At 41.4% G+C, this 236,319-nt stretch overlaps 2 protein-coding genes and 1 long non-coding RNA gene across 4 annotated transcripts; 2 read left to right on the top strand and 1 right to left on the bottom strand.

Moving 5' to 3' along the window:
* The first annotated feature begins 1,195 nt into the window (after positions 1-1,195).
* HACD2 (3-hydroxyacyl-CoA dehydratase 2) lies at positions 1,196-22,288 on the top strand. Of its 2 annotated transcripts, XM_048309409.1 has the most exons (7): positions 1,196-1,326; positions 7,240-7,357; positions 7,656-7,674; positions 10,395-10,483; positions 16,492-16,613; positions 17,277-17,455; positions 18,142-22,288. In XM_048309409.1, exons 1-7 carry the CDS (start codon positions 1,196-1,198, stop codon positions 18,222-18,224), a joined length of 741 nt encoding a protein of 246 aa, XP_048165366.1. In that variant the 3' UTR covers positions 18,225-22,288. The 2 variants fall into 2 exon arrangements, with proteins under 2 accessions (XP_048165366.1, XP_048165367.1); XM_048309410.1 differs by lacking the exons at positions 1,196-1,326; positions 7,656-7,674 and having other exon boundaries at positions 7,284-7,357.
* Positions 22,168-29,218, bottom strand: LOC125328539. Its single transcript, XR_007204756.1, has 3 exons — positions 28,984-29,218; positions 28,748-28,806; positions 22,168-22,438 (listed from the first exon to the last, which is right to left on the bottom strand). It is a non-coding gene; the product is annotated as an uncharacterized LOC125328539 (long non-coding RNA).
* Positions 29,219-30,014: 796 nt separating this feature from the next.
* Positions 30,015-235,297, top strand: ADCY5 (adenylate cyclase 5). The gene is made up of 21 exons (XM_048308669.1): positions 30,015-31,348; positions 150,551-150,700; positions 155,742-155,863; positions 177,822-177,933; positions 178,111-178,238; positions 181,888-182,046; positions 182,247-182,388; positions 191,376-191,516; positions 204,563-204,585; positions 209,126-209,270; positions 210,880-210,977; positions 213,683-213,770; positions 220,060-220,176; positions 220,911-221,075; positions 223,362-223,537; positions 227,794-227,820; positions 228,645-228,777; positions 229,903-230,166; positions 230,505-230,709; positions 231,399-231,523; positions 232,734-235,297. The coding sequence occupies exons 1-21, from the start codon at positions 30,347-30,349 to the stop codon at positions 232,860-232,862; spliced, it is 3,651 nt and encodes a 1,216-aa protein (XP_048164626.1). The 5' UTR covers positions 30,015-30,346; the 3' UTR covers positions 232,863-235,297.
* Positions 235,298-236,319: the final 1,022 nt, after the last annotated feature.

Below are 236,319 nucleotides of genomic sequence, written 5' to 3'. Positions count from 1 at the left end.
GCATACATGAATAATGAATGATTTGTTCCTCTAAAATGTCTTGGTATATTTATTGAAACATTGCTCTAAAGCATAGCTGTTTGAAAATGGAATCCTCATAAATCATCTTTGCATTTTGAGCCCGATTGTCTGGAAGAAATGTGCACATGAATTTAATAGGCCACAGAAATGCTCATGCGGAAGCAGAACTTTCTGAGATGCGGGGTGAGGCTTATGCGGTTATTCTGCACTGCTCATAAAGGGACTGCACCATGACCTGCATGGGAAATAAACCGAGAGACGTTTATGGGAGCGGAGAAGTAACTCCACAACATGTTTACAATTTCTGTACAGGAGAAAAAATAAAAATTCTTCCATCGTGGCTGTTAAGAAAGGCAGTTCTGACTGCCCTGATGAGGATGCTTCTTTGCTGGGAAAGTAATGCTTTCCAGGCAGGCTTTTGCTCTTGTAGAGAGCTTCAGCAGGAACTGAGTTATAACTCCTTATTCACACAGGATCACAGAATTGTTAGGGTGGGAAGGGACCTCTGGAGCATCCCGTCCAACCCCCTGTCAAGGCAGGGTCACCGGAGCAGGTGACACAGCAACGCGTCCAGATGGATTTGGGATGTATCCAGAGAAGGAAACTCCACGACCCCTCTGGGCAGCCTGTCCCAATGTTCTGCCACCCTCAATGTAAAGAAGTTCGTCCTCATGTTGAGGTGAAACTTCTTTTGTTTATGGCCATTGCTTCCTCATGTTGAGGTGAAACTTCTTGTGTTTATGGCCATTGCTCCTCACCCTGTCGCTGAGCCCCACCGAAAAGTCTGGCACCATCCTCTTGACACCCGCCTTTGAGATATTTATGTGCATTAATGGAGATCGCCTCTTAGTCTTCTCTCCTCTGAACTATATTATAAAAGTAATGAAAACCTATGAGATATTCCAAAAATAACCTTACCAACTAACGCTATTAATGTCTCTAAGGACAAGGCAGACCTATTTCTCCCTATAGAGGGGCGTTCTGAACCAGCCCTAAAAGGCGAGCTAACAGATCCCCGGGCGGGAACCGCCCCCTGACTCCGGCTCGGCCGTGCCCGGTGCGAGGGGCGCGGGCGGTCCCCGCGGCTGCGCGGAGCTGTCCCCGCCCGGCCCGGGGGAAGTCCCGCCCCGCGCCCGCCGAGCGCCGGCAGCGGGCGGGGCGCGGGAGCCGCGAGATGGCGGCGGCCGGGAGCGGCGGGAGCCGGGCGGACAACGGCTACGGCGGGCAGCAGGCGCGGCGCAGGAAGGGCCCGGGCGCGCTGGCCACGGGCTACCTTGTTATCTACAACGTGGTGATGACGGCGGGGTAAGGACCGGGCGGGGCCGCTCGCGGGGCTCTCCGGCCGGGACCGCCGCCGGGGCGCGGGGCTGCCCTCGGCCGAGCTGCGGCCGCGGGTGGGTCCGGCGGGGCGGGGCAGGGCGGCTGAGGGTCCGGGCGGCTGAGGGTCCGGGCGGAGAGCAGCGGCCTCTCCAGCCGCCGTGCCCGCGCTCCCGTCCGCCCCGAGCCCATGCGGCTGCACCGCCCGGCTGCCGGGTCCGGGCGCTTGGCTGTGCCCCGTGCCCCCGTGCTGTCGGGGGCCCTGCCTTGCGCTTTGGATAACGCTAAATCGCACAGCCGGCCCCTCGCTCGCCGCTCCTCGCGCTGCAGGGGGCTCCTGCACGTACGGGCACAGCTGGCTCCCGCTGTCCCCGCTCTCCACCGTGCACTGTGACCATAAACCAGGCTGGGTCCCCCGGAGCCGGTCCCTGTGCGGCTCCTGCCCAGCCTGTGCCAGGCCTCAGCAGCTCCTGGCCCGGTGTGACCCCTCAGCACTGCCCGGCCCCCTCCGCGGCTTGGCCTCTTTCACGTGCCCCTTCCAGAAGGAGTTCTGCACAGCAGCACAAGTGCGTGTTCCCTGGGAACTGCCGTGTTTTATAACTGATACCTTAATTTGCTCTGCAGCAATTGTCACATCCAGGTGGCTGTAGATTCCTTGCATCACCATGTCTATGGTGTAGGTTCCAGCAGTTTTCAGTAGAGAGGTGACCCTAAATACAGGGAATTTATCCACAGCAATAGTTAAAGGCAAAGGTCTTGAGCCCTGCAAGATTTCTCTATAAATCCTTCAGCTGCTCTGTAATTCGAGCTTGAAGGCTGCTGTTGGGACATGTGAGCTCCTGGACCAGCTTGGTGCTCTGCCCTTGCCCTGCAGAGTGCAGACTGGGGCCATTTGGGGCTGCTCAGGTATGTTCTTGGGCATAAAAATTAAAATAGTGACAACTGGGAACTCTCAAGAGAAAGTAGACTTTTTAATTTTTTTTTTTTTAATGTGGCTGTGGTGTCTCATTGGAATCCAGATAAAAATAACACCATCTTTTGAAAGATTGAGGATATCTGGGTGGGAGGAGAAAAGAGCCTTTAAAATGGATCCCAATGGGCATGTTTTCTGCTAGATAAACCCTGGCGGGTGAGGAGTTGAGCAAAGAGAATAGTGTCATGTTTGAGGAGAAGGTTAGTGTAGAATTAATAGAGATACTATTTACTTCAATAAGGCAGGTGGACATGAAGATTCTTGTCTTTCCTGGTGACGATGCTATTTCAGCTTACAAGATATTTACACTGGTGTGGAACAAAGGTAGGGGAGCAGGGAGAGCTCAGTTCTTGTGAGGTGCTTGGTACACCTGTTACCCAACAGTTGAGTTACTGTGAAATGTTACTAAGCAGGCTTATGGCTCCATAGGATATTTGCAGGGTATTTCACTCAGAGGGCAATGATAATTACTCACCAGTTTGATTTAAGTAATCTGTTGTTTCAGAAATAATTACATGAGTAATACAGCACATTGCAGACAGTCAGGAGGGCTTTTCAGTTTTGTTGTGGTGTCCCTGCACTGTGGTAATAAGTTCACCTCTCTGAGCTCTTCAAAGTAGTAAAAGTATTTCCCTGCTTATTTTGCTGCTCATATGCAATTCACTTGTGTTCATAAAAGATCTAAAAAACCTGAGAGGGAACCTGTGGTATAAATGGAAAGTTTTCTTCATGGTCATGAACTTTTTGTCATGGCAGGCAAGCTCCTGAGCGTGGGAAATTTCTTTTTTTTCAAAAGAACAAGCTAAAAAAATTCAAGTGCTAGAAGCTCAGAAATAAATAACATAAACCTCTATTTGGCTTTCTGTTGTCATGTAAATCTTGATCATGATGTTACCCATTTTCTTGATTTACACCAAGCCTCCTAGAAAATTCCGCTCTTGGGTGGGATGTGATTTATGGTGCTCTAATATGAGCTGCTTTTTTCTGGATGTGTTTGTGAATAGATGATTTTTGCAGTTTGGGGAGTTGCCATAGGAGTTCTGTGATCATGATGATATCTCTGTGTTGTCTCTCACTTTTCTTTTGGGGTAGGTCACCGAGGGCTCTGACTGATAATTTGTCTTCAAATGAATGAGGAGTTTCGCTTCCCCTGGACACTGCTGAAATTCCATAATATACAAGGTCCAGCTTAGGAAAAAAGCTCAATTTGTTTCTTATTATGAAACCTTTTAAAAAGGTAGTTTTTCTGGAGCTGGTTGATGGAAGCTCAGTTGTTCAGATGAAAAGATCAAAAGATTGATACACAGCTGGTGGCAGTGATTATTTACTGACCCCATGTCAGTCAGAGTGCTCAGACTTAGTTTCTCAGACTGCACTGCCTTGGAAAGAGAATTGTGGAAAGAAAAAAACAAAAAAATTCAAGGTGCCCAGATGATGAAGTGATGCTGTAAAAGCACGGGGGATTTTTTTGAAGTGGTCTGTTTGGTTTGCAAAAGGCTTATAAACAGAAGCACACAGCAATATTGTTGTTCAATAAATAGGTACTAAAGTAAATGTTTTAAAACCATAGTTGCCTTAACTATTAACTTTATTTAAAATGGATCAAGTAACAGTTGAAAAATCTCAGCATAGCTACTGTATCTACTTTGCATTTATCTTGACTTAGCTAAAGAAAAGACAACTGATTCCAAAAATAATAGATCTTACTTCTAGTTCTATGCTGCAGTGCATGTAGTGTGTGGATTCCTAGTAATGCAGTGGTTTTTACAAGAGCACAACAGTAGAAAAAGCTTGTGCACCTGTGGATCCCTGACTGGAGCTGCATGCACTTACCATTTGGCTCATGTCTGGGTGATTTCTTTCAGAAATGGGATCAACATGGCACAACGGGGAATAACCAGTGCTGCAGCTGGTTCTCAGCTGTACTTGCTCAGGTTTTATTGCCCACGGTTCAAAGCATTAAGCTGCAGAGAGCCCTGCATCTTGCTTCTCTTTTGTTCGGCCAGACTTTTCCCATCACAGTGTGAAGCTGTATAGTCATGCCTGACCTGGCATGGGAAGCTCATTCTGGAGGCATAGATGCAGCATAGAAATTATTTTTCCTAAAAACTGTGTTTGACCAAAATCACTAAATAGGGCTGGGTGGGGAGAGAGGGCATGTTGTTAGAGCTGAGTGTAAATGTTAGATAAGCTGCTTTAAAAGGTGATTATGTTTCTTATTTTTAGTCAAGTGCTGTAACTGACTAGTACTTCTGGGTATAAGTAGCTGCTGGTGGTATAAACAATGCATTTAAAAAGGATTTCACTCGAGATCAATGGTAATGTAATAGCTCTTGAATTTGCAAGGATTTATGTTAATCAATGTCAGCAAAGAGTGTTCTGGGTTATGAGTTTCATTGTCCATGTCTTCAGTGAGTGGTTGTTGAGAGTCAAAGTACACTTCTTCCTTGCAGATGCACTCACTGCATAGCTCTGCTGTATTCTCTTGCATAAATGTTGCAGAACCTCGGTAAACTTTGCATAAGAAAATGCCTTTTTGTGACCTGTGAGAGAGTCAAGGGAGTTAACCTAAGGACCCGAGCACGAAGCTTCTCTATCAAGTCTGACCAACTGAAAGTAAAAAAACTCAGTGTGTGCAGTATTCATTTTTCTTATTCTGGATTAATCAAGGAATGTAATAGTCCAGTTTGGAGTTTACCGACAGCACAGCAGTAATTTAATGAAATGTAACTCCAGCTGGGCTATCAGGTAGAGTTCAGTGCGTAGGTCAGAGAAAGCTTAGCTTTCATGAGACAGTGGTGCCTTTTGCTGCCCTTTTAACCTTCTTGCCAAGTTCCATTTTCAGCTGATACTCCTTGGTTTCACCTTCTCCTGTTCCACTTTCTCTAGTCTTAGAGGATGAAGAACTGTTTAAGAAATCACAGAAGCAGGACAGAGGTACTAAAAGCTTCAGCACTAGCTAGGCTCAGCTTTTCATTTTGTGTGGATTAATGCTCTGATCTGTATCAAATGCTTTTTGAAGGATAGTAAATGGAATGGAAAGTACAGTCTTGCTGGAGTCAGTGATCTGGCACGAGGGTGGAGGTGAGCAAAAGGCTGGAGTTCCTCTGGAAGCCATGGGATTTACCAGTCTCAGTTCAGGTGAGAACAGTTGGCAGGCTTAACCAAGAACTGGCATCTTGTGCAACTGGAGAAGTTGCTCAATTCAGCAGAGTTTCTCAACAGACATGGAAGATCAGGAAAAACAGAGAAACTCAACAGATAAGAACAAGACAGTGTCAACCTGCTCTGATTTCCTGTTCCAAAGAAGAAGCAGTAGGTGTTGCAGGGGAGAATCACTAATGCTGTAGTGCTTACTGGTTTATTCTACACTGAAGTCCAAATACCAAAGGAATCTGATTAATTCTTTGTAAACAGCAATTACTTGGCAAATGTTTGTCCTTCGGTTTCACAAGACAGCTTTAACTGAAATAACTTGTCACTCTGAAAAAAAGGGAGGGCTTGTTTCTCTCCTGTTTATCTTCCCTACTCCCCCTGCTTTTCTTTGGTTCTTGTCTTTGAGAAGTTGATGCAGAAATTAATTAGCTTTCCTTCAGTTCTGTTAATAGATTTTGCTGCAAACACAAACTTGGATGCCAGAATTACTTATTGTTGAAAAATCTGAACTTCACTGTATTTCAAACAATTACTACATTTGAGATAATATGTGCACATACTTTGCAATACCCAAGCTAATGTGGTACTTCTAAGACTCTAATATGCTGTAAATGAAGGGAATTTCTTCATCATCCCTGTTACAAAACCACAGCTACACACATTTTTCCAAAGGGTAAAAACTATTGCATAGTTAGTGGGCTTGCTACATGACTACACACTGAGGTGAATTGTTAGCAGGGACACGGTGATTTACACGAGGGGTTTGGAGGGAGATGGAGGTAAAGTAGGATGGCATTAAGAGTAGCTGAGAGTGAGACAGCCAGGATGAGCCTGTCAGTGAAAAGTTTGGGAGCCCTCGTTAAGGATTCTTCTTGACCAACCAACCCACCCCTTCTCCCCATGTTTGCCAAAAGCAATTTGAAACTAAAGGTAACTAAAGGTGCTACTTTCAAATGAAAGACTGTTTGACCAGGGTTGATAACTCACCTTGGGTTTGTGGCTTGTCGTAGACTTGACTGAAGAATTTCTGATGTTGTGGGCAAGCACCAGCTCTGGACAGCTGTGGTAGTGAAAGTTTCATCAGCGAGGAACAAAAATATTTAGGTTTGTATAATTTACCTGAGGGGAAAATCAGCAGGGCTAACAGGTCACATTGTTCGCGTACAGTTGCAGTTATATGGGCACTACTTACACAGGCTTAGACTGATTTGTTGGTTAAAAAGGAAAACTGGGATGGGAATGGCCATGCTGCCTTCAAGGCTTTAGCAGGCTCAGTTTCCTTGCAGTTATTTATCTGTAACTATTTCTCATGTGATGTATGCTACCAACTAAGCTGGATGACTTCTCATGAAGTCTAGGGGTTTACTTTGAACTGAAATGTTAAAATCAATGCCTTCTGAATCTTATGTCACACTGCTGTAAGTTGGTAAGAGATCTCTGACTAGCTGTCCAGGGTTTTCTGCTTAAAGTAAACAAAATGTGATGCCAATCTGCCATGAAAACATTCCATAACTAAATTAAATAGGGCACACTGAAAAATAAACTGAGACATTAGAGATACTGGTACCACACTGGTGCTGAAAAATGCTTAAAAATGCATCATCTTTCATTTGGATAAATTAGTAGAAGGTGCAAGTATTTAACATTTCCAGTGTTGTAGAGTTAGTGTATTTCAGGACAGTTCTGCCTGTCGCTTTCTCAGATATCGAAAGAGGGATTAAAGATTTCTTTGTATTTATGCTTTGCTTGATGTCTCCTTTTTTCTCTTTCAGGTGGCTTGTTATTGCAGTTGGTCTAGTTCGGGCATATCTGGCTAAAGGCAGCTACCACAGCCTTTACTATTCAATAGAAAAGCCCCTGAAATTCTTCCAGACTGGAGCTTTGCTTGAGGTGGGTGTAGTCCTATTCCCTGGCATTATGAATATTTGCATGAATATCTTGTATTCATGTATTGTTGTATTTCTTACATTTACTTTAATTCTACTGAACATCTCGCACAAAAGCTGAATTTTCCTTTTAGTAAGTGGTGAGGGAGTTTTACTGTCTGCTGTTTAGCTTGGGCAGCAGAGCTAAATATTAATCATTGAAATGCAAATACTGAATCTTAAGCTCTTGTAACAGAACTAAATGTGTGTCTGAATTGCTTAATTTGAAATGTTAGTGATTTGAATTTTTCTTTTTGTTCTAGATTCTGCACTGTGCACTTGGTAAGCTTGCAAATTTTCAGTTTATTATTTTTATAGAAGACTGCACTTTTAGCAATATATTAGCAAGAAAAATGTTACATTCTGTGAATTGCCAAATTTAATTCTTGCATAACTTACTAATTTTTGTTTGAAATACATTCCAGTTTTCTACTCCCTAATTTGTGAAGTCACAAAACAGTAAAACTGTGCTTCAGCTCCTATCTGAATGTTCACTAGCCACTATTTAAAGAGTAAGAAGGCATTGAGGTTCCTAAAGCTGCAACTCCAAACTTTCTGTTTTTCATCATCATCCAGACAGTCCCCGTACCAGAGGGGGCATTAGATTGTAGGTTCGTAGTGAATTCCTGTGGGGTGTTTTAATAACCAAGTGAGGCAGTGGGGAGAGCTCAAACTCGTGCACAGGAATGTGTCAGCAGAGGGCAGTCTGGTTCTGTCGTTGATGAAGTAGTTCTGACCCTCCTGAATCATCCAGTTACTCTGAACACACCTTAAAAAGGCAGTTTGTAAACTGTGCACAGATCATCCCAAGAAATGAATGATCATATACACCTCAAATTAATGTAAAGGCTTGTGTGTATCATCTATTTACCTGTGTTGCCAAGGCAGTCCTTCCAATGCTGTTTTATTTTACTAAATCTCAATTACAGGTTTTTTCCAGAATAAACCATACTTCTAAAAAAAATTTGTCAAAAATTAATATTAAAACGTGCCAACTTTAAGGTCTTATTTAACAAGTGGCAAGAAGGGAAAGTTAAATCTTGGAACACTGGACAGAAAACCTTGCAGATAAAATGCTATTTTTACCATCCTAAATTCATAATGCTTTGCTATTTTCTTGACCTAAACTGGTATGCAGACACCAGTGTTTACTAGTACTAAATCTAAGTATGTAAAAAGTGTAATTGGATTATCATTTCTTCACATTTGGGTGTCTATGCCCATACAGATCAGTGAGTAGCAAGAGGAAGTCCTGTGTTTCACCTTCCAGGCTGATGCAGAACAGCAAGTAAGATGATTATACAGCCTGCCTGTGTGCAAAACTAATAATTCTGGCTCAGCTGATTTGCTGTGTGGATCCATTTAGCCCATGTTATCCTTTAGAGCACAATTTAATATTAGTGAAAAGAGCCCATTAGGGGAATGTGGCAACATTTTATACCATTATTATTCTATCATTGCTTTCCCTAACAAAGCTCTTTTGCAAAGGAGTTATTTTCTCATAACTGGCCATGGATTATATTTTTTTCCTGTTAATGGAAGTGTTTGTCAGCTAAATAAAATGAGGGGGTTTTGCACAGCTGGATGCACTGCTGCTGTCTGCTGTAGTCCTACTGACTCTAGCGAAAGTTTCTATGCAAGGAGAAACAGGAAACTTGCAGATTCCTTTGCCCCTGCTGAACTAATTGCTCTAACTAGAACTGTAATTCTCTGTCAATAGAAGAGCTTATCTGTGACAGATGGCTGTGTGTATCAGCATAACTTTTCTTTCCACATCTTTTCAGTAGAATCTGAAATGTTAGCATCTGTGAGGCAAGTCCTTCAAAATATGAAGGTTGGTAGGGAAGTGTCTCTATGAAGCATGGTTGAGAACAGGACTTTGACATGTGGCAAAGGTTTAAAAAATGCAGAGCTCTACCTGGAAAGGAGGTAATATGTAGCCCAGAGACCAAGACAACATGGTAAAACTGAAGAGAGCTATGTCTGTAGGATTTTTCTTTTTACTCTCAAAGAAGCCAAACATATGAATGAAAATAATTCAAATGAAACTTGCTTTTGACTTTTCTTATTCTTCCTTCCTGTTTCATTTTCCTCATTGGTTCTCTACATCTTTCTGAGGCTGTTGTGTTGCTTGTGATTTGCATTAGATTTAGAAAAACTTTTTACTGTATTTTAGGAGCTAGACCTGCTCTGGCATTTGTCTTTATCATTTAGCTGTTGGAGGAAAATAAAACTTTATGATGCAAAGTTTAGAAATTTTGTGTAATCTTGCAGTCTAAAGCTATTCCTGCTCTGTCAGACCTGGGTGTGTAGGGTCCTTTTACTGGCAGTTTAATTGGCACCTCAGAACTTGCTGGGAGAACCAGTGATATCTGCTTCCTTGAGAGGATCTTCAGGTTGTTTCTGTACCTACCACTGCATCAGCTGTTGCTTGGGGTTTGTTTGTTGTGGGGTTGGTTTTTTTGTTGGTTGGTTTGGTGTTTTATGAGTTGTATTTCCAGGAAGGAATTATAAATTTTGCATCTATCAAAATATGGGCTAGATTAGTGTTTCTGAAAAATAATTTTTGCTGGCTGTTTTTTTGGGATATACAGTGCAAAACATATTTATTGTTTTTGCTTTTTAAATCACAATAATGAAGAGTAACTTGGATATTTTAATCAAACAGGGTTTATTTGAAAGCTTGTATCCCAAAAGCTGTTTGATTGAAATCATCCTATTGAGCTGTTCCATGTATTGAAGAATGTGCTGTTATTACACCAAGACCAATTACTTTTGTTTACATTTTGATGCAGAAAGTCTTGTCAGGGGATTGCACTGCATTAGGCTGTATAAACACACCAAAAAACTAACTCCATATTTTCAAATTAAAAAAAAAATTAAATGCTTTCCTTCCAGAAATGTCAAATACCTGGACTTCGGTGTAGCTGTGTTTTATTTCCCCATCCCTACCTCCCACCCTGGTAGTCAGGAATATTTACTAATTGCAAAATATCTTCCAGGCATTGTTCCCTCTTCTGTTGTTCTGACTGCTTTCCAAGTGATGTCAAGGGTTTTCCTGACATGGGCAGTAACACATAGTGTAAAAGAGGTAAGTCAAGCTACAAATTGATAGAAAAACTATTGATCCATGGTGAAAAGCAAGTGTTGATTGCTGTCTTATTGTCCTTAAAATGTCTTCTGTCTGTATCCCAACATGGGAAATTGTTCGTTTGAATTTCTGTGGATCAAAAGAAATAAAAATAGATTTGATGTCATCTTTTGTTGATGGTCAAACAGAGCGAGGTCTAATTCTCTCACTGTGAGACATCTAGCTCCTGGATAGATTCTGCAGTCCTTACTGACAGGTAAAGAGGTTCCAGTGTGTAACACAGAACACTGAATTTGGTACAGCCTTCTAGTGTTCATCTCATTAGTGCCATAATTAAAAGGGAAATCTCGCTGCCCTCCTGCATACACAATTCACTTTTTGTGGCATCTGAAACTCCCCCTCAATTGTTTGTGCACAACAGTGCCTCCATGCTCTCCATTGTCACTCTCCAGGATAATCTCTCCTCTGTCCTTCATTCAACTTCCTTATGTCCAAACTTGGGTGGTCTTTGGGGGCTGTGTGTTTTTTCTCACTGCTCACCACACCAAAGAGTGCTGTACTCTATGCAGATCTCTTTAGAATCCTTTGGAAGCCATGTTTTTTGAAAATTATTCCTGACAGCTGTTTTAAAATCTAGACATGCTTTAATTGGTAGAGGTTATGCTGACTGACTCATGTCATCTGAATCCTTCTAGTAGCCCAAATATGCTGCATCTCTGCTGTTACTTTAGCCAACTAATCTTACTGGTTTTCTTCTCATTAAAGGAAGAAATTAGTCTCGGTACCAGTGTCAGCATGGGTGCCTGAAATAAGTGACAGTCATTTTATGCATAAGATTATTTGTGACTTGTGACTTGCCATGGAGAATGTCTTAAGGAACTTGTCTTACTACAAAGTCTTGAGGGAAGCTGCTTTCTCTTCCTTCCTCCAAAGCTGTTACCAGAGCAGCCAGGCACATGTAGAGTAACATAAGTCACTGTAGTTCCTAGTAATTAACAGCCCTTTCTGGTATTGTGGTGCTTGTTCACATGAAGCTTTAGTTTCATGCTACTTAAAGTGGAGGAATGTTATTTTTCTCAATAAACATAAAATCTTGGAAATAATTCTTTTCTAATGGATTTCCCTTTTGGTGCAAATTAATGTACTCTGGTCTCTGTTAATTCACTGGGAATCAGTACTAGATTTTGAACAAAAAAAAAAAAAGCCATAATCTCAACACATTGGATTTTATATATATGTATAAAATACTTTAAAATAAATATTCTTGGAGTTTTGCTTGTTATATATATGATGTTGGGATACCTGGTGCTTCATAAAGAATGGTGATAATCTGTTTTTATGAATTGTCTCCTGGTTTTGATGTAACCCAAATATTAAAGGCTAGATTGAATGGATTAGAATTATTCCATGTGCTGTCTGTTAGACATCAAAGAAAAACCTGTAGTATGATTGTGGGTTAGGTTTTTTTGAAGCTTATGCCCACATTCTCACCAGAGAAAGCCAACAAAATGGGAGAAAATGGGAGCAATGAATTTAGCCAAACATTTGACTTTTAACAAGGATTCTTTCAACAATACTCCATGCAGATTTTTTTCCCCACACTTGTGTGGTCTTCTGGCTAAAGTCTTTCGAGAGGCTGTATTATGTGTTGCTTTTTTAATGTCTTAGAAAGTGGGTATAAGAATGGCAAGGATGAGGAATCCTGTGATGAGTTTCTGTAAGTCTGTGACTTAGAGCAAATAAATCAAATAAGAGGCTGTATTCCGCCCCCTCCCCTTCCCCCAACCAGGGAGCCTGCAGGCTCACCTGGGGAGACGTATTGCAAGTGTCACAAGTGTTCTACTTTCTCTAAAGGGCTGTCTGCACAAGTGAGCTCCATGGTGAAGGCCAGGATTAAATTGTCACACAGCTTTATGGAACTTGTAAGCGATGCAGTTGCATGATGAGGTTCTTGTAAAATAAAACTCAGTTTTCCTCTTTAACTTTTTGAGTGAGGCTTGTTCAGTATCTTGCTTTCCAGACTGTTTTCATATATAATACAGCTGAAAGAAGAAATGTGTATTGCATCCCTCCTGTCAGGATACACTTCTGCAAATGTGATGTGATTTGAAGCATGCTTCTCGCCACTAACACGTTTGTGCTTTTTGTTGACTTCAGTGCTGATGTGTTGTTAAACTCAATATGAAGCTATTCACAACAAATGTTAAAGCATGGCAAATGTTAAAGCACTGCACACTTCTCCTTGCCTGCACTGTAGGAGCAGTTGTTGGTATTGTGGAAGAGGGCCTGGCATGTAATCACTGCTGGCCATTACATCAGAAAGGAATCAGTTCAGTGAATTTTACTGTTTCCCCTGCAAAGGAAGGAGGAGAATAAGCAGCCTGGCATGAAGGGCTGGGAGGATGTAGGCATAGGAGAACAGAAAGTGTCCTTCAGTTCAAAAGGTGTCTTTTTGAATTTGTGTAAGCACTGAGAGCATCTGGTGACATCATGGCAGGCCTTTGTGGAATTCCATTCTGGTAAATAATTCTGCACCCAGTTCTGATGGGTGGTTAAAAAATGGTGTCAGCAGGCATTTGCTGCTTATCCCATTGGGTTCAATTACAGATGAGTTGCAAATAAGCGTAATACAGTTTTAGAGGAACCTTTGTAGAACACACAGTCAAGAGATGCTGTGAAAGCAACATATACAGCATGTGGAGCTGGTATTGGGACTCCAGTATCTGCAGTTGTGAATTGATATCTTCACTCAGTGGTAAAGCATACTTACCTACAAGAAGGAAGAACATCTTAATTTATTATATTTAAGACTAAGTTGTAGTAGAAAGTCCATGCTGGAAGGGTCAGAACTCTGAATAATGAGTACTGTTGAAAAGGCTGACTCATCACTGCTTTACATCTAGGTAAAATTCGAGCAATGCCATACAACACAATAGTCAGGCACTTTGTGCCTACTGTGAAGCTTCCTTTCTTTCCCCTTAATTTTATGTTTTATTTTTCAATTACTGTACCAGAGAACCAGCTCTTGGGAGAGAGACGTGCTGTTCCAACATTTTCCATCATTATACTTGCATAGTGCTGCTGGTTTTGCTCTTCTGCATTGGATTGCTTAATTATGTGTTTAGCTGAAATTTTCTGCAAATTTGTCAAACTGTTACTCTTAACGTAGAGAAATTTCCCTTTCCATTCTTAAGGAGAACATTAAAAACCTCTCAGGCTTTATTTTGTCAACTCCCAGTTCTCATCTTGCATCTTAAAAAGACAGTGGTTTCTTTGATATTTTAACAAACATTGTCTGCTATTCACAGTACTGAAAAAAAGCTAAGATATATTCAGGGCCCTCCTTGATATGTTGGCTTAAAACATATGCCAAAAACTGATGCCTATTGTATGTTTGACTCCTATTAAGAGAGCTGGACAAATAAGATGTAAATAAAGTGTAAAGTTTGTCCTTCCTTGAAAGACTGGCATGAAAAAAAGTAGTGGAAGAAGAATTGAATTCTCAGAGCAGCACTGACTGACCTTAGTGGTTTATTAAAGGTCTGTGTATTTGCCTTATCTTCAACCTGGAGGAGGAATGATGCAAATGCAGTATTAGCAGGGGCTAAAAGATTAAGACTCTTGAGAAATTGTTTTGTAAATCAGTTCTCAGGGGATTTATAATATACATTTCAGTCATCTTTATCTGAAGTACTGAAAAATTGTCAGTGCTCAGAGAGAAGTTCTGACAGTGACAGACTGGTGGACAGCTATGTGAGTGTGCAAGAAACTTTATAATGATAACCACCAGTTTCCAGTCTTCTTTCTTCCTTAAATAGGGACACAAGCTATGAAGGCACAATCAATGATTCTTTAGGTGACCTAACAGGGTTGTGTGTTTCATAATAGTGTGAACTATTATTTTAATACTGTTTTAATAACTTATAATACAAAGGAAATGGGGGGAGATTAGACCTCAAAGGCAGTGTTACAGATGTCATATGATAGAGTTGGACTCTAACTGCTGTAATTTTCTACTTTCATGCGTATGATTCACTGTCAGCATCCCAGTTTCTTGTCCTTGCTCATATCCTTGGATGCTACTTCAAGCTACAGACTTTTGGGTTTTGACTTTACTGATTTCCAGAACTAGGGAAAGAAGGGGGATTTAAAGTGCAGGTTGAAGCCTGTGACTCACAGGTTTAGGGGGAAGCTCATCACTAAGCTGCTACTCCTGATTTGACCAGAAGATGCAGCTCTGGAGTGCTTGTCAAGCACATTCCTCTTTTGTAACAGCAGCATCTGGGAAGTGCTGTTAACTTTTCCATGTTGAGAGCTAAGTCTTGCTTATCAAGCAGACCTCAAACAGGATCCAGATCCTGCAGCAATGTGTAAAAATAGATTTGCTCTTTTATGATGATGTAAGGGAGATTAATATATAAACAAATTATCAGAATGTGGAAAAAGAATAAGGTGCTTCTGCTGCAAAATGCAGTGAAAGTGACCTGAAATGTTGCATGCAGCAGAACATAGATTTACAGCACAATACAGATTACCAGCAGCTCTACATTCCAGGATAGCTCAAGATTTCTGAAAAAATTTTTCTGGGTTTTCCAGTCTGTAATAAAGCTTTTTCTGGGTAATTCCCATGAGTGTTTTTACCCAAAAGTATATGATCAGTTGATCAGTTCCCTCCTATTAAAAAGTTTCTGATTGTCCATATATATATATATGTATGTATGTATGTATGTTCTTGTTCCTTGTTTTTTCTCTTGGTTTGTACTTTGTCCAAGATGAACAGAGTGCACCACCCACATCTCCTGACTTCCTTTTCTCTTTCTTCAAGAGAGGAAAAGAGAAAATGTGGGCCCCTGTAGCTGAGCTCTTTTCATTCCCACGGTCCAGTGAATATGGGCTCAAGGTGCTTATACAGCTGGGAATTATGTTGAAGAGGGGAGGGAAGGAGGGAGAAGGCTGTATAAAAATCATGTCTGCTCTTTCAAGAGTTTGTACTGTGGGTATGTGACCCCACATACACTTGATCCATCTGGAACTTGAGCATCATAATGATCCTCCATAATCTGATATAACTCTTCATTTTAAAATACATTCTTTTGGTGATTAACCTTCTAAATATCACAGATAAAGGCAATTTATCACAGAATATTTTGAGCTGGAAGGGACCCACAAGGATCATTGAGTCCAGCTCCTAAATGAATGGCCCATACAGGGATCAAACCCACAATCTTGGCATTTTTAGCATCATGCTCAGACCAGCTGAGCTGATCTCAGGGTTAAAATATGGAGGGAGTTACAGCTAGTTCAGTGATGTGTGACTGACATAAAAGCTCCAAGAGGTGTAAAGCAGTGAAACATGATATTCCTTGGGTGTAACATTAGAGGAACAAATGTTATGATAAGCAGAAAGTGGAGCAAGGAACAGTGAATCAGGTACCTGTCAAGCTTACCTGAGGTGAGACACTCTGAGTATCGTTCTTCTCTCCTCCCAGCCTGACATCTGGTGTTAGCTGTTTTGCTGCTGCTCAAAAGTAGGACCCAGTTGCTCACCAGAGAAAGGAAAACTGTGCTTCTACTCAGAAGTACCATGAAGTAGTATCAGAATATTAAGTGTAAACCAGGTATCGAGTGTAGACCATTCTTTCTGCACTAAGAGTCAATCGTAGGACTGAAATAGAAGCTGGTACTCTATAGGAATGGGAAGCGTTAAGAATTATACTCAGCATTTCAGGAATTTATTGTACCAATTTACCTTGCACAGAGTATGAGAGCTTAAGTTACCTGATCATGAAGCAGAGCTATTCTGAAGCAACTAGAAAAATTCAGAGCATGATAAGAAGGGTTTTTTACTGTTGTTACTAATATTGCTTTTAAGCTCATTCTTGGAGTCTGATCTCTAAAATGATGCAGTAAAGCAACCCACAGGAATTGATTTCTGTGAGGTTTTCTTGGGTCTGGTGGGTAACTGGTAATGCTCGAGTTCATACTAAGGCTTTTTTCCTTTCTCACAGGTACAAACTGAAGACAGTGTCCTCTTGTTTGTAGTAGCTTGGACAATCACCGAGATAATCCGTTACTCTTTTTACACGTTTAGCTTGTTAAACCATCTCCCTTATCTCATCAAATGGGCCAGGTCGGTAGCATAATAAAAATCACAGCTTTAAAGCGCTGATCTGACAGGGATATTTATCTTGTAAAGTAGTTGCAGTGCAAAAAATTAGATTCTGCCTCCAGGTAATTGCCCTGTTTGTGAATGTGACTGCCTAGCTTCTTTCCAGCAGATTTCTGGGTTACAAAAATCTATTGCATTGCAAGCTGAAAGAGTAGTTTGTCTGAACTCAGTTCCATTTACAAAATGATTGTTTGTCAGAAACTGATCTTTAACAGTAAGGGATGACAGTAAGTAAACTGACATTTAGCAGTAATTCTTGAATCCAGTTGTTGCACTTGATATATTCTTTAAGCTCATTGATTAACATCAAGTATATTTGACCCCATTTTAAGTAGTAAAATGACCTCTACCAAAGACTTCAGAAATCAAAATAATAAAGTCTGTGTGTGTAGAATAGTTTTAAAGATAATTTTTAGATTCTCAGATAAAATCTTAAGTATTTCCAAATGATTCCTGATTTGAATACTTACCTTGTAATAAAGTTAATACCTTGCCAAATAAGAGCTAAGAAAAATAAATACTGAGTGGAGAATTCAAAATTTGAATAGTCATAATATCATTTAACAAATATTTTGTCAGAGTTTGCCATAACTTTTTATTTTTTCTGTGTATGTTTCATTCTAGGTACACTTTGTTTATAGTATTGTATCCAATGGGAGTGTCAGGCGAATTACTCACAATATATGCTGCATTACCCTTCGTCAGGCAGTCTGGCTTGTATTCCATTAGTTTACCTAACAAGTACAATTTTTCATTTGACTACTATACATTCCTGATCCTGGTCATGATCTCTTACATTCCAAGTAAGTATGAGTTTGTTAGGTTTTTTAGTATTAACAGCTGTACCGGGAAAAACAAACAATTGTGGGAGTAACATACATAGAAGTAACTAATGTAGCCAGCTGATGACCTTGTTTAATTTTTGCATGGTTCACAAAGGTTTAGTATCTCATGGAAATTTCAGCTTTTGCTGTTCGTGTGTATATTTTCCATCCCCTACTTTGTTGTTCTGCAAACATGCTGTGTAACATAGTCTTAGAAATAAGAGGAGAAAAAGCTCTGGATAGAGAGAGGTGAAGGAGGCACCAGTGTGTATAAAGTGCCTTAGAGTCTGAAGAAGTGACACTAGAATTACAAAAAATCAAACAAATCTGTACATTTCTCCTGGAAGGACTTTTTCCTCCTTGCAGTCTGTTCTCTTTGTATTGTGTGCATGCAGTTAAGGCAACTTTTGTGATCTGCTTCTACATGCAGAGTAAATAAGGCATTTTGCATTTAAAAATGTGATTGCTCTAGCAAAAAAATAAATAGTACCTGAAGCCTAAGGACAACATCAGTTCATCTCTAGAGTGTAAAAGGCAATAGATAACTTAAGCAAAAAGTGGATAAGCACATCCTCTAATGGAGAATTGGTGGCCTTGACCATGTGACTGTGCATCTTGCCGGCCTCGCTTCACACTTTATTGACTTGAGTCTGTTTTCTCCTCAGTCTTCCCTCAGCTGTATTTCCATATGCTACATCAGAGGCGAAAGGTACTCTCCCACACTGAAGAACATAAGAAGTCGGAGTAATTCCAACTCTTTTTCAGAACTTTTCAAACATCAAAATGCTGCAGTTTTTCAATACCCAGCACATTTGTAAAGAATATACCAAGATAAGTCAGAGGTAAAAGACCAATAATTTAGCAAGAATAACCAATAAATCTGATTTCACTGAAATTCCAGGATGTCAAACATTAAAATAATTTTCAGCTTGCAGTGCTTCAGAAAAAAACTTTATATGGCTTGGCAGTTAACCTTTTCCTTAAATGATGTGCTAAATGGTTTTCATTTATTACTAAATGCCTGAAGGTTGCAGTATGAGTGATGAAGTTGCAGCCACTAAATGCCTGAATTGGGATTATATTACTGATACCTCTTTTTTTTAAGTGCTTGACTGCATGCCAGAAACTGTATGTATTGCTGTGAAAGCAAACAATATGCTCTGGAATATTTCAGGATAATGTCAGAGACTTCAGTGGAGAATGTAATCTGGGCAAAGTGCTTGAACTTGGAAAGGTAGGTTGTGTATTTAAAAGGTGATGGGAACAAGAACAAGAAGCCAGTTACAGAAAATGAGGGGAATGTGGTTGTTTAGGAATTTAAACAGCACAGTGTCTGACCAGGGTGTGTTCTCTGAAGATCTTGTTTAAGCTGATTACCCAAATGCTAATGTTAATTCCGAGGCTGTACTTCTTATCTGAAACATTAAAACACCCCCAAGTACTGCATCCCTGAATACTTTTTTTTATGTATTGGAAAAAAAAAATTAATAACTGTAACACTGCTAGTGGTATCAGCCAGAAACAGGTGCAGTTCTCCCTTTTTTACTTTATCATCTCTAATCACTGTCTGTGATACTCATCTTTCAGTGCTGAGGACTACTTGGTCTACTATGATCTACTGTGTTTGAGGGCCTTGTTCCTCAGCCTAACTTTTCTCAAGTGACTGAGGTCATCACAGGCACATCCAAGCAGGCAGTGCCAGGGACTCAACTTCTGAAGTGTTGCAAAGTCGTAAGATGCTCCTTGCAAAGCAGATTATCTCACGTGTTACATGCTGCTTTTTCAGACTGGGCAAGCCACCCTCATCTGTTCTTTGGAAAGAGTGGAAGACCACAAAAAGTTATATTCTCCTAGGTGCTTTCTCTGGGTTCTCAGCTTTCCTTTTACCTTGGGAAGGTAAAAGGAAAATGAAAGAGCTGAGAAAGCCTTGTGGTGAGGCAGAAAGCACTAATGCTGTGTGAGCTGTGCCCCAAGTCTAGAAGAAACTTCATTGGGACTAAAAAGGTGGGGAATGGAAGGAACAAAGGGAGAAGGGAAATGAACAGAAATCCAAGCAGAGACAAAAGGAAATGTAGGTTATGGCTTTGTTCTGTTAGGAATTGATGGCCAAATAGTCTTGTCTGCACCCAGTCAGAGACACTAGACAAGACTGCATGGGCTTCTCTGGCTTCCCTCTTGTTACATGATTTAGTGCGTGCTACTTACAGTGCTGCCTCGTGCTGTGCCTGCCAGCACCTCCCCTGGACATGGCCCAGTTGTGTTTGACACATCCCAGCTCTCCCTAAACACAGCCAGGAAGTACTGAGGACACAGGCTCTCTGTTATAGCACTTGGGAAGAGATGGATTTACAATTATTTAGGTTGATGCTTGTCAGAGCTGTATTTAAAAAAAAAAAACCTTGGCATTTTTCAGTAATTTTCTTTGGCTTCATCAAAAGGACTGAATTTTCCTAACTCTCACTGTATAGAGCCTTTTGTGTTCAACACAAATACGACTATTACAAGCAGAGAGAGGCTAAGAGACAATAATAATCTTTGCTTCTATTGTCAACATTTTGGAGCCAATTATTGACTGGATTAAAAAATACAGGAGGTTGTAGCAAGTTGGGTGTTGGTCTTTTCTCCCAAGTTACAAGCAATAGGACTAGAGAATACTGCCTCATGTTGTGCCAAGGAAGGACTAAATTGGATATTAAGAAAAATTTCTTCATGGAAAGGCTTGTCAAGCATTGGAACAAGCTGCCCAGGGAAGTGGTAGAGTCACCATCCCTGAAGGTATTTAAAAGAGCTGTAGAGGTAGTGCTTAGGGGACATGGTTTAGTGGGATTTTGCAGTGTTAGGATAATGGTTGGACTCAATCTTAGAGGTCTTTTCCAACCCAAACAATTCTGTGATTCTATTACTGTGGCCATATACAACCTCAAAATGTTTTGGATTCAAAGATGCAACAATTCAATTCATTTCTGTATTAGCTTATGTGCTTTGTTGTAGTGATCTGAGAAATGTTATATTATTCTGAACTCAGTGTTTGAAAGTGTAAACTTCAGCCTCTGGACAAAACATCTCCTTTTGCTTATACTTGCTATTAAAGAAGTTAATGTCAATATTTCTGAAGGATGTCATCTGAAAGATCTGATTTCCTGATGTACTTAGGTTGCTGGATATTGTCAATGCTCAGCTCCTGAACTTTTTTTAATTTGATTTCTGTGCCCAAATAAAAGATTTGGTTTCAAATTTGTTGGTCCAATTTGGAGGAAAAAAATGGCTGTGTAATACTCCTACATGAAACAAACTCCTGGCTCTGTTGATGAGAAAGGTACAGTACAATCTACAGTGGATAGCACTGGCACCATGGAAAAGCAGAGCAAGCTGCCAGCAGGGAGAAAGCTTGTACAACCAATGCCTTTACTGAATAGGCTTTATTGTGGAATATTTAATTGAAAATACTGATTTATCACACAAATGCAAATAAACTACAGTCTTTTAAAAGAAAGTGGAGTTACTTTTCCTTTCAAAAGGAAAAGAAATTGCTTTCACAGTAAGAATTCATACCAGTAAAGCTGATTTATAAATTATAGTCTGAAATATGAACTTGCAGTTACTGTGTACAAAAATTCAGTGCTTCATCTTGCAGTGCTTTTTCAAGTTTACCTTCTGTGGAAGTCACTGGAAGGTGATCTTGAGAGAGAACTGTGCGATGCCTTAATACTGTTCAGGTTGTTCCCTAATACTGACTTTGCTGACACGTGGGTTTCTCCTCCTCATAAAAGAAGTAGTTTCTCCTCATCTGTCACTGAAATTGTGAAGTGGTTTCTGTGAACTCTGTAACAGAAGCTTTGACTGGTACTGTGTCACAAATGCAGAGGGTTTTATTTTCCCCACAGACTGTTTACTTGGCTTGCATGTTCTCTATCAGCATATCCAAACCAGCAGGCCTTCCCTGCTTCAGTACTCTCTGTTGTGTGCACTGGTTCAGTTGACAACACTTTATGTTCTACCATGCCAGCTCTGAGTTAGTCACTACCCTCCAAAAGACCAAGGTTTTCACCAGTGTGTAGTTTACAACTGGAATTGTAGAAATGTTCATATTGTAAATTACAGTAAGATGCAGGTCACGGTGCAAGTAAATTGTAATTTTTCACAATGTGATGTTTTTAATCAGAGGGTTTTTTCTTAACATTCTGAAGGTTGGCATTTGTGTGGACCAATCTGCAGTGTCATTTTAAAACCTATCTTTCAGCTTAAAATTTTCATGAGTATACATCAAATCATGTATTTTGATGTATATGTCAGTGAAACTTGGGTGAAAACTATATACAGTCATTTTTGTATTTTTTTCTATGTTGTGAAGAATAAAATTGTAATTTTATAAGTCTGATTCACTAAGATTATTCTAAGTTAAATGTATTTTTTGTATATTTAGGAATCTGGTATTACCTGGAGCTCTGAAAGACTAAGCGTAGATTTTTTTATGCATGGTTGAAAGATATTTCAACTTGATAATGCAGTGAAATGGTTTGTATGCTAAAATACTAGTCCATGTTTTTGCCTTGTGAAATTGATTCTGTGCTCTCTGCCTGGATTTGGCCTACTGATCAGTGATACTAATTGCTATAATCCAAATAAAATAATTCTGAACAAAATATGTTGTATTGTTACTGTTTAAGGAACAAAAGCAGATACTTTACAAATGTAAGTTAGGGCTGTATTTTTATTAATTTGTATACAATGTGTACCTTTTAATTTACAAGTTCTTTTAGCATATGTAACTCTGGAGCTCAGACAAAAGAATAAAGAAACTTCATACTGTTACTAATGCTCTGCTTTCCACGTTTAAAAGAAGTGCTCATAACAACACCTTAACTGACTATGTCAACACTCACAACTTCCTGAAGGATCCTCAATTGAATGTGAGCTCTTTGTTCTCCTGCTGTTGTCTGCACTCTGGATGCTGATGGTTTCCTTCAAAAACAAAACTGAGTATTATATATTTAGTGGAACGCTTAACTAATGCAACAGAATACTTCAGAGTTCATTTACTAAATATAATATGTCTGCTACCACGGCAACGTTTTTAGCATTTTTAACACTTCCTGAGAGATTTTAAAAACTGTATCTAGATGGTATGAATGCTCATAAATAACAAGTTAGAATCCTCTAATAGGAACTGAGTGGTAGCTGCAGAGGGAATGCTATTATTCTCAGCATATGCTTGTCATAAGATTGCACAACTACAGGGATTTTTTTGTTGGCTGAAGACAGGATGAAATGGTGTTGTCATGCCCAGCATCAGCACATGCCCTACTCATGATGGCTGTGACTTAGCACTTGCTGTGTAATTAAAATCTTGGAAATGCTGTGCTGTGGAGAGGTGCTGAGCTCTCTTTGTGCCTTACAGTAACTATCACTGGCTATTTGTTTCCTCTCTGCATTTTGAAAACAGTATGTGTGGAAACAATTTTAGTTCTCTAGGGTAACATTAAAAAGTTGGAAAAGCTGAGGATTCTGTGGTTGTCAGCAAGTTAATGTTATGAAAGTGTGTAAGGCTCATCTTAAAGCATTGGCAGTTCTTGACATAAGACTAGAGGAGGGATCTGTGCTGGGGTGCTGAATATAAAATAAAAAGGTGTGAATATCTGTGTGATTCAGTTTCATGTGATGAGAACTGAGCGTTTCTACAGTTGGGAGTGATTGATTCAAGCCACCCAACTGCCTGGAACTTCCATTCAATACCAAGTAGCTTTAAAATTCTGCTTCCTGTCTCTTAAATTTGTACTCTTCCACAGTTGTTGGAAGACTTACAGTAGTAAGGTAATTAATAAAGCTTCTTTGGTGTTTTCTGAAGGCTGCCTTTGAAGTAGTTGCAATTTCAAATGTGGATGAAAAATTTGTAACTCCTTCAATACTGTTGATCACTAATTTCCAGAATAACATTTTCCTTTACAGATGTGAAAGACCCTAAAGCCCTTTTTATGGCCTCACAAGTTGGCTTGGGCGTTAGTGTTGTCAGAGGTTTGTTTTTCTCTTTGATGTGCTGACATGGATAATGTGGTAATATTAAGAGATGTTAGTGTCAGTATTATATCTTAATTTTCTGAATGGTTTAAGTAGATGCATATTATTTCGATCTTCCACTATGAAATCATAATTCACAATATTTAGAAACGTTTCCATGTCTAGTTATACTTGTACAAACTGTGTCACAGCTGCCTCTCTCTAGGTTTGATTTATTCTGTGCAGTTTGTACATAGAAATTTCACTTTATCTTGTACTATATGAGGATGTTATTATTGGGAAGTCCTTTGGTGGAAGTTTTTGCAGAGGCTCATTCACCTGAATTGTGAACACTGAATTTCCTTTTGTCCAGTGTTTTTGACTCCTGCTACAGACGGTCTCCACAGTCTTCTGTAAACTGTTACCACTTGCAACAAACAAGTGTACATTACAAACTTCAGTACTGACATTTTCTAGTTTGAACACCTGAACTTGCAGGATCATAGCTGCTGTGTAATTACATTCAGCCTCTTGGGCAAGACAGTGGATGAGTCTCACTCTACAGAGATAATCTGAAGAATACATATAAAGGGATACAGGCACTTCAGGTATCTTCTTTAAAATTAAAGTTGATAGCAATGTAAAAATCAGCCCCTTGGAGTTTTTTCTGCATGTAGCATGCCCATACAAAAAAACATCAGTTGTGGAGAATATATAGGAAGTGGAGGACCTTCCAATTAGCCTGACACTAGATTTTCTATGAAATCAGTTTGCCTTTTAAAGGTTTCTTTGGGTAAAATACATCCTCTTCACTAACTGGATAAGAAAAGATAAGGAGTGCTGGTCTTGTCTGCTTAATGACCATCAATAAGAAGATGAGATGGAAGAGGAGAGGTACTGGAGGTTACAGAGCTCTACCACTGTGTTTCCCAAAGAATATTTGGGCATTGACAAAACATGGAACTTTCTTCCTGCTCCCTTTGGAATCCAGTAGTAGTTGTTTTTCTTTGGGACAAGGTTGGTGGTGTTTGGTTTTGGGAGGAATTTTCTGTTTGTTTATTAAGGCAGAACAGCAGCACTTAATGGAGATGCTGCAATGTTTAGTCTAGTGTGCTGATGACATGAAGTTTGTTTTATTTTCCTCCAGGTGTTTATTACAAGATCATAAGGAAATGGATGCACTGGCTTAGGTGCTTTGTTTTATTCCTCTGTTCCTGTGTATAAACTACTGCTGGGAAAGTTGCTGGTTTGAGAGTATCAAATGAATTTCCTTACCCAGCTTTTTGGTACAATTTAAATTAAGTAAACAAAGCACTTCATTAGCAAGCTGGAACAGTGGAAAAAGCTTTCTTGCATCAGCAAGAAAATGGATGTGAAATTGAAAGTCAGACATTGCTGGTTAGTTTACTTAGTAAGACTGGATACTGTTACTCAGTAAGTAGTTACTTACTAAGATAGTTGATACTGTTAGAGCCCTTTACCAGAAGCAAACTGTGCAGTCTGAAAATGCTGAATTATTCCTCCAAAAGTATTGTCAAGTCAGACAATGTGTGGAAACCTGCTCTAGGCTTACCGGTGTGTTCAAACAAGGGGCAGATGTAAGCATTCATGGGCTACTGTGCTCCAGGTTCCTGGGGATGCATAGCTGCAGATGAGGCATACCGGGTATTGAAGAAAAAAACCTGCTGACAGAAAGATGTAAAACTCCTACTGTTGTGCTCTGAGCTTCATACAGGCTCCAGGAGTCCACTCAGTACAGATATTTCAGTGCTGTTCATTGCCTTGCTGCTATCTAAAGGTGACCAGGTAAATCTGCTACAGTTGACAAATGAGCTGCTGTGTTCACATTCTGTGTCAAGAACTGGAATTCTTGGCTGCTTTTTTCTTAATGTCAGGATTATGTGAAATCCCTGGAATGACCGCATGAATTATGTGCGTTACGGTGAATTTCATGATGCAATCCTCCTGTATTGCAAACGTGCACATCTGCACCCCAGCTTTGCTTGGACTAAACAGCATAGACATGCAGATACATTTTTTTTCTACATTTGGGGTGAAATGTGGATGCTGCTGTGAAAAAGCTGATAAATGTGATTCAGTAAGCAAATAATCCCAAAATCAAACAACACCACCCTCGCCCCAAAGAACAACAACTACATGCTGGATTCCAAAGGAAAGGAAGAAAGTTTCATGTTTTGTCAATGCCTTGTCTTCCTAGGCTTCTGTGTATCCCTAAAAAACCCCAAAAGTCAGTTATGAGTCAGATTGTTTTGGGTTGGGCTTTTTGTTTGTTTTTTAGGTCACTGTGGTTTTGTGTTTATTTTCTCACTTTTGGTTCTATTCATTTTGAATCATCAGATTATTGGGAGAGGGGTGGTGTGGAGCAAGAGAATTTATAAGAGCAGGTTGTTCAGTTTGAGCATTTCATGGCTCCAAGCTGGACTGTGTGATTATCTCTGGGTTTCAGAGGGTTGCTTTGGATATTTTAAAGTTCTGGATTTGGTGCTTCCATGAATCTTGTAGTGCATGAAGATGATGAAGAGTGAAATGTGACACGGATGTTCTGAGGTCACTATCTAGTTGGTATTCCCCATTTTAAGTAAATAATGGAAAGGAAGAATACTAATGTTTGTCTACTGCACCTGTTGTAATGATAATAAAGTAAAAAATATTTTATACAAATTATGAGACTACACATGAAACCAGAATTTATGTGAACTCTTTGTATGTTGAAGAAGTTTAAATCTGCCTGAGTAGATCTCTCTTGTTTCCCTCATGGCTTCCTCAAGGTTCTTGGGGAGGTAACCTCATTTGAGTGATTTTGTGCAAGCATTCTCTAAATCTTCCATGTGTTTACTTCCATTTAGGTATTATTCTAACCAGATAAATACTTTCTGAAAAAGAGGCATGGTTCAATTTTAATCTAGAATTTTATTAAAAGATGATTGAAGGTACTGAATGGAATTTTGCCCAACTGCCCCACCCACCCACAAAGGAAAAAAAAAAAAAAAAAAAGCTTTTACGATGGGGCAGGTAGAATTTTAGAATTTGTGAAGGCTAGGCTAGACTGGAAGGTGGAACATCAGACCTTCTGGATAATGAATAGTAAGTTTCTCTGTTTTTCTACACAGTACTGTGATATTTGTGTTTGTTGATCTCTTTGAACAAAGCAAGTAAATATTCTCATTTTATGGATTAGAATGCAAAGCACACTTGTATTGATTAAGGTCATAATTTGTACATAGCCATGTTGGTACTGAGATACAGAAACTCCTCACTTTTACATTCATCCTTCAAAAAATGGCTGGGCTAATTTGTGAATGAAAAAGGTAACTCCTATCTATGATAACTCATTAACAAAGAATAATTGCCTGAATGTTCTTGTAATACATGCTAGGCATTTTTAAATGACTTTACAGCCACCCAGGGTATGCAGTGTTTTACTTTTGTGCATAACTTTTTTGGGTGAGACAAACATATTATGTTGCTGCCATTTGTAATCAGGTTCCTGAATTAGAAACAAGAGCCAGGGCTTGAAGAAACTGTGAGTTAGAAGGAAAGCTGTAGGTAAGCTGTACGTATTATGGTCTGTATCCTTAACGTTACAATATCCTGCTCGTTGCCTTCATTCTACTACTGTTGTAAGTGATCCAGTAACATCAACACCTAGAAGTGAGCATTAGTTTTAGGATTGTGTGAAGTACCCATTTAGTTGGTGCTACTCTTAGCTTCTAAGACATTTTTAAACTTCTTAACATCCTTGTTGTTTTCACAAGTTACAGAATTTCTGGAGAATCTCTTCTAAATGCTCCTTTACCTCTCTTTAAACTCAACACCTCATATTTACCTACCTGTTTCTAGAGTTACAAACTTTTGGTTGAAGACTTGTTTTCCCCTGTAGCAAGGACAAATAATTTTTCCCCTCTGGCTAATGAATTTTTTTAAAAAACACCCTAACTTTGGTTAAGCATCAATTCTTATGACATTGCAGGAAAGCAAAACTATTTGTATGTCAAACAAAATGACAGTGAAAAGAAACATGAATGATACTCTAGAACAGAAACTACCATTTTCCTGGTACCTCTATATGTAAACTTTCTGGAGAAGGGGTGGGCTATAGCTTACTGTGCACTGGGGTCCTGCCTAGGATTCAGGCTTCCAGAGGCTATCATTATCCAAAAGCTAAGTAAGACCTTGCTTAGTCCCAGTGGTAAAACATAAAAACCTTAAAATTACTTGGTCTGTTACCTTAGCAATGTTTTATTGATATCCAGAACTGAATGTAGCAAGATGTGGATGTTGAATGTGCTTGGTTCTTATACATGCCTTCATAGTAATTTTCTATGAAGCAGAATTAATTTTAGGGTCACCGAAAATTTTGTGGATCACCTGTCTCCTTTTTCTTGTTTTTAGTGTGAAAAAGTGAGATCTTTTACTTCTGGCTGTGAGAGGAGAGCTCCAAAATGGGACTTTGTGTACAAAACAAAAAGACCTGTCCCAGTTTGCAGCTCACTGAAGAATTGTTTCACTGTCTTTATCCCTTGTGTTCAGGCACTGTGCAGCCAGAATAACCAGCCACACAATTCTTGAGTGTTGTTCTACTCGAGTAGAACAAAAGTAGTGTATGGATAGTGACAGTGTTGTATAATATCACAAGAAATTATAAATTCCGTCTGAAGGGTGGTATTTATGTATAAAATGTGTAAAATGTCTCCTCGTGGAAAGTAAACTGTGAGTCCAATCTTGATCAGCTGCAGTGTGTAGCATCTGTCAGGAGAATGCCATGTAAGTGAGCCCTACTGTAATAGTTGGGTGCGCTTTTTTAGTGAAAGTCTTTAACTGTGAGTTCCTGATAAGTAAAAGATGCTCTGCGGAAGAAGCTGATGAAAAATCAGCATATGGTTTTACAAACCACTGAAATGCACAAAGGCCTAAATTGCTGTAGTTTATAGAGTTACTTGCACGTGTAAAGGACACGTGAAGGGCTTATGTTTGGAAGGTTATCTGGTTTGGGTTTTTTTTTTCCCGACTGTGTCCAGCAATACTACCTCTCTGCAAACGTTGCTTATCTCTGTCCCTTGGTAACCACAGCTTCAGCACTACTACTGCTAAGGACTACTTGTGAGCAGGGATTTTCAGTGTTTGAACAAACATGTAGACAATTACCAGTTTCAGCAGCTTAAGCCAAGCAGTTATCTGATTTGACAGTTTGTTTTTAATAAAACGTGCTGCAGAACATCAAGCAATAATATTATTCTTAGTACATAGGATGCTTACCTTCAAAACACTGTAAATCATTAATTGGCTCACTCGCATCTGCAGAAAGACTGGTTCATCTGAAAGAACATTGTGGAAGAGTCTGGAGTTTGAAACTTGCTGGGAACTGCTGTGGTGTCGTAGCCATGCCCCCCTCCCAGGTTGGGGGATATGCCGTCCGTAAAACGGTGTCACAGCGCTGTCGGGGGAAGGTGAGGGCTGTACCTTAAGTGGCTGAAAAAACAAGGCAAACCTACCTGTGTGTGTATTCTACCCTTAATTTCTGTGCTGAGGCAGGTCCGGTAACAGGTGCTGATGTTCAGAGAGGGTTTCCTGGGGCTTGATTTTCCTCTGCTCACCCGTTCGGCCACCGGTGCTCGATGCTGCCGGCTCTGCCATGCCGAGCAGGAGGCAGCTGGCTCCCACACGGGAGCCCTGAGGCAGCGCACGGACACGGCCCCGCTTGCCCCGTGCCGCGGCACCGACCGGGGGTCCCGGGAGCCGCCGGGGCGGCGCCGAAGGGGTTAAGGGCGCCCCGCCCCGGCCGCGCGCATTGGCGGGGCGGCGGCGGCGGCGGCCAATGGCGGCGCGCGGCGGCGGGGCCGCGCCAATGGGGGCGGGCGGGGGCGGCGCGGCCGGCGCGCGGCTGAATGGGGAGCACAAAGCGGGGCCGGGACGCGCCGCCGCCGTCCCCGGGAGAGCCGCGCGCGGGGCCGCCGCCGCCCGCAGCCCCGCACCGGCACCGCCGCCGCCCCGCTGACAGCGCGAGGGAGGCAGCGCCGCGCCCCCGCCTCTGCTCCTTCTCGGGTTTTTTTGAATTTTTTTCTTTCCCCTTTCCCGTTTTTCGGATTTGCCGGTTTCTTCCCCTCTCCCCCGGTGCCTTTGGAAGAGGCGCTGCGACCGCCCGAAGGCAAGCGCGGCGTAGCGGGAGCGGCGGCTGGGTGCATGAGCGGCGCGGCTGCCGCCGGCCGTGCCTTACCGCCGGGGCTTCGCCGCTGGGAGGCGAGGCGAGCCAGGAGCGCCGCCGCAGCCCGGCCCGCCCCGGGCAGCCCCCCCGCCGCGCCCCTCGGGCAGGGGATGCTCCCGCCGCCGCCGGCTGCCGCATCCCTGCGAGCCTGAGCCTCCGCCAGCTCCCCGCCGACCGGCCCGCGGCGAAGCGCCCGCCCTGCGCCCGGCCCCGAGCGGCGGGGGCCGGGCCGGAGCGGTGCGGGCGCGCTGCGATGCGGCTCCCCGGCGGCGCCCCGAGCCCCTGCGGCCGCCGCGGCGCGGCTGAGGGCGAGCGGCCGTGAGCCGGGGGCGTCCCGGTCCCCGCGGTGCCGAGCGCGCTCGGCGGTGTCGAAGCACCGGGGCCGGCGATGGCACTGCCCTGAGTGTCCCGCCGGGGACACCCCGGCTCTGGGGACGCCCGGCCGCTCCGGAGACTTTGGGTGCATTTGCGGGTTTTGCCTTTTTTCTTTCTTTTTTTTTTTTTTCTTTTTTTTCTTTTTCTTTTTTTTCCCCCTCATTTTTTTCTCCTTCGCCTCTGCCTTTTGGGGTTTTCTCCCGGCGGTTCGTCCCCGCGGTCATCCCCTGTGCCTGCCCGGCGGTCATCCCCTCGCCCGCGGCCCCGTTCCTCAGGGCATGTCCCGGTCCAACAGCGTCAGCCCCCCGGGCTTCGGCGGTCCCGCGCCCTGGGCAGGCACCGAGCAGCACCGCTCGGCCTGGGGCGAGGCGGAGGCCCGGGCCAATGGCTACTCCTACCCGCCGCCTCCCAACAGGTCCTCGGGCAAGAAGGCCTCCCGCATGTCGAGCAGGTGGAGGAGCGAGGAAGACTACGAGCCCCGGAACCGCGGGGAGAGCGGCTGCAGGATGATGAGTTTTAGGTCCAAATCCGCCTGGCAGGAGCACGGTGACGACAGCAGACGTCACCGGTCCCGCCACCCGCCTGGCAGTGATTCCCCCACTGCCCCCAACAATGCCAGCCCCCGGCAGCTGGGGGAGCAGGGGGAGGTACGGCCCCGCTCTGTGGAGTTGGGGCTGGACGAGAAACGCATCAAGGCCAAGATTGAGGAGCTGGAGGAAGAGGACGGGGACGAGGGGGACTCCGAGGCGGCCTTCTCCATGGGCAGTTGTTGCAGTAGCCTGCTGCAAATCTTCAGGTCCAAGAAGTTCCAGTCTGAGAAACTGGAACGTCTCTATCAGCGCTACTTCTTTCGGCTTAACCAGAGCAGCCTCACCATGCTTATGGCCGTGCTGGTGCTGGTCTGTGTGGTCATGCTGATCTTCCATGCCGCACACGGCCGCTATGAGGTATCCTATGTCGTGGTGCTCTCCCTGGCCATCGTGCTAATGGTGGTGCTGTGCATGGTGTGCAACCGCAACAACTTCCACCAGGACCACATGTGGTTGGCATGCTACTCTGTCATCCTGGTGATCCTGGCAGTGCAAGTGGTAGGAGTTCTGCTGGTGTGGCCTAGGAGCGCCTCAGAGGGCATCTGGTGGACCGTCTTCTTTATCTACAGCATCTACACGCTGCTGCCGGTGCGGATGAGAGCCGCGGTCATCAGCGGGGTGGTGCTCTCTGCCATCCACCTGGCTGTCTCCCTCAAGATCAACGCGGAGGATAAGTTCCTCCTGAAGCAGGTAGGCAAGCCCTTAGTGCTTTGGATGTGTGCTCAGCATTGAAGGGCAAGAGAAGTGGGGTAGTCTGACTTCCATATGCCTGCCTGATGCTGGAAGGCTGACAGGACTTCCAGCTGAATCCCTAGTTTACCTACTGCTGGGTGGGAAGGTGTGCAAGGTAGTGGCTAGCCTGTAATCTTGCTTTTTTTCCATGGCTGTGGTGTTCCCTCATTTCTGCTCCAAGTTAAGGCTCTCAGCATACAAGAAATGTGCCTTACTGGGTTCCCGTGACGGCTGCTCCAGGGCTGTCAGCCAGCCGTGCTAGTGCCCTTCAGTTGTATTTAATGTAAACAGCCCTGTGCTCAGCACACCTGTGGAACGGTGTCCAAGCATGCTCCCGTTTTACTGAGAAATGTGTAGAGAGTCTGGCTGTTTTTATCAGGTAGAGTTATCCTTGTGTGTCAGTCTGGGTTCGGTGTTGGTGCAGAGCTTAGGCGTCTTAGGAGAGCATGCTCCACAGGAATGTGGGGTAGGCTTTTGGTTTAGCAGGAAAGTGTTTTGCTCTGAGATGTGCTGGAAATCTCTATGGTGAAAAAGCCCGGAGTTCCTGTACAGCCAGGATAAAAAGTATAAAAGCAGGTTGTTATTTAGCTGTGATATCATGTTTAACTGGAGCAGTTCAGTCCACGGGAACAATAAGACTATTATCGAATGCATTACAGTGCAATTTTTAATTACCATATCTGTATAAACAACAGTAATACAAGGCGCCACTCTTCAAGTGAAGCAAGCAGCCTTGGGACTCATGTGCTTTGAGCTTACCATGCGTGGTGGCAATCAGGAAACCATTGATTTAAAACATTGAAGCTGTGAGGCAGTTGTCATCCTTCTGATGTGCAGAACACTGAGCAAGGATGAGCCTGTCACAGAGTCAGTCCTGATGCTTGTGTGTAACCAGGAATTGTTTATTAAAATCAGGTGTTTGGTGGTTTTACAGCCCTAAGACATAATACAAAATAAAGCCTCACACTCAGTGCCTGCTTTGAGTCTTAGTTCTGGGTTGTTTTGACTTCCGCCTATTGCAGTAGCAAGAAAAGTTGTAAGACTTAAATAAAACCTCTTTAGGATGAGGCTGTCACTGTTCTGCTACACAAAATAGCCCACGAAATTACTCTCTTCTCCCCTCTGCCCAGTTAAACCTACTTGGAGAGTTTCTGGTTTTGTTCTTAGTTTGTTACAGGTATTTTTATAAACTCTACATGACATTTTTCTTATGTTTGATATAGATGGCTTTTTGTGCATTTCCAGCAGAGCATACACTGTGAGTGGGACAGTTGGTGTTTTCCTGCTTGACTTGGAAAAGTTTGCTAATGGCCTCAGCTCTTCCCCACTGGGGCTCTGGTCTTGCAAAGCCTCATGTGTGCTTTTTGCTTTATGAACTGAGACTTGTCCTGTTGAAATCAGTGTGTTTAGAGACTGTATCCTTAGATGTCAAGGCAAATCGCATCATGATTGTGGCTAGAAGATTTAGCAGTCTGTTATAAGCAGAGCTGAGTTTGGAGGATACTAACAAATGAATAAAATATCATTATGTTGGGAAGTGTTGGTAACTGTATTTTAATACGAAGGAGCCTAAATTACAAAGACCAAATGATCGATTCCCTCATTTGAATTTGGAACAATAACAGCTCCTTCCCTTTCCAAATAGCAAGTTATTTGTAAGAGGTTGGGCTTGTGTATAAGTGTGCACTTGTCAAAGGTAGAAGCATGGGCAATAGGTGATGGTACAGTATGCACAAATCTGTGCATTGCACAGTTGCTTTCGTTTTCATAGTAATGCTGGGTTTTTCCTACGGTTTGACAATAAATGTTCAGTTAATGAGCAACGTCCTAGGAGCACTCTTACTTTGTCTTCAAAGGCAGAGCGTCTCTTCACGTTGCCTGTTTATTTTTCCCACTAACACAGTTTCTATCTTGCTGTGGTCTACACTGGCATAGCACGGGCTGAATTCAGTGGGGTTGTACAAGGTCAAGCATCAGATTCCTTACACGTCTGTGTGTGAACACAAGCTGCTATCTCTTGCTGTCTGATAGAAAAATCTGTTCTGCTGAGCACATTGCCTCACAGCTATTAACAGGCCTTCCTCACTGGGGCTGTATCTTGTTGCCGTGGAAATCCGGTGTGTTCAGATCTGCCCCCCTAATGCATGCAAGCCCTATTTTCCTCCTTCAAACTACCAGAGGCAAAAGCAGATGAAGACCAGATAAGTCAAGAAGAGGGAGTTAAGATGTTTTTTGTGACTTCACACTGGCAGTCACATCAGCCTGGGTTTTGTGGAGCAGGAGTGAATGTGAATGCATTCGTGAGTGTGACTGGATGGTACTTTACACCCAGCAGTCACAGAAGAAAGGCTGGTTAGGATATATATCCCCTTTCCTCTCTTTTTCATGGCATTTTAAACAATAACACTTAAGCAAATTTTTCTTTATGGGAGTTTTTTCTTTTAATCCTCTCCGAATTGTTTCCAAGCCAGGAGAAATCGTATACTCTTGTTATGATCCACTAACATTCAAAGCAGGGTGACTCTTGTGTTGACTCCTGAGCACTTTTATAAGGCTCTGGAGCTTGTTAAAAACTTCTCTTTCTCAAGAGAGTGAAATTCTTGGTTGTAGGTCCCTTTTGGGAGAAAGGCAGCTTGTTGGATTCCCTAGCTGAGGATGCGTGAGTTTATTGTCTGAATTATCTTCTCCTATCATTACTGGATTTCTCTGTCCCCAAACTCTCTGATCCAAGTCTATGCTAGTCACACTTCATGGAAGGGTTAAAGCAGTCTGCTGTTTCTGAATCCATAAGGTGACAGGAGTAAAAGTAGTTGTCATTGTTCAATCTTAACTGAGCTGCTTTTTAAAATAATTCTTCTGGGATCACTGGATTTGGAAAGAAGAGTCTGACTTCTCTTTGCTACCTGAAGGAGTCTGTCTTTCAAAAGAGTGCCCTGAGCACCCCTATCAAAAAGATGAGTATAGTTGGTACCTCTGTGAGTCTAATTGGCTAGAGGCAATGATCTTGGCCTCTTGAATTGAGGTTTGATTGGAATAAAAAAAAATGCTAATTATTGCATTATATGAGAAAGTTATCCAATGCTGAGGGAGGGGAGAAAAAAAAAATCCTGTGTCTGAGAATTTACTTGTTTTCAGAGGCAGCAGGCTACTGGAAGCAGAGCACGGTGAATAGATGATGCTACACCACCTACAAATTCTGATTGCTTAAAAGGGGGGTTTTGTATGTTCCTGGGATCAGCTCTAGAGGAACTGCTTTTGGATTTATTGGGGAGAGGACGACTGTATTTGTCTTCAGGTTTATGTCCTTGTGTTATTCTGGGACAGACTACAAGTGTGTTCTGCTGCATGGAAGTGTTGTCTTCTCTTTGTATGTAAGAATATCTCTTTTCAGGCCAGACTCTTCCATGTGTTGATACACTATCCATGGATACACTTTCAGGCTCTGAAAACACTCAACTCTAGGATTCGCCGGAGCATTACACGTGAATGGGGCTTTCTACTACTTAACTGAGAAAGAAGTGTACTATTTATCAGTAATCTGCATTCACAGCAAAGATAACACTGAGATTTAGTCTCTGTTCGATGGGGTGAACTGCCCAGCTGACCCACAGACTTGTACAGGCACATGGGAAGAGGTTCAGCCTGTGGGTTGCAGATGCTTAACTGAAGTCATGTGAGGAGACCAGCTGCCCTCAGTGCAGATAGTCTTGAGTAAGCGCTGGCGTTTTTGTAAGACTATGGGCTAAGGGACAGGGAATTTCATAAGAGAGTTTATTGGGCTCTGAATCAGACTTACAAAGGGATGGGGACTGTGTGTGGGAGTGGGTGGGGGACCAGGAGTAGGGAATAGGAATGCCATATACAAACACCAAACAGGCCCCTGGACTGAGGTTAGATTTACTCCTGTTTTCCCATCCAAACCTGTTTTATTGTAACTTTCTGAGGTTCCTTGTTCAAGGATACAGTTAACTCTGTAGTTTATTAACTCAGTATGAGTGGGTGACTGTTAAGGTACCACGAAAAATAAAATACCTTTTTTTTTGTCTTGTGTCAGTAACCTCGTTGAAAGAGAAACTGAAATGCACTGATCTCTTTTCTACCCAAATACTACTGCAAACCTTCTGCAAAGGATCTCTGACAGAAAGGTTCTGAACTACCTCAGCACATCTTTTGTTTGTCTCTCTGATTCAGGGCTACTTCTTGCTGGACTGTTTTCCATGACTCCATCATAACAGCATTACATTAGTACTCTTCATCCTTTGCTTCTGAGAACTGAGTACATGTTGGCCTTTCTTTCTGTCAACGCCTGTTAATGGCACATGATTGATCCGGACCTCTTGACAGTGTAGCATTCCAGTTCAACCATTTCTTGGGAGATGTTGGTATGAAAACTAGTCTCTCTTTCTCCTTTTGATAAATAAACTCGTTTCAGCAGGGCTAAAAACAATTTCTTACTGTAACAGGGAATCAGCTTGAATCATGTGGATATCTCCTAGCACCTCGTAGAGATGCTTTCTAGATGGCAATTTGAATGGCATTCAACAAGAAGTTAGTCACACAGCAGGAGAAGTAGTACTGTATGTTCCATCTTAGCCTCAGCATGCTTAATATATGTAAGTGATGACTGATTTAGAGGCAGATTCTCAGCAGTGTGTTAATCAAGTCCTTGCATTGTGCTTTCATTGTCTTCAAGCAGCATTGTCTTTATTCATCAAGAAGGAGAGATGAACTACCTGGAACGCAGATGTATCTGTGTGTCAGCTCTCTTATGGTTAGGTGTTGCCTGTTTTACTTCTTTTCACCTGGAAAATATAGTTGAGTAATGTTTGTATAGGATGGGATTTTTAAGGTGCTCAGCCACATGGGGCCGGGTACTGGGTGCCTTAAACAGCACTTAATGCCCTGTTCTGCATAAACATTGATATCAGTGGGCTCTTGTGCAGTGAGAAGAGCTGTAGCACTGCTCACTACTGAAGAATCTGCCTGAGCAGCAATTGCACCAAAGTTAGTGAAAATCGATGTGCGGTTTTCTGTTCAGGGGAGAAAATGGCAACCTGAAATATTCAGTAACTGTTGCATTGATAGTTGCCTCCCTAAGGTAATTGTGTAACAGAAGTAATTAAGAAAATCCCTGAGGTAGTGTGTATCAATTTAGTCCTTTGTAGGAATATTGCCTGTATCTCTTGGGAATGCATGTGTTGTTTGAAGTTTACAAAGGTGTATCTGTTTTTCTTATCTACTAAATTATCCTATGATCCTGCCACCTCCTAATCTACCCCCTTGTTTTATCCTCCCCTCCCCCCCGCCCCCCCCCATGAATTGGTTTAATATTTCACTGTAATGTTCACCAGTATCAAAACCTGTTAGTGTGATGGAGTGCTGAGTGTCTAATTTCTCCATGTCCCTGGATTCTTAATAGGTTTGTTGTCTTGATAAACTGACCTATTTGAGTAATTACTCTCAGCCTTGTGGTAGTAATCGCACTTTTATAGCTGAGTTGAATCTCAGTGAATTGGAGACAAAATGAAATAGGCATGATTGAGGTGTATAGCAAAAAGTCTTGTCCTCTAGGCATTTTTATGACATGCTTGAAAAGGCAGGGTGTGCTATTTCTGTTCATTTCTGGAGAGGTGAAGATACTTCAGAAAAACATCAGGATTCATTAAGGTACATGAGGCAGAAGGATAACTTTCCATGCCCCAAACTTACAAAGCAGCCATTGACTTGTCCTTCAGTGTCCTGGGCACGATGGCTTAGTCTGACACCAGTGTGACCCCTGTTTTCTGTCAGACACCTCTCCAAGGCAGGACATCTTATTTATGTGATCTTTTGTGATTAACCTCATTCAGATGATTTATAAACCTGAACAGCAGTGGATATAAAATGCTGATTATCCTGGTGCTAAAAGCTCACTGGAACTGGTTGTGTCCTCCTGGAGCCTGAATTGGCCCAGTGCTTCCTAAATGCCCTTTTGCTCTGAGTCCACTGTTGTGTGGGCAGCACTGCCAAGGTCTGGGGTGGAAGAGGACTGGGACTCAGCCCAGCTGGAATGTGAACTTTGGGTGTCAGGCTGTTCTCCAAATGCATTCAATTTGTGTCTGATTAGCTAATCTTTCAGTCATGTACCATGGCTCCCTCTCTTTTAAGAAAAGCAGAACAATTGCTAACTTTCTGGCCATCGCAGTCGTTGGAATAGTTACAGTCTTTTGGGAATAGCTGGTTTGGCCATCATATTTTGGTACTACTGGATATTACTCTCATTTTCTAGTCGAACCAAAAGAATTTTCCTTCTGTCCTGGTAGAAGATGCAGTGAAAAAACCCCAGCAACAGCTGAAAAACTGAGAGGTAAAAATCAAAATTATTTCAACAACAGCTTCCATGTGTGTGGTAAAGTGATCCACCCTGTAGCTGGTAGTGGCTTCTGAGAACCTGTGCTTTGAAAACTCCTGTCCTTCTTTTCCTTCTCATCTCTTTTTTTCTTTTTCCTTCTTGTCTCTCTTTACTTATTTTTAATTTTTTTGTTCTTTTGTTCTTTTCCATCTTGTTGGGGTTTTTTTTGTTTGTTTTTGTTTTTTTATTCTTTTTCCCTGTGCAGGTGGGTGTGATTCAGAGAAAATACCCGCTTTTGTTTGAGGAGGTAGAAGACAGGGCTCCAAGTTTTGCCAGCCTTGGGCAAGGTTTGTCCTCCCATCTGCTTTATACATATATGGCTTACATGGCACCTTGCAGGTAATCTGTACCCAGAAGGGGTAGTGTGGAGAGAGCTGGAGTGCACCAGAATCTCCCTGGAGCCTTCCAGCTGCTACATGATTTCATGACGTGCTACAAGTTGGTTTTTTATGGCCCAGAGGGGTAGGACAATGACAAAATTTGTGCAAGGAATGTGAAGATTTACAGCTTCTGGGAAATGGGTGGGGTTCCTGTCTAACTGCTGTGTGACTTTTTTCATCACCTGCAAGTCCTGTGTTTTGATGTGGGATATACTCAGTGTTAGTTCCTTCCCTCCCTCTGAAGTCTAACCTAGCGATCTGAACTTGTGATATCTTTCATCCATGGGATGCTCTTTCTTCTTTTTGTTTTGACATTAGTGATACTTTAAAAAATATTTTTTTTTGTCTTTACCTGAGATGTATCCTGCTGCTGCCAGAAACTTAATTTGATTCATTATTATGGAGTCCTTAGGCTAGGTAAAAACCCAAGGGGAAATCTCATGTGAATGAAAAAACACAACCCCAAAGATATTAAAAAGGATAATCAAGTTATGAGGGGGTGTGGGAAACAGACAAGAATTTTAATATTTTTCTCCTGAACTCCTAAATGTTCTCACCTTATCATAAGAAAGTTTGAAGTTTCTAGCACTTAATAAGGTCACACATAAAATGTGTGTGAGGCCAAGACAAGACTCAAAATGCCTTTTAGCACCTGCAACTAGACCACTCCCAGTGAAAGTTTCCGTGATGCTTTATGATGGTTTTGAGTCTTGCCGGTTTCATCACTGGCAGGTACAGGAATGGCATCATTCAGCAGATCTGCTGAATTCAGTAGAATTTAGCATGAGATGGTTTTGTTCTGACACTCAGAGAAATGGACTGAACACATTTCAAAGCTCTGCCTTCTGCTTCCAGTCTTGCATTTGAACGTTTGGGAACCTCTGTCCATCAGGAGCCAGGTAGGTAGACAAGCCTGTGAACTGCTTCAGCCAGACACAGTTGGTTTTGCACCACAAAGATGATGTGTTTACAAATGGTAGGACCCCCCACAGTTGAAGAATTAATGGGCAGCACTGGCATCACCAACAGTATTGCTTCTAGTGCCAGGCTGGCCTCCCCGATGCCAAGTAGGATTTTTGTTACAGCACTCACTATAGAGTTTCACTGTATTGTCAGCTTTGTTCTGCAAATAAAATATCATTATGTACTTCTTTCTTCATATTTATATGTCACTAATGTAATTGCTATGTATCTTTACTCCCTTCCCCAGACATCAGGAACACAAATCATATTTGTGTATTTAAGATGTTATCGGAACTGTCTGTAGTGTGCATTTTATAGTCATCATTTGTGGCTTCTCCTACTTCATAGCAGCAGAAATAGCAGAAGAGAAGTATATTTCAAAGCATCCTCAATCCTGCCCTGATTTTGTTTATAATTCCTTTACCTAGACTGCTTCTTCTGCAGTTTGAGTGATGAGTTTCCAGATGAAATATTAAACTGCCTTTTCTTTTCATGAAAAGTTTTACACACCCATGTAATACCCATCAAATTTTTTACTGTGAATTGGGTCTTTGTGGCATTGCCGTGCTTGGCTATCATCCTGTCTTTTCCTGGGGAACTTTGCTTTTGGGAGGTTGAGTTTTGGGAATTAAAGCTGCTCTTCAAATTCAATATACACATTCCATTAGTATCAGAGTGCATCTTTGCAGACAGTAAACAAAGGACTGTGCTGATGCAACACAGAGAGAATAGAAATAAAGAAAGGTTTGTGTTTTCTTTCTTTTTCTCCCAGACATTAGAAATTGATCTCTCAAAGAGGCAACTTACGCAAACTGTTTATTCTTCAAAGATGTTTGCAGCTTGTATAAGACATTCTGTCTCACTTCATAGTCAAAAGAAAAGGCTATGACATTGCTTGCAAGAATCTGTCATAAAATGTTGCTGATGCAAACAGTTCTGTGGCTGTATCTTCCCTTCCAGAAAAAGCCTTGCCTCCTTCCCTTAATTCCCTGCTCTAGACTAAATGCTACAAGTACTGAGCCCTGTGTCCCTCTCACTCTGCAAACTGAATTCTTAGAGCCAGCGATGTGGTAAGGGACTACTCAAATCAGTATTTCTAAAAACAGTAGTTTGCTGGTCTGCCCACAGATGACAGAGCTCCTCAGACATGCTTGCTGAGTGATGAACTCTTTCCATTTGTGGGGAGGTACCCAATGGCAGATTTCTGTGTGTTTTCTTGCTTAATGTGTGGGTATTTATACACAGAATTGCACAAATGGGGGGACCAAGGGACATATTATTAATGAAGACATTTCCGCTTAAATGGAATTTCTTTTTTTCAGGCAGGTGGTTAGTAATAATCTCATAGGGGAGAGGGAGAAATGTTCTGCAGTACTAAGGAAAGAGGAGGCTCTACAGTGTGGTGGGACAATGTGTAATCACAATGTCAGTCATGCTAAAAGCTAAATGCAGTCTTTAAGACCGTTGAACATGAAGTAGGTTACTAGTGTGGGAACTGCTGTTGAGTGGTGAAGTCTCTGGATCTTAAGGCCAGGATGGACTGCTGAGTTCATTTAACAGTACCCACTGAAGAATTCTCCTATGCTTTAAGATTTCTTCCACTCAGATGGTATGGAATAAATAAATCAAAAAAAAAGTTCAAATGCTAAATTGCACAGTATTTGTCAGTTGAAAAAGCAATCTGCAGTGACTTCTGAACCGAAGGTGAACTGAACCAATGCTTTTTTTTTTCCTTTCTTCTCTTAGTGAGACAGGATTTTAATACCCTGTGATGGAACATATTGGGGATATTTGCTCAAGTTGGTGGCATCTACTTAAATATAACACAGATGGATGTGTTAGTTGTGAAGGGGTTCTGATATCATGCCCATATTTTGTACTGGGTAATTATGTTCTTGCCTTCTTAATTGATGTTGAATATGGCATTTTTCTTTGCTCCATGTCTATTCTGGACTTTTTAGCAGTACACCACCAACTAGATGCTGTACATATGGGTTTACTATCATAACTGAGAAATTTGCAAGGCTGTTGACAAGCCAGGAAAATGAGAGACTAGATCTCAGGCTTGTGTCTTCTTAATCGTGTCAGTGTGCTAGAACAAGTGTCACCCCTTGGTATGACAGATGTACTGATAACTTTTGAAAGGTACAAAACCAGAAACTATATGGTTGAAAGATACTTCCAGAGGTCAGCTATGCCATCTTGCTGCACCAAGAAAAGACCAAGTCAGCCAAAACCGTTTGTGGCAGGTACTAATCACAGACCTGTCTCAAAAAATCTCTCCTTTGTGTACGTGCTCTCGGGGGTCACAATTTCTAGTGTGTTTGTTTTGTTGGTGGTTTTTTTTTTTTTTTAAGCAAACCAGCAATCACAGCCCTGGGTAGGAGCAGACAGTAAAGAAGGAGCTGTCTGTGACCAGAGCTCTCTGGCTGCTCTCAGCTGAAACTGGTGCTTAGTTTCCTTGTCTCACCTGGTTTTAGTTCCCACCCCACCCAGAGCCTGCCGTTCTCTGTTGTCACAAACAGTGCATTTGAATGACATCTGGCACAGCTGGGTCCCATTCCTGAGTGGGGCCTGAAAGCACTGCAGTACCAGCAGTAAGCTTGAAGGTTACCTGTCCTTTCTCAGGTGGCCTCCTTTTCGGTGCCTGGTCCTTCTCAGCTGTTAGGGTAGCTGTCCTTAGGTAACTCCTTAGAAGTCCAGAGCTGCTTCAGAGACTCTTAAAAGTGTATGCCTTTTGCACTGTGGTTGAAATGACTGTGAACAAATACTTAAGGAAGTATTTCCTGAAAATATTTTCATATCTCAAGAGAGAAAGTTAGGAAACAGCAATTTGATATTTGTTTGTTTGTTTTCCTTCTTCTCTAATTCAGGTCATGGGTATCTGGCTGTCATGACACTGATGGTTTGTCCAGGCAATGATGTCTAGGAAATGTAACACTCTGTGGATTAGTTAAACCACAATATAGAGCCCACTATACAGAAACTATAGCCCACTGCTGAAACCACCTTACTTGTCTATTTTAAATGCAAATGGACCTAGTTAATTTAATTCACTTCCAGAGGGAATGCAAACTAAATCAAGTCATGCTCGTTAAAAGAAGTGTTCTCACAGGTTTAAATAATTTTCTTCAATTTATTTTGATGAACTTTTCTGAACAGACCAATCTTTACCATAATATCTTCAGGCTAAGACTGTAGCTTATGTAAGTGAGCAGTACTTTATATTATTACCTTAGTAATAACTCCATTTTCTGTTAGAACAGAGTGTGTCACCCTCTGTGCTAAGTGCTATCCTCCTTGGCAAGGGTTGGGTCTGGTTGTGATAGGGACAGAGTCAAGGGAGGAGCTTATCTGTCATGTTTAGCCAGCCCTTGGCCCCAGTTCCAAAGCTGCTTTTCAGGAGCCTGGTCATGAGTGTCACCTCTATGGCTGCCTCTGTGCAAGGGGTGCTGTGACTGCTCACGACTCATCCTTCCCAGAGAAATTATCTGCTTTCAGAGCATGACCTCTTGCTTGGGGCTGAGACTAAACCTTTTCATTGCTAATTCCTTAGCAGCTGTGACCAGGACAAAATACTGTATGTCTGAGATCCCAGACATATACCTGGAATGCCACAGAAGTGGCAGGTGATGCTCTTCTGTGTCTTTCCTGGGAGAAGCTCCTTCGGTTTCCAGCAGCTCTCCTTCTGTTTAAGCCATTTGCAATACTCCATACGCTATTGAGCCAGTGCCTTGCTGCAACATGAGCATATCTTCCGCATGTCAAACTTCATGGGGAGATGCTGTGACAGCTCCCTGCCTGCCAAACCTCCTGCTGAAGCTTATTGGAGAAATACTGTGCTCCCTTCAAATAGGTGGCATTGTAACATTGGCTTGCTCATTGAAATGGCATTTGGATCTGGGCAGAGTTAAAATGTTGATTTCCTTTCAGTAGAAGAGAAAAAAACCTGAAGGGTGCCTTCTGCACAAACAGTGGTCTTAGGCAGAGCTGCAGTTTCCAGGACTGAGTCAACTAACTTTTGAATCTTAATGGTCATGATATCTACTTCTCCCTCTGCTGTTGTCTGTCCCAATTAGATCTAAAAGGAGTCTTACCTCTCTTCTAATCGTACCCTAAATTGTTGTTGCCTTGTCTAGTTTTTATTTAGCACAACAAGAAATGAGTTGGAATCTAAATGCCTCCTGCCTGTCACCAAAAATACCTTTTTCCCTCTGGCTGCTTGCAAAATGCCTTTAACTCCCCTCAGGGCTTTTCTGTATGAAGGGACAGCTGGTGTAGAACAATAGTGACTGATTTACACTGATCAATCCTCACATTACTGAGAAGCATCTGTCTTCTACTAGGCGCCCTGCAGTGTATCAGAGAGATGCTGGTGGAAGATGCGTCTGCAGTGTCTTCTGTCTCTCTCCCCAGTCTGACTTCTCTGTAGGTCCTGGGGAAAAAAAAATGGGAAGAAATACTGCAAAAAAAATTTAGTAGTGAGAGGTGCATTTCCTCTTCTTCACTCATGTGGTAATGGATCATTGAGTCTCTGGTTTTCCAGGTTTTTTTAGTTGTATGTGCTTCAGCAGAAATACTGTTACTGCCAAACAGTCAAACTCAGGAAATGAAATGGTTTTTTTCCAGCCCAACTCACCCATAGTGAGTTTAGTCCATATATTTGGACCAAAATAGTCTGGGAGGTGCATATGCACACCTGAGCAAACAGATCAGAGGGGTGGGTATAATCCAGTGAGAAAAGACTGTTAATGAACTAGGAGCAAATGCAGCTGAAGGATGTTAAGGACATGTTAATATTCTGATACAGACATATGCTACTTTCAGACTTTGCTGGAGGGAAGGGCATGAACTCCTTTTTTGTAGAATCATGGAATGGTTGGGTTGGAAGGGACCTTAAAGATCACCCAGTTCTAACACCCCTGCCATGGGCATGGACATCTACTAGACCAGGTTACTCAGAGCCCCATCCATCCTGGCCTCAAACACTTCTAGGGATGGGGCATCCACAGCTTCTCTGGACACTCTGTTCCACTGTCTCACAATTCTGTTTTTCCAGGAAACCCTTAACAAAACAGGAGAGAGGATGGCCAGGCATGATCTGTCCACCTGCTCTAGTCTGCCCTCCCTCTGCTTTTTCCTTGCTTTCACCTCCTCAGTGATGTAAACAGTCCCAGGAGAAGTCTCCAGGCAGTGCAGCTCTGTGTTCCTGCCACCGGTGTTTATTTTTCTGATGCACTTTACCTGTGCAGGTAACTAGGATGAGCCCTGACAGCTGTCAGCTTTTACTGAGAGCAATCAAGTAGTGTTGCTATTACTGACAAAAGACAGTCACAGAAGTTGGCTGCAGGACAGATCTCCATTACCCTGTCCTCCAGAGTGACAGCAGGGAACAGTTTGTTTTAGTGGCTGTTACCTTCTCTTATCTTGGTAAGAAGCACCAAACTTTGTTAATGTTTTGAAGATCTCTGGTGTTCTGGTTAAAGTTTCCTTTTTGGCCTCTAAATAAACTGCAGTGGATAACTTTATGAAAAAACAAGACTGCACTGATTCCTTCCATATTTGTTTGGTACAAGTGGAATGTGTGGTGAGAGCATGATCCAACAAGTGTTACTTTGGAAGACTCACTACTGCCTGGGATTCAAGTAGTGCCCAGTCCCTTGCACTTCATGTGAGGGCAATTAGCACACGTGCATGGCAATTAGTGCTGCAAATGAAGTCCACACGGGTGTATTCTGCCTCTTTAATGGCTTGCTTTTCTCCTCTGCCAAAAGAGCAACCAAGCAGTCTCAAAGGAACCTGCTGCCTTCTGATATTTAATTTGCTTCAGGCTTATGTTGGCATCCTGCCTCTTTCTTCTGCTGCCTTCAGGCCCACCTGCCTGCTCTGCTACCAGTGCTGCAGAGGAAATGATCCCTATTTCTAGCAAATCAGGCCATGACTTGCCCATGTGCTGCAGTTGGGCCTCACAGACACTCAGCACCATCTCTGCCTGACGTGCTTTGTCGCTCCTGGTTTCTGACCTCCTTTCAGCAGAACATTGCGCTGGTTTCTGATGAACTGCCCTGCAAGTGGCAGTGCCTGGCAAAGGAACCTGCTGGTGGGAAACTGCAGAGCAATCCTTCTGTTATCCATCTTATTGAACTAGATATCACAGTGATTGGGGCCTTAAAATATCTGTGATATCCAGTGTGTGTTTGTGACCAGTGATAGCTCTGGAGTGTGTATAAACCCCATATGCATGGAGTTACATGATGTGATTCTTCACCAAAATATTAACTGTTCCACAAGATTTTTTTAAATTAATAGGAAAGGTCTGGTAAAAAAAACTTGCAGTTGAATACTCAGTGATTATAGAAAAAGTAAGAGATTAAAATATTGGAAGAAACCTACAAGTTACTGATAGTAGGAGGAGGGCATGGAAGTGTAGATGGGGCATGTTAAATCAATAATGAAGTTTTGGTGCAGGCCTTCCTCTATGGCTTTCCTCATTGCACCTTGTACCATGGACCACACATCTAGGTCTGTTTTTGAATGCTTGAAAGGTCATATTTTTAGAGTGTCTCTTCATAGGAAGCTTATATTTTTGGGGTGGAATCTGGTTTTTTTTCCCAGAAACTGGACATGATTGCCCTGGATGCTGTAGGCAAGAAAAAGTTCAGCATTAATCCCTGTAAAATTGTCTTAGAGAGCCCACCTACTGGAGATAACACACTGGGTTAATGGTGTTACTTTGGGAGCCTTTCTTATGCACCACTGATTACTGAGACAGTTCAAATGTGGGTCAGTTTCTTTCCTTTTGAGTAGAGTTTGCACAGACTAACATGCAAGCTGTTGCTTTCTAGAAAATGTGGGTCAAGTGCCGTTTTGCTGAGGAAATCAGGAGGTGTTTTACTTAGCTAGCATTAATACTCAAGTGCTTCCTAACTTCCTTGCACTGAGGTCCTACACTTGTGCAGATGAATAACACACTTTCTGGAACAGAAGTGTGCATTGAGCCATGATTTTGTGTCATCAAGAGCACTAGCTCGTGTGATTCACAGAGGTGGATGGAGTTCATGCAGGATGTGTGAGCCCCATCATCCCAGCTGCCTTCAAAGCCCTCCTCAAAATCCATGAAAAGCAGCTGCCCCAGGAACACTTGGTGACTTTTGAGAGGGGCAGGGGCAGACAGACAGAAACTGTGTGGGGAGAGGACTGCATATTCCTCCTTGTGAAATAATGAGCATGTGGAACAGACTGTGGTTGAGGATTTCCTGGGGGGTAGAGTATTAACCATGGTGAAAACAATCCTGGATGAGCACATATATCCATGCTGGCACTTTGCACATGTGTCATGATGGAATTTTCAAAGAAGGCCCTAAACAAAACTGCTTTATGGAAGAACAAAACAGCATTGTCAGCAAAGGCCAAGGAAGCTGTGCCAGCACCTCTTTCCATATCTGTGCTCTGAACTGGTTCTGAGGCTGTTGCATGCAGAGATGTGTGTTAGCATCTGCCTTGAAGGTACAGGACAGGGTGATTGGGCTTTGTTTCCATTTAGCTATGTTTTCTAAGAATTAGTTGTTTGGGTTTTTTTCTGTTTTATTTCCCCCTCAGACCAGAATGACAGTGCATGGTATAGCAAGATTTTTTTTTTTTTTTTTTTTTTTTTTTTTTTTTTTTTTTTACACTGTGTTTGTGAGCATTCTCTTGCTTTGAGTCTGGAAGGCTGCATTGCAGCCCTTTTCATTAATCATGCAACTAATCCAAGCTCTGGGACTGGCTCAGCCCCTTCAGCCAGCAGAACCCCTCTGTGCTGAGGTGTTTGAGGAGTGTGACGAAGACAGTGGTCTGATCCTCCTGGATGAGCATGCACAGAGTGTGTCTGTCTTGATCATGGTGAGGTTGTGGTGCCAGAAGAAAGCGGGTTTTGGTATGTTTGCAGCATCTCATATTTACCACAGTGAACTTATGGGACAGCTGGCTTGACCCATCTACCTTGCAGTACAAAGGGAATGGTTATGGCTTCCTGAGGTCCTTGGCTTTCTAGCCTCAGTTATGAGGGAGCTTAGGAGAGGTCTGAGGAAGGAGTAAAACTTTCTTTCACCCTGCTGGATTGGTTAAAATGTGAAATTAAGTTTCCAAAGCCATTTTTTCCTGTAGTGCCTTGGCTCTCAACATGGGATGCCTCAGGCATCCTAAAGTTCCCAAGTGGGTCTTGTGAATTTAGACATCTTCCTGCAGAGCATTTTTCATTGACTAAACAGTGTGACTGCCTCCTCTTGCCTCTAGCCATTTCTACAGAATAAATAATAAGCTTGTGGTCTTCTGTATTTCCTACTGTTCAGTCCAACTTTTGAATGTAGCTGCACTTGAACAGGCATGAGCTGCCTGACCACTCCTGCATACCACAGCATGCTGATTACTGATGTGATCTGCAGTGGAAATTGGTGTGGCACAGCAGAAAGGGTTCTCACAGCACCTTTGACTAAACTCTGAACAGTGACTTCTGCTAGGAAATAAAGAAAATACAGTAGACTTGGAGGCTTGGTGTCTGTTTGGTTTTGTTATTCGTGGGAAAATGGCTTTAAATTTGAATGTGAGGGAGCAAAAGGGAAGAGGTTACTATTGACAATTCTTTGTGTGTTGGACTGAAGAGGAAGGGGGTCTGTGTTGTGCAGGTAAAGGGCGAGCGCAGAGAGGTGCTAATGGCTTCCCTACATCTTCCGTGCTGAGTTCTGTGCTTGCAGTCCTGCCTGCCTGTTTTCCTCTGTTCTCCCCCACTTCTGCGCCATCCATGGAAAGAGAAGGCAGTGGCAGCTCACTGTTGAGAAGAAGCAAGATATATGGGATGGTGGACTTAGGTCTGTGGGACCCTGGGAAGGGTCAAACTGAAAATGGGATGCAAGGGAGAGTGTGTGTGTGAGGAGACGGTAAACATCTTGCTGAGATGGAGGAGGCTTGTGGGCCTGTATGGAGATGGCAAGGGCGGCAGGCTGAGAGAGAAACAAGGAGGATCAGCAGGATGGTTCATGGAGCTGAGGAGAGGCAGCTGTGAGATGTCATTTGGAGTTGTTATTTTCAGAGTAAACTCGTCTCTGTTCTTTTGAAAGTAAGGATCAGTGTTATAATCTGGACCACATCAACCAATTCTTCAATTTTCTTCTCTCCCTTGAATAAAGGAAAACACTACAAAGAAGTTGCAATTAAAATGAATTGTGAAGTGTGAAGTGTTATCTGTTGCCTGCTGAGCAAAATCTCATGAGCTAGCTGAGCTGGCAGTCTGGTAGTGTGCTGTGTAGGATGCAGGGAAGTGCAGAGTCTTGGCTGTGGCACCAAAATGGGCCAAGTGTGCTCAAGACCTGCTGCTGTCTTGGAAGGGGTCTGTAGGTTTATGGCAGCAGGCTGAGTGGGTAATGATTGCTCAATATTATATGAAAGAGGACTCGAAGAAGAGGGTGAAGGGAGGAGAGGACAAGAGGCTGAATGGAAGAAACAGACACTCCAAAAATGAGACCCACAACATCTTGTCACAGATCTTATATTGGGACTAACACAGAAATTTCCTGGCATGCACGTGCTTGTCCTTTTTTCACGTGTGACTTCTCCATAGCAAACATCTCTCAGCTGGGACTGACAATGGAAAAATTGTAGGAAACTTTCACTAAACAACTTAGTGGTAGGGCTACCTCCTGTTTTGAGCTTTTCTGTTTTAAAGGAACCATCTGCTGTGTAACTGTAAACACAGCAGACTGCTAGCAAGCTTAATCATCCAAGGGTCAGTATCCACCTAACGCACACTGCTGGCAGGCCCTGTGCCCTTTGTGTTGTTGCCACCACCTCTTCTTCCAGGCTCCGAGCCTTGGACAGAGTTAATTTTGCGGATCAAAACTTCCCACAGTGTGGTGATGGTGTCCACTTGCACATGCAGAATTACCAGGAGCAGGCAGACCCAGGAATACGTGAAGCTGGTGTGTCACTGGAGCCGCAGTCACGCTGGATGTTAGTGTGGTTCGGTGAGTGAGTCAGCCAACAAATGAGCAGGTGTATTTCAGTTTCTCTTTGCAGGGTGTTTTACAGTGTCTAATCGTGTCAGAAAACCTTCAGCAGGCAAAGCAGAGCACTCTGCAGAATCCTTTTCCCTCTGCTTGCCTTTGCCCAGCAACATAGATCAGCAGTTATGTGCAGAAGTGTTACTTGGAGGGGATTGGAGATTGTGTTAAAACAAATCCTGACTGTGGGGTCTTGTGACTTTACATAGGGTAGGCTTCACACAGCCTTCTTCCCATGCTTTTACTGAAGTCATGTTTTACCTGTTGAGGCCTCTTCCAGAAGGAACAGGTGGAGGATGCCAGGGCTAGATGGAGGGAAAGTGAGAGCTGCTCAGGAGGAAGGAGAGACAACTTACTTCATTAAGACAGGGAACTCTGAGGGCGTCTGTTGGAGGAAGCGCTGGTCAAAGATGTGCTTGCTAGATGTGATTTCTCCTGAGCAGAAGAGAAATCTGGCCTGGTTTAATGCACGCGATGAACCTGCATAGCCTGGCATGGCCACCAAAAGAAGCATTTGCTGTGGAAGAACAAATATTTTTGTGGCATGTGGAAACCCAAATCTGGGAACTGACTGGCTTTGAAATTACCTGAGGAAGGGGGAGAAGGATAGTTTGAGATGATACAGGGGAAGACAGGACACATAACCTGCTTGTGTGAGTAAAATTTTGTTTGAGTTCAGAGTGAGTGAAACTGGCCAGAACACAGTTCTTGAGGTGGTTATATATGGTTTAATACATCTAACTAATGGTATCTGACCTGGATTGCATCAGTGTAAAAGAAGAGAAAGCCTTTAACTCTTCCTCTGTTAACAGGCAGGCCAGATCATAGGGCTTAAGAGGGCCTAAGTCCTCATGCATGTCTTTAATTTAAGCCCTGGTCTCTAGCAACTCATTTTAATTTATCTATCTCATCTTTTTTAAACTGATGAGGAAATTAACGCATGTTTATAGAGACCATGCCACAAGTGATATGAGGAGTAGCTGGTTAATGTTTAGCAAAGTTCTGCTGAAGATGAGGAGTGGTATACAAGTGCTGTTCTGGCTGTACCATGATTACTCTTGAAAGAAAAGTGCTGCTTTAAAGAATGTTTTTGTCTCCTTTGTCATTGTCCTTACAGTCACCTTAAAATAGCTATACCCATTGCCCAGCTAATACAGAATTACAAAAGCAGAGGCGTGTATCCCTACAACCAAAAGAGATGTATGTCAGGTGAATGAAGCCTGGAGAGAGCCAAGCTAAGAAGCATGCAGAGCAGAGTGACTCCGATGGCAGAATGCCCCAAAGGAAGCTTTCAACAAGGGTGATTCATTAGCAGTCAAAGAGTCCTTTTTCTTTTCCTGCTCTGCTATATTTACATTTTGAAATGTGTGCACATCTCATGGAAATGGCCTTCCTAGCTGAAGTGTTGTTCTAAATGGGAGAAGATTTTGTGCTTTATGTTTGATAGGCTGTGAGGCTTGGAATACAAGCAAAGCTTTCTTTAGGGAGACACTTGCATATAGTCTGTAAGGTGTTTCTAAAATCTTGTGCTGATAGCACTACAGGGGTTTGGGTTGTGATTTCAATCTGCCTTAGGAAGACACCCAGATTCCAGGCCTGGATTAGTCCAAAAGGAAAGACCTTGAATTTGTCAGGTAATCCACACATATTCTGGCTTTTTCAGAGTGTGCTAAATCATCATTATGCCTGTGAGTCCTTTTGCATCAAGAAATCCCACTGAAACCTGAGTAAATGTCTTACCAAGGGGATATGCACAGTTGTGTGAGCCACGTGAACTACTGAGACCCCTTCTCTGGCCTTGCAGAAGACTGTCTGTCCAGTAGCATCCAATGTGAGTGTGATTTCTGTGTGGCACTCCCAGCGGTGTGCTGTGTCATGATTGCAAGGCTCATGCTGTTAATGTGTGAATACGATGAGGTTTCCTGCATCAGTGTTGTGCTGGCAACAGCCGCCAGCTCCTGAATCAGTTAAACCCAGGCACGATGTGGGCAGACTGGTAGCTGTGATTTACAGGGCTCTGTTGGATTAGAAAGCCTGTTGTCTATCAACACATTGTCCAGGCAGCACAATAGGGCAAGGTAAGCACTGGAAAAGCAAGGTCAAAGAGCTGACAATACCATATTGTATTGCGTGACCCTGAGCAAGTGGTTTACATGCCTTGCTTCTGCTATTCTGAGTGAAACCAGAATAGTGCTTGCTTTTAGAAAAAATGCTTTATGGTCTGTGGGTGGAAAGCATTCATCTGAGTGTGAAGTATTTCTGCTGTAGAAGAGATAGTCTCCCTTTCCGTAGTTTCCCCATTCCCAGACCTGGTTTTTGGGGAGATCAGATGCACTGGTTCCTTTTGAAGATGAAAATCTCTTTGTAGGTGTTCTGTATTTCATTCATCACGATCCATCTGGAAATGCATTTTAGAACAATCCATTTTGTTTGTGGCTTTGGCTGGATTTGCATTCTCCAAATAGCAGAGTGTGGTTTGGGCTTAATATGGGATATATGGCCTCTTTGGCTTGGTTTCAGCACAGGTTGGGAAGAACTTGTCTTTAGGTTTGTAAGGCACTAGAAAAACACAAGGTATCTAGAAGCAGATACATGGCTGCTTACTCACAAGCAGCCTGCGTGGTATAATTTGGTGGTCTCAGGCAGCCAAACACAGAAAGGAGAGTGTCTTGTAGAGGATCCCAGCAGACAAAACTGATTTGTAGTGAAGGATCAGTTACTGAGTCAAGTTGCTCCTTGAAGTGCTCTCCTGTTCGGTATTGGTACAGTGGTTTGTCAGCTTTCACAGCAATATTTTCTTGCTCCTGCTAGTTCATAACCTTTCTCCAAATTCATAAGCTGTGGCCCAGTCTGCCAGTCTGTATGGAATCGGCACATGTACCTGCCAGGTGAGCCAGCACCTTGTCTTTCTAGGCAACCTGGTGCCTAGAAGAATTGCAAGAATTTAAGCCTGTTAAGCCACAATCTCACTTAGAAGATTGGGGTTTTTTGCCCTTCAATGAGACAGGACCAGATATTATTATTAACCTCTTCCCCCTACCTCCCAGCTAGCTTTCCACTGAGTGTCTGCATTTTTAGATTCTGTCTGTCTGCGGTCCAGCCCCAAGACAGTTAATTTTAATAAATAAATAATGATAAAAATAGTCTCTGAGGACTTGGCAGGCAGCAGGCCAGGGAATCTGGGCAAGTCGCCAGCAGCTCTTCCACTTGAAATCTAATGTTAACTCAGACTGTGGCGCTCACATCGGTCTGTTCAGATTCTTTGGAAAGTGCCTTTCCCTTCCCCACCTCAGATGGAACACTGTGTCTGCTACCCAGTGGTGTGGGCTCCAGGGCTTTGGTGGGAACACAGGACTCTTGGCCCAGCAGTGTGGGGGAAGACAGCTGGAGGCAAAACGCTGTGGTGTCCGTGCTCCCCTGAACGAAGGTTGGGGCAACAACTTGGGCAAAACTTTTCTAAGTGCCAAAACTGCAGAAAAGCCTCAGCTGGAGCAAATGGGTTGGCCACAAGATGCTAGGAAGGAGGAGGAAACCAGCCTCTGTGAGTTCTGGCACTTGCAGCACCAACTGCTCAGTCTGTTCAGTCTGCTCCGATTTTTCAGCCAACGTTGCGATGGGCTCCATTTTAATCCCCAGGGTGACTTAATCATTGTGTGATGTCCCACACCAATCTACAAGTTATTTCTTAGGATAGGAGCTGTCACACCTCATGCCTTTCTATTCCCATTTCCTATCATGCCATATATTCACAGCATATGGCACCAGGACCTGACAGAAATCCATCTGAATCCTGGGCAGACAGTTACCTCTATCAAGAATGTCTGGGAAAGTATGTATCCAAGAGAGTGCATGCCCTCTGGGCAGGAACAGCCTGCCAGCAGGTGGGAAGGTTTAGAGTAAAAGAGTTTAGTTTTCCCCCTTTAAGGAGAAGTGCAGGGGCTTGGAAGAGCAAAGCTGTTTGGACATACCAGAACACAACAATCCGCACAGTTCTTGCAGCATCATGCCTACAACAGAGAAGTCAAAAGCACAAATACAAACTTGTGCCTTCTCAGCCAACCCTGCCAGAAACACTCCCCAAACCAGCCCTGCTTTGCTCAAGTTGGTTGAGAGCTATTTTAAACCCACCAAAACGTTCAGACTTGCTCCTCTGTAGGCATGTTCCTGAAAGAGTGTTCACAGTAGGAACGGGTGGCAACCAGGTTTAACTCTAGCTCCCACGGGCTTTAAAAATCCTCAGTGTGGGATAATCAAACATCCCCAGATAGGCACACACCTGCTGCGCTGGTATGGGCATGGAAATTCCAGCAAAGGCTGGTTTGGGGCATGGTACGTTTGCTTCACTGACAAGGCTGGGCAAGGTATCTCTTTTTTCTCCCTTAGCTTTATTGTCTATGTTAATAATGTTTGGCCTAGAGAACTGCCAAGGTAGCAAAGATAAATGCACTTTGCAGATTTCCTATCATGCAAGCCAGTCCCTGGGGATGTGTCTGTCAGTGGTCTCACCTGGAGCTGGTAGTGCAAAATATAGCTGTTCACAGTTGGGAGATGGTTGGACAGCAGACTGAAGAAGAAGAGAAGTATCTCAAGTACTTCTACCTCCAACACCAGGGACAGTTTCAGGTAATACGGGATAATGAGGGAGAGGAAATCCCTTTGAATATCTGAGATGTCTGCTCCATTTCAGACCATCTAGGGGTGCACATTGTTTCTGAGGGAGGCAGTGTGGTAAATAGGGAGCTACCATGACACCAACCCACTTGTCCAGGGCTCTGGCTGAAAGAATGCAGGAGGAGGGTTTGCACAGCTATGACGGGTCAATGGACCTGTAGAAGAGGCACTCTGAGAACATCCAAGGAAAACTGTGGTTCAGCACAGACTAGGATTACAGTTCTATTTATTTATAGGTTTATTTTTTTCCCTGACCATGCACTAGGAAACCCATCATGCTCACTTTCATTGGTTTAGCCACTGTTTTTATAAAAGCCTGCCAGTCCATGAGGAGGCTAAAGGGACCTCTGGATGAAACTTTGGGGCTTGATCTTTCTAAGGCAAATGAATCACCCTAAAGCAGCCTTTAAGATTCACCAGTCTAAGTTGTGTGGGGAAAAGCTGTTAAGCAAAAGGCCTCTGGGATGCCTGTACTGCCAGCTACCAGATTCAGGGAGGGAATTTGCTCTGGAAGCACCATTCCTGTGACAAGAAGATGCAGAGAGAAAATCAATGGCCTTAGCTGCATCCCCGAGTCTTTCAGTTCTTGGGAACTCCAGGCCCCTTTGCAGGGTTAATTTTGAGCCCTTTGTAAATGCTGTTCTAGAGGGAGAGTCCTCAGTTTCTATGACAAAGTTGAAGCGACAGGACAGGGCTCTCTCTTTTCCCCTGGCACCAGATGCACATACTACATCAGTGAAAAAGTGAGATGATCTTCAGGATTTCAGCATAGTATTGATGGGATGAGTAAATTGCAAGGAGCAAGCCCAGATAGCTCAGAGCTCTGACTGGGTCTCATCTCAGGGGGTCTTTGACCACAGTAAAAAATTCCTTCTTGTGTAGCATTATTGGACTGATTTGTCATGGAAACACATTAAGTTGAATAACTCTGGTCATGGCCTGTGGCCCTGCTTAACCTGGAAGGTAATGGATTTCCTTTGGTTCATCAGACATCATAGAGGAAATATGTAAATACAAATTCTCAGAAGACTGAAGTACTTTTTGTAACTGTGTGCAGTAGCAGCTCACCTGGTATTAACATGGACATAGGACAGCCCTACATTAAGACAGTTGGTTCATTTCAGTTATTTAATAGTTAAGTACTCAGATCCTGCTGCAGTGACTGCTTAACTTAATAGTTCATTGACTTTGGAGGGTCTGGGATAATGCTGATAATATCTACTTACAGCTTCTATTCCCTGTATAGTTGGAATGAAATGCTTTGTGTAGGTGTGGGAAGAAGGGCTGGGTGGATTTTTATACCCAAAGGTATAAGGTTGCTACAGAAGTGGGAATCTTAGGAATAGTTTTGCTTATTCTGTGAAGTCCATCTTGTCTGTAAGGGCTTTAAATAAACATACCCCTATTCTAGGAAAGGATGGAAAGGAACTCCTGCCAGGTCAGCATGTGGGGTGGTGACTCTGAGATCAGCAGACTGTCAAGCTGAAGACAAAGCAGGCAAAATAATTACATCTTGGCAAAAAAGTGTAATTAGGAAAGAAAGACCATGGCTTAGATTGCTGAGCACCCCTCCCCCTGCCATGAATCCCAGCCCTTTTCGCTGGTGTTCCTTGGAGATCTCCACAGAGCAGCCCTCACTTAAGCTCTCTCTTAACTAGGAGACACTTGCAAGAAGACAAAAAGTGAACAGCTTGTTCTGACTTAAGCTCCCTGTGCTGAGGGAAGCACAGCCTGCAGCTCACGGCTGTGGGGAAGGGCCAGTTTGTCCCTGGGATAATCCATCAAAACCAGTGCCGTGCTCTTGGTCCTTTGCTGTTCCAGAAATGGTGGTGGTTGGCTACTTGAGCTGCTGGGAAACAAACTTCAAAGCCTTTGGCAAAGGCTTTTCAGCTGTGACCAACAGCAAATGTGCATTTCCACTGGCAGATCCTGTGTTACTTTCTTGATGAGGTTATCACCACTTTCTATGCTGATTCATATAACTTTTTGTCTTATTTCTCTACTCTTTTTACCACCCCTCCATCCAAGAGACAGATGTTCTTTCAGCCTCTCTTTGCCAAGTCATTGCTGCATACAGGGAGAAGGGATTGTGTTTGCTGTGTTCCATCAGTATTTTTTGTTGGTTTTGTTTCCAGTAGCTGTGACTGCATTCCTGTAACCAGATCTTTTTGGTTAGTGGTCACCACCTCTGCTTTCATTGTCAATTTTCCCTGGTTCTGTCTTTCCTGTGCCAGTGTGTTGCCCTGATACCTCTAGCCACCAACTTTTTGCATTACTGGATTCACCTCTCTTGACTCTATCTTCTAAATGTCCATAGGAGTAGGGAAGACGCCAGAGATTTCAGACAAATGGTTATGGTTTTCAGACCTAGAAGGAGAGCTGTGTCTCACAGTGGACAGGAATATGGAATAAGACTCTGATTCTTGTGCTCACTGTCACTAAACCTCCGATTTGTGTTGGGTGCATCATTGCTCAGAGATGCCTATCTGTAAAATGAGGAAAATTGTGAAACACTTTTCCTTCTAGTAGTGAGTCCTACAGCATTTGGGAAAAGAGTGTGTTTTATCTCACAGAATGCCGGCAGCAGTGCTAATGGTCCTGTTGAGCTTAGAAAAGCATGGACTTTAAAAAACATAAAATATTGGCATCATGTAAAAGGCAGCTAGATTACTGCAGCAGCTGAGCCTAGATCCTAGCACTAGATTCCTAAATTAATGATATTGTACTAGTGAAATAATCTCAGAGAGTTGCTGAGAATCTCTGAAGATGTGCTTGAATATTGCAATTAGAGCTGTTTACCTTTAATTTACTTGTTTAAGTTGTGTGAAACATGAAAGAGTGTGTCTGGAGAACCATACCTTTAGCTATGGGGTAATGTTTGAATGTTTAAAAATAAAGAAGCTTTTAAAAATCATGTTGAGGTAAACAAAAAAAATGTTCCAGTAATCTGTTGCTGGTTTCTCTGTGTGTCAAGTTTGCTGTTGTTTTAAATTCAGCTTGGCTGCTTTTATTCCCAAATTTTTGCATTGTTGGCTCTCCGTTAAATATTTCCTCCTTCAGTTCATCTTCCCATTGTGAAACAAGTTGGGAAGTCCATGCTCCAAAGGAGTATGCTGCACAATGTTTCCGTCTTGTGCTGGTGCTCTTAATTAAATATTTGAGGTAGTGTTAGCTTTTCCAGAGAAATGAGATTCATCTTGGTAACCTAACCCTTTTTGCATGGGAATTTCCTAAAAAAAATTTTTATAAACATTGTCAGTGTTTGGTGAAGTTTATGTGCCTTCCCTCCAGTCAATTTGCTTTGCAGAAAACAAGGAGGGAAACTGGATGAGGCTCTTCTTTGGCTATAACATTGGCTGAGTACCTTCCCATTTTCCCTTTATTTTCCGTTGTTCCACTTTATTTTACGAATTTATTTTCTGTGTTTGTAATCAAGTAACAGTATTGACTGACTGAGGCACTGTTAATTTAAATTTAAATTACCCTTAAAGGGTAAACTAATTGACTAGTGTTCTTAGATCCTCTGATTAGCAGTGGAGTGGCAGGTTTCTCTAGAATGTCTGAAAGTCTTTTACATTTAATTTATTCACTGTTGGTCACTTACAGCTATTTATCTTTCTGCTGTCAGGTGGTGTGGTTGGTGGTGATACACAAACATTGCATCAAAGGGTCAGGAGGCTACAGGCCTCCAAACCCATAAATGAGAACTAAATTTTAGCTGGCAGCACTTCACCACTGTCAGTGGAAAGATAGGGAAGTACCTACAATTCCTTCTGGTTTGCAGGATGGCTTGTTCATTCTTAGCCTTGTAGGAGAAAGTTAATAATAAACTACTTGATAGAGATTGTAATATTCTGAGTAACTTTTACCTTTCATATCTCCTATCTTGAAAAAAAAGAAATTTTGAATTATATTTATCAACATTGTTGTGTGACCTTTAATATAGTGATAGAAACATACATCAGGAAATAAATAAAGGCTAAGTTTGATCAGCCTAAAATAAATGGATGGGAGTCCCTGGTATCAGTATAATTTCTGCAAATAAAAAGCATCAGACACCCAAAGAAACCTTTCCTATGTGTATAAAATCTGATCTGGATATATTTGTATAGATTATAGGCAGATGTGAGGCTCCAGCTGAAACTAATAAACTTGCAGAAAGCTTTACACAGACAAGGCCTGTGCAGACGCTGTGCAACCTTCTTCACTTTTTTAAGCCAATGCATCTTGCCTGGGCTGAGGAGGTAAACATCCATGGAGCTATTTCAGACTTACACAGATGCATTATGCAAATGCGATCAAGTTCCCTCTTGAAACCATTAGGATTCTTTCCATTGCCTTTGTAGGAAAATGGTCTACCCTGCAGAGCAGAATAGCTTCTGTTGACAGTTCCACCCTTTACTATTTCTAAGGTTCATTAGTTTTCCCAAAGGAGTGGTATGCTTAAATGGAGATGGAAATTTGGAACTCGGCTGAATACCTCAGGTGCCATTTCCCAATTTAGAGCTCCTGGGCTTGGCTCTATCTCTAAATGGTTGCACGTGGATGTAAGTCTACCTTAACTGTCCATTCTATAATAATCTCTGCCAAAGTAGGCTGACCTTTGGGACCTTCACCTAAAACTACCCATTTAACAAGGTTTTTTTTCAGAAGAACAGCATTTATCAGTAGTGAAGAACTGTCTACGGAACTGAATTTACAGGCTTTGGGTAGTGTCTAGAGTGTTTTATTGCTTTTGTGTTATAACTGACAAGTACTGTTGTTGTGGATTGTGCCATTTTAATCACTAAGGTTAGGAATAGGAATATTTTAAACTCAAAGTATGAAAATAAATGAGGAAATTTGGGCTTAACAGAAGTATTCTTTATGGAAACTTCTCAATTATATATCAGAATCTGTCCTACAAGCAAGATATTTTAACACAGTTGCATTCTTTCAGGAAAAAGAGTGATGTAAAGGTGGAAGTTGGTTCTTGCCTCAAGATTAAATTGGATGAAAGTCTTGGGTACTTATGTGGTTACACCCCAGAATAGAATCAGAAGCTCAAGTGTAGGCAACGCGGGCTCCTTCTACAAGGGAAGTTGCAGTACAATGCAAGCAAGCAATGGCATGCTGAGAAAAAGCTTACAGAATTTTCTTGTATTTAAATATGTAATTAAGGGGATGCATTTAGGCCCTTGCCCCAGTATGAATCCCTGTGAAGGGATTCTAAACCTGCTAATAGTGGGCTTGTGTTTCCAAGCTGTCTTTTCTGTAGATTAAGGCAAGGCTGCCAAAGAGCCAAAGCAACATGAGGTTTCTTGGAATACTGAAATCTCCTCTTCAATGACTTTTTGCAAGTTTTTCAGAATAGCTTCTTGTTTGTGTAAACAGTTTTGTACCAGGCACTCTTCCTTAAACTTTGCTTGTTGATTATCTCTAGTTACCAGGGAAACCAGCTAGGCTGCTATCAACCTAGGGTGTTCTAGATGAGCCCATGATAACTCGTGTACAAAACAATATTTTCATCTAATTCTGTCCCCTAGGACAAACTCCCAAATGCATGTACAGAACTTCATGAACTCTTTGAGACAAATATTTTTAAACTTTCTCTGCTGGAGGAGGAGTATTTCCTAAATATTATAGTTGGCAAATTGCTATTCTTCTGACAGCAAGATTAGGTGTGAATTTTCTGCAAGTACCTCATCGCAATCAGTTTGAGAAGTTTTATTATTTTTCTTTTATAGATATGAAATTGGACACAATGTATCTATCCATTTTGAATTGAAGTGTTTAGAAAATTGTGGAAGTCTATGGTCACTCTATTGCTTTCGGCTGTGAGACATGTTAGGGTTGGCTTATACCTGCGATCTCGAGCTGCTGTATTTATTTTGAAGGATGATGATGACTTATATCAACATGACTCTTAGCTTGTATTCAGTTGTGTGACAGCATGCAGCACCATTTACAGAGACCTGTGGTTTTGTACATAAATAAAATGTTTTAAGTGTTCCTATGGTAATGTGGCTTCGCCCATGCTAAAGAAGTTGCACTGTTTTCCACGAGAGTGGTTCAAGCTAGATATACCACATCAGGATGTTAGCAAAGCTTTTGTTTCAGGGTGTTGGATTTTCAGAGTTTTTGTTTCAGAGCAACTATGTGACTCTGTTACATTCAAACCTCTGGTGACCCTCTCATGTGATGAGAGAAGTGATTGATGAAACTGCCAGAAAATTGTCTGTCATGCCCTCGGGCTGACAACCTGTGCTCTGGGCACTGGAGCAGGGGTACTTCTGTCAGTGTAGATAGGAGCCATTTTCTTAAAAGCCCCATTTGCTGTCAGGAGAAGGCCTGCTAGAACACTTAAAGAAGTGACTGAAACCCCTTCTTACTGTGCTAGTTATATTTGAGAGGTCACTGAGGTAACAAAATAATGGAAAGTATCAAACATAATGGCTGCCTCTTAAAAAAGGGGAGAGGGGAGTGGGAAGTATTGGGGAATTGTAGATCCATCAAACTTCAGTTCCTGGCAAAGATCTGAAAGAAATAATAGCACGGCATGCAAGCAGCTGGGTCATAACACAGAGATGAGGAACAGCCAAAGTAGCTTTGCTGAGAGCAAATGGCATCCAAACAGTCATGTTTCCTTTTGCAAATACAGTAAAAGAAATTATAATAATAGTAAAGTTTTGTGTCTTGTAGGTCAGCTTCTGACTCTGTCTCATACAACAATCTTGTAAGTAAATAGTATCTAGAGTATATTTTCCCAGTTGGGGTCAAATAGGAGAGACAAAAATGATCGTCTATCCCAGTGCAGTTGTAAAGGATCTGCTATTGAGGAATGCACTGGGTGAGATACTGTAGGTATGGGGTTTTTTTCCTGCTTCTACTCAGTGCTTAGCAGAAGAGATATAGCCATCAAATGCATAGATGACCAAATCCCTGGAAGAACTGTAAGTCCATCAGTACTGGTGGTGATACAGCAAACCTCTCCTTGAACCTGAGCTATTTCCTCTGGCTTCTGTCTCTAAGGCTAGAAATAAAATCCAAACTGGTTGTAGTCAGTGACGAATATCTGTTGATTTGTCCCAGGAGTGGAGTGGAAATTTGAAGCCGAGGTTAGCCAGACCTGCTTTCTGATAGGGACTAAGGTGACCTGAAGGTTACAGAGCTTTTCAGTCACCCCATGCCTTCCCCATATCACCCCACCAGGCTGTAGTGTCTGGCTGACCCAGCAGACATCCCACCTCATGAGAAAGGGCACATTAAGCAAGCCACCCCAGCAGACACAGAAATACAATTCAGGCACGGATTTGGTCCTTAAATTTTGATTTTTTTTCTTTTTTTAAAGTTCCATGTTGTTTGGTTTTGTTAAACAGGGGGATTTTCTTTTAGTCTGCAGCTGGGCTGGACATCATGCCTTAGTTAAAGTGATATAAGCATCATTGCATGGGCTGTTGGAAGCAATTACCATTTACAGTCAGTGACAGTCACCCCTTCTGACAGTTTGATGCTTAAAGCCATAAATTCAGTAGGCACAGGAGAAACCAGTCAAACGCCATGTATTTCTTCACACCTTGTATGACAGGCTAGAAATAGCTCTTTGACATGCTGACTTTGTATTTGTCAATTTCCTTCAGCATTTGGGGAAAGCTTGGAACAGCAAGTATAGATGGGTAAATTAATTTTGTTCTAATTGCTTCCCCTCTAATTAGCATACTGGAAACAAGATGCTGAAAAAAATGCAAAGCAGCATGGATTTCTATGGCATTCTTAAAGGATACTCTTGGGATTCAGAGGACCAGCTTACAGACCTGGAGGTGGTATAAAGTATAAAATATCAATATGAATAGTTTTGTGATACTTTTGATCTGGCTTCCAAAGAAAATCAGGCTCTTTCCTTTCTCTTCCCTTCTTCTTCACTGTAACTTTCAAAGTGTTAGTAACTTCCATTATTTTGAACCAAATAGGGCCCTGATACAGTAGCAATTTCAAATAAAGTATAATGTATTTAGGTGGAGGACAAGACACCATGCATTAGTGCCCATTCAGACAGATGGTAACACTGAGAGATTGACCTCTGCCATTTTGAATCCTCAAAGAAGAAAAAGATTATAAATATCCCAACTGCCAAACAAAAGTTTCACTCAACAACTTAAGTAAATCTTAGCGAACACAACAGTAAATCTATGGGAAACTAAATTTCCCCTGTTGATGGGGAGATGGTGTGGGCTGAGGCTCTCCTTCCAGTGTTTACAGGGCTGGAATCTGAGAACCAAAACCTGGAACAGCTCTGGGACAACTCTGCAAGCACAACCAAGCTCCTGGCAGGCAGTTTCCTGGCTCCAGAGGATTTTCTGAAAAACAGTGTCTGAAATTTGTTTATGACCTGGCTCTGCTCCTTTCCAGCCATATAGAAGGAAAAATATCAGAAGTGGCAGACTCTCTGCAATGCTGATCTGTGCATTCAATTGTTTTTAGCTGGACTTCCATGTGCTGCCCTCATTGCTGAGTGCTTAACCAGTAGTTGTATTTCTCAATGATTTAAATCATGCTTTGGTTGTTTCTCTTGAATTTAATGGTGAAAATTGAGTACATCAGGAGCAGCTCAGCTCCTGTGTTAAAAATTAAACATAAGCACATACTTCTTGTCTCATATGATGCCCAGTACAGCAGCTCCATAACCTGAGAGTAGGCTCCCAGTCTTGCTGTTAGCAGCGTCCCTAGAGACACTGTGTTAATAATATCTATGTTTTAGTGATAAAGTTACCTTTGAAGAAGCTGTTGCAAAGATATTGGAGGGATTTTTATGTGCATCACTTGTTTTCCCAGTGTTTGTACTGCCTGTTTGAGGTTTTTTTTGGTCAGACTATAAAAATTTGAGGGCAAGCTACTGCAGGTAATTTAAAGGTATTTCCCTGAGCCCTTAAGCTAAAATGTTCTACTGTTGTGTTAAAATTGTTGCCATTTCTTCTTTGTATAAAAGAGGACAGCTTAGTGTGGTTTGGCCTAGGGATGTCCAGCAGTTGCTAACAAAGCTGAAAACTTCAGCTCTACTTTCACTGTGGTCAAACTCTGGCACAGGTCACATCTCAGAGCACACATCTACTAGGTATTCTGTGCTGTTGGTCTCTGTCCCAAAATGCATGAAGCTTTCCTGTTTGAGCTGAAAGATTTGGTTTGCCAGGTTTTACCTCTGGAATAGGCAGTGCTAGATGGGGGCAGGACACAGTCGGTGTGCAATGTCTCTTTTTTTTCCCTGTTGGCCAACCGAAGGAAATTTTACAATTTATTTTGCCTTGTGCACCATAATCAAAAGCTCCCTTCCCTTCTCCCAGAGAAAGGCTGGGGTGATCTATGCAAAGGAGAAAAAGAACGAGCAGTAGAATGCCTTGCTTTTCTTTACTTCATGCAGTTTTAGGTGGTTGAATGTGTTGCTATTACCTAGAAAGAAATAGGCTTTCAACTTTGCCATCTATAGTTGTTCAGACTACATTTGCTGCAGCTGAAAGTTGTTTTTACTCTGATGGCTGCTTGTGGGCTTAGACAACTTTTTAGGAGATAACAATTCACGCTGAAGACCAACGGCAATAAGGAAACTAAATTGCTCATACTAAAGTCCAAAAAGCTGTGGACCATGACTCATGGTGATAGAGGGAGAAAGGATGAACATTGCAAAATTTAAGCTCTGTTTATGAAGTGGGGAAAAACAAATCCCACTTTCTGGGGACAAGCAGAAGATGAGCTAGGAGTGTTTCTATTAATCTACAAAGATCTTTCCTTTGTATTAAAGTGGCAAAAATGAGTAATTCATACTGATGCTGTCTTAATGATGCTGCCTTGGCACTCAGACCATTTCATACTTCCAGTCAGTGGCAGAGCTGGAAATAGTCCAGCATTTCTGGACTCAGTTGCATATTGCTGCTATTAGTGGCTGCTAGCTCCTCTTATTAAGATTTCTAAATGTTGTGTAAGTGGAGACTCAATAAATCATCCTTGAGTTCTGGCCACACCAGTTAAGCTGGAGCTTTTACGTGTTTACTTTAACATGTTTTCCTGAATGTCTCTTTCTTCACCTCATAACATGAAGACTCCCTTTTAAGTTTCAGGAGGATTCACACTACTCAGAGAGTGCAATGTGATTCTGCTAGACAAACAAAAAGTCTTTAATAGAGAATGAATCTCTTTCATACTATTGTCACCATGGCATTCAGATCTTTCACATGTGGACAAAATTTTCATTTCTTAAATGTTTCACTCTGGAAAATAATTTAGTTGGCAAAGGCTGCTTCTTTCAGGATGCTGAATTCCCACTTGCATTTAGGTCTTGTTTTTTTCTGGATAAGGAACCAGGAACTTCTCATAGAGATACCTTAAGCAGCTTCGATAGAAATAAGAATTGCGCCTTCATGCTTGAATGGTAATCATACAGGTTCAGCTCTATATAAAATCCTTCTGAAGCAGAAACTTTGTTCCTTTAGCAGGAGTTGGTTTTCAAGCTGGAATGTAAATCTCACCTGGTAGAAAGGTGTATTTCTGGAGCGGTAACTCATTGCCAACATTGAATTTCTTTGGATGGGGTCAGTGAGACTCCTGTCTTTAAGACACAGATGCACTTTGTGTTTGAGGGCTCAGTTACTGGGAAATTCATTATTTCTCCCTATCTTGCATCCAGAATTAAGTAGTGTGAAGCAGGAAACAAAGTATCTGAAAAAAACACGTTGAGAAGCTGTATTCTCTCACCTACCAAGGCAACAAGAATTGGTAAATAGCACCTTGCTAAATAGTACTGATTCTGACTAAATCTTATCCAAGGCATTTTGATGTGCAAAACAGAAGCAGTTGAAGAATGCACACTAGGCAAACTGGAAAAAAAAGCAACCTTCCCTTTTGAAATAGATCTTACTGTAAGATTAAAGTAGGGCAGGTAATTTCTTTCACTTTCTTAATTTCAGTGTGTTATTGAATTTTAATCTGTCATTTTGTAAGGGTGAGGAATTCAGTAACTGGAACCTCTGAGCTGCCCACGTGGACAGACAGAGGCCCATCTGTGCTGCAGTGAGATAAGTACTCCTGTATGCACAGGTACTTACACTTTCCTTTGAAATCCAGAAGAAGCATCAGCTCTAGTCCTTGATTCAAGGTCAATGAAAGCATGATTAGTGTTGTTATCCTTAAGTGCACCCAGCTTTTCCATTTGTTTTTAGCTTTGATGGTAGCTTCAGCAAAGTCTGCCTTTATAATGACTCTTTTGTTGTATAAGCAAATGAAGGATATTTCTGGCTCTCATGTGGAGAATTAGTGGCAGTCCTTAAGTTATAAAGTGTTCCACTATAATACACTTCTATTGCAGATCAAAATGTCAATTTATTTTGCACTTGCTTTGTTTAAAATTATAGAATTGGATTTGTAATGCAACACTTCAGCTAAAGACCTTTCCTCACCCTTTGTGGGTTATCAGTTATTATGCTTTTTTTTTAGGAATTCCTTCTTGTACTTTCAGAATGTTCTCCTGAACACTTCAAATGAGGACAGAACAATCTCCACCAGTCGGCTAAGCAGCGCTCTTTTTCCAAGGTCCCTTCTAATATCTTCCTGATAACAGCACTTTCTCTGCCTTGGTGAGGAAAAGGTCACAGTGGTGGAAACGGTGTGTGTTTGTTCTCTTGTTCCTAAGCTGTGCTATTCTTTCGTTCTTGTTGTTGCTGCTGACAAGATGGTTGCCAAGCCGCTTTGTCATCACTCCTGCATCTTGACAGAACACAGGAGCTGTCCCAGATAACAGGACAATCCGTCCTTCCAGCAAAACCTGAGTGACTTTATCCAGTCCCGGATTTAAACAGACCTGACATATTCTGTCCCTGTTTACAAACTGGATGCTTCAACAGGACTCTGTCACAGAAATAGCTATGTTTCTTTTGCTAGGGAAAAAAAATGTTTCATTTTGGAAAAAACAGAGCTCAAAGCTGATGGCATAATTGGTAATGAATCTTGGTAATGAGCCCATGCTGTTTATTGCTATCTTAAGCCTCTGATATTGCATTGTGCTGCATGTTGAAAGACAGCAAACTAAACAGAAACTGTCTGCTGGGGCTGGTAGACTGAATTCGGGCAATACAATTTTGCATTGCATTATGTGTATAGTTGCTCTAATTGCAGGAGGAGAAGGAAGAACAATGAGTGAATATAACAAACTACTGGCATCATTATCTTTTGTCTACATCCCTGTGCTACAGCCAATTACATTAATGCAAATGGTAAGAGCCTCCTTTGATGCTCTTATCAGTCTGCCTGCAGTTCCTGTGCCCTGATGACTCCCTGCAGTCCATCGAGAGGCACACTCTGTGTGTAGCTTATCATTCGGGGAAGTCATGATATCCTTCACAGTGTCCTTCCTTCATGCATATACATTAGTAAAGTATATCTATTTTACTTACACATGGATTCTGGGATTTGCTGGTGTGGCGTTTGGTAACTTAACGCTCAGTGAAAAAGGCATTTCATAAACCTCCCTGTGTGTCTCAATCAGGACGACACAACTGAGATGCTGCTTCCGTGCTGAACAGCCATGCAGCATGGTTCTACCAGATGCTCCAGGTGATTTTATGCTTTCTTAGTCTCTCAGAGATGCTGCCTCCTTATGTGTGGTTTCCAATCTCAAAGTTATAAGGTGATTTTAATGACACACTTGATCTTAGAGATTCATTTCACTGGGAGACTATTGCAAGATGTGGTGTGTATCATCAGTCATGAGCCTTACACTTATTTTCTTCTGCTACTACTAACAAGGGAGCAGCTGTCTCTGAGGGAAGACAGACAGGCTAAAAATGTCTGAAGAAAATCTAGGTTGGTTTTTTACAGAGTAAATCTTTTTAAAATTGAAATATTTGAGACTACCTTTTTGGATCACATGTTAAGCATAACTCTTTTTCTCAAAAACTTGTCAAAATTCAACATCCAGTTGAGTCAAGTTTCTAAAATCGGTTCAGAAGATTTTAGAGAGATTATCAGATAAGAAGAATTTCACTGGCAAAATGAAGAGATAAATATAAATTGAAGGAGAGGAGAAAATAGTATTCAGTAATGCTTTTGCAGTGTTTTTTATTTTGCCATCTCTTCAAAGTAATGTGAGGATCCATAGCACTACAGATGAGTGGAGAGAGCTGCCTTTAAAAGATGAAGACTCATCACATACTAATTTATTGCCATCATTCATCAGAATTGCATGCTTCAGTCCGGATTTTTCAACAGCCTATGCTACTGCAATAACCACATCCGTAGGGAGGAGAGCTGGGTGAACCTAGATGCAGTTCCAGGCACTTCAGATGTTTAATGTTTCTTGGAAGGATACCTCGCACTGAGCTCTCCCACATCCATGAAAGTGTTTTAACCATGGGGCTGTGATGTCATGTTTTCCTTCTGCCCCCATGGTGTTTGCTTTCTGACTGCATTTAGGGAGTGCCTTCATCTAGATCAGCCAGATAGTGCAGGAAGGTGGGTACCATGATTTTAAATGTTCTTTAACTGAGTAAGGCATCTTTCATTTTTCCTGGCTGAATAAACTGTTAATTAAAGCTGAGGAGGGACAGCATGACCTCCTTCTTGCTTGACACATATGCCAAAGAAATCTTGAGAGTGAACCTAAAGTTCAGTGCTCAGTCAGGCATCTCTCAGTCAGGGTCTCATGTCCAGCTGCATGAAGATATCCAGTGCTCAGATCTCATTCCAACACCTGTATCCTAGGGAGAAATGGGTATTTAGAGACATTCACATACCAAACTAACAGTGGGATGTAGGTGAATCCCTGTTATGGCATGTGAGTCTGGAGCACCACTTTTCTGAAACATCCAATTCTCCCTAAGTGACAGTGTCAGGAACCCAAACATCTGGTCCTGTACTTTAAGTTGCCTGAGCTGGGGCTAAGGGCTTATTGAATGTGCTGCTCTCCTCTAACATAAGAGAGGACGGATAAAGGAAACCCCTGCTGGCAGTTACTTACTTGATTTCACTACTTTATGATGTCAGAGTCCTGAGGGACTTTAAAACCTTGTGAAATAGCCTAATTCTTAGCAATAGCTGGGGAGGATCAGAAGGGGCAGAGACTGACAAGGCATTTCAGGAAGTTTGGGCTTCCAGGTATGGGTTTGCAGGTAGCTCTGAGCGTTCCACAGCAGACTGGCAGCATGCAGCCTGAATGTCAGTTCTCTCCCTCTGAATGTTTTAGCACCTTGGCTTGTTTGCATCCATGCCTGGGGGAAAACCTGCTCCATCGAAGAGCTGAGTCCTCTCTAGCAGCGGTGTGGGCGGTGCAAGCTAGTGAGTAAGTGACACCACAGAAAGACGACACCTTCCTGTTACATGACATGGAAACTGGCTTCGTATTTCCGAACAGGCAGCAGCAAGGGACCTGTTGTTTGTCTCAAAATCACCTGGGGAAAAGGAAGTTACTTTTCTTATGATTAAGCGTGCTTTAGAATCAGCAATTGACTGTCTTCTACATCCAGATATTTTAAGTGGATTGTCTTACTCCTGTCCTAGACTATCTTTATTCTGAGTTATCAATTCTTGGTGGCTGCAGTAAAGATATTGCCTTTGGCTTACCTCTCTCTGTTACCAGTTGAGTTAGTGGATTGCTCTTAAAAACTGTGGTTTGCTGGGCAAGGAAATGAATTTTGTGCAGATCTTTGTTTTGTCCGATTAAATGAAAATGTACTGACTATAAAAGCTAGATAGTTCCTTTGTAAAACGCTAGAATAAATTAGGACCAGCCAAATGTCTGTGCATTTTGATAATAATTTTGTCTGAAAAAGGCTTGATCTTTAGGGACAGTTGTGTGAATATGTGAATTACTATTTCAACTGGAGAACAAGGCCCTATTTAATTAATTGGCAGTGTTTGTGTGTTAGAATTGTGACCTTTAACTTTCCAAGGGGGATATTAAGACAAGGTCTTGGATAACTATTAATTGTGGGTAGGTAGAACACGTCTTTCTCTTAATTACAGCATAGTGTCTAATGATAAGAAATCTGAAATTTTAAAAAAAGGAACAACAAGTAGCATTTGTTCTGACCAGCAACCAGAAGATGGATTTTTCCCTGTCCATGAAGTCTTTAGTAAAGAGGTATGAGTACTCCTGGAAATGTGACGGCAGACTTGGCTGTAGGAAGGCATCAGTGTTTTGTGGTGGAAAATGTTATGCTTGTAAGTCAGTGGTACTGGGTGAAGCTTGGAAGAAAGAAGTGTGACGTGGCATTGCTCAGTAGCTGGTTGAGTGAAGGTCATGATTTCCCTCCGAGCAGTGCCAAAGAGCAGCCTTTCTTTTCATGTGCTGGGAGCTGTGTGTCGAGGGCCAATACTGCAAGTTCCTCTTTCAGAGGACTTTGCAACCCTGTTAGAGAACTGAAAGGCTGTTGTTCTTGGATAAGATTTCCTTTGTGACAAAGCAATTCCATGCAAGCTGAAGGTTGTTTTATCTGTCTAGTGGCAGATCCCAGAGTCTGCTCTCTGGCGGTGTAAAGAAGCCACTAGCAAAGCTGCCTTGTTGGGCCCCAGGGAAACAAGCAGTGGAGAGTGGTCTCTATCCTCAGCAGATGAGCAGGTGAGTAGTAGATCTGGAACAGGCACTTGCTAAGCCAGTAAGGAATTTGACTAGAATCAGACTGAGAGTCTTTTAAATACTTTGCATCTTCTGCTGTTGATTCATCTAAACAGACTTTTCTTTTAGATCATGTACAAGGTGCTTGAGCCTTTGGTGTTTAGCTTGGTTATCTGCCTGGTGGAGTTACTGTCTTTCTGCATGTGGGTAATTTAGATGGCTCCTTGTGGGTGTTGAAGAACAGAAGTTATTCTGCAAAGCTGCCTCCCTAAGAGTAAGTTATATTTGCTTGATGATTCAGAGCTGTACATGGCACTAAGAGCAAGTGACTTAGAATGGGTTTGGAAAATAATCCCTTTCTGCTGGATTGGGATGTGTCTGGCTAATTTAGAATGTTCATCTTGACATTAAAAGTGGAGTCACTCTACAGAGAAGAGAACGGATGCTTGGAAATGCAAAGGCGTTTTGAGCTTTTTCTGTTCTTTCATAGCTTGGAGATCTGTATAGATAGGCAAATGGCAACATTTGGCAACCTTAAATATGCAGATCGCTGTGTATTTCCTTTTTACCCTCCCTTTATGTGTACTATACATTGTTTATATATGGCAACCACGTCAGTGAAGAGTAAGATCTATGGCTTCCGTGCAGGAGATGCGATAATAAAAAGAGTCCAGCCCATCCAGTTAGACATCATTAATTTGGCTCTTTAGCAGCCTTTCAGTGGTGCAGTATCTCTGCGCTAGCTGTGTGCTCAAAGTCTAGTGATACCTGCTCGCTCTCCTTTCCTCCTTCCTTCCCCATTGCACTGCCATAATGTGATGCACCTTCACCCATCAATGCAATTATTGCCGACATTCTTGCTTGAGACAGTGATAGGCAAATACTTTCTGCTGCTTGAGGTTTCTCTTGTCATCCTATGCTCTGAAACAGAACTGGCACTTAACTCAGTGTTCATTTCATAATTTGTTGGGTTTAGCCTTGTTTCCATAGGAAACGAGCACACAAGATGAAGCTGCTTCTGCATGTATTTTCCTTCCTTCTTCTTTTGCCCTCCCTTTTTTAACCCATTGGCCAATCACAGCTGAATTTTACAGGCTGGTAGAAGTCTCAGGGATAACTGTGTTACTACAGGTGAGCTTCTTCCTATGAACTCTGAAAAATCTGCCCAGGGCAAAGCCCTGCAACACAGTCCCAGCTGCGGCGAGATGTTTGCTGGAAGCTTGTTCTGTGAGATATCACTGAGCTGGAGTTGCAGATTCTCAGGAAACCACCTCCTTGATTCCAGGACTTAAGGAATTACATATTCTGTATCAACTGGCAGCAATACCCATGTTTGTAGCTTGACTTACATTAGGATTGTGTTTATGTGCAGTGCTGTATAGCATGAGGACCTCCTGTTGGAGACTAGACTGGAAGCCACTTAACCCCAAGGCTGGGATCTCAGAAGTATTTCCTGGGTATGTGTGTGCTGTCTGTGTCTCATTCAAACAAACAAATAAATCCTCCTTCAGTTGTTCTTACTGTTTAAAATCTCTAATTTTTGTTATGACATCTTTATTCTTGGCAAAATAGACATACAGCTGAATAGTTTTTCAAAACAGAAGCAATCCTAGTTATGCTCCTGGGCTTTACAGTCTCATCTCCATGATGCATAGCCTCCAAGTGGGTTTTTTTGTCTCATTTCTCCTCTTCCCTTCTCTTGGTATTTTAAATAATCCCTGTGATCTTGAAGTTTTCAGCCAGATATTTTTTCCCTATTTTTCCTTTAGTCTCTCTTTAATTATTTCAAGTATTTTGAGAGCTGTTTTCACTGTAGTCTGCTCCAGGCCTAAAATGCTAAATAATGCTATGTAAAACTAAGATTTTGTGATGAAAAAGCTGGTTGCAGTGGCAGTGTCTGGAGGGATTTCCATTTTAACAGTGTTGATAGTGCACTGGGATGCTAGTGTGAGCAGCTCTGTAAGCCCGTGTTTAGTGTCTACCAAATAGTATAGTTGGGTCTTTAAAGATGCTGTTCCTATTTACTACAACCCAACTTTATTTCTTTAGCCTTCCTTCCTTATGTTTGTTTCACACTCATCACCGTGACACCTGAAAATCATACAGACCTATGCCCATCCTAGTGCATCACAAAGAGCCTGAGTCCTCCCTTCTGGACCGGTAAGGAAAAAGCAGCATCTTCTTTCAGTTCATGAAATCCCAGTTTTTTCTTTGATCTCTGCTTCATCTTGGCTCACAGTCCACATTGATCTAATACATTTTCTTTTTTTTTTTTCCATTCTGACCGCAGTTTCCTTGTGTACTATTCATGAACAGAAATGCCCAGGATGCCCTGGCTGTGATGGAATTAAACAGTCTCTGGAAGAATGAAAGCCTCAATAATAGGAACTTGAATTAAGACAGATGAAATTGGGATGTCAGGATTGTCTTAAACTTGAGTCTTGTTAAAACCTGGCTTGTATTGGGATTACTCAGCAGGGAGATTCTTCACAGCCTGTTGCACTGTTGCTACAAAACATCCTTAATTTTTACCTTCCACATCAATAGAAGGAAGTTGAAGGAAAGCACTCAGAATATCAATGCAAATGGTTAAGTGCTCTGTTTCTGGTGATTTACCTTCCCCCCATACCTGGTTGATAATTGTATTGAAGACAGGCAAAGTTTCTCAGTCTTGCATTAATTTAATTGAGGTGAGAGATCATTCTGCTGCTGGGCTCAAAGTAAATGAAATTCCTTGAACCTCACATTTTTAAAAGTCATCCCCACAGAGCAGTGCATGGGAGACCAGATTCTGAATAACCAAAACAGCTTTTCCTCCTCCTGCTTGGACACCACCAGCCTTGCACAGCCTTACCCACTGCTTCCTGTGTTTTGTAAGGCTGTGCCGATCTCTGCTGATGGAGAATCACAGTGGTTTGGACGAGTCATGTGCTTATGTCCTTCTCTTAGTCATAAGACGAGAACAGATGGGTTTCTTTGTTTGGGCCTCTCTGGCAAGCTCCATAGCAAAACTCAGTCTCACTTTTGCTCTGTCCCCCAGTTATATTCTTGTGTGTGCTTCACTGTAGCTCAGCAGAGATGTCCTGAAATCAGTGACAGAGCTGGTGTTTCTGCCCAGGCACAGGGAACTGTGCTTGCACGTGCTCAACAAGCTGTGGAAGTTGCTCAGCTTTGTATCACTTTACAAACATGAGCCATTTTTGTCCTGGAACAGAAGAAAAAAAAAAATTCTTGAGATGCTTTTTCTCTGTCTTCCATTGGCAAGAAGCTGTGACTTGGGGAGGTTCTGTGATTCCTGTGTTTTTGTGACAGAACAGCAGTAGGAGAAAGAAAGGCTAAATCTTCTGGCTTGACGTTTCTCTCTCTTTGCTTAGTGGTGAGAGCTGCTATATGTTGTCAAATTGCATGTCCACACTTGAAGTTTCATCTTTGTGATGCTTAGAGAAAAGTCTTACATAAGGACTACATGCAATTCAGTCTTTGTCACACCTTGTTGACTGCCTATCCTCTTTTTCGTAACTGCTGTCTGCTCTTAGATCACATGAAGGCATTTATTTCTCTGATTCTGCATCATTCTTCAGCTGTTCTGAGCATACAGCTCAGAACGAGGTGCACAGCCAAGTGTTGTGTAGTGTATTTAAGCATGAGAAATTATCAAATGCAACATTCTTAGTCAGAAAGAGCTGGATGTTTCTTCTCTACGTTTTTTTAATGACTGTGTCTCTTGAAGTTTTAATGGGGAATTCGTTCCATATAACAATTACACTGAAGTTTCAGAGGCATAAGGTCATGGTTTACTTAAAATGCCAACATCTAAAATACACTGACATTCTGCTTTAGGTTTTGATGAGTATCACTCTGTGTTTCAGCTTTCAGGGATCTTTTATTTTCATTTCGGTGTCACTATGGCTGGCTTTCAGCCAGCTTTCACAATTTTGAAGGAATTATTAAAAAGAACATCCTGAAGATAATAGCATTTATGTGATAAATTAATAATGATGTGGTATAAAGATTTTATTGCAGAAAGTTTTAAGAGTAGTGCATTATTTGCAAGCAGCAAAATCACTTCAGTGTAGCATATTCTGAATGACTACTAATAAAAGGAATCTGCAGTCCCCTATGGCATGTTTGGGCTTTAGAGGCTATAAGCTAAAGTCTTCATGTAAAATTGGCATTTTCTACTTCGCATCCTGGTGTAAATTTTAGACATTGTTCTGACCACGGGATGTTGATAGTATAGAGGTTGTAGTCCTCACCTTCAGAAACATGAGAGCTGTCCATTTGACCTTCCACCAGGTACTGTGGGTGTGCTTAGTAAATGACTGTAGAAAACAGGGAAAAAAATGTTTTTTATTCTGTAAAACGGGGATATTCTAGAAACTTCTATGACTTTGTATTGATAAAATCAAATTGAGTGTTTATAGGTACCAGTGCAGGGAAAGAGAACCCTGTGTTGCCTTGGGGATGGCAGTGGAGGAGCCATAAGCACAGCATGTGAGAGGAATTGTGCCTTCAGTTCCACCAGCTCACCTCACCTTACGGTGGTATGGGCAGCTTTCTCTGCATGGGCCAGTATCCAGCCTTGCTCAGGAGCCATCCCTTCCACAGTGAAGGGAATGTGCCTGAGGTTGATAACTGTTTGCATATCTGTACAAAAGAACATGTATTGATTTGCTGCAAACTCCCAGCCAGGAAAGCCCTGCAAAGAGTAATTCATCACTTGTCATGGTTGTGTTCAGACTTACAGTTTTAGCTCCTAAATGACACATGGTGTGAGTCTCAACTAATTTTTGCTTTAAGCTGGGATGTAAGGGACTACCTGTGTGGTAAAAATGTGCCTTTTGTTTCCAGCTTGAATATCTTGTTTCTAAAATTCTGATGATTGGGATGCTTCAAAGGAAAGCATTCTGATCATGTTCTGCCTTTAGCTGCATGAGTCAAAGCTCTGTGGCATCAGTGCTCTTTTTTGCATATGAATAATTGTCTCTCCATCTTGCTTTCATTAAGCTGCGCAAATGAGCTCCTTAGGATCGGTTCTCAAGATCAGATCATTCTACTCATTTTTCCTTGAAACCATTTCAGACTTTGTCTTTTTTTGGTGCAGGCTGGGCTTTAGAGTAGCATGGGGGCTTTTAGTAAAAGGCATGCCAGGACAGTCCCTCTACAGTGCCAAGGTAGCCAGGGGTCACTGGGCCAGATACAGGACCTAGATTCCCCAAAATCGTAGTTTATTGCATTGATGAACCCAGGACTCTTGTCAGGGTTGAGATCCTCAACACAGAGAGGGGAATACTAAATTTCCAGGAAAGTTCGTATGAATTTTTGTGGTGGTTTTTGGTTTTGGGTTGTTTTTGCTTGTTTGTTTTGGTGAGGTATTTTTTTGTTTGTTTGTTTGGGTTTTTTGTTTGATTTGGGTTTAGTTTGGTTTGGTTTTTTGGTGTTTTTCTCTTTTTAAAATAAGTTTCATTGCCTCTTCCACATCCCACTTGTGGAATATGCCTTATCAGTTCAACATACAAATGGGTGTAATGTTGTTGCTTCAGCTGACTGCAGGTTTCCAGACAGTACATGTTTCTCATAATGATAACAAGTTGATTGATTGAACTGTTGCAGCTTGGAGAAGATGCTTGATTTCTAAGCAGCATTATCTCCACACACTTTTCATGCAAGGTTCTTATTCACAGATCAAAACCTTGCTTGGGACAGGTCCTAAAAGGCATGGTACTGATCTTTGTGAATTTGTGGAACAGTTTTATATTAAGTCTGTGTGTAACTGCGTGTCCTATTTGAGAGGCAGAAAAAAAACCTTATAAAAAAATACTTTTCCATAGCTGTCTAGGTTTACTGAGGAATAAAAACCAGTTTAATGTTAGTTTCTAGCATCTTGTCACAAATACACAGCTTGGAAAACCTCGTGTTAGGGTTTGGATTTTTTTCTATTTCTCTCCTCCTCCCTTCCCCTCTCTCTGCTGGCAGGTGGTCATTTGCCCTATGGTCTTTATCTAGTATGGAAATGTGTGGGTGATTTCATTTCCAAATGGATTCAGAAGAGAGCTTCCACCCACTCAGAAATGACAGTCAAATGGTTTTATTAGCCTTCAACTTTCACAAACCTGCAACTCCTAGTGGCTTAGAGAATTGCTCTTTGAAACAAAAAGAAAGGCATCAGGTTGTTTGGCTAACTAAGTGATTCAAGCAATTGATGGTGTTTTTTGCTTCTCCTCCCCCTCTCTGCCCTCTCCCTAAATAAAGGAGCAACTTATTTCACAATTGTATTCTAGGCTTTTAAAAATCTCTGTGGGGTAATAAGAGCCAGTGCTGCCTTTTATGTGTGAAAATAACACAGCAAACAATTGATTCTAAATTAAAGTTTGGAAAAATGAGTCAAATCCCTGTAGAAAAATAATATACGGCTGAAAATGCCTCTTTTGTAACAAGGTAATGTCAGATTTCGGAGTTCTGAGTCAACAAAATTGTCATTGAGTCAACAAAATCTGCCAGACAAATGTGTAGTTTTACTGCTTTTTTGCCCTGATGTGATTTGAGATGCATTCTTAAAATATCACCTTCTTCCTTCTTGCCTTTCATTCCAAGGGATCTGCCAGGCCTGCTAATTGAAATTAGTTTCCTAAAGTGCTAATATAATTTTTAAAGATGGTAATGTTCAGAAAGAGGCAGATTCTTTGGCAACTCTTCCAACTCTGCTTCTTACTTTGACAACTAGGAGAAAGGTGTTTCGTGTCAAGACTAGGTTAGTAGAATGTTGAACAGATGGTAAATGGCAGTTCATTTTCAACAGTTCTGCAAATGAAGATCTAATACTGGCTTTATGGGTGAGGGGAGACAGAGATATGGACAAATTAAGCCCTGCAGCAATTCAAGGTTATGTTTGAGATTCCAGATCTGTCTTGTGCTGGTAGACTGTTTTGCTGACCGTATATTTCAACACTTCTCCCCAAAGAAAATCTTTCTCTGAATAGGGTAATCTTTTTCCTTCTGTCCATAGCAGTTACTGTCTCCAGTTAAAAGAGTTGCTTGGAAATAAATTCATTACAATGGATAGTTTTCTGTGGTGGCAAAATACTGGGGAAAGCTCCTGGGCAGTTACAGAGATAAGTGTACCCCCCAGACCATGGGGAGCCCACAGCTGGGAGAGGCTGAAACTTTTTCAGTCCTATGGAATTTCATAAGATCTCCAGGCCTCTTCTGTTTCACATTTCTGTATTCAGAAACTGCCACAATGAAAAATATGTTCCACAGGGAAGAAGAAAAATTAACTTTCTGGCAGTGAAATAGCATGGCTTTTGCTGCAGAACTTTACTGCTCTGAATTTAGAGATGGAAATAAATGTCTTCATAATTGGCAAATAAAAATCTGAACCCCTTCTTGCAGTGTTTAGATGTAAAAATACTCCTTTTGTGGTCACGCCTGTATTCATCTTCTAACAAAACACGGAAACCTTTCCAGATGTAAACACAGCCCTCTCAGCTTTGATAAGGGTTGGTCAGCTCTCACCATCTGTTGAGTGCCCCACTTGCCACCGTTCTCTTGTAAGGCAGGGAGAGAGAAGACACAGAAATACGTGAGGAGGCCAGACAGCACCCACAGGTCAGCCAGTAGGAATGGAGAATTCAACTAAAATCCTTCCCAGGAGAGAGCTACTGGCTCTCGCTGGCAGATCACTGTACTGTCCCTGGGCTACATTGCATGCCTGCTTACAGCTCTTGGGACTGCCAAAGAGGGAAAGGGGAAGTAGCTACAGTACTGCTGTCATCCACTCCCTCAGATTCTCCTGAAGCCCCAGCATACATAGTCTGCCATTCCCTGCCTTCAGCCGGCACAGTGGGAGGTGCAGATGGGAGAGGTCATGATGGACAGGCTGCTTTCCTACCTGCTGCTGGTCTGTGGGTTCACCTCTTCCAGGGCAGATAGAATCTGGCACTTCTTTGCTCTCTTTTGCACTACTTGGGTCTTCCAGCTGGCGTGAGAAGTCATAGAATCCACATGGTTAAAGATGATGAGGAGTTGTTCCACTTCTTAATGAGTGGAGACAGCCCCATTTGAGTGAAGAACTCTTTCTTGACCAGGGACACCTAGCTAGGCAGAGACTGGATAGTCAAAGGAAACCACCAAGTCAGCCTTCTTGAGGCATTGAATACATGTAATATCTTTCCTTTTGTAAAGCTTTTCTAAAGCACTTTCTTCCAGGCTGGCTGTGTTTGCCTCAGAGCATCACAAAGGATGCACAATGCTGCATCTTGTTTCATACCCCAGTATTTTATGATATTGTACAAATCAATGCCAGTCCTTTCATCCTGACTGCACACAAAATAAAATGAGTCATGGTAGCATAGAGGTAGTTGCTGGTGCATTTCTTTCCCATACATTATGCTGCTTCCTCATAAAAAGAAGTGACAGTGAAAAATGGACCGATTGCTTGAAGTACATACAGCTGTATAGGAGAAAGCAGGTGCAGGACTGGACCTCAGCATGAGGCTTACAGAGGGGTCAAGGACACTACAATGCTCTTGTGCTAATTTATTAAAGTATTTGCTTTTCCAAAGTTCAGGCAGCTGAAATGAGAGCAAATTGTATGAAAAGAGTAGTCCGTGTCCTGATGAAGAATAAAACTTCTCTTTCACCAAAGTTTTCTTTACATGAAGTATATTGTTGCTTGCAGTTGCTAACCAGCAATGTTCCTCCAAATCACAATGGGAAGGGCAGCAATAAGGTTAAAATCATTAGCCATGTTTGTGCAACCTGTCACTGATGCTTTGTGACTATATTTTGTGTGCATTTCTCTCAGGTGATGGTAGGACTTCAGTTATACAAATAACTGATATCCTAAAGCTATAAAACGTGTTGCTGGTAATTCTGCTTATCAGCACAGGACAGTTATGCCTTGATTTATTACTTTAACTCAAGTTGTTTGGCAGCAATGCTGAAAGATACTGTACGCACTTGCCAAGCTCTCCTAAATTATGAGTATGATAAAACAAATCTTTTCAGTTATTGAGAGAAATAATTGGAAAATTAAAAGCTCAAAATAATGGTATGAAAAACCGTGAACAATTTTTTTATCTGTTTCACGTGACAGGTCATCCTGATATTTGCTTGTAAGCCATAAAACAGGACTGATCCTGTTTGGGGAATAACTCACTGTAGTCATTTTGAGAGAAGCTGGTGTATCTCAGGCTATTCATATGTTAGAGCTTTAAAGATATCCAGTGGTGGTTATGGTACTGGGAACATATGCTTCACTGTAATTCTGAATACAGAAAAGGGAGAATGATGGGTAGGAAGAAAAACACACTGTTATCAAAGAATATGGAATTATGTCTGTTTCTATACATGTTGTCATAACATGTACAGATTGGTTAAAATCTTCTCTAAATTTTCTGCAGTATGTCCTTAAAAAGAATAGCTTGTAAAGACTCCTCTAAGGTGCAGTTAGCTCCTATTGTTTCTTTTCAAAAGCTTAGGAATACTGTTCCTGCAAGAATGCCTGGAAGGTACTGCGTTGGTTGTGATCGAAGGCTGTGAAATGGAATTTCTGGGGAACAGTGGAGGAGTTATTTCCACAGAAGAGTGGAGAAGTACTGCAGACTTCCCTGTGATGATCAGCAGCATATTCTGCTGGAAGTTTCACTTCTCAGGAAAGAAGTTTACAAGATCAAACCTGTAACTGCTGTGGCAGACAGGGAGTGTACCTGAGTGTTTCTCTTAAAAATTATGTTGAAATCATGAAGTTGAGTAGATTTGCTAGAAAGTGACTTAAGATTTAGTTACTATCATATAGTCCATCAACAGTGTTAAAATGATAACAGTCCTGGATACTGAAGCAACACTGAGGATAATATATCCATTTTGGGGGTTACTAAACTGTAGTTGTGAACTTTTGGGAGTGTGCATGCATGCAGCTGTACAGTGCTACAGTTAGAATATGTGATGGAGAGAACTGTCAAATACAATCTGCTATGACCTCTCCATGTTTTTTATGTTATTTGTCCCTTGGTTTTCCTGTCTCCATCATGTTTAGCATTGTTGAAGGTTGTTTCTAGAGAGGTAAACCAAAACACGCATTCCTCCTCACTTTTTTTCAATAAATGAACTGTCTTCCATGCAGGGTCAGTCTTAGCTGGTAACTTCTTTTAGGTACCAAATCACCTGGTAGAATGGAAGGGACTGAAGTGATAATAGTAGAAGGGAGTAATTTTTTACTGAAGATGCTCTTTTAGCTGGAGAAGCAGAGAGCTAAATCATTTGACGGTACTTCAGTGAAGCTTGAGGTATTTGGTTTCCTATTAATCTCTACTATGTTTAGCTGAAAGATGCTGATGAATCTGAAAGAACTGAGTAAGTCCTGGTAACTTTCTTGGACCAGTTAGTCACTGTGTGTGTGCACATGCCAGTGTGTAAAGTTGTATTGGGCTATTTTTAACAAAGTGAGTCAGGGAACCTGTTATCAGACAGACGAGTATATTCAATGATTAAGCTTTGGTAAGTGAAAATACAAAGGAATATACTATTCCATGAGATTGTTTGTACTTAATGGGTTTTGTGTTGCTGTGATGGAGATACATGTCTTGCATCTGATTGATACAGATAGAAATACATATATATGTCTTATGGTATTCAAATATAGAAGATTCAGAAGATGGAGAAGTTCAGCTTTCTGCCCCGGTATTTCTTTCGATGTAAAATTCCCATGAAATAGAGGAATCTGAGAGTAAGGTACTGATACAGAGAAAGTTTTATAACGGACTCTTCTGCCTCACTTGGCAATTTAATCAGTGCAGCAAATCTTTTTTAGTCCCTATTTTTTGTTGGCTTTTTGTTTGTTTTTTGGGATTTGTTTTGCCAGTGTTTCACTGAGTCTGTATCTGTCATTTTCTACCTGGGGAAGCTGTCTCAAAAGCTACTTGTGACACCATGTGTAACGAAATCTCCCTTGGAGGCACAAGAATGTTGGCAGCAGGAAAATAAGCCAGAAACACATCTGTTTCTGGAAACACGCTAAACCTGAGAGTCTGCCAGCACACAAGCCCACTGGATTTATTGCTTAAGAAGGGAGAATCTTGAACAGGAACAAGCATCCAAGGAATGGACTGGCACATTGTTGCAAGGGAAGACACAAAGTCTCTTTGGTATAAATTGAGTAGATTTATGTTCTTAACTGCAATACTGGATTTTGTGATTAAACTCTGTCCTCTTTTGCAAAGCTATCCTTTGAATACTTTGGATGGAACAAAACTGTGTCCCTATAAACTTCCTTTCTTGTTGCCACTTCTTTTCATTAGGACCCACTCTTGTTTTTACCATCAAAGGAGTTAAGTGGGTTTTTTTCTTGTTTACTTCCTCATGTATTATCCGTGGCTGAATTTTGGGAGTGAAGCTGAGCTAACTGAGCCTGTGTGAGTGAGATGGAGCATCGAAGGATTTGATACAGAGTGGTCATTCATATAAATCGTCCTGGCTGCCCAAGCTTGAAGGCTTTATAGCTTATGGGGTATGTCTATGTAGAACAGTGTGGGTTCCCCAAGCTTTTATCAGATTGCTTTTCTGCCTTGGTGCCAAAACTCCTTTCTAGAAGGAGCTTTCCTAGTTTTCACCAGGAAAAAGTGAAGTTGTTGTTAATATTTTTATCAATGCAGAGAGCATGATGATGCTGATGGAGGTGGAACACAGCAGGACTGAACATGGCTCTACAGCAATGTAGAAATCTGTAGTGGTAGTTCTGCCACAGACTCCGTCTGCCATTTTGGACAATTTGCATGAAAATCTTTGCCTTTTCTGCTTATTTAGATGGTGAATTCCACAGGCCATGAATATCTCATTGTAATGATATATTAGACAGGAAAAGTTCCTGATGTTGGGTCTATGGAAAAGATTTTCAGAAACACTCATTTTTGACCCCATTCTGCTCCCCCTCTGGAAGTCAATAAGAGCTTTGCCTCTTACCTAAGGAAGAATTAGGCTCAAGGGGAGTGAACTGTAAAATGTCCTTTTGCAAGATAGAAAGAGTCCTGATGGTTCACCTTGTGCCTGCAAGGCAGCTCTGTAGTGATATACTGATGTGCTGGCATCCCTTTTACCCCCCCTTAATTTATCTGTTTCTACCCCACCCATCTAACTAGAACTCAGAGAAATATTCACTAGGTTATGAAAAATGTGGTTTTAAAGAAGTAATGCTGATTACATGGCTCTCCAAATAGTACTTGCATTAGGAATACAGCGTCTATAAAAGCTAACTCTCCTGTCAGTTTTAAATGTTTTTCTACCAGTGGCAAACAACAGACTGCTTAAATTTATTCAGTTAGCTGCAATATCTAGTTATAACCTTTATTGATCTTTCGTGTTGCAAACTTATTATCTTATTTACAGCAGGCGGGAGTACAAGTGCAGTGTGTAGCAGCATGTGCCGCGTGTGTGGTGGGTGTGACACGGGAGCAAACAGAAAATCCTTGGTATTCATGAATGTGTGTTTAAACATGGCAGAGATGCACTGGAAAAAGTGTGTGTTTCTTTGGAGACTGAAATTTCTTCACACCGTTTAAGACAAAAATGAGGTGGAACAGGATAGTTTTTTAGGGTGTGTGTGATAATCTGGTTTCTGATAGAGTTTTGACAGCATTGCACAATTATCAGTTACAGCTATGCAAAGCTTTTTCCAGTTGGCAGCTGTGGTTGTAATTTATAACAATGACAACTTCTTAATGTTTGTGACTTGCATTGGACCAAGCCCTCTGGCAAGTGAAGTTTAACTCTATTTATGCAGCACAGGCAGGAGCAAGGAGGCCCATCTCCAGGTGTCTGCTCCTTGACCTGGAACAACAAGCCCTGCAGCTTCAGTTTCCACACCCATTCAGGTCTTGGCCAGCCATGCTGATAAGAATGCCAGTTATTTTTATGGACAAATTGCCAGGGAGAAATATGTCACCAGGCCGATGTCAGAGATCAGCTGTCTGAGCCGTGCTGCAGCCGTCTGCACACAGGAATTGTACTGGGCAGTTCTGCTGCATGAGGCAGCCCTAAACCACTTGCTGGGATTTCATAGCCTTTTTCCATGTTGTGGGATCATTTTCTTTCAGAGGAAAATGTAGGATAAACACACTTGAAGGAAAGTGCAAGACATTGTTTATTTTAAGTGTGTTGCCAGCAGTAATACAAGCCTATCCATTTCTCTTGACAAAATGCAGTCTCTCATGAGCTTAGTGGGTTTAAAGAACATATTGTGCTACACAAGGTATTAAAGGTTTCCATGGAAATATCAAAATGCAAAATACATTTGCTACTTTTCAAAAAGTTTTGTTGATGACCTTTGCTTATGAAAATTCTAGATTGGAAACATGGGGGGGAAAAAAGTTAAACAGTAGTATTATTGGAGCTTCTGTAGCTCTCTGGGTCGTTAATTTGCAAGGATGTGCTGCAAATAACTGTTTGCTATACTTGACCAGACTCTCATTGAATAGAACTCTGCTCATGCCTGTGGAGTTCAGCCAAACTCCTCCTTTGTATGTTTTTCGTTAATCTGTGCTAAAAGCATCCTTTTCTGTGGATTGCACCGGGGCTGTCAGCCAGTGTCCTGCTGTGCTATTTCATCCACTATTTGAATGAGATCTTGATCCACAGAACAGTGTTTGTTATGTGGTATAAGGGTCCTCATCTCCTTGACTCAGCCACTGGTTACATGAACTGGTCACCCAGAGTTAAGATCACAGAAAGCTTCAGGGTAGACTCAAAAACACTGATTCAAATCTTGCCACGACACAAAAGGTACCCAGCAAGTTAGGTAGGCTTGACTTTGAGTAAAGATTTTAGGCTACCCTGATGAGCAGTGCACTATACAGTGAGGCTGGTCTCTGAAGAATTCATCCCTCACTTCCCCATGTTCCTTTGCCTTTAGTTTCCTGTAGCTGGTAAACAATTCTCTGTAACTTAATTCCTGTGCGGTGTTAGGATGATACGGGATGGTGACTGCAGGTGGGAAACAGAGCCAGCTCCTAGGACCAGCATCCAAGGTGAGTGAGCTGTCTGCCATATGAGTCTTCAAATGATATAGTGATTTGAAATGAAAACAAATTTAGTAAGTTTAAATTTGTGCTAATACTGAAGCATCCTGGCATTGCTTTGATCCCTCTTGCCCACTAACCTGTCTTCTGTTAGTTATGTAGCCATCGATATTAAACTATAACTTACTTCAGTTAGACATGGTTGTTATTTTACAATCCTGGAGTGTACAGTAAGATCCTGACCTGGCTAATGGCTTCTCTGCAAAACACTGATTCACGTTTCACTTGTGGGTGGTATTAAGGATCCTCGAAAATTAGGCTGTATGACATCTGGCTAAATGTACTATTTAGATATGGTCTTGCATATTATAAGACTTGTCTCTTACTCAGTCTATCTTGTGTCATGATGCTTTATCATCTAATTTTTGCAGAAGCATTCCTAATCAAAAGTTTGCATGGGCCGTGTGATGGGCAGATCTCTGCTGACAGCAGGAGGGAGGGCGGGCGAGTGGGTCACGGATTGCGCAGCACCAGCAGACGATAACACACCCGCCGTAAAACTGACCAGCTCTTTGCATCAGCAGTGGCACAACTCCACCTCACGAAGATAGTGTGGGAACAAACAGTCCACTGCCCTGGAAAGTGCTGGAGGGGTGGGGAGTGATTACTGATGGCTTTAATCTGTGGGGCAGTGAAAATGAACGTGGTGACAAAGCAGTTAATTTTGCCTGCGGAGCGACCGAAATAATAAACCCAGCAGGAGCAGCTCGGCCTTGCTGTACAGATGTTTCATATACTGTGTGATAAAGAGGCTGCTGGACTGCTCAAGGCAGGGGTGATACTTTGTTAGAAGAAATGAATACTAGGTCTGCTTCCAACTGATGAGCTATTGGACAGTTCTTTACCACAGACTCCTTTCTGAGACATGTTTAACTTCACAAGACACATCTAGCAGGAAATACATTAAAAGGCAGGAAAAAATGCTCCTCAGGCCAACTCTTTACTATTTTTACCCAGTGATGAGTTCCAGAAAATGCTTAGGAAAAATGAACTTTGTCAAACTTAAGGAGCCCAGAGTAGAGTGGTTTGCCTCAAAGAATGATATGAGCTTAAAACAACACTGTTTGCAGCTGCAGTTAAAGCAATACTCAGTGGTAACTGTGGTGATTGTGATTTTAAAGTATGGAAGTGGAGAGCAAAGGTTAAGGGTGGATTCAAGCTCCATCATTATTATTCCATCCTTTCCAAGGGAAAGATAGTGGATTAGAATCTACTCTCAGAATTTTGCATTACCCACTGTCCAAAACACCATCTGTTAAGAAATGTATTGACATTGTGGTTTTCAGCTTCTGTGAGCTTCTGGGTTTTTAGCAGCTTTTCAGTCAACTGTGCTTGTCATGGAAAGTTCTTATGCACTGGTACTGCTGGTGTAGGGAAGTGAAAAAGTAAGAAGAAAAGGTTATGAAGAAAGGGGAGCCAACTATAAGAGGACGTTTGAAGATGGGATAAGCAGAAACTAAACTTATTGCAGAGAAATGGGGAAACTAGGGAAAAAGATGAGGAGGGGAGGAGTTATCTGAGCACCCAGTATAGAGGAGTATCTTACTACAGGGTATAACTAGCATAAATCTTGTAATGTAATGTTCTGTATTCAAATTCATAAAATGGAGTAATGCCTTTTAAGCTTCTTTTTGTGTTCATTCAAAGAAGTATTTCCTAAATAAATAAAAGTATAATTGACATATCTCCTTTAAAACCTCAAACTAGCAAGCAGGAATTTAACACTGCAGTTCCCATTGTACTGAAAGATACACCCTGCATGAAAATAAACAGAACAGTCGAGATTTCACAGGTCTTCAGAAAGCCTACCGCATATCTCAGCACAGATTAATCTTCATTTTAATCTCTAATATCTTGAAGCAATTTTTTACTTCAGCAGAAACAATACTAGTCCTATTTTGGTGGCCTAAAGAGTTGGCTGGAACTTTTAAATGTTTAAATCCTTTAGAAGAATGAATATATTTTTGGTATATGTTGCTTGCTGTATCAAGTTGCATTATTTATATAGGGAGAACTACTTACAGTGATCTTCTGGGAGTGAATTTCTTAGTCATTAAAACAACCTGGAAGTCACAAATTCTAGAAACTCTGAAGTTTTAAAATATAAATGTTGTTCAGAAAAATTCATTGGTGCCTCACTCCTTTTGCACCTTGGTCATTTTTATATGTCTTAAAGTAGATTGACTTAATGTGTTCAGGTATTAGGAATCTTGTAGCTGCTTGTCACTTTAAATAAGCATAGAAACTCAACCACCTTGGGAAAGACCCACAGCTGAAACTTCTTATGGCTTCTCCCAGGTCTGTGGTTTTAAAAGGATCTTTCAAAATGCTATCATTTTTTGACTGATCCACGCTGCTAAGGTCAGACCTCATCAATCAACTTTTGAACACTTAATAAACTCCTCTATCTCCCTCATAAATGTCAGTTTCTCTCTCTAGTGGTGTTTATGATCTTTGGAGATGAAAGCTGTGGTCTCCATATTGTTTAGAAATTGCTGTCTGATATCTTTGAGAAATCTGTTTGACTTTGATCAAGTTGCTGCTCTAGTGATCTGATTAGCTACATCTATGCCAGAGTGGGCAAAAAACCAGCGATTACATGTTGCATGTGTTTATCCTTTTTACTAGAGAATTGAAATTGTTTGATAGGGAAAATGTGTATTTGAAGTTTTAATAAATTCGTTTGAGTAGGTGACAGCTAAGAAAAAGTTAAGATTAGAAATAATTTATTCTATTTAGAAAAGGTGCCACAGTATTTGAAGTAGACTCTGAGATCCATTTCCAATCCAAATTAAACCCTTAATACCAATCTTGTTAATTTCAAGCCTTTCAGCTGGTCAAGATAGCAAAGATTCATAGACAGTCCACAAATCTAAAATAACTCAGGGATGGTAACAACTTTGGACAGGTAAACTTATTGAGCATATGGCAACCTTGTTAAGGGCTCACTGGGGTAGAAGCTATCACTATTGTGCTTCAAGGATGATTTCTAAACACCATGTTGTTGCCACTTGAGTGCCTCAAGACCCTAACTAAAATCTAGGCTCTGAATCTTCACTGTCAGCAACAAATTAAATTTAAATTTAGAAAGAAGTTGTGTATGTTCTGTCATTTTTACACAGAGAGTATGATCAGCAGAGTGATTTGCCTGGACTTGTAGGCAGAGCTGATATTTGGTAGTACATGCTCAGTGACCAGTCCAGTGCCTTATTTGTAGTGGTCCTCTTTAATCCATTGGTGCTTGTGAGGTCCAGAGCCAGCTCAGTCCTGGTACATCTCTGAAGACCTTTTTCATAGTCTACTCCTCCTTTGCCAGAGCTGCTTCCTGTGGACACAAGAGAAGGTTTTGCTTGTATTTCTCTCCAGAAGGCAGATGGCAACCACTGGTATAACAAAAACCTTGGTGACCATGAAATGCATTCAGATATGCCAGTTCTAGATGCCTGTTTGTCTGATGTATTTAGCCATAACCTTTTTTGGTTTTTTTCTTGTTCTGCTGAAGATGCAGCTTGCAGGTTCTGGTGACAACTAGTTTTGGCTCAGTAGACTTGAAACCTGCTGATTTCAGGCTCTCCAAATTCTGTATTGACTCAGAATGAGAATTGAGCATCTGCCTGCCTCAGGAGACATAAGATTTTCTGGGACTGTTCTTATTTTTAACCACAAAGACAATGAATTTAATTAAGTATCTAGCCCAGAAAGGCTATGGTTGTGCACATGCAGCTTGCATACATGTTGTCAGCTTTGCATAGATAGGGATAGGTATAACTGTATTCCCTAATGCATAGTTATAAGCTTGTAAGTGTAGCTTCTGTTTGTTCTTCAAGTGGCAGACTGAATGAACCTGAGCACTCTGCATGGTGTTTGTAAGTGCCATTTTGCTGGCTCTTTTGGATGAAATCCTCGCCCTTTGACACTGCTCCAATCTCAAACTGCTAGCAGGGACTGTAAATGCTCTAGTTCCATGTGTGGCTGCAGCAGGATCCCTCCAGCATAAAAGCTTCAGAGGGCAGTGACTTTATAGGCAGGGTTGATGTGATTAGACACATCTGCAATCCCTAATGCAGCACAGCCTCTGAGCAGTGCTGTGGCCCATGGGACATCCTCACATGATTACCTTCATTTGGAAAGGCTCAAAGGTCAGAGCAGCCAAAAGAGAATAAGCAGGAGTGCCAACAGGTGACACAAAGTCTCTCTAGCTTCTCCTGTCCTTAGGCTCTGAATTCTGAACTGCTCCTCTTTATGGATGTAGAATGAAATCTTGCCCTTATTTCACTCCCAGAATAATGCATAATGCTGCAAAATTACATCAATTTCTTCTTAAAACTGTTGCAAAAGCCTTATCAGTGATAACAGCTAGAGAGAACGCCATTAAAAAAATCCATCCTGTGCACAGCAAAGCAGGGGTTCATCTTATGTTAGCAGCTTAAAAGTAACTTATATGACTTATTACTATTTAATTAACTTGGTGTTTAAGTGCATGTGAGAAATTAAGATATCTTTTTCTGGTACAGGTGAGGTTTTCCCCCCCCTTTAAGAGCTGGAATATTATTCATGTGATAAGCTGCAACACTTCTATAATGAGAAGGATGAATACAGAACTGTTCATTAGTTTTCTTTAAGAGTACGATCTGTAGATCTATGTTAATTTAGACTGAAACATGAGTTTGAGGTCTGTGCAGAGGAGAATGTAACTGGTTTAGTACCTTTGTGTAGGACATTCCTTTCAAAGGCAACAGGTGCAGGATCCAGCTATTCTGTATCCACAGATGTATTTTTTCCTTCTTCTTAGGTGTTAGTGGCGTCCCCTGGAAAAGCCTCTCTATTCAGTGCACAGGTTGCTTCTTGGAAAGACCATTCCAGTTTTTGATTAAAATGATCTTTTCCTGCACAAACTGTGATCAGATTTGGTATCAGGTACAGGTTCAAAGCCCACATCCTATAAAACTTCAAATCTAAACAACGGGTTGGAATTTTCAGAAGGCTCAGAAGTGTAGCTTTTCCCACGAGAGCCTGTGACTGCCATTAAATAATACAGGATAATGTTAGACACCCACATTTAATCTTGACAAGATGGGGTTTTTTTCTTCATGCTCTGAAAGTAATTTGAAGGCCATTCCTTTCTCCTCTTAAAAACTGTTTTCATTAGCATTTCCAAAATATACATTATAGGAGACTGTAAACATTATGGGATAGCAATCTAGCTGTGATTTGATACAAACTAAAATTACCACTGTCAGCAATAAGCAGAGACACCATAAAAGGGAAACGAAGCAGCGCTGCATATTTGTGCAGGGGCAAGGTCAAACATGAGAGATGTCCCAGCCTCTCTGCTGAGGAGGAAGAGGTGACTGAAAGGGTGAGGGCCTAGGATTTCATCAGGCTCCAGTGAATATTTGGAGGGAAATAAAAAAGGCAAAATACTAGCTCTGTGTAAATAGGAGCATAATGCAGGTGGGATGAGCAGCCAGGGTGTTGTGTCAGAAGAGCTAAATTGTTTGATTTCTGAAGGGGACAGCATGACTTAATGTACAGGGGAAAGGCCTGTGGGAAGCAGAAAAACTTTGCCAGGACTCATCTTTGTTTTTTGCATTCAGTGACTCCCCAGGCAGGCCTTGAGATGCTGCTTTGCAGGGCAGGATGTACAGCGTGCTCCGTGGACAGACAGTACCTTGGGCTAACACCCGATGGCACCACCTGAACCCGCAGTGCTGCAGCACTGACAAGGGCTAGAGTTCATGGACAGCACTGCCCTGTCCATGCAGTTCACCTGCCTTGAGACTGGGGAATGCATCCTCAGGGAAGGCACAGCAGAAACCCCTGCAGCTCTCTAGAGCTCTAAGTTAGGGGCTGGACTGCATGTGCTGCTGGTGGCATCCAAACAGTCTGAAGACAATATGCAGGATTTTCCCACCTGTGTGTTGTGCCACCTTTGCCATGGAGGGTGTGGAAAACATCTATGTGGGCTCCACATCCTATTGTCCAAGGGAAGATGGGGTACCTGCTGCTACTGCTGCCCTACTGCTCCCAGGTTTTTCTCCTGTGATACCTAGAAAAGGCCTGGTGACAAGTAGCTGTGGATGGTGATGCTTCTCATTCTGCAACAAGCAGATTCTAAGAGTTGATATCTCTTCACAGCCAAAGTTTTGTGACACTCGAAATTGAACTAACTTGAACTGTGGTGTAAAGAAATCTGTTCAGGCACAGGGTAGGGATGTTTTCCTTCATCTTGTTCTTTTCTGTAAAACCACAGCAAGTTCTTCTGCAGGAAGCTGACCCAAATAGTTACTGTAAAATAAAGTACTTTGCAAGAGCAATATTTTATTTCATATTCTGCAATGGGTGTTGCACTTTAAAGCTGTGCCTCATTCCAGAATAAAGGCTTTCTGTAGGTAAACCTTCTGAGGGAGAATAACCTTTGAAATACTGAAACTGGAATAACCAAAAAAGACAGAAAAGTCAAGCTGGGAACACAAATGAAACAGACTGGGAGAGTAGGCCCTGGCACTGGAATCCTAGTGCTTGGTGGGACATACTCCAATGTTCCTGTTCATACTGGTTTGCACCAAGAAGTCTCTCAAGTGTTCTGTAACGCAGTGATGAGAGAGAGCCACATCAATAATGCAGTTCTATCTCAGTCTGCGATCGGTAACTCACCTTAAACTGCAATTTCATCTTTGTGTGACAGTGTGCTCACAGATCTTGCTCATTGGAGGCCCTGTGGGCACATTTGTGCCCTCTGGGCACAAAATCACAGCATGGGTAGGGTTGGAAGGGACCACAATGGGTCAAGCAGGGTCATCCCAGAACACATGGCACAGGATCGTGTCCAGACGGTTCTGGAATATCTCCAGTGAGGGAGACTCCACACCCTCTCTGGGCAATCTATTCCAGTAAAGAAGTCCTTATATTCAGGTGGAACTTCCTGTGCAGCAGTTTCTGCCCATTGCCTCCTGTCTTATTGCCACTTCTAGCTCTGAATGTGCACTCACTGTTTATTTGCTCATTGGAAAGCTTGATAATCTTGGGACAGTGGATTTAAGGTCTTCCTTTTCAGAGCAGGAAGTAAGAAAAATATTGAGAGAAGTATAGGTAAAATGGAATGCAAGAGATGTTTCCAGGTCATCTGTTTAGGGCTGATTGATTGTCACTGCTCTTGAGAAATATGGCTACCTGGAGGCCTTTTTTATTTATGGGCGACCTTATCACTGCATAATTTGTGGCTTTATTTTACTGCACCTGTCATCCACTTGCCCACACCTCCTCCCACATGCAATCCCAGATACAAAATGGTTCTGTTACAGAGACCCAGATTGCATGCAAACAAATGGGCTAAAATTACAGTTCAGCGTGGTGCAGATGATTGGTAGCTACAGTCCAGTGGTCTATCATTTCAAGTTACTGAAACATGTGTGTTGCCTGAGAGTATTTTAATCAATGTGCTCTTAGGCACAGTAAAGGCTCTCCCCTTTACTGCCTGTAGGGACTGTGTGCATGCTGACCCAAAGGGAGGATGGTCCTGGGTTCCAGACACCTGATCTGATGGCCTTTTAGCATCATAGGTAGAGTGTGAGAAGAGGGCAGAATGGTACCCAAGCAGCTGTACCTTCATCAGCACAACTTACCTTTCACAGGAAGAACCCCATTGTCAGACTCTGCAAAGATTGTTTCTTATCCCCATGAGAGAGCAAGGGCTGCTAGGAAATAGGCTGGAAAATGCATGGCAGCCAGTCTGGTTTTATGTCTGGCGTGCTCAGATGGTTGTGGGTGGGAGTATCAAACCCAAAGATGCATTACAGAGAGGTTAGAGACTGGGCTTTTCACTCACACAGATGTTCTGTATTCCTTATGGGTTTCCAAGGTCAACAGATTAAGTTAACATATTTTTCAAAGACTAGAAGGAATTACATATTGAAAATATGTTCACTGTCAGTTGCAAGGTCAAGACAGCCTGGGGGAGGCTTTAAAACTGCCCCTGCTTGTCATGACAACACAGGTTTCTTTTGTAGACCTGTCAGTATCTTACATTAATTTGTTCTATCACAAATGACGCCAACAAAAGATAAAAAGTAGAACTTTGAGATTTTTGTTAAATGTGTCGATATTCAGGGGTCTGGAGAAGATGGTTGTTGGTTCAGTTGTTTTCTTTCAATTTTTTCTAGGTTAAACATGATTCTTTTGTGCTATAGTAATAATTTATTAACTATACTGGCAGTGAAGACAGGTGATTGATGCTGCCAGCTTCTGTTGGATGTCTTATAAACATCTGCACAAGATTTGTGTTGTTGATGGCTTCCTAATGGGAATGGCTTTTCTTTAAACACTATAAAACTTTCTAATTAGGTTGTAAATAGACCACTACATTTTGAATAAGGGAAGTGTTAAATAAACCATATTTAAACCAGATTTTATTTCTGGCAATTACTCAGACTCTAAAGTTAAATTTATTTTCATTAAATCACAGTGAAGGCCTATTGTTGCTAGTCTTTGTGTAAATATATACTTACCTGAAGTCAGAGAAAGATAGGCAGGAGAGAACATGAAAAGAGTGAAATGTTGTGTATAAGGAGGCAGGGCTGATAGGGGACCCTTCTGAAAGAGATATTTCACTTCAGCAATAATAATCCTTGATGGTCGTTTGCACTGCTGCTTTGCAATTGACCTCATGTTATCAACTGTCCTTTTGTAGAATTAATTCCCCTTCTTCCCAGATGAAGGTGGCTTTGCAAACAGAATGTCTTAGATAACCCCAGTTCTTCCAGACCAGGTCTGGCAGCCGCAGTGTGTTGGCAACAAGTTTGTATCTGTTTCTGTCTTGGAGGAAGCTGGTGCACCACCAGTCCTTCCAACAGAGATCATAGTACCTCTGCTCCTTACAACTCCTTTGGAACCTGCTCATCCTGGAAATATGGATTGTTAAATATGGGACAGGGTGCAAAATGCACAGGTGGTTCCCTCACGTGCTTGGAATACCTCCATTGTCTCTCTCCTCGTGGTCAGAAATACACGAACTGTGAGAAAGTTGAAGTGCACACTTCAGAGTCAATCTTCATTTCCTCCTCTCTCCTTAGGAAGGGTGAAATGTACGAATTTGTGGGATGTGGACTCTTTTACAGATGTGTCACGTACAAAGTATCAAGTGATGTTAAGAAGGGAAAGCCTTTGTGCAATAGTGTAATTCCCCTTTTGCAGCTCTCCTTGGATTTCTGAGAAGCTGGTATACCTGATGTGCTTCTCCACACTTGTACAGACCCATGGAAGTGCACAAGACTGTAGGTGGAAATGTGGGGAAGAGAACCTGTATCAGATAAACCTGGCAGTTTCCAGGTTTATCTGATACTAAACAGTGCCTTTGGAACACCTGTTGGTTCATCAGTTTTTTTCATCAGAAAAGGTTGTCCTTGAAAATAATTTCCAAACATATTTTTAAGGCATCGTATATCTGGAGGTAGAATTATTATCTGTTTTGTGTAGAGTTAAGTGATGTCAGTTTATTGTACATAAAAGTAATCTAGCCCTCAAATATAAATATGTTCTAAAAAACCAGGATGAAATATTGGAAAAACTGAATAGGGCAGCTTCAACAAAAACATATAGAAAATCCTCCCTTTTCAGAAAATAGTGGTTTAGAATCTGGGTTGCCACAGGAGAAAAAAAAAAACAAACACTTCTGGAGATTTTTTTTGTTTGTTTTGGGGGGTTTTGTTGGCTTGCTTGTTTGTTTGTTATATCACAGAACTTTCACTGAAATCAGTAAAAGTTTGTTTTAAATTTGCCTTGTCAGAAATGCAGACTAGCTATGTCTCTTCATACTCTCCGTAATTTTCTGTTATGTTTGTGGAAGTACCCGCCAACTATTCCACCGCTAGTTTTGCACTTCATTTAAATAAATACATACTTTGCTGTATCCTATGTGGGCTAAGGCAATGCTATTTTAACTGAGCAGTCCCTTTGCAAAATTTTGCACATTCACAACACAGCGCTTCTCTCTCCCGTAGGTAACACTGTCACAGACTTGCATGTCTAAACAGATGCCTGATTTTTCAGTGGAGTAAATACTGACTTAATCTCTGTTTCAGACAGCTCTTGCTTACTCTAATGCAGAATAATTTAGGGTTAATATTGCTTGTTTGATTTGAGAATGAAGCAGTTGTTGAAGTTAGGGTGAATAATTCATTTTTCAGAGTTCTAAAGGGTAGATGTTAATATTGTGAAGCTGCAGCTGATGCTGCTAAAGCCATTCATGTTAAGAGAACAAATTGCCATTTGGCATGCTGAAAAATTAACCCAATTTACAGCATGGGTGAAGATGAACTCTCTCTGGTGAAAGCTATATTTAAACCACCAATGAGATAATTACATCTTGGCCTTCTAACACATCTTATGTAGCACAGATGTGACTGCTTTTTTCTTCATAAGTGAATACATCTAACAACTTCTAAAAAAATGTGCTTGTTTTTCTTGATTTTGTGCATTTTTGCTGGGAAAGTCTGGAATATAAACAATGTAAAACATGCATGCACAATGTGTCAGCTAAGGATTAAGCCACAACATAGACAAAGCCAAGCCAGTGGATGCTGTTTGTACATGACCAAAACTTTGGAAAAATTAGTGCAAGTCCTGTTTCCAAGAAGGATGAATATCTGTTGTGGGTGCAGCATCTTATGAACAGTTAGTGACTGTAGGAATTAATCTAATGGGAAGCCTTGTCTTTTCATGTTTATTATTTTACATGGAAAAGTCAGGTAGTTGTACAAGCAAACCAAGGTCACTTCTCTGTGATGATAAAAATAAGGCCTATGATATTTGAATGTGGGGCTTTTAGCTTTATCTGTTTAAATCATCTGCAGGACCTCGCAGCAATTGCTACTCCTGCAATTGAGCTGAGCTTTCCTGAGCAAACAAATTATCCACCAAAACAATGTCTTTGTGTTTCTAATAGAACTGGAACAAACACATCTCTTTTGTTCCCTTGTTTGTGCATGATCTGTGTAGAAGATGACACTGCAGAGCAGGGAATGGCTTTCATCTGCTAAAATCTCTCCACTCACCAGGCTACAGGAAGATCCTGGAAGCACCTACCACCCTGTACATCCTTTTGCCTCCCTGCTGCCCTGCCTTTCTCTAATTTGGGGTAAATGACAGCCCAGGTTTGATGTCTTGTGTCAGTTGAGAGTAGTGGGAAGGCATTGGAACCTTGTGGCATGGTATCATCAGGATAGGGTGAGCAACCACTGGTGGTCACAGGAGGAAAAAAATGAGAAGGGGTAGGGCAGAGTGGAGCATCCCCAAGGAGACTGGTAGTTGTTTATTTTAATGAGTTTTCGTCTCACCTTTCTTTTCTCGAATCATTGGTCTCACAGCTGTTCTTCCCTGGGTGTTGATAAGCTTGATGGCTTCCAGGAAGTCCTGAGCTTTCTTTTTCACCAAGAGGGGCTGTCACTGTGCCTGTATAAAGGTTTTGTTCAAGCCTTGCCCGTTTCTGAGATTTTCTGTTTTGGGTGAAACTGTCTGGTACTTACACCATAGATTTGTATGTTTGTTGAGGAGAAAATAAGTTATAATTCACAGTCAGTTACAGCATTTAAGCAGGCTAAATAAACAGATCATCTTCCCATGCAAAGAGCAGTCCTGTTGGTTAAGCAACCTGAGATGCAATTGCAAGGAAAAAAAAGGTGCTCTGTTCTTATATAATAGCATCCAGTCCTCCCACCAATCAAAGAGCACTTTCTGCACTCTGCATACCTGCAAATGTGCCCTAGATCCTGTTGTTTAGTCAGTGCTTACAGGCAGTATTTGGGGACAAGGGGTTTGTGGCATGTCATGTGTTCGCAATTACAAAATGTCAACATCTAAGGCTTTCTGAGAGAGCTTGGGGTAGCTGTGATGCATTAAGATACTCTTAATCTCCACATGGTGCAACTACTCAGTAGCTCTTGCATCACATGCACCTAATGAAATACTGATTTGTTTTCTTTGTAAGTGGACAGGTAAAATTAGACAGAAAATATTAGTTAACTTCTTGAGCTCAAAAAGATGGTGAAAATGCTGATTTTGAGATGGAGCTGATGAACTCATTCACAAGTTCATTCAGGTTTGTCTAAGAAGAAAAACAGCATGAGAGGAGATGTACATTGCATTTTCTGTTTTGTTTTGAAGCCCTGCCTACCTTTAAATTGATCTGAATCTTAAAAAGAGGTCTGGATATCTGAAGCTAATAATAAAGCAGTCAGTTTGTGAACTTCAACAAAAAAACCCAACCAACCAACCAACAAACCCCAAAACAAACAAAACATCTTTGGGAATGATTTTTGATTATTTGCTTACAGCTTTTTCAAAAAAAGGAGAAGTCTTTGATTTGTGCAGCTGCATACATGGTGAGTGGCTGAATGTCCAGGGAGCTTATCTCCCAAACTTAAAAGCAGAGGAGGCTGAATTTGGAACAGTAGGTGTTCTCTCAGTTTTTATTAAAGAAGGAAAAAACACAAGGGCAAAGTAACATGTGAAAATTCACACCACAAGTTGGTGACAAAACTGAACATGTTCTACATTTGAGTGCCTCAATCACTGCTCCCTCTCAGCTCTGCAGTAGAGGAAAACACCTGCCTCTGGCTGATAGACTGAGCACAGCTCCCCTCTGTGCCTGTGCCACACTTTAGTAGAAGTGTAGTATTAAGGCTCATTCCTCGTGCTGTGGTGACACCCCTCCTCCTCTCAGCCATGGGTCATTGACAATCATTTATGCAAAACTGAGTTTTGTAGTGGTGTTGACTGGTTATGGTCTCTCAGTTCTTGTCAGTGGTTGCAGGTTAGGGAGGGAATGAATGCACTGTGGTGTCTTTATGGTGTTAGGGGTCTCCATGAAATACTGACTTAATGTATGGGAAAAACAAGACTTCTGAAGCTCCAAATGCTGGTTCTTGGACCTGCCATTCAGTGGGGTGTTGGTGTAGACTTGCACTATGGGGAGTACTTTGCAGTTCCTGGCTGTCTACCTGTAGGAAATATCAGATCCTTGAAACTTCACTCAGTTGGTCCACCCAAGCATGGGAACTGATCTAATAAATTGGGGTTAAATATATTACTAGTGGAGTGAGTTGCTAGATAGATTTGGTGGCTGGATACTGGAACTCTCCTTTGACCTCATGGGTGCCACTTAACTGCTGTGTGCCCAAAAAGTGGACATAATTGCTCTGTGCTCATAAAATGAGTATCAGAGCTATCTCACAAGGCTAATTTATGTTGCTAAAGTGCTCCGAGGCCCAGAGATAAAAGGGGTCATTGTCTATTGGTGCTAAATCCAACATCTATTTGTTGATAAAGTAACTTTCCTCTGTCATTGGATTCCTGCCCTGTTATCTAGGATCAGACTGTTTCTTGCTTAATAATTTGAGCGTTTGTAGGTCTGGAGATAGATAGCTCATCAACTACATATCACTACAATTACTGATAATTCTGTAAGCATGCCCTGAAATTGTTTCTTTTTAAGTTTGAATTGTCCATGCACTTCATTACAATTTGGCATGGAATAGTTTTGAAAAAAGTTTGACTGTGATGAATAACTGGAAGCATAGGATATCTCTTGGGTCTCACCAGTTGACCTAATCAAATGCATGATGTACAGTCATAAATGAACTGGATCCAGTGTGCCATGGATAACCTCTCCTCCCCACTTCCAACAGGCATTTCCAAGCTTCCAGGTAAACCATGCTTGTTACAAATAGGGCTTGATGTGTGTTTAAAGCAGGAGTGGTATGGATTTAAATACTTCACTGTTTCTTCCTGTAATATGTCATGGTCTCAGAGGAAGGTTGCTGCTCCCAAGGTTGCGGCTCCCAAGGTTGCCTAGAGATTAAAAAAAAATTCATATTCTTATGGTGAGGGTCAGCTGAGAAAGTTTCAGACTCCTTTGCAAGAACAAGGTTGGCATGTGTAAGAAAGCCTATCAAGCTGCATTTCCTTAGCTAGCATCCCTTGATTTCCTTTAGAGAAGCTGTCTAAGGGGTAGCCTTAGACTGAAGTCAGATGGTGAAAATATAAAGCATTTTCCTTGAGCTTTTGCCTCACTTTCTGCACAGTTCTGGCTCTGTTGTACTTGTACATCCCAGCAAGTAGCAGCAGGGAGTCAGTCTGTGCCTGTGTGTGCATGCATGCTTCTGTGTGCCTCTGCAAGAGGAGAGGGGGAAGTGTTCAAAGTAGGGGTTGTTTCAGGGTGCTGGATTGCGGTTTTCATGGTAGATGGGAGTTTATGATACTGTGGGAAGATGTGTTCCCATGGTAACTGAAAGCTCTTTTACCCAGAGGTGGAGTGGAAGCTGAAGCTGTGCCTTTCCTATGGCCTCTTACTACAACTTTTTCATCCAACATTAAGGGCTCATTATATTTGAATCATATTGATCTGGATGAGGGATTTTTCAGCACGAGGCAGAACCTGGCTTCTCTTAGCTGTAAAGATGCTGCAGGAAACTCCATGATGCTTGGTGGGCACTGGGGATTTTAGCAATAGAACTGTACTGACAGTGCAGCTGTGGGGCTTCCAGGTCTCCCCTGCATGTAACTCTGGGAAGTCCAGCCTCTGAGGATGAGCTCTACACCATTATCAGAGTGGGTATAGGGCATCTATCTACTATCTATAGAAAATCTACAGTATTGTGTCAGAGTAGCATCTGCCTCTGGAGGTCGGGAGCTGATTGCTCCAGTGCTGCCCTCTGCATCCAAAGTCTGCAGATTGAAACCTGTGTACAACCATCCCTTCACAGACCTTACACAGACCTTATACTACAGGTAGAAAAACCAGAGAAGGTGGAGTCGGGGTTAAGCTGCCCCTTTTATGTCCAATAGCTCATTATTACACTTTATTTTAGGGCCTTGCTTTAGAAGCCAACCATATTAAGTCTTTTGAATGTGAATCTTGAATTTAAGAGCTATCCCTTTAGGGTGATGTAATGCTTTCGTTTGTTTAGCATTTTTCTTTGTTTAACATTTTTCTTTGTATGTATTTTTACTCCACAAATGTTCTGTGGAACGCATGAGAACAGGGCCCTTTCCAGCCTGTATTTGGAGGAGTGTCTAAAAGAGAAGTGGAATGGACACTTTTCAAATACTGGAAACTCTTAAAAAGTTGTAAAAGTTTTAGTGCAAATTGCACTCACTTCAAATCTGTCCACCTACCTGAATCTCATCTTCCCTGTTTTTTGAAAATGCAGAGGAGGAACAAATCTCGCTTTGATAAAATTGCTTCTTTTTGTTCCTTAAGCACCTGAATAACTCAGTATTCTAAAACTATGCTAGAGAAACATTAAAGCAGAAACAGAAGAACTCAAGAAGCTGACAGTGATTTGTGCTGCCTTGTGCATATGCATTTCTGCATAACCCTGAATTATTGATTAGCTGTTATTCCAGTAATTGATTTTTCTGCATATTTGTACTGCCCTTAGAGAAACCTGCAAGAATGCAATTGTTAATTTGTATTGTTGAGACAATATAGCATGTCTTTAATGGCTTTTATGAGGTGATCCTGTCCTATGGCATTGCTGATCTATGGAAATTCATTGCACTGGATTTAGTTTATACTGATATGTATGAGAGAAGATGTGTCCTTTCATTACTTTGATACATTTCTCTTCCTCCAAGCAATAACTGTTGTGCATTAGTAAGATGTTTTTCTGGTGCATTTCAACACGGAAGCATTATTGTAGTGCCATAGAAAGCTTTTGTCATGGACATGAAATTTCATGCAGCAGTAGGTTTAGCTGAAGTGGCTTTTAAGTCATGTAGCAATTCCTAGATAAAAGAAAATCTAAAAGTATGAAGTATAGGTAATTGCACTACTTTAAATAATTGCTCCTTGTAATATTTATGTTAATTTCTGGTAAAGGGAAGGAATTAAATCTGGATATTAATAAGCATCAGATTATCAAAGACAAATTAATCCATTTCAGAAGAGCATTGAAACATCTACACTGGGTCACAGAAAAGACCTTCTGTGACTCAGACCAGAGCTCGGCCCTTCACCTTCTTTTCCCAAAGCATCTGCTGCTGGCCAGTGTAGAGCACCAGCAGCAGCAATATTCTTTCCCAGCTTCTGGCAGCCAGCCATTTGGGTACTGCTTCAGCCAGAGGTTGTATCTGCATCATTGTATTTAATAGCCCATGGTGGACCTTTCTTCCATGAATTTCTCTAATTGCTTTTCTTTTAATCCGTTTATGCTTTTGGCTTTCAAAACATCCTGTGGCAATAAGTTCCACAACTTAATTATGTAGTGTATAATAAAAAAAAATAAAATTGGCCCCTCTTGTTTTAAGCAAACTGTCCAACCATTTCATTTGGTGCCCCCTATTTCTTGCATCATGAGAACAGTTGTTCCTGCTCACTGTCTCTGTGCTATTCCTGATACTAGACCATAATCACATTCTTCTCCACAGTGATCTCTCTTGCAGGCTGCAAAGTCCTCATCTGGGTAATCTCTTCTTGTAAAAATAGCTGGTTTGTACCTCTGCTATTTATGTCTTCCTTTTCTCTGTCTTTTTCTAATTGTCCCAAATCCATTTCCATTGTTGAAGATGTGGGCAAAACTCAGTTTACATGCAGAGAGATGGTGTTCTCTGTTTCTTTTGTAATCATCACTGACACTGTTTTTCCCTTTTACCATCCCCAAGCACTCAATTTGGTGCTTTTCAGAGAATTCCATGTTATGGTTTCAAGATCTGTCTCCTGAGTAACAAAGGGTAACTTAGATCACATAACTGTGTATGCATAATCTCTGTGGGTTTTACCCATGTATAGCCCATTGCATTTACTGACACTGTATTTCCCAGGATCCCAAAGCAGCCTTCTTCCTTCCTGCTGTTTACAGCATTCATCTTTGCCTAATGGATAGAACTGAGCAAATAATGTATGTGAAGATTTTTGCCTCAGTTGTTGCCTGCTTCAATTGAATTGCAATTTCTTCAGGTTTTTCCGCTGCTGTACAAAGCAATGCCAAGTGGTGAGGGGAAAATGAGCCATTTGCTCAAGCAAAGAACCACACTGATCTGTTTGTGCTTTTCCTGGGATCCAAGCTAGCTCTGGAGTTCTAACACAGCCCTGTACTGTGCTAGAATGTCTGTACCCGCACAGAAACTGGTCAGAGAGGAAAGCTGTCTCTCAGTAATGCTTTTCTCTCTGGATGATGAAAATTGCAGTTAACAATGCATTAAAAAAATTAACATTAAAAGTTATGTGGCATATGTAGGGCCAGAGTATGACTGTGTAATTTCATTAATAAAAAGATGAAAAGAGAATGAAGGCTTCTTCGTGCTGTCCCTCACAAAGGCAAGGCAGGAAATGCCACCTGGGGAGGAAAAGAGGGGTGTAAGCAAAGGACAAAGGGTACAGCAAGGGATCCTGCTTTCTTCAATCTCCTTCCTTACTTGCTGTTGCACACACATGACTCAGGTCAAAGTCTGCTTTATTCTTCAAACCCTTTCTCTCTCCTGTTTCTGTATGAGTGCTAAACCAATGCAAAACTAAATGCAAAGGTAAAAATCCATTTTACTGGCATTTGACGCGCTGAAAGGCACAGTATTTCTGGAAACAGAAAACTTGTGGGCTGTGACTGACTGATGGAAAATGTAAAGCTGAATAGCTTGGTAAAAAATCCAAATAATCTATTTTCCCTGAAGCTCTGGCTTTCCAAGTAGCAAAGCAGTAACCAAATTTGGTTCCTCAGAGGCTTGCATGGTCATTAGGTATTTAGTATTGAGTAAATATTAGCTTTAATGGTCTGGTGGATTTGTGGTACTGCATGTGATTACTGTGTTTTATTAAGAGGCATCTTTAAACATCTGTATGATAAATAACTGCAGCATTATGTCAACTTGTATCTGTCATGTGAGTTCAGACACAACCAGAAAGACAGTATTTCTTCTATGTCAAATGCACATTTTTGATGGTTTTTTCTTCCTCAGAGAAACAAGCAGACTTTTGTTCTCTGCAGATCTCTGTTTATTGTCCTTCTGCTGCTTTACAGTAGGGGATGAAAGTGGAGGGAATGTTTTTAAAATTATTGTTGCTGTCTAATAATTTTTTTTTCACCTGCGCCTATTATTATCCAGAAATAGAAGTTATGACTTCTTGGGTATGAGTAGAGGGTACAAGAGAGCCATTAAGTGCTGTTGATATGAGGTAGCAGCAGCTGCAGCTGGCCTTGCTCAGGAACCAAAACTAAAACTGCTGAATGCATAACTAGACCTGAGATAGGTCACAAAGAAAAGCAGGGAAAAAGTCAGTTAACAAATACAGTAGATGCAATGGCAGAGAACCTTCTCTATTAGATACCTCTCCCCCCCAGTCATTCCCAGAGTATCCTCTGAAGATAAATTTAGAATCCCTGAATCTATTTATTGCCTGACTTTTGTGTGTGTAAGTTGATACTGAGGAAAAATGGGAATGCTTCCATTTCCAGGTTTTGGATTGCTGGAGGAGGAAAGGAGGGGCATGGTTAGGAGTAACTGCACATGAGAACCAAAACAGTTTGCTGAACCCAAGAGTCTTTCACAATAGCATATGATCCAACTAATCCTTTGTGGATATAGCTTGTATTGATCTCATTAATGGACCTCTAACAATGAAACTTCCCAGCTGCAGATGGCTTACAGACAAGTGGAGAATACACAAGAGATTTACCTTGTTGACTGGATTCTATTATATTCTAATATATTACTGTATACCAACACAGCTGGATTTTTTTTTTAATCAGGTAACCCTTGAACAGCTAAACTGGACCTGACAAACTGGTAGAGGAAATTATTTGTCTAGGAATGCTCTTGTTGGATTACTTCTGAATCATGAAAATTTTACAATGAAGATGAGAAACTTTTAAAATCTACATTTATGGGGAATGGCACTGTTAACTTTTATTTCAGTCTCATAAATATTCAGCATACAGTTTCAGTAACATAATAATGAGAATGGAAAAGCATATGTTGAGAACAACTACAAGGAAAAAAAAGCAGCATAATTTTGTACTTCAACAAGTCTATATATAGAAAATGAGTCATTGCACCCACCTCTGAAAAGGAATGTGGCCACTTACTAGAAGAATATTGCACCACTGTGTGATAGTTATGGGCAGGTAACAATATAAATGTATCTCAGGCCACAGCTACAATTTGCTGGCAAAGAGGGGTCCTCCTGTCCTGTGCCTGCTCTGATAAGGAAAGTTTGCCCTCTGCCAAAAGAGCATGAGCTGCAAACTTCTGCAGAGGTTTCCTTTCCATTGCCCTGCAAGATCAAAAGCTTCCCAATCTAAAGCTCAAAGTAGATATGCATTTCTTAAAACAAAAAACAGAAGATGAAAGAAATTCTTCAGCTTTTGTTGACTGCTTTGTCTCTGATTGCTAGGCTGAGATTTTATTTTGCATGCTGCACTGACTGCCACATATTTTCTCTGAGTCAAAGTAAATTAGAAAGTAGAGAAAAACATTACTATTACAAACAGGTCAGATTTGCACCCAGTCATGCTTACGGAGCCATTGAGCACGTTTTAATATCTGTGCTTTTCTGGTCTAGGGTAGATTCACAACTCTTAATCATTTTCCTTAGACTAGGAAGAAGATGGACTTACAGCATCAGAGTTAATGAGTGGATATGCTCTCCTGAATTCCATATGGGAGAAGGTTCTTAAGAAAGACTACAGGCCATCCTCCAGCTGCAGAGAAAGCTGTTTTGGACCCAAAGATGATTAGCTGCTGCTCTGGGTCCTCCCACTTTCACATGTTCCTGTGTATATTGTAATTCAACAAACACATAGAAAAGCATCACCAGGGCAGTACTGTGGGACATTGAGGGGAAAGTTAATGGGATGAAATGTGGCTGTGTTATGGTGTGAGAGTGAGTGATGGTCGATTACTTCAATCCCAGACATGGATTTGTAAGGAAGATTTCTGCCCAAGTGAATTATGTGAAATAATTCACAAAGCTGACAGTTATTAGTAGCAGATCTAATTGGAACATCATGGGAGGACTGGAAATTTTTGCAAAAGAGGCTGAGTGGTTTTGTCAGTTGTATGTATGCCAGTAAAATCGCTGACAGCTTAGGGATCCGAGACTGCATATGCTTAAACAGCAAATGAAGCCCTGCTAGCGTGGCTGCATTTCTGTGAACAGTTTGTGAATGCCTGGAGCTTCACCCTGTTTTACTTGTGAGGTTTTTTTCTGGTAAATTTCTGTACTACTAGAAACAAATCAGCATTGTGCTGTGTGTTTAGTCCTGTCTGGAGTACAGGTGCACAATGCCAGTGATGGGGCTCACCTGGGTCCTGGAGATTTTCCTGATACTTTTTAATGCCAAGGGTGGACACATGTGAGGAGGAGGTGACCCTGCGGAGGGGGACTGTGGAGGGCTGGGGAAAGCGAAACTGGAAAGCCCTTCTGTGCCTTCTGGATTGCAGGGTACTGATGGGCTTTGTTCTGAAATTCATTTTTAAAAAGCAAAAGTGTGGTATTTATATTGGGGAAAATACCCAGCCCTGACCGGAGAGAGCACTGGGGGTTTGGGGCATGAATGTGATTTTTGCACCTCAGGGAAGGGCCTGGTTAACTTCCCTCATTTTCTGTCTAAAGTTTGGTCTCCTGTGCGACACAAACCGCTCTGGTTTGGGCCAGGCCAAGGGGGATGCAGTCCCAACAGTGCTGGTGAGGGGGACCGTCAAACCATAGCCCTGCATGTGGGATGTGGGGAGGAAGCAGGCCAGCTCCTGGAGCTCTTCCTCATAACCCACACTCTCATTCCAGCAGATCTTAGAAACAACCTTTGACAGGCTTTTCTGTTTCTATTTGGGATTTTCGGCCTGATTTTCCAAGCAAATAAGGCTGTATGATCACACTGTCTATGAATTCACCTCATTCCCTCACCAGGATAGATTTAAACCAGCTTGCTGGTTTTCTACCATGTTTGACAATGCAGAAGAGGTCTCAAAAGTTACTGAGGCTCACAGAAATTGCATAACATAGCATCTGGGGAGAGGGAGGCAACCCAAATTCATGCCCTGCTGAGGGTAAGGCAGGCAAAACTTGGGACCAGAAGCAGCATTTGGCTGCCCAGTGTGAAGGGGGTGGTGGTCTAGTGGCCACTGCTGGGAACCAGCCCTGGACAGCCCTTCCTTGCCAAGGGGCAGGGAAATGGGGTACCACAGTAAGAGCACAAAACATGTAGGATGTGTAAATCAACCCCTCCTGGTATACTGAACTTTGGCTGTCTCCCTTCCTTCTTCAGCTGACATGCTAAATGTCTGCGCTCACTTGTGCTTTCCTTTTACATAGAGCTTTTAAGGAGGTGAGTTTACTGAAAAATCAAGCTTTGGCACTTAAGTCACATGAGACATGGCCTCATGAGGAAAGGAGATGTTGGACGGTGGGTCACAGTTTAATTTGCATAACCAGAGCCTTTGAGGCAGGAAATGCATTAGAATGGTGGAAAAGGCCACAATCCCAGCCAGCCTGCAACCAGCCTCTGCATTCATGAGATAAAAATCCTACTTGGCACAGTGAGGTCTCTGTGTCACCTCACTACCCTGTTCCCAGCTGGCAGTAGGGTAAGGGCATAGCCATAACCCGGAGACAGAGGCCAACTTCTGCTGAGCACTAGAGGAATATGCCAGTATCCTTGCTCTTAACCTGTTCCCATGACATCCACTAGAAGATAAAGTGGTTTTTCCCAGGGATATGAGACAGTCCTGTAAAAGCCCTGTTCGCAGCACAACTTCCAGTGGAGCCAGACATAAACCTCTCGTGCACATTCCTGGAAAACTGAAAGCAAAGTTGTCAGTTGTTGTGTTGCCTGTGCTTCCTTGGTACTGTGAGAGTTTGTCCCTGTCAGTCTACACACAGATGCATCCTCTGGGGGACCATGGATGCGTCCTGAAAAGGCTGTGGAGACACAGAAGTGGGATACAATTATGGGGTGGGACCCCGGTTTTCTCTGGACTCTGGGCAGCTTGCTCCAAGCACTGCAAAGCTGCTTTGGTGCAGCTCTTCCTGCAGAAGTCACGCTGCCTTGCACTGCGTGAGGGACATGGGACTTCTTGTGTCACTGTGGGGAACAACCCTGACAGCCTGAGAGCGAGTGTCGTGACTTCCAGAAGAGGGGGCAGGAGGGGGAAGCCAAGTTTGTAGGAGATGCTTTCCAACTGCCAGTTTCAGAAACCTTTAGCAGCTGTTTTCCACCAAAATTCTCTACAAATTGCAAAGACATGGCAATTGTTTGAGACCAAAGGAACCTAGGGCCATCCATGAGCAGTGTTGCTAGCAAAACCCACTTTTTCAAAGTTAAGAAAATACTCCACTAATGCATTGCTGTGTACCATGTGAGACAGAGAGTAATGTCTCTTCTTCAGCTTAAGTGTGTTTTTTTGCAAAAATAAGCAATGTCTCATGAGTGAAGTGCATCACTGAAAATATATTCATCTAGATTTTGTTTGTAGCCTCCCTTCTAATATTTTTTCCTGATCTTGAGGAATATACAGAAAGATTTCAGAAACAATAATTTATTTTTGAAACAAAAATAACCATTAAAACAGAATCTTTACAACTAGTGAGCATATGCATCTCCCAGTGGTATGACTTGAAAGTTAAGTTCTGGCACTCAAAGCTGACAGATTTGGGGAAACAATGTTGAATTCTTCACTGGGGTATGCTTTTTTATATGCAGTTGAAAAACAGGATTTATATTGAACTAAACTTTTTAGGACTTCTCTGATATTAGACATGTATAAACAGCTTGGAAGCCATCTGATGACAAAGCATTCATAAAAATTGTGTTATAAATTCAGCTTTTTCAGAGACACTGACTGATAGTGGAGTTAATCTGGCTTTAGGTCTTCTGATGCTCTAGTATCAAAAGCTCCACAGTGATGGTGATGTGCTGCTTATACCATGTGCTGCCTGTTCAAGGAACGGTGACATGGACTAGTTTTACCCTGGCAAACTTTCTAGAGTAACTGCTGAGAGATGGCCTCAGTGGATCCCACAGTGATGTTTGTGGAGTCCAAGCCTAAGGTGTAGAGAAGAATTGTCAGTTTACCATTCTGAGGGATTTTTATTAGCACAGATTTTAGACTGTGGAATGGCCTGAAAGTGTTGATTGTAGGGTGTCATTCCTCACTGAATGGAACTGCATTTCTTTGTTAGGGCTCCTTTCTTTAATGTTAATTTCCCTCCAGGGTATCTGCAGTTGGGTTTTGTCTATTGTGTGGGAATCGTGGAAATTTTCTAGTTCAAGGAACTATAGTGTGAGGGCACTTCTTCAAGATAATATTATACTACAGACAAGTAAAGGTATATGTAGGTAGTAGCCACTGAACTGGGCTTCTTGTTGAGTTTTGTTTCTCTCCTTTGACAGATGTTCTGTTTGCTGGTTGGATAAATTTAATTTTTATTATGCTGTTTTATAAGGTACATGCTTATAATTCCTATTTTTCCTTTTAACCAACCCACAAGCTGAAGAGCTTCCCCAGAAAGCTTTGTTAAGTATTTGTGTTTCAGGAAAACTGTAGGAATATGAAGAGCTGCTGATGGCAATGGAAGTACACTGAGCATCTGTTATATTTGTTATAACTGAAGAATAGTATAGTAAAAATCCAGGGATGTAGCTTAAGTGATCCAAAATAAGAAGCAGATCTCAAGTCAGCCTGTAATTCAGGTTTATTTCAGTGCATTGTGTTTCACAGCAAGGACAGTCAGAAGAAAAGGAACATAAAGCAGGTTTACTCATAGCTTGATGTTCTATCTGCATACAAACTAAACGTGTTAAACTTTGCACACAGTCTGTGTTCACCACGCTGTGCTGTAGCTGTGTGGCTTCGTAGAAGAGTATTTACAATACATGGTTAGTATTAAACTTACCAAAGCCTCACTCATCTGGAATGTGTTCTTTTTTCCACAGAAACAATCCTGAAGTTAAATTTCCCAAAACATTTTTGTTTCTATGCCTTACTAATTTCACAAACAGCAAACTATTGGAGGGCTGCTTTTAATTGCTCACTTAAAAATACCTTTGTATTAGCCTCCCAATCTTGCAGCAGTTCTTACTGAACCAGTTTCACTGTATCATTAGATCATTTTTCTCCAACATTTTAATGTGTATAACTACTATAAATGTTATGGCAGACAACGACTTTCCCCCCGTACCAGAGGTTTTTATAGTTATAATTAGAAACATCTACTAGTCCTGGGCAAAGGAAAGATGATCTCTGACTCCTAAAGGCCATGCAGGCAGGAACTGGTGGTGTAAGCAGCATTGTTCTTTACTCAGGTAGAAGAAGCCTTCCTTGGGGCAGGTAATTTTAGTGTAATAGTACAAGGTATGATGTCTGGCATAGATGCGCCGCCTCCTGTTGTAGGAACCTGCCCATTGAAAAAAACTTGTGATTTTTATTTTAAAAAAAGCAAGAGAAAAATTTGTTTTCACTGGAGTGACATTTTTATCTTGGGAAGGGAAAGAAACGTTCATTTTTGAGTTCATTCACCAAAGAGTTTGTCAGGAAATTTTGTTGTCCAGCAGATAATAACAAGCAGCACATCTCTGTCCAGAGAGCCTTTGTGCTCAGTTGTTCTAAACACCACCCCGATGGCACAGAAACTTCTGGTTGCAATCATTGTACAAATTTTCTTCTTCACACCAGTGATATCACTTCAGCAATGCTCAGGCAAAGGAAATGTTTCCCCAGCTCCAGTAGTTGATTAAATGCAAGGGTCTGTGAGCTGCTGACAGCTTAGAGAAAGGGAACTTTGGTCCACTCCATGCCTAATATGGGTCACATACCTTACCCCTCCTTGCAAGGATTTTGCTTGCTTTTCAAGTCAGCATTCTAAGATGTGTCATTGTTATCAAGAGCAGCAAACAGTATTTGGGAGGGTTGATTTAGCTGTGAAGGCTGTTTTCTCAGCCTAAGGAGCCAAGTAGAAGGCTTTTGTGGGAGCAGTTCGGAGCGCCTACAGCACAGCTTCAGGTTTGAATCACTGTCCAAAAAAGGCATATTCTTCTGAATCCTTTTGCAAAGTCATTTCAGCTTTTCTAAAAGAACCAGAAGTTGTGAGACTAGCAGCAACCTGGAGGTGGGCTTTGCCTTTTGCTGCTTTGTTCTTTTATTTTCCCCCTCCCTCCCAATATCACCTCAGGTTTGTTCCTGAAGCCTTTGGGAATCACTGAAATTTAATCTACCCCTGGAAGGGACTTCAAGAAACTACACAGCTTCATTTTTCATGACTCACTCCCTTTTTCTGTGGCACAGCTGAATATCCCAAGATGTTCATGAGAGCTGGATTTTTTATTCGTAAGCATTTTTAGTGAACACAGTTCAACAAATATTCCTGGGACATATTCCCATCCTTAACTGTCCATACTTAGGAAAAAATTCTCTACAGTCTGACCTTAATAAACCTTCTCTTCTGCAAATAGAGCCAATTATTTGTCTTTCATTCTGTAAATGTGATGAGCAATTAATTGCTGTCTTCCTTAAATATTGCTAAAATATATTGAGTTACTGTACTCCTCTCACATTCCTTCTTCTTAAACTAATCCAGATCTTTCACCCTCTGCTTCTAATTATTCCCCAAAGCCTTCATTTTCTGGAGAAAATTGGAAAATTTCACTTTCCCACTTTGCTGAGTGTTTAATGTTAATGGGAGATTCTTGAAGATGATTGCAATGGTTCACATGTTTGTGTTTTTCTGATTAAATTCAGTATTGGATTTCACCAGAACTGCAGGCCTGACTGCATTTACCCTGTCTTACCTTTTTTATCTGCTTCCTTCCTTAATCTAGTTTGTGGTTTTGACTGATTTTTAGAATAGTGTGAAGTTTCTGGTCATAGGTAAGCTCTTTTTGTAAAGACATGGAACTATGAAAGCATGGATTACTTTAGTCTCTCTCAATCATTGATTCCTTCCTTCTGATATAGAATATTCTCTTTTCATCTTTCATGTCTCTCAGTACTTGTATTTCTCTTGAGATGTAGGTTCTGATTTTGGGGCAAGAGAGGTTTGCTGTTATTTCACAATCATTCTTAGCCACAAGAAGTTGTTTCTGTGTTGGATTTTCAAAACTTGTGAATCTGAGCAGCTAATACCTTCCTGCCTACTCTCCTGCTTCTGTCCTGCTTCTGTCCTTTCCCTCTGGCAGCTTTTCAGTGTTTTCTTTTTGAAGCCAGTTCCCTGAATTTACTGAAGTCTTTTTAAGTCCCATCATCCTCATTCTGTTGCTTCTGTTGTTTGTCCGTGCACAAACAGTTTCAGTCACCTTTCCCTTCTGAAACCTCAGAAGGTTCTTCCCTGTAAACCAGAACTACATCAAAACCACCTCTATTGTAACTTCCTGCAGCTTTGAAAAGAGTTAATCCCACTATAAATGAGTCTCCTTTATTGTCAAGCATTTGGGATTCATATTATTTAAATGTAGATACTGAAAACTGTAAATCCCCAAAACCTTGGTGCAATCTTGGCAGTACTTCTGGGTGATCATCTAGACAATGGTAAGTAACAGGTACCAGTAGGGTAGTTCACCCCATTAGACAAAGAAATTCTGTTGGAGGTGGGAGGGTCCAAGGGCAGGGACAGAAGTGAAAAAAGCAGTTTATGTGTCTCAAAGTCGCTTTTTCTGCTATGTCAGTTCAACAAAACATATTCCCTCAGTTTACAAGCCTTGCTTTATCTTAGAGGATGGACTTACTTCTTCCCACCTCAGCAGAAGCCTGTTGTTTCTGGGTAAGTGGTGAGGAAGGGGAAGGCATGGATGTGCCCACCGATGATGTGGTGTAGCCCTGCCACACCTGAGAAAAAAATTCCTAGTGGCCATCATAGCCTATTCCATTTGTGGAATTGTTTAAAGCAAAATATCTGTTCATATAAACCACGGGAGTCAAAATCCGGACAAAGCAACTTCTGCCACTGTCCAGACTAGGAAAATGGCCAGAGTTTACCAACTGCTTTAGCTAAACTGTTTACCTAAAGTAGGAGCTAAGTGGTGTTTAAAACATTAGCTAACACCTTTCCTGAACATGCCTCATCTGGTTTGTTTAGACAAGGCTGGCCAATATCTCCTTTCATTGGGAACGATTAGTCACAACCCAGAAAAACTGTTTGTCATGGCTTTCTCTTAGGTTTGAGAGTGTGGAGACACAAACCTCAGCCCCAGGAATTGGTGGATGGTGCTTGCAGTTACACTCTTAGTCTTTCCATGTCAGTTGTGTGGGTTTTGCTAAAGTACAAATAGTGGTTTTTCATTGCTGGTTTGCAGCTGGTCTAAAAGGAAAATATGAAAAGAGTGAAGTGCTCACAAGTCTTACTTTAGAAAGGCACCATTAACAAGTGACTTATTTACAGTGATGGTTCTTCCAAGTCAGTGTCAGAAGTTGACTGAAATTTTCTCAAGTCAGAATCTGCATGTAGTGGAGAACTCACCACCTTTTAGTCAACTCATGCGGGACTTTTAGTTGGCAAGAGAAAAATAAATTTCAGTAGGAATGGGGAAAGTGGGAAAGTTGTTTCCCAGGCCTCTACCTTTCCGTTGTACATGGATGTGGGTGTGTTTGTGCATTGCTGATGAGAATGTTGTAATGATTTGCTGAACATCCCAAGTCATGCCAAATCCAAATGCCTCTCCCTAAATATTTCCTGCAGCTGCCTCAGTAGGATTATGCCTCCTTTTCATCCATCTTTCAGTAAGTGTATTGTGCAAGAGCATGTAAATATCTGTACTGAGAGGGCAGCTCAAACTGTGCACATGGTACTACTGTTTAGGCAACTCAGACGGATGGTGTGAGTGTAGTTACAATCAAAACAATTCCTTCAACATGGGTGGGGGAACGCTTCATGGATCTTTGGCTGTGTGGAAGCTCTAGCAGGGTCTGAGCCTGGGTGCAGAGTAATTCCTCAGCTCAGGGCTTTTGCTGGCAGAAAATTGCTTCATGCCATTCCAAGTAGCTTGAGTCCTATAGTAGTTCTCACTTCAGCAAAGGTGCAGCATGAAGGGGTAATTCTGGTTCAGCTGCTTTTCATTCTGGTCCTTCCTATTGTTTGGCTTCCAAGAAGCATTTTTATTTACCCTTCTGCAAAAGAAAACATAAAACAATAGTGGGATTGGTTTTTCAGGGCTTCACATCCTCTGTTAGTCATTTACACTGCTGCAAAACACTTTCCACAGTGCCAGACCCATCTTCTGCATTCTAATTCCCTCATGCACAGGTGAGGTGGTTAGAGAAAACAGAAGAGTAACCAAGAACCCTTTTTGGAAATAAGAAGCAGCAGCGGAATGGGTGTGTTCCATCCATCCATCCATCCATCCCTGCCCGACTAATTTCCTTGCACTGGTTCATTACTCACCATTTGGCTGCATTCCTTTTAAAATGGGGACTTGGCAAGGTGGAAAAAAACTGGGGTGAGAGGAAGCTCGGAGAAGGCGCACTCGGGATGGTAATTGCCGTAAATCTGTGCTCAGCCTTTTACTTGAGAACTGTCCTCGCCATTTGTCTTCCTCTGGCAGGGTGCCTTTGCTGCTGGATGCTGCTCTGCAGATGCTCCTCCCAGACTCCTCCAGCATGCAGAATCCCTCCTCGCATTCCTGTCCTTGGCCATGCAGGAGCACCATTTCCCTGTCCCCCCAGATGCATTTTGCCGGAGCTCCCGGGTGACTCCGATGCAGAAATATGCGTGACAGACAGGACCTTGCTCGGTCGAGCAGCTGTTGCTGGGGACGGATGTGACATTTAGTGCTGGTACAAAGGGTCAATTAGATAAGGGCCCTAAAGATAATTTCTGTAATATGGGGTTGGTGGTTTGGCAGAGGGGAGACAGCAGTAAGAATTACGCAGCTCTTAGTAATCTGGGTTGTTCTGGTTGTTTTTAACAATTTCAAGCAGACAGGTGTTACCACCTTCAGATATTAAAGACATGCTTAATCTCTATGGAGACATTTTCTTCACCTAATGAAATGAGCTGCAGCAATCTATTTTATTCTGCACCTATTGATCATGTCTGTTTTAGAGAGACAAATACAAGACAACCTTAATTAAGAGGATCTTTCTCTTTCTTTAACAGTGCTTTCCAGCAGGAAGCTTCCACATCTCATGTTGTACTTTTTGATAGAAAGTATCTCTTCTATTTGTATCAAGATGAAATGGAAATCAGAAGCTTGCATTTCTATCCCCTGTACTGATTTTAAAGGAACAAAGTAGTTTGTACTTTAAAGTGCCTAATTCAATTTATTTAGATTTATTGTACCACAGGAATTTGAAAATCAATAACTTTAGCTGCCAGGTGTCCTCTTTATTTATATATTTTTTTTAAGATTGTGAATGTGGATGACATCTGTCTTTTCTAAATTGAGCAGCTTCATTGTAAATAAATAAAAAGCATAGGACTATTTTTTCTTTAGCATTTATGTTTGAGGATATTCTCCCTTAGATTCTTTTCTTTTCTTCCTGGCTATATTTCATATACAATACAAGCTGTTTGCAAACTTATAAGTTTGCCTTTAGCACAGTCCTCCAAGAGAGGAGCTCCAGGCAATCTAACGAGAATTGTCAGTGTTGTGGAGGGAAGTTTAACTCAACAGCTGCCCTATATGTTAAATGAGACACTGGTGCCATTGATGTAGAACATGCTCCTTTCGTGTCTGAGGGCTAAATGTCACTTAAAATACTGTGGTGTGGTTTCTGAGAGAGCTGGTTCTGGATGTAGATTCTAGGAAGTGTTTGCAGTCAAATCTGTGAAGTGTTTGTGGCTGGTATCTGGCAGTGTTGTGTGAAGCTGGCTTGTTCAGCCGACACTGTGAGCAGTTTTTTGCAGGAAAGAGGGAAAAGATGGTAGCGTGATGGCTTTGTAGCAGGAACAGTATTCTGCATCATTTCTCTGCCAAAGCAAAGTGCTCCTGAGTGAAGGAATGTTTTCTCTGCTCACAAGACAGCTGTGGAAAATGCACACAGGAATTATATTTAAGAAAATATTTGCTTTTGTGAGGGCAGTAGCATAAAAATAGTTAAGCAGTGACATTAGATAGCGCATGGTAACTAATCACAGTAGTGTGGCTCCACATTGAGTAATGAACATAACAACTCTATCAGCAGGGAGCAATTGTAGCACTCAGTATGTGCTGTATTTCTCACCATCCCAAAGCACGTGCCATCCTCCTCAGGAGTGAGGGCTATTCCAAATTTGGAATATTTGGGCACAGTGAAGTGTCCAATCAACATGTTGTATAGCAAAACTGGGAAGGCTACAAGAGAAACTTTGCCCTTCATCCTCTGAACCTCCAGGTGTAGAACAAGGACTGCTTTGTGGTCTTGTTTGATAGCTCCTGATAGCCTTGTTTCAAACTGGTTTAAACTGGTTGCAGCATAGAAATCTCTGGCACATGGTGCAGAATATCAGTAGGGTTAATTGGTCCTGACTTTGTTAGGGATGCTGAAGCTGTAGCAGTGACTCCGTGCCTTGAAGTCTCTTGGATCCAGTCTCTGTGCGGGTGGTGTTAATCCCAAAATGGTTTTGTAATAGCAGCACTTTCACCCAAGTTCTCTTAGTTGAAAGCTCCTCTTTGTGCCTCAGCCCACCATGTCCCATCGTGCAGAGAACATTTGGTCTCATCGTGAAATTTCTTCTGTTCTTTTAGAGCTTTGCTGCAGGTACTTCTCTGGTCAGGGCCAAAAAGACTTTTTTTACTTCTGAACTCAAGTTAGCCAAAGTAGTTTCCTTTTATGGGAAAGCTATGTATGGCAGCTGGAGGAAAATGGGAGTTTATCAAGTTGCTTTAAACAAATGGAATAATTTGATTCTTCAGTCTTTTAATCCCCACCTTTTGTGAAGCTGATAGCTCTGTTTTTAGAGAATTGTGCTTGAAATAAGTACACGAAAAAGTGTCTACTCAAAGCAGTAATTAAAGTGTTTTTACTGAATTGACACTGAGAACTTCTTTGTGAACAATGATGGACTTACATAAGCTCATCTTTATTTACATGAAGTTCAATAAAATAAGCTATTTCAATCTATGGATATTTTCTTCCTACTCCTCCTTTCTAGGATATAAATTTGATTTCATTTGTCTTTCTTAGACATTTTTTGCCCCTATAAGGAAGTTCAGCATCTCACAGCAGTATGCTTTGCTTTGTTTTACTTCTCTGCTGGGTCTCTGAGTGAAGTTTGGTGTTCTTTAGATGTTGCTCAAGAATTCAACATTCTGTTTTGTTTATTTGTAGGAAAGCAGTTGTTGCTGGACATCTGCTGCTTGTGGTATTTCATGCTAGAGTTAATGCTTTTGCATTGCTCAGCCTGAATTAGTAATAAGTACAGTTTGACTTATATGACTTTGAGAGATGCGACTTTTCCAGGCCCTTACTGAGAGTGGGATGAAACATTATGTGAAGATGGATTTCTAAGTCCTGCGATGATGGATATTGTGCAGCCAGCATGAAACCACTGCACTCCAGAGCTCTAGCTATTCTTATTGTTATTTTTCTACTCAGACACTTGCTTCTCACAAAAAACAAACTTTAATGATTCATTAATTTAATGTTTCTGCCAGCCCCCGTTGGTTCAATTTAGCCTGTGCAGATTAAAGGGTCGTTCTGTTGGTCTTGGACAGACAGACTGCAGAGAAATGAGCTCTCCAGGATGATTAGCTTGAGAGAAGGGGACTCTCCAGGGCTTTTCTAATGAACTGAGAGCTCTTTTAGGGGCCTGCTGGTAAGATAGGAGTGCCTTGTGCTTTTCTGTCTCCTTCCTCTGTCTTCCTGCTCATCATTGCAATACAAATAAACCAAACAAAAAAGCCACGATTCATACACAAAAGCTTTAGAACAACGTATTTTACGGCTGAAGACAGTGTTTTGTGTCCTTTGAGACACTAATGCTTAGACAGTTTTCTGTCTGGCCTTTTTCTGTTTTAAAGCTTGTCAGTTATACTAGTATTTCATGACTTCTCAAAGGCCACTTACCATCTACAGGGCTTTGTGGAGTGTTTCTTTTCTCCCAAGTAGCTTGCTTCCAACCTTGACAGTGGATGGGGTTTCTTTCTCATTGAGATCATTTAAATATGGGACCAATTTATCCAACAGCAGATTGAAAAACGGGAGTTCTGGCACATGTGGAATGTTTATTCTTAAAATTGTATAATTGGAAATGTTAGACCTGTTTAAGTACCAGGTTGCATTCAACCTACCTAAATTCCACTGGAATTTCCCTCAGAGATGGTGCTCTTCAATTCCTCCTCTCTGCTGTCCTGTATGTGGTTGAGTTGCCTCAGCCTTTTCCAACAGGTTCATCCAATGGCACCAAGTTGAGTGTGTGTGACTGCATTTCAGAGAGCCACAATTCCTGCACTGCTATCTCTGTAAAGCCTGTGGGATTAAGGCACTCTGCTGTTGTGAAATGTTTTCTTGGTTTTATTACTGCAGCGATAACATCTCACGTTGCTTTGTCAGTGGCAATATTGCACCCAAGAGGGCAACGGTTCGTGCATTAGGACTACTACAAATTAACACTACTTTTCCCTTTCTCTTTAAAGTAAGGAAGTAGCATCCCTTTTTAATAAACAGATGAATTTGAGGCAGAATTAAAATTCCTTTTGAAAGGCAGTCAGAAAAGCTATTGCAGTGAGGTTTTAAGAGCTCAACCCAGAAGGCAGATTTTCATTGTGCATTCCACAGGATGGAAACTCTCTTTTTAAATTAATGAAGCTAGTTAAAATAATATTCACCCATACACAGCCTTAGGTATCAAGGGCTCGCTGCTAATTCTGGCAAGGTAACATTTGCTTACTACGTGGAGGCTTAGCTTTCAAAGACCCTTTTCATCTCAAGGTGTGGGAATCTGCTGTGTGGTAGAAATGGAGGGGAAAAGGCTTTTTCACCTTACATAGAATCTTTCTGCAGTTTGCTTGCATTGCACAGCACAAGTCAATTGCAAATTCATGGACGAGTGTGTTTTGAATGCAGCTGAGTGTCCCACACTGAAATACGTGGTGAGGATTTAATAATTTTGAGGTTGGTGGCCAAACATGTTATAACATCACTTAGTATGCAGTCACAAAGTAGAATTGACTAAGTCATTTGACATGTGAACTGTGCTTACAATGGAAATGTTATTACAACTTCAGCTTCTTAACTTTCTGTTAAGTGGTTAAATAATATGAGCAACATTTGATTATTGTAAGGTTGCATTGATTTTAACCACAGGTTTACTCAGATGGTAATGATTACATTTTCTTTTTAGGAAACTTAGCGGAAAGTCTTTCTTCTTTGAGGAAAAATACCAGTTAGTGGGCATTTTCAGGGCATCTCCATGGCACTGTTTCTGAAAACAAAGCGTAGGAAGGAGCATATGGTATTACATCTGTGGAGTGTTTGACAGTAACCAGCTGTGGCTGTTTCAGAGGTCAATTTACAGAACTCAGAAGAAAGCAGTTATTCTGTCCAAAGAAGCTGCTCCTCTGAAAGCCAATAGCTTTGAGGTTAACATAAACTCTAAAGTGTTAGACCCGTAACTCCTTCACCACTTGCCATTTCTGAACTTCATTTCTGGACACCTCTGTGAGCAACTGTCCAGAGATGGGTCCAATTTTTCCTTGAACCTTGATCAGACTTTGGCTTCATTAATATTTTTCAAGATTTACTAAGGGCCCGATAAACTTTTGAATAACCCATTGGACTTGTTATGGAAGACAATAAAGGATTCCGATATCCATTCTGCTGGTATTTTGTGACAGCACATATTTCTGTCAGTCACTTCCTTACTTCAGATATGCAGTCACAGTCTCCCATTTCATTTTGTGAGAACACCTTCTCCTCCCATGCCCTTCATCACTGTCATTTCTTTATAAATCCTGAAAAGTTCTTTTTTCTTTTTTTGATGGAGGGGATATTTTGGCACAAAATCTTCTAGATGAGAGTGAACCATTGGTTTATACAAGTCTTCCCTACAACTTTATGGAAAGGGAACACTTACCATTTGGAAGATGGATGGGTTTCCTTTTCCATAGCTCTGTCCTTAAGCCCTGCTGGTATAAAATTCTCATTTTAGATATTCAGTGATTAAGTATGAAGATCTCAGTGAAGCGGAGTCCCATCAGAACCCAAATTGCAATACTGAGATTTTTTTAATCATATAAATGACTTCTGTCCTATAAAGACTTCAGCGTATGAAGAGATTAAATTGTAGCAGTGAGCAAAACTAGTATTAAAAATGATGTGATTAGGAAGATGAGCAAGTTTTTTCATTATAACGTGAAGCTGGCACATGAAAACCAGCCTGAACATTTAAACTAACAGAGTCCTTCTCACTTTGCATGTGTTTTATTGTTTCACATTCACTATGTTTGTGTCATTGACTTTTGTAGTAACTCCATAATACAAGCAAATTGTCACCAATAAAGCAGATGGAATGAAATTCCTTCTATATAATGTAATTAAGAAAATAAGCACATTGTAGGAAGAAGCTAGTACATTGTTCTCTCTCTCATCCAGCAGGAACTCGTCATCCATGCCAACCTCTTTTGGCAAAGCATGAGGGTGCTTTTTCTCTTCTTAAGCAAAAGATTGTTCTGTTCGGTTTTTCTTTTGATTTTGTATTAAAAAGTCTTACATAGATGATGATGCTCATAATTACTGCTATGTCATTGAAATGCGTGAGAGTTTTGGCCTCATTGGGAACACTGCTGAATCCCTTAGTTATACAAGCAAGAGTGTATTTTCCTCTTAATTAGAAAATAAGTGTTTCTAATAAATAAAATAATTTGAGTATTTATTCAGTGTTTCATTCTCCTAGCATAAGCCAACTGAGATGTATAATACTTAGACATGTTAATTGGCACACTGTATTTATTAAGAAACTGTGCCATTTAAAAAGTCATGCTCGTAAGATAATAATTAAAAAAGCAAGATGGAAGGCTTAAGCGTCATTTTTGACCTGTCTAAATTATTATGTAGCATCTCTGGAGTTTGAGACTTCCCAGCTTCCCTAGGCAATCTGTTTCACTGCCTAATTATCTTCACATTTAGAAAGTTGTGTTTGTTCCTTAAAAAAACAGGGAAGAAAGCTAACAATGATAATTTGCTTTTTTGTTTGTTTTTTTTATTTTCTTTTTTGCTATTAAGTTCTTGTCCTGGATAACCGTGAAGAACATGAAGAACAGAACAGATGATTTTCCTTGTTTTTGCAGTAGCCTTTCATATATTATCATGTCAGTCTTGCAACTGCTCCGCTTCTTACTGTATTACTGTAATCATCTTTGTTCTCCTGTTGGAGCAGAATAGCAGCATTGCTGTCTGAGCCATGCAGACCAGGTTCCTTTCTATATACCAGTACCAGAGCTTCTGTTAGTTTTTTCTTTAATATTTGACTCAATTCCTATTACGTGAAGAAATATATGTCAACTGCATCACGTCGTTTTGCTTACAACAAAAGAGGTGAAAAGGTGTTGGATTATGGTATATGAAGGGGGAATGAATATTTTTGTAATTAATTTAAATGCTGTTTTCTAACATTACAGTTTTGCTATAGTTCTTATAGGGAACATTGGCAAACATTCACCTTCTCTGTTTCACAGAATCACAGATTGGGCAAGGTTTGAAGAGACAGCTGGAGGTCATCTAATCCAAACTCCCTGCTCAAGCAGGGTCCTCTGGAGCATGTTACTCTGGATGGTATCCAGACCGCTTTAGAGTCTCTATCTCCAGGGAAGGAGATTCCTAATGCTGGTTGCTTGTGGCCACTGAGATAAATGGAAGAAACTGCTCACATCTTTGCAAACGGTTGATTTATCTTGTTTTCAGGAAAAAATCCTTAAGCTAAATACAAGACTTAACAGGTCTCGTTCAAAGCAAATCAGATGAGGCTGAAATTAGAGTGGGAACAATGGAGCAATAAAGAGCTGGAATAGAAGAAAGCTAGTAGAAATTGCAGCAACTTGTGTTGTTTACCATTTATGCTGTGTTCTATTAGTTTTGAATTGATTCATGTTAATAATTACAAATTACTGCCTCACGGGGTCTTGTAGTATTGTGGTTTTCTTTGTTCTTAAGGAAGTGAAATGATTCTTTCAGCAATGATCTCTGGATTGTTTCCAGCACAAATCTGGATCTTGATTTTGTTGAGCACCAGAACGTTTTTGCAATATCCTTAGTATTATGGCATCTCAGTATTCCTCATATTCTTGAGATGTGTTCAGTTGGAATATAAAAATGCAGAAGGCACCACAGCCTGAGTTGATTGACTTGGAGAGAATGATAGGCAGTTTTACAGTCAATCTCTCTAAGTTTCTATCAGTGTCACTAAAGATGTGAGGAAACATAATTTCCACCTTTCCAACAACTTGCACCTTTGTCTCTGTTGTCCGTGCAGCCTACAGTGCTAAGGAATTCAGTGCAAAGACACCTGAGCTGGCTGGTTGCAGTCAGGTTGAATGTCACTGACTAATGACCTCCCTAAATTAGCATTAGTGCAACCTAATAAACTCACCTTAGAGTCAGTAAGACTTACGTGGCATTGAGCTGACAGATATATTGTCTTAAGCCAGCAATAACTCAATGCACTGTTGCATTGTCATGTAAACTTGTCCACTGCCTCACAGACGTCCTGAAAGAAGAACAGCTTAAGGTTTCTGTGTATGGCCATAAGCTGAACAAAACCCCCACAAATTTTTATTTGATGGCAAATCTAAAGGAGATAAAGGATTGCGTGAAAGCTGTGAAAAAAGCAGCTCTTGGGAGAGTTTGGCAGCGTTGTTGAACTAATGCAATCTTAAATCTGTGGGACACAAGATGTCTTCAGGTAAACCAACATTTCAGACCCATGTGCTAGAACTCCATCTCTTCAAAGGGAATTTGCATGAGTAGCACTCAGTTCTTTCACAGTTAATCATCTTCTTTTGTGACTCCCTAAGCATTTTCATTCTGAAAGGTGTCAAACCTGCAATACTTCAGTTTCAAGTAGAAAAACTGCATAGAAAATTAGATTAGGAACAAAACAGAGAAATAAATGAGAAAATTCAGACTAATAACGTTCTAGCTTATTATCTAATAATATTTGCAAACAGTGCTTCTGTATTAGAGCTCACTAAAAGTTTACCATAATGCAAGTATTCGTCTTAATGCTAAAAAATGCAAGAGAAGGAAAGCATAGATACTTATAATAAATGCATCGTTTTTAAAAATATTGTAGACTTCAAATTTCCCATTAGGGTATTTCTTTACATTTTAATTTATTCCTTCTCCTCTAAGAAATCCCTCAGAATAAAACTACTTTGGCACCTCTAATTTAATATTTGCTTCCTAGTGAAAAGTTCTGCAAATTGATGTTCAGATTGATAAACATGCAGATCTCGTTATCTAAACTGAAAGCAATTGTAAAATGTTTTATCTTCTCTCCTTCAGCGCATTTTGGACCACAGGTGACATGGGGAGGATTGAAATAGGATAAATTATATAGACATTATTGATAAAGTATTAGTTCTATATTACAACCAGAGCTCAAATGGAATTGGGCATGTGTTCAGGCTTCACAGAATTGCTTAGTTTCAGAGTTATGGCCAAATTATGATCTGTAATATGTACTGGTGAATCAGTCAAAGAAAAGGGTGTTCAGATCATCTTTCATCCGAGCCCAAAAGACTTATGAAGATCTGAACTTCTCAAGGAACAGCTGCAGGAATGAAGGCTGTCATGGTCTCTTAGAAGACGTACAGCTCTGGGATGTGTGCAGAACACGCTGTGGTTAGGAACCAGGTTCAGAAGCTGAAGAAATGTATCATACTGTCATTTTGAAAGGGAAAGGCTTTTAGAATCCAGCAATCCAGGGTAATATGAAATGCGTTACCACTTAAGCAGCAAAGAAAAAGCAGAGAGAGGCCCGCTGTCCTTATTGTTGTTCCCAGCTCTGAAATGAAAAGCTTCAGGGTATAACAGAAGATTTATTGGAGGAAAAAAAAAATCTACTAACAAGTGAATTTAAAAGAGATGAGAGGAATAACCAGGCTAAAAACCATGTGCCATCCTCAAAAGGAATAACAGCTGTTGTTTGGATTGCAATGAGAATTTTAAGGAGGTGTTTGCTTTCATCCTTGCTGCTATCTTGTGAAGTGGTGTGAGCCGCTGTGACCAGGAGATGTCGGGGCACAAATAGTGCTGGCCCACCCAAAACCAGCACTTGGGAATAAAAAGGATTAAAGGAGTTTTCTAAGCTTTTGTCACTGTCTTGAAATAGCACGTTGGAAAATGTGGGTTCCCTGGCAGGGGAGAGAAGGGAAGACTGCTCTGTAACTTATCCTAGGTATTTGTTCCCAGGTCAGCCTAATGCCTGAGGTCACTGACTGACAGGATTGTTGTGGGAAGTTCAGCATAATTTATTTTTCAGTGAAGAAACGCTTCTCTGTATTTTAGCTCCTCACCAAATACACATCCATCTTAGCATGCTACTTATCACCAGCTCCACCCACAGGATTCCTTTACCAGGGAATAGAGGAATTCAAAGCCCTGTGCTTCCTTTATGTTTTAGATATGTCCAACTACTGGGAAACTGAGTGAAGTTTTCATCACCCAGTTGGCCCTGATGCCAAAGGGCACAAAGTTTCCTTAAATATTGGATTGCAAACATCATTGTTCTCTATTTTTCTGAAGCCAGTAATTGTATTACATGTGGGGAGTCCCCTAGGTCACAATATGCTGGTAAAATTACGTGCTAACATTGTTATCATCTTTGCTGAGTTGCTGCAGCTTCTAATGGTAGCATTACTTTGACCATCCTGCCAAGAAACAGCGAATAATGGTTCAGGAATACTTCCTTTTGTACAAAGTTCAGTATTTCACATTGTGGTGCATGGACACTATGAATATAATTGTGAAAATATAATGAAGCATAGGTAGTAGTTGAATATGGCTGGGAACTGTCGAGGTTAATGCAGATTAAGGAAGACTGGGGCAAAATGAGATTAATGGACATGATGGTATATGAAATGTGTTTTTGTCACAGAACAAAGAGTAAAAGGATTGATTTGTGGACGCTGGGGAATTTTAAATTAGCAGCCATTGATTGTGGGTGGAAAAATATTTTTAGGAATAAAAATATTTATTTCTGGAGCTTCCACTGTGGGAAGCTGAATGAGCATATCTGCTCATTGTATTGTGGTGATCTAACAGAACATGTGTCAGAAGAGGACGGCAAATAATATTTTCCATTATTAGTTGTAGGCATTTTCTGTCACTAATCCCATTCTAGTACTGGTGCATCCTTGGTAGAAAAGTGATGAGAGCTGAACAAAATTATGCCTACCCAAGATTTGGAACATATCCACCAGTAACTTCCCCCTTTTTTCTTTAGAGAGAAAAACTTCTCTGCCTCAGACCATGAATTATGGTGAATGATGGAGGTTAGGAAGAAGCTTCCTTCTGTGTGCAGTTTATCATCTAATTTTACTCTGAAGAGTTTCCTGTACTTACACTTTATCTGTTACCATGCATGATCAATTACTGGATAATTACCTGGTCCATGATCAAACACTGGTCAGACTCGCATTGATTTTTGTATTGATTATGTATGCTTACATTACAGGTTGTTTTATATCTGATACAACAAAAAATCGAACTGCCTTTATTGGTGATCAGTTCTGTACAGGCTTTAAGTCCCAGCTGGGACAAACCTGAATATTAAGGAGCAAACTAAACAGAGAAAAATTAAAAATGGGTGCTGTTCTGCCATGTATTCTTGAAGCAAGAGGAAAAACCCACAAACTTTGCATTCAATGCTGCAAACTCTTTTGGTAATAAAGGTGTGTGTATGCAATTATAGATATTGAAGATCCTAAGAATTTTAGAGAGAGAGACTTGAAATGAGATCAGAAGTCAATTAAAATAACTTTTAATAGCAGAATTCAATTTAAATAACTTGGTAATGAAAAGACAATGATTTATAGAGGGAGTTTGCAGATAAATTGAAAAGGTAACAGCAGAGAATGGCCATAATAATAATTGATATTGTGAAACAATTTTATCTCCACAAAATGTGGGGGGATTGAGATAACCACCAACTAGTTCCTTACAGACCTTAACTTCTATTGCACTGTAAGTGTGCAGTGGGGGATCAGGACCTTGCTGTAGTGAGCACTGTGCAAACTCCTAAGAAGGGACCCCCATGCAGGCTATTCATTTAAGAGCTGGATTTGATGAACCTTGTGTGCCCCTTCTAACTCAGAATATTCAGTAACTTCTGTCAGAGGTGTTTTCTAGGCCACAGGAATGTAAGGGATGACTAGTAAGTAGTGTTAATACTCTTATTTGTTTTCATTTCCTGAACCACTGAATTCATCTTAGTGTCGTATTTTTCTGATTTAAGGATTTTAGTGTAAACTCATGGAGCTGAGAGTTGTGTGGCAAAACTGAGAGTATGGATTATTTCCATTAAAATCTCTGGAAGTGAGAACTAGTTCATGAGCCCTTCAAGTTCATTTTGTATCACCCTATATTATACAGATTTGAACTTGGGCAAAGCAGAAAGAGCTTTAACTTTTTTATGTGTCAGCCCTTTTGTTTGCGCAGTGTTTAATTCAAGATATGGATTACCTGAAACTCCCCTGGACTGCGGGGTTCCAGCAGGAACGAAACTGCCCCAGATGACTTCACATGGAAAAATAAGATTAGGTACAAATAACATGGAATTCCTTCCTGGCACTTGTATGCAAACTTCACTTGCTAACTCCCACTGAAATCCATCCAAGCTTGCATTGCATAGGACAGAGCAGAATCTCTCAGAAAAAGAACTAAATGAAGTGGAAATCAGCTCTGCTTTTTCCCCAGATGTAATAGGAAAAAAAATGGTTCCTTGAGGAGACATGAAACATGGAGTAGCTTAATGATCTTAGCCTGTTTTTAAAGATTCCTTGCTGCCTTTCAGCATAACATAACCCTTTCCCACATGCATTTTTCCTTGAGGAGTGGCAGTGAAAAAGGCATGTCCAATTTCCGCTTTTATAGAAATATAGTTCATCTTGTCATGGTGCTTGGCCATCTAGTAATATCTTTTCATCCTTTGAAAGCAAGTCACATTACTTGCTTGCTGTTCTTGCTGTTTTTCTGTGTAGGTAGCCTTTTTTCCTCTTCTCACACAAGTTTGCACTGCACTTCTCTCTCCTGACTCTTAAGGGCAGTCTCCCATCCTTTCTCTTTGGTATTGATGACTTCCATAGGTCATGAAAGTTTTAATTTAATGTTCTTTATGCTTGTTGAGAACCTACCCAATTTATTTGGGACAAGTCTCTCTCTTTTTGATACTCAGCTTTCTTTTAAGCTTCATTCATGTATTATTAGTGTTCGATTCAAATATTTGCTTCTACCTTTTTTCCAGCCTGCCTCAGTCCTAATCTTTCATTAAGTTTTTGCTTCATTTTTGGGGGATGGATTTATGTGGAGTAAATATTGTCAATATTTTGACAGGTTGGCATATTACATTTCTTGTGTAAACATGATTATTATAATATGTGGCCTGTTTTGAACCGGTATTTGAAGCTCAAGGATTGTAGATGAAAGTGAGTCATGGTGGTCTATTGCATGTAAACATAATAGAAGTTTGATTGATTTCCAAGATCAGTTAGGATTACTTGATTGGAAAGGGTTGCTATGGGAAAAGGAAGGCGATAACCAAAGTAAGCAGCTCATTTCAGCCCATGATGGCAATCACACATTCCCATCACACGTTCAGTAACTTGTTCAATAGGGTATTTTTAAACCTTACCTTAGTCCTGTAAACATTTGCTGGAGTTCTGCCTCAGTGGAGCAAGAAGCAATATTTGCTGGAAAAAAAGGAGCAAGGGGCAGGGTCAAAGCAGCTATTCCTTGGCACACCACAGCTGAGCTGGCTGTCTGATGTGCCTCCCAGCCTACCAGTCCACTCTTGTTTTTCCTTTCAGATGAATGATCTCCGGGGCAGCCAGGTTTCTGTGATCTCTCAGCAGGGGATGTGTGGCATTGTGTGATGTTTTATGCTTGCTTTGGAAAATGCTGGCTTCACATGCCTTCTGTCTCATTGTGGCCAAGTCCCTAGATTAGAAACATGTCCAGTAAATATTTAGTTCCAGATAATGCTGCCAAAAGATTCCATGCTCTCTGACTGCTTCGAGGTTTGTTAGTGTGAATCAGTTTTTATTATTTCTTAGAGCTGACCTTGCAGAAGCAGAAAAAATGGATCTGAGCAATAATCAAAAACACAAGGTGAACCGCCAGCCAGTGAAGTTGTAACTGCCTAACAATACAAGGATACCACTTGTACCCTGTTATTTCCAAGGAATGAGCCGATGCTTGTGGCAGAGCTGTGAGCAATATCTCACCTGTCCCTGGCTCAGTGTTTCTGTCTCTTGGTTCAGTTCCGTATTGGGTTACAGAGCACGAGGTTCTGAGTTGTTACAAACTGTCTTTCATCACACTGTGTCATTTAACTACCCACCTAATTGCAGCAATCCTGTTCTTATTTTGCCTGCCTGAACATATTTACAAAGATAAAAATAGAGCAAGGGAAGACTAGCAGCTGCCAAGGCTGGGTTTAAGTTAGAGACCACCTAGGAATGGATTAAAGGTGAATAACTGTTTTGCCTCAGGACAAGGCTGCTGAATGGCAGGGGAGAGGGGGAGAAGAGGTGAAAGGAGCATTGTTAAGGAAGAGATATGGAAAAGAGCTGGTGTAATTGACACATTTAAATGCAAGCAAGTTTTAAGCATGCTGAAGTGGAGATAGGGATGAAAATGAGTAAAGAAATCATAACAGGCAAATGGTGGGACACTGAATTACAAGGAGTTTTAAGGAATGCTTTATTTTGGAGAGGATGCCTGAAGGTCTGAAGGATGGCAAATACAGATGGATATCTGAGAAAAAAAAATCATCTGAGTGAACTCTCAGGATGCTCTCCTGGGTGATCTCAGTTGTGATGTCAGTTGACAAAGAGAAACCTTGGCCTTAAACCCTGTTTTACAGACTTGCACTCCTTCTTCTTAGAGGTAGGGTCTTATGAGTTGATAGGCAATAAATCATCACATAGGTTAAATTTCAGCTCTGCACTTAGCCTTCATCAGCTGGAAATGCCAGAAAAGGAGAAAGACCACAGTGCATGAGTCAGTCTGAGCATGACTAAGCTGCTGGAGCAGTGCAGGCGTGAAAGACAAGTACAACCCTGGGATGCATTCAGTGAAGTGCTCCCTATGCAAGGGAGGATTAGTAGTTCTGTTGTACACTGAATGAGACCCTGTGGAGATGGGAATACTGCATACAGGTTTGGTTAGCCAGCCTTGGGAATTAATTTCCTGAAATTAGATGTATGGAAGAAGAAGGGGTTAGTAAAGAAATGACGAGTCTCTCACACAGAGAAATTAAAACGAAGTAGCTTCTCCTTAATTACAAAAACCTAACACTGAATATTTTAAAATATAGTTGTTTACCCTGTTTCATTTATAAATGAGACAACTAAGAGCAGGAGAAGACTGAGTTAAACCGGAGGACAGTGTTCAAACGAAAAATGTGTGGCTGTGAGTTAATTTGAGCTGAAGATTGCCTTCAAACAACATTATTTTAGGACAGCCTATGCTGGCCCTTCCTCAAATATCTGCCCTTTAGCAAAAGTTCTTTGGTCCTTTAGTCACAAACAGAAATTTATACCAAAGTTGTCACAGTTGCACCCGGCTGGCCAGCAGCTAGAATCCGAAGAATATTAGCGGAGATTAGATTTGTATAGAGCACACATTACAGTGCATTTCCAGCTGCTTCTTCCTTGTATGTATTCACCACACAAACAAATTCATCGTCTGTCAGCATCATGACAGCATGCTTGCTTGCACGCATACTCAATGTGTTTGGGACTACTGCAGCTTTGGGGCAATCTCTTCAATTAGTGCATGCAACTACATCCAAATCGAACTGGGAATATTTTAATCTAGAGCCTTTGCTCCTGTTTACCTGCTGATAGAAGCATTGCACCAGATAGAACAGGCACCCAACAGGAGTTCTTTCTTTGCTAGTTGGATGCATAGTATTTATGATCAGTGAGAGATCCGCGTAGTAGAGATGGAAAAAGTTAATTAGATTCAGGAGTCACCTACGTGAATCTGCAGGAGATTGCCTGTGACACCACGGGCCCAGGTTCTAACCATCTATGTTACATTCCCACAGTGCTGGAGTAGCAGGCTGTCACTCTGGCTTATCAGACCACTTTTATGCTCTATGAAAACAGTAGTATTGCCTTGGCTATTGGCAGCAATTCTCTTTCCTCCTACCCCTTTCCTTCAGTTATCTTCATTCTGATTTGTTACATTGATTTTTTTTTTAAAAATAAAAAAAACCAGAAAACTTAGTCCATGCAGGTCTATTAAGTAATGTCAGATCAACAGCTTTTTTTCCCCCCCCAGCTTTGTCTTTTTAGTACTGTTTTAAGTCAAGTTCTGTGATTTTACACCTGTCCAACCTTGTGAAAGGCCTCACTGGGGTTGTACAAGGACAAGCGTGGGTGGAACTCAGTGCTCAAAACCTTATGTGGCTGTTGACAATGTGTGAGAAGGGAAGAGCCCTCTGCTTCCCAGACCCCAAATTAAGCCTGCAGGGCTGACAGCAAAGCAATTTTTGTAATGGTACATAGAGCTAATTTGTTATGAAATCAGAGAAGCAATAAATTTGGAAAAACCCCCATTCCAAGTTTAGAGTAGTCTGGAGAGAAATTACACTGTGAGCTCCACTGTGCTGCTGCTAACTTGCTGTTTTCTAGACTTGGGCAATGACAGAATATGGTAGGTTCATCCCCTCTCATTTTCCCTTTCCTGAGCTGGGGAAATGCACATTTCTCTACTACACCTTAAAACCAAGTGAATTCTTGTGGGGATCTCCCCACCAGGTTCTCAGGTGTGCCATTCATTCACAATCCAGAGCTGCTAGTCAGTGCAAAATTGCTGTGACTTTTGAAGAAAGAAAGACTCAGCTGGTCAGACCCTGACATTTCTTGTCGCTGCTGCTCAGGGTGTCCTGCTCAGGGCCAGCTGTTAACAGTGGAAAGGCCCTCCAGCCTCAACAGAGAGAAATGGGCTACATCTGCAAGGTCTTTGCAGGCAGATGTGAGCCTGGCTGGGCCAGCTAGCATTTGTGTGGCTGCATTACCAGGGCCCTGAGCTGCATTTAGGAGGATTTCTGTCATTAGGACACCCACATGGTTTTCTGTCTGCCTGCATCATCTGTGAACTCACTAGTTCTGCCTGTGAATACACTGTAGGCATACTCAACACACTCAGTACCCTTTGCAGATGAAGGGTAGTGAGGAAAAGTTGGAACTGGTGATAAGGTTGGGTTCAGGGCAATGTAGGTTTTGTGTGTCTTCTGAATAGTAAGTACTTGTGTTTATAAGGCATCTCCCCTGCCCAGCTTTTTCCATAAAGGCACCAGCCAGGAAGCCTTGGTCAAATGCAGGATTTCTGTGCTTTATAATTCATCAAGACTCATGATTTTACTCAGCTCTATCATTGTTTCTGAATTCATGACCAGAAAGAAACAGAGGTCCTGCAGATAGCGTAGGCTATGGGAAATTGCAGCACTGCTGAGATAACATAGTTGGTACCAGTACGTCCTGCTCTCATGCTTTCCGAATTACTTATGTTAAAATAAACAAACAAAACAAGAAAACTGTGCTGGCCTGGAAACCTTTAGGCATTCTTTCCTATTTTATGTTGGAAAGATTTAAAGAAAAAGGCATTGTCTGTTTGTTATTTTCACTGCTGCTTTTTCACAAATTGCTTTTAAATGGAACACAAGTAAAACAGGTTTTATTTGTGATCATAGGAAAATACATCTCTGAGAGAGACAAGGATGGCCTGGAAGGAAGAAATTATATTCCAGGTTGCTATTTGAACATAGCCTTCATGGCTGCCTGTTGCGACTCAGCAAGTTGGTTGGGGCTTTGGGTGGCAGAGTGGATTCAACAGGTTGAGGCTTTAGAGGTAGGTGATAGGAAATAACTGTTATTTATGCTGCTGCAAGTGCATTGATTTATCTTTTGTAGAAATTAAGAGTTTACTCTGACCAGCTGAAGGAGCCAAGATAGACTTTGTCCAAGGGACAGGACTGTGGGGTTAAATCATGAAGAGTAATTGTGCTGTGTATTCTGTGCTTTGCTCCAGCCTTTCCATGCTGCCACTGGCCTGCCACGCTGTTTGTAATAAATGGTTATGAGGCTGTTCTCGTAGGACCAGGACTGGAGCTGCATTGTGCTAGAGGCTGTGGAGCTGCATAGTAACAAACTGTAAACTGTTCTCTGAGAGGCCTGATTAAATAAGAGAAGGGATATGAAACAAAAATAATCCACAACCAAGCTCTGGCACATAATGATATTAAGTGAGTGGCTGTGGGTTGTACAGTAGGTCTGCTGCAGAGGCGGAAGCTGGGCTGAAGTCTCCTGTACTGTCATTATCTATAAAAAAAATATATCTTTATGACTTTTGTTCTCACTTAACTGCTCTAATTTATTCCATCAGGTCTTGTCCAGAGGGTGGTGTAGATGCATGTGCAAGTGTGACTGGATTACAGCCTTGTCCCTCAAGACTATTTGCTCTCAATCCTCTACTTCCCCTATTACTTTAACTGAAAGATTGCAAGATGCCTGGATATTGCACTGGCACAAATGGGAAACATCCTTGAGTGTGTTTAGCTTCAACTTAGGCTTTGGGATTAGCATCTGCCTTTATGCAAGGTACTTTTATATGAAGACTTGTATTCATTCTGGTTTGGGCTAAGGAATAGTTCCTTGGTCATCTTAAATGGACATTTTGAAGACATGAGTCAATTCAGCCATTTGTTCCTCAGCTTTTTTTCTCTCCCTGTTTTTTCATCTGTTGGATGGAGAACTGCAAAGCAAAGAGGGGCTATTGTCTGAATTGATCCTTCTCTCCAAAGACCCAGCAGTGGCCAAGGAGGTTTGGTGTGGCTGCGTTATTTTTAAATATGCGGGGACAGGAAATTCTGAAGTGTAACATTTATAGTTGTGCTTGTTGGGAACACCAAAATAAATTAAAAGCTTGGGAATGTCTTGTTTGTGTGCAGTCTGTACCAGAATATCAGCAGCATAAGCAAGGAACAAATCCTTCTTCAAAGAACATGGTAGCCACAGGGCTTCTTCCCATTTGTGTTATCTTTTATTTCCCTCCCTCTCCTCTCTATTAGTTCTCTATAGCTGAGCATGTGGACATGCCAGTAGAGCTCAGGCTGCAGTGCAGCAGTTCTGACAACACAGGGACTGGTGCTCTGGTTGGTTCTCAGAGGTGGAATGACTGGCAGTGTCAACACAGCACAATGTAGTGGGTGCCTTGTTGCCCTTTGCCTTTAGTCTTCTAAAGTTACCAGCTCACCTGGCCCCTGGTCTGTGGCTCCAGGTCAGGGCAGGACTTCATGAGCCTAAATCAGGGATCAGGGCAAGCCATGCAGTGCCTTGTAGCTGAATTCAGGGAGTCCCTGAGTCTGTGTGTGCGATGTGGGTGCAGGAACTCCATTTCTTTTGAAGTTGATGTGCTAAGCCATGGATTAAAGGTCTGCTGACTTAAACCCAGTGACCTGTGACATATATATGCACGCTGGAAAAGTCACTTTAAAAGGGGCTTCATGCTTGTTTTCTGCAAATGCTCAACTTGATCAAGGCTGGTAGCACAAACTGTAATAAAAGAGGGGACAGGGACATAAGAAATCCTTTGTGGCAAGCCATGTGTAGTACTAGGGAGAGATGATCCTCACTGGACGGTGTCAGAAGGATTTGTTAAGGTTATGTCTTGCAGCTGTGGGTTCTGTGCATTTACTCACCCCTCAGCTCTTGCCATACATGCAGGCACGCAGACAGCCATGTTGAAAACTGCATCCCATCTTACTTTCATTCTTTCTTTTTTTTGCTTTTTAAATTCATTTGAAGGTAAATAATCAAAACAGAATTCGGGGCCTCAAAATCACTGCAACTGCAGGAGTTGGCACTTAATGGCAGCTTTGCCTCTAGTCGTGGCATCAAGTTACTTTTGAAGCCTTTGAAGTCAACAGGGCTGGAGGGAGAAAATGTTGTGTTGCTTCTTTAAAAAGAAACATGCTTCAGTTATATTTGCAGCTGAGGTTTTAATGGCTGCGAATTAAAGCATGTTTTATTTGGCCTTTGTTTTTAGCACACTTTTACCCCTTGGGGCACTTGAAGCAAAGGCACAGCTTGAGATGCAGCTGGCTGCAGCACACGAGCACAGCCATCATCAGCCTCCCCTCCTGTTCCTCTGCAGAGCTCACATTCAGGATTTGTGTCCCCCACGACACGAGTGTCCCGCCCTGCCTGGTTTATTCACCTGGCACCTCTTTGCATGCACGGGGTCTCTGCTTACAAAACAACAAGCAGTTTGTGGCTGGCAGTGTGGCTTGGAGTGATCTGATGTAAACTTCTTGTATTGGCCCTGGAGACCTTAATTTCTAATCAGCTCCAATTAAATTACTATGAATCTGATAAAAGGAAAGAAGATCAGTTTAAAACAGTGCAGATAGGCACTTAATGTGATTTAATGTGTGTCTACATAATCTGCTTATCTGCACATCTGGCCTAAATACTTGTGCAAATCTGACCTATACCCTTTTTTTGACCATATTAGCACTGGAAGCAGAGAAGGTAGATTGTGCAGGTAATAGGTCACAGCTTGTTTCCCTGTTGGTCCTTGGGGCATCAGCCATCCTGCTGAGTAGAAGGAAAGATGCTTGGAGGACTGTGGTGAGGGTGACTGAGCAAAGTGCCCTGCACTGATGGTTTAAGAGTACTCTGACATGAGAAGACATAATAACCTTTCCAGCCATGGTTTTGCTAGGCCCTGTGTGGTTGAATCTTTAGCAAACCAAATCAAACTGGTGGCACAGGCACCAGTAAATACAAAGCAGCACCTTTTTTTGACCTTGCTTTATACTCTGCCTGATTGTGAGTGTTGCTACATTTTGTGATTAGCAGGCAACATCAGCTGGCTCAGTCAACTCACTTGAGCAACATGAAAATATGATAATTTTTTTTTTAAATTTATTTGTGTGACAGAAAGTAGTGCTAACTTTTTAAAGTAGGGAAGGAGAGGACATGAGACATCAGTCCTAATAAAAAAATTAAGAGGTTTTTGTATGTTCGACAGGTGACAAACATCCCAGTTCAGACTGTCTTTCTAGAGGCTAGTTTCAGCATTCCTTGAAAAATTAACAGAATTATACTGTTTTAGCTGATGCATTGAATTTCAGTGAATATAATAATGATCATTCTGATCCATAGTCCATGAATATTGAGGACAAACTGCTTTATGGTTTCAGTGAGGCCCTGAAAATAGACCAGGGAGATTCTTACATGTCCTCCACATACTTGCAGATGAAAAGCTCTGTCTCGTGCAGAACAGAAACAGTTCTTTGATTCTTGTTTTGAAGTTGCTGTTCTTCAGATCACGGTGGTTTTATTCCTCAGTATCTGAGTTTTTTGCAGCTGTCAGGTATTTCCAGCCCTTCATAAGTTATCGACTTGGAGTCAATTTCTCTTCTCAGAACTCACAGAGTATATGGTTAAGGCAAATTCTGTAACATTTTTGACTTTGGGTGACACAGCAAGAATATTTTGCTTAGTTCTCCCTGTTTAGCTGTTGTCTCAGAGGCTGAGACAGAGAAGATGGTGAATGCTTTTATCAAAGTATTGGATAATCTGGTGCTTGAGAAATCTGTATGCAAATCCTGGCTTTGCCGCTGTTTTTTTCTGTGACCTTGGACTAAATATTTGTTTGTTCTGTATGTATGAGACATGAGGGTACTGTATCTCTCATTTTCAAGCATGGTATAAGAATGGATCTGTAAGTACTTGAGGGGCCATGAAGGCAGGAAATCTTATCGACCAAAGGCATGCCATTTTATCACCACACTTGTACACGTCTGTAAAGAAAAAAAAGAAAGAAAAAAAAACGTGAAGAGAGAAGGTTTTCCTTGTGTCTCCTACTATTCCAGCAGCCCATTATCACCCTTCCACTTAATGCAGCACTGCCATGTGAGTCTGCCCATCTTCTTGCATGGGGTACCTGAGTGGGATGTTGCCCTATGGGTGGCTGAGTTTAGTTTAGGTTTTACTGGGTTTTGTAATTATCAGGCACAGATGAGAAAATTTAGAGCACTCATTTTGTCTGAACATTACCATGCCTTCTGCCTCTGCTTGGTCTCTGTAGTAGTTTTCCCTGAAAATTTTCTTTCTGTGTTAGAGGAATAAGGAGTAGATTTCTGTTTTATAAGATATTTCCCCTGCCTCCCCTTGCTTTCTGTGCCTAGGAGGATAGTGGCCTGCAGCAAATTCCCTGCAGCATCTGTGTTATTGCATACACACACTTGTGACACTTTAATAGTAGCTGTCAGATAACATTAATGTGTTGCTGCTACAAATAAATCAAGCAGGGCTATGAGCAAAGAAGTGAGTGAATGAGATAGGACAGTCTCGTCCATCACTATCAGACAAGGCCACCCTAAGTATTGTCTGCTCACTTCACCAGTGAAATTGTTGGCTGTGTAAAGACGTGCTTAGTGGAGACACCCAGTCCTTAGCCAGCAGCCCTCCTTTCTGTGAATACCCAAAGGGCTTAGTTTGTCAGTTATTCAGAATAAGGAGAGGAAGCCTTCTGAAATGACCTTGAAGACCCTCTTTTCTTGAGTCCTAAGGACGAACCCTTTTTTGTGGGTCCGAACCTCACGGTTTCTGTCAGGTGACTCAGTGTGACTGCTGTGCCAAATCTGGTGGCAGCAGAGTGGTTAGGTAAATCCTGAAGCTTGAAACCCCTGGCTGCCCCCCTGGCCCTCTTTCTAGGAAGGCTGTAGGTAGTGGAGCTGGTCACCAGAACAAACAACTGAGTGAGGGAAAAGCAGTTACACTGAAATTCCTCCCACAAAATTATAGGCCTCATCTGTCAGTGTGCTACCACATAAGGATCTCTGTTCTGTGGCTCTCTTTGTACTTTGGAGAAATTCATTAACTTAGTACTGCTTATAAAAGGCTCTTTATCTGATAGTGCAGATGTTTCCAAACTCAGGAGTGCAAACTGTTCCTGGAATACTGTCCTCCTCCTACTGCTTGTGGAGATCGTGGAATTATCTCTTGCATTTTAACACTGTATTAGAAAATTGGCCAGCAGTAACTTGCTCACAGCTGAGATTGCAATATACTCACTGCACTGCCTCTGCAGGCTCTGCAGACACACTGGGAGTAGAGGTCTGGCATTTGAGAGCTGCATAATATGGATGGAAAATTACTGTGTTAGTTCTCCCACCTTAACACTTGTTGATAGTTGTAATAGGTTGTGATAGACTACAAGGAAATATAAATCATAAAGTATACCCAGACCACTGCCTAGTTCCTGAAAAGCATTAAAGCCTCATATCAAATGACCCTATGATTCAAATGAGTTCTTTGCAAGAAAGCTCAGAGAGTTTTAAGAATTTTTTTTTAAAGAAAAAACCTTCTTGCAGAAGCATTTGCTCTTACTGTGTGAAGGTGGAAAATTATTCTTGAGGATCCAGCTGTAGAAAGGATCATCACTACTTTTTAAAATTTATACGTGATTGTCATGTTCTTAAAATTCTCTCCATGACAAGTCCTTTGTAATTCCTTAAACTGGTGATGATTTTATTATGCTGAATTTGACAGGTTAATGATCGAGTAGGAAATAATTTAACACTTGTTAGCGCATTTTCTGATGATACAAAATTAACTCTTTCCTTTCTACATCTGAAATCAGTAACTAAATCTAGAGTTTGGTGGTAGGGCAGGGATTGTAGCAGGTAAGTACCAAGAGGACTGGCTGAGATCAGTGCTCCCTTGTTCCCCTGCATATTGCATTTAGGATAGCAAAAGAAACATTAACCGTCATGCTGAAGAGTCAATACCAAAAATAGAGGAATATTGTGTGTGTTATTGTAGTGATAGATTGGTCTAATGTAGGATTTCTTGAAGTATCTTTCTCTGAGGTATCAGGATTGGAGTTTTGCTGTCTAGCAGAGGTAGCAGTACCTGGTAGTTTGCGTGCTGGTTTGGAAGACTGAACCTGTTTGAAGGGGCTGCTGCCCCTTTTTTGTTCAGTCATTAGCTCCCTTGCTATGAAACCACTATGAAAACTTGGTTTGAATGGGAACCTCTGTGGTATGGGCAGTCTCTGACACTAGGATGAGGGAAGTAGCATGGACAGAAGTGCTGACACGTCACTAGTAATAATATTGTAAAGCAGTAAGAAGAGTAAAGGCACATGGTCTAGACTTGTGATTTTGAGAGCAAAAGAACTCACAGCCTGTTTTCAGTCCTTGTGCTCTGTGTATATATTTTAATAACTTACGTTTTTCTTGTTTGAACTGAGCAAGGCCTGGAGAACAAGCTGTTCTTCTGGAATCCTTTAGTTCATTTATTCCCAGTAGATTCCACTGGGAAATAAAATCAACAGCCTCTCTTCTTCTGAACAGTGACCCTCACTGTGTTTGTTAATACCTCTCAGTGTCTGCCTCCATCGAAACTCAGGATATAATTGCTCAAGCAAAATATGCAGGGGAACAAGAACTAAGATTTCTTTGAGCTTTAAAAAAGTACATTAATTGTAATTACATACATTGATTTTGGGTGCCCAAAGTAAATGCTTTACTGTAGGAGCAGCTCATTTGTTTAAACTGCTTTTACAAATTTAACTTTTTATACAGAGTTTTAGATCCTAAAAACACCTCATCAAAGCATCTTAATGAACTGGTGACAGCTATACACCTGAAAGATCTTTGAGTGTGTGGGCAGAAATGCCAAAAATTGATTTCCCTGTGGGACCAGGAGAAAAAGGCAATTTTAAAAAATCTTCTGGTTGAATTTGCATTTGACTTTCCTATCACTTCATGCTCCTTAAATGGATTAGTGACTGAGTCCTGCAGCACAGGATCTAGAGATGTGCATACCTTGAATATGCCCAAGATGGTTTTAAATCAGGTGTTGCAGAGCAATGAAAAATGTGTTCTGTAATGCACGCAGTGAGAAAAGGAGGCCATAGCCAAACAAAAGACAGGAAGGACTGATTTACTAAAATAGACATGGAAAGGATCTGGTATAATGAGATCTGGTAAGTGAATGTTCTCCTGGAAGTGCTAAAATTCTGTTTGAATCTTAATCCTAGAGGTCTGAACTGTAAGTCGCCTTTCTGTATATCTTGCCAAATAGAGGAGGACTAGAATTATACTCAGGGGGACATAAAACAGTGTAATTGAGGCCTAAAGATCAGAACAGATTATGGTGAAAAGGGGAATATATGAAAAAAAGTTATTTTCAGAAACCTAGTAATTTCTTTAAAAGATGACCCCCCCCATCATAGTTGTTCAAATTAGTGGGAATAGCTTCAGTGATTAAGTAAATTCTGTCTGTCTGAATAAAGTACTTGTGACAGTGTCAATATTGTATGGGTCTCCATCCCAGCACAAACTGCTTGACTGCATGAGGTGTAAGGTAACATGAAGAAATGTGTGTTGTCTGTTTAAAGCAGCTGTTACAGACACAGGAGGTAAAAAGGGGGCTTGATGGAGCACCTGGTGGCTGAGATTTAAGTGTGTCTCGGCTGAGGCAATTCTGTAGAGCTGGGGAAAGACTGAGATGCCATAGCATAGGGTTATTCACCTCCCCGGAGGGAATTGCACCTGCTGTTAATAAGATTATTTTCAATGTCTGGGATCTTCAACTGCTTCCAGACAGTTTAGGAATCAGTGTGCTTGAGCACATTTTCCATCTGCATTCAGACCAAGGGCAGACTTTCTTCTCCATGAAGTGGAAGCTGTTCATGCCCGGTGTATCTTTTGTTCCTTTGGTACTGGAGCTGATCTTTGACACTCAAATTGAGAAGCAGGAGCAGAGCTGAGAAGACATGCTTGCAGACAGGCTCTTCAGGAACTCACAGCCAAGTTGTTTTACTGTTCAGTCAGTGTCAGCCACATTGACTCCAATTCTAGTGACTTTTATGACAGTGTATAGGATGGTGGACTTAGGACAATGTACACGTTCTGGTTTTTCTTTTCTCTACCTTTCCCTCCTGCAAGAAATCATGCTGCTCCTGCTCCTTGAATTAAAGAAAGGAATGGGCAGTAAGCCAATATACCTTCCTATTTCTGTTGTTTTCAATCTCTAATTCTCTTTCTTCTCGTGGATAGGTAACTTCTAGCATTTTAGTTCTTGTTGTTCAGAACTGATGCATGCACAGGTGGATGACATCTAGCCATAGTGGTAGGAAACTGTGGGGAAGGTAAATACTCTCCTTGGAGTCCAAGTCCTGGATATTCAGCTCACATATACATATTGAAAGTCCAATAAAATATGATGCTGATTTTCCAACTAGTTTCTCTTTCAAAAGAGCACAGCTTGTTCTGAAGTAATTAAACAGCCATTTTTAAGATAGTTCTTCGTGATCTGTGCAGTGCTGATAATCAGATATAGCAATTTTGCATTATAAAAGTGATATTTTAAGGGCAAATGGAATCTCTGAAGTTGAGTACTCATGCTTGGAAATGTGACACATTGCCCACTGAGTCTTGTTTGAAACTAGATAAAAACTTGCCTGTGAGCTGATGAACATTATTCAGCATTTAGGTATTTGCTGCTGCAGCCTCTATTCACTTCTCTGGTTCAAAGCAGTCTCAGGACAAATACAGTGTTTAATACTCACAGTCTCTGTGCAAGGAATGGCAACAGAGACCATTTGGTCTTTTGCAGACCTGCCAGTTGAAGGGACTGTGTAGTTTGTTATTCTGCAAATAGTTATTTTTGAGGCAGAAAAAAACTGGGGAAAAAAATAGTGGTTTGATTTTAGGTTCTAGAGGAAGGAAATATGTAATCATTCCAGAAAGCTGTTTATGCTTCTTTGTCCATAACTTACTGCTCCTGGTCCTCTGTTCTGATCCCCATTTCCTTCTTCTGTCCTGTTTGGTGTGGGTTCTGCCTCTTCTGATGTTTCACTACACTCTCCCTTCTCTCTGCCTTTTGTGTGTGTGTGTGTGTGTGTGTTTTCCAGAACTGTGAAGATGTTGTGAACTTTTCAGTTAAACATGAATGCAAGAAGGAAACTGGTAGATGATAACCACATGAGAAATTGCTGAGCAGGCTATGGTAATAACAAAAGCATCAGACAAACTCAGCAGTGGTCACTACTGCTTGTGATGCCTGACACTATGCCAACAGCTTAGCACCTGATTGCTGGACTAGTTGGGTTTATCACTTGATTTCTGCTATAAATTTCTGAAATGGTTTCTTAAAAGGGAATAGTTTGGAGGTTTTTGATTCACAGGCAGACAATGTACATCTCAGTCAGTTTATTTTGTGCTTGGTGTTCTCAAAGAGCAGTTGACTACTTTTAAAGACTGTCTTGTAGACCTTAGTGGATGAATGAAGTCAATAACAAAAATTACCCATTTACATCTTTTGGTTTAGTCTGTTGTGTTTCTGTATTGTCCTACTTTGCATTACGTATCTGGACTTGTGATTTTCCCTATCCTTGCACTTTTTCTTCTGTTTACTGTTATTTTACCAGCACTGCAGCAGGATGTGCCAGTTATCACTGCTGTCAAGGACCACCTACTTTGTGCTTGAAGGGAGAGCTCATATTTGCTTCACCAGAAAGCACAAAGAAGTGTATGATGAAACAATATCTTAGAGATATAATTAATAATTTTCTCTAATTCTGTCTTAAGTTGATACAGTTGAACTGATAAGAATAGACAACTGGTTCCAATATCTTTATCCTATCAAAATGGCTTAGGAGCTCCCTATTGGATTTAGACTTGACATTACAGTAGCGTGGCAAAGAACCAGTTTAGGATTTCAAGCCACAGTCATGGATCTGATCACACACTGAAACATTTTACACCACTTTTTTATTATTATCTCTTGCTAAATTCTTCATTTGTGTGGATCTCAGTTCCCAGACATAAAGGCAATAACTGTACCTGTTTCTCAGTAGACAGCAAAACCTCTCTCGGCTGTTTTTCCTCTTTAGGTTATTTTTTTATCCAGTAATCTTCCACATTGGAAGTACTTTTCATAAACTCGTTTTGTTTTGAAGTGAACTAATGAATCTCCACATAATACAAGGGCTGATTTGTGAAAGGCTTACTAGGCAAGGCCAAGTGCACATGAGCTGTATTCTTGGAAATTAAAAATCTAATGCTATGACTAAATATTTAAGCAGTGGTGCAACAGATGATGATGACAGGGAAAGAAGTTTGCAAGCTAATTTGTTTATTGTCAATATTGTCCACTCCAGGAAAAAAAAAAATGTCTCTTTGGAATATATTAAGAGAAATACTGCATATAATGTGAGAAAAGCAACTACTGCTATTCAGTGGACTTTAAACTTCAACAGAATTGTGGTATCAGTTTTTGGTTATGACAATTTTTTAAGAGGCAACTGGGAAATATACTCTATAGTCCAGGAGGTCTCTTAGGTCCTGTCTTCTTGTCATATTACAGAAAATTCTGAAAATAAGTACTGCCTATTTTTTTCTGTCTGTCTTCCTCAGATTAGGTTACTTTAAATAATCATAATTTATTGGTTTTCAAAGTTCAATTCAGTGGTGTACAGTATCCTCTTGGGGAGGTTAGTATGATATTTGGTCTATTTTAAGTTCACCTCAGAAAACCTATTCAGCTGCATAATCTCTGGTAATGATCTTTGGGAGAATAAAAGTACATGCTCAATTACAGGCTCAGAATTTTCCACTAGCAGCAGAAATTTGGATTTAGTTTCTTTATATCCTACTCAACTCTCAGCCAACCCAACTTATTTCAATTGTCAGAATTCAAAAGCTCTTCCAAACTGTGCATCTCCAGGAAAGTGAAGTTGATTTGTTTGTTTCTGTTAAACAGTGGAATTTTTACAGTATTGTAATTCCAGTATTTTCAGTATATTCATCTTACACATTTGACAGTGGGAAAAAGCAGGTTTAAGATCCTACCAAGATATCTTTCAGCTGTAGCATATCTTGATTCAAGAATCCAGCTCCCTGCCATTTCATAATGCTTACAGAAATTAATGATGCAGTCTTGCAGTACGGGGCTTGGATAATGTTTTTGATACCTATGCCTCAAAAATTTACCTCGAAATGTTTTCCTTCAGATTCTGCAAAGCAATGTAAATTGTGCCTTGCAGAGTATGCTGTGAAAAACTCATGTAGTAGCGAGTATCCAAATTGTTAAAGCTGTTGGAACAGAATATGGTTCATCTAGGCTAATTTACAAATAGCCATTTGGTTTAAGCCTGGAATCGTGAGGCGTTCGTGTTTGTGTGTTTGGGGACAGACGGAACCGGGGAGCTGAGAAGAAAGTGCAGGGTGGGTAGTAATAGGATTTACTGTGCAAAGAAGGCAGAATGAAAGACTCATGCAGAGTGCAGTAGTGCAGCTCCAGAGGCACAGAGGAGAGGGGTTGTGTACAGTGAAATCGAAGCAGGCCAAATTGTGTTATAATTTGTATTATAAACAGAGCCGGTTGTAACCACTGTCATTAGGTTGTGTTACACTTGCCTTTATAAACAGTTCTGAAGTGCCTTTTAGAGCTTCTCTATAAAAATCTTTATTATATTACTGCAGACCTTTGAAATTCAGCATGACAAAGCTGAAGGCCAAGGAATGTGCCTTCAAGCTGATCATTGAGCTCAGTTAAAATTTGGTCAGGAATTTGCTTACTGAGTTTTTGTGTTGTTGAATCCAAATCTGTTTAGAGATCAGTATGCTCAGCTGCTCCAGCAGCCAGATACGATAACAGACCTCAGACTTGTGTGCAACCCCTCTGATGCAGAAGTAAGCCCGTTTTACTGTAACAGCTGGCAAAACCACACATCAGCCTTTGAAGGAGAGTGTGTGATCCAGCCAGGTCCCTCATAGATTGACTTGGATATTAGTGGTGGCTGTGCACGATCTTTGCAATCTGCTATGAATGCGGCTCCTTCACCTCATCTAGTGCAAGCCACTGCTTCAGTTCAAGAGTTCAAACTTTGCTGGTGGTTCTTGGTAAGTTTTGTTTATTAAAAATATGTGTTGGGATAACGATGTTAATAGGAAGGAACCAGAGCTTGTGGGCAAGCTGCTCTGGCTTGATTTGAAATCCAGCAACAGAAGAAGAAAGCAGGTCTTCTTTAAATCAAAACCAAAATACCCATCTGTATTCCATTCTTTCTCTGTTTTTTACATTTCTTCCCACACAAACAAACAAAACCAGTCTAACTCACCACCTCCTAAAAACACGCATTCTAAATGCTTGGGAAATAGTAATTTTTATATCTTACAGACCATATTTAGGGCACTCATTTCTGCCTGCTGAGCAATTGGAGAATGTTCCTTTTTCCCAGATAAATAAGACTTTCATGTGACTAGATAAATATTTTTGTTTTCCCAGTGACCTGGAGGTGACTCCTGTGCTTAAATGACGATGGAAGATAAGGGGTGTAATGCATTGTGTGTATCTGAGTCCAGGGCTTCCTGAAATATTCCCAGGAACACTAAAGACTAGGATTCACTGTGACAGGAGGAAGCAGAGGGGTGTTTGTCTTCATGCTTTTGCCTGTTTAGTACAGACGTTTTCTCTCATAGCTATTGAATGCAACCACAAGTCTTGGGGATGTGCTTCTCTGTGGAGCGTGTTTGCTGGCACTGTGTAGGATGTTGGGAAGGGCAGAGTACCCCTGGACAGGAGGAAGGGGAGGGGAGGTAATGGCAGCCATGGAGGTGACTGTGAAGAACTGGGATCCTGGGCTCCAGAAGTCTCTTCTGCTGAGATCATGTTCTTGGTATGGCTGCCAGGCACAACCCGTTCCAAGGCAAAAAAAAATGCAGGAAAGCAAAGTAAACATAATCTTGCTCCCACCATGGCTTAAATCAGTTTGTGATTTGCTTGTTGAGTTAGTTGATGTGTATTAATGGACTTTAAGGGTAGCAGTCTAATTTTAAGAGAGCCTGATAGAAAACCTTAGCATTTGTCTTCCTTCCCTCACATCCCTTCCATCAGATAAGGAAGGAAATAGGATATAAATGATTAATAAAGTACATTTCTCGACTTTTCTCCTCATTGATTACAGCTCCCTTCAGAGACATTGTGCAGATCTGGATAACCAGACATCTCAATCCAACTTCTATTCAATTACAATATTTTTCTACTAACACCTACTGCATCTTCTTATCTTACCACCTCCTCGTGTCTTGGGAGCATGGGGACAGGTGGGATTGGCATGAAAATAACTCAAACGTGATTACAATCATTTGCAGAACAATTGATTTTGCTGGAATATCAGAGCTTTGCTTAATTTTCTTAACTAAAGTCATTGTCTAAATTGCCTAAGCCATCATGCATCTGGGCAAATTTTGTACAGTTGTCAAAATTATCTTGACATGTTTTTTATGGGAAGATGTTTATCCAATGACAGCTGTGAGTCATGCACAGAAAGTCTAGGAGCTTTCATCCACTTTCACACCCTCAAAGAGAAGTACCTAATGTTTCAAGTCCTGTTTGAAGGGCTTTTATTTTGGTAAGATTTTATTTGGTTGCTGAAGTCTTTGTCACCTCTGTTGATCAGAAATAAACACACTTCCAGGGAGATGAATTCACTCTTGCTACAAACGCATTTTCACTAGGGTCAGGTTAAGTGAGCTGGAGAGTTAAAAAGTTAAAATACTGTGTGGTATTGCTCAGGAGATGTGTATCAATCCACGTCCTCCATTTCTATCATGTTGTTCCTACTGGAGACTGCCACAGCAAATCTGAAACAGGCCAAACTTGCAGCTTGTGCTCAGGAGAAGCATCTGGCTGGTGCTCCATCTCTTAAGGTAAGAAGCCACAGGATTTGAAGGAGACAGCCTGGTTGCAAAGACGTGGGTGGTAATTTAAATAAAAAAGCAGGGCGTGAATTGTCAACAGGGGAAAGGCAAGGGGAGATGTCCCTGTTTTAGTGGAAGAAGCCTCCCCCTAAGTTCTTTCAGAGTCTCACTCTTGCATCCAAGGGCCACAGGGTGTTTCGCTGGAATGGCAGCTTCCCATGCAGCTTTTGCCTTGCTTCATCTGAATCACCATCGAGGATCCTTGCATGAAAACCAGTGCTGATTTGTAGCTTTTAAAGAATGTTAAGTGTGGAGATAAAGAAAAACTTGTTTGCCACAGGGATTTGTTGAGGATGGATGACAGACCCCAGAATCTCCTTCCCTACTGTTTTATTGCTAGAGAAGTGCAGCACTTCCTCCCTCAAAGGCTGTGCCACCATGCAAAGGATGCTTCTCTGGGACTGTGATGGAGTTCCAGGAACACTTAGGCACAGAAATATTTATTTTAGCTGATGTTACACCAAGATTTGGCTAGGACAATATATTCTCTTCTTAATCTTACCAGTCAGTAGTGAAAGAAAATTAAATCCCAGCAGAAAAATTAATAAAACACTGATAGGGAAATAGAATTTATCAATTTTATGTAATAATTTTTCCTCTTGAGAAGCTTGATTAAAAAAAAAAAATCTGTATTGGTAATGTTTTGTTCTTTAATAAAACCAGGATTTAAATGTTTTAATTATAAAGAAATCCCAAATCATAAATACTGCATTGTTCATGATATTGCAAATATTGGTGGGCAAGAATGCACAAGTTTGCAGTTACAACAATCAGTAAATGAATTAAAGTTACATAGAATAAGGTGTGAAGCATTACAATTAAGAATGTAGCATCAAAGATTTCAATATTCTCTGAAACAACTAAGAGAATTGAAAAATATAAATATCTTGATTTTTTGCTCTGGATTAGGGGTGTAGTGTATTATGTCTCTACCTGCAACTATGTATTTAAAAGGTAAATAAGATTTTTTTTTTATTCTAAAGAAAGAATTTTCATTCTAAAGAAAGAGCTTATGTGGGGCAAAATACTTGTTTGGCTTTCCTCTGGGAGAACAGCATCATATCTGAGAGATGAATTTATGCTGGGTCTGGAAAGGTGAGATGGTTGCTGAAATACACAGAATGGATGGCATCAGATTAATGTTTTTATTGACTGCAATTCTTGGACAGAGATATTCACAAGTGGCATAAGGGTTCTTTTAGTGTTTTCAGCCAAAATACCATGTGTCACTCTCAGCAAGTAATTTTATGCCAAATATAGAATCTAGTTGAAAGAGTGAAGTGGGCAGCTTTTGTTCCTTGTAGGCTCACCAAAGAGAAGGAATGTCAAAAAAGTTTCAGAAGTGTTTCTGCCAAGACATTTTTTGTTCTCAGCATCAGCTGAAGAGATTTACTGCATATGTAGAACATCGCTCCCTAATACTCTCTAAAGAATTCTGCTACTTTGCAACAGTTCAACTATGACTTAGGGAGGCATCTAAACTCTCCACATTGGCTTCAGCAGCACTACTCTTGTGTTAGAGAAGCCTTTGGAAGGCAGTGGCTGTAATTGGTTTTCTGTTCTGCTCAAGATCCAAGCAGTGGTTGCTGCACAGCAGCAGCAGAACAGAGAGGGAAGGCATCAGACAGCACCTTCAGAAAATTTGTTCTCAGGCTCTGGTGTATTGATGTAATCTTTTGATGTTGCAGTTATCTCTCACTATTCAGTAAAAGTATTTGCCACGTTTGAAATTGAAACCTCCTGATTTCTTCACACTGTTCTTTACTGGCCAAACACTGGGAGAAGACCGTGTGACTTTAACTGTTTATTTATCTTTCTGGGATAATCTACAATTTTCACTATCTTAATACTCTGCTGGCTGTAGCTCTGGGAAATGAAAGATGTTGTTGTATATACAACACAAATACATGAGTAATTTGATCTCGGAGCCAGCTGATGTTGTCTTTCATTTTAATTTTCATTATGCCTTTGGCTCTGTAGCTGCTCCAATTTTTTTATTAGACAGTAGTATATAAAGAGGCAATAGAGGGTTAATTGCTGTTCAGGGCAATTTAAAAAACAGCACCAGCTATATCTTATAACAATACTGTCTCATAATGTTTGTGCTTTTTGTCTTTAGAATTTATCCATACTTCCAATTCAAGATTGCACATATTTGTGCGGCAGAATTGTCTTGGATAGTTAGAGCTTTTGTAATCATAATATTTTTGTCCCTACATTGTTTACAGTAAGTACTCAATAATTTTTCATAATAATTTTTAAAGGTTAAAAAAACTAACTCTCAAAAGTAAAGATGATTTCAGTGTCTGCTCCTGCAATTAATAATTGGACCAGTTTGCCAGTTCAGTATACAACCACTTTGAAATGTAGCCCAAATTCAATTGTTATCTGCTTTTAATCTGGCTGTTGCACAGATGATCACTTAAACAAAAAATTTGCTACTGGCTGAGTATCATGAGAGTTGGAAAGTTGAGGCAGAGCAGTGACATGCTCAGGAAAGAGGGGGTACATAGTTTGTTGTTTGCTGCAGGTTGTGTTGTGTGACTTTTTAATCTCCATATATGTGCTTTATTTCTCCTTGGGACAGTTTTATGGCCCCACAGTAAAAGCTTCAAATGTAGTTGTTTTCAAAACAGGACCTTACGAAAACATCAAAACAATATTTTGATTGAAATGAAAAATAAATAAAAAATCAGAATACTGATTAGTGGTGTTGGAAACTAAAGGGAATAGCCTAATGCTGTGATCTCAGAACAGAAGTAACCCTGAGCCTCTGCAGGAGAAGTGGACCAAAGCAGAGTAACTTGGCAAAAAACAGAAGTTGTGATTTTTGTAATAAGCAATGATATTGCAAGGAATATGGCCCACCTTCTCATGTCAGTAGCCAGCCTTGTTTGCTCTGGCAGAGGTAGGGAACTAAATTTATCTTGATGCTATTTCTCTTAAGCATGTTGTTGTCTCTTAATTACATATTGAATAGCATCTGGTGTTTGAAGAATTATCGAATAGAAACACAGCAGGGGGAAGTGTGGCAATATTGATGCAAGCTGATACTTTTTCTGCTGTGGTGGTCTGGAGGCTCTCCCCTGGCCACTGCTTCATCCTCAGCCTGGCCTGAGGTGCCCAAAACATCAATTTTGTAATACTGGTGTCAGGCCAAATTTAGCTCTCAATTTCGATTTTGTAATACCAGGTTTTCATAACTCCTAGAACATGTGGAACTAAACTGTTTCCATCTCTTGTCTTTCTTCCCTTCAGTCACCAGGGGAAAAAATTATTGAAAGCAGTTTCCTGCGGGAGATTCAACAAAAGCGTTGCAGTGCTCTGTTTGTGCGATGAAATCAAAGCCGCTGGAAACTGCCTGGTCTGTTTTGTTGCTGGAGTTTGAGTGATCTATTATTTCAGTGGCACTAAGGAGTCACGGTGCTTTTTGAAAACCCCTCACAGTACATAGCTTTTCCTTAGGTGTTGAATCACCTTTGAAGAGCTCTGCCTTGGTAACACCAAGAGAACAGCATTTCTCTGCCTCACACAGGTCATGTAAGAGTAAACGTTTTAGTTTATGAAATACTCATACTGCAGGCAGGTTTAATAGCTTAGCTAAGAGTTATATGTAAGTTAAATGGTCTTTATAAACTATTGTTTTCCAAAATCAGTAGGAATCTTCTTTCTTTAAATCTCTAGTTAGGCAGGGGAAGGAAATCAATTACAAACCAGACAATTACATCTTTCCATTGCCTTGAACAGCTCTTCAAGCACAGGTTGTCTGAAATAGCTGCCATAATATGTTTTTACTTTTCAGGCCATGGGGTTTAGGGAATCAGATTTTTACTATCTACATCATCTCCTTCCTCCTGGGACTGAAGCTGGTTACCATAGCAAAATGGCACAGAAGCTGATAAGCAAGTAGTACCATTTGGCAAACATGATAAAAAATTATTTTGTTAAGACAGAGGGCTGTGAAAAAATTATTGCTCCTAGAATTTTTTTTTTTGCTTTATTGTGTTTTAAAATTCCTGTGTAGAAAATTCTTGTGAACAGATATTGAACAAAATTCTCTTGCTTACTAACAACTGTGGCTGCAAATAGTAGGAGCTTCAGTTCTAAATCTCTGCAGATCTTTGATATTTTCACAGAAAAGTTACACAATAACACAGATAATACACAGTCATTTCACTCCTTATGTTTCAGGGTGTTGCAGAGATGCTATACTGTGAATTAAATGAGCTCCTGCTAAACAGAATAAATACAGACACCTGTCTGTCCCCTGCTACTTAAAAATTACATTGCAGTATAGTTTTTGTTCCTACTTGATGAAGCATGGTCATCTGAGTCTGTCTTGTAAATCAGTCTGTGAAGTCCCCTGGGTTTGTGTAAAGTGACGTTAGTGAGAGCTGAAAAGTTAAACTGCTTGGTGTTCCAAAAATATTGTCAATAATGTCAATTCTGATGATGTTTTTTGTACTCCCTGTCTCAATGTCCAATATGAACCACAGGCCTTGAGCAGCACAGCCTGGCTGTTTAAGGCATCATCACAGTAACTGTATCTCTCTACGTGGACCCCACTGGGGGGACTTTTTGTTGGCACAACACCAGTTTGTCAAGAAAGACCAAAAGAGAGCTTGTTTTGAGGGCTGAGGTGTTCCTCTTTCTGCTGGGTTAATTCTCAATATGTTGCCTGGCATCTAAACTTACCTGTTGTCTCCTGTTCTTGGTACAAGAGCTGAGTCACTGTTTTGGGGAGGTTTTTTGGGTTAGTGCTAGTGACTGTAAGTGAAATGAAATCTCAGAGTCTTGGGATTAAAGCAGAAAACTGCTTATTTCCTTAAAACCTTCTTTGTTCTCAGTTTTATCCATTCAAAATATATCATACGTGCTTATGCCATTTTATATGCCCTGAAAAATTTTCTAATAACTGCACAACTGAATAGCTCCAATAGAGAGGATTTGGGAGTCTTGCTGTAATCTGGGCATGCAAAAGATGCTGTTTATTCTTAACCCCTTTGAGCCCATTTTAACCAGATTGAACTTGTAGAAGTGCTGTTCTTTGGCTGAGAGTCTCAATCAGGGCATCCATGGAGTGGGAATCAGTAAATCCTAGAAAACCCCTATTTTTGCACCCTTTTTAAGCTTTTTCTTCAATATAGTAAGCCTTGTCTTTTTTTTTAATGCTAGGGGGGATTTTTCATCTTTAAAAATTATCATTATCACCAAGAAAATACCATCAAATGCCCATTGGATGCAGCACTGCCTCAGGTTAAGGCAGGATCTGGGTGGGGGTTGACTGGTGTCTGATCAGCTTGGGGGAGAGAGGTGGAGGACCTTGGATCTGGCAGGATCCAGGCAGTCTTAGAAAGAGCTGAGTGAGAATATAATTGTGAAGGGAATGTGTGAGTTTAGGATTGGGACTTATTTCATGCCCACGTGTGCCCTACGTCTTCAACAGCCTCCTCCCAGTGCAAACTGTGGCCTCTGCATGGAAGGACCCGTCTGTAGGGGTTGAGAATAATTTCGTCCTAGAAAACCAGTTGTCTGCAAATACATCTGATGCCACTGGTGATAGTCACCTGTGGGTGTCCATGACCTGCAGGTCCTTGTGCTGTAGTGTGGTAAACAAGTGTGGGAACTCACTGCAGGGACATGGCCCAAAATGCAGAGCTTGGATGCAGGAGCTTGGGAAGTTGGAGTGTTGCCATCTACTGGCAGCCATCCACAGAGAGAAGTCCCTCCTCTGGCTGTAGTTGACGGTGTTGCTTGTTTTGAGCTGAAAGATGAGGTTTTTCTGCCTAAATTCTGTTTCGAGTCAGAGCTGTCAATAAAAGAATTGTTGCTGTCCTTAGCACGTGAATGTAGTCAAACAGTTGGAGTAGCACCAGTCAGGTTTTTATGGAGAGGCTGTTACTCTTGGCATGTGGGTCCATGTTTGAGATGGGGGCAGCTCCTCTCTCCTTCACAGTGTCCAAGTTGGTTTGGGGAGTCCTGAGCACCCCCTGTGAGCTCAGGGCTTGAGGGTGCTCTGCAGCTCCCCTGCCCTTCAGAGTGGCTCCATATTTGCAGAGAATGGGCTGATCTGGAAACTGCTTTTTTTATTCTGTAAGTAAAAAATTAATAAAGGCAAAGGATATATTTGGGCTCATTAGGGAATAGAGCAAAGATCAGTATTATTAAGAATCTTGGAGGTCTGACAGTCTTTCCCCCTGGAAGAAACGAGAGGTGTTTCAAATAAGTCTGTCCTCAAAGGGCGATCTGGTACAGCTTGTGCAAGTCTCAAAAAGTCCTACTGGGACTGACCTCTGTTAAGGGAAAGGTTTACATTAAACCATCAGAACAGGCTTTGAGAACTTTGCTTGAAACAAATACCAGCAGTGGGCATGAATATTTTTTCCTTTTTATTAAAAAAATAAAAGGTTGCAACACAAGTTTTCAGCAAAAGTTATGTGACTGCTTCCTTACAAAACATAACCCACATGGGAGTAGAAGAGTGGCATAGCTCTTCCTTCATGCTTGTCCAGCTGAAATATGCCTCAAACATAGCAACTAATTTCTGTACTCATGCATAGAAATGTAAAAAACTTATGTTTTTATCTAGTACTATAAAATTTTGAGTTGGAACTAGATTATAAAAATTACTTCAGTTCCTCTGAAACCTTGTGAATACCAACACTTTACCTCCAGTATTTTAAGCACTATTTCAAAATAATGGTATTTATTGTACCTTCGAAATGTTTTTGAGCCAGATATGTAGGCACGCAAACATGGAAATATTTGTGTTTCTCTGCCAGATCTCTGTGTGTGAGTTATAAATGACTTCAAATGATGGAGCAATGATGTATTTTTAGTTGAATTGTGTCACAGTAGTCCCAAGATAATGGATAACCAAAAGCGAGGTTGCAGAATTACCAGTGAAATTGTACATTTTATTTGTGAAGTAGTACACAGTGGTAAGAACATATATTTGAGGTCATATATGGAAGTTTTATATTTTAAAGACTAGAGAGGCAAAATACACTGGAATTAAGAGCCTGAGGTTTAAATGTGTGTTGGATTAAGGAGTCATGGAAGGGGCTGGATTCTGGCTGGTGCTTTGTTACCAATGGCAGATTTCCAAAGTGTAACCAAGTATTTCTCTCTCTCTTTTTTTTTTTTCTTTTGTTTTTGTTGCAGCTGGTCTCCAATGTCCTCATCTTCTCCTGTACAAACATTGTAGGCGTGTGTACCCACTACCCAGCAGAGGTGTCCCAAAGACAGGCTTTCCAGGAGACCAGGGAATGCATACAAGCCAGGCTGCATTCTCAAAGGGAAAACCAGCAGCAGGTAAGAGCAACAGCTGGAAATTAAAAATTAAAATACTGAAACAGAATTAGCATGCAAATTGTTCCTGTAGGATGGGATTTGAAGGCTTCTTGCTTCATGAGTAATCCAGGCAAGAATAGGTTGATGCTAGAGGACAGGATTTTCAAAAGTTTGAAAGAAAGTTCAGGGGTGTAGTTCTTGTCCAATACTCCGGTGGACTTTTCCAGACACAGCAGCATATCCTGTGGTATGTGCTCTGTGGATTAAAATTACACAGTATACAAAGAGTCTGCATAGGTTTTTTTGCACCCATCATTGAAGCCAGGTGTTGAATGCAGGTACAACACACAGGCTTTGTACTGACCCTCTTTGTAAGGTCAGCCTGGCATGATTGTCTGCCAAGCCACTGCCAAAAGGTAGATGTAATGCAGGTAAGAATTGGTCCACACAACATAATATTCCTTGATGGCTCCAAAGAAGGTCCTCTTCTCTCCTTTCCCAAAGGTTCCTACCTTCTTACACACCTCTCTATATCTTATGGGCCTCACATGAATTGTATTTGTTCAAAAAGTAAGACTCATCATCAGCTTCATTGGTTTTTTCCTATAAAAAGCCCTCTTGCTGCCAACATACAGCTGAGTTGTCAAGGGTACTGCATGTATCTGCTCCCCTAATTAATTTTTGGGTTCTCTTGCAATGAATCTCTTGTGTCCTTGGAATTAGACACAGAAGGTCTTTTGGGGCAGCTTGACTATTCCCTTGCTAACACATATCTCTGTCCTGCAGTACCTCTCATAGTGGTCTGTTCAGTCCAATTTAAAATGAATCATGAAACGGGACTTCCGCTCATCCCTTGGGAGATATCTCAGAGCTTGATTGTGGGTTTGGGGAGAAGTCAGGGGAATGAATCAGCTGGGGAGTCTTTGCATCTCTGTGGCAACTCAGATTAATTTTCCTTCATGTCTCAGCTCATCTGCATGTATGGATTTGTGTTTTGGCAGTTTTTTGTGAGGTACCTCTGGCTGACATAGCTGCTGTTCAATCCTTACTGTGAAATAACGTGTACATGTACTTATTTGATACTTTATGTATGAAAACAAGATTCACACTCAAGACTCCTTTATCCTTTGGAACAAATATAGTCTCAGAAAGATGAAATGAGCAGCCACTCCACCTTCCACATCTTGAAGTGGAGGAAAGGATTGAGCCAAGAGAAGATGCCATTTTACTTATTGATTACGGCTCTGTCCTCCCTGCCGAGAGACTGCCTTAGCAACACGGCTCAAATGCTTGTGCTGTGCTGGATTTGGACACTTCTGTCTCAGAAGCAGCTCCTAAGAACAGTCCTGAAAAATCTTGATGCTTTTTTCTAGTGCCCTTCTCCAGAAAGTACTGTACCACACATAAGAAAGCCAGGACATCAGAAAAATGTGGGTCAAAGCCAGTCACTGCCAAGTGCTCTTCAGTCCTTCCAGCAGTACCTGGCAGCTGGAGACTCCTAATGAGATTATTTGCTGCCACAGCCTGAACTGACATTGATCTCCAGGTTCAGTTCAGATGCCTCTCTATGCATAATGCATTGAGATAATCATGACGTGACAGCAGACACAAAAAAGGGCAGCTTAGCCCACATCTGGGAGAGCCAGTCTCCAAACAGGGGTGGAGGGAAACACAACTGTGCAGCCCAACACTGTTATTTATTGTTGCTTGTCTTTTTCTGGAGATCGATGGTGCTCCTGTGTGCTGTTCTCTGTTAAAGACAGGCAGATTGTCTTGGGCAAATGACCTTTTATTTTCCTTTATTAAGGATCTACCAGCACCCAAAATTAACCAGAAAGTAAATAGAAAATCCAGAATGTCCAATGCAGAAAAGAGACCACTTGTGATTTCATTACTTGATATAACCTAGGGCAGAGCTGTAACAGGAATCACTGTTGTTTGCCCAGAAAAAAATATTCTTGGATGAAAAATCAGGTGTTCTCCATACTCTGTAGGGAGCAAATAACATTTGAGTAAGAGATGGGTTGTTGAGACTGCACTGTCTTAATGCAATAGCATTGCATGTCTTTTGTCTCTGTAAAGTTGTTCTCTCCTTTTTTTCATCTCAGCATCATTTTTGTAAAAAGTAACTGTTACTAAACCTGAGAATAAATGGATAATCTTAAGATACTAAATATTTATAGTGATTTGAGGTCATCCTGGGAGAGTACTACATAAATACTTAAAATTCCTATGCGGAGTTGTAGGAATGTGTGTACCCATGCACACATATATCCATGTGTATGTGTGTAAATCTGTGTTGGACTCCTTCATCTATGTGCCTGTTTTAGAGACTAGTGCTCCTTGGGATGCATTTGTTTAATGTATAATTCAGTGGAACTATACTTGCATGTTATTTTGAAGTGAGAATTATATATGGATTTGCTCTTGCTTTTTTATCAGGTCAGAATGCTGCCTTATTATACTTGTAGAACAGCAGTCCTAGTCACCTTGCTGGTGCATAATAAGTGATTTTACAGCGAGGGCTGCAGCACTTTCTAGTTATTGTACCAAAATGAAAATTATACTCTAGTGGAGACCCTAATTTCTCTGCTCCATTTGAACTAAAATTTAGGGTTTTTGTTGTTTTGAAGGCCTTTTAATGTGGCTTATGCCTTACAAATGCACTTGTTATAGCCTTCTCCTGTTAGCTTCAAAGGTTATTTTCAGTGACTGTGATGGCTCCAAGCAAACAGAATAAAGATAATGCTCAGCTCTGTAACACAGCTCAACTTCCTAATTAGTAGCTGCATGAAGGGATGTTGTGCCACATGCTTTTGTTTCACCTGATGAGCCTATCTTATTCCCTGATTATTAGTTCAGAGCAGCCTTAGTGCAGCTCCTGGAGATCTCAAGTGTCTTGAAAATATTGGTGATTTAATCTGGCAGTGCCTATGGTGTCAGGAAGAGTAGGGGTGGGGGTTCTCAAGTAAAAGCTGTTCGGAAATGTACATGACAATCTCCTGGAGTGCTCCTAACAGACACTCAGGCTCCTGAATGTGTCTCTGTTTAGGAAGCAAGTAAACCCTCTATGCTCATGCGCCCACAGGGAATGTTCCAAACCTGTGGGTGCCCCTGAACCTCCCATAAAGCTCCAAGTTATTTACAGGATGTGTAAAATCACACATAAAATAGCAACTTTCACACATTTGAGGATGCCTATTAGAATATGCAAATGACAACAGTGTATACACCATTTACTCTGGAAAACATACAAATGTGTTGTGCTTTTCCACTCAAGGAGTGCACCAATAGCTGACAGAAGCCTAAGGACAGATGCATGATTCATGAGCTGCTTTTTTTAAAAAAATGTGGATATGTAACTGTTAGCACCTGCAGCATGCTAGTGAAGGTGACAGTACTTTAAGAAACAACTATCTTTTCATGACTGATGCAGTTTTAAGCAGAGATAGAAATCCCTCTAACACATCTTCTGTGTTATTACTATCTCTTCAAAGACTGAAGGCAGAATCTTAAAGAAGTCTCTTTAAGGTGCACACTGAAGGGGAGAAAAGAAGCACTGAGCAGTGCCACAGATTAAAAAACATCTCAGTGCATGCTGAGCACATTTTCAGTGAATTCGTCTTCCTCTGGTTCCGCCAGGGTTCCTCTCTCTCCTTAGAGGAAGGAATAAATGGTGAACTTTCAGTTAAAACTAGGAATTAGAAACCAGAAATGTGCCTGTAACTGCAGGACAGGCAAGTGGTTTGGTGACGTGAGTACTTGGGAGAGGATTGCTGACCCCTCTGAGTCAGGCCTGCATTTGAGCCCTGCTGCTCCCTGTGTTGTTGAGAATTAATGAGCTGTTAGATAAGGTTAGGGACCTTCATTTGCACCACCTTCTGTCTGTCTCACCAAGAAGGAAGGCCCTTTTCTTCCTCCTGCTCACTGCAGGGAAAGAAAAATAAAGACAAGAGTGGCACAAGCTTTTGGGATTCTTCAGCTAGCCCAGAGCACTGCCTGCAGGTTGGACTGGACCATGGCAGAGCAGATCCCAAAGGAGATGCTTCCCACCTTCATGAGCCATAGAAAACTCTTTTGAACTTCATGGGGTGTGACTGGGAATAGGATTAAGCTCTGGGCAGCATTCTCAGGTGTGATTTCTGATATAAACAGATGCATCCCTGGGGCACAAATTACCCACAGATTTAAATTCTATAATTTCTGTGTGAAACTGGCACCAAATTTAGAATAATAACAAGCACTTGTTTTTATGTGAGCTTCTAGGAGAATCACCAGAAAGTCATCATTTTGTCAATTTTTGCTAAGTCTATACAGAACAGCTTGCAAAATAATGTTTAAAAAGTCACGAAAGATATGATCAGTAAATAAAAGTGCCAAATGAGGGGCAAGGAAAGCCACAAACTGCTGATGATATGTGGTTATTGAAAATACTCTTGTAGGTGAGTGGGTGGGTTCACAGGTCTTAATGCAATTGGGCACTAATAGCACTTTAAAGTGTAGCAGTATAATACTTTTCATGCTGGTTTTATCGGGGCGTTTCTACAACATTTTAACTGCTAAGAGCAGGTTTGTGCCTGCTGGGGGAATGTGCTTAGATAATTAGATAAGCAAGGAAGGAATTTTAAATAGTGCCCAAGGGTGTTGGGGTATCATTCCTCTGGTGTTAGGTGAAGGAAGACTTCGTGGTGGTGTGTAGAGACTGTGTGGGAGGTCAGACAATATCATTTATCAGGGTCCTTCCAAGAACGGTGCACGGACACTTTGAGTTGCATGGTTCCTTCATTTGCAAGAATCGGCAACAATGATTGTAAGCCCAGTGCATCTGGAATGAAAAATAATAGTTTTTCTTCTAAAATCATTGAATTCTTACTGTTGGGCTTGGGAACAGAATTGCATATGACTGCTTAGGGGATCAGCTACTGGGTTTATGGAGCCCATTTTGCTTGGTTGTACTCATCTCTCACCAAACTGATGAGTCATTTCTCCCCAGTAAGGAACAAAGTGTGTTTGTTAACTGGGCAGCAGGTGTTTTAATTGGTTCATCTGTCTGACTCCACAGGAGCGTCTCCTGCTCTCTGTACTTCCTCGACATGTTGCCATGGAGATGAAAGCTGACATTAATGCCAAACAGGAAGACATGATGTTTCATAAGATCTACATCCAGAAGCACGACAATGTCAGGTAAGAACAGCAGCCTGTCTCCCAGCCATGGGGAAAGAGTGCTTGGCCCTGAACACCCAGGGACGAAGATGTCAGTGGGACATGATCCAAAATAAGTGTAAAGACTCTGAAGTGTCGCTAGCTGACTTTTGAAAGTTTGTTTATAGGATGGTAGGAGGATTGCCTCATTCCGGCAATATCTTGCTTTGAGAAGTGACTTGAACTGATCTCTTTCCTTACATTTTCCTTTTTTTTCCCTTTTTTCTTTCCTGCAGTAAGTGTTGATGATTTTGAGAAGGTATTATATTGGGGTTCAGTTATTTTTGGATGGTTACAAGCACCCCTCTGATAAGACATGATGGAATGCAAGGTAAAAATTAGGAACACTTGCCTCAGGGTGAATTGCAGAGCCTGGCTAAGGTTAAGATTTTCTGGAGTGGTTTCTGGCAGTTTGGAATTATAAGAAGGGTGTCCATTAGTGACAGCCTTGACATCTGCTCAGTCACCCAGCAATGTGTTTCTCCTTGGTCTACCTGAATGAGGAGAAGGGTTTGATAACCAGTCTCTGGCAAGTCATGCAAAATCAAACTCAGCCTGTGTTGCTGGAGTAGTCCAGCCCCAGGAGCTTCTGAACATCTCCTGGTTCCCGCTGTCCAGTTTCCCAGGGAAGAGGCAATAAAATAGTGCTTCAGATGGCTTGATAGCTTTATGGGCTGCAGTTACAAAGTTTAATTTAATCTTGATGCATTTCACCTCTGCTGTGGTACCTGATCTCTTTGGAGATACTTATGTCTCAGCTAAGCCAGGTCCTGGAACTGTGTAACAGCTCTGTCAGTTTATAAGTACTTCTTTTGAGACAAAGGGGCTGGAGACAGAAAGCTTCCCTTTTCCATCTCCACTTACAAAAAGAGTTTTTCCTGTGAGCTCCTTGTGTAGCCTTTCTCCCTCATGTAGCTTGAGTATGATGGTGAATTGTATTTTCGGATACTTTATGCTCAACAGATGAAAGTGAGTTTCTTACATCTCTAACATACCACACCCTCCAACAGTTGACGTGGAAACATCCACATGAAATTCTGATGCATTTGAAGACATTATCTTAGGATTGAGGATAGCTGGGAGAGGTAATGTACAAGCAGAAAATTGGGAGATTGCTCAGTGTTGAATGTAGAGTCTTATATAAAACTCACTGAAATCAGAGCAAGTCTGTGTGCTCGCTTGGATGGAATTCAGCCCTTCAGTTTTTTTGGTTATGACTCAGTAAAGAGATAAAGATCCACTAGCAATACTGAAGAAAAAAACAGTATCAGAAATCAAAGACAGTAATGGTTCAGTGATGAAAAATAAAGGATATATGCATGGTGATGAAGGGGAGGGGAAGAGGCCATCCACAGTGCCCTCAGCAGACTTTGTGCTACAGTAAATTAAGTTTTGTGTCTTCACATTCATTTTTTCCTTAATGACACTGAGCTTGTTCAAGTAGGTGTGTAAATTTCTAGTGATAGATGCTGTTTGTGAATTACTTTTGTCCATTACTCAAAGGTCAACTTGACATTCAAACTAAGTGCAATTCATTAGGTACAGCATGAGACTATGGTATTTTAGTCTTTCACATCAATTTCCATGTCATTATTTTGTAGGTTTGAAAATTGTTCCGTAGTCAAATCTTAGTAAAGCTGATTATCTCTTTAGGATGATACTGATTTGAAATTTTAATTTATATGACTACATATACAAAAACTAAATAAACAATAATGAACTAAGTTTGCAACTGGAAAATTTTAAAGGGGGAAGGGGAATCTGATGGAACAATAGTGAGTGGAAAAAATAGCCCAAAGATAATGGTTGGTATGAAGACATGGAGATCTCAAAAATGACACATGGCTAAGAGTAGAGAAAGGAGATTCAGCAATGATTTTCAGCTACAGCTGTGAAGAAACATGAAAGGTGAAACACATAAACATAAATGGTCATGTGCACCAGTCAGTTCCTGATGGGTAGCTAACAGGATGCTTGCAAACATTTAATTTTCACATCTTGCATATTTATTGAATAAGATAAGCATTTATGTAATAGTTCCACTTCTGCAGCTTAAAAGTAATTTTAACTTTGTTCCTCATGGTAATGGGTGTTTAGGAATCAAGCCCTTGCAGGTGCCGACTATCTCCAGTGCAAAGGGACTCTAAGGTCTCAAAAGATCTTGCAAGAGGAAACAAATGATATCTTCCTCAAAGTGTGGGCTTTGTTATCTGTCCCTGTGAGGTCCTAAATCAGAACCCACTGAAATCATGGAAAAGGCTGGAAAAGTGAGATAAGAAATAGGAATAAAATAGTGTATGTGCTGAGAGCAAACAGAAAATAACTCAGGAACATCTCATCTTCATGTACTTTAGGGAAATGAATAACTAAGTACGAATATTGAAGAAAGGAAACATGATTTGGAACAAATGACTCATTTCACACCAGGAGTTCAGCACGGAGCCTTTGCTCCTGCCTGGGTGCACTGAAACCACCTCTGGTGGGAATGACTGTGGATGATTTTGAAGCATTTACATGCACACAGAAACACCATGGAGGGGGGAGGTAGCATCTCGGTGACACTGATTAATGAACTGGCTGAATAAAAGCAAGCATGCTCTTTACTTTGCACAGGGAAATGCTCAAGGGGAGGCTTTTGAGATGAGAATGCTCCAAGCAATTTTGTTTTGTGTTCGTCACTACTCAAAAATGTCATAAGATCCAAGTTTTTATGAGCTAAAGGTTATTGTGTCAAGGCAATTGAGAAGTATGTGAAGTCAGTGCAAGGGTGCTGTGCCCAGCCATTGAATCTGGCTTCCTGTTGATGATTTATCAGCAGGAGCATTTCCTCTGCAATTCAGAGGAGTGGGAAGGTCTGTGTGTTCGCACAGAAGTGTGGGTTTTCTTTCTCCATCAGCTGTATTCAGTGATTCTTCCCCCCACCATTCTCCCAGATTGAGTATAAAGGTAGATTTTAAACAAAAGTATAATGGATGAGAATTTTTGTTAGCTATTGATTTAAAAGTTTGATTGTCATCTTAATGCCTGGAACCTGACATCTTGATTTTTGCTGGATCTTCAGAGTGAGGTCGCTCTCCAAAGTCACATGGAAATAATGAGGCTCTGGAGGTTTCCATCCAGATGAGTTTAACTTGGGTCCTTTGAACTCAGGAGACACAGGAGCACAGCCTCGTGCACTTAGCCTGGTTTGACATTTTGTGTGGGAGAAGTGGCTTACTAAGTTCTCTTCCAGACAAGATTAAATATTTTAATTTTCAGGGATGATTGGGTCTGGGCTTTTGAGACCACCTCTAATTTTAATTAAGAACCAAACCAAAACCACTCTACCAGCAGAAAATGTTATTCTAAAATTATGTGAAGTTAATGCATGTAGGCTTTCTTTTTCAGTTTAAAAATTAAGTGTCCTTAACTTTCCAGTTTGCTCTTATATGCTAGTTTTGGGTTCTAGGTTATACAGTTCAGGGGTTTTTTTTAAGAAAAAGAGGTTACACACTTCCTTTTTTTTTTTTTTTTTCTTTTTGTTTAAGAAAAAAAAATTCAATTTAAACCTGTGTAGAAGAGCTCTTCCTCAAGTACCAGTAGTAGTAAGTCTGTAAAATGCAGCCTTTAACAAGGAGCAGTTCTGCTATGATATTGCTTACTGAGTTACACTTCTCTTAGAGGGTGGGATATCTCTCCATAATGGAAATATGATTTTTTAAATGCAAAATACAGTGGTCTTTTTGACCTGTATGGGTAAAAGACAATCTTTTTTGAGCAAATCTTTTTACCTGGACTTCCTGCAAATGAGTTCATAATCTCCTGATTATTGTTATGGAAAGTAAAGTTCAGAGACTAATTTATCCACAATGAAAATATAACTTCCTGTAATTTTTGGCAGCAAAATTTGTTTCAGGATTATGGTCTTCTGAAAATTTTAGTATGGTGACAAAACAAAGATGAAAATGTTTGAGGTTAATACACTCTTTTTTGATGCACGTGAACAGAACCTTTAAACAGAGAATGAAACAGTTTCCTGTGCTGATTTATTGAATGAGAATTAACTTTGACAAATCCAGAACCTCAGAGCATGATTTGACCTTTCCCACATATGTGTGTGTGTTAAATATAAAGTCTATTGTCAAAAGCAATCAGGAAAGGAGTTCCCAAGACTATGCAAGTAATTTTGGGTAAACAACAAGGTGAATTATGTAACTAAATTTGTTCATGTTATCGTGAATGAGATTATGTCTGATAGACAAGCGCTAAATAATGCATAGATAATATTGTTTATATATCATGCTTCCCAGACAGAATTTTAAGTGTTTTACACTACTATTGCTATTTATAGTGTCTCACTGCAGTGATAATGGCTTTAATGTTATCTAGGTTTGGCCAAATATAGTAATCTCTGTGCTATAAAAGGAGGCTTGAAGTCCTCTGTGAAGGGATAAATGTTGGCTTTGTCACTGAAATTCCTTTGATGAACTGTTCCAAGAAGCTTATTTTAGGGCTGGCATCCAAGTGCAGTAAAAGTGACAGTTTCCTCTCTTCTCCCCTTCACATAATTCTTATGAATCATGTACTCAACAACATTAACCTGTTTTCAGAGTTTCTTAAACTTCTTGACAACTTGAACTAAACCATTTGCAGAAATGAAACAAGACCATTTGCTTTCAGCTTTTTAAATGAAAAGCATTTGTAACTTGTCTTCTGATTTAATGACATTCTAACACCAAAAAGTTCTCTGCTTAAAAATGACCAAATAGTTGCACTTTGGCTGAGTGTCAGGGTATTCAGACCAGCTGTTTCAACTTAACCTCTTCACCTTTTAGGTGTTGTGATGCCTATATTAGTTGCTTATGATTTTTTTTTAAATTCCCAGGTTACAAGGTTCAATGGAATTGTGAACTACAACATTTGAGGAAAAATTCAACTAAGCAAACATCTTTTTCTTCCCTCCTCCCACTGTCCTCACACACAGGATTTCTGCTCTTAATGTTTCTTAGTGGTGAAGTACTTACCATCCTTAATAAATAGAATTACATTATGATAGGTATAAATTTCTGACAGTTCTTCCATGGATATTTTCAAAGATTACACAATCCCTCATCTCAGCCAAAGTTTGTATATCTTTAATTTCTCTGGAAGGCCTCATTGCCAGGAAAGGGCAGGAACAATAACTTTTTAAATATTTACTGTATAATCCATCTTCCTCCTTGTCTTCTTTCCTTTTTGAGGGGAAGCAGAATGAAAATTGATGGCTTATGTGTAAAAACAAGGAAGAGCAGCATTAAGCAAGAGAAAGCCCAAGAGCCAGTTTTATCCATGTCTTGCATCCTTGCTGCTGCTCTCCCTGTCAGTCCGTGAGCTTCGATTTCCTCCAAAGTGTGTTGATGGGTTGGTTGGTTGTTTCTCAGAATCAAGTCTTGGCAAGACCTCTCCCTCCTTTTCCTTATTCAAGGTATATGCCCACGAGCAGTAGAAAGTTATTTTTGCCCATAGGTGGGGGGTAACTGTGGGTTTCATGTGAGTTCAGAGCATTTAATTGCTGTAACTTCTGGTTGAGGCTGTAGAATGAGAAAAGTGAGTAGGAGGGAAATGAGCCTGCCCACGTTTTTCCCCAAATGACAGCAGTGAATTTTACCTAAGCAGGAACTCTCCCTGTCAAGAGCCAGATCCTGGGAGTTTCACCTATGCCTGCCAGGGGTGAATCTTTGCTTTTTAATGTTGCAGATTTTTTTTCTTTCAAGTTAGCAATAAGCTTTAGGAAGTGCAGGAGTAGGTTTCACCCATGGATGAAGGTGAATTACTCTGCTCTTACCACCACCAATCACTTGGCTCTTCCTAGTCAATTTCTTGGTTTTGAGAGGAAAAGTCACTTGTTTTTTGGAGATTGTAATTCACACTAAAATTCATGTTTAAATAAATTCGCTTACTTTTCAGCCTTGTTACACCTGGAGTTGACCTCAAAGCTGGGCAATAAGGCTGGGTGTTAGTTTACAGGGGATGTTTCAACCCAGGATCACTCCCTCTCGATAATAAATGTATTGATGGATCAGTCATGAAAGCTTTTAAGCCAAAAAATACAGCAGGTTTATATATTTTAGCAAAGCTACCTCTTTGTGTGTGTGCACAGCAACCTTTAAGAACAAATACATGCTAACATGTTTAAGTATTCATTTGATCTGTGATCTTTCTCTTTGAACTGGGAATATATTGTGATCTCCCCTGCTGGGAGCTCCTGGTGTCTTCAAGGGCGTGAAGGAGCCTTGTACCCCCTGAAGAACGAAACAGATATAACTGGCTGCAAGGCACCCCGCTGGATGCTCTACTCAAACACGTGTGTTGTAATAAAGATAACATCCCAAAAGTGCAGCGTGCCAGGTGACTGCAGATCTGCAGCCACCAGCAAGCCATCAGCAATTAGGAAGGGCCTGTGATGTATAATTCACACCCTGCTATTCTGAGTTTACACAGGGGCCTGTGAAGTTCACAGGGTGATGGATTGAAGAGCGTTAGATGTTTTAATGATGAAATACTGTGAATAGTAATTTGGAGACAATAATGAAGGTGCCTGCAGAAGTTTACAGAGCAGAATTTTACCTCATCAAGGTTATTTGGATTCTCTTTTTTCTCCAGTAGTACTAAGAATAAATCAAATTTTTAAAAATGTAAGTATGACTGCTGATTGGCCTGATAAAAACAAATGTATCAAATTTATAGTCAAAAAAGTGCATCAAATTATGTTTATTCAACTAGTTCACTTCCAGTCCTCCATACTCTAGAGTAACCTTGACAAGAAAAATTGAGTATTCTCTGAACAAAACTTTTCTTTTGTGAAGACTTGCTTTTACAGAATTGCTTTTCTCCTGTAAAGACTTTGTGAAATTTCAGTTAATGAACTGCTTTGTCATGTAGTTAACATGCAAAGTGGTTTTAAGAACATAGAGTTTATATAACATTTGAAGAGGTTCTTATTAAAATCATCCTACCTTTTTGCTTCCTCCCTAGATGATAATGACTGAAAAGCAAAAATTAGTTAAACTTTTTATTCTGTCATGCAGCGAACTTTGCAAAACTACTTGAAGCTCTCTTACAGAAGCTATAAAACAGAGGCACAGTTTTGGATGGGGATGGATTAACTTCTCTTGTCTTACACTATATTTATATCCCTCAACAATTGCTGCTAATTTGCGCATCTGTTCCTACTGGTGTATATATAATTTTGACACTGGATAAATAATGAAGAAGAGACAAAAGCTGAAACTAATTAGTGGAGAAGAGCTTTCAAGTGGTCTGGCATCCTGTGACTCAAGTAAGTACATTGCTAACTTGAGCCTATGCCCTCCAGCAAATGAAAGTCATAGTGTAGTTTTTAAACTTTCTCTTTTTTATTAACTTTGCTTTATACTAACTGGTGAAAGAGCTGGGGAGAGGTTGGTACTGACTGTGCAGTCTGCATAATTCTGTATGGGGAGTTTTTATAAGAAACCCAACTAAGAACAGGTTACTTCAGAAACAGAACTAACAAATGAGGAGCACCAAAGGAGGACTGCACAAAAGAGCAAAGGAGGCAAAAGACCCAAAGATTAAATTAATTTCATCACACACATCCCATTGGCATGGCATTGCCCTTGTGGAATGGTAGAAGTCCTCTTTTTAGAAAACTGAGGTTTTTCTGTGCCCTTTTGTGGTTTTGTTACAAAGCCCAGGAAGGATGAACACAGTTTTAAATGGTGGGAATAAGGTTTTGTAAAACTGTATAGTTTCTGGGGACTCAGAAGTTTGCAGACAGCTTTCAGAGATTGGGAAGTATCTGTGTGATGCCGTTTTAAAAGGAACCAAAATATAAGAATATATAAGTTATCTTCCTTGATACCTTGACCAACAGAGATCTTTATGGGTGCTGTATGTGATTTTGGCAAATATCTGAGGCTCTCAAAGGCACTGAGAAAATCTAAGGAAGCTCTTGACCAGTAACCATGTCCCTATTTTGAATCAACCTCCTAAACTGATGCCTTAAATATATAGGAGGATCATCAACATTCAAAATCAACTTCCTCATCTCCAGTTCTACAGAACCGACCCCCAAGATGAAAAATCTGGTGTGGTGACTACTTATAAAACTTGGATCTGTGTGACTATCAGCAAAATATTCTCTCCTAGCCTCTTGTTGCAGAGAACTCCCCAGTAAGTGGCATGGAGAAGGCTGGGTGACCAGAGCTTTTTTCAGTTGTCAGATCAGCTGTAAATGCCTGTTTGTCCCCATCAGTAGCTGTGCAGAGCATCTGGAAGCACAACTTGCCGTCTCACATGAAAAGGAAGGTGCATGTAGGAAGCAGTGGGGAATTTTCCCAGCAGAGTTACAGTAGTGAGTTTGATCCACCGTGTCAGCTCATTGTTTTAGGGTTTTTGGATGGTGGTGGTTTGGGTAGGGTTTTAATTTAAGCATGATTCTTTGCAGAGTGTGATCATACGCTGGATCCATTCCTGCTCACTGTGGGGAATGCTGCTAATAGAAGGTTACTAGGACAACCCTCCTTCTTCTCACAACTACTTAATTTGTTATCTCCAAGGCCTGGCAGACCCATACATCCATGCTGAATGATGCAGCAATTCAGAGAGGTGCTTTGTGACACCCTGGACTATGAAGGAATAGAGAGAACCGATGTCACAGAGCTGATGGGATATTAGTGGGGAGGAGAGGTAGGCAAAAAATATGGGAAAGGCAAAAAAAACTTGGAACAAAAGGAGCAAATTTGCCAATTGTTAGCATGTCTGGAGGGAAAGAGAAGAGAGAATGGAAACCAGACACAAGCAGGTGTAGACAGTGGACAGTTATGGGCCACTGCAGTGCTGGTGGAGAGCCTCCATTCCCGGGAGCATGCACACCAATGCACCGCTGCTTTGTGCCTTGGCTGTTTCCAAAGAATGAGCTAATAAGAATCAATTTGTAGAACAAAACAAACAAAACTTTGGCTTCTGCTCAGGGGAACTTGAGCAATTGCAGTTACAGATCAGGCTTCAACAAATGCCAAGAGCTGATCCATAAAAGTATAATTATTCTGTTTCATTTGGAACCTTTTGTTCTGGGTTGCATTCAAAACTACTGTAAGCCCCTTTGTGAGATTCATTTCCTTTCCAAGCAAGAGAAAAAGAGGCCTTTTCATTTAATAGTTCTACTTTGTTTCAATTAAAAATGAGAAAAAACTCGCATCCTTGCCTTTCTTCCTTAAGATTCTCACCTTCTGCAGAATAGTGGCCAGCAGGTCACAGTTTAGGACAACACGTCTCATGTAGAGGCAAAATTGTTACAGAGCGTAAATTGTAAGGGATATTCTGCTTTTAATATCCTGTACTCTTTGTAATTTTCAACTGAAAACTGCATAAAATTTTGTTATTGAAATTGGAAGTGTTTACAAATTTCTTTCAAAGCCCAGGAACACTGAAATTGCCTGCTGAGCTGTTTTTCCTTGGAAGTATGCAATGGGGGAAGGAGTAAATTGAAAATGGTATCTTGTCTGTAAACTTAAAAACTGAGACAGACCATGAGTTCTTTAATTTGACTTGGTAGTGAGGCTGATCAGAGTTCAGAAATGCCTGGCTCCCATTGCAGAAATGTCCTGATGACTACATCTTGAAGGCTCTGAGGAGTTGTGCTGAAGCAGCGAGCAGGGAGTGTGCACAAACACACACATTCTCTGCTGGGCACTTCTCATGGGCACTGGCTGTATCCGTGGGGGGAGCGAGAGGGGCAGTTCGGCTGGGCTGCTGTGCCAAAGGGGCTTCTCTCTGTTCCTCTCTAAAATGGAAACACAGAGAATTAATTCAGTTGACATTCCATGTGGCAGAAAGTACAACACAGTGGTAGGGAAGACCTGAAGAAGCACAAGTGATGAGGCACACCATGCTCATCAGGAGTGTAGAGGCTCAACCCACGTGCCAGGGTAGATTATCTGGATTTGGTTTTCCCATGTACCAGAGGGCGTTTGCGGCCACATCTCCTAGGAGAGGCCATAAATGAAGAAGGCATCCTCATTCTCTTTTGTTAACTCTGTCTCATTTTTTCACAAAAAAGAATCAAACCCCGGAGCAGCGGCTTGAATCCCACTGTCCCATGTCACAGCGCGCACCATAATCAGCAGGGCAGAGCGGAGCACTTGCTGTCTCTGCCTCTAATTATTCTGAGTATTTTATATGTAATGAGCAGCTGTAGCATGAGATCCTGAGGGTACCCCTGTTCCCAATCCAAAATAGCCACTTGTCCAGTTCAGGCTGGATTCACAGGAAAAATTAGATCCATGTTTTCTCACATCTTGGGTGAAGGGTCTTAGGAGATGGTTGCCTTGCTTTCAATTTCACTCCATTTACTTATAAATAGCAGGCATTTGCAAAATACCATGGAATCAAGGATACAAATTTCTGTGTACGTTTCTGTACCTTGAAGTTGTGCCAGTCTTTTGTGTCAGGCCAGTGGTATTTTAACTGGCAGGAATTTTGACTCCCAGGTAAGATTTGGCTACAGTCGTGTAGATGGCAGCATGGATATGGGAGGGACTCTCTTAAATGCTGGACACATACTGTTTGTTATTGTAGCTGCTGACTTACTCTGAGCCCTGTCTGTATTACTTAATTCAAACAACAAATAATGACCAAAGAAATAAATTAAATAAAAGTCAAGTATTCCTGTAAGATGCTGTCTCAAGGCTCAAACTGAAGTGAAAAATTATTTGCCAGGGTTTCTAGCCCCGGTGGTCTTAGATTAACCACAGCATGTCCTAAGTACCTAGAAGATGGAGAGGCCAAGGCGATCCTGGGGATGATTTGGTTTTGCCTTTGATTGCTGTTAATTTCTTTTCTGTTTCTGTTTACAAGGATTCTGGTGACTGGATGTTGTCAGCAGGATTTTTTTTTGGTTGCATAAGGATTGAGAAAACAGTGTCTGTCTGACTCTTCCACAGTGAATGGCTTTCAAGTTAAGCCATGGCTGCAGTTATTGTGCTCTAGCTGTGACACTATAAATAAAGTTATTAACAGCAATATGTAAATGGGTTTCTATTTCTGTTCTCTGTATTGTTTGCAAAATCTAGGGCAGTTATTCAGTAAGAATCATCTGCTATTTAGCACTGAGCCTACCAGCATTTGATGTTGTGTGGGCTGCTGCGCTTTTCCGCCGCCTTTCTTTCTTTCTTTGCAGTGGCTATTAGAACCCAGCACTTCTGCAAGTTTGTTTATTGTGGTATATAAGAAATAGAGTAGCTGTGCTAAGCATTTTCAGGCTTTCAGAGAGTGGCTTGGTGCATAAGAATAGGGAATCATCTCCTGGTATCTGAACTATAAGAGCATTAAACCCAGCCATACAAACACCAAATACCACAGCTGCCATTTGCAGATTCCAGATTGTTTAAAGATCTTTACAGTTTGTGTTCTGTTCGCATGCTCTGTTTCCTCCCACTGCCCTCTCCACTGCTCCAGATCTGCCTGACAGCCCCAGGCCCTGTTCATATTGGAAACTTGTACCACATCAATTCATGCAGTTACAGCACAGACCCCCAGGGAGAACACGGACGTGTTGTTTTAGAAACCCTTTACTACAGTCGTGGCTACTCCTGTCTGGAAGAGCAAATTATTCTAATCCAAGGCATCTGTTAGAAACCTGAATGTATCTGTGCTAGGGACAGGATCTGTGTGGCTGTTAACATGGATACTCTAAAAGACATTTCACTTGAGGCAGTTTGTTCAGACTTCTTCCTTCTCTGCAAGTGAATTCGGCTCTGGATTCCCCAGATCGCCAACAGGGAAAGTCCCAACCTGTTTGTCCTGTGACTCGTTAGCCACAATTTTATTGCCAGCTGTGCTAGCCTTCAGATGGGCATGTGTCCTCCCCAGCACTTAAATTCCATTTCATGCAGCTTTGTGAAAACCAAAATTGCTACTACTGTGGTGGCATAGGAAGTAAACAGAAATTAGCTAGACTGGTTTTGCATAAGGTGTAGAAAGACCTGAAACAGCAACTTTCCTCTTATTTTTATGCTATGCGACACATTACCATATTACATGTTTTAAGTGGTCTCCAAGGTGACTTTCTATGCTATAGAGAAGATCTGGTCAGACTCTATTGATTTTATTGATATTAGTTCACTGGTAAACTAATAGCTGTTTGCAGGAACTACATTTGGAGATAATATTTTGTGAGTATTGAGAGTAGCAAGCAAATGGCTTAGTGAAATATCTTAATGCATTTAACAGAGAAATTAAATTATCCAATGGAAAATGCAAGAGAAAAGCCATTTCTTTATATGCAGATCTATTATTCTGGTGGTGGCAATTACAGTAATTCTCTTGAAATCAAGTTAAAATTATATGTCTGCTTCATTATGAGAAGAAACCACTGATTGCAAAAATCAGGGGAGATTTAGGGGAAAGTTAGAGAGACTTACATATGCAGTGAGCAGACCTGACATCACCATGGCTCCCACTCTATCATGTCAGGAGTAGGGTTTGTGTGGATGTTTCCCGGACTTAGGAGGCCAGGATTCACATTCCTGCTTTGTCAGGGTTTTCCCATGACACTTTGAGCATCTTTATGTATTTTATCCATATACCATACTTCTGTCTCTAGGAAATAGCATGGTTTTGTTTTTCTAGCGCCAATGACATTTTAACAGTTGCTTAATGTCACTGCTTACTACCTATGAAATCATGGAAATATGCCAAATATTTGGAATATGAGATATGTTAGAGGCTGAAGAGATGCATGGAATTTCATGTTCCCTGTTCAAGGACCATCTTTGCATAGAAATCCTTACGTAGTAAGTTCACCTGAACTGCCTTCTGAGGAGGAGTGGGTTTACTGCTGGTACTGGTTGTACAGAATTTCATTATATTTACTTTGTTTCTTCATGGAAGATGGAGTTTTCTGTGTCACCAAAAGGAACCAAAGATAGGTATCAACCCAAGTGCTACTGGTCAATTAAGATGTGATGGTAGGTCACATCTTAAAAAGGAAAAACACCCCTTAATGTTAAATTATAGTCCTTGTAAAGTTGGGAGACTTTACTTGTGAGTTGAGGGTATCTATTCATTACTGCTTCTTATCAGGTAAGGAAAATTAATGTAGTGTACAACAACCAGATAATGAGTTCAATTTCCTGCAGGATTTTTTCATTTGACTCTGATATTGCAACTAATCTCCCTTGTCATTGAAAACATGATGTGGTCTATTATTAAATTTATTATCAGGTTTGTTTATTAATCAAATAATATTGATCCCTCAGTTAATGAGCTGCACCATTTTCTTCGGACAGTCATTTCAACTTTGAAAATAACTGACAAAGGAATGTCTTCATTTTACAGTTCCTCTCCACTGATGTTCATTGGTGTTTCTCAGAAAAGTGACCATTTTAAAGTGTGCACAGTTAAGTGTGTCTAAATGCTCTGGGGCCATTTCTCTTTACTGTTTCATCAGTGTAACTTTAAAAACACAACTGCTCAACTACCTTTAAAAGTATAGAAGTGGGGGGGCAGCGAGTCCACTCATACTGACTGTTCCAAAAAGGGCAGGAAGACTTCTGCACTCAGTTTTCCCACCAAATGGCCATTTTGTATTCTTGATCTAACAAGCTACCAGTGGCAATTGTGTACACAGATCATCACCTCACTTGTCCATTCTCAGCTCGTCCATTGGGAGTCTGCGTATTTTGCTACCCTACCCACTTTGGGAATGGCACAATTGCTCCTTAATGTTTTAAATTATGACATTTATATACTAATGTAATGTTTTCATTATGTAGTGACTTTCCAGAAGGAAAACCCTGACTTGCTGAAATGACAAAGTAAATAAATCCCAAAAGGACAGGACAGTGGGAAAGACACTGGAAAGAGCGAAGAAGCAAGGGTAGATTGAAGTGACGGCTGCATGCAGAATTACTGCAGCTTTTTGGTTAGGGAATACAAAAGCATCATTGTTTGCCTGAATATCCATGATACCAGAGAAGAACAGACTGAAGGCAGTTTTCACAGCTATGAAGAGCTCATTCTTTCTTCATCAAATACAAAGACCTGAGCAATATACAACAGAAAGCATCACAAACCTGATTAGAGGCAATTTCATGTCTATGCCATGTGCCTGGGCTTGAATATACATGTGGAACTGTTAACTGTGACAAAATTTATTCTCTCTTGCCTTCCCTGACAACCAATTGATTGCTGGCACACAGCCTCTTTGCAACAGGTTGTCTTTTGCTTTAATGCCTAAATTTTTAGTTGTTTCTTTGTCCTACCATGCTGCTTCTATAGCTTCAGTTGATTTTTCAAGGTATTGTCTCAAAGAGAAGGCAGGAAGGAATAGTGGGACTAGTGCCTTCCTGCCCTGAATAGAACTACAACTGTGTTGGTCTGTTTTTCAGAATTCTCTTAGCTCTGTTGTCTTACTTATTGGTTTACAGCAGGATTTTGATATCAGAGATCACTCTAATTCCAGAAAACAGACTGCAGGAATGCTCACAAGAAAAAGTACACCTGAAGTTTGAAAACCAGAATATGGCTTCTCCTTTCTCTTTTACATGCAGTTCTGGATTTCAGGCTCTCTTGTGGAACAAAAATGAATCTGAGATTTATTGTGGTGTGAGCTGGATTCAGGTCCAGTTTGGACAGACCTGCCAGCTCTTTTGTACTGGTCAGGCAGACCTGGGTGGGTTTGGGCTTGCTCAGAGCCACAGCAAAGGCACAAGGTTGGGGTCAGCACTACACATGGTTCCCTCCTGCAAAAGGTGCTATCCTTCAGCTTTGCTCTCTTCAGCTTCCTTGGAGATGGAATGGATTTGGCATCTTTTGCATTTACATGGCTTTTTCCCCTGACCAGAACAACTGGAAAAAAATTGGCATTCCCATCAGTCCCTTCTTAGATACATGAAAAACATCTAAATTTCTTCCTTCTTACTAACACAAAGTCTTATTTAGGATAGTTGGATTTCTTTTTCAGGTTTGACAGACAGCAGCATCTAATTCGGCTGGCAATGATGGAGGAATAAAATTCCTTTCACTCATCTCAAAGCCATCTATAATAAGTCACATCTATAGTTTGTCTGGTAGCCACTGCATATCTATTTTTATTTGGTTTTGCCTTCCTCAAGTAGTTTTTCTTCCCAAAAGCCTATTTATTACTCCTGTTTCCGTTGAAAAATCAATCTGGTTAAATATAGTCTGCTGAAATAGGAAAATCTTGTAACTCCAAATGTTTAGAAGGAGAGGATAGCAAGTTTTTCATGTTTAAAAAAAAAAAAAAAAAAAAAAAGAAGAGTACTGGTGTTGCCTAGCTATAGCTAAGTTCCAGTAACTGGGGATGCTACTCATGCTTGTGAACTGTAGACCCAGGGAGGTCATGGAAAAACTTTTCTTTGAATGACTGGTGCATTTTTCCCCTTCTGGTTAGTGATTTCAGGATCTAAATTTCTTCTCATTTCCTGTGCTGGCAGTGAGGGACAGACCACAGGCACTGAGGTGAGGAGCGCTGACCATGATGGACAGTATGGTGCCGTTTTTCTCAGCAGCTCCTGAGCAGCAGCAGGGCCAGATCCTTTCCATGGGGCATTCCCAGCACTGCTAATGCAGACAGAGCTGCAGCCACAAATGTGGAGTGTTTATGCTGGAGATGTGCATCTCCCAGATGAGCCCCTCGGACACTTCTGACCTCCAGTAACACTCACCTGAGAGCAAACACGAGAAAATCAAGCCAAAGCAGTGCTCTGCAGTTTATGTCTTTGCAATGAGCCTGGCTGTCATCATGCAGTGGCTGTGGCTGGCAGTTTGCACGTTGCCACCAGTGTCTCCCAGAGCCATCTGGTCTCCTGCTCCTTTGTTGGTTTTTGCTGTCACCAGATTCACTTATTATGGCCTTGCAGAGTGAACTTTTCAAATATAGCATGTGGGTTTGGTTTACATTTTAGGCAGCTTTGGAAGAGGGATGGGAGGGAGGCTTTCTGCCTTTTGTTTTAAAGAAAAAAGGTGAAAAGGCTCACAGTTTTCCAGGGTTTTGGTTTTGTAAGGTTTTTGTGTGTATTTCCTCCTATTTTGTGTTTTTCTCTCTCTTGCCAGTACTCCTTTGCTTATCACAGCATTTGTGTACATATGTGCCTTCTCACCCTCTTGAGCAAGTGGGAGCCAGCATGACTGATCTCAAGATGGAACACTGTCATGGTGCAGGATGAGTCCTGCTTCCCAAGGGGGAGCTGTGCCAGCTGATGTGTCACAGCAGTGCTAGGGCTCATTTGAAACAATAGGTGATTTCCAATACCAAATGGATCTTCTCTGAAATGACCATATAAGTTTAGGATAGAGTGTGTATCTTTTTAATGTTGTGTTTGCTTTTTTCCCATGACTGTAGGAAAAGGAAAAATTTTAACCTCTGCTCTGTCTGATGTCCTGCTGTTCTGGAGAACATTTTTTGCATCGCTAAGGCTGTGTCTTTAGCCTGTCACATAGACATCCCTAGAGAGCAAGGCTGATGTGCTGTTGAGACCTGAGATAGTCTAGAAGTAGCTTGCTGGACCGGTCCCTGGGCTGTCACCCAGCACAATGACCTGTGTGGGCCATTTCACCCTCCCTAGGTGGGCTTTGCTGCCCTTGCTTACATTTGTGCTGCTTTTCCCAGACACGCTGCCGCCTGACTATGGTCACTGCTGTGAACTTGTCCTCAGCTTCTTTTGGTTTGTCCTTCTGTTGTTGCTGCTATCAAATTCAGCAGGGAAAGCGCATGATGAGATGTTCTCAGTGCTTCTGGAAGCTGGAGTCCTATTTTGTGCACAGGCTGAGTAGAAGAGAGGGCACACAGAGGATCTCTGTGCCATCCCATCTCCAAGTAGCTATAACTAAGAAGGAGAGATTGGATGTGTCTTGGTGTCTTGTCTATTCTAGAAACTTCTAGATTAACTTAATATTATGTTTATGCCACTGAAGCTGGAAAATAATTCTGTGCTTACATTGCTGGAGGGGAGCTGGCTATTAAACAGATGTTCAAGTGCAAAAATCGACTCATTTGCCAAAATGCTGAAGAGATGCTGTCACCTTGGACATACTCAAAAGACATCTGAGCATGGTCTTGGGTAACCAAGGGCCAACTTAGGTGGCCCTGCTTGGGCAGAGGGTTAGACAAGATGACCTCCGGAGGTCCCTTCCAACTTTAACATTACTGTGGTTCTCTGAAAGCCTACTTTGGTGTTAAGAGCCTAACCCAGCCTTTCAAGTGAGAGTTTCGTCAACTGTATCCCAGTCCGTCCCTCTTCTTTCTTCTTCCTTGTTCACAGTATGACTTAATGACACTCAACACCAATTGCAGTGGATGGTGTTGTAGCAGCCTGAGACACTGTCCTCACCCATTAGCCTAGTGAGCTCACCGACAAGGGCAGACTATAGCCAGCAGCATCCTTGTTGCATCTTTGCTCATGAATGCTTGTTTCTAGTGAACAATGATTATTTCATTATGACATATTAACTCTTTCTTCTCTTGTAGGTAGTGCTCATTGTGGTAAAATACCATGGCTTTGGTTCACATCCAGTCAGAAGCACTTTGCAGCTATTATAAGCCATTAAAGCTCACCGAGTCTGGGGTTTTGTTCTGTTTCCCATGCAGTGCCTGTGGTGTTTGGTTTCCAGCAACACATGGTGTTTATATTCATGACTGGCATTACCGTTGTGATGGTGATAGGGTTTGTGTTTCTTGCCTTGCTGATTTATGTTGTGGCTGGCGTGCATGGTGCGCACATGTCTTGAAATAGAACACGACTGGTTTTTTTGTTTTTACATTAGAAGCACTGATGATTTAATTTAGCATTTTGAATAATCCTGCATTTGCAGGGAAACCTGTGTCATGTCCCTCCTTTGATAACTGTATTAGCTTCAGACACTTAAGTCTGCACTTCAAAATCATTCTCTGTAGATGTGTGTGGTTTTTAAATGTCTCATGTGGTTTCCTGCTTCCCACCTTGTCCTTAGCTCTTCTTATTCCTTATGTTCTTCTTTGCTTTCTGCCAAATCTCTCCCCCCGCACACTTGCAAAGAAAGTTCTCCTTTGCCATCTTTTGCCATCCCAAAGACCCCGGGATGCTTCTGCCTCAGGGTACATCAGTAGTGCAAGGATCACCTGACTTACAGGAGATAGTTTTAAAGGACCTGCAGTGGTCGGACTCCCTGTGCAGTGGGATGGACCTGAGCTGGTCTCTGGGATGTTGCACTCAGGCTTCTGCTGATTCCAGAGCTGCTTGTCCAGGTGTATCTTAACTGTTGTGTGAGTGCTTTACAGACCAAAAAATGGGAAAGCTGAGCTCAGCAGATTGGGAGTGTTCTCTTCTTGTCTCTGCCTCCTAGCTGTGCCCCCCTCCATTTCAGCTCAGTCTGCCTTTGCAGCTTTCTGAAGCGCTGTGCAGAAAGCAGCCAGACATCCCATTCATGAAGGCCTTACAGTCCACTGTGTCCTGGTGGTTTTGGGAAGAGCCAAACTCAGGCAGAGGCTGGCATTCCCATGGCAGCAGCAGCTGGAGCTGTGAGCCTAGCCTGCCCTGTGCTGCCTTTCAGAAATGGTAGAATCAGCAGGAGCCAGCAGTTATGGGGTGTTCTAATCCATGTACCCACCTTTTCTGTTCCCCTGCCTGGTGCTTGGGTGAGAGCAGGCAGGTATCAAGCTGGTCCCTAAGCAGAGGAGAGGCTGGCAGGATCTGCCATCAGGCTCTTTTTCATCTTTTTTTCCTGTCAGTATCATGAGCCACATAGGGCAACAGGCATAAAACTGAGCTTGCCTTGTAGAGCTATGAAATCTTGAGCCAGTTCTTGCTGGAAATAGGAACTGAAATAGGAGCTTAGGAAAGTATTCACCTCTACCCTAAAACACAATTTGTGGTACTTTTCAACCAAAATAAAACAGAAAGAATTTTAAAAGACATATAAAATTAATGATAATTCCTCTTTTCTTCCCTGTCTTTCCCAGAAATAAACCATTTTCTATATTTTTTTGAGGTCATACCCTGGTTACTGCTGGACAAAACCCAATCAGATGGTAAATCTGAAGACAGTGATGGAATGGAAAATATATCAAGAGCTCTGAAGCCATTACAACATTTTAATTACATACTAAACTGGTTTTTCCACAAAGCAGTAGCTTCCCAGATGAAGGGACTGGGACTCAGGGCTTATAATAGTTGCATGCCCAGACTGCAGATTGTGTGGTCAATCCCTTCTAATCAGCTTCAGCTAATAGTACTGCTAAACCACTGCCTTACTTATCTCATGATATTTTATAGCTATAATAATTATTTCATTTGACCTTTTGTTGGCCACTGTCATTTACTGCACATTTTGGCACAAGGGAGGCCCATTACAGGCATTGTCCTCCCACCAGCAAGGAAATGGCATTACCTCTGAAGACTGATGAACAGTTGGCTTGAGTAGGGCTCTTCATCACAATCCCCAACACCATGGCTCTTTAATAAAATCTCTTCATTGCTAAGGGTAGTCTGACATGTAAGACTGAAGTGTGTGGAGCGAGGAGCTAAGGGGAGTGGGAAGCTGTGTGTTTAATCTCTAAAGCTGCTAGTCTGGGTAAGATGCACTGGCAGGGTCTGGAGGTGCTTCAGTCGTCTCACTGCATGTGGGTTGTGTGTACAAGGACATAGATATAACAGGCTTTGTTTTCAAATAACAGCTCTGACTAAACACAGGATGAGGATCATGTGCTGTTCCCTGATGGCTACTGTAAGAGAAACCATTTTCCTAGTCACTTCTGGATTGTTGCCTATTTTACAGGGAGCAGGCTGACTTTATGCGTTACAAGGGCTAATAACAAAAGGAATTGAAGTTCCTGGGTCCCTGTTCCTCCCTTGCAGGATTGGGACTGAGAAACCTGGCTGGTGTCTCTGCTGCTGGAGCTGCAGTGCTAGCAGGGATGTGTGGAGGGGACAGATTATGCAGAGGAGTAAAATGGGATTTAGTGGCTTTCAGTTCTTTGTTGAGAGCAGAGGACTGGGGCTTCAGGCTGGGTTCAGGTTCACAAGGACTGTTTGCTCTGACTCCTGTCCTGTTCTTTCTCCAGTCGCCTGACACGGATGTGTCTCTATCCTCTCAGTCTTCAGTTCCCAGATACCTGTCCTCTGCCATCTCACATGCAGTCCTTTCCATACCCTGATGAGGTTTTCCATTCCCTGCAGCCTGTGTGCCCCAGAGAGTGTCTTCTGATAGCTCAGTGGTGTAGCTGTTTGGTGGCAGAGCAGGTGACACAGCTGTAATGCACTCAGGTGCTTGGCCAGCAGACACAAATCTGTGTGTAGAGCAGCTCCATAGGTCTCTGCTGATTGCTTCATTTGCATGGTAGAAAATATTGCCACAATTTAACTTCTAGAAATGTCTGATCCATTTATCTAGCATGGTAGTAATGGGGAATGGAGGGAGCAACCTCAGTTATTTGTCCATGTTTATTAGGCATGAGGAGAAGGCTCAGGGCCTCCCTGTGTAGTATTTTCAGATACACCCATTGACACCTGAATGTCAGAGCAGCAGCTGATCTTTATTTCTCCTGTTCTAACACAAGGCTGTTGCAACATGCACACAAGCAAAGAGTGTGAACATGTTCAAAAGTGAGTAATCTGCAATTTGCCCCAAGTTGGAAGAGGAACGTGCTAGCAACAAGACACATTTTGTTACTGCCACAAGAACTGGAGACATTTCCCATTTGTACATTACATATTAGCACATACTTAAGTTGCTTATGAGCAATACAGACTTGTCTAAGCTTTCATTTGATTTCAAGTGTGTTTCTTCAGAAGGTTTACTTTTATTTGTAAATATGTGGAATCTTGATTTATTTTTGTGTGTTTTCTCAAGTGTTTAAAAATGGCAAAGTATATTTTGATTCAGACATCCCTTCATTCCTGTCTTGTTTTTTTCTTGTACATTTTAGCATCAGTCTGACTAACAAAGAAGTATTTAATACAATATGGTTGGTTGGTTGGTGATTTATTTGAGTTGAAATGTAGAAGGAAAATATGAAAAGCATGCCAGAATTGAAATGTGTTTCAGGCTTTTTGCAAAAATTGCTTGTGAAAATATTTTTATTGGTTTTGCTTTCTGACTGAAGACATTGCAGGGAATTCCAACTGAAAACATACCTCTGCAATTTGCCTAAAGCATGTTGGAGTTTTATTTTACAGAGATGAAACAATTCCAAAGTGGTTGTTATTTAGACTTTTAATTTCTTTTCCAAGTACAGCTTGATGGCAATAATCAACTTCAAAGAACAAATCAACCACTGGATAAATGTTCCAATATACAAGTAGAGCTTATGAATTTTCTATTTGTATGAATGTGCATGTATGTATACATTTTATCTTAGATCTAGGTAGATGCAGTCTGCTGCTTGTTTTACTGAATAGTTTTAAATTTGCCATAATGGATGGGTTTGATTGCAAGTCAGTATTTTCCATGTTGTAATTATCAATGAGACAGAATCTTCGTGCAGTTAAAAAGAAACTCACAACCCACTGTTGTCCTTGCAGTACAACATTAATATTGATTCACTGAAATCAAAGGCTCATTAATAATACTTGTGATTCAAATAATTGTGCTTTCAAACCAGTCTGGGCTGCTTTCACAGGGCTTTCCCAGTCCCTCCTGGGCGGATGAGTGATGTGATATCCTTGTGTCACGGTTGGCCTCAGTCGGCAAGTTGCAATTGTCATTTGGCAGCACATGGTCATTTTGTGCTTGCAGCCTTACTGAGAGGAGCTCCTGGGCACTGCAGGTGTGATAGGGGCTGCATCATAAGGTGCCATTAGGGTTGCTCATCTCCTTGTTGCTATAGGGCTGAGACACCCCTACATGCTTCCCCATCCCAGACTTCTACCTTGGAATTTACACTTACACAAATATCAGCAACAAATTTTGTAACCTTTTTTTTTTTTTCTCTTTTCCCAAGCATCCTCTTTGCAGACATAGAGGGTTTCACAAGTCTGGCCTCCCAGTGCACTGCTCAGGAGCTGGTCATGACACTGAATGAGCTTTTTGCCAGATTCGATAAGCTTGCAGCTGTAAGTGTTCTATTATAATTTTGTTTCCTCTTGTTTTTATTCTTCTGTTGCAAAAATGACATACTGTGCTGGTTCACTAGATTTCTTAAATATTCACTGCCCTAAAAGGCAAGCTATTGCAAGCATGAATATAATCTGAATACTTCTTTCTCCTTTATTATTTTTTTTTTTTTTTAGGAGAACCACTGTTTAAGGATCAAGATCCTGGGTGATTGCTATTACTGTGTGTCTGGGTTGCCAGAAGCGAGAGCTGACCATGCACACTGCTGTGTTGAAATGGGAATGGATATGATAGAGGCCATCTCGTAAGTACCATATTCCCCATAGAGAAGCTCAGAACAAATGCAAGTAGATTTTCTTTCTGTTAGGTCTTTTTACATTAGGAGCAAGGTAACCAAACCAAAGAACTCTGGCCAGCAAAAAGGGAAACCAGCTGGAACAAGAAAACAAAATGCTGTAAAGGTTTGATGTCAGCAAAACAGACACTTGTGTCTATACAGCCATGTGGATATCAGAGCTCAGTCTCTTGATGAGAAAGGCAAAGGTTACTATAATTACAGGAAGTCTTGTTCCCAAAGGAGGATTCCAGTGAATTACAGAATTGTGAATTCAGAGGATTAATAATAACTTTATTAAATTTCAGTCGCTATTCATTTATATCTCTTTAAATCAGTTTTTTACTCACCTTAAAATTGCTCTGCTAAGGTCTGTCTTGTCTAGTTCAACAAATCCATCTCTATGTGTCCCTATGCCAAACGGGTCAGATTCAAGGCTTTCTCACTTTAGTTAAATTAATTACTGAAATAAAGCATGAAGTTGGTCTGGCACAGAGTGGGACAGATTCATGGTCTTCTTCTTTATTTCTATTTGCTTCCTCATCTTTATTTTTCTCTTTTAAAACCTCTGGTGATGCTTTGCCTGCTCCTGAGGTCAGACTAGAAATGATGTTAGTCCAGACCATTCCTGTCTTTAAAGAGTAACAAATAGGATACCTGTATCTAGTTTTTATTACTTGGAGGATTACAGACAGTGTTGAATAGTGTTTGCATTGTACATGTGCTTTCACAGGCCAATTATTTCAGAATTCAGGGAAGGAAGATTTATTTGGTCATCTTGAGTGTATGCAAGTTTAGGCACAAAGTTCAGTTTTGGATAGTAACTGAGCTGACCTTGATATCTACACCATCCCTGCTCGACAGACTCTCCTGCTGTTTCCCTTCTCTTCTGTTTTTTATTTTCTGAAAGCATCTTCTGAAGTATTAGTGGCACCAACAGAGAAGTAGATCATCTCTAGGCAATTCTCCTCTTATTCCATACAGTAAATTGATGGAGTTTCCACTTCAGCTTGATAAAATCTACAGCTACCTATTTACTGAGCTTGGTACAGTACCTCCTTAACCATTTGAATTTCTGCAAGGACATCAGTACACCCCCAGAGTTTTCAACCTCATTTTCATAACACAAATACATCGGGTGAAAAGCAGTGTTTTCACCCAAGGGCTCCATTCAAAGCACAGTATGCAACAGCATTCCCTTGCTTTGTATACAGTGTACACTGCCCAGACTTCCTACCTCTCCTCTCCTGGTTTTAAACTCCATTGCTTTGCACCAGTCTCCTTTTGGGGTTTGTATGCAATGTGCAAAATAAAAGGAGTTGCAAGTAACTAGTTTCCAGTAGCCCTTGAAAGAATGCTATTTCTTCCAGGTGAAATACAGTTAAGTAGCAGGTGACAGAGGGTCTTGTCAAACACAAGAAGCAGCAATCCTTAGCCACCAGCCCTACCAACAGAACACTGCGTCCATTGCCCAGTAGTTGGCCTGATGAAATCCAGAGATCTTCATGTGTTGCTGTGTAATCCCCCACAAGGCTGGATAACACCAGGGTGTCTAGACTTCATTGATTAGCTGCAACCCACCTTACCTGGAATAAACACAGAGCTGAAGGGCACTCAGTGTTTGTTTACAAATAGCTCTTCAAGAGCCTTTAAAACTTGTTTCCCACTCGCGGTATAATGAATGCATTTAACAATCTTATCTCTTAATAAGTCTGGAAGGTGACTCTGTTCTCACTACCCCTGCTCTCCCTCTTCCCCCCTCCTCCTCTAAGGATCAAGATAAGAGGTTTCACAATTAAGGTAACCAATAGCTACTGAACATTTGATTGCAGGTAACAAATAACTACTGCACATTTGATTGCAGGCTTCACCAACACTGGGCCCTGCCTGTAGGCTGATTTCATCTGTGTCTAATAACAGCAGAGAGTGTTACCCCAAATAGAAAAGATTTCAAGAAAATTGTATTCACTGTACTGCTGGTATAAATGAGCTGAAGAAAAAAAAAAAAGGAAGGTAACAAAGGATATTTCATTTGTTTATAAAGAATAGCCAAACTTATTTGTTTACTGCAAAGTCTAGACTAGACAAAGTCACCTTCTCATCAATGACTCTACTGAGAAAAATTTCCCTGGTCTCGTGTCAGTAACATGGCTTGGCAGGGGGTGCAGGAGGGGTTGTAGCACCCAGTGGAGGGGAGGAGCTGCAGCTGTGTTGTTCCTGTCAGGTTTACGGGTACTACATTTTTATTACCCCAGTTCCTGTTCCTTTCCTGAGTGTTGTGGTTGGAGTTCTTTCAGTTCATAAGCCTGTAACACCTTACCCATGTCATCTTCCTTTACCTGCTAGAGAATCTCTGTTGCTTGTTAATAAAAATAATGAATGTCACTTCAGTGAGTAGGTACTGAAACATAAGATATGGATCATAAGGAGAAAGGAACTCGAGGAAGATATAAGCTGTTTCAACAAGAAGTCGTCTTGGCCACTGTTTTTTAAGGGACATATTGCACTGTTAAGAGTGAACCGGAGTCCAGAATTGGTCTATCTTTAATCATGCAATTTCATTAATAACTAAAGCATAAATATTAGAACTGTTGATGTTAGGGAGTTGGGAGGACTTACCTATCCAGATGATGTTATCTAGAAAGGACTGGATGAACCTGAAAACTGAAGAGATTGAAATCTGGTATAAAGGTATAAATCTGGTATAATGGTATAAATCTGGTATAAAGAAGGTATAAAGTACCTTCTTGCTGCAAGGAACTTACTTCTCAAAGGAAGGGACAGTGGTACATGATGTAGGTGAATTTGCCTGCGAAACATGGACATTCTGAGAATGATGTGATTGGCAATAACGAGAAGCAGAGTTGTTCTGAATGCCTCAAGACTCTCCTACCCACACTCCTAAATATATTTTTCATGTGAACAGCTATTGAAGTTAACTTTTGCCCCAAAAGGGCAAAACCCACAAAGTGTTTCAGCAGTCTTTTTGGGAGTGAGCAGAGCATCCAAAACCTCATTACAATCAGAACTTGAGTATTTGTAGCTGTCTGTTTGCTGACTGCAACAGATGTGGTTCTCTGGTTTTGCTACTGTAAGGCCTGTTAAAGCTTTCCAGCTTCAGTGGGGTATTTCACACACGTATCATATTTCATCTGTGGAACAGTTGATGCTTGGTGCCATACAGACAAATTAAGATCTCTGAAATAATTTCCTTTTTCTCTTTTCAACATGCTATTACTCTTAATGAGGCCGAGTGCTGGCAGGTTATGTCCAGCTTTGGAATGGAAATCAGAGACCAGCACTTTAATCCTTTTACTGCCCCAGAGATAATTTTTTTTTATGAGTTCTCAACTTGGTCCTAAGTTCAGTGTACATGGATTTACTCCAAGAGCTCCCTGTTCCAATTAGTGCTGTTCTTGGCCAGCCTGGCCATCCAAGAGCAGTACAACTTGTCCAGTTTTGTCCTGTTGTCCTGTTGATGTGGATGAGTAGCCCCATGTGCATATGTGAATAATTTATGGATCATTATGGATTTTTGTGTTCTGGATGTCAGTATGTGCTGCTGACTGCAACCATTCAGTTGTAAGTAATGCCCCTTCTCCCCCACGTCTCTTTTCAGACTAGTCCGTGAGGTTACCGGCGTGAATGTCAACATGAGGGTCGGAATCCACAGTGGGAGAGTTCACTGCGGGGTCTTGGGCCTTAGGAAGTGGCAGTTTGATGTGTGGTCCAACGATGTTACATTAGCCAACCACATGGAAGCAGGGGGCAAAGCTGGGTAAGCTGTTTCATCAAAGCTGTTGTGTTTAGCCATGAAACTCACATACTAAATGTGTAAGAGTAGTAGCATGGCTAAATCAATTGGTGTTTATTGCTCGTTTGTTCCAGTACATGGAACCCATCCCTGACAGGACCTGGCTTTTTAGGTGACAACTTTTCAGAGTCTACAGAACTTGCTTGTCCTTTGTCTCATTCAAGGCGCATCCACATAACAAAAGCAACCCTGAACTATCTCAATGGAGACTATGAGGTGGAGCTGGGCTTCGGAGGGGAGCGCAACGCTTATCTGAAAGAGCACAGTATTGAGACCTTCCTGATTGTACGGTGCAGCCAGAAGCGGGTAAGACCAAACAAACTAAGCAGGTTTAGGTACCTTTAATAACTTGATGTCTCTGAAACACCAAAGTAAAGCCTTTCTAGATGAGACAGTTGACTTTCAGTGACAAAAATTCCTGTTTCTCTCTCCTCTTCCTGAACTTTTATGTGCATAGAAGGGAATAGCCACCAACTACATAAGGTGTCTGTGTCAAGCTCTTTCTAGTTCTCTCAAAGAAATTCTCCTCAAAATCAATCCTCAAGTTGTTTTCAAAATCACATGGAAGAATGTTGTTCATATAGATATGTGTTTTGTAGAAGTGCTTAAAGGAATAGAGTAAAACCACAAAGACCTTTTCTCTGTCAGATTACAGAGGTGATTTTGTCTACTGGCTCACCAGATGAATGACCTTAACGATTAGAGCAGTTCCTATCATTGCTTTTCAGCCTCTCTTTCTGAAGATGGGAAAAGCTGGCCCATTGTAGTGATGGATGATCATTGTGATAGTAAGATGAGATCATACCAATTATGACATGGGTCAGGCTGCACAAAATAAGCCTATTAGGGCATTACTGAACTGAACTTGAATCAAGTCAAACTCGAGTGGACTTCAGCTGATATATCTTCTTTTTGTGACACTGCCAACAGCAAATTATCACTGGTTTGTATTCTTTTAAAAAATGGTAGACTGAAATACTAGAAAAGGACCTTTTTGATCTAGTTGAGCATAACCAATAATATTTCACGTAGTAATTTCTGCACTGTAGGCACTACTTTGCTATTCACAATATAGGCAAGCATATACAGATTGGCCTGAATTGAAAATAATTTCATATTTTTCTGAATCTAAAACCAATTAAACCTTCCCACATCTGTAAATAGGACTGCCATGAGATTAAGTGAATTAGAGTTTGTGACATGTTCCAGCAGCATGGTTGATTTGAATAACTAACACCTGTACAGAAGTACTTTGCTACCATTCCCTCATTTCCTGAGAGAAGGGAAGCCTCAAATCTCCTTAATGGATACAGTGTAAAAAATCTCCAAGAAAACCCCTTATCATCTGCTAAAGAGAGAAGATGATGTTTTGTTCTCTATCTGCTCGTAAAATAAATCTCATTAACAATTGTCAATCTTCAAAAGAGGATTAAAACTTGCAGTACAAGATTATTGTTCCTGAGCATCACTGCCTGTCAATGGACCAGCTGGTGTTTATACCCAAATCGCTTTCTCTTTGCTGGGAAGATTTAAGAATATAAGTCAAAATACCCTTGTGGTCAGACCCCATTTCCTGGAGTGGAGAACCTATACTGACTTCTTAAATCATGCAGTCACCAAGCTGTCTGCATATTCTTGGAGAGAACCGAAAGTTTCTCTGGACAGAAGAGAAAGACATAAGATCAGGATTCTGCTGCTTGCAAGTATAGACAAAAAACCTCAGAAACAGAGACTTCAGAGTGCTTAGCACCCAACTTCATTTTTGAACATGGCATGTATTTTGAGTAGGAGATTGGACAGAGAATCATAAGAGACATGGATTCAATTCCAGACATAGGTTTTGAGGAACTTCCATCTTTATGCCTTGATTTGCCATAGTAAAATAAAATGGGCCATTCTTTCACTGCTTTATACGTATTTATTGCAGCTCTGTTACATAGTGCAGCCCTTAGCTGAAGTTTCTGAGTGCTACTATAATGCTGCTGTAACGTACTGCGTCCCAGAGTGGCTAAAAATTGGGACATTTGCATGACTTATGTAATTATTGGGCTAAACTGAAACATAAAAAAGCAGCTACCCAGTGTCATGGGTATTAGGTGTTTAGAGTTTTGAGGTTTGCCCATACTGCTGCAACTTCTGTGCTCCCATAGCTATTTTTTAATCTCTTTGTGAATCTTTCCGTAGAATGCCTTGGATTGGAAAGGACCTTAGAGATCACCTTGTTCCAAGCACCCTGCCAGGGCAAGGACACCTTCCATTAGACCAGGTTGCTCAAAGCTCTATCCAACCTGACCTTGGACACTTCCAGGGATGGGAAATCCACCATTGACAACCATTGTTCCAGTGTTTAAAGTTGTCTCCCTCTTCAAAAACTTTTTCACATAACATGAAGATCAGAAGTGAGAAGTGAGATCAGAAGTTTTGCCCATTGTCAGTTCAGTCAGTCTTGAACATTTTGCCTGATGGCTGGCAAAATTCTGGTACTTTACTTTTTCCTTTCATTTCTGCTTGATTTTAATGGCATCTTGTGATGTATTTAGCCAGGTTTTCAGTTCATTCTGTTCCAGTAATGGCCATAAAATGTTCACCTCACTTAGTAAAGAGCTCCTGTGAGTTGTGTCTGGGTTCCTGCTGTCCTTGTGCATAAGGCTTGGAATTAGCATTGGCCTGAGAGCAGATCCAAGTAACTGCCTGAGCAGTTCCTCAGTTCACACAGCAGACTTGAATTATCTGGATACCTGGTTCATCAGCCCCACAGCCATCAAAACCCAGCAATACCATGAGTTATGATGAATACATCAAATGTAAGGGTTTATGTTCCATACCCTTTCTGCTTACTGTTGCCATGGGGAGCCACAACTTTGAACTTTCTCTCTTTTTTGTTTTTTTGACTTTTTCACTGTGTTAATACCATTTCTTGAGCACAGAGCAAGTGGGAGGAACATTTATCTCATATTCTTGTTCCAGGAACTGAAACTAGCTTCTTCTTTGAAAATATTTTTTTTCTTCGTCCTTTTTAAAATTGCTGTTAACTGGAATATAATTGATGCAGTTTTAGGGGGAAAAAGGCTAGATTCTGCTCCCTCAGTCCTTAATAATATCTCTAGAGCTGAAAATGTAGTTGTTGTTTTCTGTCTGGTATGCAGAAGAGTTGCTTTCTATTAAAAGAGAACAAAATGCAAAGTTTTAACACCCAGTCTTTTTAGATTTTTTTCTCCTCATCTCTACCTCCAGATCTGCTTTCACCTTTCTGTTTGCCCTGTCCTCTGATTCTGCTGCCCTCATGAGTGAGCACTTGCCTGTGAAGCATATAAAAAGATGAAATTAGCAGGTTCTGCCATAAAGGTCTGTTGAATCTTTTGCTGTGGTTTGTTTGCTCCCATTAGTGCTAACAGCGGGCTGCTCTAAAACCTAGTTGCTCTGGTTGTCTGGTGTCTGCCAGAAATTGTGTCCCCTCTCCTTTTTTCTCCTGAGACAGACTCTTCTAATGTCTTCACACAACAAAGAAGAGACAAGCACAAGCTCTCACATTTTCTTGCTCATCAAAGGAAACCTTTACCTTTTGCAAAGTTGGATTATCTCAGTGTCTTCTATTTATTCTGTGATGAACTAATGTGATTCCTGATAATGAAATGAAATTTCTGTCTGTGATCTCTACGGGAGTGACCATGTGCTTTGTACACTCAAATGTCTCAAGTTCCATTTCTACCATGTTAGTCCTCAAATGTTGGGTGCTAATACTTCTTCATATCTATCAAATATACCTCTGCTTCCCTCGTTAGCCAAATCTGTCATTGCTCACTTGCTGCCAGGTAATAAAAGAAAAAATTCACCCAAATCTGCCCCAAGAGCAGTAACTGAGTAACTCTGCTAGTAACTTTCATCTAGACTAATACTTCCTTATTCAACACTGTCTCTTGCCATTTCACTAGAAACCAGCTCTTTTCCCAGCTTCATATTCCCCATCTGTCTTAGCCATTACTCTCCAGCACAGCACTCTGTCAAATGCTCTATGGAAGAAACAAAGCCAGTGAGAGCTACTGTATTTTTTCCTCTTTAGAGAAACTTGGATTCAAGGCTGTTAATCCAAACCCAGCATTTGCTGCTCTACAAGCTCTGTGTCATGATCGCTGACTAAATAGTTATTAAAAATATCTTTTACCAGAACTGAAATGGAATCTGGCAGTTTTCCACAGATCTGGAATGGAGGTTGTCTCTCTGATTTCAGCATATGACGCTTAAGTTTTGCTTCCAGACATGGTTTAGTGGGACTTGGCAGTGCTGTGTTTACAGTTGTGCTCAATGATCCTCAATGCAACCTAAATGATTCTGTGATTCAATGCTTTCCATTTATAACCCTATGCTTATGAGACTTCTTCCCTTTTGCCTCTACTGTGGCAGTAGTGATTACCTGGAGAGAAACAATCTGTTCCTTCAGCTCTACAGTAATGAAGAATTTTAAGTTTCTGTTATCCTCACATGGGTGATTTACACAGAGTGACTTCGGCTCTTATTCAGTTAATTTTCACAACCATTTGGATATGTGTTTCTAATGGACTTAATATATTAGCATGGAAGAAATACAGGAGTTCTCCAAGGAGATCTTTGCCTTTCTTCCTTACTGACTTCTTTCTTTACCTGAAAGTCTCTATTTCCAGACAAACAGCAATTTATCAGCTAGAATTACTAAAACTGTTGCCCACATTTTAGTGATTCCCAAAACTTAAGCCCTAGGTATTGCAATGGCCTGCACGACATCTTTACCCTTCTACAGAATGGGGTTTTTTTATTCATGTTACATGGGGCTTTTTTAGCTCACCCTGCAGACTGTAGCATTCATATTGCATAACTCTGGTCCTCCACCTTCACAACTTTTATATCTGCCCTTCTGAATCTTATTCAAAATGTTTGTCCCACTCATTATTGCTATCCTATCACTTCCCTGATATTCTTACTGTACTCCATTTATTATTCCCAGTTCTTGGGCTGCCCCAGTTTCTGGTGTTTGTACAGGAGCATGTCACTTGGTGGTTGTTGCTCGGATTCTGCTCTTCTCTGAGATCAGGTGCTGCACTAATTTGAAAAACCATCACAACTACTCTTCCCAGCACTCTAATCACTGGTCAAAGCTTTACTCTGAGAAGGGTGGAAAAGTGTGTGTTTGAAGGAGTGGGAAACAGACCATAAGGTGAATAGGATTTTAGCAGCACATTGTTTTACACCTAGTTTTATCGTCCTCAACATTGTCAGAAATCTAGGGGAATGCTTTGTTTTGAACACAAGTAGAAACAAAATGTGCCTGAAAACAGATGAGCAGTACTGCTGATCAAACATGCTGTGCTGAGTGCACAAAGTCTGAAAGGGGAAAAAGTGTTTATTTTTTCTAATGTCTTTCAATTGATTACACTTGGGTGTTTCTTTTAACAATAGCAGGTACACACCAGTTTCAAAAAAGATTGTTGATGGTGGCCTTAAAACAGCTCAACAAAACTTTGGCTGTAACTCCTAGAAAAACAATTCTTATTCTTTTCTAAATAACGTCCTGGAATTCCATCCAGCTGAAGAAACAAAATGGTCCTCTAAATGTTGAGCATGTGAGTCTCCTAAAACACAATCAATCTAATGTGATGATTCCTCAATTTAGCACATTTAATCAGAGCTCAGCAGGGTTCCACTCATGTAGATTTATGAAGGCAGTGGTTTGGAGCATTTAACACTACAAGAAACATCATCCAGATGTCAGAAGGACTTCAAGACAATTCAAAGAATAATATGTAGCTAAATCTGATATGGCTGATCCATGATTAGACTTCACTGTTGCACTGATAGTGATCAATATGTTGGAAAATCCTATCACACACACTAAAGAGGTAACAGGCATTCTTGATTCAATTGATAAGTAAAAGAAAACCCCAGCTCTTTCTGCAGTTTTGCTGTAGCATTACTGTAGCTCAGTGTGTGGGAACTGGTGGTGGGAACACAATACAACCCCTGGGAATCAGATTTACAGTCTCTTTGTGAGTCCAGATTTGAAAAGTTCCCACAACAGCCTTCTGGAGTTTATCCACCTAAAATCTGAAAAACCCATTGCTGTCAGAGACTTTTGCACCTTCTTCTCATGTTGGTAGCACCTGTAATGAGTAGGACTGAAGGGCATCACCACTTCTCTTTCTTTATTCTTCTTTTCCAGTCTTGTTATGCCTTAGGCAACCTCGTGTGCAAGTTCTCCTTATGCTGTCACTTAGCCAGGAAGAAACAGAGGAGGCAGTCTCATAAATTTTCACAGAGGAGCTGTGTCCCATCTAATGCTTAATTTTTAGAGTTTGTTATTTTCATCACCCACGGAACAAGTGATTTTGCAGAAAATAAATTATCTCAAGTTTTTAAAATAACAGTATAATAAGTATTGATGTTAACAGCAAAGTCCTATTGTTCAAGATGATATAGTAGCACATTATGTAATGTGGAAAAGCTAAAGTGCACTGTATTTGTATATATGCGTTTTAATCTGATTGGAAATACTGCTGAAACACAGTCCACAATCCAGTGGGAACTTCCTACCAGAGGTGGGGGGGAAATACTGCCAGAGTTCATGAAGCCATAGAAAATTTATGGCGCCTGACCTCATGGTTAGAAACAATCTCAGAATCATGTTTACCCATTTGTCCTGTCCTTACCTCAATCCAGATGTGTCAGTCAATACATTTGAGGTCTTTTACTTCCTTCAAATTCATCAAGTGATGCTTCAGACTCACTAGCACTTGCAGCAGGTACAAGGATCACTCATGGGCTGAGAGGGGTAGTATGCCTTCATGGACTTTGGCATTAAGGTTTTTCTCAAATTCTAACCGGATTTACTAACTCATGGGGTGAAAACCTGCTGTATATCATTTTTATCATCTGTTGATGTAAAGGCATTTGTAAAGTAACCAAATAGCTTTGCTTTTATGGATCCCCAGACTAGTTTCAACATCAGGGGTTTTTTATTACATTTGGTTGAAAACCCTTCCCTAAGTTGGAATAAAATGGATTGACAGTGTCACTTCTGTTGTTGAAAAACAATATCTATTTGCTTGGAGATAATGAAACTGTATTTCCTACCAGTTTTCTGGCATCACATCATAAAAGAAAGAAGCATAGCTATGAAAAAGATTGCATAACTGAAAAACAACCACAAGAAAGTACTACAAATGATGGCAAAGAGTATAAAGAGCAGTGACTCTTAGAAAACAAAACCTCAAACCAACTCAAATCTGGACATCAGAATTTCATCACATTAATGTATTTTTAGAAACATTTAAAAGATGTCTCTCCTGGAGGTTATCCAGTGGCTCTGTCATGACTGCTCATGTGAAACTCAGCTGGTGCCAAGTGCTGGAATTTTCAGCCATTGCAGACAAACCAATGGTGGGCTCAATGTGGGGAAGAGGTGACACAGGAGGCACTTGCTGTCCTGGAGGTGTCGATGTGGGAGCGCCTATGGTTCCCCTTAATGGTCATCCCGGGGTGCTGACAGCTCCCTTAGGTCTGCTTCCACAGGGTTTCCTTGTGAACCTACCCTTGTCATCCTGGCTGGATGAAGAAGGTCTTTGCTGGCAGCCTGGAGCTGCAGGACCACTGCTGCTCACTGTCACGGGGCCAGCTGGGTGTGGGCACAGGGCTCCTGTCACAATTGGCCCCGTGTCCCCAGCCCGTGGCCATGAAGCTGTGGCCCCACGTGCTCAGGAATGTTTGGTGCCCATGTGGTGAGCTGTTGTCATTGTAGCTGTCTCTTTGTTGCAAGGAGAGAGAAGATGATTTCCCATGCTTGTCAATCAGGCAGCTTTCTCCAGCACTGACTTTCAGCAAGCCTTTTTAAATTTCTTTTTAAAAACCCTAATTTAAGGCAGCATAGCACTTGACATTTAACTCTGTGGTTACCATGGAGATAACACCAGGTATTTTGCAAACTCCTGAGAAGTACAAGTTACACTGAATAGTGGGGAATCAAAATAAATAGGTATGGAATGCAGACCCCAGGCAAGAAAAGCAGTGGACCTACTTGTACTGTCAAGTAACACTTGAACCAAAATTCTAGAGTTGAAAGCAATGGAGGTTTTCTTTTTAAATAACTCAGTTGTCTGGAAATCCAAAATTAACTATTAAGTCTATTTTTTTTCCGTAATGTCATTGAAGCAGCAATTCTCTTGAAAAAGTTTAATCTCTCAAGTTATAAACAACTATCCCTACCTTCTGAATTTTCAAGCTCTCCAGAGGTTGTCTGTTTTAAGAAAGGATATAGTAATTGCCACCCCTCTGTCTTCTGAGTCAGTACAGGTAAATCACACAATCCTCCCTGAGCCAGTCTGCAGTGCAGCCCTTGATAGAGGGACTTCTGTCTGCAGAACACATTCCATGTGGAGACCTGCCTGTCTTTTTGGCTAGGGACTATATTCAAAATAAGGACCTGATCTGCCCATTGTTGAGCCTAGTTACATGCTGCACTTCTGTGCTCTTATGGCTGGCACTGAGCTTGAATGAAACCTGTCTGACAGATCCTGTGCTAACCTCACAGTAAGATCCCATTGTAGCCAAGAGTCAAGGCCTTGATAATGAAACCAAAGACTTTGTTCAAACTTCAGGAGAATTAGTGTCAGTGTGAAATTGGAAGCTAGCATTAGACTCAGGGAGACCATTTTGTCACACACTGCAATTTCATCACCCTTAACATATACACAGTTGAGTGAAAGATTTATGTGCTTTCCTTAGCATGTCTGGGAATATACTGTTGCAAGTGTGGAAAATTATCTGCTTGTACCTATGGAGAAAGGTGTCCTGTATTTCCATAGCTTCAAGGACCTTCAAGGCTCCTGTTCTTCAACGAGATCACTCAGTGTGTCATTTCTCTTCCAATTTTAACTGTTTGATTGCTTTTTGAGGACCCTCTGTGTAGTATCTCACCTTGGAACTGCAATTTTCTATCTGAAATGATTCAGTTTGATTCAATTTGCTAATAAAGAAAATAGATGTCTCCATTTTGGAATGCTCCCCATGTTTACACAGGTTATGGTGGTTGTTCAGAACAAGTAAAGGAGTAAAATAATGGGTACCACTTAGAGGCAAGTGTTCTAAAAGTTGAGAAGAAAAAGAAACGGTGGACTGGGACTGCTTCTGGTCAGCGGCAGCTTCATAACATTCAAGGTGCAAAGCCAGCTTTTGGAGTGAGAGATCAAAAGTGAGAGATGCTTTGGAGAACAACTGCCATGTAAATGTTTGAAAATTTATTATGCATTTCTCTCTGGTTTGTATTCCAGAAAGATGAGAAAGCCACGATAGCCAAGATGAACCGCCAGCGTGCCAATTCCATCAGCCATAACGCGCCACACTGGGGTGTTGACCGGCCCTTTTATAACCACCTCGGAGGTCACCAGGTCTCCAAGGAGATGAAGAGAATGGTAATGCCTTGCTTTCTGGACATAAATTTATTTTCTTCTTAACACAGTGTTATATATCCCTCCCGCTTTGTCTGAAGGTTTTTACAGCCCTGAGGGCGTTTTCCAAATGGGGGTGAAAAATTCTACTTTGACTCCAGAAATAACAATAATTGGTACATCTGGAGGTGAGTGATTGTGAGATGAGGCACAAGGTTGCTTGAGAGGGGAAGGGAGGCTGAATGGCACAAAGAAGGCTCTTTTGTCTGACTTGTCCCACATTCTGAACACTCATCACGGCTGTGTGAGAAGACGTGATTATCTGCAAAAACTGCTCCGTAATGCAAGCATTCAAGAGGCATCTGGCATACATTTCTATTAGCTTGGTACCTGCAGATGTTTCTGGCTTGCATTGTCACAGCCAGGTGCTGTTCTCCTCTCTAAGCTGCATGCCCATGTGTGCTCATGGGGCCCCAGGAATGTCACTGCTGTGTTTAACTCTGGAGAATACATTCTCGAGTACATGGATTAATTGGTCTAAGGTAGCAGGCATCTTCCTTTCTTTCTTGTACCTTTCAGTCTTTCTAAATTAAAATGAACAAGAGCTAATTACCAATGCAATTGCACTGAGAGGACTTTTATGGCTTATTTTACATAAAGGTCTAGATGATATCTTTGTTTTCTGCAATAGAGATTAAGAAGATAGTTTATATTACAGCACCTATTTTTAATAATGACACAATATTTAGCACCTCTATAATTGCATGCATAATCAGATTGGTCTACAACCTTATTTGTGCTGTTTTGAACCTTCATGCACAGTGAAAAGTGTCTATTTGTTGCTCACTTTGTTGTCTATATTCAAAGTTCTCCTCCAGGTCACCAAAGCCTTTAAGTATTCAAAAAATTCATAAGCATGAGATTCAATCCCACAGCTTAAAAATTTAGGCATAGCTAAAAGCAACTGCATATGGTATCTTTTAAAGGGAAATGCTGGCACATTTATTAATAGTTGGTGCTAATATTATTCAATCTTAATATTATTTTACAGTGCTAAACCAAATTTCTTGATCTCCATAGTAATGTTTCTTTCATTTCTCAGATCTCCAAATGAGGGCTTCTGACATGAGCATACAGATCAGTGAAACCGTGCATTTTTTATGTGGGCTTTTCAATAGGGTGTGCTCAATAGGCATGACATTATTAGAAGAGACTAATCACACTAGCACATAATTATAAGTTTCTTTGAATAGCTTTTAAGGGGTTCTTGAAGCCTCCTGTTCAGAAACAAGGTGTATGCTTGCCAAATGGTATTATGCTTCTTGGTGTTAATTACAGTTTGCCGTGTCTAGCTGGTTGTTCAGTTGGAAAAACATAATTATTTATTGAAACACCAAACTGAGTCCTAGAAACTTCACTGCCCCTCACTTGTAGGAGGAAAGACTTACTTTTTTTTCCTTATCTTGAGCCTTTCTCTGTAATGCTATTTGCCTTTTTGAAAACTCAGCAGCTCAGAAAGTCTCTTCTACTCAACTTGCTCCTGTACTGCCTCTTGTATTACGGTCTTTTTTGAGAAGCTGATGTTGCATGCATCAGGCTGTTTCTTGCACACCAACTGAAACCTGATTCAGATGTATTATTTTCAGCTAGACTTTTTGTTGTTCCTATGGACTACTTTTTAAAATCTGTTATTTACAGATTTACAGATCTGTGATGTTTGAGATGCATTAGTGAAAATGCAAACATGCCACTCCCCATGCGCTCCCCATTTTAATATCTGCTAGACGAACATTTTAGTGATTAGATCACAGGAACAATTTCTTCATCTCCTGTCTGGACTCTCTCTGTGTTAACTTCTAATTTAAATATGCATTTCTTTGTACCACCCAGCTTTGCACAGTGCCTTCTAATCTTTAACGCTGTGTTACATGGATGCTGCGTGTGCTTAATGCATGTGGAGTGCACACTGGCTGCAAACTGCCTGCTTAGAAATACAAAACACAGAGAGACAGAAGGGCAGCAGAACTACAGAGGCTTTTATCGGTGCTCCTCTGGGATGACATGTCATTGATCTTGGTAAACAGCACCAGCTTTCAAACCTCCTGAAAATGTGCTCCTTGTTCCACATCACCCACCTTTCCCCCAGATGCATTTCATGTTATTATATGTACTCTTTTTTTCTTGGAAGCTGTGAACATGTAAGGTTGGATTAGTCAAAGTAATATGCCAAAGGCAGGCAGTGCAACATTGCCGTTCTCTTCAAGACCTGGAGCTCCTTAGCTCTATAATTTCAAAACAGGTATTTATAAGAGTAATTGTGAGATAGTCCTCAGGCAGGAGCCAGGTAATGTTGCAGTGATGTGCAGTTCCATTATATTGCTGGGTAGATATGAATACATTTGTGTGTAGGAAATAATACGGATGGTGATGAAGGGCACTGGGTTTTGTCACAAATGTAAAACATTTTGCATTTTAAAGGCAACCACATTTTCAGATAAAAAAGAGAGAGTTTTTTTGTGGCTCTACTTACAATTCCCTGAAAGAGAATGTTAAAGTTCCTTGAATTGCATTTTTGGGAAGGCACTGTTATATTTAATAGAAAACAGAATTATTTTGGCCATTTTTCTTTCCAGTGAATGCTGGCTCTGGTAGCTGTCTCTATTCTTAGGATATATTAGCAGTAGTCCTGGAGGAGATGGATTAGCATCAAATGTAGCCATACATTCCCTTTTTCTCCTCCTCCTCCTCTTTTGTCACAGAATTTCAATGTGCTGCCATGTCTGGGCACATCACCAGTGCATCTGGTCAGGTTTGTGTGGAATGGCAGCCTAGTCAGTGGCATGAGGAAGCCTTTGGTCCCTGCTTTTCTCCACGTTGTAGCTTGGAGCTTAACCTGCACCAGGTCCAGCAGATTTTCCATGATGTTTCTAGGTTAAGTTTTTCCCTTGTGCACACAGGAGTTTTTTCAGGCACTTTCACACATGAATAAGACAAATTACTCTACACATGTCCATGCAGTGGTAATCTGAAGTGTCCTAGAAAACAGGAGTCACTTTTCTACTCCTACCCTGGCTAACTGGGGCCTGAGTCAGGCGAGGTTGCAGCTGTGTTAGCTCATCCCCTCCAGCCCAACAGCCCCTGCACTTTCCTAGTGCACTGGTCTTCTCTCCAGACCATCACATATGCTTCTTTTTTCCCTTCCCATCACTTAGCAGTGGCCTTTCTTGTGCAGAGCCTCCAGGGAGGCAGCAGCCCAGAGACACCAGTGTTGCACACTGCTGATCCCGAGCGCCATTAGCTGGTGGAGCACTGCCCCGAAAGGGCTGGTAAATGTGCAGAGAGGAAGGTCAGATACAAATGCCCTGGGAGGGCAAAGAGCCTTGCTCTGAGCTGGCAGCCTCTGCTGGAGCTCCTGGGAGCCCACATTGCTGCAGGAGCTGGTCCTCAGGCAGGGGAACCTGCACAGGATCAGCTTAATGGCTGTATACAGAGCATGAACAGAGCCACAGTCCGGCAGAGCAGCAGAGCTGCTTTCTATTTTTATTGCTTTTTACAGCTTGCCTTCTTGTTTCCTAAACAAAAGCAATCAGTCCAGGACCAATGGCTGTATCTCTCTGGAAATGGAGACTTCTGTGCTGCTCATCCCCCCATGGCTCCATACACCAGCCTTGTCTTCCCCACTGCCTCTCTAGTCCAGTTTTTAATTGCAAAAGGGTCAAAAATAAGTGGACTTGAAACCATTTGAGAGTACAGGTATATTTATAGCTATAACAATATTTATACACCAGTGAGAAATACTTTGCTTTTCCCAGTATATATTTCAGAGGGCTTTTATAAATATTGATGAATTTTAGACTTCTGGAAATAATACTCATGTCTCAGTTTTCATCAGCAAAACAAAATTGCTATTAAAGAAAAACCAATTTGGGGATTGTAGTTGACTGTAAACTGAAAGAGGTTTGTTGTAAACAGCAATAAAAAGGCAAATGTTGATACTTTCCAAAATTACAGGGCTGTTCTAGATGACAAATTATTCTCTTGCATCTTTTATTCTGCTCAGCATTAATAAGTTTGTATCCAGAAAAACACATCCCGTTTGAGATTACAATAATTTAGGAGAATGTGGATGAGTTAGAGACAATCCAGTGGAGAAAATCACAAATTAGCAGAGTTTCAACAGTGTGTCCTCTGAAGAAGTGTTGAAGTATTGTATTTGCTCTAACCTAGAAGGGAGAATACTGATTAGAAACAAAAGTCTTCAAACACAGGAAGGTTTATAAGGACAAAAAATAATGATAAATCATTCTCCATGACTGTAAAGGGCAGGTTTAAAAATAATCATCTTAATTTGCTGAAAGGAAGGTCTAAGTTAGGAAAAAGATGCCAGGAACAGGCTGTATTAGAAGCTTGTGAAATCCCTGATTTTCCTGAACAGATTTTAATTATTTTATTCAGGGCTTTTCATTCTGGAATGGCAGCACAAAATCCTTTGCAAATATCAAAACAATAATATTAAAAAGTCTGTATTAGGAGAATGTATAGGGAATAAATAATATAAGAATAATATGAGATAGATGTAAAGATTTTAGGAAGTTTCCAATCTAGGCTGCACAGATCTTCGTGCCATGGATCTCCCTCCTTTCTGCAGGAGCCAGCTATACCCCCAACATTGCTGGCATATACTTGTCTAGCCCTTGTTTAAAGACCTCAAAGGATGGAAATCCCACAGATTTGATGGGAATTCTCTTCAACAGTTTTATGATTTTTCTTGATGTTTTGCTTCACCTTTCCTCACTTCAGTTGGAAACCATGGTACTGCATGAGCTATTCACAGTAGATAGAAGACAGTTTAATTTTCTCTCCTTTACAATTACCTTCTCTGCAGCTGAAGACTATTACCATGTCTCTGCACAGCTCTGATTCCCTCCTCAAGTTTGTTCCCTAGTTGGTGCTTTCCAGCCCGATGGTTGTTCTTGCTCCCACTGAGCACTTGCCATTTCACTGGTAAGAGGGAGCACCCACACTGAACCCAGCACTCATCCTGAAGTTTTATTAATCATGGAATGACAGAATGGCCTGGGTTGAAAGGGACCTTAAAAACCATCCCGTTCCACCCTCATTGTCATAGACAGGGACACCTTTCCCTAGACCAGCTTTCTGAGAGCTCCATCCAACCTGGCCTTAAACAATTCTAGGGAAGGGGCATCCACAACTTTTCATGTTAGACATTACATCACAAAATGACCCTTCAATTCGCTGTACAACAGTACCATGGTGGCATTCTCGCATCATGAGTGCTGCCCAGAATATGCTGGCCATTTTTGAGGTCTTATAACCAGACTTGACACAGCCTGATGCTGTCTGGCTTCCAAAAAAAAAGGCATTAATTGTGTCATGAGATCTAATCATCTGTGGGAAGTCCTGCTGTTGGATCTTGAGGCTGCCATACAGCCATCATGCTTGTTTTACACTGGCTGGTATGACAGCTTATCTTGTTTCACTGGTGCATGCTTTGGGGAAGGTTTACTTCAGAAGGTACCTCTGAGTTGTTACAATCAAATATGAGCAGAGTGGCTAATGGGATTACTGAGTGCCATGTAGATGCCTGGCAGACTTCCTTCCATTTTTCTGCTGCTAGAAAAGTTTAACATTAGGGAATCTAGGAACAGAAAGAGGCAGTCCTGAAGATTGCAATACTGATTTCAGTCTGACCATGCTTCTGTCATGAGTCTGAGTACAGCTAATGAAGCATTTAATTTGCAGTGAAATTGTCGATGAAGTCGATGTTAGTTACAAAGTAAAAAATGGACATAAAATCAAATAGAGATTATATATGTGTAGGAAATACTACTGCATGGAGATGTTAAAGATGTGAGACAAGGCTGTAAAAATGGATCCTGGATATGGCTAGCATGATAAAGAACAAGCTCTTTCAGGTAGGTGCTGCCTGATTCCTTGTGGTCCTGCTCAGAGCTCTGCACAGCCCTCTACATGATATTTGATTGCTTGGTGTTTGTTTTCTAATGAAACAACACTAGTCTACAAGCCTGGTTATTCAACCATAAAATAATTCTTTGTCCTATTCCCCTTGTGCTAAATCAAACAATTCTTTGCATTTTGCATTGTAAATACAGCTCATTTCCTCTCTTTATGTCTCCAAGTTGCCCTTACAATAGATCTTGTTACTTGGAAATCAAAACTGGGGAACAGGTGCCTAGAGGAACAGATGCCGTAGCTGGTTCTGTGCCAATTCTACTTCTTAAAAATCAGAAACAACTGAAATTTAAAATAAAGCTCAATAGGACAGGTTTTCCTCAGTCAGTAATGCAGCTCTGTCAAAGAGAATTGGATTTGAGTTCATGAATAGGCACCGAGGGTTCACCCTCCTTCTGAAGGTTTCACTTAACTGCAGGTCACTATTATCCTCTTTTCCAGCAATCATCTGCTAAATCGGGTAATGGCAACACTGACGTCAGCAAAGCTGCACAGGGGCCCCCAACGGAGAAGAATTTGACCCACTATTTTTTCACTGCTATTGTAGTAATCTAACTCGTAATCAAGCAGGGAGAAGCTCTCAAAATCCTGTAATCTCCATGTATTGCTATAGACCTGGGAGGAAATTGTTAGTCTAGTCTGGGTTTTGTAGAGCCAATTTGGTTTTGATAGCTCTCAAACAGCAAGGGGAGCAATCCTATGCAGCAGTTATGCTGTGTAACTGCTTTGGTGCTCACCTGGAAAAACAGTTTGCCTCATTCACGTGATCCATGGGATCTCATATAAGTGAGTGGGAGTACAATGTACATTGCTCAAATTGTCAGAGGCTTCGTGTCGGCTTCACACTGGTTTGCATCCCCATCTGCTAACCTAACTTTTATTCTAGTTGATCAGGACTTGCAATCATCCTTGATTAGTTCCTTAAGAGAGGCATTCTTATCCCTCTTTCAAGGAACTAAATGCCTCTTTCAAGGAACTAATCAATGCAACAACAGATGTGCAGCTGCTATTGTGAAACCTAGATAGAGTTTGATGTTTGCTTGGAAGTCTTGCACTGATAATTTTTCCACCATTCAGTACCCTTTTCTGGAGTAAATTTTGCTCATATGGGAAAGGTCGTTTGGATTATGACACTACTAAAATGTGTCAGACTGGTTTTGAGTGGGACTAAATTAAACCTACAGAAATAAAAATACAATTCCCCTTTATTCACAGAAACATTTCCTCTGATGTTCATGGAAGCATTGCACAGGTGGACTTGTGACACTTACCAGAACGATTTCCAAAGCTTCCTCAAGCAGACAGTAAGCCTTAATGTCAAAAGGATGCAGGTCAGCAGGTCTGGGTCTGGGTTTCAGAGAGGGTGAGCAGCTCAGGCCAGCGCCAGTGGGCAATTTCAGTTAAGGCTGGTTAGGCTTGGATTCAGTCTGTCTGCATCTGATTAGAAGGCTGTTTGACAGTAGTTTCTGGAGAAGTTCATTGTGTTTATCATTGTTTGGACATGGAAGGCAGAGATTATGGAGCCAGGAACTGATTCAGAGCATTTCTAGGACTGCTTATTTTTATGTCTGCTTTGCAAGTTCTGATAACTGTTCACAAATGAGGCACAGAAACCAGAAACCATTTCACTTGAAAATGTGACCTTTGGACTGGAGAAATTTGGATTCAGAGTTCACAGAAAACTGGAAAGTGTGAGCAATCTGAACTTTTCAGAGGGGGAAGTTCAGAGCCAGAAGTTAATTAAAAGTAAGGTGCAGCAAGCCTATTTCAACCAAAGCAACCTCTTATGTTCTATAGATTTAAATCTGATGGGTCAGATAAATTCATGGCATTAGCCAGGTCTGGTCTGCCAGCTGAGGACTGTCTACAGAATCATTTTGAGTTGAAGAAAGTAGAGGGTTTCACCATCTGTGACCAGTGCAGTGGAATGAAAGTCTATTTATCAAGTGGAGTGGGCTGCAGAAAAGGAGCACTTCAGCTTTCCTTTTCAGATCTCATTAGTCTGTGTTCCAGTTATAGCAGACACACTCATCTTTTAATATGTTCCATAAACTGGTTTTCTGCCTGTCTGTTGTTCTGCACTTAGATGCTTGTTAAATATCCTTCCTATCAGGCTTGATTCTTTCTGGACTCTGGAAACAGAAATTGTGTTATTTTTGGCATGAGTGCTTTGAAGTCCTTCAGCTTTGCTTCTACATTTACACCTGGCAGCATCTATCTTCATAGCCTTCTCTTTTTGACCACAAGGACAAAGCAGAATGTACAACAGTGCTGAAAATAGATGTGAATAATTAGTTTTGTGGTAGGACCAAAACAGTTTTAACAACATCCACTCTCAGCCTGTCACTCTCCCTTTCTGTTTTCCATGGTCACTGTCTCTGTGAAGCACCTCTGCAAGTTGGCCTTAACTCTTACAAAGCTCATTTTGTCCCTAAGTCCAAAGTTATCTCAATTTCTGCTTTGCCATCATGTAAATCCTATTATGACTTTGTCCTGGGGAGGAAAACAGGGCAAGAAAAATTAGAGTCTTTGTCATTTTTGCTCTTAAGATCTTTGCTGGAGTTGAGAGTGAAGTTTTTAAGGGTGGAATTCATGCTTCCTACCCACATTGCCATTAAGAAGGTCATGAAGCGCATCAGCCCCTCTACTGTCTTATTTTTGGAGTTAAATGAAAAGTTAAAAGCATATAAAATCTATTCCACTTTTCTTTGCATATTTACAATATGTTAATAGCTGCAGTCAATGTTCTCAAAGTTAGAATAATTATTTCTAATAGTTCTTGATTTTAAGTGTTATGGTGTAGCAGTCAGCTTGTCATGTCTTTGACAAACACTTTATCATTCTATTTAAGGAATCAGTTTTAATCTTCAAAGAAAAGGGCTTAGTTAATTTAGAAGTCAAGCAGAGAGATGGCAGTCATATGAGCTTTTAGCACAATAGATATTCATAAAATATCCCCCATAAAATAGTAAGCCTTAGGGGCCATAGGGACAGATGCAGTAATATAACATTCCCTCTTTTCTTCCTCCTGCACATCTACTCCCACTGACGAGTGTAGATTCTGAGTCACCTGACCTGCCATAAAAAAATAAGGCTTTTTTAATAACCTCCTGTAGAAAAGACAAAAGAGCAGAGCCTTTAAGGGAGTTGCTCCAGCTGAGTTTGTGTTAATGTTCCTGAAGTCAGAGAGAGGACTGTCTTAGTCTCAGAGCAATTATTAAATGCTATTACCTTTGCTTTTGCAATCTGATGGCAGAGTAATACAGCCTCCCAGGGGAATGAGAAAAACACCAATATCAGGGATATTTGAAAGGAGACTGAATTAAATTTGCATGAGGTCCTATATGCAGCAGTCCATTACTAGTGCACTGTGATAAGACCTGTCTCATGCCTTATGGTCCCTTCTAGAAGAAAGGAATTTTGGCCTTAACAAGGCCTACTTTATCATCATAATTATGGAGCTGTTCTTGAACTCCTGTGAACTGCTGTCTGTCCGATTCTTGTAGCCATCACCACTTTTGCCATTTTCATCCCTGCTGACAATTCCCAGCCTTTTCTTCATAGCGCCCTAGAAAACCACTGGCATTGCTTCAGCCTGCTGGGTACAAATCCATAAGCAGTCAAGAGGGGATTTACATTCTTAACCCCAGGAACTGGTTGTTTCTCTTCTTATCCCTTTACTCCCCCTCTCCTAAGTTACTGGCACCTCATTTTTATCAGCATTTTTTGCAGGGGGGGTGGTGGGGGGGTGTTCAGGTTTCTGTATATGTGGTGCAGAAATGCCAATTTTGGCGTATCGCTGTGCAGCAGTACCCAAAGAAGCGGAGTCCAGCCCCAGCCCAGCCATTCAACCTCCAGTGGGAACCACAGACAGGTGACATGAGGGGTGCTGGAGAATGCCTTTAGCCCTTCTTATTTCTCTTTCCTGCTTGAGCTTGGAAATTTGGCTAGCAGATTATGAGTGGGAATGAAGGAAAATCCATGTAGACCCTATTCCTGCAGGGTTGGTTGTGTGTTTATCCTGTGTGTAACACAGACTATTGCAGTTGATGGGAGCAGCCTTACTCTGAGCCAAGGGCTTTAACTGGAGCAAAGCATCTGACTCCTGAAGATCCTAAACTATTTGCCAGCTGTGGAGAAGAAAAAAGACCAATATGTCATTAGTGCTCAAGCCTTGTGCAAAGGGAAGGAAATAATTTTAAGTGCAGATTTTTCAATGAACCGAGCATGACCACGAAACTGGAGGAGGTGAAAGCACATTAACCAAAACCCAGGGGGAAATTTCCCTCCCAACCCAAACCAGGGCGGGCAGCGTGACCCTGTGTGTGTCATCACCTCCTCCTCCTGAAAGGCTTCTTGGTGAGTGATTGAAACATGGGTGCTTTAGTGGAGAGGGAGGGAAATCTCTGGTCACAGCAAGATCCTAGAGGTATATTTGCTCTATATTCTGGCAAAGTCTTCCAGGGCAAATAAGAAAGATATCCTGTAATAAACGGCCAGTTTTTAAGAAGCTATGTTTAAGGATTTTTTTTCCTAAAATAATCCCACAGACCTTTCTCCGTAACAATTCCATTTTTGGCAATTCTGCTTGAAGAATCTTTAGTATGAAATGGGAGCGTTTGAAGTGAATCATTTAATTTGCTTAACTACAACATTTAGGTTCCTACAACATTTAATTTTAAGCTGATTCTCTCTAATTAAAGTTCAAGTCACTTTTAAATATTTAACCTTGTTAAAGGAAGACCCAGGAAAGAAAATGTAATAGTCTTTTCCTTTTCTGCTTCACCTGAAATGTGTATTTTTTTGGTCTTTGGTTTTAAACACCAATTTAATTTGAGTTACCAGCAAAAAGAATTTCCAGAATTTCAAGCACAATTTAGTATTGTAAATTGAAAAGCTAGATAATTAATTCTCTATCATTTTAGAAACTTTCCTTGTAACAATTTTGATGAGGGAGAGAAGCAGGGCAGAATCAAACTCCATGTGGATTAAGTGCTCACCCGTATAAATGGCCAGTTAAATATTATTCCACACTTGAAATATTGGGGAATTTTTTGAGGATGTGCTTGCTGAGGTGTTTTAGTAACTTGACCTGGTTTGCCTGTATGCTCAGACTTGTGCATCTTGAAGGCAGCAGTGTGAGATCTGAATTTAGTTTGAGGAATTCAGTGAGATGGATGGTTATGCAGCCGGTTGTGAAAATCAGACCATTTTAGGGGACTCTCCCACTGCAGTCAGTCATCCAGTTCCCAAGTGGCTAAGCTTGAAAATGTGAACTTGATATCTATCTAATAAGCAAGTACTGGTTGTTTTCTCATCGGTTCCCTCCGCTTATTTCTTGGCTGGTAGCTAGTCATGTTCAGTTGATTTTATTTTTTTCTTTTTTGCAGCCTAACTAACTATGACACCAGACAAATTAGTGAGCATTTTGTCTCCATGATTAAGCAGTGAGCTTTCACTTTTGGCACTGTGTTGTAGGATTACTTGGAGGATAAATAAATAAATCAATCAGATATTTCTGACAACTGTAAAATAATTAGGCAAAAGAAGAAGGAAAAAAACACACAACAAAAAGTTGAATGATCACTTCACTCTTTAATGTGAAATCAGAAATTACCTTTTTTTTTTTTTTGCTTGGATAACTGGACATGCTAATTTTGAATCAATATTACTATGTCCTTCTTCCCACTGGATCTGCTGGTAGTTGTGACATGCAACTGAGAGACTTCCTTTATCTGAATTTCTGATGGGTTAAGTTGAAGTGGCAGTTTCTTTTAGGAGTGTGGTTTTAGTCTGAAACGGAGTACGTAAAAATGGAAATTGCTCTCTCAGTGAATCACAGTCCTGGCTTCTGACCTGAGTGACAGACCTCACTTTTTCCCTCTGGCAAAGCTGGTGCTGTTCAGAGATGCTGTGTTGGCTTTCCTTCTGCCATGTGGCCACATTGCGAAATCATTGCAAAGGCAAAATCTGTTCTCGTTTAACATCTGGTCAGTGCTGTTGTTTCTGATGGTGTTGGACAAGGCGGCTGTGGCAAGACTTTTGCCCAAAGATGTTTGCTTTTCCACAGTCAGGATGGATCTCAGTGTGCTGCCCCCAGACTGGTTGCTGCTGCAGGTCCAGCAGCTGGAATATCCTCACGTGCCCTGAGCAGTTTTGGCCTGAGATCTCTGGGAGAAAAACAAAAGCAATTCTTCATATCTCCCAGATACATTTGTTTTATGTTTTGGAACACAGAGTACAAACTCTGTGCCTGAGTATTTGACCCTACTTGTCAAATATACAACTTTTCTTGACTACAGTTAAACTTAAGCCAAGATGTCAGAGGGCACATTTTTTTCAGCCATGCAAAGTGGCAATTTTGATGCAATTTGGTCTGTTATGTATGTTAATACTAAACATGTAAACCTATGCCTCCATATATAATTTTGTCTTAGGCCATTAAAACTATGGATGACTCATAAATACTTACACTTAATCAATTCAGGTGGTCCTGAAAGAATTGTGAATATCTGGGCTATTGCAAATATTATAAATTATTCCTGAAATCTTACTCAAGAAAACATATTCTGTGTGTGCATGTGATGAAGGGAGGAGCAGGGAGACCCCTGGGAGAGATGAAAACGAAAATGCATCCATTGCCCTTAGCTGAGCCCTGACATAAAGAGATGCAGCCTTCTTGAATACAAAGGTTGACTAATGTTATCGTTCTGAATTTGGTTTCAAGTAAAATACATCCTCAGTTATAATATCAGCGCAATTTCCACTGTATTATTTGTAACGGTGACTGCTAAAAAGAAGACACCTGGAATAAAGTGTGCCAGCAGGCAGCTGAAACATTTCCTTTATCTGCACTTCCATGAATTTATATCTGAAGGAATGTGTTTTGCCAAAGCTGCTCTGTCTGCCTGCTGACACGGCTGCACAAAATATTGCTGTGGGTGGGTAAAGCTGTCCATCCACACCTAACAAATGAGCACCCTGAGAAGTCCCCTGTGAAACGCCGTTCCCGGAATGCTTTGTGTTCTCAAGGTCAGCCTGTTTGCTCACCCTTGTGCCCTTTTCCTTTCTTTCAGGGTTTCGAGGACCCCAAGGACAAGTAAGCAAATTTACTTCTGTCATACACTGTTATGTTTACACGTTTGGGATTTTTTTCTCATATTAAAAAAGGACAAAAATTGATGCCCAGAAGCCAAAAATAATGCTTGGACTCCCCAGAGGTTTGCCCTGGAGGGACAGCCAGTTGAGGGCACAGGATTGACTGATGTGCATTCAGAACAGCCACTGCCCTCAAGACATTTATTTGTTTGGTGGTTCTAACTTGCTTTAATAATTAAAATGCTTTTGCTGCACTTCCCCTCACCCCAAATAATCTCCACTCTTTGAAAATAACCCAAGACAAAATCTCCCTCTAAAGTATATCTAAGTGTTGGACATCTCCAATAAGAAAAGTTCATGTATGTATTGAAACGCTTGTATATTTTCTGAGTTTATTTGTATCCATTTTATATTGCTCATTATTGCATATTACGTATTTCTATATATAAAAATAAACTCAGAAATGATAGCTTATTTGAAAAAGTAAATTCAAAGTTTCATGTTCTAAAATATAGCCAAATTTTAGCAGCATTTTCATTTTTTTCATATAGGACTTTAGGGAAATGGTTAAAATAACAATTTAATGAGAGTGCTATTTTGAAAAATTGCCTTTGGAGGAAAAAACCTCAAACACATTCACTGTTTAACTTCTACAATTGGACATAACAAAAGCATTTACTGTATTGAAGGTGTTTGGAATAATTTTACATTCAGTCCTGCTGAATGGCACTAATTGCAAGCTTGCCTAGAGCAAGTTAGGCAACAGTAGAGTAGACTGATGCCTAAAATATGTTGCTGTTGCTCCTTATCATGTTTCTCAGGCTCCTGGTCAGGACTGAGTGGATTTCTGTGAGCTGGGACAGGTAAATGCTTCTGTGGGCTCTAGGCATCCAGCTGTGGGAAAATTCACATTATGGTGGTTGAGCACTGAGAGCAGCTGCCTGAAAGGAAAAGGAAAGTGATAAGTTTGAACATGGCAGTATTAAGAGTCATTCTCTCCTTCCCTTGCCCTTCCCTGCAAACTGGATTTTCATAACATTTAGCTCTGTGCACCCTGGGATGTTTTGCTGGTCCCACTGTTTCCTGTTTGCTGTTGTGTCCATGGGTGCTGGGAACTCAGTTGATGTTAGATATGCTTTGGGCAGAAAAGAGCTAACAGATTACAACAAAATAGTTTATAGGAATACCGAAATTTTCAGTATCCCTCATGACATAGTATTTTTCTTCATAGCTCCTGCAAGAAAACACAAAAATCAGCTGCCTCAGTGCTGGTCCACAACAGAGTCACCCAACAGCTGAGGAACAGCATCTCCTCTGTTGCTCCAAGGACCACAATATCTGTACTCCATGCTTTAGTTTGAAAGGTTCCTTGGGCTTTTACAGCCAATAGCTGAGCTGTCTTGCTCAGCATGGTGTCAGCTTATCATACAGATTTCAGGATTTTTGCATTTCTGTTCAGCACCAAAAGAAGCTACTATTTGCCTCTGATTCTCTTTATCCAGAAATCTGTTTAACTCAAGTACAAAGATTTGGCAAGAATAAATTTCTAGCAGAATATGTGCATGGTGAGAATGGTTAAAATTAGATACCTAAACCATGTCAAGCACTAAGGCAGTTCCTTCACGTGCCAAACACTGAGGGTCCATACTTTTGTCTGGCAGCAGAGGAGGACGTGGGCACCACACATCCCTGAAAACAGAATCAAACCTTACGTGGCTGAGTGCAGGTTTAGTTACTGAATCTAAGCATGAAATTTTATGCTTATACGTGGCATTATGGCATACGTGTAGTTTTGGCAGTGGTCACACTCTGCTTTGGCAGAAAGTAATTAAATCAGCAGCACATTTTTGGACCACTCTGAAGCCAGCATCTCTAGGTTAATTGGTAGCATTCACATTTGCAAGCAGAGTGGAAAAGTTGCTACAAGCTCTGTTTGTGCTGTTCCTGTCCCTTGACACAATTTTCTGTTGGCTGCATTTGAAGAAATCTCATCACTGCTTTTAGGATGTGTTTTTGGAAGTTTCATAGCAGCCTGAAATCCTCATTTCCCCCCCCAATAAACACACTATCGGTATATCAAAAGGCATTTTGACATATGAATTTCATTAGTCTATGGCAGTACCTCAGCTCTGACTTACAGGCAATGCCTCCAGGGCGCTCCTTAGCATGGGGAACTTTTGTATGCCAATTTAAAATTACATTTATGCAAATGTACCCAAACTTGCTGTACTGTAGTTTAGCTTGGGCACAATGGGCTGTGAAAGTCACCTGAACAGCTCGGTCTGTGTGAGGTGGCTGAGCTTCCCTGCAGTCTGTGTGAGGGTGGCTGCCCACTGCCAGCATCCCAGCAAGGCAATTTAAAACCTGCAGAGGTATTTCTACACAGCCTGCAACCTTGGAGGTTACTGTTGTATTAGAAACACCCTGAGCAGTAAAATGACCTATTACAAACCTGCAGGCAGCCGAGGTAGGGACCAAGCAGGCAGGTTCTTCTCTTTGCATCTTCCTGAGTGACATTTTCAGACTGGAACTTCAAATTTGACTGCACTTTGCCAAGATGCTGAGCTGCCTCTTTTGCTTTGGTTCCAGTGGAAAAGGCATCTCACGTCCCATGCGTGGTATGAAATGGCTAAATGTGAATGACCCAAGTGTGTACATTTCTCACAGGATCTTGGAAGACATTCTGTAAATACGAAGCCTAATGATTTCCTTGCTCATTTTTATGAGCCCAGAAGATATTGCAAAGACTGAATGAAAATAAGCATCATCCCCTTGAATGCTCAAGCAGATGTGCTTCCTCTGAGGAAGTAAATTGGATGTCCTGACCTTGTAGGGAAAACAACACTTTTATTTTCAGAGCAGATATTTGAATTTCTAGGAATTAAATAACTTCTAGAGCCTAAAAATAAAAAACTCTTTCCCCCAGCCCCACTGAAATACTAAGGTTGGCTAAAATAGAGATTAGACCTTGAGGCAAACTAGGTTTGTAATTACTATATGGTCATTAAATAGATGCCATTGGTGTCTGCACCCAGCTGAGGTGCAGACACATTCAGCTTGCTGGCTGGGGCAAGGAGTGGTAGAATGGAAATAAGCAGATAGACCTGATTTATTTTTATCTTGCCAAGAGGTGCACGGAAGAGTTGAGGTACAGAGGGCTTCTTAAAATCTGATCCAGTTTTGCAGAAAGCTTTGAAAGAGCCTTTCTTTTGGAAAGGGACCTTTAAACTTTTAAAACCGATTCACATTCTGGTTTGTAAGCTGCTTTCCAGCACAGCCTTACCTGTGGGAGCCTGCTGGCTGCAACACAGAGTGCATTGTGTGCTCTGGTGCAGTACAAATGAAACCAGGGAAATAAAGCAGAGTAGCTTTTCATCATGCTTGTTGGACCCTGGGATTTTTTCTCCAGAGTGCCTGAACCGAGGGTCACACAACATGAGCCCTAAGTTGCTGTGCCATCATGGGGTTTGCACACAGAAATAGTTATCTGCTGGATATACCCCAGTGCAAGGGAGGGGCCTATTTCAGTGGATAACTATTGGCAAACTCTGTGGACAACCTGGGTAATCAGGCAAGCAGAGCAGAAAAACAGTACTTCAGGATTAGCTTTTAATTTCTGCCTATAGCTTGTTTGAGGGCAGGCGATTAAAGTGACAGCATCAAGTCATTAAAATACTGTTAGATTTAAAAATAACTAGAATTTGGGGAGGTGCTTCAGGTTTCCTGATCCTCAGAGCAAAATGCCTCAGGACAATTAAGTTTACAGGTTTTTTTTTCTCAACAGTTTTTGAAAATCAACTTCATTTTCTGAAGCCATAGCAGAGATTCAGAAAAACAGCGACACAAAAGATTATAAGTAACCTAGAAATCTTGTTCCACATATTTAGAAAGCAGAATCTAATTTGTAATTTTTTCCTTCGGTTGCCTTTTTCTTTTGCAACCTTTCCTTAAGTAAATATCTTGTAAACAGATTTTTCTTTCTGTTTTATGCTTTATACTCATAAATAACTGTGTGAAGGGGAGTCAGGCCACATTTTTTTCCCCACATGTTTGTTCTGTAAACAATTTTTTTCTCAAAAAGGGAGAATTGTTCAAGTTTGGAAATTTTCATAGTAATATTTACAGAAATTGTTATTAGTAAGCAAGAAATATGACAGGATGCATAAATAATTTTTCAGTGCAGGCACTAACAGCTACAACAGCACAGTAGTGCAGGGAAGAGTAAGTCAGAGAACAAGGGGAAGGAGGCTACCCAGTGGTTTTAGAGAATGAGGGATAGAAATGAGACCTGAAGGCAAGGAAACAAATGTAATATAGAAAAAGGGCAAATAAATGGAATCCTTGTAATAATGACTCAGGACTGGCAGTGAGCTCTAGAGCTGATATCATTCCCCTCTCTGCTCCCAGTCCCTTTCCCAATTGAAGCTGTCATAAGCAAAATGTCATTAACCTCCACCTTGTTACAGACTGCAATGATAACACACTGTGCAGAGGCAGAAGTTATCTTGTGCTCTTATGCTCCCTTTTCATGACATCCTCAGGAGTACCCAGGAGAGTATGAACCCAGAGGATGAAGTGGACGAGTTCCTGGGCCGGGCCATCGACGCCAGAAGTATTGATCGGCTACGCTCTGAGCACGTGCGCAAGTTCCTCTTAACATTCAGGGAGCCTGACTTGGAGAAAAAGGTAACATCTAAAAATCCTTGCAGCATGTCAGGGAGGCTTGTTAGGAGTTTTAATTCTCCTGCAGAAGGTCAGGCTTTTATATCTAAGTGATAGTTTGGGTATTGGATGTGGGGTTGTGATCTTAAAAAATCCATGCTTCTTCATGGAAACCTTAATATAACTTGTCCTAAAAAAATCACAGTCATCTGAAGGCAGCACTGGCCAGGAAAATGAAGCCATTTCTAGCAGACACACATGAATATGCAGTGATAAGCAGTAAAGGGAATATAGAATAAACCAGATTGTTTGTCTGACTTTGAGACTCCAAACCGAGATCATGGTCACCCCTTATCTCCTTCAAATCACTGGAGAAACCCACTTCAGCCTACCTAAGCTCAGAAACACCTTTGGAAGGACTTTTCCCTGCCCTTTGTCCCCACAAAGAGCCTCAGGTACTATTAGGGTTCATTTGGATGCAATTTGTACTCTGGACATTTTTGGGGGCCCATTTTAAGCAATAAATAGAGTTCTCTGTCCCACAAATGTGAGAAAGGGGAGTAACAGACCTAAAGCTCATGAGCAGTTGATTTCTTCCTGATTTGATTTCAGATATTGCTGTGAGGCAAAGATCATTTCCCTGACTATATAGTAGAGACATCATCAGCTCTAGATGCAAAGTTAAATTTCCAAGTCTAAATTCTAAGTCTAGAGGTACCTGGATGACATTATTAAAGGTACCATAAAAAGTGGTGGGTTTAATTGCACAAAGTAAGTAATCTATTTTTTCTTTTATTTTTTATCCAAGCACAGATCCTTGGGATGATTTTGTGGTCTTTGGGTTAAACTCATTATTCAATGGAAAAAACTTCATAATAAGATTGCACTAATTATTTTATAATTTTATTTAGAAACAGTCTTTCCTTGACAAGAATGACTACCTATTGCAAAAGCAGAGCTTTTCAGGATTTACAGCTGTTCAATGAATCAGTGTGGGACAGGATAAAAGCTCGAGCATGTAATTTCCCCCCACTCCTCCTCTTCAAATTTATATCTGCAAACTGCCAGGGAAATTAGCGGTTCACCTGTTCAGAGCACCTTTTATTCTGTGGTTCAGACATTGAGACTGTCTGTGATGAGAACCGTGCTTCAAGCTAAATAAAGCATCTTTGGGAATTGGGTGCAGCTCCCACATGGCCAATACGTTGACAAGTAGTTGGAAGGAGTGACTGTGTGAAAACCTTGCACTGTCATTAGAATGAGTCAAGTCATCTGCATGACATGCAAGGTTTTCTCATCAGCAGCATTTGTCCCTCTTGGAGGAAACTTCCCATCGAAGAAGTTTCGGTCTGATGACAGTGACCTAAAATCTTGGTCCCAGTTAATCCATTTCTGTTCCTCTCGTGCAAGGGGCAGTTGGTGAATCCTCTCTCCACCCAGCTCTGTGGCTTCCTTCCGTGGCCTTTGGGCCTGTTCAAGCCCTTACAGATTGCCCGGGGAGAAGGGGAGTTTGGAATGTTGTTTCCTACCAGCACTGCTTTTCAAGGACATAGACAAAAGCCAAGTAAGAACTTTTTGTGGAGAGAAGGCAGCCACCCAAATTTCCCAGTAACATAACTGTGTTTTTTTGCAGTACTCCAAGCAGGTGGATGACAGGTTTGGAGCCTATGTGGCTTGTGCCTCCCTAGTCTTCCTCTTCATCTGCTTTGTTCAAATCATAATCGTGCCACAGTGAGTACCCTTTCATCCCTTTGCTCCCATCTGCTCCCCTCCTCTATTCCGGCCTACTTTTCTTTTTTTTTTTTCTTGAAAATTCAGAACACCAAGGGGAAGAGAAAAATCCTTAAATAATTCATGCTCAAGTGATGCATGGTGCTTATTGTTTTCACCCATTTCTAGTGCAGATTAAAACCTCCTCACTGGCATGTGAGGATTTCTGTTTTCCCAGTGTGATTTCTCTTATAATTTACCTCCATCTTAGGAAATTCAGTTCAGCACATTTATAAGCCTGTGGAAAACAAATATCATCAAGTAGGAAGGTTTGCCTACCAAGGCATAGCACACACTCACAGCACAGGGCTGGGCTGTCCTCTTGTCTAAACACAGTGGGACAGGGAGGTGAAAACTCGTCACAGCCTCACTGCTCAGAGCACTGAGGTCTCAGGGTCTGCTTAACAAATAAGGCATAATCTCTCATACATTTATTCTTCTGGACTCAGAGCAGCTGGGCAAGAAGAGAGGTAGCGAGGGGGTTGAGCTGCACATGGCTGAGCTTTGAGTGGCTCGCTCCAGATTTAAGGGTTGCAGTCATTTCTTTTCCCAGGCATGAGCGGCATGAGCTCCTCAGGGCTGTGGGACACAGTGCTCTTGGCCCGCTGCAGTGCTCTGCAGCTTTGTCTGCAAGGCACAGCACAACCCACTAAATCTTTTCCAGCAATGAGCCCTGCAGAAATGGGAGTTCTTCTCAAAGAGTTCTTTAAAAATCACTTAAAATTACAGCATGTGGGTATTTCCTATGCTCTGGTTTAGTAGCAATAATACACCATTCACTGAGCAATGCTGTGCTGGAAATAAATTTGGAGTTAGTCATTTTTAAACTGAAAAACAAGATCACAGAAGCTCTGAAAATGCTCCAAATTTATCTTTCTTACAAGAAGACAAAAAATTGTCCCTAAAGAGAGTTCCAGCACTATTTTATGCCATTACAACTGTTTCTACTTCTGTTCCCACCACAGATTTTTTTTGAGTGGAGATTGGTTTGTAGTGTTCAGATCAGATATTCGGAAGGTCACAGAAATAACAGTTAGTCTGATGTTTGTTGTTCACTCTCCCAGGCAGGAGAGCTCACAGAAGGATTGAATCAGCAAAATAACATCAGGACAAATGCACTGTGTAAACAGACAGGTCTGCTTTGGGAAACTGCAAGTGAAGCTGAAAGAGGCTCAAAATTGGAACTAATTCCCAGCAATTAATGCATTGTTAATTACACCCAGAAATATTCTTTGAGAGTAACTGATTTAACAAGGGCTTACACTTTGGATTCCTGGATATTGCTGTCATAACTTCATACCTGCAAGAGGCCCTCTACCAGCCTTGTGTTGCTCATCAAACTCCCAAAGCATCCACTATGCTGTCTCCATAAAACCCAGTTTAACATTTAAATGACAACTTGACAATTTCTGATGTGTGGCAACCATATGGCTGCCTCCTTTGTATTATGCAGGAGCCAATCCCTTACGGCAGTGTGGTGTAAATGTTGTGCTGTTCAGTCTCTTTCCATGCTGCCCATAAGGAGGGTTGTAGATTATTTGGGGGGTTTTTTTTGCAAGTTCTAAAGTGTCCCTAGCCTGGCCTGTCTGAAAGGTGATTTGGTTTGAGAGCAAATAAAATTCCATGTTTTAACTGCAGGTTAGATACACTTCCCTTCACCTTTTGGTTTGTTTTTCCTGATATTTCAGTTGCATAGCTTTGGTCTTTTATTGAAATTAAACACCAAGTGAAACCACAGGTGCATAGGTGTCACAATCAGAGCTTCATGAAAGGCACACCGTGGAATCTGAAACTAGAGACAGAATGTCAGTGTCAATTTATTATGATAAAGAGGAATAGCTTTAAGGAATTTCAAAAAAGGCTCAAAGAGTGAATTAGCAAGTACAATTATCTTAGTAGGCATGAGAGAACACAGAGACCAGCTGGCTTTGGTGTGGTTGGCCTCAGTGTCACATCACAAGAATACTTCCTTTAGATTATGAACAAGGCTGACTCCTGGGAGAGGGCCTATCCTGTCACACTGAGACCAATCACTAGGAAATTGGTGTTGAATATCTTCGTGAGGAAAACAGATGAAAACGCATAGTATAAAGTTGGCCCTGGAATCCTCTTTGTACTTCAAAGTTGGGAGGAGCAGGAACCTCTCAAGCTGGCCAAGATGAGGCTGTTTTCCCTGCCCATCCTTATGCTGTAGTTGCTCACATCCCATGCACGAGACAGAGCACAGAGAGTGCTGCTGCACAGACATTCCCTGTGCAAGGACAGGTAGGAATTCCCACTGAGATTAGGACTCAGCCCGCCTTCCTTCCCAGGGGTGCCCTGCCCACAGCCAGCTGGGGTCCAACCTGCCACAACAAGTTGTTCTGTCACCTCCTCTAGTGCATGAAATGTTTTTCAGTCCCACCTCTATCACCCCAGCAGGAAGGTGATTGCTATAAAAGATGCAGCATTCTCTGTTCTGCAGCCTGTCTGAGTAATTCTAAATAGGCCAGAGTATCTGTTGGTATTCAAAGCACCTCGTGTCTCCTACTGCGATCCTAATTGGAAAGCCTGTGCAGTGTGTCATAGCTTGTACAAATGTGTTCTGGAGAGCAGAGCAGTAGCTATTCTATATGATGTGCAAAACAAAACAAAATTAAATCAACCAAACCTCTCCTTGATTTCAGCTCTACATTTATGCTGGGTTTCTACCTGACCTGTTTCCTGATCCTGACCACAGTGGTGTTTGTTTCAGTCATTTACTCCTGTGTAAAGGTGAGTACAGTGGTTTCTTTGTAGTCCTCTGCCTAAGATAACCAGATCAGCAATCTGCTTCTTCAGCTAACAGAGTGTGTTTTGTTAGCCATCCTTTCCACACTGTGTGATAAGGATTGGTTACAGAAAAAAGCCTTTGATAAGGCAGAATGAACTGCAAACAGATGTTAGGGTTGGCATCTCTTTAGCTCAGCAAGAAGTAATCACTCTGTGGATCTGCATGTCTATTAAGTCCCCTGCAGACATTCTCATATTGATATAAGAAGAGCACATTTTCCAGTGTGGGACCAAACACTGACCATTCATTTCCTCCCTGTAAACTTCCTGCAGAGTCGCCTGTGTACTGGCCCCTGCTGCATATGCGTGTTTGGGTAGGCAGATAATCAGAAGCAGAATATCTCAAGGAAAAATGTCCTGGAGGGAAGTAAAAGCCACAAACATACAGAATTTTATCAGCCTTTCTCAGATGAGTGTACAGAGCTTCCAACATTCGGTGGGCTCTTTCTTGTAGCTGCTTTGATCAGAAAAAAAATACATTGTGTGAAGTCCAAAAACATATTAATTCTTCTTGTCAGCCTGTGGTAAATTGGCAGTGAGCATTGTGGAAAGGGTGGTGTGCTCATCTATTTCACTCAAACGTGTTGTATTAAAAACATTGATGTGTTTCAGTTTTAGGGATCCTTCTAGTCTAGAAGTGTCTGAACATGGAATATGCCCAGATTCAGGTTCCTTAGCCCAAGCTCAGCTTTGTTCCTCAGTGCCTGGAATAAAATAGCTCAGTAGCATTATGTTTCCTGCAGAAGAAACAGTGGGATAACGGATAACGTCAGGCAGATGATTTGTCTCACTTTAATTATTTTCTCCGTGCCATTTTCAACAGTTGAATGTGGGTGCTCTTGACAGACTTGCACCATACATGTCTTTCTGATTTTTTTTGAAGCTAGATTTGGAAATTAAACTTTGTCTTCTTCTCATATTAATAAGAGCTGCAAACTGTTCCCAGCGAAAGAAGCTTCAAGTTCTATTTGAACTTAACAACTCACGGGGTTTCCTTTGGCCTTATGACAACTTTAAAGGGAGCCTGGTTTGTATGTGCAGCATCCCATTGGTCTTCCTTGCTTACCAGCAGTGAGAAGTCGAGTCAGAAATAACACTGCTGATAGGAAGGCTTGGGTCCCTTGAGCTGGGCAGTGGTACCCACGGATGCCTGGTTGTACTTTGTGTGTCCATCCACTTGAGCATGCTAGTAAAAGTCATTCATTTGTCAACTGGTATCAGTAGTTAATGTGATTAGCAGTTAACTAACAACCAATGTAACACGATTTTGCTCACAGCCATAGAGAACTTGGGAATTTGGTGCTGAGCTGGCCAGCCACACCAACTCACTGCTTCTGCTGGGACGAGAGCTGGGGCAGGTCTGGAGCTCTGGAGAACCTGAGCTGCCTGACTTGCAACCACACACTCCAAGGCTCAGAGCTGTTTGTCACCCACTGGCATTTACAGGCCACTTCCACAGCACTCGATTCTTCTGTCATCATTCAAATCCTTTGGTTTTGGTTTGGGCTTTTTGGTTTAAAATTATTACTGATCTTAATTACTAGTTAACTTAAAAGGCACACAGGACTTTTCAGTCCCCTGGATGGTAGGCAGATTTCAATCTTGCTTTCTTTGCATTGATCTTCCAAATTCCTGTAGAAGAGGTTTGCTCAGTAGTGTCTGCAACTGTTTCTAGGCTGGCTTTGCCTCAGTGCACAGGCTCTGGATACGCAAGACATCAGAGGGAATTCAGAATAACATCAGAATTTAATGGGATTTTCTGAAGCCTCTGATATTTCCAGCAGTGAGTTTTCATCCCCACAACATGCTCATGTATAACATACAGTGTGGCTTCTGTGCAGAGATGGAAATACTGAAAATATTTGGCCTTCTGGCTCCAGTTCCTTTTTGATTACCCCTTCTTAGTGCTCCAAATTAGCCTCTGCTGACAACACCTGATTATGAGATGGCTTGTTTAGGGAACAGGTACTTCTAGCTTGTCAGCTCCATGTCTGACGGCAGCGGCTCCTAATAGCTGCAGCCTACTTCTGTCATCCAAGATCTTGGTGTTTCAAATCTTTGATTTTTAAGCAATGGGTTTACCCAGCCCTTGGATAAGGGGTGTTACTTTATTTCTGTACTCCACATTGCTCCAGGAAACACTTTTAGATACCAGCAGAAGGAAGGCAATTTTACATATCCTTCAGATGAAATCCCTGAAGACAGGGATGTCAGCATTGTTTGCTTTGTTTCACACTCAGATGTGAGATAGGAAAGCACATGTTTTAAATACCAGCAGTTCATTCCACACAAAGTTGGAAAGCAGGTGTCCACCCCAAGACATCAGCATAAGCATAACTTTTGCCTGTTTGCTGTACTGTTACATGATAAGTGTCTCTTTTTTCTTCCTCTTTCTAGCTTTCATGTGAGATTTTCCCTCCCTATTTTGGCCTCTCCATCTCTGGTTTTGACAGTGGCCAGCAGGCTCTTTCTGAACAGCTTGATCATGTTTTATTTTCCTTCGCTGTCATTATTGTCTTCCACTATAAAATTCTCCACGGACTAGAAGCTGATCCTAGAACTGCCAGCACAGCCAGCTTGGCTTTCCAAGTTTCTTCAGCTGTAATAAACAAGAGGGTTCCAGTTCTTTGCTTTGATGCTCCATGAAGACTTGGCCACTGAGATGGTGTCCCTTCCCAGTAGAGTCTAAGGTCATGGGAACCAGGGTCCCTTCTCAAATACTCTGCTGACAGACATCTGTTTTGCTACAAACTTATCAAGCTTGTGTTTTTTTCTTAAAATCCTTTAACTTCTTGTATCTACACTGCTGTGTGGAATTCAACTTCTTGCATGGTCCTGGGAGCACGTAGGAAATTTCAAGTTGTCCTTTATGAGAAAATAAGCTTTTCTGTAGCTCTACATAGGTGTAGCTTGCCTATCACTTTCTTTGCCTCCAAAAGCTGGTCTAGATGCTCCTAAAGCATTTGGGGTTTTTTTCTCAATCAGGAAAAAAAAAGCAAACCACCCTCTGAAAACTGTACTTTTTTAATAGATTAATAAATCACTGTGAAATAAATTACATAAATGGACTTGCAACATCAAGTTGCCTGGAGATGTTGTCTTTTACTCCAGAAACATTTAATGTACTTCAAAATTACTCAAAGGCTTTTATTACAAATTGAAAAATTGGACCTTAAAGACCTCATCTTACAACAGCAATTATCTAAGCAGTTTTCCATATCCACACTATATATTAAGAAGACCAAAAGAAGAAATATTTCTCTTCTCTCCTAGATCAGCTCTTATTGCAAAGAATGGGATTTATTTAGAGTAATTTTGTCATGCAAATGACTGGATGTTGTGGATTATTTTCAGTGTAACATACTCTTTGTTGGATCACTTTTTAAACTTGTACCTTCACCTGCACAGCAGTGCCCTTTCTTCACCTGCATTTATGCATTTCAATTCAGAGTGAACTGGAATCAACTGGGCAATCCAATTTTCTTTTTTCCCATTGTGGTTTTCTTTACATGGGGATTTCAAGAGTGCTAATGAGTGACCTCCCACTTGTGTGGCTGCCCAAACATGGATCTCAGCTGCCCAAATGGATCACATCCTTTCTCTCACCCCCTTCTCAGTAGTGCCAATGCAGGCTGGGAGTTGCCATTTCATCAGACCTTCCCTTGTCCTGTTTTTCACTCAGGCAGGATTTGAGTCTCACTAAGAGGAGCAGGTGGTGTTGGGCAGTACAAACCAATGGGCCAATGAGCAGTGCTGCTTGGATTTTTACTGTACTGTAATATTGTGTCCTGATATTCTGCTTCTTTTATGAGGACAGAAGGGATCTTACTTTTGTGGTTTTGAAAATGGGAGGGAAAGCAATCTTCTTTTCTTTTTTTCTTCTTTTGTGCTATACCCCTGACTTTTGGATGTTTTCATGGAGGAAGCACTGCAAGAATGGAGCTGAATTGTCAGAGCTGAGATAGGCTCCCCATGTCTATCACAGAAGTCCTTCAAGCTGCAGGTGTTCCTGGGCTCTACCTGCCTCTGTGAAATGGGGAGAGCATGGCTTATGTGACAGGGCTCCCATGAGTGCTCACAAGGCAGGGGTTCCTCAGATGCACGGCATGACTATGTTGTTGCACTCTCAACTGCAGCCCTGACCTCCTACGGATTTTGGCATTTCTTCCTTCTTCAGGACTTTTTCCAGCTGTACTTGTTTACTGACCTAAAATTTTTCCTCGTTTGCAAAGTAATGAGAACCAAGATTAATACAAAGAAAACATGTTTTCATTAGAACTTTAGTGTCTTCCACTGATCGCTTTGCTTGATATCTCAGGCTTGGTTCAAAGTCAGGCTTTTATGGGATCACTGGCAGCAGGAGCTTGAGCCAAGAGCCACAACAAATAACTCACCAGTTTTATTTAGGTGCCTGATTTCCCAGAGATTACAGATGGAGGTTAGGTCCCTGAATACCTTTGTGGAGCTTGGCCTTGAGGTGGCAAACAAAGAGATGGCAGGAAAACCTGTCCTGCTGTAATCTACTGAGAAAACTGTCTAAATGCAGTACAGATCCTCCTTCTCCTTCCAAATCCTATAAGGGCTAGAACAGAGGAAAGCCCCACTGGATTTTCCATAACCCTATTCTAGTAGGGATCTGCTAGCTGACATCTGTGTGGAAGCAGCAGGACATGATAGGGCAAAGAGATATTTTGGTTCGTGGCTTATCAACAGAGCTAAGGACTTCTATATCATCAGGGTTTATTTCTGAGAGAAAGGTGTTTTCCTTTGTTTTATAGTGGCTGCCACTGAGCCTGAAGGATTGCATAAGCCTTCAGTGAATTTCAATCAGTCCTCATTCAGTGCAAATAAGTCACAATCCCACTTTCCCCTTTTCTCCAGTCCTCCACAGAGCCTTGCCCTCTCCTTTCACCTGGAGCATGTGCTGGTAGCAGGTGAAATCAGCTCTTTCAAAACTCTTGCCACAACCTCTCCTTGTACAGAGTCCCCAGCTAATCAGCGCCTTAGCCGCTCCAACACTTGCTAATTACACTGTAGGGCTGCTGTGTGGGAAGCACAGCACTGACAAAATGTTGCATCTCCGAAGATGTAAGAGTGAAGGATAAAAGGGAAAAGCAAGACTTTTAATAGAAACATTAGTCATAGTTAAATTGCAGTGCCATGGCACTGTGCTGTTGTTTCTTTGTGTCTCTAAAAATACCCTCTAGTGGCTTGGTTATTCATGCAGTGCGTAAGGGAAGGGAGAGTTGGGCTCTGGAAAAGGCTTTGGCAGTCCTGGGCAGAGCTCCTCTGCCCTGGCATGGGGGAGGACAATTTCTCATGGCAGCATGTCAGTGAACGAGGGTTTCCTGGCATTCCTGCTCCAGCCCCGAGCTTCCACTAGCACAGCAGTGGCACATGGAAGGAGAGGGTTGGCTCGGCAGCCAGTGCAGTGCAGGGAGGCCTCAGGCCGTGCTGAGGGGTGACCCTGGCTGCGAAGGGCGCCGGTCAGTCCCTGCTCTAACACACAGACTGTTTCCACCCGGAATGCGATGCAGCACCTGAAGCAGGGCTTGCAGGGCCGCAGTCAGTAGCCATCAGCAGGGAGCTCCTAGCCCTGCTAGCAGTGACTCACTGAGGCAGTCAGGCTGCAGCAGCTCCGTGATTGCCTCGCCCGCGGGTGTTTTTATTGCCATGTGAGGGGGGAGCCAAGTGCCACAGACCAGCCCTGGCCAGCTGATCTCTGCAGCGCCTTTCGGCGAGGGTCTGACAGATCACAGGGCTGGCCTGGGCTGTTTAACAGTCTGTGTCTGAAATGGCACCAGAGAGTCCTACGATACGCCTTGGTGATCATGACGTGTATTTTCATTTCTGCTTTTTAAAATTTTTGCTCCAGTAATTTCCAGGCTCAAGCTCCTGGCTATTTCAGTTACAGATGGCTTGTGGTTTGCTTCTCACGACAGGATGAGCACAGCCCTGCAAGCCATGCTATCTGGGCTCAGGAGCCATCACTCCCATTAGGAAGGGCTAAGTAGATTTGGTGAGCCAGCTGGGCCTGCTGCCACGAGGCAATCACTTCTCTGCTCGCCCTTGTCCCACAGCCGCCATCCCCCATCACCATCCTCCAGCCCCTGTGCAGCAGGCACACAGACCTGCGCTGAAGGATGCGGGTGGCTCAAATGCAGTTTGTAATCTGTAAAACAAACAAGGATTTTATGTGTCTCTTTGATTTTTTTTTTTCCCTCTCATGCAGCTTTTCCCAGTTCCTCTCCAGACTCTTTCTAAGAAGATTGTACAGTCCAGGACCAATAGCACCTTAGTTGGAGTCTTCGCCATTATCCTGGTTTTTCTGTCTGCCTTTGTCAACATGGTATGTCCATTATTTCCTTTTGATCTATTCAGTTCTGCATTGTTTTCTTATTGGTGCTCTGCAGCATCGTGACCCTTAAAACCACTGAGTTTAACACCATCCTGCCTAGGACTGACAGCAACTGAGGTCGGTGGCCTTTGCTTTTTGGGCACAGAAAAGAAATGGGAGCCCAGCAGCTCCATCCCTAGAGCCCATTATGTGCCTGGCACTGATTTGTGCCCAGGTCCTATTGTGATTCTTTAAATGCTTCTGCTCCAAGTGCAGGAGCCAGCCTGAAGCGTATACCTGCGGGAAGGGCTGGCACGAGGCTGATGTGTTATTTAACTCCCACCACACTGAGTGGGATGTAAGTGTTCTTGGGCTTTGTGCCAGCCCTTGCACGGTGCTGCCTCCTGCTCTGAGTACAGGGATCAGCTCATGGGCATGGTGACCACTCTGTTTTGAGTTGCACTTTTGGGACCAAGTTGGTCTGGCTGTGCAATCAGACACCACTGCTGAGTTCAGGCTCAGAGAGAGACCGGCTGTTCCCTAGCGCCTGGATTTTGTTAATTAATATTTTGGAGGAGAAAAAGCATAGGCATTGCACATGCAATAAAACATAAGCTGATGATTTCATGTTGCATATTTTGTACATTGCTACAGCCATTTCCAAGCACCTTTTTAACTGACATAAACTATTTTGTTTTCTTCTCTTTGTCTGTGCTGTGGAGCTTAATACCATCTTTGTTTTCCAGTTCATGTGCAGCACTGTGGATCTTGCCAGCTGCATGGCTGCTGAATACAACATCACTCCTGACCGGGTGGACATATGCCTTATCAGCAACCTGACTTCCAACTACAGCCTGGGCACCTTGCAGGGATTCTGTGACAGTCCTTTGCCCAACTGCAACTTTCCAGAGGTATTGCTTGAAAAAAATGGGTTGCAGAGGTTGGTCTGGAGAAAGGCTATAAAACCTGTGTGAATAAATCTCAGTGATTCTGAGGAAAGCAAGGTTTTTCCTGACTGACATTACAGGACTGACACACTACACTCAGACTTAAGTGTCTGAAGTTATTATTATGAATCCACATTAACGTTTAAGTTCCTTCAGGGCTGAATAATTAGTAGTCTTTTATGATAGTTGGGGCCTGCCTGTAGCAGGAGAAATGTCCTTTCTCCATGAGGTCGTTAATGGCATGCAGAACTGCAAGTCATTTCAAAGGAGTTTGTGGGTGCTCAGCTTTATCTGAAAATCAGTTCTCTGAAAACCAATGTCTAGTCATAGATTTGACCCTTTCCTCCATTGTTTTATATCCTGATTAAAAACTTTGCTTATGTATTCTTTCCCAAGGTATGGTGGGTTCTGGCCTCAGACAGGTCAGCTGCCCAGACAGTGGTCTGCTTTGATTTGCAATGCAATTCCTACATCTTCAGGGCATTTTGTTTAGAAAAAATTAAAATGCTTCTAATGGAAAAAAAACCCCAAACCCACAACCCAAACCAGCCCAAATAGGTTTTACACACTGGTAGAATACTTTGCAAAGGAAAATAAAACAATCTTTTTGCATAGCCATTCAAGAACTTTCTCCAAGTTTTTAGGTCACAGCTGTTACATGTGTTGTCTACTGGAAATTGAAAAGGAAAAACAACTCTGTCTAGGATGGAGGTAGAATTTATGTCAAGGTCATCTGGGTTTATGGGGACTTGACAGATTTATGGTGGATCTGTTACCATCCAGATGTCCAAGGTGCTACTGAAAGTCCTGGTATCCTACTGAACATATTTCCATTTAACTTAACAGGAATATGGTCCTTATGTGATTCAGTGAGGTTTCTGAGACCACCATTACTGTGACTTTCAACCTTGCAGAGGCTTTAGTGTGTCCACAGAAAGACCCAGGAGCAGAATCTGGCACAGTGGAGAGCTAGAAACAGTCTGTGCCCACCATGAATTCGTATGGACTACTGGTCCAGGACAGAGAGGAATTTTAAGCAATGAGGAATAACTATTTTGCATACTGAGGTTGCTCCGGCAGCCTTGAGCCAGGTCCTGCTGTTTAGGGGGCTAAGAAGTGAGGAGTCCCTCCCCTGCACTCCGCAAGGCACATGTTGGAGCTGCTGCAGGTGTTGCCTGTTGTTCCCAGTGTCCATTCAGGAGATGGTGGAATCCTACCCCTCAGTCACAAGGAACATCCACCCTTTCTCTAGAAACTGAGGAGTCAAGTACAAGCTGTACAAGTTATTTTCTCTAATTTAATATATCAGTGATGACTATTAATAAATGAGCTCAGAACATAAGCATATTTCTACTTCAACTAGGGCTTGCTTTTCACTGAAAGGATGGATTGCCTCAGGCACATGATATGGGGTTTTTGCCAGAAATAGGCCTGTCCAGACAGAGTGGAAGCTTAAGTCTTCACAGATTTGATAGCAGGAAGGTGGTGAGCTGGATAACATGCCTCTCTTCATTTTGCATCCCTGCTATCTTTCCCAGGAGCCGTAAATGGCACCTGCAGTCTGCAGTCACACTAGGAAGCACTGGCATACTGGACACTCAGCTCTTGGCCTGGCAGGAGCTGCTGCCTTACCACCCGGGCGTGGCAGAGGTGCTCCACAGCCACACGTGCACGTCTGCAGCTGCTGGCAGGACAAATTATCATGGGATGGGCATGGGGTGTGCATAGGGACGTTTGCCCAGCCTGTACCTTGCAGATGGAGCCAGTGTGTCACGTCAGCAAGATCAGGGCTTTCCCGTTGGCCTCAAGTGGGCATCTGTCCAGGAGTATGAACTGCCAATATCCTTGGTCCTATGTGTTGTACAGATATGGAAATTTGAGTCCAGAATTTGACCTTAAAGCACAACTTAATCCAGCATAACTGGGTGGCTCTTTCAGCTAATTTAGTAACTGTGTCCAGGGAAAAGCTGTGTCACAACCTTGGGTGTCCAGCTGTGAGCCCCGCACCTCTTGAGTGTAAAGCACATAACGCCTGAAGAAAAATGCCACTGAATTTCCTCTTTATCCATTCAGTTTTAGCTTCTGTAATGTGGGAGAATCCCACAGGCAGCCCCAGGTTTGGTCAGCTCAACTACATAACTACCAATCCCTTTCTATTCTTCTGTTTAGATTCCTTTGTTTTGAATTTTGATTTATCCAGCTGACACTCATCTCTCTTCTGGTTTTTTTCCCATTTTTGTCTTTATACAGTACTTCACCTACAGTGTCTTATTGAGTCTCCTGGCCTGCTCTGTGTTCCTTCAGATCAGCTGTATTGGAAAATTGATCCTTATGTTAATCATTGAATTTATATATGTTCTCATTGTGGAAGTGCCAGGGGTCAACCTTTTTGACAATGCAGATCTCCTGGTTACAGCTAACACCTAGTAAGTGCCTTTCACTTCTGAAATCTTCACCTGATTTCTTTCCCACAGTGATTTCAGTGTGGCATTTAGGTGCATGGCAGTGCAAGCAAGGGAAGTGCAGGATACCAGAGAAGTCATGGCTGGAAGATAAAGCTTTCCCAGTGCTGCTCTCTGCCTCTGAAGAGCAGGAGAATACAGTTCCCTTTAAGAGCTTTTTAATGTGGGACTTGACTAATGAACTATCTATTAATAACAGAATATAACTGGAATCAGAGTGGATCTGTATTTCCTTTTTTCCAGAAATGAGGAGCTGTAGTTAGTCATTCTTAATTCTGGTATTACACTCCCAATATAGAAATGTCATTTCTCAAATGAGAAAAAAAAAAACCTCCAACAAACTTGAGCTCACTCAGGGATGGGATAAAGAACCACCATGATATATCAAACCCAGCTTGGGGTGGTGGAATGGTGATGCTTGATCTTTGGCCAGTGATCTCCTGCCAGTTGCTGGACACATGTCCTTGTTTGAAAAGCCAGTGTAACACCTGGGCTCAACACAATTCCCAGCAGAAGGGTCTGGGCTCAGTGGGAGTGGACAGTTGCCCTTTTACTTACAAAAGCTGGTTTGTCATCAGGTTGCATATTAATCCCGGTGGCAGCCTCCTTCCACTACTGTGGTGGTTCCTCATCTCCTGGAGGCCACACCAGGGAGGCAAGTTTGGCACATCCACAAGCCTGTCCTCCTCCACAAGTTTTGTTTCTGGCTGGGAATTGAGTTGTTGTGTTAACTGCTTGTTTTGATGATTTCCCCTTGTAGGCAACAATTGTACTTAAATGTGAGTGAATCAAATTATGCCAATTCAGATGAACTGTTTGTCAAGGCTGATAGCTGTGGTTGCTCCTGCCTTGGACAGGAGGGTGGTTGAGATTTCCATGGCCCTTCCCAGTGCTACCTTGTGTGTTATGAAATAGCTTCTGTAGTTGCTCAAATTTCTGTATGGTCATTAACCATCAGCCCTTCAAGCCTGATGCACCTGGTTACTCCTCTCCTTCACATGAATATTCCATGATTTCAGCATTCCTGTGTGCCCAGTAATAATTAAAGGATATACAGATTTTGCTGGCATTGCCAGTTAATGGAAGTGTAGCTTTCGCTGCCATTGGCAGTAATCACTTAAATTATTTTCTTAGCTGAGTGAAATCAGGTAGGAAACCCCATGGAGTTTTCTGTCGGGAGGTATAGGGAGAATGAGGTTTTCTTCCTTTTTTTTCAGATATTAGGTGTTCCATCAGCAGAAGCTATTTAGCATTTTCTAACACAATTAGTGAAATAAAAGCATTTTATATCTCAAACATAATTTCATTCTTGTAAGTCAAGCACTAAGCGAAATTACAGCACTTGGAAGTATAATTTACATCACTTCACAATCAGAATGTCAGTAATAAAGTGGAGAAGGTTAGCATGTTTTCCCAGAAATAGCTTTCTCTGATGCTGTATTATCTCTCACTAAATGGGATTTGTGTGCTGGTTCAGCCCCAGCTGCAGCTCAGCCCTACACAGCCACTTGGTCACTGCCCTGTGCTGGGATGGGAGTGAGAGTTGGAAGGGGAAAAGTGAGAAAACTCATGGGTCGAGATAAAGACAGTTTAATGAGACAGAAAAGAGAGAAAATAATAATAGTAATAGTAATAATAATAATAATTTAATTAGAATAGACAAAACAAGTCATGCACAATAGAAATGCTCACCAGTTGCCAACCGATGCCCAGCCAGTTCCTGAGCAGCAGCCCCAGGCCAGATTTCCCCCCTGCTCCCATACTGAGCATGATGCCATATGGTATGGAATATTCCTTTGGCCACTTGGGGTCAGCTGTCCTGGCTGTGTCCCCTCCCAACATCTTGTGTCCCTCCAGCCTGCTCACTGGGGTTGTCAAGGAGCTGAAAAGTCCTTGACTTAGTATAAACACTATCAGCAGCATTCTCATACTTAATCCAAAACACAGCACTACACCAGCTAGGGAGAAATTTAACTCTATTCCAGTGGAATCCAGGACAATTTGTTTTGTCCAAAGAGCACTGTGGATGGCTATTTATTATCTCAGTGTCTGGAAGGCCATTTGTGTGTTGTGGGAAAAGGGAGCTCAGCATGTAGCACAGAGTTCAGAGATGGACCTTATTGTCCAGCTGATACTAAAAAAAAGAAAAGCCACCATGACCTCATACTACTTTAATTGGGTGCCCATTGTAGCTACATAATTAGTGTCGGCTCTGCAGCCATTATGGTACTCTGACTAATTAGAAGTGATGCAGATGTCACTTCACACTTCTGTGTACAAACCAACCCAGCATGCAAGCAGCTGAAAGGCTGATTACAGCACTTTGGGAGTTGCTAGACTTGACTGCATGCAGCCACACCAGTGTGTGACACATGGGGTGTAACTGGATGCACAGGGCTATCATGTGTAACCTTTTTCCTGTGCAGAAGATAAAACTAATGCATTGGTTTAAAGATGTGATGGGCCAATGTGATCTTCTAAATTGAGTTCTTGCACAGGGAAGCCCAAAGAGCTTTGCCCCGTGATTTGTTCATCAAACCCATCATTTCTGTTCCAGCTGTCTGTCCTTACCACCAAGGCTGGGAAAAGTGAGATGCTCCAGTCCTATGGGAGCTGTCTCCAAAATGAACTGCCTTCCCTGCTAAAAATGTGCACTTCACTTGAGCAGGAGTGTATTTAGCAAGCTTCTCTCTGTGTTCCCTTCCAGTAATTAAAGAACCATCTGCTACTGGAAATGTCTGTTCCATGGGGGAACAACCTACCAATGTAACACCCGTACTGCTTGCACTGGGCATCCTCACTTATCCAGAGTTATTGTAAATACTGGGTTTGCTGCACTTCATAGGTCCTGATGAAGATTTTAGAGCAACACCCACAGTGAGCTGCAGCCTCAGTACTAAGGGTCAGGTCTGCCATGCTCCCATCATAAGAGAGAGTGATAAGGGGGGCAGTCAGTCATCCTTGGCCAGGTGGTGATTCAGGGAAGCAGGGGAATCATGCTGCATGTGGGAAGTGTCTCCAGCTAGATCCAGCCTTTAATGTGGGAGTCCCCAGGCTTTCCAAACCGTGTCTATGTCCAAGCTCACATGTTCAGTGCTGGAGCTGGCCAAGAGCCATGCAATAGATTGTGTGCAAGACAACAGTGGGTTGCAAAATCTGTCAGAAGAAATTCCATGCTCAGAACTGCAGAAAATGTCTTGGAACAAACAAGGTTAGAGAGTCACTATGCTTTTATTTTTTGATGTTATGCCCTGTTAGGTTCCCTTGGCTATTTTGATTTTGATCATTTAGATGTCTGATTGTGTAGCAAGGTTCCCTCCAACCCCATGAAACTGTGGCCTGAAGCTCTCTAGAGAGCTGTGACATTCTCAGGCTAATGTCACGTTTGTAGCCTGCAAAGTTCTAATTGAATCAATGACACTACAGTAATTTAAACACTGAACCCCTTCCTTCCATTTAAATAGTGTTTTAATAGATGCTTGTGCATGGTTCTCAGCCACCTAATACTCCACCCACACTCAAGAACAAAGCCAGCAGCATTAAGCAATCAATCAATCAGGAGCTCAGACAGCTGCTACCTACCTAGAAAGCTCCATTCTGTGCTTTCAGTGTCAAAAAACACACCCTCCATCTCCCCCAGCAGCTCTGATGCACGTGGGTACTTTGCAGAATTGCCAGTAGTAATAGGAATGTGCTAAAGGATTTTCTTCAGTGTCCTTTTGTGTGATACTCAGAGCTGGGCACAAGCTGTCGTTGAGGAATGTGCAGAAGAAGGGAGCAGGATTAAAGGAATTAAACACATCTCCATGCCACAATAAAAGGAGCTATCCCTCACAAGATATTAGCCCAAAGCTTTCTTCCTTAGGTCAAATTTTGCAGTCTGACCTAATGAAGTAGTGATGGATGCACAAGCATTTGCCAAGCATCCCACACTGACATTAAAATCCCAAATTATTCTCTCACTCTTAATGCTTCTTAGATATTTTACCCACATTAACTATGTCATGTTATCACTCTGTGGAGTTTTGAGTGTAGCTCAGAAGGCCGTTTTTCTCCTCCCCCCCCATCTTTTAGTGGTTTTCTGCTTCAAAAGAGCTGTAGCCCCACACAGTGTTAGAGGTGCCACACTGCAGAGGTGCTGTGCAATGATGTGTGGAAGGAAAAGAGCTGCAGGGAGTCAAACGCTCCACTGACCTTGTGTTTGTGCTTTTTTTTTTCAGCGTGGCTGCAAATGATACATCCTCATGGTGAGTCACTTTGGCATGAAATATTTTATACGTTTTTGTTGGTAGGTATTTTCTGTTCACAAGGTGCAATATCAGCACATTGACTCACCAGCGGTGTCTGCTGTTTGTGCACTGCTGTGAGCTGGTACGACACACTGCAGATGCCCTGAGTGGACTGAGTTGCCCTTTTGTATGTATAGCTACTCTCAGGGCATCCTCTTTCCTGTGGGACTTACGTCAGCTTGCTTTATAGAACACCTCAGGGCTTATTTGTAATACAATTCAAAGGTTTTATCAAAATATTTTCATACTGTATAACTCCATAATTTATAATTAACAGTTTTTATTTGCCTGCTTGTCAGAAGAGATGTGAATGTACCTTAGTGCTCTTTTCAGCTTACAGAGCACTTACATGACAAAGCCCATTAAGAAGTGACTAATTAGAGAAGCCATGAGTTAGAACAGTTCCAGACTCAGGAGCCTGACTAAGCCAGTGCAGAAGACAGGGTGAACACAGTCTGAGGGGCTATCAGCATTTCGGTGTTGTCACCCTGAGCATGTGTGGCCATTCTCAGAAGAGTGACCTTTATATTGATGACAACCCTTTTCTAAGAAATTGGATTACATTTCCAATTTCCAACTCCTCCTTTAGAAACTGGCACCCATGAGCCAGAGTCCCCAGCTTTTTGCAGGTATTGTTTATCCATTTACCAACACAGGCTTTGAGGGGAAAGAAAAAAAACCTTTTCCTGAGAGGCTGGTTAGCCTTAAAGTGGGGAGTGCGGGGCGTGGCGAGGCTGTGTTCTTCCAGTAACAGAGAAGTTCTGCTCTCTCCTTGGCTGCAGCTCCCCAGTGATGACACGAGTCGCACTGAAGATTGTGACCCCTGTCATCATTACTGTCTTTGTCCTGGCACTGTACTTGCATGCTCAGCAAGTGGAATCCACTGCAAGGCTTGATTTCCTCTGGAAACTTCAGGTTAGTGGGTATTGGCTGTGTGGGAGGATCACACGTGGTCTTTGGTGTTAATATGAAATGACTGAGCTATTCACTGTCAAGCTGAGGAGTGTGATAAAGTGCCTTTGAATTTAATCTGAATCTGGCTTATAACTGGGCATGTTAATAATGCTCTGCTCTTCTCTGGTACTTTGCATACTCCATGCTTCTCGTCCCGGTTATTTCTTCAGCCCCTTTTTTCCTTGTAAATGCACTTTGGATGGTCCCCATAGTAAAGGGTTATACATCTGAAGGTTGAGATTAATGAATTTGGGCACCTGAGCTGTTACTGCTGCAGGAACATGTAATATAACACAATTTATAAGTATAGGAAGCTCATATTCACTGCTGAATTGTTTCCCAGAGTTCAGTGAGCTTTAGTTTTTGTGTTTAAGGGTGTGAAAGATTCACATTTGCATTTTCATTCACTTTCCTGTTACGCAGTGGGAACTGGCTCAATGTCCAGCCTTCATTAGCCCCCAGGCAGCAGTACTGGGTAACCAACACACTGTGGATAATGCCACACTGTGCTCCTGTCCCTGGGTTCACTGTTGGTGTTTTCACTACTTGTGCCCATGAGTGATGTTAGGGCACTGTATGTGATTGCCAAGCAAGCAGGACAGGCCTGGGCTCTGTCCAGCACTCATGGCTGGGGGGCCTCAGGACTGCAGGTTTTATTTAGATTGTCTACCTTCTGGGTGGCAGGACATCATTCTAATTATAGCTCTTTGTGGTTTGAGTTAGAGGCACTGAGGAAGCAACAATTAATTAAAGCTCCTTGGAAGCAGATAAACATTGTAATCCTCATTTAAAAATGGTAAAACAATGGAAAGGGTGAGCTAAGTGGTTACCCAGTTCAGGGCTCAGAAATACAATGCTGGATTCTGGCATTATTCTCTGCCTGCTTTTCCATACATGTGTGCACACGAAGAGATGGATTTTTCCACTGCAAAACACAAGTTTCTGCATCTCTCTGATTCTGCTCTCCCTTGCAGTTTCCCCCCTTCTATTTCTGCCCTCACTGCAAGTTAATTTTCAGCTTTTTTCCCCTCCCCGGAGCAGCTACCAAAAGAGTAAGTGCATCACTGTGTCTCCCCCCTAAACTAGGCCACCGAAGAGAAGGAGGAGATGGAAGAGCTGCAGGCTTACAACAGACGCCTCCTCCACAACATCCTGCCGAAGGATGTGGCAGCCCATTTCTTGGCTCAGGAGCGGCGCAATGATGAACTGTATTACCAGTCCTGCGAGTGTGTGGCTGTCATGTTCGCCTCCATAAGCAACTTCTCCGAGTTTTACGTGGAGCTGGAAGCCAACAACGAAGGGGTGGAGTGTCTGAGGCTGCTCAATGAGATCATTGCTGATTTTGATGAAGTAAGTCACAGAAAACCTGGGTGAACAGAGTGAACTGAATCCATGAGTTTAGCTGGGCTTTGCTGAGCTCGTGAGGGAAGGTGGTTTATCAAATCCTTGTGCCATGGTTCATTTCTCCTTACTCTAGGAGTCTTCAGTTTTATTTTTTTTTTTCACACTGAAATCCCTTCTATTCCCTTGTCACTCCTCCGAATATCTAATCTCCTTTCTTCCTGTATCTTCCTGGCTCTGTCCACTACTTTGTAATGCTTGCAGCAAGGCAGGACATGTAGCACAGACATTACCAGCACCTGTGTGTTCATCAAGGTTTACTTGCTTCTTTTGCTCTTGTGACACAGATAATAAGCGAAGACCAATTCCGGCAGCTGGAGAAGATCAAGACCATTGGCAGCACCTACATGGCTGCCTCAGGCCTCAACGACTCCACTTACGACAAGGAAGGGAAGACACACATCAAAGCTCTCGCAGATTTTGCCATGAGGTTAATGGACCAAATGAAATACATTAATGAACATTCATTCAACAACTTCCAGATGAAGATAGGTAATGGCCGTGTGCTCACAGCATTCCATGCAGTGGTCATTCTGAGGTGGGGATTTTATGGAGAGTAAAAACCACAGATGTTACATTAGCTGTACAGTGATGTTGATTGTCTGGTGCCTGGTGACCACTTCGGCCTCTATGAAACATCACAGTCATTTTTTAGGGTAGGAGTAGCTCCTATCACAGCATGGTCTTACATAGTGGTTGAGCTTGGGCTCTTTTTTGCCCCTGTGCTTCCAGCTCTGCCATTCTTGGACATTGAATTGTCTTTCAAGTCAGGGAATAAAAAACGACAGAAAAAAAAGGGTGAGGATATCAAGTGTGGCGTTTGTTCTGGAAGGTGCTGGGCTGCTGCCTCGCAGGCCCTCAGCATTGCAGCAGGTATGTACAGACTTCAAGCGAGCAGTTTGCTTGTTAGCCAGGTGGCAAACAAACTTCATCCCATTATCTGGCACTAGAAAGTAGCTCTGGATTGAGCAGATCCAGCCTGAGCTGCCAGTCACTTGGGCATAATGGATTAAAGAAGCCAAATTTTATTCTAACCTTTCTCTCCCCTCAGTTTGGCCATAGCTTTACATGTCAGGGTAAAGCACAGCTAGAACCAACGAGCGTCAGGGTGGGTTTTTGTTATCTGAAAAATTACCTGCCTCAAGCAAATGGATCTGAGCGGATTTCTCCTCTCCTTCCAGGCCTCAATATTGGTCCTGTCGTAGCTGGGGTGATAGGAGCCCGCAAACCCCAGTATGACATCTGGGGCAACACAGTGAATGTAGCCAGCAGAATGGACAGCACAGGAGTGCCTGACAGGATTCAGGTAAGGCAATCCCTGGAAAACTTACCTAAATGAGCCTTTGTTTAAAAATTTGCACTTTAGTTCTGTGTGGAAGAGCTGAGCTGAGCTGAGCTTCCTTCCCCGTGTGCCTCACTGGCGCTGAGCACAGTCCTGTCTGATCCCTGCTCACATGTGCTGCTCAGCTGTGTGTGGTGGTTGTTTCATTTTCCAAGGGCCTGATTCAGATATGTACTTCTGTAATTCACTTTGCTGCTCACTGTGCCATGTGTGGTGTGAGGCCAGCAAGGGTCCAGGCATCAGCAGAATGGGGATACACAACAGAGAAAGAGGATTGTTTAAGGGGTTAATGGGACCTGTCTGATAACCACACATCTCCTTGGCCTTCAGACGTGACCTTTCCAGTGATTCAATTCCACTGTTCTGCTTTTGCTGAGCCAATGTCCACAGTAACAGAATGTCATTCCTTGGGAAAATACTGAAGGGTTATAAAAATAGAGCAGCTGATGTAAAGCCCAAGAGGGGCAGCCACGCTGTTTCCTTGCCTGTCAGTTAATTGCATTGTTATTTATGCATCACTCTTTAAGCTTCCCTATGAGATGGTCTGTAAAGACACCTGAAAAAGGATGAGAAAATACATTGCAATAAATAAATATCTCAGGAAATCTGGTCTTTAAACTTCTGTTGTTCTGCAGCACAAGTGATTATTTTTGACTAGCATCTGCAGAGACATTTGGATACTGGTTAGAGTATTCCATTTGATCAGTTCTCTCCCATTGCCCACTACCTTCTCCTTCATAAAAACAATCCCTTTCTAAGCTGTACATCCACTGTGTAACTTCTACGCAATTTTTGAGGATTCTTTTAGTAAGTTTGACCTGTTTTCCTACTGCCACTCCAGTGATACAATGAATGCATCTGAGTAGACTGAACTACTGGTGTGTTTTTAAAAATGCAACTAATTTGTTACACTTTATCCAGTGACCTCCTTAAAAGCAGTTTTCCCAGTTGTGACGTGTGTGTGACATCTCTACTTTCTCAGGTTCTAATGGTTGTGTTTGTTCAGCAACTTGTGCCAACATTTCAGTTAGTGACTGACGTGCAAATGTTGATTGACTTAAGAAACAAAACAGTTGATCCTACTTTAATTTTGTCCATCAATTCCTCCAAAAGCAGATGGAAAGACTGTGTGGAAGACATGGCAAGCATCCATTTACTCTCATTTATTCTGCAGGTAACCACGGACATGTACCAGGTTTTGGCAGCCAACAACTACCAGCTGGAGTATCGAGGGGTCATAAAGGTCAAAGGGAAAGGAGAAATGACCACCTACTTTCTAAATGAAGGGCCTCCAATTAGTTAGCAGCAACTGCAGCACCACACAAAGATGGATTTTGCATTACCCAGGATTGTGAATCGGAGAATAATTTTTTGGCAGTGAAGCTGAACATGTGGCTCGGTTGAATTTTCACCCCATGACTCTAGAGCTGGTATCAGCAAATTCTTTGGCCACCCATCGTGAAAGGCAAGAGAAAGAAACCACCTTGGAGTTGTTCCTGGCTGAGTGCTAAGTTGACCAAAGATGTGCACTACAGAGTTCACAGATAAGACATGAATTCGGCATTTTTTAAAAAGGCTGCTACCACAGGATGGCATAAGAAGCTATTTAAATATTTATTGACGCAACACAATATTTAGTTGGTTGAAGGAATGTATGATTCACTACAAAGCATTATTTTGGAATGGATTTGCACTCCCATAATGTTTCCATCCCATACTGCCAGCTATTTGAAGTGTACCACTGTGCTTTTATTAGCTGTTTTGAATGGGCTTTCAAAACTGACACCCACTGTTGCAGCACACAAAAAGGCCTTTTAGAAGGGCATTGGTAATGTTTTAGTGTGAAAAGACATTATAGCCTCGACCCCCTCTTTTCCCTTCTTCTCCATTGCTAAATGACTGCTCTTCTGAGTGGGGCTGGCACACCTGATGAAGGGGAAGATCAAGATAAAGGAAGATGGCTCTACAACCATATTTATTAAAAAGTCGTCTGTGCTCTTCTTTGGTATCTATCAGTTTACATGGGAAAGACTAGGTGTAAACAAGAGACACTTTGTGGGGGGAGCTCCCCTGAAATTTGTTGTGGGTTTTTTTGTATTTTTTATTTTGTAATATTGAAAACATGGAGATCTAACAGATATACCAAATTCTATATTTTGTAAATTATATATAAATTAGAAGGCAGGCTGTCCACACCGAGGTGTGGGAGGAGGTGTATATAACCTGTAGACTTTTGTGTAATTTTTTTCTGCGTAATACTCTGAACACAGACTTGGCAGTTTTCAGATTATCACTATACAATCAACCAACAACAAACAGGTGAGTTTCCAGGCTGAATCATGCATTTTAAAATGAAAATCCAGAAAAATCTACAACCCCAAAGAAGAGGAAAAACCCGCGGTAGTCACAGAGTTGTTCCATGCAGCATTCCAGCGGAGGGTGGCAGCTTCCCAATGGAAACGGGACCTTTGAGTTTTAGCTACTGAGACGGTATCAAACATGTCAAAAAGAGCTCTAACCTAATCTTCTAACTCTTAACAGGAGCTCTTATGAGAAAAGGAAAAAAAGCTCATTTGAACTTTTATTTTAAAAAAATAATTTTTCATAGATGGTCTTAATAGAATCCTGCTGAGCTGAGAGTTGTCTGACATTGTAACTGCCATGTGATTACAAGGAACTATGTGCTGCAGCATCGAGTTGACTTTCCTGTAGTAAGCACTTATTTAAACTGATTCACAGATTTTCAATTTTCAGGAATTAGGTGATCTTCAAAAAAAATTATGATGGCAAGTGTGTATATGAGCTGGTCGACCTTAAAATAGTGACACTGATACTGTGTTGGGCTTTATCACTAGTGGGGGGGTTTCTGAATAGTTCACTGTTACCATTTATGTACCTTTTTTAACTATTAAAGAAAAATCCCTTGGTATTTTATTAAAAAAAGAAAATAATTTTAAAAAAGCTATATTTTTTATATTCTATGAGGGGAAAGTTTTGATATTGAATTTGGCTAGCACTAAAAATTACTCCAGTCTTTTGACATTTAATAAACTTGTTTTCCACTCTTCTCAGGGCAGAATTATTGTAGTACTCACAGCATAATGATTGCACTATGGTGGTGGCAATTTCTTTTTTTCATACTCGACAATGAGAATAAGTGAAAATCCATGGACCTGTCTTAATTAATTTGCTCTATTGCTAAGCATGACCCAAGCATTAAGCCATTTAAACATGAGCTTAAATGGCATCGCCCCTTTCCTTCTCCCTTCCACTAGGAAACATCTCTGAAAAGTATAGTATATTGACTTCTGTAAAACTGCCAAGTCTGCCCTTGTACTATACTTTTGCTCCTTTACATCTTTCCTGGTTTGCAAAATACCTAAGTTGCATCACGCTGTTAAGCCTTTCTCCCCCTCCTCCACCTCCCATCCCCTTTGTCCCTCATTGAGTTTCATTATCTTCATGCCATACACTTGCTTTTAGGTTTGCTCTCTGCTTTCCGAAAGTCTGCAGTCTTCTTAACTTTTGATTCATCTTATGAAGTTGTGTTGTCAATGAAATTTCAAGTCCCCAGTATCTCTAGCTGTGATTGTTGACAGTGTGTCATGATCATTTCAAGGGGTATTCACACACTCTTTTACTCTGGATCTTGCAAAAATGGATACAGTTATGATTTCCCATGGAAATTGAAATCTATTTAAGTAATTTAACTATATTAAACACTGTTTCACTGGTAAAGTGTCTCTGTTTTATTTTAGCTGCATCTGGCTGGTGGGATCAGATATAAGTTGTGTAGGAGATGCTGGATCTGCAAGTAGAAAAATCCAGGTCTTGTCTGGCACTGATGGATGCCCTGGTCCTTTGCACTGCCCAGTTATGGAGCCCCAAGGGCTTGGCTACACAGCAAACATCCCCTGGGTACTTCCTGTGCACCCACTGCCCCTGGAATCAGTGTCAGGGCAGCTGACAAAATATACTGGCATAATTGAACTGGTTAAATTTGTTTGTGTGTGTCCTACTAAAAAAAAGAAGTTTGTATTTTAAAATGCACATCACCTTTGCCAAAGAATTTCCCAGGTACCTCAGTACTTGTCGTCTCAAGGACACTGGAGGGAGGCAGCACTGCTGCCAATGCAACGTTTTCAATCTTTACAGGTAAAAGTAAACACTACATATAAGTGTACCAATTAACAGGAGCCTGAGGCAGAGCTGAGAAACAAAACCTTGCAGCTTCCAGCTGACTTCTTTTAGTTGAGAAGACATTACACAGGCAGCTAAAAACCAAATGCCCTATAATCTGTTATAGGTTAGGAGGGATTTTATGAGTGTACTGAGAACACAGCTGCAAGAACAGAAGCCATGAAGTATTTAAGGTATCAGTCTTTACCAAAGTTGGTGGAGAACTAGTTAATACTTTCTATGCTCTCCTAAATAATCATACAAATGGCAGTTTAGGACATTGCCTGATGTAAGCAAATTTTTTTAACCATCTGGAAAAGGGTATTTCCCAGGGGAGGGAAGGCAGGAGTCTCCAATGCTGTGCCCCTCTCATTCCAATTACTGTACACAGACTGGCTGAATAGTTTTCCCCAAATGCATCTTTTTCCCACGCAGAAAGCATTTTGATGAATTTTGAGGTGTTTAGCCACTTATCCCCAACACAGATCTGGCTACATCAACTATCTGCCTGCACTTAATAAAATGATACATTTGGGACACGCTGAATTTCTGGTATATGTGTCCTTCACTGCAAATATCTC

This window comes from Corvus hawaiiensis, chromosome 7, assembly GCF_020740725.1.
Source record: "Corvus hawaiiensis isolate bCorHaw1 chromosome 7, bCorHaw1.pri.cur, whole genome shotgun sequence".
Taxonomy (NCBI): Eukaryota; Metazoa; Chordata; class Aves; order Passeriformes; family Corvidae; genus Corvus; species Corvus hawaiiensis.
This window is presented reverse-complemented; position numbering and strand designations above follow the sequence as displayed.

Coding starts and splice junctions, on each gene's coding strand:
- HACD2 (XM_048309409.1), top strand. CDS start 1,196: ATGGCGGCGGCCGGGAGCGGCGGGAGCCGGGCGGACAACGGCTACGGC. Junction 16,614..17,276: donor TATCTCATCAAATGGGCCAG/GTCGGTAGCATA, acceptor GTTTCATTCTAG/GTACACTTTGTTTATAGTAT. Junction 17,456..18,141: donor CATGATCTCTTACATTCCAA/GTAAGTATGAGT, acceptor TTTTCTCCTCAG/TCTTCCCTCAGCTGTATTTC.
- ADCY5 (XM_048308669.1), top strand. CDS start 30,347: ATGTCCCGGTCCAACAGCGTCAGCCCCCCGGGCTTCGGCGGTCCCGCG. Junction 178,239..181,887: donor GATATGATAGAGGCCATCTC/GTAAGTACCATA, acceptor GTCTCTTTTCAG/ACTAGTCCGTGAGGTTACCG. Junction 191,517..204,562: donor CCAAGGAGATGAAGAGAATG/GTAATGCCTTGC, acceptor CCTTTCTTTCAG/GGTTTCGAGGACCCCAAGGA.